This window comes from Grus americana, chromosome 13 (assembly GCF_028858705.1).
Source record: "Grus americana isolate bGruAme1 chromosome 13, bGruAme1.mat, whole genome shotgun sequence".
Lineage (NCBI taxonomy): Eukaryota > Metazoa > Chordata > Aves > Gruiformes > Gruidae > Grus > Grus americana.
In genome coordinates this window covers 3,868,157-4,155,161 of record NC_072864.1, presented here as the reverse complement: position 1 = coordinate 4,155,161, position 287,005 = coordinate 3,868,157, and the positions used below count along the sequence as shown (strand labels likewise).

The following is a 287,005-nucleotide window of genomic DNA, read 5'->3' as shown; positions in this document are numbered from 1 at the left end:
ATGTATATATATTCAAGACTAATGATATCTGTATATAATGGGCAATCTCACAAAGGAGTAGAATGCACACTCTGAAATTGCATGGGCGTGCAGGTCTTCCAATCATTCTGCAGGGAGCAGGCATGTAATTTAATAAAGGCACTGCTGTCAATCTTCCTTCCTTCCCAACCGGGCTCTTTGTAACACTTAGATATAATACGACGATAATTACTTTGCCTGGCATCTATAACAGAAGACGCATTTCAGGCTTTTAAAGTCAAAGAGAAAACAAAAGTGTAAATCAAAATAATTATTTAAGAAAGTATGAATGCACTGAAAAAGAGGAGAAAAAATAAGAACGAAAGAAATTAATTTTAAAAACCTGTACTCTCTTCATTCGTTGGCTTAGAAATTAGCCCAGTGCTGAATCTTCAGTTGGTCCAATTTCATCACAAAATTATTGGATGTTGTTTCTTTTATCAATTGAGTATACAGCCTTTTGTCTGTGAGGGCTAATTCTTCTCTAAGCCTCAGCCAATGTATAGACCTGGCCTTTCCCACGTTCTTTATGTTTGTGCCATGTGAACTCTTATGATACATAAAATAATTTTTCATTTTTTTTCAAAATAATTGACATGGGATTGAAGAGACCATTTTAACACTCAAAAGTTAGTTTAAATGATTCCATTGTGTTCACAGGTGATTAACACTTCTGGAAGTAATTGGATTTAGATAGCCTTGTTACATGGAAATTCCACATCTTTTCAGATCCCTATATTACTCATGGGGCATAAAGAATAACTTAACTTTTTTTTCTTGATTTAATTATGACATTACACATTGCAAGGTAAACTTTCAGGATTTATGCCAGCATTTTATTCAGTCCAGCAATGTCAGCTTCATGTTCCTGTTTATTTCCTCATAATTTGTCTTTATGGAGCAATAGAAATACCCTTTCTTGCCAAATGCCTGGTTTGTATAGATAATTAAATTGACAGTAAAGGGCTACATTCACCTCTTCATTATTCAAGTCTTACCAAGTTGCAGCATTATCAATTCCAGTAGAATAATGCTGCGATCGCCCAGCAATATTTGGTAAATCAGGCAATGGGTACCCTTGATTTGTTGATCACTTTTATAATATATTGCTAGTTCATCCCAGCCCTTAGAAACCCCAGTCCGTGATCCATGCTCCTGTTCTGCCCCAAATTGTCTAGGAAGACTGAGTCACATACTGTTGGCGGTGCTTTACTCCTTATTTCCGTCCTTGTCTTTGTAAAAGTTGTTTCTTTTTTCTCTGTCAAGTTTGATGAAAGCCAAAAGGGGTCACTTCTCACTAAAGCAAATGAACTATTCATTCATTATAACTATTAAATACCAAATAACTATTCATTATGTAAAATAAGGTTCATGACATATAACACACAAATTTCTGTGTCCTTTCACTCTTCTCCATGCACGAAGACAGAACCTAGGAATTCAGATCATTTTCCCAGTTTTCTGTGCTCGTTTCGTCTGGACTCTCTAGAAAATTGTACCTGTTAATGGACAGTACCCAAGGAAAGTAATTTCAAATGGATAATCATTCCTATGTTGATGCAAATGAATTTTGCATAAGGGCTGAATCACTTAGGTTTAAAAGGTTTCGGGGGATTAAAATGTTGTGTGGCACGGGCAGAGGAAACAGAGCGCTGAATGCCACGGCTTAGAGCTGAGTGCTATCATCTCTCCACGTGGTACAAGATTGATTAAGTGAGATATGCCCACGTAATGTGAGAGTCATGCTTTAGAGCAGGACAATCTCAAATCTTTCATAACCTGATCTGGAGAATAATTCCCTCCTGATTGCAATTCTGGAGATCAGTCTCACCCCAAGCACCCACACGCAAGTTGAGCATTTGAGGAAGAAGTTCTTCTACCATCTCTGAGCGCTGGTCCATTCGGAGGTGCCAAAACTTTTTATGGGAAACATGTGCAACCTTCCCTTCCTTGATCAAATCAAAGGGCACATCTGTCTAACTGCATGCACATCAGGAAAACAATTTGGTCGGCATTTTTGACCTTGCTGAGAGCCTAGCAGTTGAGGGAATTAAAAGAGTCCCCGGTGATAATCAGCATGAGGCTATTGCTGATAAATGGGAGTTTTCTTCCAGAGTACAAACTTCCATTTTCTCTCTTACTCTGCAGGTGGATTTGGACTGTGCATTTTGATGTTTCTATCAAAGTTGAAAACATCTTGACAATGTAAAACCTTTGGTGAGATAAAAATTGGAAATTATATAAATATTTTTCTTACCAAGTGCTTTCCATTTCACAATTCCAGAGCATTTATGAATCACGCCATTTTCATGACTGGTATTAAAAGAGTCATTTCAGCGATCCACCTGAGGATCATTGAAATACCACAAATACCAAATATATAGTATTGGGTACAGCTAGACACATATAACTTCTACTGTTTCCAAAGAACCTCTAAAACCTGATATTTGATTGCCAATCGAGTGTCTAGGTTGGGGGTTTTTTACCATTTTCGTGCATTTCTACAATTGGTAACAAGAGACATGATAAAGAAGGTGAAAGCTTTCCTTCAAAGAGAAGCTGTCTGAAGGGTATCTGCACAGGGACAGGTAACAGAGAAATTGTATCTGTGCCACTATGCGTTAGGGAAAAATAACACCCATTTCAGAATCTGAAGAGGGAAATGGGCAGAAGAAGGTGTAAATTCGCTAGGAAGAAAAGCTGAAGAAACACTTAACCAGATGTTTCAAGTAGCATGAACGCTGTTGTTAGGTGCTGAGGAAGATGCTCACTTGGGGGATGTGTATGTCCATACATACCACTGATTTTGGAGGCCACAGGGTAGTGCGTATATGTCTGTATACAGAGACACACACCTGCCTTACTGTGCACACTCAAATGCCTGCCATAAGGCAATGCAGTATTGAAAGAGAAAAGGTAATATTGTGGTTACAATGCAGAAGTTCTTTGTTTATCGCTTACCATTGTAAAATTCTTTCTTTGTCATCCCAGGCATATCACTTAATACCTCTGTGCCTTGGTTTCCTAGTCATAAATAAATATAACTACCATGGTCGTGTAAGAACTCTGTTTATAATACTCAGATATGGCAGCAAGCTCCCATTCGGGGAGAAGGACAGGAGGTATTAAAAAGTTGATCTTCAACTAACTCTGCTGGAAAAGACTGGTTTTTAATAGGTGGGTAAGTTACTAGTAAGACTGATTATCTAAAGTTATGTAGCTCAAGAATAAAATACAGCAATGCTTTCAGTTTTCAAACAGAAAGCAGAAACAGTGTTAAAATTACATTAGCTACTGTGACGAACTGCCAGATTAAAATGTGAATTGCTAAGCAGGTGAGGTGGGTTTGAATACTGAATGTTGTTGATTTTTTTTTTCCTTCTCTTGTTGGGATTTATTTCTTGAATAATTTAAAACTAGTGAAGGAAAGTCTGAGAATTTTTTTACAGTTGTTGCTGGTGAGATTGATTACTTCATCTTGTTTTTTCTAATACCATACTGTTCAAATGAATTACCATACAAATCCAGTTCCCCATTTATGATGCATTAAATGTAAAAAAAAAAAGAATCATTCAAATTATATTTCTTCCCAAGTCTTGAGACCTTGTGTTAAAAAGCAATATAAATAAAAGACATTGTTGTGCATGTAGTACCACCCAGTTGTTAAAAAGTACCCTTAAACTCTTCTTAATAACTTAGCTAGTTCCTCATTGAGATCTGTATCTATTTTAATCAACGAAATGTTAGCCTCATTCAGGCTAAAATACAAAGATAATGTGATTTGATCATACTAGTATGAAACTAGTGGAAAGAGATTCTGTGCCTGCATTGCGGTCTCTGCAAGCCCGTGGGAAGATCCCCATCCACTGGGCTCTGAAAACTGTTTCCCTTTGAGAGGAAAGGAGAGACTTTTTCCTCCTTGTGCTGGTTCTGGGAATTCCATCACCTGCTTTGGGGACAACTTTATTAGGCCGATACTGAACATTTTTTAAAAGCCCACCATCAGGTGAGAAACCAAGCTCTTCCCTTGAACCCCCTCGTCAGACCCATTTTTCAGTCCATCTCACAACACAGGTCCATATTTCAAAACTGAATTAAGAGCTGCAGAAGCATTTTCAAAGTAAGCCCTTGGTTTGCACTTTCCTCCCTACAAACTCTTTCCCCGTTTGTTTGGAAATTCGCATTAGCAGCGCGGGGACGGACAGACAGACGTACAGGGCTGCAAGGCTTCAGCAGTGAAAAGCTTCAGTCCTGCAAAACCTATAGGATTGCTCAAGGTCCTGCTGGCAGTAGGTAAGTATTTTCCACTTTTCCCTGATCTCTGGCTGCTTCGTCAGTCCTTCACGTACAGGAACTTTTGGATTGCTTTAAGGTACGCTGGAGAGCTGGCGTGGCGTGCAGCGGCACGAGGATTAGGAAGGTACAAGTGCCCCTTGTGAGCTTCCCTGCCCCAAGCTGACATTCCGGGTCATTACCTTGGGCAAACTGATCGCTCTGTTCTCAATCTGTGTTCCCTACCTCCTCCTGGCCTACAAAGTCAGGAGGACTTATCAGCTGCAACTGCTGAAATACTGGAGGGGAAAAATAATTAAGAAAGTGTTTCATTCACTGTAATCAATATTATCAGCATACTGATTCGGAAAAGGTGTGAGACTGAGTGGTTGGGCAACGAATGGATATGTGATCCAGCTTTTGTTGTAAACACTACAACGATGCATTAATTAATGATAAAATCAAGGGAAATGCCTGGTAGGATAGATAGAGAGACGGAGATGGAGCTGCAGAGATTAGAGAAAATGGTAGGCATTAATAAAATTAGGCTCAACCTGAAGAAAAATAGACTGATATGTCCACTATGGGGGATGAATCTAAAGGAATCGGCCATAAAGTAGGAAGAGAGATGAGTGCAATGAAAAGCAAGTGTCTGGAAAGCAGAAATGCTGTTTGGTTTTATAATATGATGGGGTAGTATAAAGCAAAACATAAAATTACTCCATTCATGTAGTCCATCCACCAAACTAATCAAAAGATGCTTGTAGAGGTGATGCTATGGATTATGGATTAAATGGAAGTAGTGTTTTCAGTTCCTGTGGCTTTGGATTTCATTGTTTGAAAAAGATTTGCAGAATTTGAAAGGAGCGAGGTTGGCAAAGTCATTTAAAGACATGAAAGTTTTGTCTTATTAAAAAAAAAAAAAAACTTAAAAAGATTATCAGTGACATGGCAAGCATCCTCAGTTGTTGAATGGGTGTCAACATGAAGCGAAAGGAAATATTGCTTTGAATGATTCAGGTGAAGACACAAAATTTCAGCCTGAATGCTTGGGCTAGAAAATAGAAAATGTCTTAAATAAAAAGATCACTTAGGCTCCTGAACGGAGGGGAGCTTTTCCAGTGAAGCTGCTCTTCTACCCAGAGGTTTTCTCCTGCCAGGAGGTGTTAGCAGCCAGTGGCTGGTCTGGATGAGCACAAGCCCTTGGTGTAAGCAGGAGCATGCTGTTTGAGAGAATAATTTTTACCCTTGCGTCAAGTAAGGGCAAGATACGCTGCTGTGAACTGTAAAAGTAATGGTCCTGAAGGGCTGGTCAGACAGAGGTGGCATTGGAAAATGCCAATGTCCTCCAGTCCTCCACTGAGGTGCCTTCTGAAGCTGTGATGACAGGAGGTAGCCATGTGGAAGCTGACTGCACGTGTTGGGTTCCGTTGGGTATCCCCCAGTGTTGGACCTCCCCATGCTGTGGAGAGGTAAGTTGTGTGGGAACTCAAACACCCCCTGCTCTCCATGAAGCAGTGCAAACACCAGTCAGAGCATTTTCACATTCCCTGCTCTCATTTGTGCTTTAAAAGCTCTTACGTGGAGCTTAAATGACACATACTCCTGTTCTGCAGCGCTTTCTTCCTAGTCCCTTTCAATAATTCATATTCATCTACACCTCGTTCCCATGCTCCTTTTCATTGCTCCTTTGTTAATTAAACAACAGGACATGAAAGGTATGTGAGATGCTGAGATATTACCATGGCTCAAAATACACTGACGTTTGAGTGAGGTAACTTAATTACCACTCGGTCTCTTATTGCTTGCCTGGGAAATAACCAGGCAGTTGTGTTACATATAAATATATGGTAGCAAGCAAGAGGGGAAAAGAGAATTTGAAGGCTCGTTGTGGCTGTAATATTTCTCCATGTATTGAAGTCAGAATTCCCGTAGTTCATTTTAGCTATTTCATGTGGAAAACCACAATAAACATGTCTCCATGCACCCCTTTTCTCCAGGTAAGCAGAAATTCTCATCGTATTTAGTTGAAATGTTTTTACTCTCAGTAAAAATTCCTTGGTTTAGACATGGGCTGCAGAAACTTTAAGTCCTTGGTAATTTTACGTTAGTGCATACATTTTGCGCACAGGACAAATTCTGTCTCCAAGATGTCGCTGTTTAGAACTTTCCTTTTAACAGTGTTGTGGAAGGACTTAAGTAAATGGCAGCACTTGGCATAGATCCATCTCACTTAAGGAAGGAGACTAATTTGAAATGTATTCATTTCAGACTACTTATTTGGATAGCAGAAAACAAGAAACTACTTAGAGGGTGATAAAGATCTCAGAAAGGCTGACTCTCTCCTGTTGCTTGTCATTCTCTACTGGGTATATAGCTGGCGAAAAGGGACTGTCTTTCAACCTTAATGACCTCAATTAGATCGCTAAACTCAATGGATGAGTCCAGGCTTTGTGCGGGGGTGTTGATTTTCCTTCTAGCGATATTTAATCTGCTGAAGGGATTAGAAATATGAAAAGATTTTGATTAGAATGAAATAACCCAAGTTTGCATAAGCAGAAGTATCAGTAAGCTTTCTCTAGTATCACTCTTGATGGGCTCCTTCAACTCCTAGTTCCTAATCACATACCTAATGAGTTTTCATAACCCTCCACGCTCTGATTGCTGCTGTGCTTTGTTGGTGCTGCCATGTTGTACTACTGCTGCAGTAATTGTCCTTCTTGGAGGAACTTTCACCAGCCTGTTTTCCTCTCAGGAGTCATCATGGTGTATCAGTCCACGTTGATGGACCCAGGCAATACAGTGCATCTTTTTATTCGTTAGGTGACAGTATAGTGTATTATTGCTTGTCTTCTCCTCTGAGCCCTACTGAGCATATGCTACTGCAAAGGCTTGTAAAATCAATGCGGATACTTACTCCTTTCACCTGTAAATGCATCAGCAGATAAAAATAGGGAGTGCTTGAGGTGGTGTGATCTGAACACCAGACCAGTGGAGGGCATCAGTTGAGAGCATAGTCTCCTCTGAACAATGGCTGAGGAAAGAATTGTACTGCTTTACTCAGCACCTCCCATTCCCTACTTGAACTCAGGGGCAGAACTGCTGCTGGTACTGACGATGCTGCTCTCTGCCAGCTTTGGGGGTGCAACCCTGCTAGCAGAAAAGCAGCTAAATCATCTTCCTTTTTGTGCGTTGGCAACAGAATTGGTCACTAAGTTCAGGCAGAGTTGGGTGATGAATGAGAGCTAAAAAGGACCCAAGGGCACGGAGGGCATAGCTGCGACTGCAAGTTCTTCATTACCGGTGATATGAGAAGGAAAAAACTAAAGCCGATTGGAAAAAATGAAAGTAATATGATGTTCTTGTGGTTTTAGAATGAGATCTTAATCTTAAGAAATATCTTTGTGAAGCTTCATATTCCAACATACTTTGGCTGGCTGCAGGGCTTTGGAAGGACTAGTCGATTGCAGATTCACATTCTGGTAGTGCTAATAATTATTTTACCGTTATGGAAGTGTTATTATCTTCATGTAAACTGATATTATCTCATAATTTATATTCCAACTCAAAGGAAGAAGTGTTTCAGGGTATTGGAATACACTCACCTCTGTAGCACGTCTACCTTGCCATGTACTTTCTCCGATGTCTTTGCTATATTATGGCTCTATGATTTCCATCAAAACTTGATGCTTTGTTACATGAATATTGTCTAGAAATCAGTTCTGGCTCTCTGGTGTCTGAGACAAGATTGTTTTTGCTATTACTTGGTCATTAGTGGTGTTGCAGCAGAGCTTAAGAATCCAAGGCATAGACTTGAACACCCTCTTGTTTGGTAAAAACACAGGACAAACAGATGGTTGTTGTCTCAGAAAGCTCACCCTTGAAATGGATGCAACAGACTAAGCCAGACACTGTGGGTTTGTTTGGACTTCAGTATCGTATGAAAACATCTACCATTTTCAAGGCAAAATTGGGTCTTCAGTTTCACTGAGAGACTCGAGTGAATTCCCATAATTGTCATTAACTGGCCAATTGCCTGATACATATAATTTAAGGGCCAAATCCTGTTTGCCTCTATCCCATGATTATTCTGTTCATTTCAGCCATCCTGGATGCTGTCCTGCTAATTGTGAGTAGAAAATGTTCATATGGACACGACAAGCAAAATCTGTCAGCGCTTGCTTGCGAAAAAGGAGGACCATATGTTTCCAGGCCAAGGCCAAAGCTGAATGTTTTAGACTACAGGAAAGTAATGCTGAGCTGTAGATCCTATGCAGAAAGGTCTGTAGAGAAGAAGTGTTAGTATCAGTCATATCTTCAACTTTAAATTCACTTCAGGCAGTAAAAGAGTCTGTGGCTGATATTAGCACATCTTAAGCTAATGAGTCCTTTGAATTGTAGTCTCTTCCAGAATCTATTTGTGATGGACATAACTGGCTAATGATTATATGTTTGAACTTCATCCTTTAATAATAAATTCTACCGATAATTCTTTGCTTTTCTGAAGCTTTGTCCTGTTAGATTCACACCATGTATCTCTCCTAGGGTGTCTTTATAGAAAGAGCAGATTGCAGTTATGTAGTCAGAAGCTACACACCTTAATAAAAGATTCAGTAGTCTTCAAAATACCTTGTTTTAAAAAGATTTTAATTTCATCAGATTTATAAATCTAATAAAAAGTTACGTGCAGCACTTAGTGTTTGTTCGATAAGTGTTTTGATTTTATGTGCCCGGTACATGGAAGCTGGAGTGAATTTATTATACGGTGCAAGCTCTTCTGGTTAGATATGTAATATTGAGATACAAGCATTCCCATATCCTTGTATTCCCATTAAATTCAAATTTTAAAAAATCAATTTTTAATTACTGATCCCAAGCCTGCCCAGAATACAGAATGCTGCTTTACTAATGATCCCTTTAGTGATGTTAGCATAGCAAAGTGCTTGTGACCATCTCACCCGGCCCCACTGCCCTGCATGTTCCCGAATTCAAGATTGTCCTTTATCGCACCCTTCGTAGGATGAGGTTGTGGAGGACATGCCACAAGATCAGCAAATATTTTCCTTCTCTTCTCTAGATATACTCAGCTACAGTTAAGTTTGTTTAGGCTGACTTAAACATGAAAATAGAACCTATCCCTCCTTTTGATTTTACAAAGAATTACATCATCTTTTAGTAAGAATGTGGACTCTTCAAAAATACCATCTCATTACTAACTCATTTAAGATGCCATATTCATGAGAAAGCCCCCAAAAGTGCCGGTTGGCTTATTATTAACGTTTTCATGACATTACTCATAAAAAAATTTCCAAAGTAGCTTTTTTATTATTATGTTTGATCATTTTTTATGCAGATACCAAAACCTCCTCAGTCAGTTGCCTCACAGTTCAATACCTAATTGACAGGAAAGTGATTTTATTGCTGTGCCTTATAGCATTTGTTTCAAATAAAGACAAGAGGTAAAAAAAGCCAAATTAATTTGTGGATAGATTAGCTTTGAGGGTACATGAGACTATTCTGATAGTGTCATCTTCTTAAAGCAGTTACCTGCTATGCTGTTTATTTGTCCTATTGGGTGGGTTCAAGGAAACCTAATTTTAATCCTTCAGTGCTTAATCTATGCCATAGCTTTCCTCTGTTACCCGAGGATATCAAATAACATGTTTGGGCTTACCCTCATTTTTGCTTCCCGAGGCTCCTGCTCCCCCGGGCATGTGCTTAAATGAAGATCCGACCCTTTGTGCTTTGCTTTCCCATCTGTAGACCGATGATGTTTCTTCGCTCTGTAGATTTAAAGCCTTTGGGAAATGATGGGTCTCTCGCTATGTGTCTGCACCGGATCTAGTACGTAAGGGGCTACTTCTGCTAGGAAATTCTAGGAGCTCTTCAACAAAGAAATAAGAAAATAAGTTTCGGAGGAAACTCTAATATTTATGAAATGAAAGGGACTCGGTACTTTGGAACTTGTCCAAGACAGCGGTACAATAAACCAATTAAAGCAATATACGGTGACTTTGCTCCAACCAACCTAAAGCAATCAGGTGTTAGGGAAGTTTGCTTTTGTTATATATGGAAAAATGCACGCTAAAATTTGGTGCAGAAGCACTCACCCTGCAGTCCAACGTTGTTTTATTGTGTAAGTTGCACTTTACTTTTCCCACATCAAACTCTCTCCATAGTGGAGCAGGAAATACTGGGTTTACACTAGTGACACCAACATTTGTGTTTTACACTAGCGTTCACTGCTGAATCTTTCCCTTCTCTGTGCTGGTAGGTAGTACGCTCGTTTTAAGGAATTCATGCTGCATGAATAGGTGAAATGCAGTCTGATCAGAGACTGAACTCTCATGCAAACTAGCTGCAGACTGACATTTAACAGCCTTCATTTAAGAAAGCTAATTTCATGGATCTTTTGAAAGGGTCCTAGTATGTCTGGTTGGGGTTTTTTTTGTTTTCCTAGGGTCCTGGTATTTTTTTCCTTGAACTTATATTCCATATTGTTCTTCCAGATCAATGTTTGTGTTGTAATGATGCTGGATATGGAAATGATAGGGATTAAAAATATTTCCTTTTTTCTCAGCCTGCTTCAGTGAATAAACTTTCAGTCCTTTTGATATGCTGGCATTTAGAATTTAGTTTTTTAAGGGACATTAATGCTTTAATACTTATATGAGTAAGGAATAAGTCCACTCGTGTATTTGAAGTTGCAGAGTCTGGAATGTCTGGCTCACGCTGGAGGTAAAATGAAGGCACATATGGAAGGATAGTGAACCATGACTTTTTGGGGGTATTTCTGGATTTTATGTATTAATTTCTTGGTCACTTCTATCTGGGAGAATTTCAAGTGGTGTTGTCTAATACTGATTCACATGACCTATAATTTTTGCCTATTCATTTATCTTCTTACCTAGACAAAAATGTAGACACATGATTTTTGCCAGTTTCTGGCTTTATCTGACACCTTGCACAGGGGAGCAAGTTATGTTGTGACTTTTTGTAATCATTTCCAGTTGTAACTTCATTTCTGCACCTGATTTTATCCCCTCAAGAACAAAGCTATCATATTGCATGGGATTACACCAGCTAAGAGAGATTTAAGTGAGTAGAAAATCAGGTCAGGGATGTTGAAAGGCATTCACCGCATTGACACATTTTGATTAAACTGTATATTTAATGTTCTTTTTAAAACCGTTCACTTGTGCAAAATAATGTTATTGCAAAACAAACGGAATCATCACATTTGTGAATGAACCTTTATCATCTGTATTTCTGCCTTTAATGCTGTCATTGATAGCATCTAAAGAGGATGCTACTGTCAATATTTTTCATTGCTTCAGCCTTTTGCAGTTTGATTCCACTCTTGCTAATCTTACTGTTTTCAAGGAAAAGTTGTTTCTTACTTACCTGTTATTAAAGTTAATTCTGGGTCATTTTGACCCATGAGAGACACCCCACTCTTTCAGAGGGGGGAAGTTGGGCTCCTAAAATCACCTAATCCAGGGAGTTCTCCAGCAGGATCCAAGTGGGAATGTTTCCAAAGTGCTCGGGAGGCAATCGGCCACCGAGCCGCACCAGCTATCCACACTTGGGTTATGCCAGCGGTGGGTAGGTACCTACTCTGCCAAGAGATAGCCCTCGTCGCTTTGGCAAAGAACCGGAGGAGAACTTGGAAATTTCAGGTCACCCTAAAGACCCGCTAAAACATCCTGTTCTGTGAATTTGTCATTTTTGTTTGGAATCGGTAGAGCTACCATGACAGGAATCGTTTTCTTCATTGGCAAGTCTTGAGTTTGCTCAGTTTTTTGAACTGTTCTCCTCTGACATTTAATGAAGGACAATACCTCTCTTACCAAAGGCTGTTTATCTTCCTTTTAATATACAGTCCTGCTGCTGTCAAATATCTTATTAATGGTTTAATCAAACAGCAGCGGTTTGATTAAGGTCTTTTCTTGGGTCATGAGCAGCAAGAGATCATCATTAAAACTAGTGACTCAGTCATGGAAAGAATCATTCCAGGAGAGGAGGTTTAGAAGTCTGACGTCAAAGAGCCCGTCTCTGCAGTGGTATCGAGTTTATTTTGAAATCAGCCTGTTCGGTGTTGTTTGTCTAGCAGATGATCTTGCTCTTCTGCCTTGCCCTTCCATCCCTCCTGCCTGCCTTTGTGCCCCCTGACAATGCTGAAACCTGAGGCTGGGGCTTCCTTCGCGCCCTGGCAGTGCAACAGCATCACGAGGTGTCAGATCGCGGCCGCTGGGCTTGCGGGAGAGTCGCGCTGGGTTTTGGTAGCAGTCACAAAATACATCCAAAGAAAACATGCAAAGAAGCATTTTGTTAGGAATGAAAGTACTTTTCCTGCCTTGGCAAGGATCAGTTATTTACTGAGAGAGGAATATGACAAATATCCCTATTTATGTCATTTCAAAAGCATTTTATTTTCATGCAGTGTGTATGCAGAAGATGATGTATAAAGAACATTTCCTCACAGCCATTTTTGTATAGCTCACTTTCATGCATGTTTTATAAGAATTGCTGTTTACCTCTACTGTGTAATGCTGCATGACTTTGTTTTCTTAATTCCTATTACTTGTATTGAACATATTTGTATGTGTATGTAAATATACATACGCACACCCACTGTAGGATATAGACATGTCAGAAATGATAAATGATATATCATGCCTAATTTTGAGAAATTGCAGGAAGCAAAATCACTGCTCTGTCTCCTTTAAGAATTCTTAAGGGCTCTCACTAGAACAGGAATGGGGAGTTTTCTCTTTAACATTTCTGCAGGACTGATTCACAAAATGCAGAAATCATTTTCTGCATAACATTTCAGCGTTATAATTTCCTGTAAAGAGATTTAACATACTTCACAACATTTTCTATTTCAATACATTTATTTTGAAAGAGCTAATGCTCTTCTGTTAGCAAGAGAAATGGGCAAGTTATTTAAATGGCTGGTGGATTATTCACAGCCTCTTGTCTGTGCTAACAATCCAAAGGGTTGTACTGCCTGGGGACTCGGAGCTCACAAGCAGCAAATTTCAGGCTCAGTCCTAATTTTGTCCTTTTAACTTCCATGTTCAGGGAAGAGTTCCAAGTTCCTTGCAAAATTATGTGTGAACTTGTCTAGTTTAGACAGGCTAGCAGAACAGCAACCACTGCAATTGGTGAGGCTACGGCTTATGGCTAATATTAATGTTTGATTCAGTAATTATCGTATGAAACAGGCAGATTAAGCAGTCATATGGCTACACAGATGCAGAGCACTGCCATGCGGGTGACATTGGCAGATTGTGCTCATATTAAGTGTTTTGTCTGAGGAAAGGTGAGGAAAGAGAGTAGTGTGACATGGCTCCTCACCCCTTTTGCTTTCCTGTGTTAAGTATCTCTGGGGCAGAGTGCGGAAAGGTGTTGAAAATTGCGTAGAAGGTCCTACTGAACGAACTGACTGTGTAAAAGCTAAAGCTTATCTTTGATAGAAAAGGAAGTAAAGAGAGATTGCTGTCTAGAAATGACATTCTTCCAGTCTAAGTTGCTTGTATGGGTCCATTATCACAGGATCTGAGTATCTCACCAGCTTTAATGAAAGTACCTTTGCAATCTCAGAAGCGGTAAGGAGCTCTTACCCCCATTTTTTCTACAGAGGATGGAGGTGCAGCGATTGCACCTTTCCTTGCCTACTGGAGTGCTGCACTCCGGGATTCCCATCCCCTCGCTATCCTGACCACGAACCCTGTGTAGAACACGTTGTACCTCCTGCACACGCAGGTTTCCATCCTCTGGAGCCATGGCGTGAGGAGGAGTGCCCCACGCTGCCAGGTCTTGCTGCAGTGTGGGACCACAGCGCGGCCATAGGGAATACCTGGATGAAGGGATGTGGAAGCGCTCCTGCAGTCCGTTGCAATAGGCAGAGCCAGAGTGAGAAAGGATGATACCGATACTGAAAATGAGACTGAGGTGGGGGGGGATGGATGGTGGGTGATGGAATTACAATCTTAAAAACCCACAGCCAGTTTCCATCCCCGTTTGGAGGTAGCTGCCCCCTGTAGCTACTTAGGTTTCCTGAGGAGCCCACTGCTTTGCTTCTGCTTCTTCACCCCGTGCCCAAGTCCAACGGGGACCCAGGAGTGAGATGCACCTTCCACATGCCTCTCTGCAGAGCATGTCTGGGTTCAAAACACGCACATGACCCGTCCAGTTCAAACCCATCACAAAGTGTAAGAGTGGGAATCACTTTTTTTATGCAAAGGGTGAGAATCACTTTTTTCCCCCCTGGTTTTTTTTGGTGGTGGTGTTTATGCTAACTAGCTGTGTTGGAAACAAAGCCATGTCCAGTGGTTCAGGTTCCTGCCATCATTTTTCAGTAGGGTCAGAGCTGAACGTGTGGCTGCTTGCCACCATCAGAGTTGCTTTTCAGGATACTGATATCCCATCAGCTTTTTCAAAGATCAGTCTGTTGTTTGGCAAAAGCTGATTTCCTGCCTACGCCCTACTGGTCCGAGCAAAATCGGTTCCAGCAGACCAAATTAAGCAAAAGAACAAAAAGCTTCACGTAAGCATGAATAGCGTTCAGTCTGGTGCAAAAGTCAGTCCTCCTTCCACGCTGCAGCTCTTTGCTCGCACTGAGTGCATGGGCGCTCTGATGCAACAGGGGTGTGAACGTGACGCACGTGGCACCACAGGGCTGTGCCGAGAAAAAAAAATAAATCACCATATTCAAAGTAAATGTGTCTATATACATATTTTGTACATTTTATAATGTTGTATACATTTTGTAGTCCAAACATTTCATAAAATACATGGGTTTTAAAACTGCCGAATATTTAGATTTCAAAGCTTGTAATGAAAATTCCAAGAACCATATATCGGGTTCATATAAAATCCTAAAAATGAAATTATCTCTGAAATTTCATAACTTGGGGCAATTTGCTCCCAGCGAGTTCAGATTCTAAGAACTGTATTTCTAAACCATTCTGGAAAATGGTTTACTCTTGATTAATTCTTCCCTACGAGCTCTGAATTTTTGTTGCTGATCACAGCATAATGACCATAGTACAAATTTTTGGTATTGCAATAAAGTGACCTGGTGCTGTGGTTGCAGCTGTATCAAGGTGAATAAAACCTTGAAGATCTAAAAGACTGAAGTACTTCGTATACCTCAGGATTATAGAAAAGAGAATGGGAGAAAGAAATAAGGAACAAAAAATTGTATTCAAAGGCCTAATGTTGGAGCAAAGCCTTTCGAATGTGACCTCTGAATTAATTCAGCATCACTCACGTGGCTGGAAATGAAAGAAATGCTCCATTTGTTTTGAATGCTTTGGGTTTGCATTTGAAAGTAAAACTGCTAAGGATAAACTCAGCTTTTATTCGCTTGGCTTTTTTGTGTCTTTATGTTTTCAGAGTCGGATAAACTTTATTACTTTAGTTTTAATAACATATCTGGAAGATTTTTGCTCATGTGGTTTTTATATTCAGCATACCGACATCAACATTTTTTCATGGATTTGTAGATAATTCTGGCTCACGTGTTTCTGGAAAACACAAAGGCTGACCAGTAAAAATCAAGCGTGAGAGGGGATCTGGATGTCTGACTTAACCAGAGAAGAGGCGATTTTGGACTCAACCTAGTGTTCTTAAAGCGTATTTCATAAAGTAAGCGTGTTCTCTGTTAAAAGGTCACCCATCAAGACTTGAGAATATCCTTCGTGGTTGAGAGAGGGGCAGTTGCCTTCATAAGCAAGTGCTGCCTTGTCTGAAACCCTGCAAGCTCTCTGCAGTCTGCTTGGAAGCCTCCAACCCAAACGTGGCTGGCCCGTTGCCTATTTGTGAGTTTAACTGATGCCTTACATCCCCACGTTTGGATATTCCAAGAAAGAAAAGTATGTGTTGTTAATAAAATACAGCAGGCCTCTGGCATACGACTGTATGGCTCTGAAGTTTGAAGAGCTTGAGAATCAAATCTGGGTCTACGTTTTAAATCTAACCCTTAAGGTCTGTAAAACGAGCTGACCCTGACCTTTAGTTCTCTGTGTGCCACTGTACAGTGAGAAAGGTCATTTCTCATTGTCATGCCTTTGTAATATATTCATCTCTATTTCGTAGCGAATGCTTTATCACCCTTCGACTAAAGCTGTTATTTCCCAAATCCTCACCTCTGTTTGCTGAACACACATTTTTTTTCTGTTTAGCTTTTTATTTATGTTTTTTGCATATGTCAGAACTCTCTTTTTTTCTCTCTTTTTTGTTGAACGTAGAAGTAGCCAGGCCAGCAGGGTGGAAGAATTTAAATATTTAGTATCATGAATATTTTAATATCTTCAGGATTATATTTGAGTCTGAAAAGAATGAAAAGGAACATGTACTTCTGCCCATCTCTCAGACTGTCATGAGCCTGGGTCCAGCAGCTACAGGCTTGCTTAGCAAAATAATCACAACATTTTAGAGATTATACTATTAGATGATGCTTGTTGAACTCTAAGGAGTTTTAGTGATGCAAGCCTGACTGTCTGTGATTATGTGACAATGTATTATGTGTATGTGTATTTTTTAAAGCGTAAGCCCAGTAAAGCCAATGGAAAACTTGTATTGACTTCAGGACCGCTGAGAAACTGGAGGTGACTGTGGTTCTTCTTGGATGGGTTTTCTTGACCAGGGCACAGTCTCACTTTGTCCTTGTGTTCCTGACATTTCTCACCCTGTTGGCCAAAATCTGTGGAAGAAGATATTTGCCCTTCCAGACGTCCATGCCACCACAGTTAGCAGTAGCCTAGGGCTTCACTAGGTTGAAGATGTGCTTTTTGCTGTGCTCCTCTTGCCCCGTCCCCACCAGGGACCTCTCTGGAGATGCTCTGAGCATGTTGTGGTCACTGGAGGTGTGAGCCAGCACCTCCAGGACCCTGTGCTGCACCCACCCTATCCAGCACTGATCAAAACAAAAAACATTTTGAGGAATTTTAAAATGTTGCCAGTGTTTTTTATTATGTAGCTTTCGTAGCAGTCTGCCTTTAAGACTCAGGACAAATTGGTCACAGGTTTTAAATTTCAAAACAAATTCAGTAAGTTCTTTAATAAAAAAAGTGTCATCTGGTATATTATCATTTTGAGGGCTAGAAGCCAATTAATTGCTGTGTAGTCCACTAGAAAATTTGTCATCTCTGCTCACCTAAAACTGTTGTTCAGCCCAAGGAGGACTGCAACAATAAGAGACTTCAGAGACAGGTTGTTGTTCCAAGCGTGGATATTAGCCAAGCTGCCGTCCTCTTAAGTGGGGTTTTCTAAGTGTTCAGAGGAGAAACAAACTCTACTGGTGCATTTATAGTGATTTCTAGTGCTCAGAGATTTCTAACGATGCTAGCAGTCTCAGGAACAGCAGAGTAGTGAGCAAGGCAGAAGTTAATTAATCAAATTACTCTGTTCGACAAGTTCAGCGAACCGGTACAACTGTCATCTCTCTCTCACAGTAAGTGACCTAATGCAACCCAGTTTCTGGTCTGAATTCAGAGTTCTGAGCAGCATCGCAGTCCGTTTCTGTGGTACCTATAATACCTGGCCTTCGCAATAACTTAAGAATGTGTTTTATTTCTTAGTGCTAATTTTTCTTTGAAATCAGGGGAAGGGGTTATATTTTTAACCATTATTGTTTGCTTAAGAAAAGATCCATAAAGGAAAAAAGGAAAAGCAGGCTCTAGCTGTATAAGCAGGGCACAAGATGACCAGTGACTGCGCCATTAAGTACTAAAACTGCTCAGTTACAGCCTGTCTTTCTGCACAGGGCAGCGAGCTGTCTTCAGGTTACTACTAACTTACTTCTACTGGCCCGTATTGTACGTGGAGCTGATCTCTAGATTGCTTTTCCGTATACCTGACACTGGCAACAGAGTGCTCATTAAGCAAAAAGAAACTAATCCTTACCTTTCTCGGTGCCTGACACGTTCTTCTGACAGTTCTCTGCCATAATTAAATATAAAAGCATTTGTTTCAATGACAAGGAGTAATACGGGTGCCCAGGCATTCATTTGCAGTTCAGCGTATCACTGTAGGTTTGCAACGACGGAGTCGTGTGACTACAGCTTGCTCTAAGAAGTAGAATTACATCTGATACCTGCCGATGCCACTCTCTTACCTGTCAACAGGCTTCTGCGGAGCATGATCCAGCTAACATTTTTCCTCTCAAATACATGGTATTCTTGCAGCGTACTAGAATTTAAGTACTTACAATACAGAGTCTATGCCTCTTTCCCAGCATTAGTACTATTTCAAGCATCCTCACTGCTCTGTCCCTAATAACTCTGAGAAAGCTGAGAAACTTCAGCTTGCTCCATTAACAGAACTGTTAATACCTGTCTCTACCTCTGTGTGTACGTGAATACTGGGGAGAGTTTTATAACCAAAGGGATCCATAGCATCTGTCCTGATCTGTGTAACGGGGTCACAGAACGGATTCCGTTGGTCTCGTGTCAATCCCACTGGCTTGTGCCCACCCAAAGCATTCGCTGCTCTCACTGCAAGTTTGCTCGGTGGTTAGTTTTCTCACTGCTATAAATCTCCCACGGGATTTTGTTGTGTCTGTTCATGCATTATATCAAGAGTAAATTATAAAATTGTAAAATGGAAAGCAAGAAGCAGGTAGATGAAGAGTACATTGTGCTCCAAAAAAAAAAAAAAAAAAATTCTTTTTTTCCCCCCTCCTTCTTTGGATGTCTTCCTAAAATAAGTGACGTAATGGAGCGAAATGAAATACCTAGATTATAATTTCAGCCTAACGTGAGTACCTCAGAGGGACAGAACAAGGGGAATGTGAAAAATTTTGAAACACCAGCAGTCTGGCAAGTACCCAGATCATAAGTTACACGCTGGCAAAAAATACACACGCTGGGAGAAGATGTGCATGTACTGTATTTGTTTTCATTAGGATGGAAAACAGTGTGACTGTGGAGGTTTATAAACATCAGGTGGGACTGAAAATTATTTGTGGATTGGAATAAGTAGGAGATAAGTCTAATTGTAAAGCATTTTAGTTTTAGACTGTCCCACAGACCTCTGAGTACCTACCAGTTTGCTTTTACCACAACCATGTTTGTTAAGAAAATGAGGGAGGAGGTACTTAATGCTGCACTTCACATGAATTACTTCCTTGAGGAACACAGGAAGAGCTGACACAACCCATGTGTCCCCCGTTGCTGGGTGAGACTCTCCTTGGGAGAAATACTGTTGCCTTTGAGCAGTCACAGGATCGTCTTTGCCTAGAGGGACTGCAGAAATCTTCCAGCTATGCTTAACGCAGAGTAATAAAAAATGGGGAGGGAAAGAATTTCTAGAGGCCACATAATCCTGATCCCAAAGCAGGTCTGAACTATTTCTATCCCATTTCTAGCAGATCCTTGCCTCAGTTGATCCCCTTGCTGGCCATTCCCCCTCCCTCACCATACTGGCAAATTATGTCAAAAACCGTCCCGTATTGATCCATTCCTGCGCTGCCGGTGCTGAACTCTCTCAAAGAGCAGAAAGGCATTTGTTGGCTTTTTCCCTCGTTTTCAAACTCCCTTCTGCAATTCAAGCCTGCTCTTTCCTGCCCATCCCCAGTGCATAGGGAGAACTGCAAGAGAAGAGCAGCCAGCAGAATCATCTCGCGTAGCTTAAGGTTGTTGTAACTTCTTTTAGTGTCTGGACTAAATATTCCCAGTTCCACTCTTTCCTTGTAAGTGATGTTTTCCAGCTCTCCCGTCAGCTTTATTGCTCTCCTCTTATTTCAAGAGACACGCTATAATATTCTTTATACCTCTGGGCTACAGCTACCAAAATAGATTGTAAAGGTGGGAACTTGTGGTGGTGTTCAGCACCTCGTGTAGCAGTCTGATTGGGGTCCACAGCCACAAAACTAGAGCTTTATCCTGCGCTTTCAGAAATAATGGAAATTTTGATCCCAACTTAAGAAAGGATGTTCACAACAGTTTGGGCAACCCAGTAATACACTGAATCTGCGAAGCAGGGATTGCCTTGCATAAAGTATTACTGCAGTTAGGAATAGATGTAATAATTTTTGAACACAAAATAGCTGGCAGGAAAACGCCTGGATTGTAAAGGATCTTTATAAAATTAACTGACCCCCATCCTATCGAGAATGTATATTGTGACTGCATCTGGAAGCACTCTCAGGGGTACACTTACTTCTCACTTTCCCAGCCTCGAAGACATTAACCTGCATATTGGTTCCATCGTTTATGGAAGACGACACAAAGCATCATTTCATATGTCAACACGACTTTAACGTGAGCACTGGAGGAAGATTGAGAGTCGTCCTTTCTGGAAATATAGCACAGGAACTTAACTTTGAAAGCTTTTCATTTAAAGTGTACAATTTTTAGAGTGAGTATGAGATAAAACCAGCAGAAGACTTCAGAAATTAGAAAATTAGAAACCAGAGTTTTGTGCAAATAACTTGTGTAGATGTGACCCTGCCTCAAGGTGACTTAAGGCACATTTTAGTCCTGTTAGATTATTCAAGGAAATTGGCCTAACATGCCAGATAGGAATGTTAATATGAAGTTACTGTCACTATGTCGCCCTGCTGCAGTACTTTATATTATCACTGCAACATATTTTTGAGGAATAAGGTAAGTATCATAACAGCTTTGTTATTTGCAGGAAAAAAAAAAAAAATTCTACATATAAACGGTGCAGTGCCTCGAGCAGTGCGTGGTCTGACCAGTTCACGGGTAGGATATGACACGGTTTCCCAGAGAAAGCAAGTACTTCAGGGAGCTGAAGATGTGAGTTGAACGCAAGGTGAAAGGCAGCAATAAGGAGCATCAGCAACGCAGTCCTGCCTTGCGAAGCTGAGCCACCTCACAAGGTGGGTGCTTTTACTCATACAGCTCAGCGTCTTTGCGAAGATCCCAACTGACCCCTGCTATGTGGACAGAAAGATAAAAATAGCATGGCGGCAACTTTTTATCTGATTCTTGTTAAGTTTAGAATATGAAAATTATCCAAATGTGTGTGCTTCTAGTAATATATCAGAGAATAGGTTGTTCTTGTAATATAACTATGTTGAGAATAGAGATGTTTTTACTTAATCGTGGAATAAACCAGTGCAGCCACAATTTTAGATTTTCTTTCTGCAGAGAGGTTGAAAGGTTTTGTGAAAAAACTGTTACTGATCGGAGCCGCTAAATCACAAATCTAAGGCAGGGCGGAATTTATTTTTCTGTTGTTTTTATTTCAAGAATATGAAAGTTAGGAGAAAATTTGGCTCTAGGCCTGTATTTAATGAGAGGTACCAAGGCACTAAAATCTTGACAGCTGATTGCCCGTCTAGATATTATTTCTTTATATGTATACCGATCTACAGCTTTTCTTCTAGACATTTAGATGCAAGAAGCCCATAGCATCTCTTTAGATTTTTACTATCATTTGTTGCTGCTTGTATAATACTGCTTCTTTGTATGGAACCAATCGGTTATTTTGTCATGGAGCTGAATGCATCCACTCATTGCCAATGCTGATAGTCCTGATGTCCTTCAATATTAAATTAAAAAGATGTGATTCTGTCATCATCTGTCCAGCCCAGTGACTTTCATCCTTCTGTTGTCTGCTGCATCATGACAGTTTTCACATCCTTCCACAATTTCATCTCCATTTTAGGTATGAGCAGCAGCACACATGGCAACCAGAAATAGCCTGACTGTCTTCCAGCAAAATGTCAGTCACCCGATAAAGCTAATAAAAAGCCCGATACCTCACTTTTCCTGCGCTGCAGTTTCCATCTCACACGTCAGGAGAATGTACGTCCAAGGCTGTAGGACTGGCCATCTGTTCTGCTTACACGGTACTAGTACTTGGGAGTGCTGAATTACTCAGATGCTCTAATTTTTATAGACATCTGGAACTGGTGGCCACCTATTAAAAAAACAGGCAGCAGCACAGAAAAAATGAAATTGTGCTGAGTGCCCTCCCCATGGGATCACAAGAAATTTCAGGACCAGCATTTCCTGGTATCATCTATCTGCCTGGTGATATGATAAACATGCAGCGTAGTCACTGTGGGGTTTTTTTATAACAAAGAAAAATTTTGTCCCATAGTCTGCCTCAAGGCATCTTCTCAATCTTTCAAAGAAATTAAACATTATACTTAATTCTAGGGAAATGAAATATAAAGCCAGAGGGGATAACATCAAAGTTAGCAGGTCTTACTAGTTTATTTTCTTAATGACACCATAAAGCACATGATGAAGTAGCAGAAGACAATCAAGAGAGTGACGAGTGCAGAAAGTTAGTAAAATCAGTGACCTAAGTTATATACAGGCAAAGGGGTCAGGTTGTCAAAGCTTTTATAATGAAAGTACTATAAATATATTTTAGCATTATAGTATTAATTGGTACAAAGGAACCCCAAAGACGTTCTGACACAAAAGACAGTTCTGTAGTTCCTGTGGATTTATCAGTGAGCCAAGGGGAGTTTGGTCTGTCCCAGTAGTCAAAGGAAGATTTCATGCGTTGCATGACATGGTAATTCAGCTGCCAGCCTTCCTCTGCCCAAGTCCACTGGGATCAGCTGTCCCTGGGCTGGAACAGAAACGGATGTTTGCAGATGTGGAACTCTCTGCCCACAGTGAGTAGGAGTTCTTCCTCGGTGGGGAGTGAACGAGCAGGCAGCGGGTGTGGACTCACCACAAAACACATTCCTCAACATTCCTTTGGAAGGATGGCGGAAAGAGGGCCATCAGGTAAGGCGCTATTGAATCTGTGTGCAAAATCAGGGTGGCAGAAGAGCGTACAGCAGCAAGATGACTAATAACTTTTCATTAATTGCAGCTTCAGTAGACCCAGTGTGTTGCAGGAGCACACACAGAGACTCACGCACCAAGCACCCAGCGTGGTCCCTTGTGCAATCTCACTTGAGGTCACAGCTTCCCAGGGAATTAAGCATCTGCCATGGGCACTTACTGGACAAAATTGTTATCCCCTTGTATGTCTGTGCAATGTCACGTTTGCACTCACACAAGGCATTTGCACTAGAGAGCACTGGATTTTAAATATGGAATGAACACACTGCTGATATAAAGAACATGTTTTCAGTATTGAAACTATTGGAAGTTGTTTGCAATTTCCTCTTCAGTGCTTGAAACGATGATCAAAATCATCTACAATTGCTTATCTTTCTAATACAGACTTTGTTTCAGCTTGACTGTGTAGGCAAGTAGAGCAGGGAATTTTGTTGGAGAGGTTTGGAGATCAATTACCTTAAAATTCAGTCTTGCTGGGATATTTCCTGCCAGCAGCTCTGGTTTAGGAATGTACTTGTTCATGTACTTAAATTTAAGTCAGCAAGTCAAATGACCCAACGGGATCTCATATTGATAGAGCAGGTGCTTAACCTGCCAACACCTGCCATTAAATCACAAATTAAGCTTCCTAAATTACTACTGGTTTATAAAAAAATGAAGATATTCTCTTACTTGTACCTCCTGTTCTGAAAAGCATATTTAGGCTACATTTTAAATCTTTTCATTGTAACCATGAAGTCTTAGTGTTGAATTTTTTTTATTTATTTTTTAAATCTAATTTAATATAGGCTAAAATTCTCAGAACCACCAACTTACTGGACCTGAAACTTAAAGAAAGAGGGGAAGGCACCAAAGAGCGGAAAATAAAATTGAGAAGACTGGCTACATAGCTTAATCTTGTGTGTTGCTGCTGTGAAATCTTAAAACATATATTCTGTACAATGATGCTGCAATTAAAATGCTACTTGCAGGTCGGGCAGGTAGTTTACACTGGTGGAGCTGGTGATTTCTGGCTTTTCCCTTTATTTAGCAGCAATGGCTTTAGCTGAAATATTTTCCCACAAAGCTGCCTCCTCTAGAGGGAACTTGAACACCCGTGAGACCTCAAGAAGTGGGATTTTGTGTTTCAGAACTGACATTTCTTCAACTACATTGCTGTGCAGAGCAAATGTTTACACTGGAGCTTGCGAACCTCAGAAACACGGTATCACCCTTAATGAGAAACATTGCTTGTGGGGTCTGCTAAAATAATGATATTGGCAGTTCACGTCCAATCTTTTCTCTGAATTACGTAATTTTGTTGTTTCAAGTTTAAATATTAACTGTTGTAAAGTAATACTGGCTATCTGTATCTACTGCAGGATATTACTCCTAACAGTGCAAATCTGAAGTAACTCATCACTTGCTTTACTTAGGGAGGTGCTTGTTCACCTATATTTTAAATGTTCATATATATATATATCTATAAAAAAAAGTTTGTTTGAATTTTCTGGCTTTATCATAGCAAAGTAGTTAAGTACAGGCTTAATGTTCATTATGTGAATTGTTTCTTGGGCTTCGCTGCTACTACACATGTTTAAAACCAACCACTCGCTCGCAATGCTTTCCTGGAACCGCACTAAGGCGCTCAGTGCCTTTGAAGACTGAGCCCTCAGTGAGCGAGCCACAGATGGCAATTTGTGCCAGAATACATGAGTTTATTATTTAATATCTCAGATGGCTATTTAATTTGTTACCACTTTTGGCTAGAAAACTAGCTGTTAATGTAATCAAACGCCTGCTTTCTGTCAGGCCCGAGGCATTTATTTTCATTACTGTGGTTGCCTCAAACAAACCAGAGGACGGGTGTTGGAATTAACATCTTTGGAGGTCTGTATGTCCATCTGGTGTGTCAGTTTGGAATAAATCACTTCTTTGTTGTGGAAACGGGGCCTGACACATCCTTCGGGAGGTGTGCAAGCAGGATACTTGGTAACAGTCAGTGGGAAAGTTGCCTGAGGACCGCAAGATTTAACTCAATTTGGAAGGATCTTAAGAAAGTGAGGAGTCCAGGAGGCACTGAAATTAAATGGAAATTTTCACCCTCAGCCCCCTCAGTTTCTCTGTTGATAATTTTTAGCTACGTATTTGAATTACGGTCACAGGGTGTTTGTTTCTCAAGGCTGTTGTCCCTCATAGTCCTCAGTCGGATTGCCGACCTCCGGCTCCTGGCTTCCCTCTTGCTTCCCAGCACACGGCTGCAGGACTCTCATCCCTCCTGCTTTTTTTCCTGGCTGCAGCTGCAGGGATTTGAAAAAGAAAAGCAGCTGGAAGGACTGGGGGTATTGCAGGGCACCTGCAGCCCAAGACAAAGGAGAAAGAGAAAGAAGACAGAAAATCAAAGGAAACCGAGTCAAAAGAGAAGGAAAAAAAAATCACACAGGATAGAGAAAAATGAAGGCAAAAAAAATTTAACATTGAAAGTGTCTGAGGGATGCAGTAACCTCTCTGCAACATCTTTTCCATAAGGCACTGAGTAAGGTATTGCTGATCAGGGAATGAAAAACAAGACAAGGGAGACAAAACCTGTTAAAATATTTATTATTTCTTAGATGAAAATGTAATTCTGTGACATTATGCTAAATAGCCCAATTAAAAAGTATTAAAAAATTAGTTTGGATAGAAACAAAAGAGAGATCTGTTAACGTTTGCCTATGGCTGCAAAAGCCTACAGCCATCCAAGTTCAACAAGGCAACATTACAAAATAAATGCCAAAAAGCAGGCAGGACATGGGGAGGAAGGTAGATGTTAATACAAAGCCAGTGGTGGCCAGAAGAAAGCATTCCCAATTAGTTTCTTTAGGGAACAGCGTCTATCAGGTGCCAGTATCTGCCCCAGAGGCACCGACCTCCCTCCCATTTCTGGAGGACAGCTGGAGCCCGTGATTTGCCACGAGATATGAAGGATCACACCTGTATCAGCATGTCCTAAACCCTTGCACTGAAGAATAGTTGGCTTTTTTTTTTTTTTTTTTTTTTAAATTTTCCTTCCATCCAAACACGCTGGAGGCTTTGGACAGATGAACGTGCTTTTCGCACTTAGAGCAGTGACTGTAAGGCAGGGGCGGACAACATGACGAATGCCAGTTTGTTTGTAAATGTGAACAGCAGAAGTATCTGCTCATCTATTATTTCACATGCTTATCTAGAAGAGAAGGAGAGTTACCTAGGTAATCCGGTCTGTTGGCTCTAACAACTGAATGTTTTATCTGTGGGAAACTGTCTCTTGTTTACAAGTACCACGGACTAATGTAATAGCCCTAGACTTGGAAAACAGCGAACTGGGCTGAGACTCAGCTTCATTAAGCTCTTGCGAGCTTTGTTACCTATTTCAGCAAAGTCAAGACTTCAGAGTCTTGGGCTGAAACGCTCATCACGACTCGGTCGGCTAAGATCAGCTTCAATTCTCTTCTTGCACGCGTGATTGGGAAGAGAGGCGGCTTCTCTGGGTGTGGCCCCTGACTTCTGTGGAGAAGGAGGTTGAATTGCACAGCATTACCATTCCTGTCTTTCATCATCTACACAAGACACATTTCTTCCACAGGGTTTGGGGAGCCTGTGCTAACACAGGGAGAATTTCTGTAAGGTGACATTTGAAACATATAAAACGTTGTGGTTTGGGTTTCACTGTAATTAAGAGAAATACACAGCAGGGAGCAGAGTCGCATCTGCTTGACTTCCTCAACGGGAAGGGAGAATGAGTTTGGTACCAAGACACTGCAGCAGCCTTTCCCGGCATGGAGCCACTGGCCTTGCCTGTGCTATGGATGTGCTACCAGGCCAGAGAGCCGTAACATATCAAAACAGACCTTTATTTTAAAAAGAATCAGCCTCTGGAAAACTAGAAGGAAAAATATCCTCCTTCCACAACTGATCCCACTTAACTACCAAAGAAATATGCAATGACAGATGAAATAGAGATGAAACAAATCCCTGTTGCCCCCAAAATCTTTCTGCAAGACTTGTGCCAACTTTGCATTTCCTTTTTCTCTGACCACAAAGATGAAAGAAGATTAGACCCAAGCTGGACAAGCCAAGTACTGTGTTAGAACAGGGATCGAGCCCTTCCGTGCCACAGTTCACTACATTATTGCTGTTTGTTGATATGTTCTTTGTAATTTAAGAAACCGACTGGTTTCTCTGGCAGTAAAGTCATATGAGCGTCTGGGATTTTCTGTCCTGTACTTGATTATTTCTTCTGTCTACACAGTTAGAGTACAATCTGTCACTGGATTATGTAAATTTACTTAGCAGAGAGATTTTAAGACTGAAACAACTGTGTGAGAACTGTCTGCTGAAATCCTAAGGCCCTTAGGTCCGTGAAAGTGTAATGTTGTTGGGGGTGTCGAACAGTATATTCTGCACAACGCAGCCAATACACAAGAAGCCAAACAGCGAAGGCAAGTGACTCCTTCCTTTCTCTCTCTTTCTGTCATGCATGTGTTTTATTTTTAATTCAGTGTATAGATAACAGGGGGTTTTTTAGAAGACAATTTGCCGAGGAGTTTCTCTGGGTGGTTTGGTTTTGGTTTTGGGTTGGTTTTTTTTTTTTTTTACAATGTAATGCCCCTGATTACTTTTTGAGGTCTATCATTGGCAAAAGTCCCTGGAAAATGGAAATGCCAGGATCAAGAATGAATGTTTGAGGCTAAACTAAAATGCTGGGGAAAATCTTTGGCCAGTCAGGGGAAAGGGTCTTCCTTTCATAACCCCGAAAGTGGTCTATGTTGCTACTTGCTGCTCTTGCCCATGAGTTTCACTGGGGTTGGAGCCTGACTGGGAAGGTCAGGAAATATTATGCATTCTCCAAATCCATTATATTTCTAACAGCATAGCTGGAAGCAGCCAGAAAAAGCTGCTGATGGATCTCCTATAGTTTATTTTCTTTCACAGCAGAAAAATAAGCAAGATGACATGAACACACCGATATATACAGCAACTGGGATTGCTTTTATTCCTATTTCATAGTACTGATTCACAGTCAGTCTTCTTTCATCCCCCTCAGCTCAGGACAGTCAATTAGCTTCCTCCAAATATGACCCATATCACCATGATCCTTTGGAGAAGGAAGTGTAGCAAGTAGCACAGATGTTTGTGGGATGACTCCGCAGCCAGAGCTTCTCCAAGTACACTCATGTATTTATGTGGGAGTACGTGGGTAGCTGTGAGCGACTGCATGGATGTTTTGACCTACCATGCAAAGTGACATCTTCCACTGAGCTCTGGTCTCAGTCCTGCTCTACCTCTGAGTCATTCTGTGGATTTTCTTGTTCTTGGAGGTTGTTAGTAGAGAAGATGGAAAGGGCAAGACCTTGGCAACAGATGGTGTCTTCTTCATTGCAATACACCCAGGAGTTTAGTAAAGCCAAACTGGATGGTGATGCAGCAGATGTTTATGGCTATTTCTCATTTTAAATCAGATTACAGTGATGTAGTGATTCAGTCCATTAGGGATTGTCCTAAAGTAACAAAGGATATTGTATGTGATACCTCATTCAGACAGCACTGTAACAACAAGAGTCGTGGCGTCTGCTTCCAGCTCTTCCCAAGCCAGACTTGCTAAGCAGGCACTGATTGCACACCCGTAATCTCTTGCTGCATCTCATAATTGTTTGTTCCAGCCTTTGTTCAAATGACATTAAATGCAAAGCATGGGAAAACATTTTACTTGGCCTTTCAAAATTAACCAAATGTTTTAAAAAGTGCACGAGTTGAAAAAATCCCCAGCTCTGTAATGTAGAGACAATCAAGGACAAAGCACGCAGAGCAATCTCATTGCATTCATCTGTGTGACTGATTTGTGGTAGCTGCTACGTACGTGCCATAGGTTTGAAATCCCTCGCAATCATTGAAACACGATAATGATAAAGCCTGACCTTTCAACCAGAACCACAGGATTTATGAAAAAATATCTCAAATTCATCATCTATAGAAAGGTTGAAGCACTGGTCTAGGAGATGAAGAGATCAAATGTCCATCTCCAGTCCTGCCACCAACCTTTGTTGTATCTTTGCCCAAGTCCTATGAACTATTTGTGATGTAGCTTTAAAAATGTGGATAAAGTGAGGGGTTTTTTCTACTTAAAGAGTCAAAATAAAAAAAAAATTGTCATCGAGACCAAATTAAATCGAGAGGAAGCAGTTAAATCACTGAATGAACTGTTTTCATCGAGCGATAGTGCATTTTCAGGATTTTCTGGTTTCCTAGGTAACACATTTTTGCAATCACCCGGTCTGTCCGCGTCCCCAGCTGGGTGAGTGAACCCACCGGTCGAGTCGCAAAGCTTTCACAGCAGCTCTGGGTGGGCAGGGCACGCGTCAGACGTCTGCAGGGTCTTGTCTGTGGCTGGCATCAGCAACGTGAGGTCGCTGCAGAAAGGTCACTTGGTAGGACAGAATGGGAAGGAACGTGTGAAGGAAAGACGTAGTACAGGTGCAGTCAAGAAATCACAGAAATGCTTTCTGTTTTCAAGTACAAAAGTCAAACCCAGACATATATATTTCATTAATCCTTCTGTTTGTGAAATCCCATGGTTCTTACGCTTCTGACCATCTATCAAGTGGGTGTTTAAAAGAAATATTTTCTTTTAAGAAAGTTGTAAATAAAAGATCCCACTTTTTTTTTTGATTGAGAATTTAGAGAGTAACAGGAAAAGCCAAACCCATTACAGTCAAAATGGGGACAGCTTTTGTCTCTGTAAGCTTCCAATTTCCATAAAATAAAATCATGTAGCACTATTTTCCTTAATTAAACTGTGAGGAATATTTAATATTTGTAAGATTCCTGGGTAGAAACATATGTCCACTTCATTAAACAGATAACACAGCCAGCTGCCCTCCGCTCTTCCCTGCCTTCCCCTGGATATTGCACTGGTAATGCAATGCCAAGGTGTAACAGTTCTCCCTGGCTCTTATTCAAGTTGACTGTTCCAATTCAGACACTATAATGCAGGTAACTGAACGCACAGACCTATTAATTCCTAAAGAAATAGTCACCCTGAGAAATTTTTACCTGAAATTAATAGAATTTTTCCTTTGGTAAATGACTTTTTAAAGGAATTTCTTGCCTTATTTTTAATTATTTTCAAGATCATTTTCAAAATAAGAAAAGTGGTGTTTTTCTAGATGACATTAATTTTTCATTTCAATATTTTAGATAATATCTCCAGTTCAAAAAATTTAAACGGTTTCAAATAGGAACAAAATTTTTTCAAATTACAAGAATGAAACATTTCAGCTGCACAGAACCGATGACAAGAAATCCAATTTCTGTTCCTTGAAGATTTTCAAAGTGTTGATAGATTGTCCTGATGCACAACACGAAACATTTCCAAAATCTTACAGTTCTTCAGGGAACAGGAAAAATCTTCCCACTCAGTTCTTGTCGAAACGGAGGTATTTCATATTGAACTTTAAAAACATTGACAGATTTCTTCCTTCAGTCAAAGGAAGGCAGTGTGAGTTTATATGTTTCAAAGAAAATTGATATTCTGGCAGACAACATTAATGTCTATGTGTGTATCTTTCAAAATGCAGTTGTCATCCAATGCAATTGCGCTATGAATCATCTCCTGAAGAATTATATAAGATTTAGACTATGATTAAAATTTGGGGGTTTTTTCCCAAGGCAAATGTGAATCTGGTGAAAAGTTAAATGTGTTATTGTTCGAGATTTAATTGCTACAATTACTGAAAAGCAGAAAGCCCTAAAATTAGGAGTCTAGTTATCTGAGTTCAGTATATTGTATTTATAAATGGATAAATGTCAGTGTACAGTTGGTGAGTTGAGAGAACAGCTTTTCTGGCCTGAATTTAGAAAACACTCGATTCTGATGAGAAAGAAGAAAGGTCCCCTTGGTTATGTAAGAAGAAGAGGGAAGCGTCTCACTGAATAATCCCGACGGATTATACCGTCCCAGTGAAAGTCCAGTATTAGCCACCAGCCAATAGCTTCACATCTGGAATCGGGAGCCGAAAGTCAGATAGTGGGTGGCACTCATTAAAAATAGATCTGCTGAAGAGTTAAGACGATTATTGGTCCTGATTTGCAGGATTAGACACGGCGAGCAGTCTGTCAGGCTATTTCTTCACTTGACTATACAAAAAGCTTCTCCAGGGCTTGGTCAAAAATCGATTATATGACCAGAGTTCTCTAGGGAGGGGAGAGGGCAGTGTTTGGGAGGAGGTGAGGAAAAACACCTTCCTTCTGCTCGTCTGACTCTGTGCTCCCTTGCATGGCAATGTGTGAAGCCAGAGCCGAGCACATCATCAGTCCTGCAGAGATTTACAGGGCTTAAACACTGTAGATGTAAATTATTAACATGATCTCCCTGCCTGATGCTGTGAAATCTTTGCAGCTGGATTTATATGGAGTTTATTGAAATTGCAGGTGTAACAGGAAATTTGCAGGTTCGTTTCTTGGACAATGAGGATGAGAGAGGGGAAGAACGATGTGGATACAGGAGACAGACTGAGAGTAGTGGATGCAATTCGTAGCTCGAAATGGAACACGTCAGCAGGACTACCCGGTGTAGCGGCTAGCTGAACAGAAATAAAAGTATGCAATAATGTGACTGGGAAACCCTTGTTTTGCTTGTTAGTGTTTCTTCTTTATGCTTCTTTGCAAAAGTTCTGTTTGGCAAGAATACACTGAGCAAACATTGCAGGAGAAGAATAGATTTCCATTCAGGAACAGAAAATTATGCACTTTTTGTGACTAAACGTACAGATTGAATAATCACAGGTATTTATTTCCTAACAATCCGTTTCCCTTCATTTGCTGAGACAATGATAGAACAAACAGTTTAAAATAATAGGCACATTCGGAAAAATTACGACGTGTGCTCTTTCATTCATCAAAGAAATTACTAGAGGTAGTTTGCCCAGATCGTGCTAATTTCAATAGCTACAAGGAATTTCTCATCTAACTCCTCTTGTATGTGTTTACTGATGGCAAATGAATATTCTGTTGAATCATTCGAGCACTGAGCTTCCAACTGGCCATTAATTTAACTGCCGGACAATCAGACCTGTACCTCAGAAACGCAGATTCAGGCGATTCATTTGGTAATTGTTTCATCAACTGTTCCTGCTGAATTGCTACGTGGATTTTGTTTTACCTGGGGTTGTCTCGTCCATACTTACGGTTCAGACTAACCTTTCAGCTCAAGTGAGAATAAAAAATGTACTTTTCTAATTGGGTTTTTAATGCTCCCATCTGTGGCTTGGACAAAATATTTAAAGACCCTTTTCTACCTTCATTCAGATTCTCTCTCCTGGCAGGTGAGTGTTGCTCAGAAAACCCCTAGCCATCAACAACAGGCAACGTCCCTGTCGCAGGAGCAGGTGGGTGCGAAGGGGATCCGCATCTTGGCGGCACCGATGATCAAAACGAAGCCCGCAAACCCAGTTCTTGAAGCCAGTACAGGCAACGGCGCTTCCTAAGCCTAATGGCTGCTCACAGCGTGCGATTTGGAGACAATCTCACTCAGTGCTTTCCCTGTAAATAATAATAAGATACAATGGATCTGTGGGAATTAAGTTCTTAGGAGGCGGTGATGTCATCTCCACAGATTCAGGGCACTATTCACTTGCTTTTGGGAAACATTTTATAGTTATATAATATTCCTCAATCCACGTTCTGGATCAGCTTTGTTCCATCAGGCTTTTCCCATTACTCTAATAACTTCTGTCCCCAGCTTCACAAGTTTAGTTGAAATATGCAAATGGTTTAAAAAAAAAAAAAAAAAAGGAAAAAAGCCAGGGAAGCCAGCATCTTCTAAACCACGATCGTTGCTCACATGGATATAAATAATAGGGGCTGTTTAACTGAGGGCAGCTTATTTCTTATCTGCAGAAATATTAATGCCCTCCCTGTTATCTAATTCAGCATAATGTAAGGGGATTTAGTGGAGATTAAGAGAGAAAGTGGGAGAAGGATTTATATTCTTTTGGCCGTGCTTGTGGTCCTGGGAGTTTTGGCATCACTTCCATTAGAAGAGGTGATTGCTCTCCGAGGAGTTAAAAGGAATTGGAAAGAGAGGCACGCTCGCACACTGGAGTGAAAAAGTCCTGCGGGAAAAAAGAAGTGATTGTTCAAGTTTCAGACTCGCTGCCCTGCTGCTGGAGAGAAACATCTTTGTTCTCAGACCTGGATCCTGAGAAAAGGCCGGTACACCGACAGCGCTTAATTTTTAACAGCTCTGTTCCTCTGCTTGGAACAGAAATAGGCTCCGCAGAGATTCACTCCCTCCGGATCACACAGCCTGGCCAGACAGTGACAGAGTACAGTTCTATAATATAATATTATCGAATCAGTAAAATTATATATGCAGCTCCTTAGGGTGCTCCAGGTTTTGGGGAAGAGAAAGGCTGTAGTACATACAGGTTATATATTCAACGTTCCCCAAGTGAATGAATTCAGGTTTATGAATATGTATCAGTTTTATACAAGGAGGAATTTTATATGTCTATTTGTGGGGGAGCTTTCTCAGAAGTATGTTTCTATTTGTCCTGAACAGTTTGATGTGATTTGTGGTGTATGTAAGGCTCAAGTCCCCAAATTTTGCATTGCAGTCAAGAATTCAAGGGAAGTCTGCGTATCAGAGTGCCTCTTTCTAGTAACAACATGAAATATTAGAATAACATTTGCTTGGCTGCTCCTCAGTCCCAGAGCAGAAAGTGCCACCTTGTTTTCTGACGGTTGTGTATTTCCAGAAGCATTTTGGAGAAGTGAGATGAGTCTTTTCATTGCAAACTTATTCTTGACAAGTACTTCTTAAGCAGAAAAAGGTTTATACAAGGTCAGCCACTGTTCTGTGGTTTTAGTGAGATTTCAGCCGATGCCAATGACAGACTCATGTAAATTGTACGGGAGCTTGATTGTGTTCAATAGCCTACGCAGTTTTCTTTAGCATCACTGACCGCATCTCAGGTCGTGTGTAAAATGCAAAGTCGACTGTGTTCCCCCGTGGATGTCACATTGGTAGGTATGCACAGTTACACCTTGATGAGGATGAAAACATGATACCTTCAAGGCAAAATTAAGGCACTGGGCATTTTATGACATTTGATCTTGCGGTTATGCTGAATGTCATTGCTCATTTTGGTTTTAACTGAGTAAAAGCAGGTTAGAAACTCAATACTTCTTGTTCCAGGCTGTATAGTGAAATGAATGTCGTCTTTCCACACACCGCCTAGATATAGCAAAGGATGTTTGAAGGGCAGTAACACTCTTAAAATGTGAATTTTCTCTGACTATTCAGTCTTCTTTCTGTGTGTGGAAGTCTGTGAGTGTCTGCCCTTCCTGGGACTGCAGCAAACTTCCAGCCATGGTCCTTTATCTCTGTCGTTCGGGACCAGAGATCGTGAACATTTGCTGGTTTGAAGCAGGTTGGGAGTAACCCCATCCAGATCACTGGGTTTTACAGCCTACTCATTTTTATTGCTTATTATTCTAAGCAAAAGTAGTAATCCTCTGGGAAGTGAAAGAAAAAATAGTCCTGGATAAAATAATATAGCTGTAACTATGCTGTGCACTCATTTGCATTCACAAAAGGAAACTATTGTATTTTGTGAAAGTGAAGGTTGTAGCCGTTCTCTGGTCAGCTTAATCCAGACAGTGATCCCATAATCCATGTTACATTTCCTGGCTTCCCCTTCTAATTGGTTTGGAGTCGGCATGATTTCTTCCAAATGTTAATGAAAACCAGGGAGCACTTAGTCGGGAAAGCAAATGGAAATAAAATCCACATTTCCAGCCATTATTACAGCTCGTATCTGACTTTGGTTTTATGTTGCAGTAGTATGTTGAGCTCAGCTTCCAGGCTTTGTGCTTTTCTGACCTGGAATATTAGAGGAGTTTGACATGACCAAGAAAATTCTTTCTTAGCAAATCAAAGAAACAGCTTCCTATGGAATCTCAAATATAAGTAAACTTCTTTTGTTTGTATTTTCTTTCCAAGAAATATGAAAATTACATGCCAGACTGCTGAACTTCCTCTGTCCTCCCATTTTCCCTCTTCTTCGAATGTGTGCAACCTTCTTGTTGGACTTGAGCATCGTTCATACCAGCCATGCCACCCCACTCTACTGTTATTTATTCCTTCCCTAGTGCATGGACATCCCTGCATGGACTGCAAAGCCATTAGGTGGATTCTCACTGGAATCCCTTTTCTGGAACAACCACTGCTGTAACTCCAGTGCAACATCTACTTCTGGGTGTGTATTCGTACTTTTTTATTGCAGCTCAGTGCCAGAAAATAAGCGAGATGCTGTCTTCTACTCAGTTTCTATCACCTGCAGGTCCTCAGAAGTCAGGTCTGGCAGACTCACTAAATCAAGGGGGAATTCAGTGTTGTGATAAATGAAAATAAGGCTTGACTAGTCTCGCTATTAGGGCTAAGCCAGTCCCTGAGTTGGACTGAGCAGGCAGTGGCATGGCGTGGCATGGCATTGCAGAGTGTGTGTCACCACCTTGGCTTCTGTGGGTCCTCTCCAGAGGCACATTTCTGGTGTTCTCACAGCTGAGATTTTCCAAGGGGTGCTCATTTTCCAGGAGCACAACCTCATTTGATTCAGCCAAGGACACCGTTGGCAAGAAAAATGGTCTGTGTTCATTAACCTGATGAAAGAAAAGAGGTGTTTACTTTTCGACTAATTTCCTTGTGGTGGGTTAAGCCTGTCTGGAGCTGCTCTATCCTTCCCCTCCTCAGCTGGACAGGGGAGAGAAAATATAACAAAAAGCTCGTGGGTCGAGATAAGGACAGGGAGAGATCACTCACCAATTACCATCACGGGCAAAACAGACTCAACTTGGGAAAATTAATTTAATTTATCACCAATCAAATCAGAGTTGAGTAATGAGAAATAAAACCAAATCTTAAAACACCCCCCCCCACCCCCCTCCCTTCTTCCTGGGCTTAACTTCACCCCCGATTTCTCTCCCTCCTCCCGCCAGCGGCACAGGGGGACGAGGAATGGGGGTTGTGGTCAGTTCATCACACGTTGTCTCTGTTACTCCTTCCTCCTCAGGAGGAAGACTCGTCACACTCTTCCCTACTCCAGCCTGGGGTCCCTCCCATGGGAGACAGTCCTCCACAGATTTCTCCAATATGAGTCCTTCCCACGGGCTGCAATTGCTCTTGGTGTTTTTAACTTCTGAACTGTTATCCCAGACGCGCAACCACCATCACTGATGGGCCAGTGATGGGTCCATCTTGGAGCTGGCTGGCCTTGGCTCTATCGGACATGGGGGAAGCTTCTAACAGCTTCTCGCAGAAGCCACCCCTGTAGCCCCCCACTACCAAAACCTTGCCATGCAAACCCAATACATCCTCTTGATGTATTTTCCATCTGAAGGCATGTTCATGGATGCCTTGTGGTTAATTTGTGATCTTCTGTAAAGTACCATATGTGAAGTATTCTGACTTTCATGGAATCTGAAATGAGAACCCTAAATCAGGCCTCCAGTTCAGTAGTCTGCAGCAGGTTTCTTCAGCACCACCTTACGTTAGTCATTCCTGACTGAATTGTGTGTGGAGACGCTGAGTTTAATTGTGTTATTCCTGGCAAAGAAGGAGAAAAAAAGCAGAGGAAAACTAGTTCTAACAATCCAATTTGTGAATTATAACTGTACACTCTAACCTAATCATGTTTCTCTTTCCCCAGATGTGGAGAATTTTAAGAGTGCCTCATTACCAACCACTAATTAAATCTAATGTGAAAGAAATGTTGGATGAAATCTTGCCAGCGTTGAAGTTTCTGGCAACGCTCCCATTGACTTCAGCCAGAACTTAAATTTTGCTTTTTGGGTTTTGGACTCTTCTGAAGGTGATCATTATAATTATTTCTTATCCGGGATCTTCAGTTACAAGCTCAGGTCTCGTAGCAGTAGACAGGTAAAGTGGCTGTTTGGTTTTTAGATCATTACACTCAATGTGACGAGCAGAAGAAGCTGTTGAATGAAACAGCTAGGCGAGGTGGAAAGAGGTGGGGAGAGGGAGCTGACCTTGAGACTAACAAAGTTTGTCGTAACAGTGAGTAGTTTATTAGAAAACATAACATAGCGCTTTCCTTTCACCGTGGGTAAAATGTTCAGAAGTGCCTGCCTATAACCAAATGATTTATTCCTGGGGTGAGCCAGCCCTCTTTGAAGACAGAGTCTTTTAAGAATGTGTGTTTGGGTCTAATGAGAAGAATTACCAGTCCCAAATGAGAAGGGCTCAGCGGTTCATGTAAAAGCCAGACATCCTGGGCAGTCCTGGCTGGAGTTACAGGTGTAGGTGTTATCCACACATACGGATGTAACGACAGGAGTGGGGGCTCACGCAAGAGGGATCCGTAATAGCATCCAAAACGCATGTGAGAAACATGTAAAGAATGTGGGGTCTGGCTTGAAGGGGATGATCTGCACAGGCGTCTGTAAGAGCTGCTGCAATGTACGTGAAAATCCATTGTACTGTTGTACTCGGATCTGTGGTATTTACAGCTGTGTCCTGGCTTGTTTTTAACTTTCCTAATTCCTTCCTAAAACTCATTTAAATTCCTTACTGGTTTGTTTTTCTCTTCCCTGTAGCACTCCTTGATCTATGTAGTTCAATTAAAAGGCAGCATGAGGGCAGTATCTACAAGAAGTTGTTTATTTCTGTACTTTGTTGCAAATAGAAGTTCTCTAAATGCTCGGCTTCTGAAGCAACATATTTTCCACTTCTTTTTATTTCTCTCACCCCCAAGCTGCTAAAACTTTGCTTTAAAACTGCCATGTGGATTAACAAATGCCTGCCTGTTGGTATAAACTGAATTTTCCATTAGTGACAACTCACATGATGTGTCAGGCTAATAGGGCAGATACAGAGCGTAGCAAATTTGGTTTCTTGGTTTTCCACTTTGCTCACAGTAGCACTGCAACAAAGGAGGTTTTTCTAGCTGTGTTTTACCTTTCCTTTTCATCAGCAGTTTTGGATTAGATACCTTCTTGTTTCATGTGTAAGGCTCATTGCAGATGAAAGAAGGACACAATTAGGTCTCTCTCACAGCACCACAGTTGTTTGCCGCCTTGTTGGGTTTTTGTATGCAGGTTTCAATGTGTTCCTATCAGCTGCTCCCGTGTTGTACTTGGAGATGAGGGTCTCAGGCAGGGTCTCCTTCCAGGGTGATGAGGGAACCTAGGAGAAGCAGAGGAGCATTAGTTTGAAGAGCAGATGTGTTACACTAGGACTAACTTTAAGAATATTCTTGGAAAGTCCATACCGGCTCCAAGAATCTTGTAAGAGGGTATTTCCTTGGTGATGCTGGAAGTCAGACATCTCCCATCAGAAGGCTTCTCTGAGACTTAGTAAATATTTTGTTTTGTACGAGCTCTTTCTGAAGTGTTCTTCCTGTATTTTGTGTACATCATGATTTTTTCCCAATTATGCTTTAAATACAATTGAGTGCTTGTTTACGTCATCAGTTGGAGGAATATGGGTGCCCTTAACATGTAGTGCTTAGTCTGGCTAATTACAAACCTGTTCAGTAATTCCCTTTCCTTTGTACCGACTGTTTATATCTCCAAAGAAAGATTGCTTAACATGACAATGCCTGAAACACTCGACTGTGGAACATCACTGCGTGATCATTGGAAGAGCGGTCCTTTCGTTTCAACTGTAGTGTGACTGCTTCCTGAGGAAGGGTAACGGCTGTTGAAGAACCATGTCCTAAGTGGTTTTTTATGATACTGTGTTAACGCAGTAGCTGTGACTGCTATAGGTGTACTGCTTCTGGTTGTCACTGAAATACGGATAGATGTTTCTTTTAGTGTAGGGGAGGCCATGCAATTTTCTGGGAGAAAGTCCGTAGTCTTAAGCAGTTCATACATCCAGCTGATGTTAAGAGGTCTCCTGATGTCTGTGTAGTGTCTTCTATTCTCAAATGGATATTCGGTGGTAAAAATGGCAGTACATCAATATCAGGTTATACATTTAGAAGAAGCAGTATGTGATAAAAATAAAAAATCCCATTGCCTTTCATCTGTCCCATTTTCCTCTGTAGAACATGTGGTTTCTGTCTCTGGAGACAAATATGAATCAGAAGTTGTCAATGGGATGTAAAAGTCAGTGGAAAGCTTTTAGCTGACATTAATCAATGCTGTAAAAGGCAGAAAAATAGATGGTGTCGCAGGTACCTCATAGTGTCTGCACTGGCAAGTAGTGCAGCAAACCAGGAATCAATCTGTAGAGCTGAGTCGTGGCTAAGGACCCAGATGTTGCTGAGAACCCAGTCTCCACACTGTGGGACCGTATGGGTCAACTGCCATTTGGAAGCAGGGGTTCTCAGATAGCTCCTTAACCTCAGCTTGCGTATCCAGATGTTTTCACAAGTCATTACGTGGACACTGTATTCAAGCAGCAAAGGCTGTACATCTTCTTCCTCCCATTAAGAAACTATGATACGCATGAACATTGCAATATCTTCATTTTAAAAAATTCTTTATTTTGATTGGGACATCTGCATTCTTAAAAAAAAAAAAAACAACAAGACACTTAAATGTCTCTGCAAAGACATCTGCCAGCCTAATTCTAAAGTGGGTCTGAGACCCCAGGCCAGTTCCCATTTGCGGTGCTGTGCCACACTTTCAGAAAGTGGACGATCTTTGCATTCTGGAGCAAGGCTGTTTTTATTGTGACATTTTCTGCACAATAAAAACACTCATCCTTTCAAGTTAAATCAACAGTTGTAGCAAAATGGCTAACAGAATTGCAGTCAGATTCTCAATTGCCTTTAAAAGAAGAGAAAATGCTGTGACATTTGAGGCTGACATAAACAACATCACTAGAATGAATTAAATGAATGTTATCTATTTTTCTGAGTGGCTTTTAGAGTCTTTAGAATGCTTTTTGGATTGTTACTACTGAGTAGTATTAACAAAGTACCAAACATCTATTTCTGTGTAATTCATCTTTTGCAATATTTGATAGTCCTGAAGTAATGGAAGAGTCAATTGTAACTGGAAATGGAAGAAATGAAGCATCAGAAAAGATAGAATGTTATCAAATAAGAAAGTAAACAAGTTTTGAAATTAGAAGATGTGTTTGCAGATTCCGGTAGCTTACTCAAACAAGTGTGATAATGCTGTGTGGGGTTACAAGAGATTTAACCATAGCTGTTAAGCTGCAAAGAGCTTGTGTAAATAGATTTAATTTCCAAAAAAAAAGCAGACTTCACTCAAAACGAGCACTTCCCTCTGTAGTCATCCTCAAATGGCAAATTGCTCAAGGAAGTTTGAGCCCTGACTTCTAGGCCCCCACTACAGAAGCTTACGGTTTATACTTGCACAAAGGAAGCCTGGTTTTGAGTTCAAAGCTAGAATCTCAGAGCAGGTGGATTTCAGGGAATTTAAGGATTTATTCTGAACTTTGTCTAGCAATCCAGGATACTCTGAAAAAAAAAAAAAGAGCAAAATATGTGTTTTGACTTACGAAAAAGATTAAAAGCTAGAGATGACATAAATCGTGGATAATTGTTTTGAGGAAGAGTTTGATTTTCCAGACATCCTGTTCTCAGTCTGCAGTGGCAGAGAGTTAAAGAATCGCAGTGATCACCTTTGACTAAAACGGACACACACACAAGGCCGTGCCCTTGTCCATTTGTCACACCATGACGCCATGGAGGTACCACAGCATCCACCATCCCTGGGATGGTGTAGGCCACGCTTGTGTCTCTCTGGATGTGTCTTTCGTGTGTTCAACAGCAATACGATCAGGAGCTCGAGCAGAGTCCGATGCGAAGATCCCGTCTCAGCTCACTAATTCAAACTGCAACGGTCATTCTTGCCCCGTTTTATATACGATAGTACAATGCAACGCTTTTCAGCTTTTGATGAGGTCTCAGAAGTTGCCAAATGAAGCCCCAGTGAAGGACCAATTCCAGCCCTTACGATCAAGGCACAAGAGTCCCCAGAAAGAGCCTGTTTGTGGAATCGCTGCGTTACAATTAGCTCAGCACAAGCCTTCCATGAGGAATTACAGGACCTTATTTGCAGCATCTGTCGAAATAATTGCACCTCTCAGTGATTTTTATCCCTCTATTCCTTGTTTTAAGTATATTCATTAATTAAATGGCTCAGCTTATTTCAACGTGGCCCTGAACTGAAATCAGCAGTACATCATACTCATTATCCTCTGAGCGTATTGGTTTGAACTCGCACAAATTAAAAGGCTTTCTGTCTGCTCATCCGCTTTCCTTGTGCCTTTCCTCTTTCTTCGCTTGTTCTTGTTACAGAGATGAAAGCATGAAGTTGAAAGGCTGAACGTTACCTGTTGAGTTGTAGGTGACAGGAAAGCACCAGGACACCGGAGGGTCAGAATCGCAGGGCTGTGGGCACACAGGGTGCCCAGAGGTTCGGGGTTTTGGAAATAGGGGCTGTTTTCCTTCTGGAGACGGAGAAGCGGTACAGACCCGGGCAAGTTAGGGAACACAGGACTGGGAAACTGAGATACGAAATGGAGGCGTCAGGCTGAGAGGCAGGAAGGGATGGAGGGAGTGTGGAGGGACAGTCCTCGTCGGAGGGGTGGTGTGGGGAGGGCCAGGGTGGGAAGGGGGCAGGGCTGTTGGCCCAGGGCGATGTAGGCACAGCAGGACAGCGGGACCTGCAAACGGCACTTCTCTGGTGCAGAAGTTCAGCCTGTGCCGCTCCGCAGACATCTCTGCTGAAACCACTCAATGGGAAAAGGCAGAAGAACAAAATTGAAATCATCTGCAAAGAAGCAGTAACTGAGGGACGTTTCAATGCAGTAGTTTTAATGGCTTCCCATTTCCTGCTAGGGAAATGTGTAACTAATTAAGTCTATGAAATTCATTTAGCTCAAACAATAAAAAGTGCTTCATGTCATCAGAGGTATTTACTAAACATACGTTTTCCTGATGGGGGAGGGGAGAGTTTGTAAATGAAACATGAAAATTCCTGTTTATCACCTTTCTGGATTTCGGATAAAGCTGTTGTTGACACCGATTAGGACTAGTGGCATTGATTAGGATTAGTGTCTGCAACGCAGGACTTCTTGGAGACTACGAAATAATACTTATTTTAAGGTGAGGACTCATGTTTAAAACTGGTCAAGGGAATAAGTCTTGTACCTCCAATACCACATCTTGGATAAGTGTGTGTTTCCTTGCTCTGTTGCTCACTTGCATCTCAGCGGCCTGCAGGACCGAGCGGGAGGACAGCTGGGATTACCCAGTGCTGTAAAGCAAGTCATCTGTTACTTATTCCTGCGGTGACATTTCACTGAGTACAAAATTACAGCAAAAACCCCCTGTAGTATGAAGCCATGGAAGTCTCAGAATAAACAGTCTCAACTGGTAATCTGAAAATTAGAGCAGAGTCTAGGATTAAGCAGAGAATGTCCCGTTAAACACTCAGAACAAAAAGATCCTGCTCAGCTCTGTAAGCCAGGCTCAATTCTGGGTGCATCATCCCCCCCTGCACACAGTAAGCACTGCTTCGCAGCTTTGGAGCCCCTTTGCAGCCAGAATAACTCACAGCATCATTTCTGTGCAGAGGAACCGCTGCCTCTCAGATCTTGTTTTACTTTGAACCAGCAGATGCTTCTGTGCCACTTGTTGCTCTCCAGCACTGATAATGCCAGCATCACCCATGCAAGGAAATAGTTGTGACTTTGCAGGAGGAGGCAGCTGTTTTCTACGGAGCCGGCAGAAAGCTGGGCACTGCCGGAGTTTGCCCTTACAATCCCTGCCTTAGTACAAAGCCGAGGAACTTGCTCGGTGTCTCCTCGCATTGCAAAGGCAAGCGTGCCGAGAATTTGACACGTAGACTTCACTGCTGGCCCACATCACATACCTCCCGGCAAATCTCATCACGTACACTTCACTGCTGGCCCACATCACGTACCTCCCGGCAAATCTCATCATGTCTAGTCATGCAGAGTGGCAGGGGACCCTTGAGCATATGTTTTGCTTAGTCTGCCCGTTTAGCTTCGGTGCTCGGCACTACCTGATTTATGTCTGGTTTTCCAGCAGAATCTGTTGTCTCTAATTGGAGATTATTCCAAGTGTCACAACGGTGACCAAATCTGACAGTGCAGCTGAGCACTGAAGTAATGAGTTAAATAATGCACCTTGGAAAAGTTAATCCTTAAAAATCCGTTAGACATAGCTTGTTTTCCAGGTCAAAGCAGAACTATATTTAACCTTTTAGAGGAATTCAAGGATTTGGGGATGGGGGGCAAACAGAGGACAGAGCAGTTATTCTGTGGAGCATACAATCTCGTCTCAGGGTGCACAACAGACTTGCTCCTACCGTGGAAGATGCAACAAAAATTGAATTTTGTTTCACTTCTCCCAGATCTTGTCCCTGCAGATGACAGCCAGACACAGAAATAAAGTACCATATTGAAGAGATACTAAATCCTGCTGCCAACAATTGGCTTCATTTTTCTAGTTATTGATTGCTGTCGAGGTCTTGTCTGGGGAAGGATACAGAATCCTGGTTTATGACAGCTCGCAGAAATACCGAACCTTCATGGTCTTGCCCTGAGCACATTTCTATTTTGCCACTTAAATTCCCCCACAAACACTGTTGCTTTATTCCCTAGATCAAGCGGTCCAGGTAGGCACAAAGTTACAGCCTATCTCCCCTGGGACAAGAAGGGAGGCCGATGGTCCTGTCCTCTGAAGTGACGTTACTGAGAGCGTGTGTCTGGGAGGCACAATGCAGCATGTCACACGCCTACAGCAGAGACACTCCAAACACATCAGAAGCCTCAAAGCCAGCTTTTTTCTTTACTCTTTGATTTCAACAGCAACCTCAGAGAGCCACACAACTTGTCACCTAATTCCCTAAGCCCTTTGGATTGTCCTAAGCCATATATGCCATATAGATGTTGTGACTACAAAAGCCATCCCATCCTCTCCCATCTGGAATCACTTCTGCCTAACCGTTTCTCCCGGGAGGCTAAAATAACTCATTTTCTCCAAGGAGGTGACAGAAGTTGGCAGCAAACTACTCAGGCCAGTAGCTGTAGCAGTTTTGGGGGGGTGTCTGAAGCAGTCACAAGACAGCAACAAAATTCCTGCATTCCCCAGTCCTCGCTGCTAGCCAACAGGCAGGGTCTCTGTATCAAATGTAGGGAATCTTTCACAGATTGAAACCCTATTCATTATTTTCTTAACATTTGTTCCATTTTTCTTCATCTGTTTCACACATGGAGACACATGCTGGCCCAGTGTACAACTCTTTCTTTGATCTGTGCACCAGAAAATCTGTATCAAGTCAGCTGCGCATTTCTAAGGAGATTAAATTTGCCCTTGTGGTTCATCTGAAGCCTGGCAGATCTCCTTTGTGCGCTTTGTGGTCCAAGATCCCAAACCAGCAAAACCCTACAACCCATCTGTAAATTTAACCATATCAGCCCTGCTTCTATCGGACTTACTCATTTAAGGTTAAGTATATGCTTCAAGCCGTGTGCAAACCAAATGCACCGCTTTTATACATTTCTGAGTGACCTTCACCTGAAGATTACTGAAATGCTCTGGGCTTGTAATTTGGTTTGGGTTTTTGGCGGGAGACTGCTTTAGAAAAGTGACAAAAGCCTACAGTCTTCACATGAAGAGCCGGAAGCCCTTTGTGTGATGGAGACATAGGCACCTAAGGTGGGACAGTAGTTCAAAAGGCAAGACAAGGACATAGCTAAGAGTTTTTGAGAAAGTTGTAAGAAATTGCATGTGGCAGAGTATCTCCTCTTTGGCTCCATGAGGTTACAGGTTCATTTTCTCATTCCATGGCTCAGCCTAAGTTCGAAGGAAGATACGTAGCCAAGACAGGGACCTGAGGTGCAGAAAAGTGCGAGGACTTGAGCGAGGATGTTACCGAGGGTTGAAGTGACATGGAACTTGTGGTTGCAAGCAAAACAGACTGGTTTTCCCAACAGTAATTTGGGAAGGTCCATTTTGGGGATCTAACACCTACCTCCAGGTTCCAGGAAGCAGCTTTAGAACGAAAACAACTTTTGACAGAGGTGAAGGTTCTGACCCGACTCTAGGTCTACTAGGCTCATCTCCTTCCCGTAATTAACAACAGAAATGCAGTGTTCTCTTCCAGATCTGAGCTATTTGCCCACATGGCAAGGAGAAGAACTAGAGACACCATGTAACATTACCATCCAGCAGTCAACATCATAAGGCTGTGTTTGTCAACCAATTTGTCCAAACTTTTTCTTGATTGCAAAACAAAGCTGAAAGGCTGTCATGCCTGGTGAAATTGATGTCTTGGTACATTTTTATCAAAATGCCTTTTTTTGCTTTGGGTTGCTATATTTAGCCAAGCGTATCCTGCAAGCTATATTTGAGTGTCATTCGCAGTGGAAAATAGTCTTCTGAGGTCAGCAGCCAAGCACAGAAAGGACCACCCTCAAAAGTATTCTTCTGGACTGTGCACATCCTCTCTCATCAATGGAAATGTTCCAATTTTGGTGCAAATCATTTATCTGGTAAATGGCAAATGTCAAGGCAAAATATTATGAAAGGAGTAGGAGCAAGAGGAAACTGTGCCTAGTGTTCCTCTCCTTTTGCACTGTTTTGTAGCCTTTTCGAAAGCTGAAAGTTTTTCCAAAATGTGTTTCCTCTGAATAAACTGCATGTTTATTTATGGTTTCTGATGAGAATCTAAGCTACTGATAGCTTTGATTTGCATATTTATTTGTTTTTTTGCAAGAAAAATAGAGAGCAGTTGCTCGTGTGAATCTGAAATCTATTACAAGCGTCCCAATTCTTGACTAGGGGGAGTTCAGTGAAATACTTTATCTGAAAAATGAATTGCTCCTTTTAATCTTTTCAACCTGCCAGGAAAAAAAAAAAAAAACAAAAACAAACAAATAAACAAAAAAAAGAAGAAGAAAAAAAAGCAAAATGAAATGAAAAGCAACAAACCACTTTTTGATTCAACTGGGACTGAGGGAAATCTAAACTGATGGGGAAAAAGTCCTGGCTGGTGTTATTTGTGGGATCTGCAACCTGGGAAAGCTGAGGGAGATAATGTCAAGGGGACATCTTTGATTTAGGTCCTACTTCTGAGGGGATAAAGGGCTCTCTCTGCTAACATAAAGTTAGGAACGAGCAGGGATTTTATATCATTTTGATTATATTGATAAAGCCATTTTGACTTCTTGTGCCAGTGACTTTAATTGCTGGAGTAAGACAGCCAGAGGGCTATGCTAACGCAGTGCCTTCAACATCGATCCAACCCTGATGCTTCAAAACCCAGGTCTGACCTCCTCGTCATCTCCTGTGTCTGCACTGCCATATTTATTCACCGCACAGAAGTAAATGGCACCGTAGCTCTGAGGAATCAGGAGATTTGTGCTTGCTGCCATCGAGACTACATTTGGTATTTAATCTTCAGCCCATAAAAGTTGCAACCCATGCTTCTAAAATACGCTCCCAGAAGCTGAACTGATTGAGCCATCGCTGCTGCACATAGCTAGAAAGGAAGAGAGGCAAGTCGCCGTGTTTTTTCAGTCCTTCCTCATAAATAGCCTTTGCTTTGATGTTTCAGATGACCTTAACATCGATCAACAGTTACAGCCCTCAATAGCTTATTCAGTAAGCTGATGTTTGTAAATAAAGCGGAGATTTTAATCCCCCGTAGCAAAAGGTCAGTTCGAAAGGAGGAATGATTTACACACGGATCCCGTCTCCACTCTCACAGAAGAACTGGGCAGGCCCTCATGCTGTAAAAGTCACAAGTATTTTTTTTGCACAAAATCAGAAAAAATGGAATTTAATTAGATTGTGGAATATTACTATGATATCAAGGAAGCAATGGTGGGGAGGAATTTCTGGCAATTTGAGTTTTCTTTTTAGTATGACATCTTTTGTAAACCACTCCCACGGTCTTTATTCACAAACCTTTAAAACTCTGGGAGCCCTCCTCATCCCCAAACATCTCTGCCATTGCTCTCGATGACCTCCACGTGGGAGCTAGCTCCTGCACTGAAATACCATTCTTCCTCAATGATTCCCTGCCCGAGGTGGAGGTCACGGCAGGGGCCCCGCAGGGAGAGGTGCTTCCAGCAGCTGCCTTTTCTTTCCCTGAGCCACGAGCTCTTTGCTGACAGTTTTCTAGCTTTTGTGATCTCTGGAATTCATCACTTTCAGCAAAAAAACAGCATCTGTTCAGGAAATGTCCTTGGTAGCTCAGCCTGGAAGGGTTGCGTACACATAAACCACGGATAACCGCAGTAAGCAACCCAGAGCTTTCCTCCAGGTCTAGCACTGATGACGGGAAAGGGAAATCTCCCATAAATTACCGTTGTGCTTTGAAAAGTTTGTAAGCAAACAGCCATGAACCTCCTTTGTTCTTCAGAAGGGCCTGCTTGCGCAGTGTGCCCGATAGCGGCCGTGTGGGGAGGGCAGCCCTCGAGCACCGGAGGATGCCCACGTTCAAGGTCTTCCATGAGTGCCACCGCTACGGGGCAAACAGATGTCTCCCCAAGAACAAATACTGTGAGGAAAAAGGAAACGGCAAGCTTTCTTAAACCGGGCTGATTAAGCAAGAGGTCTACAGTTTGCAAGAAGCTGGTCTGTGAGGATGAGCAGTGAGCCCGGTGTTTTGCTGGCAAATTCAGAAAGGTTTGCGTTGGTTTGTAGAGCAGCACGGGCCAGCTGAAGGGGCACCGGGCGTGCCAGTGGCATCTGTCAGTACGGCTGGCCTCGCCGTAAGGTTTATGCTGGTTATGTCTCTTCCAACTCTGAGTGGCCATAACGTCCTCGAAGCCCATGCGACTGCTGATGCAATGCGTACCCAGCACTGCCCCATTGTTTCCTCCCTCTTGTATGCCTGTCAGCAACCATTTCAGGGCTGGCTGTGAACGGCGAGGAGTGGCACGGAGTTGTCTTACTCCCACAGCCTCCTGCAAACGTGATTTAGCCAGCTCTGAAGCACGGGAACTGGAAGGATGGCTCCACACCACACTGCCTGCGTGGAAGTTACAACACATCCCTGCGGCTCTCTTCGCTGTCAAAGAGGAAAATGCTCTAGCGCTGGCTGTTAGGCCCATTTAAAAAAAAATATCATTATTTTAAGCAGTGGTTATTTCATTACTGTGGTAAAAGAGATTGTGGCCATTTAAAGGACCATGATAGAGTCTGTAATATAATTAGATGATCCTGAAAAAGCAATACTGGAATTCAATCACTCTGAGCAATCCACATGCGCTTCCTGAAGGTAATCAATCCCTGTGTCAAAGGAAGCCTATTGTTCTCGTCCCCCAGGGTCTCCTTCCCCTACAATGTACAAAGGGGTTTTTTGTCAGGACCAACAAAATCTACTTCCCCAGGGTAGCTCAAGATAAGAAAACAATGCCTGGACTATCCAAACAATTTGTCTTTCTTTAGGCACTTTGCTTTTCTCTTTCTAGGTTTCACTGTTTCCCTGTTTTGGAGATTGCCAACGTACAACTGATGATACTTTCCCTGGGGTAATGCTCTGTTATCTTTACACCAGTGTAAAACTGAAAATCAGCAAAAATCATTCTGCGTTGGGAACAGGGTACTGATGGGCAGCATGTGCATCCCGAACTCCGTGGCTCACACAGAACTGATAAAAAGCTATTAAAAATATAAGCCAGCAGCCAAGCTCCTCCTTTGGTGGCCCTAATGTAGAATTAGGCTTTTTATTGTCCCTTCCCACCTGTGTACTCTGAAATTTCATTTGTAAACACTGGCCCAGGACTCGGCATTCATTCGTTAATGCTACCAAGAACGTTCTGTTTCGTAACCAGAAAATTGAGTTACCTTCTCTACTTAATTTTAGTAATTTCCACCTTTTGGCTAAGAAATTGAATTATCCAGGTTGGTTTTCTTTTTCCACTGTGTAATAAAGAACAGCTCTTCTGTGTTAAAATATAGATGATGTCCTTCCACCAGGTAAATTCCACCTAATTCATACCTGTCCAAGCTTGTTGAGGTTAATAGGAGTTACGCTAGTGGAACTGAAGCCAAAATTGAGTCAGTATCTATCTTCTGTGGAAGGCCTCCAGGGCTCAGACAACCTGGGAGAAGTAAAACGAAGTGTCTGACTCAATGAAGCTACCATTAGCTAATGGTTCTCGATTGCAATTGGTGCAGTTTTTCTAAAGGGAAAACTTTCCTTAAGAATCACATCTCCCCAGCAGCGGTGAGAACCCCAGTAGGCGCCCTCCATAAACATGCGCTGCCGCAGCAGTCAGGAGAGATTAACGGCATTTCCCCAAGGCTTCCCAGTGGAATCAATGCTTGCTAATCTTTAGAAAATTACACTAACAAGATCCAGGCCTGAAATGCAGGAGTTCGGGCACACCAGTCTCCGAAATCACTCACAGGCCATTAATGAACCAAGGCTTTAACGAACCAGAAAATCTCTACTAAGCAGAAGCCAGAGGGATGCTTTAAGGTTCCCACCTCTCCTAAGCTGGTCTTATGACAGACAGTCAACTCTGAAAGCAAAAATGCTGCTTTTGGGACTGATCCAATCTGGGAAGTACCCCAGCTCCTCACAGGTATTTAGGCTTTGAAGTCCATGCAAGTGATGATCAGCAGCTCTTAAGAAATCCTGAACTCCAAAATCCTCGACTGGCAAGTTCAGAGAAGACTGCTGGTTGTTGTGCTATAGTTGCTGTGTGTAGTTTCAGGAAAAAAACCTTTTTCCTCCTCTTTCAAACCACCAGGCAGAACTAAAAGGTGTAGCTGGCCAAAATGCAATTGCTAGAGAGACTGGCAATTGGAATGAAATCTTGCTGTAGTCTGCATTAAAAAAAAAAAAAAAAAAGGCTTTTTTTTCTATCAGTTATGAAATCTACTTATTTCCTGAGCAATGTTCTAATTTGCTTGATGATTATGAGATATATTGCCTGTTTTCTACTCTGTTTCCTATTGGACAGTCTGCAAGGTTGTCTAATCTCTAAAAGAAATAAGCATCTGTTTCCTTCATGGTCTATGTCTGATTTAAGGTAATTATGGTCCTATTATACTCCTACGCAACATATCCTAGAGAAAATAAGAACAACCGATGTTGGGGTTTTTTTTCTCGAAAGATATTTTAACTTGTAGTCTGAGAGAAACACATATTGGATCTTTAAAAGGAACAGCCTGCAAACTTTTGTCCCCAATTTGGGGAACTGTTCAGTGAGCCAGGTCCATGTCATTGCCACGGAGCAGGTGCTGATGTTTTTGCAGAATTGGCACCCAAGGGGCTCCTGCCTTTAAAGTTCTCACGACTGGCACATCCCTGTCCATCCTGATGAACCGGCAATTTGAGCCACCCAGGGCTATGAAGGTAGAAATAAGAAAGCTGTTTTTTTTCAAGGGAGGGGAGAAACAGTGACAAAAAAGCAGAAGGGAAGAGCAAAATGTTGGGAAAAGGACAGAGTGCAGGAGGCACAGTCTTGGAGCTAATCACATCACCCTGTGGAGGCAGGCGAGGTATTTTCTCTCACTCTTGTGTATTTTGAAACACTGATTGCAGTTCCCCGCGTGTGTTGTCACTGACAGTGAATGGCCCATCAGGGGTTTTTGCAGAGCAGCAACAGGCAGCCTACCCTGTCTCCTTATCAAGAAAGCCACGAGAATCTGCATCTTTATGTGTGGTCCTTATATTTGCAGTAATTAAAAAAAAATAATGTAACATCTTTATGTTTGTTCTTTGGGGTCAAGTATTTGACTTTCGAATCCCTAGGGGTCAGTTCCTCCAAACCAAAAGGCACTCTCTATCTCTGCTTCCCTGAGGTGGACTCTCAGTTCCATTTTTGTTCTCAGATGTGGGGCTTTCATCATTATCAGCAGCCATTGTTTCCATTCTGCAAACCCTGGCATTTAAAAAGCTCAAATAAAGCAACTTTCCCATTCAGACAAAAACAACCAGGCATGCGTCTTAAGGATTTCTGTTTTCCAGAGCTCCTTAACCTCTGTGACCTCACTTCTCAGATTTTAATAAGAAATTTCTTGTCTTTTTTTTTTTTTTATATTGCTGATTCTGACATGGGGAAAGGGTAAGAATTAACTTCAATTTGGCTCCGAATTAAAAATGTTGCAGAACCAGCATTTTTTTAATGCAGCCTTTGAACAACTGGAATGTTTCCTTGCATAAAATCCTCAATGAAAACTATGTCTGCAGCCAGTATTTTCCCCCCTGCAGAGTGTGAAACCCACAGATTTCAGCAGAGATGCTGCAAACCCTGTGCTATGAGAATTTTTGCAATTTTGCTTGCAATGGGAACAGGATTTTGTCTTAAAATACAATGTTCCCAGAGCAGTTTACCCCAGCTGAGGATCTGCTACTAAGTGGGAAATTGAAAGCAGGAGGGATATAACTTGAAACCTTGCCACTTGAAAAAACAAATTAGAAATAGTTTCAGGTTCTTCTTCCCGCATTCCTGCTTTATAGGGTCGGGGTTCTTCTCTGTTGTTTTCTGCAACGTGCACCCAAACAGCAGGGATAGTCAGTCATAAATGAGAAGTAATCCCAAAATATTCCCCATGTATGAAGCAGGAGGCCAAGCACAGATGATTGAATGTGGAGCCCTCTCATGACATTTGGTTTCTATAAACTAGAATTTCACTCATACTCTGCTGTAAACCCTTACTCCCTGTCCCGGGTGGGATGGGGTGGGATTGTGTTACATTTCAGAGTGCCCTGACCCAGAGAAGCCCCCGGAGCCTGTAAACACAACCCCTGCTCATCCCTGCCTCTTGGAAACACTCATCTGCTGTCAACACTGCTCTGCTGTCAACCATCACTGCTCTTCTAGCCTTTCACTGTTCCCTTTCTGCCAGTCCGTGACCCCACCAAGGGTCAAAGCTTGCAGATCAGGGAACACAGGATAACTGCAATTCCAAGTGTTAATTGTGCTTTGGGGTGGGGACCATCATTGTGTTCATTTTGTACAGTGGCTGGAACAGCAAAGTCTTGCTGGGCAATGAGACCTCCCCAGTATTACACTCGTACTTGCAATGTCAGCAGATAAAACATTTTTTACAAGGACACATTTTGGGGTGTACCTTGGCAGTGCCATCCATTAATTCTCAGGACCCAGGCTGACTGAAACATAAAAACCATCTGCTTTGGTTTGAATTGTTCACATTAATGTTTTTCCTTGCCTCATTCCAGACCGAGTCGTAAAACCCTCTCTTAGTTTTTCTTCTTTCCTGAAGTAGGAGTTTCATCTCCTCTGAGGAATAGCTGCGGATTCCAGGATTTGCCCTCGTCTCCCGACCTTGGGCTCCCACTGCCTCCCGGCACGATGGGAGGGAGGCAGCACGCACCGTACAAGGACAAACAGCGGCAGCAATGGGGCCGATCCACCCCCACTTCGTTCGATGGAAAGGCTCCAGCTGGCTCCAGTGGGAGCTGGATCGGTCCCATCCTGGGAAGGGTAATGATCTGGCCATTTAGCCTGGCATTTGTTAGACCAGAGCAGCAGCAGACGTGCAGACATTACTCATGTCCCGAGATATGCAGGGCCAGGGCCAAGATTTCTTGTGGATCTGCAGGCTCAGTGGGGCTCCGTGGGGCCCTTTCCACATCTTGGTGGTTTTGCCAGTAACCCCTCATCTTCGGGGCAGTGCAGCAGGGCGCTGGCTCGTCTCTGATCGGCGAGCCCCTCTCCATGGTGACCCCAAACCGCCGATCTGGAAGGAGCTAGTTTACAAAGCTCTCGATCAAAAATATGCTGCTCATGTTTCAGAGAAACCTGAAATTATTCTCTACATCTGTTCTCCACTGACTATGGAAATGTAAACCACTTTGAGCTAGGATATAATGAGGAGAAGGTGAGACCAGCTGAAATGTCTCTCGATGAAACTGGTTGGCACGCTCTCAGCCTTTCTATTTGAAATTCCCATTCCAGGCAAACCGAGTTGAAGTCCATAGGATTTTTTTTTTTTTTCTGAAAATTTGAAAACTGATGAAATATATTGGCATTTGGATTTGTGATATACCTGGCAAAAAGATTGTTATTAAGAGTGAGTATTACTACCTAAAGTAGACATGATTAGGTGATCACTTTATAAGTAGTGACAGCTTACAATAATTACTCCCCTTTTGGGGGGAAAAGCCATTAGTTATTCCTGTGTCAAACATATTTTTTCCATGTTTCCAGAAGCTGCTTTGTTTAATGAATCACTGCCCCAGTAGATGTATTGTGTCTAACACGTTTGCTTATGCATTCCTGAGACTTCGCGATTGTCCCAGCAGCCGCTTGGAAATTGCTGAGTGCGACTCTCGCTAACGGGCCGATCTTGCAAATATTCGCCTGAAGGAAGTTGCTTATATTCTCAGTTACTATCTGTTCTAATCTCTTAGCAAATGACTACTTGCAAAGCAATCAGGATGATGCCGTGTTACATGTAATTATAAATCTAAGTTGGTGTAGAGGAGGGAGAGCGGCGCGCTTTCTTCCTAAGGGAGAGAGGAAGACTGTAGGAGCTTGGCTGCTGTGCCAGGTCGTGTGTGACCTGTGTGTAAGTTACGGAATTTCTGACCTAAATTCCAATGTTTTCTCATGGTTATGATGGTGCCTTCCTATAGCATAGACTGCAGGAGCAGTTTATTAGTCTTCATTCTCCCTTAATTTGAGTAGCTTCCTTCTATTGATTCAAACAACATTTAAATTTGTTTTCCTTGATAGTTCTCTGAGAATGAGGAGTTGCTTTGTAATAATTTACAATTATTGTATATAAGCTGATTATTGAGATGTTTACATATGCCAGTTTAGGTTAATAACAGCAGTGTGAAAAACTGCCTGTACGGGAATTCAAGAGCACAGCTCCAAACAAGACCTCTCCTTGAGGCAGCTCAGCAAGGAATCCTAACCTATGAGTTGGGAAGATCCTACTTCAGCCAAGTTTTGCAGCTTGTTTTGTCAACATTGACACAGAGTTGATGACAGAGAATGAAGGGTCCTCTGCTCAAGCAATTGTTGGGAAGATGTTTGAAGGAAGTAGAGAGCTGCCTTGACATTTCTAGAAGCAGCACTATCCAGCGATCCAGCTGTCCAATAAATAGCTATGCAGAGGGTGCTAATTGTTACTCACCCTTTAGAACCTTATGTTCAAATTTAATGATACTTTGATTTGCAAAGGTTGCCTTGAACTTACGGCAGGCAACAAGCTCCCAAAGGAGAGAGCTAAAGGAATGGGAACCTAGGTGGAGCTAGATAGGTTTTCTACAAAGCTAGTTTGAGAGAAGTGTGATTTCACCCCTTGAGACAAAGACAGGAGGCCTCACATCTGAGGGGCATGCATCCAGAGACAGAGACACATTTAACACTTCCGCTATTACATTTCAGTTAAGAGTCTGGAAAAGCTCAACTGTAAATGCCATAACTTTTCAGTCACAGTCTGAAACAGCTGTTTAAGTCTGCACAGAAAAGTAAATCTGCCCTGCTGCAAACAGCATGTCCTGGGTTTCTTTGGCAGTGGTGTTGAGTTAATTGAGACAGAAAGTTTGTAATAACTGCAGGTTCTGCTGAAATGAAGCCCTAGATGAAAGAGGTTGTACAGCATTTGTCTCTGTTACCTTGTCACGAGGATTTTCCCTCTACATACATGCTCAGCAAAATACGAATGCGGGGCTTGCAAACCCCAGTGCCTGAGAAACCTCAAGCAGGTGCATTGCTTCAGCACTGACTTTCAACATTGCAATGTATCCTTCTTACAAGGACCTTTCCCCTACCTACAGCTGTTTCAAGGAGCCAAGGGAAGTGACCTTCAGCCATCAGCTGAATTAGCCTCGCTGTTTTGTCTCTGAAGGACTTGATGGAATAAGAAATGCCTGGAATCCTCTACTCCAGCTACTGAGTCTCCACTTACTCCCAACACATGGACTTTAGGCACTCCTTTGACACAATGTCTGAAGGGAAAAAATGTACAGAGGAAGAGGCTTTCCCTCTGGGTGGTGGAGATGAAGTTCAGAGCACCGAAATGTATGTGGACAATAAAGGCATTGGTATTTAACCACACAAGAAGCTATGATTAAATTAATCCACCATTCTCCTTTTTGCAGCTCTTTGGGGGAATTAGATCAAGAAAGTAACAAAAGAATGCCACAGTCTGCCAATAATGTAATTAAAGAGTCAAGCCTCATCTGAGCTTTCTCTTGCCAAAGAGCTTGCTGGATGTAAGTTGGAAAAAAAATCAAATTCAAGACTTTAAAGAGAAGATGGAGAGATATTTTGAAAAAAGTATTTGAATATTCAGCTATTCACTTCCTCCAGATCCCTTAACACTCTCAGAATGCAGAAAACATGAATGATGAAATAATGCAGCTACTTGGGGAAGACTAGGCAGAAAAAAAGTGATTTGTTAGGGCTGGTTACACTCAAGAACACGTTAATGGCTTTGAAAGACAGATAGATTTGGAAGGGATCTGGAACTCATGCCAAATCAACTGCAAATGTTTATCCCATGCTATGAAAGTGTGCTAAAAGAATAGTCCAAACAAACCAGATGTTCTAGTCTGGCTTGGACACTTCTGGATTGTCCTGATAATAACTTGGAGGCTCTTGGATTTTCCCTCTCTTTTGCCTAGGATACAGCATTTTCCCTTGCTCGCCATTTGGAGGCGCAACAGTGGGAACTTCAACAGAGAAGGAGGAAGCAGATACCTTGGCCTGTTGGATGCCTGAATGAACGGTGGGATTTGAGGGTTGTTACACTTCATATGACTCCATGCGTAGACATGTCTCATAGCTTAATGCAGCGGCAGGCCCCTCACTTCGCTGCCCATGTCAGATCATTCAATGTAGACTGGCAAAACAGCAAAACCAGCACAAAGTCCACCAAAACCTAATTGGTCCATGGGACTAGAGTGTTCAGTGGTCTCTACAATACTTTGAGAATGTTGTCCTGCTCTTACTAATTAGATACCTATTCACAGAGGACTTAAGTTGCCATGTTTCAGGCTGGACAAAATATACAACTACTTGCTCTGTAGAAATGATTTGCATTGGGACATGTCCGGAATTGCTGGGCACTGGAAATCTCAGATAAATGAACTCTGAAGAAGCAAAAAAGTTGCCAAGCGGGGCAAAACTTGAGTGTAAATCTGAATTCAAACTGTGGCAAGCCTTGTACCCACTCTGCAGGTAGTAAGTAGCCTGTTTTAAGAAGAACTATAACGTACCAAGCAGAGACATTTCCTGATGTTGCTCCGCTACTTTTCGAGGGGGCAGGCTGGGGGGGCATGAACAAACAAGGAACGTGCTGGAGATTGAAGTTTATGTATATGTAAACTTATATAATTATATAGAAATATATTAAAAAGTTATCTTTATATAACATATATAGTTATATCATATTTAACTAGAACATTGAACCAAAACTGAAATAAACATTTTCCAGCATACAAAACCTCACATGGTGAATGGCAAAAGCAGCTGTGTCATGCAGCGCTGGGAGCATACTCTCATCAGAGTTAGAGATACGACCGTCTGCTGTAGCCGCATTCAGCGCTAAGTACCGACAGAACCCAGGTCTGTAAGACAGTCTGGGTTTTAGCACTGCTTTTAATCTCTGCCTGGTGCTAACAGGGTGTTTAGAGAGTTTTTGCTTTGTGCTTAGCTAACAACATCCAGATTGTTTTGCTGCAGAAGTAGGGATGCCCATTGCTGAAGTCTCCGTGCAATATTCAAAACATTGACTTTGTAATAAAGATGTCACCATTTCTCATGCCCTAGTTCTCCCATAATGTCAACATCCTTCTGTGTTCCCCTTTCTCTGCCGTGCCCAAATGGTTTAACGCAGCTGCACGAGAGCGGGGCGTGGAAGCGAACTGAACGTGGCAGCGAATGCAAAGCATCGGCTGACTGCGGCCGAGGCACAGCGCGTCCAAAGTACCTTCATGTTTCCCCTTTATGTCAGGAATGGGAAACGTTGTAATAGGCAACATCTGTGGCAAAATGCAAGTTACTGTCATCCTAAAAATGAGTGGCTCACTGGAGAACAATAACTTTCCCATTAAAGAGACTCTATTCAGATGGAAAGTTTTGTGCTGAGATAAAAGGTGGAAGCTCTCCATGTGGCTCTCCCAGCCTGCTGAACGATTCAGAAAGGATTCAGCTGGAATACTAAGCCTTGCTGTTCAGGACCTCACACGGAGACACAAGGGGAGGAAATGCCCTTCTATTATACTTCTTGCAGCACCTTCAAAAAATTAAGCTATGCCTGCCTGCTAAAAGCAGTCCCTTGCTGAGCTGAGGAATGAAATTCGCCAAGATATAAACTATGAGATGCATCCTTTTAATTACGTACATCAAAAAAGACACCACCTGAGGTTTCTTCTGGTTTCCTGCCACAACAAAGCTTGCAAAAGCTGTGTGTCTGCCCAGAAACCGTTTGGAGAGGGCTTATCCTCGGGTGTTCAAGGGCACATGTGGATGCCAGCAAGCAGTTTTTGGAACTTTCCTGCAGGAATTTTTTGCTTTGCAATGCCAGTTTTGCATCACTTGATTTCTGATTTTGAAATGACATCTAATTATATTTAACAGCCAAGCCAAGAGAGGATTCAAAACAATGCCTAGGGAGAGTGCAAGGATAGAAGCCAGAGTCTGAGCTCCATCTGGGCACCAGGAGTCAGTGGTGAAGGAGATCCAGCCCACTTAGTAGAGCTGTTGGGTAGGAAAGAGCCTGCATGTCCCCTTCAGACCAGGTAGATGATGGAAACATGCGCTGACTGCCAGACACTCTGCTGAAGGACATAAAAGGGAACACTCCCAGATAAGCCCAGTCTGCAACAGCTCAAAATACTGCTGTCTATCTTCAACCAGCTTTTGATAAGACTTTTATCAAGAAGTCAAAGGCAAGTGGGATTTTCTATCACTTGTTTAGCCCTGCTGCTTGGATAAGAGAAGACAAGAAAAAATATGTGCCTTCTCATAGCAAACTCCTTAAGAGCAGTGGGATGATACAGCAAATGTGACTCTCAGGCTCCAAAATCCTTGGATCTCCTCTAAGAAATTCTGAAGCAATGTTATCGACTGCAAGTCTTAACATCCCCGTATGGCTGATGAGCTGCAGTGATGGTCCCTGCCCTGCCAGGTCCCTGTATGGCTGCTGGTTCCCACAGAGCGCTGAGACTGTGCTGTGGTAGAAGCACAGCTCGAGGTGCATTTCACCAGCTATTCTGGAGAGTTTTGGCACATCCTCAGAGCTGACATAAGGAGCCGTAGATTTTTTCAGAGCTTTTCAAGACATTTGCGTTGTGGTTGGACCTGGGAAATCACTTGGTGTCCTTGCCAAAGTACTCATTGCCTCCGAGCAGCCACAGCAAAGAGTTCGCTTGTAATAGTACGTGGGAAGCGGAGCTAAAAGGTTTCATAAAGGAAATCATATGCAAGCACAATGCTGATACACATCTGGCCCTTCCCCTGCCTTCTTCGGTGTTTGCGGGTGCTACTGACAGGCAGGTTATCTATTAAATTGCTATTTCTGGGTGTAGGCAGGACACTTTTGTTATGGGAAGCCATCCGTCTCGGGGGCTACAGGCAGGCAGATTTCAAACTCAGAGAGATGCAGCCCCCAAAACAAACTGCTTGGCCCTGACCAAGTCTTTGCGGGTCAGTGCAGGGAATCAGCCACCAAATAACCCCTGTTTCAATGTCAGGTGTAACATTGTGAATTTCCTAGTGCCACGTGCCTTAGATGGTTTTATTAGTGTCCATGCTGACATGACTGTGTGGTCCCTGGCTCTGCTTTACCGTGGTCCAAGCAAGATATCATGTGCCCCATCCTTCTTTGGAGCTCCCGGAGCACAGCTCTGGTTTTTTAGGGCCGGGGGTCCCTGGGTGCAGTCCTGCTGCCCCCAGAGAATTCAGTCTGGCCGCTGTGCCAGGGCTGCGGATTTGCAGTAAAATCCATGTGAATGCAGAGAGAGAGACTGACTCCCTATGTCCTTCATTTAGGGTGAAATCTGTCCTCCAGGGAGAGTTCTGTGAGGTTTCCAGTCCGTGACTCAGCTTTTCACAGCCATCACAGTGTGAGAGCTTCAGGACACGTCCCACCCCATCCCAAACATCCAGCAATCCCCACTGGCCTGAGAGGGAAAGGGTCCTCGCTCCCCGCCAACCCCTCCGACCTCCTCTCCCCACTCCCTGCGGGATGCTAACTGCTCACAGAGGCCTCTTTGGAGACAAAAGACTTTGGGACAACAAAGCCCCAGAGGGAACTGGCACAAGGGAGCGTGTGGGCAAGAACCGCAGCTCTGATGGTCCCACCCCGAGGAATTGTTCAGGATTCGCAGTGATGTCCCCGGGGCACACAGCATCGCAGCGAAGGCACAGCCTGCACCCCAAAGACAAGCCTCTTCCCCAGACTAAGTACCTTTCTGCCTCGGAATTAATATGATGTTTTGATCATATATTTGGAGACTTCCTGGTAATTTTGTTAGTGGGATGCAGCACTCATGAGAGTACTTCTGTAATAACATTTATCTGCCTAATTTATATCTCATATGCAATAAAGCTAGTTAAAAGTAGAGACACTTTATATTCTTCTTTATAGACCTTTCCAAATGGTCAGGGGCCACTTAACATTGACCTCTGCCAGGCTTTGCGAGGGCTTGAGGCCAGCTGCTTAAAGAAAATCACCTGTCTTTGGAATTGCTTTTGATCTTTTATTTCATCCTATAAATTCCCAGCGGAGTTGACTGGTAGCAAACATCTGGCACAGACACAACAGCCAGCTTTTCCTGCTCGGGGAAGGAATGAATCCATACTGAAAGCCCAGATTTGGTGTCTTCCTGTACAGCTGGCCCTAAAATAACCCCCTGGGTGAGGGGTTGTATCATCTGCGTCCAGTGTCACCCCTCAAGAGATGCTGCAGATTCTTTTATTTGTCGTTTATCACGTTCGGGTGGGCACACGTAAGGGGCAGTGAGCAATCCCGGTCACTGGCTGGGCTCTTGGACAAGGAAAAAAAAGTAACAATTACAATCTTGCTGCTTTAGGATATCTTGCACAAAGCCCAGCATGGAGGGGTGACCATACAGATAAAAGTGATGCTGTCTGTCATTGCTGGGGAGTCCAGGACTTCCCATGGGTTCCCCAAATTTCATGTGGTAGGCAGGAGCATTAGCCTGGGTTTTTGTCCCTGTGAACAGTGAAGTTGTTCTCCTGATGTATCCGACCCATTAGAAGCCCTGGGAAGTGCTCTACCACCCTGTGCTGGTCCCAGCGCACATCTCCAGGTCTCCCCCAAGCCACATGAGCCCCGTTCCCGAGTGGTACGTCAGGAAGGACCCCCCAGGCTGGCCACCAGCAGCTGGCCTTTCCAGAGCAGCTGTAACCTTGCCTTCCCGCTGGAACAGGTAATGTCAACGATCTCCAACCTGCTTGAACCCCAGAAAACCGTTGCCTTTTGCTATTGGCAACAGAACCTATACAGAGCTGGCAAGGAAACAGCGAGCCTGTAAGCGCCACGGATAAGGAATTGCAGCAACCCCTGGCATGAAGGTGCTGTGATTATATCAAGCTAAAATGAGTCACCTCACGCTGTTGGAGTTGTGCTCTGAGGAAACTCTCTTTGACATAATCTTTCCTTAAAAGTCAGATCTTTCCTCTGGGAAAGGGGAAGTCTTGGCTTAGGCTGACCTACCTCACTTGTTTTTGGCTGGAGAAAGACATTTTTCCTTGGCTACACAAACACCCCGTGACTTTCACTCAGAACGTCCCTGAGAACATTTTTAAAAACCATTATTTAATTCACTTTAATCAGGCAGCACGAATCCTGGTTCCAATAGTGATTTTATTCTCCTAGGCTGATAAAATGCCCATCCTTTTATTCAGATACATCTTCTTCATTGTAACAAATGATGCTGAAGGTTTCACAGGTCCTGGGGAGATGCTCAAGTCTTGGCCGTGCTCTCCCACTATCATCTGACTGCAATTTATGTTACTGCGGAATTTGCCTTATTGCAACCATTTGTGGAATGGAAATTTGCACAGATTCATGCACAGAAGGTGATTCTTTGCTTAGCGATGATGTATGAAGCGGTCTCATTTAACATCCTTGAACACAGCGGGAATTTTGTGAGAGGAACCGCAACCACAAATCTTGAAGCAGAAAAATCTTGACTTAGTGATGTACTGCATATTCCCTGGACAAGCATATAGAAAACATTAATTTTATTATGAATAACACAACCGAGCACACTGTAAACTTTCACTAGTAGAAAATGTGCTTACCGCTTGGTTCACACTCGTTTTGCATCTGGCCAGACGTGCTGATTGGGAGTGTGGCTTTTCACTTTAACACTTTCCCTGGGCGAATTGCTCAGCGTGGATACGTTACCATACTTGTCGCTTTTCTCCAGCTGTCAGTCTAACCATCTGCCTGATGAATGCCCAAGATTTCGGACGAGCAGGAGCCAAATCTAGCCAAGACATTATAATAGTGCAAGGATGTCTTGTACCAGCATCACTTATTCCGCTGCGCACAGGATAGCCATCCAGCAACTTTATATGGATGTGACCATCACCAGAGCGTGGTGCTCCACTTAAACGACTGTGGCCCAGCTGTTGTGTGCAGATAAGATGTAGTTTAAGAGAAAATGGCAGGTAATTTTCTCTCTTTCTTGTAATAATAGTTTTGAGAACATCATACGTCGTCAAATACCTGGCGTTTAAAGTAACACAACTCAGAAATCTGCTTAGCAGTAAATTTTAAATTTCTAATTATTGCCAGTGGCTGTGTTTGCTAAGGATTTGTGCCTGATTCCTATGATTACTTCACAAGCTGCTAAGAATGCTTTATATTAATAGTTGGAGCCATAAACCTGCCGAGAACTGCTGTTAAACAAGAAATTCTTCAGAAAATCAAAGCTGCTTCTCTTTTTTTCTTTTTTTCTTTTTTTTCTTTTTTCTCTTTTTTCTTTTCTTTTTTTCTTTTTTTTTTTCTGAATGAGCCATTCAAAAGTGAGCTTGATAAGACGTGAACTGCTCTGTAGTGGGAGTGAGGAGCCTCCGTAACTGAGTGGACTCAAGTGTCTCTTGGTTTAGGTGTGCGCTGGGCTCCAAATGGGAGGGCAATGGGCTAAAGCTGTCCTGCAGTTGTCCTGTGATGACAAAGCCCTGCCAGGGACTTCCAAGAAGAACAATATCCAGAAAAGATGAGAAATATATTCTTTCCAATGTTGCCAGCTAAAGAAGTTTTCCTTAATCCTATGAAAAATGTAAAATCCCTTGCCTAGTTTCTGAGACAGACTGGAGGTAGAAGCGTGTGAGGAATGGAAATGGGTGGCATGAGGAGTTCCCTGTTGAATGGGAGTGTAGAGCACTGAAGCACAGAGCCCTGGCTAGGCTGAGCTCTTACAACTAGCAGTTTGGTCATGCAGATGAAAGGTCTAATTTAAGAAAATCACCCACCCCGTGCCTCAGTTTCCCCAGCTGATAGCAGGGATAATCCAGTCCAGGCATTGTATGCAGTGCTTTGGGAAGTTAAGGTGACGTGGTTGTGTGCAGGAGGCCTAAGTGTTGTAACATCAGTGTTCATTTCTATGTGAAGACCATGACCAGCTGTTGAAATTTGGTCCTGCAGGAGAATTCTCACTTCTTTGGTATACAATCCATGAACTTTCTTCACTCTGAGGGTGCTGAGGCCCTGGCACAGGGTGCCCAGAGAAGCTGTGGCTGCCCCTGGCTCCCTGGCAGTGTTCAAGGCCAGGTTGGATGGGGCTTTGGGCAACCTGGTCTGGTGGAGGGTGTCCCTGCCCATGGCAGGGGGTTGGAACTAGGTGGGCTTTGAGGTCCCTTCCAACCCAAACCATTCTGTGATTCTATGAACTGTAATGCATAGACCATAGTTTCTCCCGGATAAATGTCAAAGTTGTATATCTGCCAAAAGAAAGGCCAGTAAATGGTGTCTGAAGTAGCTATTAATCTTTAGAATTAGTTGCTCCAAGTCCAGATTGAAACAAAAAAAAAAAAAGAAATTAAATTAGGGAGATTTTTCGTGAACAGTTGTTGTTTCATGCCGAGTTGGGTTTCAGCAAGAGCAAAACCAAGTGAAATATCAGCACAAAGACATAAATTAAGTAGGAATACTCTAAGAAAAAGTCTTGTTTATTCTGTGCAACCAGCCATGTCATTTGTCATCTTACAACCCAGGAGTCAGGACATTGGTGGGAGCTCCTGGTTGTGCCTGAAAGGTGCTTTATCAAGGTGCAGATATTAATATCGCAACAAACAAGGGAGATTTGTTTTTTTAAGGAATTGGAGGCATCCTGTGGTGTCAGACAAAGTTCTCTGAGCGATACAAAATAAAGCCACAAGTCGAAGTCTTACGGTGGTGATATATTCCTCTCTGGGTGTACTGAAGATGTCTGAGTGTGCCTTTCACACTCCAGTGCAACTGCTGATTTCAGATGACATTTGGATGAGATTTGGGTGGAGATGACAGTGACCTGTCAGTGCTGAGCTCTGCCTTCATCTGAAGATAACGCTTCAGTCATTAGGGAGTCACTTTGCGTAGCTGTGGACTGACCTGTGGACACGAGTTGTCCCCAGTTGTCCTTATTAAATGCAGAAGCCAAGACAGCCTGAGGGAAATTACCTGCTTAAAGGAAAACTGGGATAAGTACTGTTTTAAATGGGTGACTCCAGCTCTGGGAGACAGGAGAACTGGCAGGATGGTGCAAAGCATTTGACAGAGACCTGGAGCTATGCTTTCTGCTGAGACGGTGTTCTCAGCAGCCTAATGGAGGGTGATGAAGCCTCTGTGCCATGAAAGGGTCTCCAGCCCAAATGCATGCTCCCTGTCCCCATCTGCGCCTGAAACAACTATGTCATGGAGTCCCCCCAAAACCCTGCTCATGCCTGAGGGAACGACTGTCATGTTATCACAGGAGCAACCTATGGATCAAGCAGTGATGAAGATTATATAAACACAGAGAGGTAAACGGTCATTGCATATCCATAGACATCTCCTCTAAGACACTTGCCATCAGAGCTCCTTCGGGAGTCCATAGACTCCATGCAGTGGCAAGGCAGCTTGCTCTGCGGGTCCCAGGAGGACCTCCTTACATTTCTGCAGCTGTGAGGGAGGTGGCCGTCCCCAGTTTAACTCTTCATTCTCTTTCCCCACCCTTCTTTCTCTACTACCTCCCCTAACAGTAATCCCTGCTTGGCTTTTCTTACCAAATAAATTCCCTGGCATGGACTGGTTTTGAAGCTTTCTACAGCAGTAGAGATATGGCCAGGACTGTCCCAAAGCCCAGTTACTGCTAGAAACCCTGTAAACCCCTTATCTTGAAATAAATCAAATACATTTCATTAAATACAGAGCTTTTAAAACCCAGACCTCACTCCTTCTTCAGATTCCCATCACCATATTCTGGCAAGCTTGAAGATGAAATCCTTTGGCTACCACCTACATGCAGCTATTGACACTTAGCCATGGATCGAAGTGACTTGCCACAACTTTCAGGTATAAGGAAGAATTGGAAGATTTTTTTTCTGTATTTGTCCACAAGGTCTGACACTCCTGCGCAGACCCTTCCTACAGCAGACATACCATAAATCCAACGTATCCAGCAAGCCTCCATGCTGCTCTGCAAGGCTGCAGTCAGGGTAAATGGAAGGCAAGCAGGTCTTAGTGCTTGTATCTCAGCTAACTTTGTGGTTGCATTTCTTCCTTCATTCCAGGTGGAGGCTGGACAAGCTGCTGGAGGAGAAATTCATGGAGGATTATAAAATAAACCGCCCCCACATTTGGCTCAGGAAGCCCTGAACAACATTACTGAAGACTGAAAGTATATGCATATATACATATACAAATACAAAACCATGTACATATGTATAGATGTAGCTATACTCATGTATATGTAACAGTTACCCCGTTTTCATACTTTTTCTTTGGTTCCTGCCTCTGTCCCTGTCCCAGGCAGGATGCTGGGATGCTTTCAGCCTGATTTCATAAGTCCATTCTTGTCCTTCATGCAGCTGGGTGCCTGAATGTCCACGTAGGTGTGTAATACCCCATGTCCAGTCTCTCCGTCTCTCCCATTGTCAGGCACAGCCTGACTCACGTCCCCTTCCTCACTTTCCATTTGGTCATGTCATTTCTAAACCGCCTTCCTTCCCTATTCCCCACCCATGCATATGGATTTATTTTTCCCCAATGGCCACCTCTTCCCCTTCTTCGAAATCATTTGCAGAAAGCTAACGTCAAGTTGGTTTAATTAAAGCTCCTGCATGTTTATCATGTCTTTAAATCATTTCCTTCAAACAATCTTTATGTGAAGTTAGCACTTTGTCAAAACAGAATCCAAACCCACAGCTGAGGGCACAGTGGGAAGCACACAAGGGGAGAGCCGAGTAGCTTGGACAGTTTGGGTGTGCTGTTTGCTAGAAGCTGCCGAGCCCACCCCTCCAAGACCTTTATTTCCCCCTGCGGCAGCTGTCATCTGATCCCACGCTTTGGCTTTGAATGGGGCTCTCTGAGGATGCCAGATGTTGGGAACAAAGGTCTAAAAATAATCTTTCCAAATAATCTTCCCATCTATCATTCAAGGAAAGCATGTGCTTTGTGTGAACATGTGAGCGAGAACCTGATCTAACTTTGCGTAAAGAAGTTCAACAGCAGCTCCTGGCTTCTGCTTGTGGGCTCCTTTTTTTTTTTTTTCTTTTTTTTTTTTTCCCCTTTCCCTTCCCAGAAGCTGCGCAGCGAAAAGCGGCTCTCACCAGCGATCAGCCCTCGCTCTCCCTCCCTCCCCGTCTCCCTTCCTCCTTGCCAAGACTCTGAATCGTCTGGATCCCGAAAGCTGGGCTCCTTATTTGATCTCTCCTTGGGAAAATGGATTCCAGGGTGCTGTCCGAGATGCATTTCTGTAAAAAGATCTTCACTGCAGCCTTGTGTGTCTTAGTTTTATTGCCAGATTTGGGCTGTGCAAGGAATCTCTGGAAGCGTGCTCTACATCTGAAAATGACGGAGAAATATGATGTGAGTAAACTGCGGTGGGGTGATTTTGGGGGAGCTGGGTGTGCTTGCCATGAAAGGGGAGTTTGCTTTATGTGCGTGTATCATTTTAGAATAAGAAGTATTTGAATCCGCAGGCTGTCTCTTTATAAAAGGGTTACGTTAAGTTTCCCAGGCTGTACTAAACTTTTGCCACCTAGCTGCTGCAATGGGAAACTTGCAAAGCACACTTGGAACAGTGAGAAGACGTTGGTACGGCAGCCGGCACTGCTTTTCCTAGAAACTTCAGAGGGCAGCAAGGGAAGCGTGAATGAGGAGAAGGGCAATGCAAAACCTACGTGTCTGGGGACAGATTTAGCGAAAAGAAGATAATGTGATTTATTGCTTGGAGCAGGGAGGAGGGTTCCCTGCCCGGTTCCTCCACTGCCTTTTGGGGTAACTCTGGGTAAATGTCTCAACTCCCAGTGATACTGTGTACTACAGGGATGGTGACATCGCCTAGGGTTTGGTAAATCACTGGAGCATCCCCGGATCCACAGTGTCAGAGTAACGTGCTGATCACACGTTAAGCCACCTTCTTATCCTCAGGCCATCACAAGAACAAACCAGGGAAGGGCAGGAGACTCTGTGCAAGAAAACACAGCATGGAGCTGCAGAGGCTCCAGTGTCCCCCGTGTGCCCAGGCAGCACTGGAGCAGTTGCGGTGCCTGCCCAGTGTGTTAGAGGGAATACAGAGCCATGCGGTTATTCGCCAGGGGGGCACTGAGCGCAACCGCCGTTTCCAAATCTGCGGTGGTACTTAGAGCGGTGCTGGAATTGAAACTGAAAGAGCAACAAGTTACTGTGAGTGGAGAAAAGGATGGGGCTGGGTCTTGTTCTGGCGTGTCTGAGCCAAAAGGCTTTTAGAGATGACCATGGAGGAAATTTAAGAAAAAAAAAAAAGGGGGGGAAAGTAATTGGATAGCTTGACTTTCAGGACCTGCTGTTTAGAAAGAAAAAAACATTGAATTTGAAATTTTGACTTACTCCATTAAAGTCTCCTTAGAAGCCAGCACTGACCCAAGGCTTCTGCCCCTTGAATCGCTTAGGTGGAAGCCCCAGCCAGTCTGTTTGCTCATGCTCGGGTTTGATTGCATCTTCCAGCCATTGCATGTACGTAAACAGATCCCTGGTGTCACAGAGAGATTCCTCCACCTGTCTTCTACAGCCACATATAAAAGCTTTTCATTTAAATGGATGCTTTTTCACCCATGAGATGTAGAGCGATGTTTGGGGACAGCTACATTTGGTTTGTGCGACTGCTGACTCAGAAGTGTGATGCATGTCTTTTGCCCGTGCTGAATGAACTGAAATACGGTTCTCTTGTCTCCTTGAAATTTTGCAGAAAACATTGTGCTAATATTTGAAAGGCACCCCAATATTTTACAACAAGAAATTTTCTCCATTGTAGCCTCCCTTGGGACAGAGTATCATCTGGTTACACTTTAATTGGAAAATTAAAGTGTAGAGCTGTGTTTCCTGCAAAATCACGCACTGGAAAGTATTTATTAGTATGTTCTTCTGTCATATTTCAATGCAAAGCTCAAATTCAATAGGAACTATGAAGTAAATGACCCAGAGAGATAGGACGGGAGTAGAACAGGAATTTACATGTTGATCTTGAGATAATGTGCTCTGTAGAGGCACAGAGCCCGCTCCCCTGAGGATATATCCTCTTCTTTCAATCTGCAGTTCTTCAAAGGGCTGTTTTTCCTGGCAGCCGTGAATCCAGGTGCTACTGATCTGGCAAGCTCAGCTAGAATTGCTCATATTGACAGAAACAGCTTATCTAGGAAAAACAGGAAATGCTTTTCTTTTTCCTTCTCCCCAAAGCCTTGTAAGGAGGAAGCCGTCTGCTCTCCATCCTCTTATCCACCAAGACTCTGTCTGGCAGCCCTTCTTGTTTCTCAGAGAGATGCTTTCTTTTCTACCAAATGCTATATGTTCCCTACAGTTCAAAAATCAGAGGCTGCGGGTGGAACAGCTGATTTGTGAGTCACTTGGATAGAGGGGTAACAGATGGAGGTGCTTACGGCAACACGCAGCCATATGGGAGATGGGCCATAGACATCCCTGTGTGGGAGCCCCAGAAGGACACGGACAAGGTCTGGAGGGGTAAGAGGTGGTGAGGGGTAGGGAGTTGACTGAGAGTTATGTTGCCTGAGTCCAAAATATCCTCTGAGTCTACAGTAGGAGGAATGCATCCACCAAACTGCTGGCCGCAGAATGACGAGCGGGTGTTACGATGAGGAGCTGGTTTGAGGTCTGGCCAGGAGTTTCTCATTAAGGTGTGTGAGGAAGGGTGTTTGTTGGCAAGGAGGGGTCAAGCGGGAGTGAAGAAGGGAGAAAGAGGAGAATGCAGTGAGAAGAAAAAACTGGCAGTCAACAGTGGGACTGAGGAGCTGGGCTTCCAGCTTTTAGCAAATCCATGTGTTTTACAGCCGGAGGGACGCTTGACAAGTCCAGTGATTTGCAGCTGGTGTTCTGCAGCCCCTGCACAGGTGGTGGACTGTTCCCAAAGGGCACAGGGAGGCAGCTTCTGAAAAGACCTCATAGCCCATACCTGGAGATATCCTTAACCAGGCTATTTTGGGAATGAGGGAATCCTGTTTCCCACTGGGATGGTTTATGCATACACAAACCAGTGGCAATGGTTTTATTAGATCAGATGTGCAAAAATATTTTTTTGACCATGAGGTTTTGAAAGAAAGAGGTTCAGAGCAATAGGTGAACAGAGCAAATGGGCAGGGAGGTCATGAGGTACAAAGTTATTTGGCTAAAAATGTTATATTGTTCCCAAACGGAAATCTCATTCATGGAGCCAACTGTTCATTGCAATTTTGGCTTCTTGGTTTCTGAATCATCTGTGAAGCAACTGCAGTAATTGTTTGGTGTGGGTTTTTTCATGTATCCATTATTTCCCAGTATTATTTTGGTGACTACAATTCAGTCTGCAGCTGACATTTCAAATAGAATAGTAAACTGTGACCTTCCAGGATGAATGCTCCTCCAAATCAGGAGACCGGTTAAATGTTTGGAACTGCATAGATTAAATGCTAAATGATATCATATATCCCAAAATGATACTTGGCCCAAGCATTTACTCTATTTAAAATCCAAAAGCAGCAAAAAAACTTGAACTTTAACTATATTCAGTCCAGAAGCACGTTATTTCAAAGCCGGAGTGTTTTCAGCTTTTTTGAGGAGTGGGATGATGTGTTAGCTTACACCTGGTTTTACACTTTAACATGGAAAACATCATCAAAATTATGATTTCTCTTTTTTTCTTCCAAACCTATCTTGTGGTTCAAACATCCCACCAATTCATGGGAAAACAACCATGTGGAAGTGTTTTTGAGTAGTTTCTTGTTCACTGAATGGAAACAACTAAGGAAAAAGCAGAGGAAAATTGTTTCTTGATATTGAGAACAGGGTGGGCTGATACTGGGAACAGGGCAGGAGGCTGTTGTTTGTGGAAGTACTAGGAATTCTCTGTCTCTCACACACAGACACACACACACATTCTTTAACCAATTATAGATATAACCAGGGTATGGATTTTCCTTAACGTGCACCTTGTACCAGAAATTAAAACTCATTAAAAATCATCCTGACTTTTCTCTGTACTTCTACTTTGGTGACACTCCATCTCTGTGCAACCAGGCAGAGGAGAAGCCTCGTTGCTCTCTGTTTCCCCCAAGCTATGGCTCAAAAACCAGAGATCAGCTTTGGTGTAAAACCCACCACCTTATCAATACAATTCCACACTATGTGTAATACAAGGCGGAACGTGGAATTAAAATGTCTCACATCAGTAGCATGAGCAATGTGCGTTATTTCTTTTGGCGTCCCTTGGGATTGCCTTCATTCTCTACATTGCAAATTATCCCAAGGGAGTCCAGATGATGTTGTTTTCACCGTTACTGATAATTCGTTGCTGCTTGGTCACACGTAGCAGCAGAGGCTGTGTGGGCCAGCGGTCGGTCCTCAGGGCAATGGACCTCCTGGGGCCTGTGCTGGGACATTTTCTTGGACAGTACATGTGGGGACATGCTGTTTCGCAAAGGCACACATGTTCCACAGAAGCCATGGGGAGGTTTCAACAATGAGGCTGTAGCAGCATGTAGATAAAGAGGGATATTAGTCTCACTCCAAATTTCTCCATAGCCTGATGGTGAAATTTCCTAGAGACCCCCTCGGGGACAGTTGCACCATGTTGTTTCTGGGAATACCAACCCCATTGTTCATCGCTGATTTCAAAACACAACAGTGATGGGGCCAAGTATATATAGGGCTCTTAAACTCAACAGCTTGCTAGCGAGTGCATGGCAGCGCTCACTTCATACCTTTGGCTAGATGCTGACCTCTTTTAAAAGTACAAATCCAGAATTGATTTTTTTTTTTAATTTTACTAGACCTTATTAATGTGTGTTAATTAATCTGAGAATTGATTGCCCTTTCAGAGTACGTTATGCTGCTCTGGGGAGCTGAGCTCAAGCCCAAAGATGAGTAGTGTAGCCATAGGTGAGAAAGGAGTGGGCTTGGTGATTCACCTCTCTGTCGGAGGGAGCTGGCTTCTTGCTCTCAAATGCTGCCAGCATGAGTAATATCTGAATGCTGCCTCTTATAAATGTTTCTGGTAAAATCCTGTGCCTGTTAATCCACTCTAAATCTCCCTTGTCCTTTCGGTGTGCAAAGAGCAGCTGGGCTCCTTTCCGCTATAGTCAAACACAGCCTCATTTTCTTTGGAATTAAATTGACATCACCCACACAGATCTCACCCAGAACATCTCATGGTTTAGAGGTAGTCTCTAATTTAACAACCCAGGACCCTACAGTGGATAAATTTGAAAGACTTTGTACCACTCCTCTATGAGTTCTGGTCCAGAAGAAGGTGATGAAGGTAGAAGGAGGCTATTGAGGAGACAGGTGCTACCTGGGACGTTAGTTCCGGGTCCCATGTGGGGACGTAACCTCAGAACAATACGGTGTTGTCGTTTCCACTACTTTACTGTCAAGGTGTTTTGGCATTCTTGTCGTGAGGATGCCCAGAGTCTTTCTCTCTGTTTCTCAGACAAGTATAACAGACTTTAAGGATTTTTTTTTTACCTCCTCATTGTCATTACAACAGCCTTAATTATAAAATGAGTTCCTTCCAAAGCAGTGAGCTAAGGTGATCATATAGCGCTCTCTTCAGTGCGCTGAAGACAGGGCTGGGGAAGCTGAACGGTTAATTCTCCTCTCTAATGAAAGTGTGAAAACCACTTTGAAAACCCCTCCTCTGTTTCAACTGATGGGATGTTTGGTATTCACCTTATGCCAAACCTTTGTTTCCTTTTCTTTTCTTTGCAAGGATTATGAGTACCCTGTTCATTCTCACAGTTCCCACTACCAGAAGAACGACCGCTGCCCCCCACCACCCCAGACTTTGCCTGACCGAGCCTGCGAGGTGCCCAGCTGCCGGTCGGATTCAGAATGCGAAAGGCACAAGCGCTGCTGCTACAACGGATGCATCTACGCCTGCCTGGAGTCCGTACAGCCACCACCAGGTAGAGTAGACCCGGCAATCAGACTGGTAGAGAGAAGTACGCAGATATGATGGTAGTCATCCCCATGTGCATTGGGTCTTGGGTAGGAGGCACAGTTTGAGTGTGAGTTGAGGATAAAGCTTCAGTTCCACACTTCTGATTGCTGAACTGAAAAATTATCTAAGGCCAGCTGGCATGGCAAAATTTCCACCAGCACAAATGGTAGAAATCACTTGAGGCCAGTTCTTTTCCTGGGATTATATATTCAGGAAAAGAAGTAATCCCAATCTGAGTTAGTGCTCACAGCGCAGCTATCTCATCTGATCCGTGCCATGGGAATGGAGGACGGGAAACAACAGCTGCTTTGGCCTTTACGACACCAGGTTCTCGTGGCCCTGGATAACATCCATGGCTCTCCTGCTACTGGGACAACAAGAGCATGAATATAAATATCTTGCTGAAAACTCAAATCCATCCTTCAGGAGCCTGGCAGCCTTGTCACTGGCTCTTAGAGGAAATCTGTGACTTTTCCTTAACTGTGTGCCCTATGGCTACTCCACCTTGACTCTGTGGTCTCTTGTTTATGTCTTTTATAGTTTTAGACTGGTTGGTTCAGCCCAAACCCCGCTGGCTGGGAGGAAATGGGTGGCTTTTGGATGGCCCAGAAGAAGTCTTGCAAGGTACAGTACATTTCACTGTCTTTTCTGCAATATCAGTAATTATACACAGGCACTAAATAATATATTCATCATATACAGGGCTTGCCAGGTATGTTGGGATGCCAGGGCTTCTGGTATTTGTCTGGAGTTTCCGTAGGAATAACACTGTGTGGTGCTGGGGACTAGTTTCTGGTGCAGTAAATCAGTTGTTTTTTATCGATATGACTTATCCAGCAGAGCACTATGAATACTCCAGGGAACTGGATTTGTTTCCATTCTTGAAATAAGTAGGAATATATCTTTTCTTTAGAAAAAGGCTTTGTCAGCATACACATATTTTCTGCCAGCTTCCTGATAGACTGTGGGCGGACTTGGATTAGGAGATCTTTTAATCCAGTGTGGCCTCATCACGCAGATGCCTTGGGCTGGGGCTGTGGCTCTCGGGTCTGAAGGCTGCTTTGAACAAGAGCCCTGGCAAGCTGCTGCGGAGTTGTGTCAACCTGACATGGGACTGGGAGCATCTAAGCTTGGGGTCTGCTAATGAGATTGGGCTTCTCATGTTAATTACATAGGGAAAGGTCTTTTAATTAATTTTTTCCAATACCTCAAATTGAAACTAGGAGGGAGTGGGGGGGTGGGAAGACAAGTTTTTTTCTACGAGGCATTCCCAGAACTATGTATGCCTGAAGTTCTTAATTTCTTCATGGAAAGGCTATTCCAGCTTTTGATCAGCTTTAGTCAGACATAGGTAGTGCCGATGAATTACCCTCTTTGGTCTTACACAGATGGTATCAGACTTGACGAACCTTGACTCTCATCTATTGTGGAAACTCCTAGTTCTTCAAGAGAAATTTCTGCCTCCAGCTCATTTGAGTTGCACTGCTAGAAATAAGATAAAACAAGTTCCTCCTCGTCCATCCTTGTTATCCTTATATTATTTGTTCTTATCTTAGCACCTTCATCTCAGCTTGAGGGAGTAATTAATGAAGTAAGAACCATCAGTCACGGCATGAGAATTACAGCAGATGTCCTTGAAATTAAAATCCTGGTAGATGAAAGGGTGGAGTGTCCTTGCATAGTCTGCACATTTAATGGACACAAACACTACCTGTGAGTCCTGCTTTACTTTCTCATTCCACTCTGCACTTGCTGGATGTCCAGGGTCAAGATGGTTAAAGCCTCCATTTGTACCAGGGCTGGTACTGCCTTACTCCATAGTGAGTCACATCTGAGGTTCAACTTCATCAGTAAGTTAATGGGTGTGGAGCAAAGAACAAAGCAGCAAACTGTCAGCTTCCTGGTCACGTTTCCCTGATTCCCCACCTAGCCCGAAACATGGGCTGGAACAGACTTATGGCTGCTTGGAGGGAACAGCCACGTGGAGGGACCACCCACCAGTGTGAGCATGGTGGGCAGTGGTGGTCTGTCTTCACCGCTCTCCAGCCCTTGCACAGACCCTGCACAACAGGCTGTGGAGAGGGTGTCGTCACGGGGCTGACCTGCACTCCCCATATTGGGCCAGACACAGTTTTTGTGTAAGGTGCAAACATCATCACCTGCTCTGCCAGGCTTCTTTGGAGGTGTTAGCTCCTTGGTACCCTTGCATGGGAAGTAGTCTGAGATCCTGTCTGGGAGGAGATACAGAAGGTGGCTGTGTTGTCATATTTTGGTTCCCCGTGGGTGTTAAAGCCATGATTTATGACCTGCAGGCTTCTTTTGCAGCTGAGGCCTGCAGTACCACTGAGGATGGAGATGAGCCTCTGCATTGCCCCACAGGCTATGAATGCCATATCATCAACCCAGGTAACACAGCTGAAGGAATCCCTAACAGGGGCCAGTGCATCAAGCTCCGTGGAAATCCAGGTCAGTTGACTGGAAATCTCCCTTCCTTTCTTCTTCTGTCATGCAAACACCACTGAGGGACGGTGTATTCTCACTGGCGTTGAAGGAGAGCTGGTGGTACATCTGCTCTCCTGGGCTTCCTGGGTTTTCTGGGTGCCCCAAGGCAGTATGTGACAGCTGGGGTGGGAGACAGTCCCCACTCTGCAGCCATCTCAAGTCTCTAATGCCCTTGATGCTGGCTGAGCTATGTGAAATACCCAAAGCAGGGTGAAATACCCAAAGCTATGTGAGATACCCAAAGCAGGGGTACACACTTCTTGTTTGCTCTGTATGCCAGCATCCTCTGGGATTGTGTAAGCAGAGCGGGTAGTAACCTGCATGTGCCATTATTACGCAGCACAAAAATAGACATACTTATATATTACTGAACACCTAACTAAGAAATATGAGTTTGAAATTCCAGTTTTGACTTCTGACTTTGCTTTCTGCATCCAAAACGTTGTTCCTCTTATTCTGCTGACACATTTGCCCAATAACAGAACTTATCTAGGCCAAGCTATTTTTCAGGAAAGCTCATAACATGTCTAGGTATGTGTAACTTCATTGAATAGTAGGATATCTATGTCTGAGACATAAGACATCAGTGTTGCCAGCTGGTCACTGTAAAAGCCACAGAAGGCATCAAACCAGACCTCTGAACTGCTTCCGTAAAAGACTAAGATTTTTCCCAGGGCTTTTCGATCATCCCTTTTATTCTTTTATAACTTTTTCTTTAATAACATCCGTAGTAACTAATGTAATGTATAGCTGTGTGGCTCTTAGACATGAGGTATTTCTAAGAGCTTAAATAATTATATAAATGGTAAACAGAAAAACCTGGCTGGAACTTGAATTATGTAAACTATTAATAGATGGTCTGAAATTTTACCCAAATTTTCTTTCATTTGAGAAAGTCTGCGATTCCTTGACTCATAGCTACTGAAAAGAACGTAACATGCTAGTGGCCAGCAGTTAACCACTCTCAGGGAAAGTGAGTTGTGTCCACATAGTTCAATAACCTGAACAGTTTTATAAGAGTTTTATAGCAGCCTACACTGTTTCAGCCACAGAGATCTTTTATTTTGCGGTTTGTGAGGTTATTATTTCCATATCTATAATTTCTCTGTGCTGTACACAGAAGGCCGGAGTTGAACACCAAGAACGAAGGCAGACTGGATATGTTCTCATTGCATACCTTCTTTTTCAGATGGACGCAACCTGAGGCATAAGTATTACAAGGAATATTTGGGTAAGCTGCTGGCATGAAGTGTTTGCTATTATTAACCTTTGTCGTTATTGCATTGCTTACAAGGAATTTTACTGCTTATGAAATGAAGGTTTGTACATAGCAACAAGAGATTCTTTGGCCTCAAGTTTCTATGCCTTGGTTAAAAGATCTTATTTTAAGATCTGCAGTGCCCTGACTGTGGACTCTTGAGAATCAGTATCTCCAGCTGTGACACAATGGGTTAAATGGTGCAGCCTTCTGCCAGGGTTTCCCACCCAAGGGCTGAGAAACACCCAATCCAATAACCTTTTGTTATATTTAAGTATATTTTTGGAGCTTTGCTCATGGCCCAGGACTCCTTGCAGATGAACACAGAACTCTCTCAAAAGCAGGGGCTTTTGCCAAGAGCTTGTATTGTGGTATGTGGTAAGAGGTGACTGGAGCCCAATGAATCAGTCCCTTGTTGTCATCTGAAACCACAGGAGGTGTCAGGTCCCTTGCACAAACTGATGGATATGTATCTCAAAGAAAGCAGGAAGATCTCCCAGATCTCTCTTCTCATGGCTTCAAAGCTCCTCTTTGAAGGAGCTAACTCTTGGATCTAGAGGGGGACAGTCAGATGAGATTGGAAGTGATATTCAGATATAACCAGACACCATCTTTGATATGATAAGATTTACAAACAGCCAAATTTGGCCGATTTAGCTGATAAAACTATGAAAGGATTTCCTCTCCTCTGCCCAGCGGGCTATCGCAGCTCTCCTGGAGAGCTGCTAAATAACGAGACCAGTAACACTGTACTGCTTAGAGAATCTTGAGAAAACATTTGCCACAGACTAACTTAAAAATCTAACTTTGCTGATATTTGTTTTACAGGGAGCAATTCCAACAATGTGGTCGGCTATGTGAAAAACCAGCAGAAGCATTTAGGCTAATCAAAGGTGTGCCTGGGTAAGTGTCCTGTGAGTAAAGGGAAAGCTGGGTGAAAATAGCTGGTGCTTGGTATGCAATTATTTAAAGAAATGGTTGTCTGAGGGTGAAACTACCTCTCATGAAAAGCCAATATAAGGACGGCACCTTAAAACTACGTACAGGTGCATACCTCAGGCTCCATGAAACACCTCGGCTGACAAACAGATGGTGATGTAAAAGCATCCCAAGAAACCTGTGGCATTGGAGATCGAGCTCCACAAACTGTCCATGGAGGAGTTAATGTCTTTCCCAACTCTTACTCTTCCCCCTCTCACTTCTTCTACTTTCACAAGCTGCACATGATTTCCTTGAAGAACCTTTGCCTTGTGGGTGTTTAGAGGCTGGCGTGATTTCCAGGATGAAAAATAAATGCTGCAAACTTTGTGTGCCTTAAGACTTTAAACTTTCTGTTTAGGGGCTTCTTCTAATGCAGGTGGAACTGCTCCTGCAAGACAAATTAAAAAGCTCTTTATTCTGAACTGATTGTAATAAGGGTCAGTCTTGCAAATACTTAGGCACACGGGTGATTTTGTGGGATAACTTTATGCATGTGAACAGTTACACTGGACAGTGTGACCCTCTCATGTGAGCAAACGTACGTGTATCTGGCCAGAGTGAAGCCGACTGACAAAGCTCCAATCAATTTGTCAGGCTTTGAATTAGGCAAGAATGAAAATATTGATTATACCAAAGGTTCTGTCCCAGGATGGTTTTCTGAACACTTTCAGCTTCTCTTTAAAACTAACTTGAGCTTAACTGGCAGTTATGAAAACAAAGCAGTTCAGTGTGTCTTTTAGGTACCTACGTCACGCGACTGTTAAGATTACACAGCTACATAAGGACAAGTTCTGTGCAAACATCCCAGGAAGGATAAATATTTTAATTCCTCTCTTTTGTTTGATTTTCACCCAGCTGGACCACTCTGTTAAGCAGCTGTCAAGTAATGCTTTAACCAACAGTTTTCTGTTTTGGAAGAACTCTGGTCCCGAATCTCCACGAGCACGTCTCCAGCATTTCCCTGATCCCTGCCCATCAGTGATAAACAGACTTGGCTATTCAAGGAACAGGATGAGCCGAGATTTTAAGCCTATGAGGAAGGGGAGAAATGTGATCCCCTGAAAGAAACCACACCGTTTATGAGCTGCCCTTCTACCACTGAAATGCAAATACCTCCAAGCGGATCCCTATAAGCCACAGCGCTGGAACAGAGCCTGCCCTTTATGTGCGTATTATCTGACTGATTCAGATTTCATGAACATAACTCAGTACTATAAAAATGAAGTGACGTCAGAATTGTACCTAAATACCATATCTAAGTTGCATTAAACTAGGCAGGACTGTAAGGCTAAAGGAGCTCTCTGGATCAAATCCAGTGCCTGCCTATCTCAGACAACTACTTTAAATAAGCCTTTTCATAAGCTTAAAGTTCGAAGAAACCTGCAGGTTTCTTCTTTTCCTATTTATACCTAGGTTCGACACCCAGTCTACAAGCCTAAACCTGAAATCTTAAGAATTCGAGAAACTCTGAGCTAGGAGCAAAACACTGTTTATAAATTTTTTTTTAGGTTCCTTTCCTTTAGCTTCTCAGTCTGGTGAGCTACAGATCGAGAGCTAATGAAGGAAGAGATTTCTTCCTACACTATCTAAGCAGACGCACACGTGTGCCAGTCTATTTTAGCCAGCACAGTTAATACTCACAAAATGTACATCTGCATTTTTGTACCTGCAAAACCTCAGCAAGAGGGCTGAAGTCTGGATTATTGGTTGCACGCATTAGAAAAGCAAAAGCAGGATAAATTTGTGTGATTAACAGGATTGTCTGGCAGATGGGCAACTGCTCCTTAGAAGTCCTGTACCTTTAGGTTGACTTCCATAAATCCTTAAGGTCAAGTTATCTGTATTTGGGTCTTACAGCTTCTTTTAGCTGTTTAGCATTATAAAATGGAAAACACATTTGCTATGAATGTTTTCTTTTTCTATGGCAGTCCGAAAGGGACAATTGCATTTCATTTTGACAAATCTGCCAGAATTGCTAGGCAAAAGGAGCCATGTTTGCTCCCTTGTTTAGTACGTGCCCCCGTCTGCATGCATAAAATCAGCATTTTAATATGCAGAGTAGCAGCGGTGTATATAAATACCAGTTCACAAATACAAGTGCCTGCTTCCACCCACAAACAATGGGATTTTTTTTCACTCACCGAATGGTTTAAGCCAAAGCTAAGATGCTTATAAAACACTTGATACTTTGCAGATGACATTTGCAGCTGGAGAGATGCAGGATGCCAAACTGCTCTTCTGTTTCCTATCATAAACAGGCACGCTCCTCGATGCCTCACAGAGCAAAGGAACAGACGAAGGGCTCCACATTTCCCTAAATATCTTCATTTGTTGAACTCCATTCACTTCTTTGTGCCTTTGTTCCAAGTTCTAGGTATTAAATGCAACACCATATCTGCCCAGATCTATTTCTAGCATTTTACCATATACCACTTCATACAATGATATCTTAACTCCTGCTGAGAGACACGAGTCCACCTGTATTTTATAGTTCCAGTCTCAGTTTAGGTCAGAAACTTGCCGCTTTGCCACTGACACTACTTGACAACTTAAAGCAACACAGCCCATAATGAAAGTCTTAATGCAGCCTTACTCCTAGGTGCTGCTCAGTGAAGTGGATTGATTTTTTTCAGCATTACTTTTTGCAGAAAAATCAGATTCTGATTAAATGAGCAAAACCCTTCACTGGTTACTGCTAAGTCCTGAAGAGTAGATGCCAGATTGCTCTATTTTAAAATAAAAAAATTCAGTGCCTAAAAACATCAGAGGATCCAGTTGAAAAACATGTCTTGAGCATTAACAAATTTGCAAGGTTAAAATTTCGGATCTCAACCTAATCTTGCAAAGCATCCAAAAATATGTTTAATTTCAGTGGATACATTCACTCCAGTGGCTGCTTTTTTGTAGCTGCAAAAGAACATACCTGACCACCTTGCTGGATGGGATGATAAAGATATTTTTCTACTTGCAAAAGGAATTTAAAAAAAAAAATTGACAAATTAATAATTTGTTGATGAATCTCTGTTTACTGGGTGTTATCAAAGACATCACCCTTCCTTGTGGTGCTATAATGCTTCGGGTTTTTTCAAGTTATTAATTGTCAAACTCAGAAACAAAAGTCACAGAAGAGACTTGTCTAAATGCTGTGTTTTCAGCACTGACCTCCATCACAGGCTGAAACGAAAACATGGAAAAAAATGAGTTGTCCTCAGCTTGTCTTCCCTCCAAAGACAAACGGCTTAACAACAGTCTTGTAAGCACAGTAGGAAATCACTAATGTAGGTTGTTTTCAATGTTTCCATGTACACTTTAAAGCATGTTTGGTGCTATAATAAACTTTACGCGTATCACTGTGTGCTAGCAATGCTCATGGCCTTCCTGATCCTTGAGCTGCTCTGCCTTGCAGCAGCCGAGGATCTGCGGCAGCCCCAGGCAGACCCTTCCCGGTGCGTAGACGTGTACAGGTTCTGCCACTTTGGTGCTCAATAAAAAGTGACCAGTATATTTTTCAACTCTGCCTAGTTTCGGTTGTGTGTTCTTGACATACGCTTGGCTTCGAATTATGAAAAAAGAAAAGGACAAATCTTTTAAATTTTAGTTGTTGGGAGAGCTCGGAAAACATAGGCACAGGGAGACAAAAGTCATTTTGTCCACTGGAAGGAAGGTGACAGACCCCCAAACACATCTACCACCAGTGTCCCCTCTCAGAGGGGCCACCCTTGTGGGTCAGACGCTCACTCGGTCCTTGGCGCCATCATTTCTATTGCCCAAAGAGGAGCCGATGGACAGAACCGTAAAGAGGATAGTGATGGTGACCCTTTTATTTTCCTTGTCGCTTCAGAGCTGTTCACTGCCGGCTGGGTTTCAGCTGCAGCTCAGGTGCTTTGTGCTGCAGAAGCAGCTGCTCAGACAGCTTTGCAAGAGGCCAAGGCTTGCTCTAAGGGTGGAAAAACAAACCAAGTCGGAGGCCAGCGTTGGGCTCGTGCCCACTGCAGGATACCAGGGCTGAAAGAGGAACCTGGCACTGAGAGGTTGGGCTGCTGAGCGCTGCGTTTTCAGGAATAGGCAAGACTTCATCGTCCCACCAGCTCCACCCACACCAACCTTGCTCTACCTGTTCATCAGGAGTGGGCAGGAGTCCTTCTGCAATGCGTCCCTTCTGCCCTGAAACCACAACAGAGGAGTCACAGGGAGAGAAACTGCCTGTTATTTAGCCAAGGTGGGAATAGCAGTGAGTTTCATCGCTTCGGAAAGGTTTTCTGGGCGTTTTGAGAAGATGCCAGCTAGCACTAGGTGTCAGAGTAGCTCTTCGGTCTGGCAGTGACGTTATCCTTGGGATCACTTCAGCTCCTCATGGCAATGGTCATATGGCCTGTTTGCATGGGGAGACCACGGGATGTGTGTGCAGGAGTCGTGCCGCCTGCTGTGAAGCGTGAGGTGGACTGACTACCTTGGCTTTCAAGAGAAGGATCTGCTTGGTGAACACCACAAAATGATGTTTTGATTTCAATTTGTTCCCATGTTAATGCAATCACGTAGAGTTTCAGTTGATGTAGCTGGCTAACAGTCTTTGTGGAAAAAACAGGTGACGCTGAAGTGCTATCGGTGCATCCATGAACCCAGAAGCTGGAATCAGCAGAAGGATAAACATTATAATAGATCTTCACAACGTCAGGGGTCCGCGTTAAAACCACAGTGTGCATCTCTAGGTCAGCAATCTGCAGAAGTTGTAAATATAAGAAGAGTAGTAATAAAAAATTGCTGTAATTTTGACATGCCTTGTTCATAGCTCCATTAAACTTTATGGTGCTGACATGTAAGCGGTAAGTCCTATTTCTTCCCTTTTTTCCTCCTTCTTGTTACCTTTCTATGTACATAAAGTAGCAAGAACCACAGGAGAAGCTGTGCAAACCAAAAAAGACCTTTTGACAGTTTCCGAGATGGAGATGTGGCCGATGGGGTTCCTTTCACCCAGCTGAGCCTCCCTATTGCAGCCGTGGAGTCTGTGCAAACAGAAACCAAGAGATTTAATTAAATTCCCCCTTCCTTCCTGGTGACACACCGAGGGACAGACCTAAGGATTTTCCGTAGCATTGATAAGATGGAAAGGAACCGTGCCCCAAAACTTTGTCCTTTGCTTTTATAGCCAGGAGCAGCAGATGTTCTGCCCAGGGGCTGGGAAAAACCTGACCTGAAAGCAGAGCATTTGGATTTTTGGGTAGCAGCAAACTCAGTAAATTCTACCCATGCACCAGAGTTTTTTTCCCTCAAGGTGGCACAAGAGGAACAGAAGTGTGCCAAGCCTTGGTTATGGCGAGAGAAGCAGGTGAAGGAGCTGTGAGATTTTTGTAGTGAAAGCAGCACCCTGCCCTCCCAGCCACAACCTTTTGGGCTCACATCATCTCAGATTACAGCTGCTTTCTTCTTTCTGTATGCATCTTCATAACAGATTTTTTTTTTTTTTTTGAAAAAAAGTTTCCCAAATAACCTACTCAGAACTGGAGTCTGACCCTGAGCTTTATTATCCAATTAAATAAGAAATACTATAAAGGTATTTGAATTGGGCTGCGTCTTATGTTTTTACACTGTGAAAATTGTGCCTTATACCAGAATGAAGAAATACAACTTGTATTATTGGTGTTTTCTTTACATTATAGTCTTGATTCAGTTTATTCCCAGCATTTTCTGAGCCATGAGATAGCAAAGTACCTGATTTTTCCATCAGATTTTCTAACAGGCAGAAATCAAAAGCAACAAGAAAATGAAACTTCAGTCCGTTGCAGAATGCGTGGCAAATGGCAGCAACAACTACATTTTCTTTCTGCATTTATTCAATTTCATTCGTGCTAAAATGTAATTTCACGTTACAGGAGTGAATGAACACAAAGATGACGGGGCGACAATCCGGAACCCAAACAATACTGTTGCTCCTGAGCTGCAGGTCTGCTGGATAATAAACCACAACGCACCAATTACTGTGGCACATTATTATGCTCATCAACTCATATTCCTCCTTTTCTACATCCTGTTTGTCTCGGTATTTGTGTCGTACCCCTCACTGTACCTAACCGGGGCGGGGAGGGAGTGCCTGCACCCCAACCCGGGATGTGGCATCTTGGCCCGTGTCCACGTTGCATAGGGTCAGGATTTTGTTCTTCTCCGGATTGTGTACACAGCACTGAGCTACATCTGTTTCCACAAGCAGCAGCTTTTTGCCAAGAGGAGGAAGTTAAATAAGGAAACCGTCAGCGAGAGCCTGTTGCTCAATTAGCCGTCTTGGCAGCAGCGCTTGGCTAACGAGAGCCACGCTCGGGACGGCACAGTCCACGGACACACTGCACACAGCGGAGCCCCAGAAGGACGCCCGGGCTCCTCGCTCTCCTTGCCGTATGCTGGCATCATGGATGATGGCTGAGGTTTTGCGGATGAGAAAAGCAAGAACAAAAGCGAGGGAAATTTTTTTCCTACCTGCCTAGAGAGGGGGAAGATGTTTTTCACCACTTTTCTATCAGAGACACGAGGAACGATTCAGTATGATCCCAAGGCTACGACTACTACAAACCCACGGGGATGCACAGCAGGATGCATTTCCTCGCCAGGCAGTGCCCGCTTTGCCTTATCAGGACCACGGCAGAGCCAACTGGCTGTGCTCCAGCTCCTTACAAAACCCGCAGAAGGAAGGGACCAGTTCAAAAGCATATGTGAGCTTGGAGATATTTTGCCAACTAATTCCCAGGCATTTCTATAAGGTGTAAATCTCTATATACCTCTGGGAGCCTGGGCTGCCTCTGAGTCCCGGCTAAGCACCTTACCTAAACCCTGGGCAGGGCCTGGATGTGAACTGCCTGAAAATCAGTGCCCAGCATTATCCCCGGATATTTTCCCATGGGAAGGAGGGCTGTTGCAGCAGCGATGCAGGAACTTCCTTCATCTGCCTGACGCATCCAGCTCTGGTCATTAAGAAAGCATTTCCCAATCAGAAGCCAGAGTTAGGAAGCCCCAGCTGTGTTTTACGAGATCCCGGCTATTTGCAGGGTGTTTCCCAATCGCTTCATTTGCTCCTGTCTGGAAAGAAGCCCTCCCTCCAGGCCGCTTCAGTGGGACACGGTGTGTTAGCTGTAGCTGCTAGCTACATCGTGCTGGTGGGGTGTCCCATGGAGCTCGTCAGCTTTTGCTGCTGGGACCTGGGAGATGCAAATAGGCAACACTGAAACGCTCCGTGGGAAAACACCGGTTTGATGGAAGTTGGCCAGCTTTTGGGTACTGTGGGCTGTCACACAGGTGAGAGTCTGGGGTCTTGGTCCCATCATGGTCCGGGTGTCACCACCTGCCCTGCCCCAGAGCTAGGAATGTGGCACCTGGATGCCATGGGAGAAAACTGTTCTCCTGCAGAAAATTGCACATATGTTTTTTCCCTGACTGGGAAGGACATTTATTCCCTCAATCCAGTTTTTACTGTCAAAGGAGGATCTTAATCTCGTAGTTTATGCCCTAGAGACAATTCAAGCCTAAGCGAATCCTGTAGTCATGACGCCTGGGGGAGGATGTAGGTGTCCTGGTGCAAACCAGAGCACGATGCTCCCTGACAGGCAGCCATAAATCTTCAGAAAGGACGTAACTGGTTAACTTGAGCCGTAGGCTGAGATCCTCCATGAAAGCACTCTGCTCTAGTGAATAAAAGACTCTGGTTTTTAATAAACAAGCATCACAAATTCACACAGCCCCTATTTATACCTTCTCCCTGATGTAAATACTTATAAATACTGGCGTTACGCTGACCGGAGCATTTTTCAGGGAGGATTTCCCCAGCCTGGAAGTTTACAAACAGGCTCTGCAGTGTGTGTAACCTGTCTTGCCTCTGCACGCAGCAGCCTCGGCAAAACAACCTCCCTATCTGCCTGCCCGAGATGCGGCACCCGCCGACGCTCCTCCCGCGACAATTTTTCAGAGGGCGGAGGAAAACATAGACCTGCAAGACCTCAACCTGCTCTTCGGGTGCCGGCCGTGCACGCACATAGAGCCACCTCGCTCCCGTATCAGCCACGGTCTTAAACACGGACAGGCTTTCCCTGGCAAGGTTTTATGGGCGAAGCAGCCCACGTCGCTGCTGGAAGGGTGCGCAGCCTCCCTCCGGCACCTGCGGCCGAAGGCGTGACTTGGCGGCAGGTAAACGCTGCCTCTCCCCGCCGGTAACCATAGTCCCGCGCTTGCAGGGGAATTCGAGCCAGCGCCGCCGGCAGCGAGTGGCACCGTCCCGGTGGCCCCCGGGGCCCTTCCCACCGCTGCGCAGCGAAGATGGTAGAAGGAGGTTTCGCCAAACTCTTCCAGAAAAGGTCGTTTTTCCGCTTCGTGCAGAAATATCAGCCCCTTGGAAGCGGCGAGCCGGAAGAGGAGGTGAGGATTGCCTGTGCCTCTTGCCTGGACCTGCTGAAATAGTTTGTGTAATTGGGGTTAAATTTGTCTACTTTGTCTGCTTTGTCCCACCCGTAACTTGATATCGCTGCTGCTGCTGTGCTCTCCTCTCTCTGCGTTGAGTCGTTCCCTGTACAACAGGGGACGAGATTAATGATGTTTACCAGGCAGCGAGGTTAGATGGGGATACTTGTCTCTATGCGATACTCCCAGAACGTATAGCTCAGGCCAAAGTCCTGGCCAGGAACGTCGTTGTCTGCACTCAGGAGCTTCAAAATTAACAAAACTCAAAGCAGAGCGGCTGCTGTGAGGTCCAGGGGCGCTGTGTGAGGCTTTCTGGAGTGCTTGCACAAGATGCAAACGCTGTCTCAGCAGAAGGGTAAATGCAGAGCGATGCTAACCCCGTCCCCAGGGTACCCCCTGCCACCCGTGCCGGTCGCGGGTGGATGGGCTGTGACCCCTCGCCTGTCCGTTCTGTTGTTACTGGTAACCGATGGCCAAGAAGAGCTTTAGCTCAGACCTGCGTAGTCCACTTCGAAATAATGCTTGAAAAATGCTGCTGTATGAACATTGATTTTTTTTTCCCCTCCTCCCTTCACTACCTCTCCTTGGCACAGATGGACCAAAGAGTGGCCAGTGGGGGTTTAGGTGTCCCATTTGCTGTTCTCCTTGGGTTTTCACCACAAAACCTTCAGGTCCAGGGTTATTTTATTATCATGTTTGCTCAGCATAGAGATTGCCATTGCTCAAGCCCCACTTCTTTCTCCCACACAACAGATTGGTTGGGTGCCCTCCCACATAAACCTGATTTATGGAATTCCTTCTGCATGCAGGCTTAGCCCTTAGTTCCGTCCCAACAAGCACCATCCACTCACTTCCAAGATATTAATGTTCTTTTCTGTGACTGACTGAGGGCTTTTCTCAGATGGTATTTCAGCTAATCCTCTGCTCTCTTCTGAGTCTCATCTTTCCAGTCTGGGGGTTGGTCAGTGCCACAGGGAGAAGAAAAGAAGACATTGAGCAGCGTGTTGTGTGATGCTGCTCTACACTACTTAAACATAGCTCAAAAATCCCAGGAAAGGAAGATCTTGTCGGGTCACAGAAAGTGACTGTAATCTTGCTTTGATGGGAAGCTGAGATTTCTGATCGTACGTAGGCAGGAGGCCACCAGCAATTAGTCTGGCTTGTTCTTTGCCGGTACCATTTCTGTTGCGCCAAAATAAATAAAGATACATACGTACTTCCAAATATAAACCCTTCTTGAATTTTAGCTCCAGTCCGGGCAGTGTGACATGTTTATAACAGGAGCGGTGTTGGTGCAGGCGTAGGAAATAGGCGGCGATGCAAAATGACAACAGGAACTTGATAAATCAAGAACGTATTCTCAGGTTATGGTTTAGGCTGGTAAATAACTCACATTTCCTCTAAGGATGGTATTTTACTTCTTTATTTGAAAATAGTTGCAGAGCATTTTCAATCTTACAGTATTTTGGTCAAATGGTTGTCCTGGGCCTTAAAGGTGTGCGTCCGGGTGAGCCGATGGGACTCAGGCCAGGAGAAACGCACAAATTGTGGGTTGTGAAGGGGAAGCCCCAGCGCTGGTAGCTGCAAGGTGATGGCCAGCTCTGGCCATGGTCTTATCTGGAGAGGGCAGAACAGTTCGCTTTCACATCAGAGCACGAGCACAGCCTGCGTCTAGTCTCTGCCGTATACAGCTTCAGCTCTGTCTGCAGGGGCGCATTCAGAATCACAGGGAATTTTTGTGGTGCCGATTCACGGTTTATGAGAACCCTGTGTTTCCTGCACAAATCTCAAGAACAGCCAGAGATTTTTTTTTTCTTCTGAGCACCCACGTGTGTGTATGTGTGTTTGAAAGTGAAAACCCCCTGTGCGCTGCGTGGGTCACATCTCTTTTTCCCTTTGACCACGTACCAGGGTGACCCCCGTGGCACCCAATGACACAGTCAAGGGCAGATTTCCCGGGGGCTGCAGATCCTCCTGGCTATGCAGAGCATCCTTATCGGAAAAGCCTTATTACCATGCAGGTATCTATTTTCTTATATGCCCTCAAAATAAACTAAATAGTGCAGCTTTCCTTCCGGGTGAAAAAAGGAAGAGCATGGGATAACCTCGGCACAGCAGTGACACAGATTTCACTTACACACACGTGTGTTTTCAGCCCCCTAAAGGTGCCGAGGTTCCTCGCTTCTGAAAAGCTTCCAGCAGGCAAAGAGTTAACTCCCTCCCTCCAGCTCCCACAGGTTTTTGGGCTGAGGGCTGCAGCACCTCCCTCCCAGGACACCTTATATAGGAAGTTGCCTTAAACATGTGGGTTTGGAGGGGTTTTTGGGCCTGGGTGGGACTGGTTTGAGTGGGTGGGGAGGCTTCTTAACTGGGATGGCTGTGGTGCTGCAATGACAGGGTTTTCCTGCAGGGATGGCAATGCCGTTTTCCAGCTCAAATGGCTTTGCTTTAGGTTAAGGGGAGCTGGAAGATTTTATTTATTTATTTTTAATTAAGAAAAAGAGAAAAACAAAAGCCAGGTTTGAGCAGGATGAAGAGAGCAGTGGGGGTGAGGGGAGGGGGATGTGCAGCTGGGGGCAATGAGCCCACGGTTTAGGCACTGCCCACCCAGCCTGAGTCAGCCCTCCGGTACTCCTGGGGCGACTTAAAATCCAGGGAATAGTGTTAAAGCAGCTTGGCTGGAGAATGTTTGACTTTCTGAACAATCAAAGTGTCTGTTTTGAGGTTTATATCTGCAAGCAAGGAGACCAGAGGCTTCATTTCATGTACACAGGCTATAATTCTGCGTTGGACGTGTGATGGGGGAGCGAGAAACTTGCAGGGCTGCGTTTGCATGAGCGAACGGCCAAAGAGATTTTTCTGCATTTGTCTCAGGCTTTAGACTCCAAAACACTGGCTGTTCCTAGAAACCTGAATATTCATGGAAAGGCTAAGTCTCCAAATACCACTTCAGGCTTCTCTGAAGTCCTCCAAACCCTTGCTCAGGTGAGCCGGACCTGAATGTTTCCCCCAGCAAGCACCCAGGGGTGCTGGTAGCCAGGAGCCCGTGCCGAATTCCTCCTGCGCTGCGGGGCTGAGCTCTGCCGGGGGCTGAGCACCGCCACCTCTCGGGTTCCCTCTCTTAATGAACACGGGCTCTTGTGCTTTATGAATGAAAGCAAATGGGAATGGATGTTCCCGTCCTTTGGGAAGGGTGAGGTTTCTCCCTCGCTGTACTGACCCTGCGGTAGCGGTCACACCACCTCTGTCGTGTGCCTGGCTGAGATTTCAGGGGATGCTGCCGCTCTGGAAAGAGCATTTTGGAAAAGGAGATGAGGGATCTCAAAAGGGAAGGGAGGTCGGTCGGGGTGCTGAGCCCCTATTTCTCTACCTTACGTTTGCTGTTCATTTGTTATGTCTTTAACGAGGGAAGATAGGGTTTCCTTGCTCTGAGCTGTGAGACGTTGGCATGGAAAAATGCTCATCTCGGGCAGGATACCTGCGAACAGCAGAGCCCTGAATTCTTCCTGACCGCGGCGGTAGCGTGCGTTTGACTTTTTGGTAATCCAGCTCCTAATAGCCTTTCTTTCCACTGCAAGAACGTGCACCTGGCTTTGAGGCTGTAATAAGGATTTAATTACTGGACGTTATAAAGCGCTGTGATTTAGGAAGTGTTTTAGCTAACTGAAGTCGCACGGCTGGCAAGGTGAGGGAAGGGAATGGGATTAAGGAACGAAGCAAAGATGCTAAAACGCTTTTATGAACTGTGCTCTCACCTAACAATTGCTTTATCTCGTTTACTCAGGCCCACGAGGAGTGTGAGCTGAAAATAATTGAGCAGGAGAAGGAGGTGACAGTTCTGCCGCCGAAAGACGCATGTAAATGCCATAAAGACGACTTGGCAAAAGCTTTAAAAGTAAGGGGGTTTACAGGGCTTTGTGAACCTAGCAACGCAGCCCGTGTAATCTGACTCTGGGAAGAGACTGAGCAGCAAAACTGGTCTTTGGTTTCACATGGAAACTCCCGGAGCGCCCAGTCCCTCTGCCTTTACGTGGGACGAATCCTCGTGTTGGCTGTGCTCGGGGCTCAGCGCTGGGCATTTGGGCTTTGCTTTGTCCCGGGGAAGGATTTCACTGAGGCGAGCGGCTCCGTGAGCTGCAGGTGAAAGAGTTCAGTTGTCCAGCCTGGCAAAGGCAGCGCTCGCAGTGCTCTGCCGGGGCTGGCAGCGGAGCCCCGGGCACAGGCTGCACAGCGCAGCCGCTCCAGTTATCGGCAGCTCCTTGGAAAATGCTGTGCAAATACATGCAGCCCTTTCCCCCCCTGCTTTTCCGAACGTATTTCCTTCCAGAGCCAAAACTCATCGTACGGTTTTATTATCCCAGATGACTTCTCAAAGCCTTACTCGCAGCCCGAATCGTTAGATATAAATTCACCTCGCCGTCCTTACCCCAAGCAAAGAGCGAAGCTGTAGCCATCGCCCGATTCAGCGCGGGTGCTGAGACCCGGTTGCCCGCGCGGTGCGGGGAGCTCAGCGCCGGCAGGACCAGCTGCTCGGCCCCGCAGCCGCGGCACGGCTGGAGCCGGAGGGACGGGGGGCTGCTGGGGCTCAGGAAGGGAGCGCCCGTTACTCGCTCTGCGCTGGAGTTTGCCCTTGGGGAAAGAACCTCACCCTTAGCCCCGTGTATGAAAAACAGACGGAAATTCAGAAAGGCTGAGTCCCCGCGACCAGGGAAGGGTATAATGCTCAGTGATATTTTGGTGTCTGACTTGCTTGTTTTTCTTAATCCAGGCAAAATGTATCTTCTCTCTTCTCCATTTGTTCTCTTTGCATTTTGTCAGGGTGTTTTTATTTTTTTTTCTTTAAATCTACAGTGAAACCAAAAATCAATTCTTTCTATGTCTATCTATTTCAAATTTCTAATTTGTCATCTCTTATCTGGTTTCTCATGTGTGGAAATAGTTGGGGGTTTGTTTTTTTTTAAATTAACTTGTGCTTACTTTATGGGTTTCTGTGATAGTTGCTAGTTAAGTTTTATAGTTTAACAAATATAAATACTTAAACAGAAAAACAGTGGATAGCTTTATTTTTTTGTGAGGCACTGTGCTGGATATGGAGCAAAGCAATGGACTTTGCCCAGTAACTTTTTTTTTTTTTTTTTAAAAAAAAGACTTTTTAAAAACTGAACCATGAACCTCTGGTCCAGTCGACTCACAGTTTTTTAACATAGCTAACTTTGCCTTAAGCAGTTTTCTATTATTGTTCTACAGCATGTAATGTTTTGATTATTTGTTTTGTTGGGTTTTTTTCTCAAATTTCCCTCTAGGTTGATTTACAAACTGGACTCTCTGAGGTTTCTGTGCTACAGCGCAGGTTGAAACATGGCTGGAACGAATTTTCAGTAGAGAATACAGAGCCGATATGGAAGAAATATCTAGACCAGGTAAGGATTTCCTGCACAGATTCTCATTTCCTGGTGAAAACCCCTGGCTGGGTTGGCCTGAGTGTGTCTCTGTGTTGAAATATTCAGGATTTCTGCTTCCAGGGATTCAGCCTTGGAGGAGGCTGTGCCTCGGATACAAAAACTGCCTGTTGCCCCGGGAAAGCCGTTGTGAGATGCAGATGCGGGGTCATTTAATGTGAAGATAACATCTTAAAACAAAAATAAACCTTTTTATCTCCACGCAGCCCACAAATCAAAAGCTGTAGGTCAGTGACCTGCTTTCTGGAGCATATTTATTCCTTTTAAGGCAAGTGATAGAATCATGACAGGTTTGAAGAAAACTGGTGGTAGCCAAAAGCCGCTCTGATTTCGGTTACCCCAGGGAAGGAAAGCCCTAAACCTCCAGCAGCAGCAGGGGCAGTTGTAGAGTTCCGGTGAATGGTAGCATCTCTCTCAGCCGCACGTCGGTGCCGGCCACGTTCATACACGGTGCCACAGGATGGGAAGATCCGTGATTCCAAACCAGCTGCCCCACAAAGCCAGGCAGAAGGTGGTATTTGCAATCTTGTTTGTCCAAAGCCAGGCAGAAGGTGGTATTTGCAATCTTGTTTGTCCAAAGCCAGGCAGAAGGTGGTATTTGCAATCTTGTTTGTCCCCAGCTGAGTTATCCTGGAGTTTTGCTTTTATTAACTGGTTCTCATCAGTATTTGATGCACCTTTCACCTCTCTTTTAGAGCTTTTAACCAAACAAGAAGGGTCTTGTTTTGTTTTGTTTCCTTTCAACCAGCAATTTGACTGATTTTCTTCTTGCTTAGCTGAATCATGAAGATTTTTAGTTGCTTTGAAAGACTTTATTTTTATTTCAGGGATTATCCCTTTTTCCCTATGTGATCAATATTCTTCAAGCGTCTTAATAAAAAGTGAGATGGTGGGGGTTTTTTTTCTGTTCATGCTTAACAAGCTTTTTCTCCTACGGGGACACCAGACGAACTCTTTAGTGCATCTCTGAGCCTTCTGCAACCTCACGTTCTCTCTGGAAGAGCTGCTCCTGGTCCCACACCGTTCACGGCTCTGCGCTTGAGCACAGTCCCACAGCAGACGCTTGACATGGCTTCTTCCAGCTGCTATTTTTGTAAAACATCCCCTTCGGCCCAGTCTTTCTAAAGAGAAATGAAGGGACTTTCGCTTTTGGCTTCAGCAAGGAATAAATTTAAACCTTGGCTTTGCTACCGCGTATCGCCACACATCTGCTACCCAAAACAGGCAGTCTTGGTTTTGCCTGACTTAATTCCCTTACATCAATTCCCACATTAGCTAAATAGAGCTGTAACTTTCTCAAGTAGGAGAAAGGTCCCTAAAATCTGTGATTAAAAGTACAAAAACTGAGGATCTGATTCCCACAGCGCTGGGTACAGAGCAGAGTTTAGCAGATTTCTCCCCCCCCCTTTAATTAAAAAAAAAAAAAGTATTTCTGGTTTCAAATTCTAAAAAGACAATAAAGTTTTTGTTTGTACCTATTGCGCCTCCAAAGAGCTTTTAGTCAGCCCTGTGCTGTATGTTGCAAAGGCGAGCGTTGCCTGTGCAAGCAGGGGAGAAGAGAGGAGACTTGTGTCCTTCGGTGTGAGCCTTGTCCTGCTGGTCCCTGATGCCTTCTGTGTCCTGTACAGGGGGAAGGATCCGGCATCAGCCCCACCGCAGCTGCTGCGGCAGAGCGACGCTGCTGTCATGAGCAAGGAGGGTCCCTGCAGCAAAACCGCGTGTCTGACCCTTACCGATGAGATCTGAGGCCAGCGCAGCTTCACCAACTCCATATTTAATTTTATAGTGCATTTTGGTTTTATTCTTGCAGTTCAAAAATCCCCTCATTCTCCTGTTGCTGGCTTCCGCTTTAGTAAGCATCGTCACGAAAGAATACGAGGACGCCGCGAGCATCGCCATGGTAGGTGGTACCTCTCCTGCAACCCAACCCTTCGTGCTCTGAAGCTGGTGTGCCCATGCCTGTAACGCCTCTTTGTTCGCAGGCAGTGCTCATCGTGGTCACCGTGGCCTTCATCCAGGTACGTCAGCCGGAGCTCGGCTCCACGGCCGGGGCTGTCACGAGCAAGCCCACTCGTGTAACTTGGCTTTCTTCTCCTTTCTCGTTTAAAAGGAATATCGCTCGGAAAAATCTCTGGAAGAACTTAACAAGCTGGTGCCCCCTGAGTGCAACTGGTGAGGCACGCCTGGTTCGGTGGGTTTTAGCAGGGTTTGGGTTATGAGGGCAGAGCCCATAAGAGGGTGAAGAAAATGACTTCAGGTTGTCGTGCGCATAAGGAGAACCTGGTGTCTGGAGGGGTGGCACCGTGTGTGGGTGCAGCTCTAAGGCACAGGGAAAGGGGATAAAATAACTCTAACTTGTAAAGTGGGCACCCAGAGGAATTGAATAAATGCTGAGGGACAGGAGGGTCCCAGAAATGTCCTGCTCCACACCCTGTATAAGGGTCCCTGCAGCCTTTTGTGGGTTGCTGACTCCCTGTGCAGGAAAAACCTCACTTGCAATTTTTTATTTTTTTTTTTTTTTTTTTTTTAGCTTTAGGGTAGTTTTGCCCCTGGTCAGTTGGCACAAAATGGCTTATGAGCAGAGGTGCACATGGGCTGGGTTTCCTCGCCCATGCCTGCCCGTCGCTGTACGTCCGAGCCGGGCACGGGCACACCAACCAGGCGTTTTGGTGCAGATCGGCCCCATTGCCTGTGGAGCAATCGTAGGGTGTATCAGATACCACTTCCCTGACTGCTTTGATGTTTGGTATCAGTGCTTTAGATTACAGAAAACATTTTTTCCTATTTATGTCTTTGCAAATCAGTTTTGTCATGGCCAACATAAATAAGCTGTGAGGCTCAGAGAACCTTTGCACTGCAAAAGCAATGTGGGGTTTTCTTCTGGTCCAAAGTTCACCCAGGTTTGGATCTTACAAGCACCACTGTTTGTTCTTTCTTTCTTTATGATACGACACCATAAGCATCTAACCACTTCAAAGGCTGTACTTTAATATAACAGTGAAATGCCAGCGGTAATTCTAGCTTTAAAAAGCTTCTTTTTTAGGTTAAAGAATCTTCATGTCATTACTGAAAGCATGAGCCAAGGGAAAGCACACCTTCTTGTCACTCCGATCTACTGTATAAGTACTAAGTCACTTACTGCTGAAATGTAAATCTTCCATAACCTGCCCATCTGATCATGAATTAAAACTGAGCCCAGACTGAACATAATCATCTCTCCTCATCCTTATGAAGATTTTATGTTCTTATTTACATTGGAAGCTCTTTGGGGCAGGGCTCTTGATTTCTTGCCAGTCACATTCCCAAGGCTGCAGAAGGAATAAAAACCTCAGAGCCTGGTTTCCTTTCTTCTTTTTCCATGTTTCATGTAGCCTAAGGGAAGGAAAACTGCAGCATCTTCTAGCGCGAGAGCTTGTGCCTGGAGATATCATATATCTGTCTGTTGGCGACAGGGTTCCTGCAGACCTCAGGCTGATAGAGGTAAATACAGCCATACGTACAAGAGCCTGTTCTGGACATTTCTTGTCTTAACAGAGCCAGAAATGTGTATTTTTAATTAGGTTACAGACCTGCTGGTGGATGAATCCAGTTTTACTGGAGAAGCCGAGCCTTGCAACAAGACTGACAGCGTATTACTAGAAGCCGGAGACATAACCACGCTGAGCAATGTTGTTTTCATGGGGACCCTGGTGCGATACGGGAAGGGAAAAGTGAGTCCTGTCAGCCCCGATCTGTTCCTTGGCAATAGTTAAAGAATCTCTAGGGGTTTTTTCAGCTCCCTCTCTCTTTTTTCCTTCTTTTCAGGGCGTAGTTATTGGGACGGGTGAAAATTCACAGTTCGGAGAGGTGTTCAAAATGATGCAAGCTGAAGAGGTAAAGAAGTCTCTGTTTCTCTCTGGACATGGTGGATGTTCTGAATGAAAGATTGTATAGAGGAACAATTCCAAGAGTTAGTGCACTGGCTTCATTTCTGATTCTGCTATGAGATGCCTGTGTGACTGAGGGACACCAAAGTGCTGTATCTGAAAAAGAAGGTTATAAGGAGGATTTAGGCTTCTAAATCCAGAGTTGTGCTGCTCAGCTTGTGTCTAGCTTGGTAGTCACCTAAACATCATGGTTTCTTCTCCTCCCTCCCCACCTTTCCACTGTGTATATAAAATTTTACTTCTATACGTGCCAAAATTTTATGGGCCGGAGGTTCGAGCTAACACAGATGAGGGTCTGGAAACTAGTTAATTCTTGATCCATTCATGCAAGAAAGCACAGCAAAGCAGAAGCAGAGACTTGTGAATAATGTGTGTGCAAAGCCTCTGGGGCAGGGCTCCAGACTTTTTATCTCTGTCCCGGAGGTTTTGCACACACATTATCCAGTCCTGGACTCGATCGCTAAGGTCCTTTCCAGATTTAGCCCATAGTCTGTCTCTACCTCGGCTCCCCAGCTGTAAATGAATCTAATTCTCTGCTCCCGTTTTTTGCCTGTCGTGAGTGCACTGAGGCAGAGACTCTCTCCCCGCGGGACGGTCTGTGCCCAGGGGACCCCGTTGGGGTGGGTAAGCACTGGGGTACATCGGGTGGCTGTAGGGACCACAGCAATGATAACCAGGACTGTGTGGGTCAGTCCTGGGCTGGTCGTTACCTTATCATCTCACATAACAAGTAAAGAAAACCAGCTATTCTCTAATGTTTCCAGACTCCCAAAACACCTCTCCAGAAAAGCATGGACAGACTGGGGAAGCAACTGACTCTCTTCTCCTTTGGCATAATCGGTGAGTTGAACGCTGGAGCCCTCTGTGCTCCAGGGCTGCTTTCTTCAAAAGTGCTCATCGATGTGGGTTACTGGGACTTTGGGGGTTCAAGCAGAGACACCTTGGAAGGAGAGATTTGAGGAGCCTTGTTGCATACTCCATTCTCCAACAACAGCTAAAGCAGGTTGCAGATTTATGAATTTCTTGGGTTTTAATTGGATGTTTTTCCCCCACCAGGTTTAATAATGCTCATTGGCTGGTTACAAGGGAAGCATCTCCTCAGCATGTTCACGATTGGAGTTAGGTGAGGACTGGCGAGCACCTTTCTCTTTGATTTCTAATGAAACATGTCCCAGGGAATTCCCTATTTGAAACAATGGACATTTCACAAAAGAGAGAACTTGAATAAGACCCTTCAAAAATACATATTGACTTTGCACTGGCGAAATTAAGTAAGCTTCACAACGGAGTTTAGTAGAAAAAAACAAGTTTGAGAGCTTATTTGATTTTGGAAATCAGTATTTTGGAAATCTTCACTAGCTTTTCCACCTCATCCTGCTGTGAATGTCCTTTCCTAGCTGTACTATGAATTTAGTGGGAGTGTAGCAACAGCAAATATTAGTCTTTGCTGTTCCTACTGGATTTACATCTAAAGATAGGAATGCACATTTTATACAGCATAAAAGCATGCACAACCTCTTAATCAAACATAATAAACCATGTGTTTTTTAGTAGTACCCATACAACCTGTTGTTTGGTGTTGTCATGGCTCTAAAATCAATTCTTAAAAAAAAGAAAAAGGTTTTTTTATGGAAATAAAAAAAAAATACCCAGAGATGAGGAGATAACAGAGAAGCCAGACTGACTCGGTGCCCACCTTCCTGTCTCCTGGGGGGACGCGGTGGCAAAGAAAAGTGGTTAAGCCTGAGTTTTGGAGAGTAGCCTATGGTTTCAAAAGCCCTCCTTGATTTCTTTTTGCACATACCTAGAAATCTTCAGAGTTACCCAAGGAATAACTAAGGGACAGATACGGATTGTGTCTGGATTTTTCTGGCGTGTCAGGTGTTGCAGGTTTTGACGTTGCTCCAATTCAGCGTGTGAAGCATGGGGGCGTCTGGGGAGCTGATTTTGTCCCACCATAGCTTGTACCCACATGTAAGAGAGGAGATGAGGGGCTATGTATGGCCAGGAGCCAGCAGATAATGTGTGAGCCATGATGCCAAGGAATATTCAACTTCCATCCTTAACAAGTTAAATAAATGAAATTAAATCCAACCCCTAAATCCCTAATTAGCCAGAAATTAATGCTCTTTGGCAATGTAAAGAAGAAAAGTAATTGCTCTGTCAAAATCACCCAGAAAAAGATTGAAGGGTTGGATAAATATACTGCTTTTGTATTTACGGTGTGCCAGGAGTCCCAGTGCTTAGCACCGCATGCTCCCACTCAGATACGCACGTATATGCCCGAAAACTCACCCCATGGAATTGTCCCTTTGGCATGTTTTGGTCGGTACTTATAGTTTGACCCCTGTGCTGAAGCTGTTTTCTCTTGGCTGTCCCCAGCCTGGCCGTGGCTGCCATCCCGGAGGGACTTCCCATCGTGGTCACCGTAACGCTGGTGCTGGGCGTTCTCCGGATGGCCAAGAAAAGGGTCATTGTGAAGAAGCTGCCCATAGTGGAAACCTTAGGTAAGGCCACATGGTTTGGTCATCTGCCAGGCTTCAGAATCTGAACTGAATAGCAACAGGCTGGCCAAGTGAGCCTTGGTCTGATTAAAAAAAATAAATTTGGAATATGCTTTCTGGGCCAGAGTAACCCACTCAGACTTAAATACCTTTTGTACCCTGTGTTTCTCACCCTTTCCCCTGATTTTCGTGATATTAACACAGACAGGTGTTAGGAACGGTGCAACCCAACCCATGGCGTTGGCCCATGGGGAGCAGAAAGGCTTGGTTTCTCGTTCCTCCCCATTCCGTGGGATCATCCTCCAGGTCCATCCTGTCCACTTCTTCAGTGCCTGGCTAAAAAGCCTTGCAGCCTCTCAAGTCAAGCCTGGCGGCATAAACAAAACCATTTGCCCTTCCGCGGCTTGTGTGGCCATCTCCTGTATATCCAGAGTTACGGAAACAGGGGCAGAGAGGACCTTGAGAAGGCGTGCAGCCCATCCGCAGAGCTGCAGGGCAAAATGAACTGTAATGAAATTATTCTTCCACCTCCCCTTATCCCCAGGTCACTGTATTCCAGGCTTTGCTACCCTGACCTTACTCAGTATGGCCATTATACGGAGGAGAAGACACGTTGTGCTTTTAGTACTGCTCGTTAAAAAGCACACTAAATGCCAAGCCCGGCCCGTGCAGTTGCAAATATCTGCTGCACAGGCAGATCCTTCAGCTATTGGAAATGCTGCTATTGTTTGAACTGCCCTTGTTTGTTCTGCAGTTAAGGAATCTTATCACCCTTATTTTATTGTATCTGCCCTGTCCCAGGACATCTGAAACGGCCTTATCTCATAAAGAATTTTGTTCTGGTAGGGCTGTGCCCAAACAGGCGTAACTGCCAGAAGCCCGGGTATTCTGCAAGACAGCCTAAGCACGGCAAAAACTGTACTTTCCTACACATTCAGTGTGCCATGTCTGTTAAACTTCTGAAAGGGAGAAAAATAATCCTCCTCTTCTATCTGATTCTTTCATTGTAAATAACTACGAATGAAATACTGGAGGTGATAGCTTTGCTCTGGGCTAATCTTTCAAAACTGTAATTAATTTAATTGCAGTCCAATCTGCTTTATTCCCTTCAGGCTCTTACCTGGTGGTCATCACGCTCGTGGGGTCTGTGCCCAAGCTCTGTGGTCATCTCCAGAGCCAGGGAAGACATTCAGACTTAGAAGGGAGGTGGACTGTGATTCTTTTTTGCATTAAAGTCATTTTTCCTCTTCTTGGGAGTAGAAACTAGGTTGAATGTGGTGACTCTGTTAATTCACTCCTTTGCTGCATTGTGGTGTAAATGGGCCCTGGAAGAAAGGTGCTTTGCTGAAGCAGTGTTGTGTCAGAGCAGAGCACGAGTGGGGCAGCTCCTGCTTTTAGCTGTGGATTTTTAAGTATTTTTTGTAGCAGTCTTTAATACACCTACCCTCACAATCCCTTGGGGAGGTAGGGAAGGGCTGTTCTTCCTGATTTAGAGAAGCAAGGGTTAAATGACCCATCTGAGGAAGCATGTGGCAGAGCGGGAATTTGATACGTCTTTTCAGAATACAACAGCTGTTCTGTTGATGTGTGATATTGCAGCTCGGAAACATCGATCAGCCCCCTGGAGATCAGTGCCTTCTCTGACTGCCCACCATATGACGCTCAAGACAATGTGGCCCTCTTCAGATGTCTGCTACCACATCTCACATCCAAATTATGTGCACGATACCCTGACGTGCACTCAAATCCTTTCCTTACAACACCCTGTTAGGAAACTCATCCGTTTCTTGGTATTTTCTCCTTTTTCTCACTGGTGCAGTTTGAGTAACATTAAGGAAACACGTTCTCCCTCTTTTGGGGCCCCGAATCGCATTGTTCAGTTGCATTATTTATTAGTTCTGATTAAAAACTTTCCTGCATCAGGTTGCTGCAATGTCATCTGCTCAGATAAGACAGGCACCCTGACAGCCAACGAGATGACGGTGACTCGGCTCGTGACCTCGGATGGGTTCCAGGCAGAGGTATGGCCAAGGTGGTAATACAGACTCTCCTGTTCCAGCTCAGCAGGGCAAACTCGCTTTTAGTTCAATTAGGCCAAAATCAGGGTTGCTGAGTCAGTCCCAAAACAAGCGGTTTCTTGCACATCAACGGTTCCGTTAAAAAGAAGGGACTTTTGTGGAGCTGGATGCAAGCAGAGGTGGGGCTGAGTGTACAAAAGCTGCTCAGATGCAATAACAAAGATGTTCATTGACATCATCTGCTGTTCTCTGTCGTAAATACTGAAACCTGCCACTGAGCCTTGTGGGCCCGTCTTCTGTAGGAATATTTATCTTACGAGGGACCTGAACCTTCCGCTTGGTTCACTTACCTGCGTGCAAAATGGATGAAAAATGCAGGCGTGCAAAATGTAAGGCAGTGGAGACACGGACCAGTCATCAGTAGGGTAAAACCAGTGAACCCACTGCTACCAAAGGGCTGGATGTCCCTCTGAGCTGCAAGAGACTTCCGCACTCATGGCAAACAAGTTCTGTATAAGACAAGCTGATTCTTTTTGTTGCTATACAGTTATTGTAATATTATACTTTCATTATCTGCAGCCTTTCCCGTAAGTATTGCTTTGAGCTAGAAAGAATAATCCCAGCATGCCTTCAAAATCAGAAATTTGCTCAAGTGCACCCTAACGTACACAGATGTAGTATAGTCCTGCCTGGCACTGGGAAATTTGCTTTTTCTGTCTCTCCCTTCCTCAGGTCAGTGGCGTGGGCTACAATGGAGAAGGAAATGTTTGTCTTCTGCCATCAAAGGAAATTCTTAAAGAATTTTCCAACATCTCAGTTGGGAAACTAGTGGAGGTAAGTATAAATTATGAACCAGCTTGTCCTATTTACGTTAAATTTTCATTTGCATGGATCATTTTGGGTAATGAGTGGGGAAAAAAGCCACTTTTGTAACTCTAAAAGGAACTGTCTTGCTAGAGCATTCTCAGGGAAAGGCTCTGAGTAATTGTGATATAATTCCTGAAGCTTACAGGTGAAAGGTAGCAACCACAAAGTATGCAGGGAGAGACCAGAGTCATCGGCTTAAATTGCCAATGACATTTTGGATAAAAAATACAATTCTGGCAGAGGAGAGACTGAGTAATGTTACCGCATTCAGGTTTTTAATGTGGACAGATTCTAGACTTTAGCTAGCTACACAGTCAATTTATAAATGTACTGTGATGGTCTCTGGGTTTTGTGTTAGCATTAAATAAAATCTTGCACATTCAACTGCAGGCTAAAGTGGAGTGACATTATCCGAGTTGGAATCTCAAATGGAAGTTAGCTCTTATTTTATCCATACTACATGTTAAAAGCAGTAGTAGGGGAGACTAAGTTTTCATTTTCATAATTTATCAAGCCTGTTAGATATATATCATGTTTTGCTTGGTGTTAATTTATCCAAAACATAACCTTTTACCAAAATGTCAATGTATCCTATGGATTAAGTCGGTTTAGAAAGCACAAGAACTGATTTCAAGAGATGCTCTTACAGGGAATAGCACATCTTTTGGGATGTGGCTGCTTTCATTCTCCAATCTCTCATTATTTCATTTAAAGACATAAAAAAGCTATGAAGAAATAAACCATGTAAATATGTCCCTTTTCTTCAGGCTGGCTGTGTAGTCAATAATGCCATTATCAGGAAAAATAGTGTGATGGGACAGCCCACAGAAGGAGCTCTCATTGCCCTTGCCATGAAGGTAAGATTGTCAAGATCTAAATTTTTCCAGAAGTTTAAAAAAAAAAAAAAAAAAAAAGAGCTGGAATTGTTAGGTCTGACAGCAGTGATCAGAGTTCTTTAAAGTCCCCAAAATGGCTTTAGTCTTTCCTTGTCTCCTCTCCCTAAGGTCACAGAGGTACACCTCTGCCCTGCAAACCTCTTGTCATGGACAAACACCTTCCCTGAGCTTCTGTGCTAACACCAATCATTGTTTTGCTCGGTTAATTCTGCAATTACACTGCTTAATGCATTTCTTTTGGGCCCAGACTGGACTGCCTTTTTATATTTTCTACACATGCCAATTAAGAGTTCAGGAGGAAGAGAAGAGAGTGAAAAAATTAGCAAGAACAGGCCACATGAGAAAGCTTGGCAGAGGGTCATCATCAATTTGGGTCATCTGCTAGCTTGTTACTTTTTTTCTAGTCACAACTATGTAGAACAAGAATTTCTGATGAATATTGCATTCACGCTCATAGGCAGAGGGCTGTAAAACACCTCGAGGTATCATCTAATCAGCATTACGCAGCCTGTGGTCCACAGACCTCAGGTGGGTTGTAAAGCACAGAAGGTGCTGATGAAATGAGGCACCTGCAAACATCTGTTCTTACCTCCTGTTTTTAAAGCTTGTAACTCTAACAGTGAAACCATGATTTTATTTATTTTTTTAAACAATGACATACTAAATTAAAATCTCCCTTCTCCTTTGCCATTCAGCAGCCAAGCAATAGCAGAATACGAGGAGGGGTTGTCTCTTCTTTCTTTTTTTGGGGGGGGGGGGGGGTTTTTTTTTCTTTTCCCATTTTTTGCTTCGGTGGGAGCTGGGGGGAGAGAGACTGGAAGCTACTTCTGATCACTGCCGCTGTGCCTAGAGCACCATGCATGCTGCTAAAGCAGGCGTGTATTGATTTGGACTGTCGTACTTCATAGCTGAAGGGCCTCGTGGTGAATTGCTTTTTGAGTTTAACCCATCAGGAAATAATTTAAAATCATATCCATGACTGACCATTCAGTTATTTGCAATTTCCCTTTTTCTTCCAAGTAGGGTGGTTGGAAAATAACCAAAGTGGGGGAGGCTGAGCTTGAGCTGCAAGAAACCTGCTCTGCCCATCCCTTAAGCCGCAGGTTTAGGGAAAGGACTTGAGCCCCACCGAGACAGCAGTGCAGCTCCCTAGTTCTTGCAAAAGTCATCAGGGATCAAGCGTCAAACTCTAGTTTAATTTATCCCATGTCAGGCAGCAAAAGGAAAAGATGGGTTTGAAAAATTAATTTTACTCTCCCCATGCTTTCTCTTGAGCTCTGTGGTATATGATTGCCTGGAAGTACATGGTCAACAGTCGATGCCTGCAATATGGAAAATATAGACAAGCCTTGGCATTATTCAGCATTACAGTGCTCTTTTTGTTTTACCTTACTTTAGATGGAATTAGCTGACATAAAAGATATTTATGTAAGAAAGAAGGAAATTCCGTTTAGCTCTGAACAAAAGTGGATGGCTGTGAAATGCGCACTGAAAAATCAGGTAAAGCAAACAGTGGTGTTGGCTGGTTTCGTGTTTCTAATTGTGCACCTCAACAATGGGCACGAAATGGTATCTCTTTAGCAAATAATGTTTTCAGAAGTTAACTATGGCAGGAGAAAAACGGAACAAACCTCAAAATTCCCTATTTGGGTGTAATTTTAGCTTGTAAAGCTGTGTTTGAATGGGAGAAGATAATACTTTTCACATAGTGTTTTGAGCAGGAAAACAAAAGCTTTTCAGAGATAACTGACATGGGAAGAAAGGTATGATGTTTGTAAGAAAATGTTGGCCATTTTTCCCTGGCTGGGGAAAGCAGCTTGTTTTGGCTGATACTGTACTCTGGTTTAAAAACTCACCGCCCTTTTCATTACCATTCTGAACATGAAAAACAGCTAGAGCAAAAATATCACATCCTGTAAATAATATATGCACCTGGGCTTTTTACAAAACAGGTAAAAGAGCAAACAAAAGATCTATTTTTATCTAAGATGTAAAGCCTTACGCATTATCAGTATTTTTAAATGTCCTCTTTTTTTTTTTTGATAAAGTATATTATCTCCTTACTTTAAAGGATCAGGAAGATATTTACTTCATGAAAGGAGCATTTGAAGAAGTTATTCGATATTGCACTCTGTATAACAGCGGTGGCATCTCCTTATCGCTTACACCCCAGCAGAAAGCCTTCTACCAGCAGGAAGAAAAAAGAATGGGTTCCTCGGGTCTACGGGGTCAGTCATTACTGTCTGCGTCCCTTGAACTCACAGGTTATCGTGTCCTAATAGTTTCCTGCTCTGTTTCGGTCAGGATGGACAGAGGCTCAATCCTCAGCATCACTTGCGTGATTTCTTAACAATACTTGTCGGAGTTTGCCAAGGGCCATGTCTTAGGTCTGCTGGCTGCTTGCTTTCCACTAATTTTTTTTTTTTTTTTTTTTTTTTTTGCTGGGTTTAAATTAGTGAGATTGAAAGGAGCTGAAAATAACCACTGGAAATGGTGAATGTTTTTCTTCCACAGAGCGTTGTGATTGCCTGGGATACGGTCTGAATGTTGCATTGAAAACCTTTGCATTGAACCTGATCTAAACGCTGCTCTGCCAAGTTTTGCTTGTAGAGAAGCTGTTTCAAGAGCAACAAAAAGCAACTTTGAAAGGGGTTCAAAACATGAATTTGGGCACCGAGATTTTTGTTTGAAGTTTGATTCAATTCTTTATTAGGACCAAATCTAACAATCTCCTTTTGATCCTGACTGCATGTCAGCGCACAGCCCCCAGAAGTTTTTATACACATGTCATTTCCTTCATCACTAGAACCATCCTTTCAGAAACATCTTCAACTTTCACACAATAACAAAGACACTGCCTCCTGTGCGTGTTCCCAGGATGTAAGTAGATGAGAACAAGTCTTGGCAGCCAGGTCTGGAAGATGGTATAGTTAATGTACATATTCGCCAGCCCTGTGTCTTGTGGTTAGTAACTCATGTATGGAGCTTGCTTTACAATATCTGGATTATCTGCCATCGTGAATGGCAAATTACTGCTCTGAAGAAAAGCGATTAGCTCAGGCAGCTGCTGCGAGCTTGTGATTCAATCATCAAAGCAACACTGACATGAACCCCTGGCAAAACATCCTGGAGTGATCTAAGAATGATTGAATGATATGGGTAGGCACCAAGAACAGAAACAAAATGTTCAGAGCCTTTATGTGATGGAAGTTTCACTGGTTTAACTGAATTTACATTTCATATTTTTAGATTAAAAAAAAAGAAGAGTTTAAGTTTTTACAGGAGCGCTATTGTTTAACACAGTAGATTAATAGTGCCTGGTCTAACATTGCACTGTCCCAATTTAATCGATCTCTGTTTAGGCAAGACTTGGTAGACAGATTTAAATTAGACAGAAATAAGTCCTATGGGAAACAGAAATGCTCTGGTTCAGTTAAACTGGTATTATTTGAGTGGACCAAATATTTGTGTCTATACAAGATCTGAATATAATGACTGAAGATCTGGTTTTAATGACTTTTTCTGCTGGAAAACTACCAAGTTAAGATCTCCTCTAAATGTTCATTTTAATGCCTGGAAACACACTATTAATAATATAGTCTTGTCTTCTTTTTTTTCTCCGTTTCTAGTACTTGCTTTGGCGTCAGGTCCAGAGCTTGGCAAACTAACATTTTTAGGTCTGGTTGGAATAATTGATCCGCCAAGGGCTGGAGTGAGAGAAGCTGTTCAAGTCCTTTTTGAGTCCGGCGTATCAGTAAAGATGATAACTGGTGATGCCTTGGAAACTGCTGTGGCTATAGGTAGCAAACTTAGCTTCTTTCCTGTGGGTCTATATTATGTCTGTCAGATCAGTCAAATGTTACGTCGCTTAATTATCAACTTTATCAATTTTTTTTTTGTGTGCAATAGAGGTTTTAAATGCCACTGAGTTCTTGCTTTTCCATTGAAACAAATCATATTAAATGCAGTAATAGAGCAGCTATGGACTGCGGGCCAAATTCCAGTAACTTTAGCCCACTATTTTAGTGCCAGAAATGGTAAATCTCAGTGCAAGACCCTTAAATGAGACACGTGGCATTGCTTGGATTATAGACTCCGCTAATGTTTCGGGTGAGAGTATCTCTACGCTTCCTATTTTTGCATTTTTCCTTTAGAAATACACAGAGCAAGCAGCAGAGAGGGGAGCAACAGATTTAGTATCAGCTCCAGTTCTGGGTATTGTATCACTTCCATAACTCCAGCTGAGGAAGGACAGGGTGACCAGCCCAGCTCAGAGCCAGAGAGCTGTGTGCCCTGGCAGTTGCCCCAGGTTTAGGTATATTTCCCAGTAAATTGTTTAATTGCTGCCTCTATTTTTGAGTCAGGAAATAGTTGGTTTTTTCCAGAGCTGACGGGCAGATCTCATTTTGGGCTTTTCTTTGCAGGACAGAATATTGGTCTCTGCAATGGGAAGCTGAAAGCCATGTCTGGGGAAGAGCTGGACCAATTGGCAGAGGCAGAGCTATCATCCGCTGTCAAAAATGTAATGGTTTTCATTACAAAATACCAGGCCTTGTTCCATTTCCAGTAGCATCTATCTAATACGAGATTGTATTTTTTGTTTTTCAGGTTTCCATTTTCTTCCGAACAAGTCCAAAGCACAAACTAAAAATCATAAAGGTATTAAGAGCCTCTCAAATCCATTGTATACCTCACAAAAACAAGATGTAAGGGGTGTCCCTCAGTTCTCTAGATCACCTGGTTTTCCAAGACAGGAGCAGCTCAGACTAAAGGACCATAAAAGCTAGAGCATTTGCACTATTAACACCAAAGACATCAGTATTTCTTTTGCAGACCTGGTCTGGGTCATTTGATAGACACCAGTGAGATATTAGCAAGCATAATATCAAGAGAATGATTTCTGAGGACTTTACTCCCTTCTTCTAACTCCTGCTGGAGTTATGAGATTTTCTGTATTCCTGCAAATCCAGTCTCTTAATTCTTGGTCCGAGTTTTGTCCTCAGTGGGCTGCTGGGTCTACTTTACCCTCAAAGTCACATAGCACTTCTGCTCTTTCAATATTATATGCAAATCCTGGGACTGCCAACAGGTCTTACTTATCTTCTCCTGGCTTCAGAGTCTCTCATCTCTCCACCCTCACAGGCTTTGCAGAGGGCTGGTGCCGTTGTGTCAATGACAGGAGATGGTGTTAACGATGCTGTGGCCCTTAAATCTGCTGATATCGGGATTGCAATGGGACAAGCTGGTACAGACGTCAGCAAAGAGGCTGCCAACATGATTCTCGTGGACGATGACTTCTCAACAGTAATGTAGGTTTAACGACTTTCTTACTATCAGGCACTTTCTTACTTCAGATACTTTCTGGCTATCCATTGCAACAAGTCTGTTATGCGACTAGCCCTGGAATAACACAAGGCACAGGACACGTAAGTCAACAGGCAGTAAGTGGAGATACCTAGTGTGGGTCTGGCTCATTTTCAGTTGCATACACAGCAATGACTTTTTTGTTTCAAGCGGTGGTGACAAAGGTACCTTTCATCCAAAAGCCCTGGTTTCTCATTGCTGAAGCTAACCGGAGATTTGAAAGCACCTAGAAGTCTGGGTAGATCATAACTTGTGCTCTCTGCCTCATCCAGGAAGCTCAGAGGAAAGACAAAATTTGCAATGCTCCTTTGGTTTATAACAACGGACAGAGTAGGCAGAGTAGAGAAAGGATATAAATAGGTTACATGCCTGCTTTAGGAACCAAGACCTGGCCATATGAATCATAGAATAATTTGGGTTGGAAGGGATCTTTAAAGGTCATCTAGCCCAACCCTCCTGAAATGAGCAGGGTTTTCAGATCTACTAGTCCTGATGAAATCATTTTAACTGAGAAGCTGCATTGACTTCCTCCTGAGCTGAGGTCTGAATTTCAACTGAAATAAGTGCTAGAGAAGATAACTTGTATTTTGAGTGTCACAGGGAGCTCACTGTAAAATAGTGTGAGTGCTAGTTATTTAATAAACTCTCCTCTCCCTTCCAGGAATGCAATAGAAGAGGGAAAAGGAATATTTTACAACATAAAAAATTTTGTCCGGTTCCAGTTGAGCACGTAAGTTCCTGTTTGCTTTATTCCAGTGAAAGCACCTTTTGGGTGAGGCCATGCAGAATAATGTTCTTCTGTGTCTTGCAGGAGCATTTCAGCTTTGAGCCTAATTACTCTGTCAACAGTGCTTAACCTACCAAATCCACTCAATGCTATGCAGATCTTATGGATCAACATCATCATGGATGGGCCACCAGCCCAGAGGTATAGAAGAGTCAAATGAGCAAAATATTCTTGGTTTTAATATGTCTGAATTTGGCTTAGGAACACAAGCTGTTAGGATTTCTTATCAATGTGCCAATCATCTGGCAGTTAGATAAGACAAGTTGTACTTTTGTTCCGTCTTGGTCCCTCCAAAAGCATTTACTTCAGGTTTACTTGTGGCTTTACATATTCCTGTTTTGTGGTGGAGTCCCTTAACTATTCCACTTTTTGACTAGGAGTGGTCTGTTGTCCTGAGTGCATCACCTCTAGTAGCCCTGCAGATCTGACTGGAAGGGAATAATGGGTACATATGGGGGTATATGCCCCAAAATCACAAGACCTGGGAACCTCATCCATCTGCTAATTACGATTACTACTTCCACAAGGTGGAAGAGATGTTGGCCACAGTCTCACAGCTAGCTCTCCCTCTGGGATGGGATACAGCTATGATGCACCATGGTAGTCTAATATATCATTTTAGCAGCTCATTATGCAAAAAAGACCTTTGGCATAGGTGTCTCAGACAACTACAGGGCCTTGTGTAACCCTGCCAGAATGCTCATGCCTTTCAAAGAATTTCATCCTCCAGATCCATCCTGTTTTGTCAGAAGTACTATTTTGGGACAATCCGCACTAACTACTCTGCTTCTCTTTGAGGCAGCTTGGGAGTTGAACCTGTTGATAGGGATACTATCAAACAGCCACCCCGATGTATCACAGATACTATACTCAGCAAATCATTGATCCTGAAAATCTTCATGTCAGCTATAATTATCATCAGTGGAACCCTCTTTGTCTTCTGGAAGGAGGTGAGGAAAATCTGCAGTCGTATCTTGTTTTCATCAGGGTGGAGAACAAAGCGAAGGACGTTCTGAAGTACATATGAAGGACGTTCTGAAGTACATCCAGTAGGGAAGGATCAGTGCGGGCAGAGGGTTGAGGAACCAGGGTCAGCTCCTAGCTCTGCTTCTGCCTTTCTGTGTTGCCTCTAGTTTGGAGCTTCCTATCCAAAATGGGAAAACTATTACTTGATATGATATCAATGCTTGTACAGCATTGTCCCTTATGGAACTTTTCACCTCTAGATTTCCATGTAAGTAGACAATGCCAAGTACATAAGTACTATGGATTGCTGTTAGTAAATAGTGACTGTTACTATAACAGTTTAAGTAATTTAATTTAGAATATTCTTTACTCAAATTCCAAATCAGTTTAAGAATTTAAAACACAGATCATAAACTCAACAATTAGCAGAGAGAAATTAATGCTACCTATAATGGTTAGAGCTAAATTTATTCCTTTGGTTTAGTATCGTTCAAATTGACTGGGGTCATTAAAGGGAATATTTAATTCATCTGTTGAATTGACACATTTTTTTAAGGCTTAATTAACCCCTGAATTTTGACATGTGCTTTCAGAATCCAAAAAGCGGCATAACTCCTCGAACCACAACAATGACTTTTACCTGCTTCGTGTTTTTTGACCTCTTCAATGCCCTGACATGCCGCTCTCAGGTGAGATCGCTCTGTCAGCAAAACACTAACATAAACATAGGAATACTAGTATTTTGCATAGGAAGGGATTTTTTTAATGTAATTTAAAGCAGCACAATCGTTATCATCTTTATAAATAATGTTAGCCATCATAGTTCAACTGTAACGACACTTTCAACTATGTAGCTCTGCCTAAGTTAGCATTCATGTACCTTCAAACAGTAATGGAGTTTACATGCAAAGAAACAGTGTGACATTCAAGTACCAACAGGAGATTGGGAAATGTTACATTTCTCTTTTTTTTTTTCCCCTTGTCTAGACAAAGCTGATCTTTGAAATAGGCTTTTTTCGAAACCGCATGTTCTTGTATTCTGTGCTTGGGTCATTTTTGGGACAGCTGGCTGTTATATATGTCCCTCCACTACAAAAAGTCTTCCAGACAGAGAACTTAAGAGTGGTAGGTAAGTTGCAAAATAAATATTTTTTTTTTCTTCAAAGCTACTTTAAAAAGCAGATGAGATTGCCACATTGTTACATGATAGCTCCCAACAGATTGCTGCTAGGGGAAATCAAACAGCTCCTCTATCTATATACATACACATAGCTATACACAAATAGTAGTAGCATTTAATGATATTATCCCAGCCTAGGTTTTGAATTTTGATTTACTGCACATAAATACATGTAAATGCAGATGTGCCAAGATTTTTCCATGAGCTCTGCATGATGCTATTTCTCTACATCTAGGATCATTATGAAGTCACTCAGTTTTGAAAAAGCTGGGTAAATGTTTCCTAGCTGAAATGCGATGCATATTTTGCCATTTGAATCAGCCTAAGCAAACTCTACCATACACTGCAGTGTACTGCATGCATTAGGCATCTTGTTAGAAGCAGGGTTCGGAGATCCCAAACAATTAATGTAGCGGTTACCACCCATCAAGTGGACTACACCAAATGACCATATGGGTATTCCTTATCTACCGCAGTCATTTCTCTAATTCTACAGCTAGCAAAAGCATAACTAGGCCATACATCTATGGAGTTACACCAGCACAAACGCCTGCTGCAGGAAGGCCCTTACCTGGGGATTCCTGCCCAGCACAAAATCCAGCTGCCTGCTGTGCTCACCTCTGCTCCATTTCCTCTCAACAGACCTGCTGTTTCTCACTGGACTGGCTTCCTCAGTTTTCATTGTGTCTGAGTTTGTCAAACTCTGGGAAAAACGCTGCTGCCGACCGAAGCGCACAAAGGGGGTGTCATAACTGATGCAAACTTCCTCTAAAGATACACTTGGAACGGAGCTGTGATGCTGGATAATTCAAATGCACCGGTTTCTGATGCCACGCATCCTTCCTGAAGATAAAGTGAATCTGTACCGACAGTCCTTACGCCAGTCTCTACCTAAGCTGTTTGAGCTGTCTACAGAAAAATCCAGAGCGGCTCCTGTTTTAAACCAAGATCAGGTATATTTTTTTAACGTTGATCTATTTGTCAAGAATGCCGTGATAGTCCCAGACAAAAACAACACAGTTTCACACCTGTACAGAAAAATCTATTATGCATAAACTGAAATTTTATTTATTTAAATCAAAATTACTTTTATTAATAAAAATCTACATTTTAAAATGTTACTGACAAGTATCTGAATGAGACTCTTGATTTAGACCCGTCCTTTTCTATTAAATTAGAAGAATGGCAAAGATCTGCCTTTACTAGCACTTCTTTTCCTACAGTCAATCTATAGTATTTCTAGATTCCCAGGTATCTAGCCTTGATTCAGCAAGACTCTCAAGGAAACTGTGGGGAGATGTCAAACAAGGAGTAGAGAGTTAAAGTGCCAACTCGGGGCTGTCAGCTTTTGCCAAACACTGCAGTGATTTTTTTGGTACCTATGTGACTAATAGGAGCAAAGGAGAAGCCTAATCTGCTCAGATCCACAGTAGTGGCTGGATTTAACGGGGAAGGGACCCACTTTCAGAAACACATGAGAATAAAGATGACTCACATAGATAGCAGGGATGTTAAGCTGTTGGATCAACAGCTGCATAAAAGTGATTGAGAGATGTTTAGATCATTACTAAGCTCACTGCTGACAAACACTTTCTGAACATTTTTAGATGCATGAACATGAAGTATGGATTGCTTAATCATTAGGTTCAGGAAAAAAAAATAAAATTTGTTACTCTTCTAAGCCAATTTTTTACATTTAAAGAACACTTTTGAATAACCCCCTCTGCTGGTTGGACCAGTAGTTTCCTAGTAAGTAATGCTTCACTGATACATTTGGTAAACGTGCCACAGTGTCAGTTCTCTTCTCGCCTCAGCTTAACACCTTCACTTCAAAGTGAAGATAAAGAGTGCCAGATACAAGCTTATCATAAAGCACAATTTCAGAGGTCAAAAATGCTATGCTGATGTTCACAAGATGATATTTAAACAAGATTACATTTTGGATTCAAGCCTAGAAAGAACTAGCTATACTGATACTTATTTTAAATCAAAGAAAACCTGGCCACTGAAATATTTCTGATGAAGAGTAGCATTGTGTAATTCACCCTCCTCAGATATAGTCCAGAAAGGTGTCTGCTCATTATGTTTTTTAAAAACCCTTGCAAATGGTTTCAGTTCTCAAAGAAAAGTCTCTGTCTTGTAACAGAAGGAAAAGAAAGTCTAGTTGCTTATTTTATGTGTAACTGCAGAAATTCAACTATGTCTCATGTCTGCCATCTACTTCACATACTTAGTATGCTTAGTCAGTGCCTAAGTGAAGAATGCCTTTGAGACTTATGGTGGCAGTTTGAGAATGTTAAAACAAAAGCCAGCATGACCACGCTTACAGAGAGCATCATGTACTTAACTCACTGTCTATATAGCACTCCATACTTTGTACCACTTAAAATTCTTATTAAAAATATAGAGAAGAAAATTATACAAAAATATCAGTGTAATTGTTTTAATGCTTACACTTTTTCTGTGTGTTGCATACTTGGGAGACTATCTAGTTTACTTAAGCAGACACAAAACAAAAGGGCATTAGCTCAGGCCTTTCACAGCATCCGCTGTACTGGAACAGAGCATATATGCCCCAATCATTAGTTCAGGTAGCATACAAAATGCACAGTTGAGTTCTAGGATGTCTGGCTGGAGTGATTTCTTCGTGTTCTCCTTTCAAGGCTAAATTCATATTGATTACTAAAAATGTGAAAAAAAGGATCTACTTTAAGGCACAAGTGCAGATTACTTGGAATATTCAAATATGGCTCCCTAGGAAAAACATTGGGTGGAAAAACAACACACCAACAAAAAAAAAAACAAACCCAACAACAAAAAGACCACATACAAGAAAACCTGAAGGGAAAGAATTTGAAGGAAGGCCACATGATCAGGAATCACAGTAATTTTGTAAACTGTTACAGCACTTTTTTACTCTAAGCTGCATGGAAGATGAACTTATGCTGGGAGAAAGGGGATTTGATACAGTCCTTCTCCTTAGGAGAAGGAAGACTGACAATACTAATAACAAAACACAATTTGCTGAGTTAGAAATAACAATCCCTGGTAGAAATTAGGGTTATTTTTGACAAGTTAATTAGACATAGAACTAGCAAGGTCAAACTAATAATTACTGATAGATGTGAACAGATTCAGGTAGAAAAAGCCCTGAGTACAAGAGACCTGACAAAACTGGTGTTGACTGGCAAACAGCCAACGAAAGAGAGCAAAAAACCCCAACTGACTAGTTACATGTCACATTACAGGCAATTTTTTCTCTAATACAGTAATGATTGTGTGGAACTAAAGTGTACAGCAGTCTTCTCTAAACATGTTACAGATGTAACCCTGATTTTTTTTATGCTTTTTGCAAGGTGTCTGCAGATACTATTCCCAGTTAACTATGGATGCTTCTTACTTAATCCTTTTTACAGCCTGATCTTTTATTCCATTCTCAAGTTAGGCTACTAAAGAAGGTATCTTCCCTAGAGAATTTCTGCTGAAGGTATGGCCCATTCTTGGGATAAATACGGCTGAATAAATCCCAATGGCTCTGCTCTACTAAGTTTAAAAAGCAATAGGCAAATTTCTGCAGAAACATCTTAAATGAAATGCACTAAGGTGTAGTGTAGTATTATAAAACTGGATGCTGTATACGTAGCATTCTGGACATCTTACAGCCCATATAAAGTCATTTGTTGAAAATCTGGCTTAAAAAACATGAAATTTAATGCTTTAACTGGAGCAATGCAAATTAATAGCATCCTTCATATGCATCATGTGGTCTATTCTATGTTTACTAATGCAAGACATCATTACAATTTGCAAGCTTTGCTGACTAATTTCATTCCATGCAAATAAACATGTGCAGTCGAGGTATAAGAGCCTTAATCAATGTCTTGAACAGTCTTGATATAAATATGTATGAATTCTCCAAGTCAGTTAGCAATACTGTCAATAACAACTTCTTTTGTTTGTAATTCTGTTTGCAGACAGGATCTATCAGGAATGCTAGCAAATTCATTTTGAGCTAGAACTTAGAGATGTGTAATGATTAATTACCTAGTTAAATTTTATGTCCTCCCCAAACAAAATTCTTCAGGTTGTATATTATATTGGACCTAAATATTGCATAAGTACGAGGCTTAAGCTTCGTCACAGATAATTAGGTAAATGTAAGGGAAAAAAATGAGGAAAAAATATCCTGACTAAGGAACGTTAATATTCAGGAGCATAAAAGAAGTTTTCCATGTTACTGTGATTCTTTTAGTTATCATCATCATCATCCTCTTCAACAGGTTCTCGTAGACCTTCGCTCTGACGACTTTTTCCAGTCATTTCTAATAAGGCCTGAGCCTCAGGATCTACATCCAGGATACTCTTCTTACCTTTGGTCTTCAAAACAAAATAAAACATAGTCAATTTAAAATGTCATTATGAATGAATCACTATCAGGCTACAAGAGAGACATACTCAGAAGTCCACAAGTAATTTGGTGTGCAAGCTTGTCACAATGAAGCACATATGCTTTCCAAGTAAGGCGTTTATGATTCACTGGGATACATCAAATGATTTTTATTGCTGCAGTTACACAAAATAGTCATAAACTTTTCCCAAGATGACAGTGAACTATTCCAAGTTTATTCAGGTTATGAGCCAGCCAGAACATCCTGGTTAACCTGACCTCAGTTTGAAGTTCAGATGTGAACTTTTTTTTTTTTTAAAATAAGAGATTGAAGAACAATTCAACATTTTTTGTAAGCAATTTGTTCTGTTTCTATTTAGAGCTATGCATTGAGTGAACAGACAGGGCACATGAATTTACTATGAAAAGAAATAAAATTTAAAACAAAAACAAACAAAAAACCCCCCACAACACTAAGTTGTTCAGACAGTTTAAAAAGAGAATAAATTACAGGGACAGAGGAGACAGGAAAGAGGTCTCCTACTCATTCCCAGAAGTGAACCAGGTGCAGAAAGACTAGCATAAATCTATTCACACAAGTTTAAATTTACTATTGTTTTACAGTAAAGTTACTGATAAAGAAATAGTTCATGAAGAATATGAACTTTAGACTAGGCTTTACTTGTAAGCTTCCAGTGTTTTCTTTGTGTTTTACAAACGCTGGGTTTTACTGAACTTTTCTAAGGATGTTCCTCCTGGAGACCATTCCTCAGTATCAGAAAGGCCTTCTGAAATTCAGTATAAAGTACGGCTCTCCTGACTCCATCATTTCATGACTCCTGATGTTATTTCTTGCTGGCACCCTCAATAATTCCACTACTGTTTTGTCATTTACTCACTACAAAATGTATGGCATCACAGGGCCAGTTAAAGAAAACATTATTGATTACAACGGAGAGAAAGTGTTTAATCAGAAAACTGCAAGTTTTGTATTTGTAGCTCCTTTTCCAGTCAGGACACAATTCCACAGGTTCACCTACCCCTGCACTTTCAGGGAGATCTCCCACTGCCCAAACTTCCATGGCATCCAGTGTAAAATCCTCTTTAGCTGACAGCTGGGGACTGTGGTAGGTTGTACATCGAGGTTTTGCTTTACTGTGTCCCTTCCCATAGTCACTGTCTATCCAGAGTCCAAAGTAGTCGTGCTGTCCACCCATACCCTGTGAACCAAAGCAGCACACTGAACACTTGCTGTGCATGTAAAACAGACTGGGTAAGCTATGAAACCTAGAGTATAAATTGCTGTTTTCAGTATTTATGCCACAATTCTATGGGTAGATGAAAAAGGATATTCTGGGCTTCTGTACTCAAATCCAGTATTCCTGAAGACTAATACCTGAGTGATACTGCCCTCCCTCTACACTTTACAGAATACCCGTATCTGCAAGCACTGCAGCTGCATATTGTTCCAGAAATTTAGCTCACTGGCTTTTGTTTATTGACTAACAGTTCCATCTTAAATAGGGTGAACGTGCTTGGGTTTTCTGCATCTTTTCCATTTAGAAAAGTATCTACAGAAACAAATAATGCAATCTCATGTTGTTTGCTTTCCTTAGAGCAAATTTACCCCAGACTGCTGCAATTCCCAGAGTTATGGGCACACGACGCCACAAAACTGTAAAGCACTTTTCAAAACAGGCAATGTGTTGTAGCTCAGTAGAAGCTCCTCTGCATCTGGAGAGCTCATTCATGAGCTTGAGTAAAAGGAGCTTCTGCCACTGTAATTACACAGAAGCAGCCTACCTGTGCAACTCTTGTACTCTAATTCTGCTGGGCTTTCTCAGCCTTCCATAATTCAAAAAACAGTTAGTGTGGCATTGAGAACAGCTAGTTCTCGGTTACATAGATCCGCTAGCTCATGCTGCTTCAATGATGTGGATAGACACAGTCAGTGTTTCCAGACAACAAGGAGAACTGCTAGAAGGGCTTGCGTGATAACCAAACTTGGCAAAAAGATTTCTTCCCAGAACCTCCATAAATCTAACCTACATAAAGGCTATCTCCTGGGGTCAGACACAAATAAATTCCATCTTAGCTGATTCAGTACTTCAATATACCAATCAACTATGAAGAAAAGTATAGACTCTATCATCAGCACTGTAAGCACTTCTTCATTGTTATCCATAGTTCAGACTTTACACTGATGCTTAAACGCAAAAAAAAAAAAAAAAAAATCCTCCTACCAAAAGTGTGGCACAAATAGCACAAAGAAGGGATGAAAACTTCCTCAGAGAATAACAAGTGAAATAAATTTGCTCACAGTAACAGAAGCAAAAAACATGAAATGCTTCTGAGCACCAGCCACGAATCCAATTTACAAATTGTAATTTCTTAATACTCACAAGTCCATTTGGCATTGTTTGTTGGCCATGGTTCAAATACATATAGTGGTCATTATACCCTGTGTATGTGTATACAGCAAGAGAGGGGAAAACAGAAAACAGAAAGCATCTGTTGTCACCTGTAAACAGAAAAGCATCTGAGGTCAGACAACTAGCCAAGCAATAACTTCCTACAAATAGGATAGGAAAAAAATATTGAAGAAGTGCAGCTGAATAGATCAAAGACAGCAGCTGCAAATCTCAGACAGCCAATACCTATCTCTAATCAAGATCTAGACCTATTGTTTATTCTCAGTTAACTCTGTACAGGGTCACAGAAATCAATGTGATTCTATGGCTATGACCAATGGCAGAGTCAGAGGCATGACTAGTACATCACATCATTACCATGTCAGGGTACACCTATCACAGACTTGCATTGCAGCATCTAAAACTGGCCAACCGCTAGACCTGTACAAACTGATATGAGTGCAGACACCCTTAGTTCTGACTATATAGCTATACAGATCAGTTTAGGGTCAATGATTTAGAGTACAATTTTAATTATGGCCAGTTAGGTATTCAGAGGGACCTGTGGTGTGATGGTTTAGTACCGTACATGTGTTACTCTACCAGGAAAAAATACAAGGAAAGTGTTGGGTAATCAATGTAACATAATATTACATTAACTGACCAAAGCGGTAATTATCAAATACTAATTAAGTATAGGAATTGAGTTTTTAATGTAGCAAAAGTGAGGATTCCTAGCAGGACAGATTATCCAGAGTCTCTAATTTTTTTTTCCAGAAAGCCATCATATAATTTCTTTCCAACGAGTTACCAAAAACCCCTCTCTTCTCCCCAAAGTTTTCAGGGGAACAAAAACTTTAGCTTGTCCAAAAGACCCTTTTGCTGCTGGATTTTAAAAGGGAAACAAAGGGCACAAATGGCAACAGGAGGCTTAACCTGGTGTTTGGCTCAGCTGTTCTGAGATGGAAGATTGCCATCTGCTGGACATCTTATTTAAACTCTAATTCATCAGTTCTGCCGTATTTCCTTCATTTTCATTTCATTTTCAACCTGTGCAGCTACAGGGCGTGATAGATTTCACTGAAAAGAAAACTTGTTCCATGATCAAGAAGTCCTGCAATTTTAGAAGTCTTATCAAATAAGAGGCAAACTACAAACATTAATCAGTAATATGCCTGACTGGGTACAAAGCAGGAATAACTTAGCATGTACTTTATATTTTTTTAAAAAACAGTGTTATTTTTGCCACAGGAGAATACACTTGGAAGTACAAGAAATACTGCATTTCATGAAAGTAAAATGGCAGTAGCCATGAAGTGGACAGGATTCTTGCACCTGTACAGAATAGGCAATGTTTACCAGAGCCATGAAATAGTAGAAAAAGAAAAGTGAGTTTTACCTTGAAACTGTGGCTTCACCTCCCAGGAGTGAGATGCAAACCCACCAAAGATATAACCATCTAAGTCCTTTAAGATCACTATGCAAGGACCTTTGTTCACTATATGCCCACATAACTGTGAAAAGCTTTCTCCATGAAGCCGAGAAGAAAATAAAAGGTGCCACTTGTGCTGTAGCTCTGCAGGCAGATGGGAGTTGATGTATATGATGGATGGGATGTCAAAGAGACTGACAAGTCCTCTTCCTTTGATGCCTTTGCAGCCTGGAACCAGGTTGAGTATGTCTTTGGTTTGGTCTGGGAGAGAATGCAGAACATGGAGGCCTTGCCTGATAACAACACTGAGGAAAATTGAGATCTGTGGAACTCGGTACACCCAATCCTCAATGACACTTTGATCAAAATTTGTCTCCGTCAGCTGAGGACCCACAGGTTTTGTCCCATCTAAATAAGACAACACACAGGAACAGTAGTAAGTCTCCCAGTCTGGAAAAATATTCCATTGACTTTTAAGAGTAAACACAATAGTCAATTATTTTAATGGAGATGAAGCCATACAGTACAGTGTCAACTACATTAAGCAGATGCACCCACAGAACTCAGAAACATTTGCCTGTGACATCCATTGGCTGGGCTGTCATATTAAGAAACACGGACTCCTAGTTACAACTTCTGAGAAGTTCTTTGCAAGACAGCAAAATCTGTTATAACAACAGCGCAAAGATAAACCTGTGCTTTGTAAAAGGACACAGTCATAAATATATGCACATGCATCTAAACGCTCGTCACCTGCAAGTCAGGTATTTGTAAAATAGACATATTCCATGACAAATAGATTTGCATGTCCACTGAAACTGGGACTTCAAACAAAAGCACTCCTGAATTTAGGGGGGAAAGATGGTAAAATAAATAAAATTCCGAAGTCATTTGCAAAGCGCTAGGTTTGAAATGCTGGTCTCACCATTTAAATTCAAAGATGTGACCTGAAGAGAAAAATTCTTGTGAGATCAGCGATTACATGAGTTCTGTGCCACACTACATCAGTTCTGCTTACCTGCAAGCTTCAATTCTGATAGCAGCTGAGAAGCCAGAGCCTTTACTCCACTTGCAGGATCCCTAGTATTCTCCCAATTCCAGCCTTTCAGTTCGTTCCTGTAGCTCAGTACATGGACTACAGACATGATCAGATCCTCTGTGAACTTAAAAGGTTAAAACATCACCATTCTGGCATTTCTTAAATAAAATTGCCAAAAGCTTCAAAGGACTTTCTGAAAATAAAGTCAAGTAGTACTGAAGCTGTAATCCCAATAGCAGAAATATCTTTTCTCATGAAGAGTCAGAAATAACAGAGGTGTTATTTCAATGTTGTAAGTCTTGAAAAGTGTCCTTTTTCAAGACATTTTGTAAATGTTACTTCACAAAACACCTCCATAAAATACGGCATGAAAGAGAGAGGGAAGGTCCAAATCTTGCAATGGTAGGAGCTGCTAGTGAATTACTGTTTTGTGAGATCCCACTCTTCCACCTTGCAAGCTATGTATTTGTTTCACACATCTGTCCTGCTACTAAAGCTCTAGAAAGTATTTTGCTCAGTTCCCAGAAGCACCAGCCACACCACAACCCTCACTGGCTCTTACATATAGCCAGTCTCTGCACCCTTCAGAGCAAGCCTGTGAACCATCAGGCAAAACAGTCAATGCGCTCCGCAAAATCCAAATCCTGGTTCTCAAAGTAGGCGAGTCAGCATGGAAAAGCCCACAGCTGAAACGGTCATCCCATATAACCTGTTCTCTTCCTGTTCCCCCACCACACATTTAACTGCCTGTTTACCTCTTGGATTTGTTTGCCCTTCACAGGCCCTTCTGTCTTGGAGATCATTCTCATTATTATGGTAATCTTCTCATCTGCATTCCCTTTTAAGAGGTTTGACATAAAAATCACAAACTGCTCCTTAGCAATCTGTTCACTCAGCCCAGATGATTTCCCAGTCAGGTCAATACTTTTCATTCCGTTGTATAACCGAAAAGTCATTTGCTCTGGTAATGGCTCCCGTGTATATGCCTGCAATGAGGAAAAAAGCAAAGAACATACTTTAAAAATGAAGAATAACTAATATTTTCCAGCTAATCTGTGCTGAGATATATCGTTATGAATGAAGGATTTCAATACCAAGTATCTACTATCAGCAACAAACCTTTGTCAAAGGACTGATTTTCCAAGAGGGAAAAAAAAAAAATCTGTTTTTATAGTATGTCCTTTCCAACACAATTTAGTGATTTAAGGTGATACTGTTTTCCTACAAATGCCATGGACTTAGAAAAACCAACACTGTAAAGTGTTAACAGGATATTAGCAAAGGATTTCTTTATGATAACTCTGTTGTAAAGTTTTAAACTCCGACAATCCAACATTTAAAACTGTGTTTTAAACCTGCTTTTGATAGGAGAAGCTCACAGATACTTAAAACCAAAGAGAAAGTAAAGTTTTTTCCATATCTCAGTTTTGGCCTCAAGACAATGCAAGCAATGTGTTTAACCCTACATGCACACGTAGAAACAATTTTGAGAAGTTTCCCTCTGCATAGCAACATCTAATTCAAGCATGGAACAAAACTGAGATTATCTGATTTTTATAAGGCATCCCTGACGTTAAGACAGTTGAAAATAAAACTTATTCATCTAAATGGCATGACTGGCCCTTTGAATTGAAATCTAACCGGTATATATCATCATACATCACAATGCTGTGGCAAGATCTGACTCTGGATTCAAGAAACTTTCACAACGTTCAAGATAATTACACGGTTTAAAAATAAATCATCTAAAATACATCCATACACTAGGGCATGATTACAGTGTCTCCACTGTGCAAAGCACATGTTGAACACCTGACTTGACTTTCATACACAAGGGGGCTATTGTGAAATCAATAGAGCTCCACCTGTGTAAAAGCACTCCAGCTCTACTCAATGGAGCTGCTATTACCAATCCATTGCTGGCTTAATACCATTCCTATTGAAGGCACCAGGGCCATTCCTATTTGATGTTAATGGCTGTTGCTGTGCATATAGGGTGAGATCCAATATGCCAAGCTCTACCCTGCTTTTGTTGATGTCAGTGGTAAAACTCCCATTGATTTCAGCAGAAGCAGAATTAGCAGCCACAGTCTTGCACTTTAGAGCACTTCATATGGAGGGAGGGATGATTACAGGGGGTACAGCCTCTTTAACAGGCTTTCTAAAAGTGCTACATGAGCCTGAAGTGAGACACGCAGCAGGGAACATGATTAAAACCACCATACTCAAGGGCTTTTTACTTCACACTGCAGTATTACCTACCTACTCCCTACCCTTTCCCACCCACCACTGACTTTGTTGCACTGTTTTGTTATGCTTATAGCTATTCCAATGAGTAGACCTGGGGTGGGGGCGGGGGGAGGACTGTAAAAAGGGAAGCTTTAATAAACATCTAACAAACTCACACCTCTGACAGTTTAGAATCCTCGTCTTAAACGTCTTCAAGAAAATATCTAGAGATACCTGCTCTACCTGCTTTCCAAGCTATGCAGTACAGCCTGCTAGGGTCCAGAAGCCACATAGTTTCCTTCTAGGAAAGCACTGAGCCTAAGCATAGTACCTAAGGTTATGCTTGGGGCTCCGTCAACGTTATCAGGCTGTTGCTAGATCAAATCTGCCATGCATCAGTCTAGCTCAGGGAAGAGCATAGACACCTACAAGGCAGGTATGCCACTGCAAAAGTCCCTGCGCTAAGGGATTAGGCACCTACAGGCAGTCTGTCAAAACATTTTCATTTAAGTTGGCAAATGAAAAGGCACGAAGGAAAAAGACAAACGTTCATCAAATGTCACATTGACCCGGGGCAAAGCTAGAAAGAGAACTTCTTTGAGGTCCCAATCAAATATAACAGACACCAAGGACCAGGTTCTTGGTCATATTAGGGTTGAAAGGCTGGGCAGCAGCACCACTTCTTCCAAACTGGTAATAGCTCATAAGCAGCCAGGCTGGAGAAAGGCTAAAGCTGGTCTGTATGCAGATACATTGCTAAATGCCTTAAAATACCTTGCTGCTTTCATGGAGTTTTACTTTGATTCCATTAACTGCGTAGCATATATAAAAATGCACTTTTAATACTGCATTCATTTGGCCACTTGGTTCCTGCCTAACTGAAGTTATCAAGTATTGCAGCAAATCATTTTCCTCTTCCTTCTTGATTAGAAAATGAATGCAAAGTTAATCAGAAAATGTAATGTATGTTAATTAGTTAAACCAGGGAGCCACAGCTTAATCAAGCAAAATTGGATTCTCTGCTTTTAATGCAAGTGAAAAGATTAGAGACGGTGATGCAATTGAGGGAGAAAGATATAACCAAATACAAACTGACTTTGTGACAGCTTCTCAAGAAAACCTGTAAATAATCAGACACTATAGACTCCAGGTGGAAGAATATTATTCCCATTTTTCAGGTTTCTGTAAAGATATTTTCATATGTCTCTTCAGAATCAGGAAAGCTGCAGATTGACCCAACAGTGCAATTTAAGAGATAAATACAAACCTGAAAGTCACTATTCACATTAAACTGTAAGAAAAATGTAATTATCCACCCTGCCCTAAAACGTTAACTGTTAAATTGAGACAGGCGATCCTTAAAAAGTAACTATTGCCATGTCTTTTGTTTCCTTCTGGAATTACGTTCAATGCACTACTTCCCAGATATATCAAGAATAATAGATTGTCTTGCCTGTAGTGCTGCTAGAGTCACAGTTTTCTTTGTAGCTTTGCCATTTTTTGCTCCAGCTGAGCCACTCGATCCTGATAAGGCATCAAATACTCCATCAATGTCAGACTGCTCCTCAGGAAGAAATCTGGAAAGGTGATTCCGATAGGCATTGCTTTCTGCATTTCCCATTTTTTCAACCTGAAGTAAAGGAAAAGGAATTAAAAAAACCCCCAGTAATCAGAGAAAGGTATCACCATGAAAGACATATCAAACACACTAACATACCAGCACAAGTTTTAGAAGAGAAGCAAATTACTATCCTTCCAGGAAACTATTATTAAAAGTACTGTTTGGTCTCTGTAGTCACTGAGACTTAATGAACTTGAAGAACATCCGTCAACAGTAACTGTGCTTTAAAAGAATGACAATCCGTCAGCTCTTTGCTAAGACCACCCTGTCTACCAATTCAAACCTCATTCAAGTCTTACCAAATGGAAAAACCAATACGATTTAATGATTAAATCAGCTTGTACAAAGTGACCACGAGTCCGTCAGCTGGAATACATCAGTAACATGAAGAGAATAGCCTGATTATGGATTATTTATGACAGATTATGCTACATCTTTCTGATGCATTAACAGACTGAAGCTGTCTGCCAATAATATGTGGCACTAAAACTCCATCACCATGAAGATGACATGACCATTTTTTCTAAGGACGCAATACAAAAATCATTCAAAAAGCTGCCGAGAAACACAGTAACAAAAACATTTAGTAAGATGACTCAAAACCCATCAAAAGCATACAGCTTCACATGAAGCAAATAAATTGAGAGCTGGTACCCACAGAATTAAGGTTGGCAGGAGGGGCAGGGAAGGTGTTGGTTTGGGGTTTTTTGTTTGTTTTACATATTTAATGGTACAACTATGATTTCTCTCACCATTTCAGGATTCACCTGCACTATGGAGACTAATTTGGGGGGGATTTAGTGCTGTTGGGCTACATGCTCTGGCTTTCTCCCTGGAGCAGCACAGCACAGACCTAACAGTGCCACTGTAGGGCCTGAAATCCACCATGGCCGCAATGACAGCCACCCCTGTAAACGGCCTTCCCATCTACCCAGGGCAGACATGCTCCTGGGGTGACAATATAAAAAAAAGATGAGAAGCAGAATAAAACACCCTTTTGTGGTTTTCTTCCCAGAAATTCCACATCCTTTCTGGCACTTCACTTTTGGTTTGGGATTCCCAGTTCCACAGAAATCTCTTTTTGCAGACAAGCTCATCATACAGCCCTTCAGCAGCCTCAGAAGGACTCCTTGTTTAGCCTAATCTGATCTTTCTGTCATTAACTGTCGCTGACTTTGATAAACGACTGTACGTAAGAGGCTGGGTTGGGCTGCTTTACCTTCACTGAGCAGCACAGGCCCACAAGCCTTGTTTCCCTGTGAGGAAGATGTTGATCATGGGGTAAACACCAAAGGGTTAATGGAAGCGGCTGTAACCTGGAAGACAAACCGTGAAGACGTTACTAATTTAAGCAGCGAACCGCTGATGAAAGGGGGTCCGTGACCCCTCTCCCTCAGTCCGGGGAAGCACAAGCGAGGGAGGTTCCCACCGTGACGGGGCCGGCCGCACCGGGCTGTCCTCAGCAGCGGCCCGGCAGCGGGGCCGAGGCCCGGCGCGGACGCACCCCTCTCCCCGCACCGGCGCGAAGGGATCGGTACAGGGCCGGGCAAAAGGCCTCACGGTTTGCCATTTTGCTGCTTTATTTCCCGGTATGCTTAGTCCATCCCTCCCCACCCGGTTGACAACAGCCCTGGCATCCGTCCACCCCCCCATCCCGGCGATAGGCGTGAGACCGCTGCTCCGGGACAGGGCAGCACAACGAGCCCACCTCTCTGCTTACCGACGGAACACCCTCGACCCCTCTCCGCCCCCCGGGATCGGCCCGTCGACTTTTACACACGCCCCGGCAAACGGGGCCAGCGCCCTCCGGCGCCTGCAGGCTGCCCGGCTGGGGCGGAGCGCGGCGGGGGCGGGCGCTGGACCGTAGCGGCGGGGAGGGACCGGCGCCGCCTCTCAGGGGGCGTTGGGGAGGTATCGGCGCCATCGGCCCCGCGACGCGAAGGGGAGAGGCGGGCGGCGTTGGAGTCCGCTGTGGGAAACGGTGAGGCGGCGGTCTGCGAGCTGAGGAGCAGAGGGAGGCCGCGGTGGCCCTTCTCCTTGAGGCGGTCCTTCTCCCTGTGGAGACTCTCCTCCCTGAAGCCCCCGGCCCTTCTCCCTGTGGAGACTCTCCTTCCTGAAGCCCTCGGCCCTAAAACGTGGTTCAAAAATAAGGTGAAACTTCACGGTTTTAGCAGGGGCAGACCGACAACCCCAAGTGGCTAAAGTGTGTTGGTGCCTGGTGCTGGAGTGGTGTTAAAAAGTGCCAGGGCAGGTCCCAGAAGGGTCTGTGGGAGAAGGTGTTGCTGGCCCTGATGTGTGCTGGAAAGAGCTCTTGGCTTTTGGGAAGAAAAAAGGGGTGTGTGCCTGTGTGTAATATAGATACACACACGTATGTGTCATTTTCAAGGTATATAGTCAGGCTGTGGTGAATTTCAATGGCAATAGGGAGTGGGGAGAAAACATAAAAAAATTCTCAATGAATAGTTCAGCTTCCATTTGTGGCTGGCAAAATCATGCCAGTCTGCAGGCTGAGAGGTAAAGGCTGCACAAGGGCTGAGGGACAAACACAAGGTTACAGGGACAGCACTTAGGGATTGGCCATGCCTTCAGTCAGATGGGAATACTTATGAGAAAAATTATAGCCTCAGTGCTTGCAAAACTGGTCCCAGAACTCCCTTCTTTAAGATCAACAACTTTCCATCGCAGTTGCGTTACTTCAGCAGCACTCCTCTTGTACTTTCAGCCACAGGGTTTGGTTCCTGTAATATATCAAGGCCTTTGCCTTCATAGCAGCAAGGCCTCGTTTGTCCGTGGTTTGTCTGACTCTGGTTGGTTTGTTTGCAGCCAGCGCTCAGTGTGAAGCCTCCTTCCAGCCAGGGGGAAGACGTGTAGCTTCCCACAAAGCTGGCATTGTTTGCATTCCTGCAACCAGGTACCATGGAACAGGTTGACAGCTTTGCCATTTGACTTTCAATAATAGTCTGATCAGTGTGCTTTTAACAGAAAACATCTGTATTCCTTTATATGTACAAAAGAAAGAAAATGATCCATACTAGCCATGGCAGAGCTCCCATTTTTTTGTTCTTTTGCACCAAGTAAAAATCCTGAAAAAGTTAAGTTCCAAAAATACCATTTTGGGGTTTTTGGGGGGTTTTGTTTTGGGGTTTTTTTTCAATCTTGATAGCATGCAAAATTTCATAAAAAAAATGCAGAAAATTCTTCTTCAGAATTGGAGACACATTGACAAGAATTCCAAGACTGTCACGTTTCAATAAGTAGTTACTGATTCAGGTTTGTTATGGTCATCACTAGAACCACGGAAGTTAACCAGCTGGTATCATCAGGATCAGGATATAGCGAGTAAAACTTGAGGAAATGAATGGGAAGTTCGTGTAATGTGAGCACAAATTCAGCAAAGCTCAGCTGGAAACTGCTTGAGACGCATTAGTCCACACGGTGGCATCGTATGTTTAGAAAGTTAGCTGTGTAGCCTTCACTGAGTGACTTCAACACTGTTGAAAGCTGTTTAGATTCCCACGTTTATGGAATGCATGTGTGCAGAAGTAAAAGCTCGTATAAGAAATTATTTTAATCTCTTTCCCATTAACTCTGCAAACATAATATGGACCATGAGGAAAAAAATCTATTCCTGGTGAAGGTCCTTCCCTGGGCTACAGAAGCAGGTCCTGGAAAAAGTCTGCTGTGATGGTTTGGTTTATATCAGTATTAATGAATTTTCAGTTGATGCCTAAGGAGAAAAATGAAACACAGAATAAGAAAAACAAAGCCTTTGAATTGAAGTTAGGTTTGCTTCTTTAATTTATTTTTAAAGGCTAATATTTCTGTGGACATATTGTTTCACATGCAATTGGATGATTTTTTTTTTATTTGTTATTTTATTTTTAAGAGTTGTGTTTCATATTGTAGCTCTGTCTGTAGGATATCTTTCAGTCTGGAAATACAGGACTAGAGATTCAGTCTAAATGAGCTTGCGCTAAGACTGACTGGCAGACTGATTGACCAGTATCATCTTCAGAAACATATGGTGACTTCATGACCTCTCTTCTCTAACTATTGAGCTCAGAACCAGTCAAAAGCTACTCAAGGGTACCTGGCCTTCCTTAGCTCCAAGCAGAGGCTTTTGCAAACATGATGTGTGCTGCTTTGCCCTCTTTCATTCAAGTCTTGCCCATTTGTAACAACAGTGTTGACTCTATGAACTGTGGGTTTATTTGCCCTGCCGGTCAATCTAAACTGAGCTTTCTGCTGCTACTGGTTGGCGTTTTGTCACTTGCCTGTAAGACTAGGCTGTAATCTGCAGGGTAGACATACTCTTAAAGCCACAAGATACTAACACTAAATCGCATAGATTGTGCTCCTGCTGTGGGGGGATTTCCAGGTCACAGGCTAACATAACACCCTTTTGTAGCCTTGTTGCACTGGAAGTGTATAAAGTCAAGCTACGAACCTGGTACATGGGTAAGTTTGCAGCACTCTTTAAATGACTAGGCACTTCCTCACGTGTATTTTCAGATGCTCTGGCTGAGCTAGTTAGGTGTCTCAAGTCACTGTGTTTCTGCCAGTAAGAAAGAGAGAATACACTAAGCAGCCTTTTAAGGACATTCAAGAATATAGTGGTATATAAAAAAGAGGAAGAAGACACAGGAGGGTTCTGGAAACAATTGTGGCTAATTTTGTGAACTAATGATAGATGTGTATTTCTTTGCAGAGTGAAAAAAACAAACCCACAAAACCCCAAACTATTTTATTTAAAACACTAGATACTTTTGACTTGCATAAAATGGAGTAGGTTTGGGTTTCTTAGTTTGCCAAGACTATAGAAAATCTAAATGGCTTTAGTTCTAGGTAATTGTAATAATAGTCAGCTAAAGGCAATTATTGCAAGGTAACAACCTGGAATGTAAATGATGAGCTGAGCAGCTGTGTGTTGATAACCGTTTTACCTAGATTATCTGTTAGTGTCTTTAAAATTATTTTTTTCCTATCTTGAGTTAGAACAGAGAGAAATTTTGCTGCTCATCAGTCCTGTATACCTATGTTGAGATTGTTACCCTCTGGTGGTAGTGGTGCAGAGAATCATTCTGAATCACCTTTGGTATGATACATACCTTTCACTGTGTTCTTATTAAAGGCCAGCTGAGAATAGGACCCCGCTGTGCCAAAGACTATGTGGACAGAGAGATACAGATGATTTCTGTTCCAAAGAGCTTATAATTAGCTGCATTAACACATGCACTGAGCACAAAACCAACCCTCTCAGGCCACAGGCATCAGAGAATTTTGTGAACTCCAAAAAGTGGTGATTATCACATCAGTGGCACTTTTCAGCAGGGTATTTTTGGGGTGTATTCCCCTCTTGGAAAGGGGAGATTGGGACTATACTTCCAAACAAGCCATTGGACTTCAAAACTCTCTTCCGGCCTGTAGCCTAAGTAATCAGTATTTTAAGTCACATGGAGGAAACACATTTGATACTTCTAACTTCCCAGTTATTACTCAGCATTTTAGTTAAATTATATTGCAGAACTCTGGCCTTCACAAAAGAGGTCAAACTTGACCTCTTGAAGACAACGGAGTTAAATTATAAAAGGCCCTTGTTCATGTTTTAGGGTCTAGTGAACACAAAAGTCACTGTACCTCTTTTTAATGCCATTAGGCTTTGTGTTTCCTGTTTTGATGTAGACTTGAATTTTTACAAGTCATCTACAGTCACAGTAAGTGAAACCCTGCAAAAATGTTGATATGTGATGAAACCAGTTGTAGGCTCAGCCCACTGATCACCTTGTAGTGTGATCTCAGCACAAAATTCCTTCGACTTTAAAAGGTAGTCCAAACCTACATGCTGATGCCCTTTTATATACGTATTATTCAGCTCTGCATTTAATTGGCTGCTGTGACAGCTATAACCTTGCACTTACCTGATTTCTCTTCTGGTTTTTATGGGATTGCCATATATAGGTAAAAGCAAGAGTCTGACTGTCATCACAACTGCGTCCTTAGGTAGTCACAAAGGAAGTTCTGGGTTTTGCAAGTCTTTGCACTTCCCTTTACAAAAACCTCTGCCTGCGAGTAACCAACTCCCTTCTATAAAAGGACAAAGAAAAGGTGCAGTGAAGAGGGGAATCTGATTATGAGTAAAGGTGGTAATATGCAGTATCTTAGAAAATTTACTTATATGTGGGCTAAGAGCCTCCTGTCATACCCTATGAACTGAGAGGAAACGTCACCAAGATGCAGCCTCTACATCTACAGCTAAACTGCAATGCCTAACTTTACTAAATTAAATTGTAGTATGTCTTGCATGTATATAGATCATAAACATTACTCTGGGTTGTGGACTAGATCCTGGTGACTGGAAGAAATGCATGACCCGTAACGAGGGGAGAATATGAATACAAAGTTCTCCCAGGGTGCCCCAGCCTTGTCTTCCTTGAAATACTGCAGCACGTGTTTTGAGTGGGGATTGGATCCGGAGATCCTTTCCATCCCATATTATTCTATGATTCAGAGCTGTTTCATGGGAAGAGCTAGGTGGAATTATTACATGGCTAGATCAAGTCGTCGAAAAGTGGGATAATTTATGTGTGAAAACATTCTAGGGACTTATGTATGGAGCACTAATGAAGGTATGAGATGTTGACCATGCTGACTTCTGGACTCCACAGAACTAAAAGAAACAAAAAACGAGATCTCTGGAGTGAGGAGGAGAGATACTTTTGTTGCTTCCTCTTTGGGAGAATTTGGAGGAAGACATTACTCTTTTGTTATCCAGATTTTCTTTATTAAAAAACACTGCAAATTATCAGTTAGCTGAAATACATACATAGTTTAACAACCAAAAACATTGAACTAGCACTTACTTTGTTGTTCTTAGAAGATTTACATAAAGAAAAAGCTGATTGCAATGTCTTTTACAATCAGCTTGCTTTCAGTTTATTGAATGTAGGAAGTGCAGAGCAGCTGAAATATGAGAGAATATAGTTTGGGTCAGATGTTCACAAGGTATATGCATAAGTGGTATAGCTCTTTATATAGCTGCTCCTGCTGTGCAAACAATTGTGATTGTTCATGCAACTGAGAAATATGATTGTGCATCAAACTGGAAGAATAGCCATCTACTTCAGACTGAAGGGGGATTCACTTGGCAGAGAGAATTTAGCCAGGATACACGGCTGAAGCCCTTTCCACTTCTGCAGGCTGTACGGCAGAAACTGTAAGGTCTGCACATGCCCCTGGTGCTGCTCTGATCTGGACCTGGTGGAACCAGGAGAGTTCCTGGTTCATCCAGTGATAAAATGGGCTGACAAGCTGTCCAGAACTCTGGCATTTCCCAGTTTTGGGATGCTTAAGTTGGCCATTTTAACATGCTTTTAATGTAGTTTGATATGCAGCACTTATAACTTATGTCATAACAAGGCCTGCAGCCCAGGTTGGAGTATGAGATCTTTTACTTTAAGAAACCGTCTGCTGTAATCTTCATATAAACTAAATTTAACAAGGCAAATAATCCTTAATAAGGGAACCTTCTCCATGAAATATGCGATCTGTGATGCCTAGAAACTGTACACAACCACTTCTGTTTATTTTCTGTTTAGCCCAGGCGTAGTTTGAATTAAATACACCAGATTACTTACTGCATTACCTAACTCTTTTGTATTGTTTACGAAGGATTGTAATCTGTGTTTAGTAAAAACTGCAGAGGAGTAGAGCAAGTCTGTAACTGAATAAAGGAGTCAAATGGGAGAATTCTGTTTCTCACTGAATATCAACAGTCCTTGGTTTTGTTTCTTTTTTGTTTATTTTTAAAAAGACTGCTTTCCATGAAGGAATCTGAGAATTTGTCCAGGGTATTTGTTCTAATAAGGAAGTTTTCCATAGATTCTGACAATTCATAACTTTAGTTGTTTCTATATATAGTACTTCAGGATGAAAAGCAGAGGATCCTTTTGCTCTTGATGGAAACAGAAGGTATTACTTCCTCAGAGCGCAGCCTGCATTTCATCTATTTCAATTGTAATGTGGGCAACGCATAGTAGCACCATGGCCCAGATTTTTTGAACTGGATATGAAGATAGATAGTCTCACAGTGTGCTATCACAATTGTGTTTTTCTGGTCAGACTGGTCTACGAATCCAAAACCCTGGAAGTCTTAACACCAGCAAATACAATGAAAAAATCGAACAATTCTAGAGCATTGTATCTGGCAAACAAAGAAGTGTTTGAGGAGATGGAAAAATCTCAGTAACATTCTTGAACTCATTTTCACCTTTGTTCACCTCTTTAATGCATACAGACTTTCTCTCTTTCTCCAAACAGTGGGAGAAAACCCCTTACAAACATCTTAGATTTGTAGTTACTAGTGAAGGAAGTCTTTTTCAGCAGGACAGCTGTGTTTCTTGGCAGTGTACAGTATTTACACCCACCATGTAACAAGAAACCAGTGTTTTGTCATCTGTTGTATGGAGAACTCTTAGGTTTTGAAAAGAAGTGATGGAAACATGATCAGGGCTTGTGTGATTTTAAGAGCCATTAAGTAAACTAATAAATTTATTGCAATTTTAGAGTGTTTGTGCAACTAGCATTGCACTGCTTTAATTGTTACTTGCAACTTCTTTTCCCTTATCATTAGCTTCTTACCTACCACCTGGGCTGGATTTTATCTATTAATTTTCTTTTTGTGCAGTGCAGTTTATTTTTCACATAGCTCATCTTTTTGACTGCTTCCAATATTTCTGTCCAGGTTAAGTGGAACGTGTCTATCGGAGTCTGAAGTCCTTGGCTTACCCTTTACTGAGTAAACAAGTGCCCATGATGGGATGGTTATTGCCTGAAGCAATACTTGCGAAACCAGTGCCGATTATGGGAGCACCTAGTTATTGCTGACTGCTCAGTGCTGGGATCTCTGCTCCAAGAGCATCTGGTAAAAGATGAGACACCAAATTAAAGTGCGAGAGATGAAGCTGTTCCTGCCTCAGGCCTTTCCCAGAGGTTGCTGCCTTCATGGCTGCAGCAATAGTGTGCAGCCATGTCTCTGTACATTTCAGCATGGCCAAATTCCTTCAGTCAATTACAGGTTTTTTTCAAAACTTTGGGCTATAAAAGCTGGGTTCTGGAGCAGCTTCCTGTGTGGTCCAGCTGTCCTGCCTATGGGAGCCATAAGTTCTCGGAGGAAGGTAGGGCAGTAATTGCTTCCATCTCTGTGTTTATCCCATGTGTGGGTTGTCCAGTACCTTCACAAAACAAGTGTGGCAGATCTGTCTCTCACAGATGCTCTCCAGAGCAGAACATACCAACTTTCTCTTTATTTTCTTGGTTCAAGTTGTACTTTATTACATTAGAATGAAACTATCGTTAACAACAAATGTTCTTAAACTGTAAATCCAACTATTCTCCACAATATAATGAGCTGTCTTGAAGGTCAGACTGGCTTTCTACAGCTTGGTCCCTATTATGTATTAGAGAAACATGAGGATAACATGCTTTTATACTGAGTAACGTACCAGCGGGTCAAGATCATAAGAGAGCTGTGATAGCTTTGAAAGGCTGCCGTCTAAGTCATCTGCTGCTAGAGGTGACTTTGACCGTGCGTCTCCCCAGACAGGGCTCAAGCTGTAGTTTAAAGTGGTGATTTCCAGCACTGAAGAGGAGGTATGTCACAGAGTCCAAACCAACAAGCTCTGCCAGGCCTTTAGGTTGGGCTCTCTGCTGGCAGCTGACATGGGGAAAAGGAGATTCAAGGGAAAGAAGGTGAAGTGGTGAAACACTCTGTGCGAATGGGTGGGAGCCACTGAAGAATTAAAATAAGCTCCTGAACTAAGAGATGGGAAAACTCTGAGTGAAAAATGAAAAAACATTCTTGCTGTATGGCCTCAGGCAGGTTAGTTGTTCTCTTGTACATCTCTAACTCATGGAGTCATGCTGCAAGCGTGCTGTGGCAAAGATTGTCTGTACAAGTATTGAAAGAGCGCAGGGCATAATGGCCCTGATTTTACTCAAGTGCTGTAGCAATACGCTTTCTAACAACACGGAAAAAACAGCATTGCTGTTACAAGTACCCCTGGAACCACCTTTTATTCTCGTCCTGCAGAAGGAACCCCCTTCCCTTAGGTACCTCCTTTCAGAGCCAGCTCGCCTGCCAAGTGGTGGAGTTGCGCAGAATAAAACGTGCTGGTTCCAGTGGCTTGAGGTTCACCATAAACCCCCTCGCACACAAAAGCAGCCACACAGCTGGCAGGAGCGTGAGGCCACCACCAAAAGTGTGTGTTACACCATACCTTACGCTACTCGGGAAGAACAGGCTGTTTCTATGGCTACTACTGCCTTTCTCTCAAACACATGTACCATCATTGGTTCTGACGAGATCGTGTTGTATTATAGAAAATAATTACTCACATACTGCTTTACACTGCAGCATTTGTTGAGCTAGTAGATATCTGACTTCCTATAATAAAAACATTTTCCACTTAATGTGTTGTTATAAACGGGTAGGGTTTTCCTCATCTCTGATTTATAAATGCATCCAGTTTGGCCTCAAAAATCTTTGTTCTGGTTTCCATGACAACAGATTTGATTTTTGAGGCTATTTTTCCCCCTTACTTCATCTTGGAGAATGAGTTGCTGTCCCCTTCCAGTAACAGTGCGATGGGCAAGCAAAATGATTGCCTTGAAGGAAAACCTGCAGACCCAAAACCAGAAACTTCAGCCTTTTTTTTTTTTTTTTTTTTTTTGAAACACGAGTGAGAAAAGCATGAGAAGAACGGCACTGCTAACCTAGCACAGGCCTGAGTCAGATTTTTTGTACATAGAAAGTTAAGTGCGTATGTAACCCCAGGAAATGTAGTCATACACCAACCACACTGTTATGTACTTAACAAACTGATCTGGTAGCTCTGAATAACACTGTGTTGGCATGCAGGACAATAACCAGACAAAGAGGATCTAGCCAGTCTGTTCATATGGTAACTTTACAGATTAATTAGTACTGAATACACTTTATTGTTTGAGACAGACTCTCACTATCTGTATTTTTTCCCCCTCAATAGATCCCAGTTTCAGTAATGGACTGCTAGGACTGTCTCTTTCATAGATCATTCACGGGTCAGCCATATTCCTTCAATGCGAAACAGTGCATTTGAGACTGCGGGTACTAAAGGCATCATAAATAATCCACAGCTGCTCTGCAAGGATCTTTCTAGTGGTTTTTTTCACTTTTAACATTTCGAGGAAAAATGAAGATAGACATCTGCTGGTAGTCCTTGGTCAAAGTGGTTTAGAAACTGCTGTTCTAAAATGATAAAGAGGTGTTTTTTGCAAACTCCTCAGAAAATCCCTGGAGAGGGTCTTGGTTCCCTTTTCCTGCAGAGAAGAATCATGATGTACCTACATCTTTGTGGTTAATAAGAACCTTCAAATGTGCAGTCCACTAAGGTTGCAGATGAAATGTTTGTCTTTTGCTTACCATAGAGAAGTTCTTAATTTACGTGAATAAAAGACATTATGGAACCATAATGTCTAAGGTATCATTGTATTATGGCATTATAATCTCATTTGCATTTGAGCAGGGAGCAGCATGATAAATGACCTAGCTGTTCCTTAAACTAGTACAAGCATTTAATCCGAATGCTGGAGTTTCCAGCCCATCTTGTGGAGCAGAAGATCCAAGCGTAGGTTAGGTATTCTCCATTAAGAGAGAACGCAGGAATATCTTGTTTAGACATGTTTTATCCATACTATTGTAACCTGTGCAAAGAGAGATCATACCTGTGAGTTACGTTAGAGGCTAATCTTTGAATCCTAAACAAAGAACATGTAGTCCCTCACTATGCAATACCTAATGCATCTCATGGTAGGATGAGATTGCCAACCGTGCACAAGCATCACTGAAAGCCAAGCACAGTTAAGAGTAAATCAATATCAGACACAACACAAAAGTGATTTAGTGATTGCCTAAAATAACCATGCACAGGTTTTCCCTTTTGTCATGACTAAAACATGATGATCAGCCTGCCGTGACAACAAGTCCCTTGGTGAGAATGAAGTCATAGCAGTACAATTTCTAGCTGCACAGCCAACTAGAAACAATATAAATGTGCTTGTTTTCTGTGCCCTACTGTTACACGTAGGGGATTAAAAAAGTGAGTCATTTGCTGGAAAGTGTACTGATCCTGTGGCAGCAGGATGACTCTTAAGAACACTCTTGCATTCTGTAAAGGCTAATTATAAGAGTGGCGAGTGAGAAATTTTTGCTTTGACTCAAGCAAGGGCATAGAAAGTAGACACAATTGCATATTTAACTTCTCAAATACCACCTTTTCCTTCTCTAAGTTGCTATCACACTTAGAACGCTTCTGTGGTTTTATAACCCAGGGCATTGAAAAAGACACGATTTTTACATGTTTGGGTTTGTCTTCAGTTCTCATGGTACTTCACGCAATACTGTACCCCACGGAAGTATTGTGTTGAATTTCTAAATTTTGTTTGTGACACGGTCTGAAAGTTCCTCCAAATAGTTAACTGATTCCTGCTTTTCATGTAGCCCAGGGCAAGTTTAGAGGAAATAAATGTAACATGAGTTAGTCATCCTTAAATAATCTTAAAGCAGGGAGCCCTACATTAACAGCAGGCTGATAATAAGCTCTGCAGTGCTAGCTCCAGTATAGCTTTTCTCATGACTTGGGATAAATTTATGAGCTGTCATTTATTTGTTTGTTTGCTTTTTCTCAGCTGGAAAATTTACTGTCTGGTTGCCGAAGTATCAATTATTCTTGTAAAATTGAATAGTACTATCTTAGGATCATGCACATAGAAGCTAACATAATTAGAGACATGATAAAAATTAATAAGATACCAATTCTGTTAAGACATCTGTGATAGGTACTTTTTTTGTGCTATAGGATAACTCCTATGTTAGAAGAACAGCAAAGAATGGGATTAAAAAGAACCAGTAGACTTGATCTAACCTTGTAATTTTTTATTTTTGCAGGGTTCTGCTGACAGGCCATCTGCAGCTGTTGTTGGTCAACCATTGATCTGACCTCTGAGAGGTATAAACCCATTCTGTTCCCTAGTTGGTCGTTTAAGTCTTTTTATTCTAGCATTTAAATTGGATTTTATTCAATTTTATTTAAATCCATTATATCAACACTTAATGAACAGAAGTCCTCCCACTCTGCTCCGTGGCATCCCATTGTATACCAGCATTTTATTCTTTTCTGTGTCCTATACATATTCATTTCCCTTAATCTTTCATGCTAATGTATGTTTCCCTTTCCCATTCTTTTTCTCTTCTTGATTATTATTAAATGCCTGGATGATATTTAAATGTCAGAAAAGCCCTGAGAAATGTCACATGCTGGAAGAGAACACAATAGTTTGTGTTTAAAAAGCCCTGACCATGGTAATACCTGCTTTTCAGGCTGTGGGGCTGTTCTGGCTACCTCTCAGAAAAAATAGATCTCTTGAGAGAAATAGATTTATGTTGCTGATGGTGTTTTGATTTTGAACTTTGATACTGAAATTGGAGGTTCAGAAATGAATCCTATCTTCTCTCTGGTTCATCTCTGCCCTGACATGATAATGGGTCACTTGGAACAATCAGCTAGTTTCATTAATTATTAATGCTAACACATGGCAAAAGCAATTTGGAGATTCACTGGATGTGTGCGGGTCTGTTGATGGAAATGTAAAGGGGGCAATTATCAATCTGAAAATAAATGAGAGTGGCAAGTACCAAAGAGGAGGGGGAATCAGCAGAAGGCTTAGGTTTAGCTGGAAGAATAAAAAGATATTTTATTTTACAGTCGGATGCATATCTTAAGTTACATTAAAGTGAAAATTCCAAAAGCAGGGCATGTAGTTCACATGAGTATTAGGTTACTTGGCTGAACTGTGGTCTATGCAAATATGCATTTATAAACCTTTACAAGAATTTTGATACTTGCTGAGTGTATAGAAAAAGCAGTCAGCTGTTCACTATTAGGGAACTGTATACCTAGACAAACAAGAATATAACTCTGGTCCATGCATTTTAATAGCTTTCTTGTGTATTTATGCTGAGGGGAGAAAACAGATGTCTTGAGACCATGGAATAAGAGCTGCTATATACCATAGTGCTATTTGAAGGTGACTTTTTATCTACACCAGCCTAGGTAGTCCAATGAACAATGATACTAACTGCCCCCGTGGAAAAGGAACTGTATGAATTCTCCCCAAAGGGTGACAGAATGGAGGGGTTATTCCTATGGCCTCTCCCTCTGTTTGCTGCGTAGACACTGTGCATCATACCAGGAGCTCATGTTCTGGTAGTTTCAAAATGGCTGAAAAAATCAAGAGCAGAAGGAGCTCTCCGTACATTTTCTTTCTATCTTCCTAAAAAAAAAAAAAACCAAAACTACATTGACAAGCTTTGTGCATGACAATAATGTCTTATTTGAATGTCTTCAAGAACAGTCCCTGAGAGAGCGGTGTGGTCAAAACCCCTACCCAGCCTGTGATGTGTTGCCAAGGTCTGCTGGCCTCCTCTAGATGTCTGGATTCAGCTTCCAGGAGAGCTTTCCCTCCTGACGGCCACAAGCCCAAGTGGCAGCAGGGCCATCTGTGACACAGCTCCCGATATGTCAGCCCAGTTTTATTCTGCGTTACCTAACCACAGTGGCACTGGAAGGCAAGGCTAGAAAGGTTAACAACTCCCCCCTGCCCCCAAATTGCTAAGGAAGGTTGGCAGAGGGGAGAATAAAACACAAAGTGGCTTTCTTTTGCTTAGGGTGCCGCAGCTCACGCAACACCACAGATTAATGAAACTCCAGACTGTCTGATGGAGTTTTTCCCACAGAGCAAAATATTAACTAAGTCAATTGATTGCATTTTCATTTCTTGAGGGAGCGTTCAGCCCACACATCCTATTGTGTGTCTGATCACAAAGAAGCGTCTGCTGTAGCAATATTGTGTTATCTCACAGATGCTTTGTGCTACATCTTAAGGTATTGCCTCTGATGTAAAAGGAAATGGAAAGTCTTGCTCAGAAGACCTACCCGACAAAGAAGTAAATTCTTGTAAATTCACTGTCCCAAACTCAGGAAATTACAGTAGCTGCTGCAGAAAAATGGTGTGATAAATCCCCATCCATCTGGAACGTTTCCATAATCCACTACAGATTGCCAATTAATTGCACGCTTAGTTCTATGTAATAAGGACAGATAATAGACTGTATTAGTGTAAGTCCCCCAGAGGCAGTGGAAATACATCACAATATTCTTAAATAGCATATTTTTATTCAAGCAATGCCTGCAAGCTTCTGTCTGGTACTAGAAACCTATTGTGCTAGGAACCGTACGTGTAATGAAAGGCCAGATTTACAGCACATAGTCCTATTAAGTGAAGCACTTAATTGCTTGCTTCAAGTAGTAGTTTAAATAAACCGATCTCATCTATTTTCTAATTAAATGTGGGAAATTATAGTGTGGCTGGTTGGGACACAAGGTTTTTAAATCCCCTTCTAGAGCAGGAGGAACTGTAAATAGACTGTCTTATGCTGTTAAGATTAAAATGAGACTTGTATCACAGAAAGATACCTTTGAACAGTGGTGTGTGAAATATTTAGGATTTTGCACACATAAATCACAGATTTTTTGCTAATTTACAGAGAACCTTTTGTGGCCAGTTTGGATTTAGACTAAAATTCCTGTTCATTAAACCAGTTACATAATGGGAAGATGTCATTTTTAAAACCACGTATATTTCATTTTATTTGGACTAATCAAGTTTTTCCATCCTCTACTGAACATAATGTAATTGATGACCTTTTCCTGCTTCCAGTAGTTCTAATATTTTAGTGCAGTGTTTCTGAGAAGCAACTCGGTAAACAGTAATCGTTGTCCAGAGGATAAAAAGGGGGAAAATCTGTATGTTTTGAAATCAAGTCAGATTGTCACAGGATTCTTAGGGTCTAAGGAAATTATGCATCTTCACGTTTTATTTCATTGACTGCTACAGTTAGTTGTTCCTGCATACCTGTGACAACCATAACAGTCGTGTAATTTTTTCAGTTTAAAGTTTTTCTCAACATTTTGTGTTTGTTTTGTATAACTGGCAACATTTTAGTACATGCAGTCATAATACTAGGTATAACTATGTACATCCGTGTGAAAATCAGTAGTGTGGTACCACAGATGGCTGCAGTGGTGCAGAGTTCATTTTAACTTGAATTGCTCTCAGGAAAGTTTTGGATTAATCCAGAATGCCTTGGAAGGCTCCCACTGAAATATCTCCACCTATAACTATAACCTGTGCTGAAAACTAGCTGATTTTTTACTTTCTGAACGTGTTGCTCCTGTGTGAGTTTTTCACAAAAGAGAAAGCTGACCACTTAGAAAATTTTGCTGCTATCGAGAAGAACCCATTTTCTTTGCTGTTTCCTTCCTTCTTTTGAGGTTGCCACATGACTGGTGAAGCAAAAATTCTGTCATGAACCACTAGGTGTAGGAAAAGCCAGATTAGCCTGGACCTCCCTGCCTCCTCATGTATTATACATCTGAAACTCATAATAATTTCATAGAATTTCACTCTCTAAAAATAGTGTCTTCATGACCTAGGGCCTCTGGGTCTTCCTAGTAGCAGGCACCACATAAATTAAGCATTCAGCTCCGCCTTCACTTTTGTGCTATAGGCTCAGCTTAGCCTAATTCCCAGGAGTGCCAAGCATGCATTTGCCAGTTCCAACAAGGGATACTTTATTTATTACCCCTGGAAGCATCAAGCACTTGTGTCCATTGGGAGACTCATCTTGCATTTAGCCTCCCACAAGCCCATGTGCAAGAGACATTATTATTTTACATCAGTGTAACTCTTTTATGTTTATAGGGGGAAGTCACATAGATTGCGACTGGATGGGTGGTTTTTCCTCTCTCTTAAATGCAAGGGGCTTTTTTTTTTTTTCTGTTCTCAAATGTTTTTTATACTATCACACTAGAGAATTTGATTCCTGTAATCCAATCAAAGATGTTAGTAATGAGAGCAGTGGTTACTAACCAAATAGAAAACTACCACTGTCTGGGAATCCTCTGCATCACTTGTAGGCACACGCCTGCCTTGCTGGTAGGTTGTGGAAATGCTGATTAAAGCCATTTGGTCTGGACTGGTATTCAAGTGCCTAGAGGAACTCACTCCCACGGTGCAAGATAAAACTATTGGTTCCTTATGTGTGATAGGTTTTAGGTTTCTTACACCTTCAAATACAAGGGGAAGGTTTCCTGCATTTAAAATCTTCTGAATCATTGTCGTGTTACATGTTATCAGTGCGTTATCTACACACTCATGCATGTTTATACATTGGATTGACATAATCTTCTCTTTTCTTTGCTGTGCTGATGGATTAATTTCGGAACAGATACACCAAGTCCTCGGCCATATGGATGATTTGAATCACATTGAATTCCCCGGTCATTTATACCACCCTTATAGTTACGAGCCTGTGTTCTCCCAACTATATAACCAGCTGTTTCTGTTTCTCATGTACGTTTGCTGAAATGCATTGTTCTGAAGTAACTTTTCTGTTTTGATGCCACAACTGAGTGATAAGAACTGACAAATCTTTTTGCATGTGTGTGTGTATCTGCTACATATTTAACAAATAGCATTCTTTCTCTTCCCACTTCCACAAACACACTCTTGTAAATCTAAATCAAAGCCCATTCAGGACATTTAATTTTAAGTGGTTTCATCTTACTGTAATTACCAAGTCATGTGAGGAGTAGCTAAACAATTGTCTGCACAACAATGGAGATGAAATAAAGATAGCCTCTAATTAATTCCATCTAGGTTATAATTAATTTTGACTGAGTTGCTCAGGACAATATCCTCAAGTCTCACAGACTTCTATAAAGAGGACTGATCGCCAGCTGCTGCTCTTTGATTTTGAAAGCAGATGGGGCTATTTCCAGCTATTGCTTAAAAGGAAACGATGAGGATGAGGGTAGAGAGTGATTGATTGGCTTTGAATAGACCCTGGGGTAAGACTGTTAGAAGGAATGCTCTGCTGGCAAACTACTCTGTGACGATATCTTCTAAAGATTTTTAGAGATGTTCTGTTGTAATTTGTCTTTTGATTTGTAAGGGCCCTTTTTTGCTTTATTAGAAGAAAAGTAAATATCTGTGATATAATGTCACATCAGTAAATATTTCATCATATGCTGTATGTTAAATCTGCTTTGGGTCATAGTGGTGCTAAAGGCAGTGATGAAGGATATAATGTAAATGTTTCTAGTCTTTGTCATTTTGTAGGAGAGAAAAAAAAAGATGAAAAATATCTGTTAGTTATCCTAGTTCTGTCTGTCAATGTAGAAGTGTTCTTGACTTCATTATACAGGAAGCTTTGGTGAATAATTCATTAAAACTAATTTGTCTGAGAAATTCTGCCACTTCCTTTGTTTGCTGACAAATTGCAAAATTCTCAGATGGATCTGTTGTTAGCAATTATTCATAAATTTCTGGAATAAATAAATCCTAGTTTGCTGGTAGGTTGTGCTCATTGGGAGTAATGTATTAACTGACCGTGTGGCACTTCTGCAAATACCACAGTATTTAGATTTCTTTATTGGATAGCTTCTAGAACTGGCATGCTCTTAGTTAAGCATTTAAATGCAAAAGGTGAAAATCAAGGTTGGAAATTAGCTTTCTCTGACTATCTCTAGGAAAACATTTGTCGAAAAAGAGAGCAGATATGTGACAACTTGGGGATAAAATTTTTGGAGCTGAGAACCACTACCTGGAATTGTTAGTGGGGAGGGAAAAGTCAAAATGTTTTCCCCATTATGATATGTATTAGGAATAAATAGAAGAGCTGGTGATTTAAAAGTTAAATAATGGTGTATCAAATACTTTTTCTAAGAACTTCTTGTTTAGGCTACTTTTTCCTGTGCTAAATTTTCTGCTTCCTATCATTTTGTTTGGATGCCTATCATTGCTGTATGGTATACACTATCCTACTAATTCTTAAAGACCCAGTGTCTTTTACCTTTTGAAGGTAAAGTTCCCACTAAAAGCAATGTTTAGAAGCTTATATGAAATATTTGTTAATATGTAAGAAAAGAAATTGCCAAAGAAATTAGATGAGCAATCTATGTCTTATACTGGGGTTTTGAAATTGGTACAAAATGTATTCACCAGTATAATCTTTCTACTGTGCATGGTATGTAGCTCAAGTCCAAATCAGTTTTTGTGTCCTGTTTAGTCTGAGGGAAGAGAACTTCCAGTTCTGCTTTTAGGAAAGCATCAGCGTATGTATGGAATCATTGCCTGCGTTACATTGAATGTGATAGTTGTTGAATCTGTTTAGTGCTCTTTTTGTGTTTTTTCATTCAGAAGTCTATTTCCTTGCTTGCCCTACAGGGCACTAATTTTTTGAAGCCAATGAGGCCATTATAATGCTTTAACCTACCTTTTACATAATGGAGACCCCAAAGTTTCACCTAGTAATTCTTGCATTGAGCCCAAGAATCATGCCCTGATTGTAAATTCCCTCTTTTTCCCCTTAACACAATTGTCCTTAAACTCTGGTTTTCCCAAGCAGATAGTGTGCTTTAGTAATTGTAGGCATGTCTGTGTTGTACAGAGCCGCTGCATTACCCAATCAGTTCTAGGCAGGCTGGCATCCCTGAAGCAACACGCAGCACCCTGAGAAGCTACTATCTCAAGTAAAGGTACGGCTTCTCACTGGCTGATGATGTGCTGAATAACATAATCTTTACCTGGCTTCACTTGCTCAGTATCATTGCTGATTTTTGTAGGGAAGAGGCACATCTCATCTATTTTCTAAAGCTGCGTTATCCTGTGTTATAATCCTGCTGAATATATGTCTATGTTCTGAAATAAAGGAAGACTGGAAGTGGGGTTTTTCCCACTTTAGTTCTCCCTCTTTAGCAATGGTTTACTTCCCTTGCTTCTGGTTTTAGGTCTTGTAAAGCATTGCATGGGCAGCTTTCCTGCTCTCTAGCAATTCCCAGCCTGCCTGGACAACAGGAATACATTGTCTTCTAAGACACTAACATGCTGAAGCAGTAGAGTTATGGTTTTCAGCCTAATACCTGTCCCCACTAGAAAGGGTGAGTAATTCAGTTCTTTGTTTAAAAGGAGAGATTTCTAAGTGACTCACACACTTGTTCCTTTTCTTCAAAGGAATCTTCCATGCTGGCAAAATCTCCCATGGAGAGTTCTAGAGAAAAATCAAGGAAGATCTACAGTTTTGCATTGCTTACTTCTGGCTTATTCAGGTATGTTGTTAAATTAGTCATAGTTCCGCGTTATCTCTGCTTGGACTGTGTGACAGGAGCAGAAATCCCTCTCCACATACTAATGAACTGGCAGACTTGGCCTGTGACTCATTACTGAATAGACACAGGAAGCGTGTCCTTTTCCAGGATTTCCAAGATATTTCCTCATTAAACTCTTCAGGAGAAAGAGGAAGAATTAATAAATATAATATAACACACTGAAATCCCTATCTGAGAGTTTTCAGAGCTAATGCACGTCTTGTGCATCAGGCTGGTATGTAAAAAATCTTAGTTCTGTGGCTTTACGTATATGTGTTAAGATGTTCTAACCATTGTCATGCTGAGAAAGAATGGCTGTATGTGCTCGTTCTGGTTCAAGGCATTCAGTAGCTCTCTCAAGTGGGGGTTTCTCAAGCTGAAGTCTTCTGAGTCTGGGGGCACAGTAAGCTTTCCACAACTAACTATTATCAGTATTAATACCTAATTGTGCCTAAGGCACAGTAATGTGATTTCTGTAGTGATTTTATGACTTGAATGACTTTATTCATTGGTAATACCAGATTATTGTGTTACTGACCTTCTAGTTTCTTCCACCATTTTCACTTGTTCCTGCTTTTGTCCTGCCCTTGGTTTTGTCAAAGGAATTTGTTATACAGCAAAGTGGATCAGGAAACTGATCCAGCTTAAAAATCACCTGATTTTAAAGCCAGATCAGTCTCCAGACAGGTTCACACTGTGGCCTCTTGGGCACCTATGAGGAAGAAAAGAGTGGTATTACCACGAGCTGGTGACATAACGTGAAGTTTTTAGCCACATAAATCCAGTCTGAGGGACAGGTTTGTGATGTTGTCTGGGATCTCTGTACTGAACAGGGGAAAAAAAACTTCAACTCTTCTGAAAGCTGTGGTAACGTCTGACTGAGAGGCCAGTCACTCACAAAAAACGAAGCACAACCATGAGATCAAGCGAAGAAGGGTTGTTTGGTAGGAAGGCGCAGCTCTAGCTAGAGGAGCAATTTCTGGTTTGTGACGACAGTACATGTAAACTCAGTCCACCTACATTATTTTCATTTAGCTTCCTGCTTTTTGAGGCTGTGACCCTATTTGTAGCAATACCAAGTGTATGTGATGCTGGGAATGAGGTCTAGGAGCATCTCTTCTCAGAAATAGATTGTGTGAATTTATTGTGAGTTGACTTTTGCTTTAAGCTTGGTAAGAGACTGCCAGTTTGGACTGTTGCATTGGGGTACTCGTTGAGTCCTTCATTCAGTGGGTTATAGACCTGACTTGGGATTGCTTTGGTACTGCTAACGCAGACTTTCTCCCTTGGAGGAAGCAGTATCTTGAAAGGTCATAAACCCTTGTCTCAAAAAAATGCTGGTTTTGAGGCAATGATTCCCTTCTGCAGTCCTTTGACACCAGTTTCTGCACTACGTTCTTTCTTTGTCCAGTAAGAATTTGTTTGTCTCACTCTCATGTCTCTATCCAGTATCTGCTCTTTGTTTTCTGCACATCTATGTTTTTAAGATCTTATCTGCTAATGTGAAATACTTTTGTTTGTTCCATATATTAGAAACTGGAAAAATGTAGATGTAATTCTGGCTACTGTTTCCAACTTTTCTTCTCCTTTCTAGACTTCATCTATTCATGACCAGTGGTGGAGCATGGCCTCCACAAGCTGTAATACCTAGAATTAAGTAAGCATGCTGAGGGATTCAGCAGACTTCTCCATTTTTAAGCTGGACCCCATCACAAAAGGCACTGATTCAGATGTAGGAATGGCTTGCTCTAAGATGGTTCCAAGTCCCCTCCATCAGCTAGTTACCTGTCCTGCTTCTACCTTGGAAATTCCCACAGAAACTCTGGTTTTGGTCAAAAGAGCTCCTAAAGGAATGGTAATAATTAAGAATGCTTTAGTTTCTAGTCCTGCAAAGATAATTTTTCAGGACTCAGGCCATAATCCTCCAAGGTGATCTTAGCATGGATAATTGCAAGAGATGATTAGCTTTCTGACTTTTTCTTCTGGTGGGTCATTTGGGGAAGGGGTGTTTGAGGGGAAACTGAGGCATACTGAAGCGAACAAGCTTGCCTGAAATGGTGTAGCCAGCTAGCAGCAGACTAGTAGAACTGGGCAACAGAATCAGGTCTCCAACTATCCTGCTTAGCTTCCCCCCCCCCCTCCTTTTTTTGTTTGTGGACCCTTGATTAATAAATTTAGCAAGACAGTGGGCTTGCTTTTCTTAGTTCTCTTCTCAGTCCCTTCAGTGTTAACTGCAGACCTCTAGTGCTTCATGCACTATAGTTTAAAAATGCACCTAGCAATCTCATCTCCTGTTCTCTGAATTCCCTCAACTTTCCTTTGAACTGTAACTCAGAAATAATTACAACAGAAATAAGCAAAGTGCGTGTCTCTAGAAATACTTTATAATTTTGAAACTCTCCCAGAAATACTAAGGTATGGAAATGGCCTGATCACAGATGATTCTTCTGTAGCTAAAATCTTGACCAACTTGTAAGTTTACTATTTTTACTGATGTATTGCTGAGATATGCAGAATAGATTTTTGTCTTTTCCCTGTGAATAATTTTTCACACGGCTTCCAGTTAGTCTTGAAAAGGAACTTAGTCTGATATTGAGAGAGAAATGTCAAAAGGAGAACTAGACAGCCACACCCTTGTTTCCACACGTCTCTGTATTCATGCTTACTCTGCTCTTTGCAATCACTGTCTCAATGCTAGTTCCCTCTTGGACACATAAAATGATGCTAGGATGGCATTTCAAGCTGCTGAAACCAAAGGCCTTTTTATGGTGTCTCAGTTGCGCCGCCTTTGTCCACTTGAAACAGGTTTTTCAAATATAAGAAGCTTACTTAACCCAGGGTTTAAAGCTATTTTTATCCAGCACAAAATGTGCACGGAGAGAAGGCATTCAGAGATAGAGGCCAGCACTGTTTATGTTTCCTCAAGGTCTCCGTTATGCTTGGGAGAGGTGAAACTATTTTCCAGAAAACCAAGATAATATTCAGATATCCTGCACACCCATACTGTTTGGGTCAATGCTTTGAGGGACAAAGAGGCAGATTCGTTTGAAAAAAAAAAAATTGAAATTTTGCAAAAAAATTGAAACAAATTGGTGTAGTCAATTAAAATCAACTGTATTTCCATTGCTTTGGATGGCACTAATTTCTACTGAGATTCTGGATCTTTATCTCCAATCTTTATTGAGTCCTGTCAATACATGTGGAAACTTTTCCTTCCCAGACGACTGCTCCTGCACTCTTTGTAATAAGAGCCCTCCCGTGTTCACCTCACTCATTAGGTCCCAAAATTGCCACTATTGTAATAATAATCAAAGTGTAGGATCTCTTTAAAACACAGATCTGTAGTACAGCTTGGAGGTTAGCAGACCTCTTTATGCTTCAGTTCCCTGAGATTTACTGGAAATGTTTACGTAGGTGCAAACTTGTGGGGGTGAGCTTTGCAGAATTAAAAGTAGTGGCACAAAGATGACTGATACCATTTTGCAGGCTTTACAAGAGCAGCCATGTCACTACTGTAAGATGGTTTCACTCCACCTTAAATGGAGAAGCCTGTCTGTTGCCATTGTGAGCTTTTAATCACTCCAATTACAGTGCTTTTCCCATCCTGACAGCTGGCACGCACTGCAGTCCCTTGTTAAGGCTTGCATGAGAGGTGGATTTTTTTTTTTAGTCAAGTAAATGACCACAGCACCAAGCACAGTCCAACAACACCCAGCAATTTGCTCAGCTGGAGAGTTTACTGATTTCACACAGCAGATGTTTAATGCAGTACCCACTATAATGTGCACAATAACTGCCCTTCCAGGGTATGCAGAAACACAAAGCATACTGAATCCAGGGGGTTATTAAAAAGCCACTATACCATAGTTAACATTAAACAAGAGCTCGGTTAAAAAAGCTGTGCTGCTTGTAGCTGGAGGTTTAGCAACACAGGCTATTTGGCTTTTGACTCAAAAGTGGGTAAACCCTATGGTAGCAGTAAAAATGCATGTGAGTCTATAGAAAAAAACATTCTGCAATCTACGTAAAGGATTGACATTGTCTCAAGTGTTAGAATTTCTAGTACTCGGCCTCGCCCTCTTGCAGCTTTTGAATGGCCGTGCTGTGCTGACTTCTCAGGCAAGATTACTGCAGGGGTTTTGGCTAATGGAAGTGAACTCTTTCCCCTTCCTAGCATCATGAAAAGTTCTAGCATTCTATCAGGAAAATGTTACTTCCCAAGTACTTGATGAACAAAGAGACAAAATCCAGTCCCAGTTGCACTGAGAGTTTTCTCAGCGATCATAATTTGTCTTTTGAGTACTCATATGCCAGAAGTAGATCCTCTTGCTCTTAAATTGAGTAGCAAAGCCTGAAGAAGGGCTGTGGATTTCACCCTCCACGAGGCCTGTCATGACTTGTGATGGGTCAAAGCTTTAGTAACTAGCGAAAGGCCAGAGAGGAAGTTCTGCGTGTGTTTTTGTCTTAGCAGCAATGCCAGCTTATACAACTCTCTGGTTGACCATCCAGTGTCCTGAACTGTGGAACTGGTTAGACTGAAAAATTAATTTAAAAATATTTGGTTGTGGGTGGGGTTTTTTTCTCCAATATAGCCTGCTCTTTTCCTTTGCTTGGCTTATCCAGTCAGACAGATGCTGCTTCTGGCACAATGGAAGAGATGATTCTAGATCATGGTTAGTTAGTTCTTGCAATTGTTACCCAATATTTTACTATGACTGCAATGTGACTAAACTCCCGGGAGTTCCTCAGAACGTCTTCAGAAACGTGTTGTCTGGAAAACCTCTCCAAATAGCACTGAGCTGAGAACCCCTACTTCAAACAGACTAAATCAGATGCAAAGCCCCTCTTTGAGAATAAACAAGTCAATGCATTTGCCACCCTGGCCCATTAACACAAACTAATTTATGCACCAAAACCAGCTGTATTGCAAAGTTCTCCAAAGGCACTAGGATAAGCTGGCTACTTCCTGCATCCACATCTCAGCTTTTCTTAGAGAGTGGGTAACCCCTAGGACATACAAGGCTGTGTTAACAAATGCCAGGTCTCAGACTAGTAAAGAACCTGCCTGAGAAGAATGGGTCTATACCAGTCCCCTTGCAAATCTTCCCTCTTAACCCCAGTGGGCCTCACAGCTCTGTGGAGCTGGCTGCTTTGACCTTTTTTATTTTTGCTTTAATATACAGCCACTTCTCTTTGGTGCTGAGCTGGAACTGTAGCTGCTAGCGCCTTCTCTAGTGATCAGAAAGGCTTGCGGAAGCATTGGCTTCAGCTCCCATACAAATAACAATGAAACCAGGAGCCAAGAAATGTGAGCAAAACACAAATACCCTGGAGAGAGATGTGTCATGGCTGTGGTTTTACACTCGCCTCCCATGCTCTCCTTCTCCCTGCTGTAAAAGTTTGTTTGAAAGTTGCAGAATAAAAGTTGCTGTGGGCTCTCTTTCTCATTTATAACAGTGCAGAGCTGCGGGCTTTCTTTTGTATATGACCCCAGAGAAACTGCCCGCAGGATTACGCGCTCACCCTCTGTATATCCTGGGAGCTAACGGTCCTTTTTGGGGTTCCGAGTGTGCTGTAGCAAGCAAATGGGCGCTGGTCGTTCTCAGGGCCTTGCAGAAATAACCTTGGTGTGTTGTGGGGCTGGAGGGGGCAGTTGAGTTTGGGTTTTGGTTGGGTTTCCCCCCCCCCCCCCCATCCATGATTCAGTCCTGCTGTCCAGAGGTAACTTTAAACTTTTATTGATTTCACTGGGCAAGGGTCTGGATCCCAGGCTTGCTGTGCCCTGAATGTCCCTAGCCAGACCACTCCATGAGACCCTGAAACCCTGCTCTAAAGATCCAGCTTTGCTGACTGACTGTGCTCAGCAACCTCTAGTCCCTGTCCTTCTCCAAAGAAAGAAGGTGGTTTAATATTCCTTGGGAACAGGCTTTAAAATTTGTGTTTAAAAGGTGCTTTTTAGTTGTGCTAATTAATTATACTAATCCTTACCCAAAGTTTGTGATGCAGGCATCTGCTTGGTGATCTTGCAGGCAGTTGCAGGTGCCCAGGCAGCTCCAGGAGGGCTGCTCTGAATGTGCGCAGACACCAGAGAAGGCACAAACACTGCCCGCTTGCATGTTGCTTCAGATCTACCTTTATTCAGAAAGGCTCAGGATTGCTATGGCAACCCCAATCACAAGCTGTAAAGGATTCATGCTAAAACCCAAAAAGGCTCATGCTTTAAGGGCTTTTCTGTCTTCCTCTTTCTTATATTCTCCATCACAGAAATCACATCTGAGCAGATGGGCCTACAGCAGCTTTATCATGGACCCTTTGTGTACTGGGAGCCCTTTGTTCCCGGCTTCGCAAGGCTGAGCAAACACAGCTGCTCTTGGAGTCCGTGGAAATATCAGGTGTTTGTTTTCCAGTCACTCAGATCAGCAGGATCCTTGCAATGAAATCACCCAGTCCAGTGGCTCTTTTCAGTTCCAGACTGTCTTGGTAGGGTGAGGTCTATAACTGCTGGTCTTGCATTGCTCTGTTTGGAAAGGCTCTCCCTTACTACAGCCAGAAAAGCTTTGGTGCATTTTCTGTGTGCCAAAATTTTAGGGCCCTGGGAGATGAGCTCTGTTAAGTCTTGTAGGAGTGGTGTAAGAGATTATTGCCTCATCTATTCCTTATACCCTGCTCCAAAAGGTTACTAACTTGATCACAGAAGCAACTACTCATTAGCTACATGCACACCTCTACCCTCTTAGAAGAATACTGTGAGTTCCATGGATGGGAATTTAGTTGGTGGCTACTTGGACTGTGATGGTTTTGTTTCTTTAGCTGCTTGCTTGGTCCCGGCTTGGATATCTGTTTACAGTGGCATAATCACACCTTTATTTTTTCTATCCTTATCCTACTTATGCAAATAACATGTTTACACAGAGCTCTGTCCATCGGATGAGCTTTGTGATGAACAGGAGATTTGGGGAATTCCTTTGCTTTCCCACAATGTAGCAGAATAGCTCAGGCGGATCTCATCATATTTTATTCTCTGTGCTGAATGCACTTCAGAACCATCTTCCTCTCCCAAACCGAAATGTGAAAAGCAATTCTGACCTCCATGTCCTTGCCCTGGCTGGACAGAAGGAATTCCTACTTAGCTAATATTTTCTCTGCTTCTGAGAAACTTCTCCTTTATTTGCTCTGAGTCACATTGGATGTTATCAGTGGCTCCATGGTTACACAATTCAACCTTCTGCTACCTGCCTAGAATTTACCACAAGATTATCAATTGACAGAAACTGGAGGACCTTTATAGGTATGACCATGAATTTCCCTGATTTACCTCACCTGTTTCTGTCCTTGATTCCCTCTAAGTCCATGCAGGACTTTACACAAATGGATGTGGTGTGCACAACTTATAGAACAACACATTTGCACTTGCATCCTTTGGCTGAAAGGGGAACCAGCTGTGTGGGTGGGGGGATTTCCTGGATCATAGCAGTTGAAACAGGAAATAGGGCAAATGCAGCCAAAAAGACTTTTTCAGTTCTCTGAAGAACATGCCTTGGTGAGCTTCCAGAATATCTGGCTTTGATTGTCTCTTACTTATTTGATATAATGAAGAGAGATACCTCAATTATTTTGTTTTATTTTTAAACAGAAGTAGCAAATCAGCCAAAAGTGAATAGGAACAATCTGAGGAATTGCTAAATACTAAAAGAAAGTAAAGATGATGTGAGGGCTTACATTGTTGTTGTCTGAGCTTCAAAGAACAGAATGTACAGTATTTAATCATACAATCTTATATGATTGTGTTTTATGAATATATTTGTTAAATAGTGAGGTTGGTTCAGTAGCGCCCTTGGTGCCTACTGTGGGAAGATCTCCTTTTTGTTTTGATACCAGCTCTGAGCAGCTGTAGTGTCTCAAATTATATTTCTGACAATGAATAAATTATGAAATGAGTGGTGCAGCGTGAAGACTCTCCCACAGAAATAGTTCACGAGTGATTACCCCCTCTCTATCTCAAGCATACAACACATCAAATGTTTGCAGGGCATAGCAATCTAGCAATAATTATAGTATCAATCCTATTACTTCTGAATGAAAATGCACAAGAGAACTGTATGTACAAAACCCCGAAATATTTCCTGGGCATAAAGCCAAAGCAGAATAATTTAACCACATCAAAGTATTTCATGTTTTGCGGACTTTTTTACATGCTAACACATGAAAATCAACATGTTCTCAAAGCAGAGGGTTTGCAGAAACAGTCCTTTTTAGCGGCAAAATATTTTGGCATTGAATTTTGACCCATTTCCCCACGGGGCTCTCTAGAGGCGTAATTTTCAAAACTCAGATGCATGTGCAAATTAGGGGCAAAAGCCCAATTTGCACATGAGTTTGCCGTGACTATAAGAATGGAATGAAACTGAATTGATGTTAGGGCATTAATAATACTCTGGGTCTGAACAGAAGAGAAGTGTGAGGAGGTGGGAGGTGGTTCTAATTTCATGATTCCTGCCAATGTCAACCCTGGCATATATGTAATTAGCCTACTTGATTAGCATCACAGAATAAAAATATGAATGGGAGAGCTATTCTACTCTGCCAGCCCCTCAGCTGAGGAGCTGGAAGGAGCAGAGAAAGGCTGGGGTGAAGGGTGGGCAGCGAAGTCTTGTGGATATAACAGTCGCTAATGAATTTTGCTAGCTAGAGACTTAGCATGACTTCTTTTTCCCCAGTTTATGGCAGAGCTCCAGTCACAGCCTCCTTCCTGAACTAAAGTCACAGTCTCTCTCCAGGACACAAAGCAGCTTGTACAGTCCTGTTCTCATTGCTCCTGTAAAAAGGCATGGAGAAATGACTGCTCTGCTTCTTGATATGTGTTCCCTGGGTCCTTGTGTTAAGTACAGCAGCCCTCCAGAATAAGTAACTGCAACAGTTCTTGCTGAATAACACAATTCACACAGACAAACGAGAGAGCATTAGCTGCTTTTTTTCTGTTCACAAGCAAAATAACCACGGCAATCCATCCCTTCCTCAGAAAGTGGAAGTAGAAATAAGTAGCTGTAGAATCCTACAGGGCAGATGTCTGATAACAAATCCATTCAGTTTAGCTCTCCCTCATGGAAAATAAAGGAATATAAGAACCCATTATTACCAGTGCCCCAAGCAGGAGCTTAGCAGCCAGCAGTAGCGACAGCTCAGATTATTAGTGTATTTAGAATAAAGTCTTTTAAGTCTGCCACATGGAAGGATTTGTGAGTCAGCAAATAGGTCTGCAAGAGACAGGCCAGCACAGAAAGTAAAATTATCAGGAATTATTCAACCCTGAACATGCTCAAGTCTGCCTCTGTTTCCTTTAGCAATAACTATTGTTCTGGGAATGAGAGGTTTGTTATTTTTAATTTCTTTGAAAGCTAAGTGCACAGGAGGCAAAGAGAAGTGTTGGTTTGTGACAGACTGTAATAAATCAGGTCAGTCTGCCCGAGTTGGCATGAGCACGGAGATGAACTATGCACAAGGATGTTCTACCAAATCACACGTTGTGCGAAAACTGCTACCCAGTTTACCCTCTTAACCTACATTTCAAAATATATTGTGCTTTACAGATGCATATTGCAGCAGGTTTGGGGGAACTGATTGACTTTCTAATAGGTTTAGAGCTGGAGATACCAATTTAGGGCTCATAGGAAGGAGAGCCCTTAATCCTGTTCAATCTGGAGGTTCCTTGCAGGACTGAGACAACAGACAACCCAAAAACAAAAGGCAAAAAGAGATGTCTGGCTGTCAGTTGTTTAGCATTTAGAACCTTTTTTTTTTTTTTTTTTAAATAATGTGGAATACCCCAATGATATGTAATATTTTGCATTTAAACTTTAGGTAAAAATAAATTACATTTACTGCTGTGATTAGCCAGAAGGCAGCAGCTGAGTGCTGCAGCATAAAGGGGACACTTTAATGAAACCGATGCACAACTCACACCAAAGGTTGGAGGGAATGAGATGCTTAATTCACATTAGTATCTTTAAAAGCTTTTGCTAAACACAGATCCTAATCACTCATACTCTCATGGTCCCATTCTGCTTTTTTTAGCAGTAGTAATCCAGGTAACCTGGACAAACTCCAACTTGGGTAATTATGTTCTCCTGACCTAAATTCTTCTTGGTGTTTCAAATGGATACTATTCTTGGTCTGATATCGTAAATGAGCAATTGCTGCTATGAGCACTCTTAAAGGCTGGCTGTGTTTCATCTGAGTTAGCTGTGTATTGCTGGATATATAGCATCTTTGGTATATTATGGTATGCTTATAAACTTAAAAACCCCCTTCTAGGGATAAAGTGGGAGAGGAATTAGTACATTTCATTTACATTTTGCAGCATCTGCTTACAAATATTTTTGTTGATATATATCAGATTAAATCAGACTTCTTAGCATACGTTCATACTCTGTGATGTGGTCTTGTAGGCACTTTAGTAGGCAGTCCTAGAGCTTCAGTTTCTTGGCATTTATCACTGACTTAGGAGAATGAATGTTCATAATTCTGCCAGACACGCAGTAATGAGAATTTCAACTGAGCATTTCCAGCTTGTTCTTCCCAGTTCCAGCTGGTCAGGCAGTACCTGAAACATAGCAGTGGTTCCTGGAACTACATGTCCTGCAGGAAAGCTCAGCACAGACTAATGCACAGAGCACTAACTAAAACTCACATACAGATGAAACCTGTTTGGTTTGGGGTTTATTTTGGTGGTGGTGGATTTTTTTGGAGGGGGTTGTGTGTGTTTTGTTTTGTGGTGGGTTTTTTTTGAGGACCGCAAGATGAGGCAATGGCCTGAGGAAACTGCAAAAGGATAAAGCAGATCTAGTGGATCACCCTGGGGACATCAGCTGAATCAACATTAACTACATTTACTAGACTTTCTTCCACATCTTGATTTCAGTTTGCTCTGAGTGTGAAATATGCACTTACTTTCACTGTTGTTCTATCCATTTTGTTTTTATCAAAAACATTTTACTAAACCTCACCCTTCACCTGGTACTTGGACCTTACCTGCTCTTTTTCACATGCTGTGATTTGTTAGATCTTTCATATGACCAGAGTTCCTGGCGCATACCCAGTCAGACTCCCATCACCAGTCAGGCAAGCACAGGAAAACAGCAAGGTGGGACTAATGTTTCAGGGATAAGTACAGGAAACAAAGAAATGTGTGTAGGAAGGGATCAGAAGGGAAATCAGTGTCAAAACTCCAGATTTGAAGAAGGATGGGACAGGAAGTAGACAGCTGGAGAGGAAGAGAAAAGCTGTTGCTGCTGAAGGACATGGCAGTAGAGGATGAAAAAAAACTCTGTGGAGGAAAGTGGAAAGGTGGAGTGTCAGTGGGTAAGAGAAAAGACAGTAGAGGATGGAACCATGAGTTGAAAGGACGCAGCCTGGGACTGGAAAGAGGAAATAGCACAAAGCCGCTGCCAAGAGGAAGCCGGGAAAAATCCAGTCTCATCAGCACCCCAGCCACGCTGACATTCCCACTATCACTCCTTTCAGTGTAACACCTACAGTGAGCTGCAGCTATTCACAGTAAAAATTCTTCGGTTTATGTTGGGTCACAGCCACAAAGCCATTGCATTTTCATTAGTACAGTAAAATCCATTAATTATATATGTTTGACTGTGTAAGTCTTGTTCTTTGCAGGCATAGTTGCTGTTTTAAACAGTCAAACAAATTGAGATGCACAAAATGGGCCAGATCATTCCCTGATGCATTAAACATCGATGAACTTGACCCAGAATATTTTAAAATCACATTTACTTCTCTGTCACTAGCAAAAGTGTGAGTTATGAATGCTGGAGCCAGCTGAGGCCACTGATTCCTTGAAATAAGGACATTACATACTTAAAACCACTTGCAATAAGCACAAGAATGATTGGGGTCTATAGCTTAGTATCTTGAATAAAGCACTCCTGGGACTTTGGAGAGGACTTGATACTGTAACTGTGGTGGTTTTGCAGCCACCCTGTGAGTGTCTGAACCCAGAGCAGAGCCCACTGTGATGCTTCCCGGAGACATCAGGAGAACTAAGAAGAGATTACGCAATCACTTTCAATTGTCTTCCAAATGGTTTTGTTACTGGTTTCAGGATGTAAATTAAGCAGGTTAATTGTTTGGGGGTTTTTTATTTCCTCTGTACTTCAATGGAAGGAAAAGTAGGAAACCCCCTTGCAAATTAATCTGCCTTGAAGTCAGTCTGTTTCTTTGCATTGTCTTTTTTTGTTCTTTTTCACTTTTGTTTTTAGGCTATGTTCATGCTTCAGTCTTGGGAAGTTTTAGAGATAGAAGACCTTTGGTCTCCCAGGGTACGTGTTGCATAAAACCTCTTTCTCCATGTAAGTGCAGACTTGAAATGACACGAGCAGCCCAAGATAGGCAACAGTTTCGGAGAGGAACTGAGAAAGGAGAGAGACTTTCTTTAATGGGATGTGCATACTGAAGCATGTAACAAAAACAAAAGCCCACAGTATTACTGCCACTGTTCAGTGTGGTATAGAAGAAAACTTTCACAGTACCATTTTCAGAACTACATCATCATTAAATGGTTAATGAGAATAACCATTACCACAGTGACATTGTCTTTCTTCAGCCTTTTATCTTTGAGCTGAAAGCATGTCACAAACATGGTCGCTATTAAACTTCATAGCACTACCCTGGAGTAGATAACTGTGTAAGGGGAGTGGTTAATGGAATTGGACTCACTCAGTGCTTACCTCGATGTACCTCACAGTATCATTGAGGGGGGGAGGATAAAAATAATATTTTTATATAATGAGGCTTTGTTTATGCTGGAATGTGCTTTAGGCACAGCCAATTGTCTCATATTTACGGAACAAGAGTCTTTGTACAGTCCTTGTCCTTCAATACAGACTGAAGAGTCCTTCCTGGTCATTCTGGAGATAGGCCAGGTCATATACTTTGTCACCAAAAGTTAGACACAGCCAAAGAAGTTCTCATCATCCTGAGCCACTTCCTTCCGTTCATCCTTACAGGTGTGTCTAGCTGTATCACTCTGCTTTTCTCTCGTTTGATTTCATTCTCACCCTCTCCTTCCATCTCTGTCACTCTGAAATAATGTGAAATACCACACTCAGGAAAAAGAGCTGAAGAGCTGATATATCTGCAGATTAAAACTTCTCCCTTAGGGCCAGATCTAGAGACTATGAAAGTCCAGGTGAGTCCCATGAGTTTCAAAAAGAACCAGTACAAATTCAAATATAAATGCCTGCTTCATGTTTTGTGTCTCCAGAGGAGGAGATGGCTTTAAAGGAAGACCGTCCCATCCACTCCCTCAAAGCTGGTCACACGGTCCTATCCCACCATGCACTCAACGCTACTGATAAACTGCCAATAGATCTAGCAATAGGGCACTCCGCCTTTGTATATTGTCAGGAAGAAATCATTGTTCAGAGAAACAAAATCTACACCTTCTTCTTATATCCATGCTTGAGTCACAGTGGGCATAAGAAAGAGAATGTAGATGCAGGCAAAAAAAATTCTCGTCCTGCCCACAAAGGTCAGGACTTTTTCACTGGAGAGAATATTTCCCTCCCACTCATTGCTTTCCCACTGATAAAAAAGTGGTTAGTTAGAATAGATTTTTTGGGCTGTCTGTCTCCAAAACTGACATCTGAAATGAGATAGTTCCATTTCTTGCACATTGTCTGGTCTCTGGTGCAATTATGCAATAAAATCAACATATGCTGGAGTTCATATAGAAGATATATGTATGTCTCCTGTGAATGCAAAATGCAGTGAGCAAATACACGTAGTGAGTGCCCTGTGACACAGTTACCATAGAGACAGCACATTAAAAAAACTGTTTTCTTTATTTCTCATCACTGATGTAGAATTAAAACCAACATCTTTTCTATTCTTGTTGAATTCTTTTTGCTTCTGTTGCACATAGACAAGGTGCTGAATTGCTGGTCGTACCCTTGTGTTTAAGAGGTTGAGCAGAGTTATTTCAGAGCTCTCTACTTTGTTCCTTAAACTATGCTCACACAATTTCCTGTTTAGATGCAAAACGGGGGCTAAAGACATCTCGACGCTTCCTGTTCTGGGCTCAGTGCAGTCGTTTCTCCCACAGCAGCAACTGTCAAAGTGTTTCTCTGAGAGGCACTTGAGTTAATTTTTCACATCCTTATCAGTTCAGATGGCTCATTTGTAAGAGCAGTTTCAAAACTTAATTTCAAGTTGAGGCCAAAAAATAATCAGATAAAATAGGTTCTTTGGATTGTAAAAGCAGTAGCTGAGCAGACTTGGTTTTGTGGCAGAGAAGCACAAAGCACTCTGGAGACAGTTAATACCCCAGAAAAGCTCTGTAAGCTTTGTAAAGAAGGTACAAGATACCTGAGCCAAAGTTCTGTGGACATTGCTGTTCCTTTGCTACATTCTCTGCGCTTCTCTGAGGTCTAGAAAAGGGTCCTGATACTTGTTAGCTCCCACAACTTAAATGTATGTTGTTGCTCTTGTGGTGTGGATTGGGAGGTGAACCTTGCACTCCAGTAGCTTACGGAGACGCACAATCTAGCTGCAACCTCACTGCACAGCGCTGGAAAGCTTTGCAGCTGAGGCCCTTGGGTTCTTAATTTCTCTTTGCTCTTTGGGGAAATTAAAGTGTCACGGTGACCAAGGTTAATGGATTCACTGAAAGGTCAGCAAGACACATCACATGAGCGATGAAAAACAATTCTAATTGAGGCTTCTTTCTCTTTCTGGTTGGTTTGACTGAAATCTTTCCAGGATGACAAATCCGAAGAGAAGCTCTGGCAAAGCCAACAGGGACACCTTCAAGAAGAAACGTTTTTAAAATGTACAGGGAGGTCAGTATGGTTCAGGTGACTGATACAGTTAAATACAGTTGAACTTTGTATTGTACAGTACTGTTCAGGGGATTCATATTACAGGAGCCTTCAAAGGCCTGGCTGCAAAAACTGCTGAGTGAAGGCAAGCCCCCTGTTCCAGAGTATATTGCTTCCCCCAAGATGGATTATGTAAAATAAGAAAATAAAATAAAATAAAAGGACACAAACCAAGCGACATCATGGTGCACCTTTTCCCCACCTTCATATCCCTAATTTTAACATCTACCCTGAATCTCTTTTCTGCTCTGTATTATTTTGTCATTAATCGCACAATAATGCTTCAATTACCGTGGACTGGAGAACAGGGAAATCCATCTGTCGGATGCTCTGTGTCCTTATGACTCTTCCTGACCTAAATTTGGAAAGGCTCTGCCTTGTACCTCCTTGCCATTCCCTCAGGGTGTTGACTCCCAGGCACTAACAGATGAAGTGGAAGTGCCAAGTGCCAGCAGTCTGCCCTGTCTAGCTCGCAGCAATTAGTAGTCTCACAGAAGGGACAGGTGAACCACATATGAAGCAGCATCCTGAATCATGCTGTAATTTGTAAGCCATGATAATAAAGTTGTGAAATCAGAGCTGTTAACTTACGTATGCAAGACCAGTAACTGGTGATGTAAAATTCCCTTTCTGCTTCAAGGAAAAGCAAGCTTTGGATCCCAGAGAATATCTTTAGGAATAAACTGAGCTCCTGAGTTAGACGCTGCCTCTTTTTGGTCTCATCTGGACAATCAGTGCTATTAGTGAGTGTGGTGAGGAGGTGGTGTCTGGGGTTTTTTAAAGTATTCGTATGCTGTAACTTTATGATTCTGTTGACTTTCCAAATACAGTAATAAGCACTTTTACATCTTCAAGGTGCTTACAGATACTATCTCAATCTCCTAGGGAAGGAAAATAAGAAAATGATCAGTAACAGATAAGTAAATGATTTAATTTTGTAAAAGAACTCAAGGCTTAAGGAGAATTAAAGACCTAATAAGCTAAATCAAAGCAATGGAAATGAGTTGGAACTTGGATCTATCCAAGGTTTCTAGTAGGCAAAAGTGAATTTCACCATTCTGTGAACGAGGTCTAGGTGTGGAGGTCCTTGTCCGGTGAAAGGGCAGAAGAGAGAAAGGACAGAACTTGCAGTGGCCATTTGAGTCCCTCCACCAGGGCAGCGAGCTCGTGGTTCTCCTTGCCCTGGCCAGAGCCAGCCCTGCTGCAGCCCTTCTGTGACTTGCCAGTGTCACTCTACTGGGAATAAATGCCACATGAAGGAATAAATTAGAGCTTGGAATACCCAAATCCCAGAGAAATGCCTAGTTTGCAAATTAACACAGTACTTCTCACAGAGACCCTGGCTTATTTTGTTACAGGGGATGCCAGTTGGATGAAAATATTTCTTTTTGGATGGTAGTTACTGGGTCATAGAATGCTAAAATCTTTGCAAGAGCCAAGTGCTGGTTTGAATGCGCTCCTTTCTTTCAAGATCTTCAGCTATTCCCTGCATGCTTAGACACACTTTCTGAAGAACCATTTTTGAAGTGGTACAGCACAAGAAAGGCATTCCTCCTTCAGAGACCACTGAATACTAATTTACTGTTGGCAGGTTGTAGAAAAAGATGACTCATCATCGTCCCCCTTCACAAGGATGGTTTTTTCCTGTCTTTTTTGGACTTAATAATGTGTCAAATTAGGGTTAAAGTGCTCTGTTTTTTCAACTCTACTCTGGCTTTGATGCTATACAAGACCTACCCAACACTGCTTTTCTACGGCACTGCTCAGATAGAAGAATGTCCCAACGGCATTCTGTAAAGCTGCTAATTAGGCAATGTTAAAGTGGTGACAAGTGAAGTGAATATGTAAACATGGCAGGCATTATATCCACCCCAATATCCTACATACTGATGTGAACGCTGGCACCAGTTAAGACATGGTTGGTTTTATGTCTGGCTGGCCAGCACATCCCAGCTAGACACCGGACTGGCTTTGAAAACCCTATTCTGTCACCAGCTCTTGGATAATTTTTTAATGGGTCAAATCTCAGATGTTAAACATCTGAGCACTGTTTGGGTGAGGAACCTCACTGCTTTAGGTTAGAGTCCATATATGCTGGGTATTTTGCTGTTGTTCAAAATTCCTGTAGAGTAAGTTGGATCTCAAAAAAAATAAAAATAAAATCCTCCCCCAGGTCCTAAAGCTTCACCCATCTACAGACTCCCTCTATCCTTGTGAGACATGTCAGGGGCCATTTAGAAAGAGCCTGATGTCCCACAGTACCATTGCAACTGAGAGAAATAAATTGCCCCCTCGGACATGGGTTCATGCAGAACATAGGCTTGCCCTTCTCCACCAGGGAAATCTCACCAAATTGTCTCAAGCCTTTACCTACACATTGCCTTCCCAATATAGACACAAGGGAAGTCTAGACTCAGGTGCAAATTAGCAATAATTTCTGAGCCAAGCTAGGTTTTATGTTGTAATGATGGTTCATTAAACTAAATGATGTCTTTAATGACATCTTTGAATCATTTCATTGTTTTCAGAGAATTTATTATGAAGACATTCCTGGTTTGTGAAGCTTAAATAGGCAATTGCATCTACAGATGTTGTCCATCACTTGGATTATAGGATTGTATATTAATCTTTTACAGCCATGAAAACATGTGGAAATTAGTGTTCAATGGTTCTCTTAGAGCTCGTCATTACAAAACACAGGACAATCTAAATGCGTAAAATGCATGCACCTTGGGAAAGTTCTAAGTGTTGTGTCTGTGTGGTGACTAGATCATAATCTATATACGGATTCACTGTGGGGAAAAAAAATTTCCTAGACTTCTATAAATCTCCAGATATTTACAGGAATGGTTTCCTTTTTTACTTATGATCAAGTAGTGGTTTAGAGTAGGGCTGGCTGATAGGCAGGGAATTCAGGCATGTCCAGACCTGCCATACAGACAATAAAAGTGATGTACTGTGAGAAGCAGGGACTTAAATCCCTTTTTATGTGAGATGCTGAAATGACTCTAAAAAGCTGTCATTACCACAGTTTGACCTAGAGTTGAAGGTATATTAAAAAATGAATCAAACTATACTGAGCTTTGGAGGAATATCAGATGTGAATTGTTGTTTGGTTCACATGCTATTCATTTCTCAGCTATTGGATAAATGAAAGGTTGAATGAGGAGAACCATAAGAGAGCGAAGTGCAGGTATCCAACTAGCTCACAATATCCAATGCTTTTGATAACATAAGTATAATGTTATAATTTTCTACCCTGTGCAAGCAATGTCAGGAAACACAGATGACAACCTGGTATTCATTATATTGATCTGAATTCATGCACGGTTTTTTTCAGTTCCTGTAGCTTTTTTGATGGGGATTGTACACTGAAATTAAACAGAATGACCCTGAAAATGATTGGACTCTTTGTAAGCGTGCGCTGTACGCATGGCTGTGGAAAAGTTATCTTGTAATTTTCATCTTTTCTTCTCTGGGTGAATTCCTTTAGTGATACCATGTTTTCTGACCTGAGAGGTCAAGCCTTGGAATACTTTCTGAAGGGTCTCATACTGGAACAAGGAGCTCTAACCTGCAGAAAGACTTATCCAGAGATCTTATCAAAGAGGCTGTTGTCACACTAAAATGGAACCATAAGGTCTTGTTCTGAATTTCAGCTGCGTCTCTCCCTGGCCTTTGGCATGACACATGCATTTATATTCATGACCATGTGTAATTCATGTAATTAATTGCATCCATGATAAATTTATTTCCATAATTCACATCCACATATATAATCTGGAAGGAATCAACACAGCAGAATTATATCAGCCTGGTGCTTAAAGCTAGTTTTTGAAATTATATGTTCTGCATGAAGATATTCTGAGTTGAAAGTAAGGCTCAGCCTAGTCTGTTCAGGCTGTGGCCTTGGTTGTGCCTTGCTCCCAAGCACAATTACAGGGGAGTCTGTGGTAGCTGCACAGAAGTTGTTTTGGTTAAGAACTTCCTTTTCTTGGTATAAATCAGAGCCCAGCTCTGACTCAGTTGCTGCAACTGTAGCAGAAATTCCCTTAGAACAGCAGAGTACAGAGCACAAGTCAGTTCTGTTCTCTTCCTTCTTGCATCTCTCAGTGTTACCATAGTCCCCTCTGGACCTTTTTGAAGAATACAGCAAAAAATACCCATTCTCTCCTTTTTCCTTTTAATTTCACTTCATATGTTTTTTCTTCTTTTTCTCCCAGTGTCTTCTCAGTCTTGTTTTCTCTTTTTCTTCCTCATTTCATCTAAGCTCTGTTTCATCTTGAATAAAATACCATCCCCTGTAACAGGCAATTTAATTTAAAAAGAGATAACACATTCTTTTTTTTCTTTCTGTAGCAGTCTCCTTCAAGTAGGCAAAGGTTTTCTGCATTGTATTCTGTAATTAACTTGTCTTTGAGTCAACCAGTACACTCTACTAATGCAAATCATTTTCCAGCTAAGATCATTTATTGTTTGAAAGAAAATTAATGTTTTAATCAAAGTAACATTAAAAAGTCACTCAGCTGGTTTAGTGGTTCTGAAAATTTGGCAATAGAAAATTTGCTAAGGATGTCAATATTCATGAAAGCTTTGATTGGATCTGAATGGGGATGCTTTCTGCATCCTGCAGTTATATATAAGCCACATTATATTTCCTCTTCCAAAATATTTCCATTCTGCAGTAGAATGGATCTTGGGCCTTTCAAAATGCCTAGGAAAAGAATCTGAGGGAGAGATGGGAGAAATGGCTTTTATCCTGCTCAGCCTACTTAGTCACTGGCTGGAAGGACACCTGGAGAGATACAGGAGGCTTGAACACCTCCAAAACAAAGATCATTTTAGTGTTTCCTAGCTAATGGTTGAACCAGTGCAAATGTGGGAGCCATAAATTGCAGTGGCGGGGCAGAAATGCTGCAGAGTGGCTTTATCTGTGAAGAAGGTGGGTGGGAAAGTGTTTAGGATGCTCCAGATCCCAGTGTGAGTCTGCTCCAGCCCCCTTCCCAGATGAAGGGTGGGATGGGCTCTCCATCATTCTGAGAGAATGAATTTTCCTCTCCTTGGAGACTCAGGCCAGAAATTCAAGCCACACTGAAACTGGTCCATGTGTTCCTACAGAAAGTTCAAGTTTTGGCAAGCAAGTGTTTTTGTCCCAAAAAAGAATACAGGGGTTTGTTGTTGACTTCAGTATGGCTGAGATTCCACTTGTAAATTGCCTTAAAATCTTTGGCGCTTAGCTGCGGCTCATTTCTCTTACAAATCCCTGAGGTCATGATTCAACAATACAATAAATCCAGCTTAAGGGCTCCTTGTGTCGGATCAGAAAAGTCATGACACAGAATCACAGCACACTGATCCAGAGTAAGCAAACTTGCCTGTTCAAAAGTATTAAAAAATACTGACAAGTTTACATTGGACCAGAAGTCTCACTCCTAGATGAAGCATCTTCTGCAGCTACTGCTCCAACATTTTTACTCTATCAGAAATTGTCTGTCCTCTTCTAGGCAGGGGAAAATTAGTGTAAACCCTGTGTTCTGCACTCCAGCTACTTCACCAGAAATCCTGCGCCGATGTCTAACCCGCATCAAATGTGTACTCCTGCGCAGAGGTCTGGTATTAATGATCACAGAACCAGGGCCTCAGTCCAGATGCGTGGGAAGATGCTTGAAAAAAGAAACAGTGCTTTTTCAGAGGCACTCAGAGATGGTCAGGGTAGCCATTTCTCCTGGTCCTTTCAACAAGGAAGTGAGCAAAGTTGCACAGGCAAATCAGTGCAAAGAATTCTTTCTTAAGCACTGAAAGACTTAAGAGTCCAATGAGATATTGCCAAATGAGAAAGCAGCTGTGAAACGTTCCAGCTGTGGCTGGCGTGGAGAGCTATTCCTCCTCAGTCCATCACGTGAAGATTTCCTAAGCTGGCCCCTGCCAAACATTCGCTGGTAGCAAATGACTGAAGCGGTCAGGTCTGAAATAGTTTAAATACTTCGTCGCAGCAAGGAAAAGCTTAGCAAATCAAGGTGATTCATTTAATAAAGTCCTTTGGCTAATAGCATCTGATTTTAAGGAAATAAATTATACTTTCATGTAAAGCAAGTAGCAGTTCCAAACCGAGTTCCTATTGAGAAAAAGAATTGATCCCTGATTGCGAATTTGCTTGAGTTTTTCTGGATTTTTTTTTTTTTGGTGGCCTGAAGCCATCCATACATTTGCTTTCAGTATTTCACCAACACACCTTTTCTCTGTGAGATGTGTTATTGCGTAATGAAGTTTTATTACCCATTTTCATTTGGGCATTTTGACTCAAGGAGTAACTTCATTGTGCAACACAGGTGCCAGGTGAACATTTGACACTAACTGGGGACATTTCTTTGTGGTCCCTTGACCATGCTGCTAAATCCTGCCGGTGATAGAAATAATAACCAAGACATCTGAGGTCACATTCACAATAGCCAGAACAATCCTGCAGTCTCTTCCAGAAAACAAGGAATTGCAGTAAACAAGGGAGAGGCTTCCCAGAAAGAGTCATTTTACAGTGAGCTCAGTCCATCGTGAGCCATAGAGAATTGAAGCAGTTTATTGTAGTACTCCTGCAGGTCATCCCCGATGGAGAGTGAACGTGGATGTTTAAAGTGTTTACAAAGCTGAAGGCTTGGACTGATGTATTTAGGAGCAGGATTCTTTCTGAAATATGGTGTTATTCTCCTTCAGGACAGCTGTTTTGTCTTTATAGCTGTTAAATATCATCTGTGCTGAAAGGGAAAAAAGGTAATTAATTCATTAGTGATAAGGCTCATTGTTTTCTTGCACAGTGTGTACAGAGCACACAAGGTAGCACAGCCCCAAGGCTTTACCCACTGCAAGAACCCACGGAGGAGAGCTCCAGAGACAGGACTTTCCCACGTCGTAACACCGATGTTCTGAACCTCGCAGGGTATTTTGTTCTGCTGCGAGGCAGAGTCTCCAGTCAGATAGTTGTTATTGCTGACTCTTTTTTTAATAATAAAAAAACCTCTCGAAAAGCAAACAGAATGAAAGTGTGTAAGGAAAGATGGTAGTTCTATTTCTTGGAGTCCATAAAAATCTCAGAACTCCTGGAATGGTTGGGTTCCTGGCACTAAAGCAAAATCAAAGAGGCAGAAAAAAAAAGAGAATGATACCTGGGCATGTAAAATAATTACAATCAAGATGTTTCTTTTTTAAGGAAGACAAATGGGTAGAATTATTATGACAGGAAACATTACAGAAACATTCAGGTGGCTAAGATTCTAGACAGGAGTGAGGGTCTGTTGTGTTCAGTCTTATGTAAATACATAATAAGATGCAGCCTCTAGCCTGGAGAAATTATATTCTGAAAGGCAAGACTCAGAGAGGCTGGGGAGAGAAGAGGCACAGAGAAGGGAAGGAAGCAACATGCCCCAAGTCAGACAATAGCTTAGTGGCAGCAGCAAAAATAGAATCGGAGCCGGCTTCTTCCCACACTGGTGTGACGGGATCTTCCTCTCTCCTTGACTGATTGTTGTGAAATAAATCATCGTTTGCAGAAATGAGACACATACTGCTCACATACTTAGCTGCAAATCTATGCTATGCAGAGGTTTTCAGCAATTTCTTTAGCTGCAAGTTTTCTATTACATGTGTGGTCCCTGAACTGTGAATTTCAGCCTTAACAATAAGATTGCTTTTCTTAGTAGTGTTTCATGGATCCTTTAGAAGTAGCCCTTGGAATTCTGCAAACTGCAATTTGAAAACCTGTGCTTTATAAGACTCTTTATACATTCTTCATCTTCAGTATTTTTTGGATATTTACAGTAAATACTAACAGCTGCAGAAATTCTAAGCCACCCCATTGCTTGTCATCTTCTTTTCACTAAAGTAAATGGAATAATTGAAATTTTCATGCTGAATGAAAACTGTGAAAGTGAATTACAGTGAACTTTGAACAGTTCCTATAACAACTCAGGAACGTAGAATCAAAATTGCATCCAAGCTAATTCTACTTTCTTTGAAACCCAGGGCCCCTGAGATACACAAATATGGGGGTCTCCAGATGAGTCTCTGATCAATAGTGAAAACATTTACCATTGTACCCAGGAATCGATATTTTAGAAATCTCCACGGAGATAATCGCCATGGCAATTCAACAATGCCTAGTATGCGAAGCACATTCATATTAATACCTCTAATTTGTCCAAAATGCCCTTCTTCCATTCTTGCAATGCGCTAGAAAAAGATATTGCATGTTGGATTAGATTTCCAATTGCTAGCAGAATACTCAGTTCTTGACAGATATGTCTTCCTGTTGGAAATAAATGTAAACCAGAATAGGAAAGCTGAACTGATCAAACTGAGGTCTTTTCAAAGTGAAAAATAGAACAATTACCGGATGCAAGTAGATAAAAATTTTCCTATGGGACAAAAATTCCTTACAACATGCTGGTTTTGCAAAACTAAAACCTTCCCCAGGAATAAGTCAATTCAATTCTGCATCGAAGGGAAAAAAAAAAATTGTTTAAATTTTTTTATTTGTTATTTATTAATTTTTGAAGAAATAACAATAAATGAAATGTCATTGTTAAGACACAATTTCTACAGCTCTTTATACATATACAAATGTTGTATCAAAATCAAAATGGTTTGATTGTGTCAAAAATTCTGCTTTGCCAGAACCATCACAACTTTTTGTGTTGGTTTTTTCAGTTTGGAACAAAGCACATTTGGAATTCCAGCCTTATAGAAGAACTGAGGTTGGAAGGGACCTCTGGAGGTCACGTGGTCCAAGCTCCTGCTCAAAGCAGAGCTAATTTCTGAGTTAGATTCGGTTGTGGAGGACCTTGTCCTCACAAATCTTGCAAATCTGCAAGAACTGAGATTCCACAGCCTCTCTGGATCCCTGTTCCAGTGCTTCACCACTCTCTATGTGCACGTTTTTTCCCCTTATATTTAATCAGAATTTCCTTTTTTGTAACTTGTGACCATCTCCTCTCAAACCACAGCACAGCATCATGCCAGGAAGTTGAGTTGGAAAAGGATAAGCATGGAGGATCCTCCTGTCCAGGCATCCTGGAATTCAAAGTCATGTTTATGCCCATGAGGTCAGTTCGCCACAACAGCAGGGCTGGGGAATGCAGGATGTTGAAGTGATGAGGAAGCTAATTGTGCTGATTTGCTTTTTGACTGTTTCTACAAAGCGTCATCTAAAAAAGAAACTGGATAATACTTATCACACCAAAAAAGCAGGGTGATGGGCAGTGTTTCCTTGCCAAATCCACGGTTTTTAGTTGTGCTTTCATGTTCTCCCCACCCAGTGCTCCCTCACCGTCACTCATCATCGAAATCTTTCAGGGAGTCAATCTTTATCTCAGCAGCAGTTCATCGGTGCAGATCACTTCAGAGACGCAGAAAATGTCTCTTGGCCTCACTGTAATGCGCAGAAGACTGTAAGCCAAAATGGCTTTCCTACCCTTCGCCAAGGCTCTGCGTCAATTTTAAGTAAGTGGACAATGCAAAATGTTAAGTTTTTTATTTCCTGCAGACCTGCAGCGTTCTTTTCCCTGATTTTTTAGCACTGGATGGAACTGGAAGTCTCTGAACAGCCAAGGAAGTGCCCACTGTCTGAAGATAAAGACAAAACCAAGGTGGTTTCCTGAGCGCATGAGGAAAGGTGACTGCCTAACGCAGCAAAAGCTGGGGAAGGACCAAGCTCTCAGATTATTTTTCAACTGGTTGAAATGGGAGACCAGAGCACGTCATAAGTGGCAAAACAACAGTTTGCAGAATTCCTTGGGGGGTTGATGCAAAATGCAGTTGCTGCAATTGCACTCGCGAGGAGAATAAAAAACGAAAATAGGTTGTTTGGTGTGTCCTGTGACATAACGCAACTTTCATGAAACCTGGTAAACGTATCAGCTGCAGGGTCGGGAAATACAGCAGTCAGAAGCAGCTCACTTTACACTGTGCAAACGTGAGGCAGTACCTCTGAGGAAGTATGTTGTAAACGTTGGTGCGTTTACACTAAGCACCCTGCCTAATCAAAGGTTTCACCTTGCTGCGCACTTTGAGACAGTAGTGATAATTTCATTAAATGAAGCCATGGCTGTGTTTAAAGACATTCATCATTTGAAATACAGTCAAAATGAAACAGAATATATGTCCCATTATCCTGTAATCTTGTGGGTGTATGGGGGAGAGAGAGAGGGATTAATGAATAAGCTGAAAAGTCTCAGTTTTCTGGCAATTTGGGCTGTCGGACAGTACATGACACCTTGCACATTTTTCACTTTGTTGATTTTCCTGCTTGTGAAGTGACATGCAAAGCCTGAAGATTTCCTGTCTGAGACACAGACTGCTCATCTGACGGGGGAGTGATGTTTCTTCTCGATGTAAGTCACAGCTGAAGAAAGAAGGACCGCAGAACCACGTCTCAGGAGAGCCCAGCATGCCTGGCTTTCCACAGGCACATGCGCACACAAGCGGGATGTTAATATCACTCAAGGGTCAGAAACACCTCCTGACGGAAGGTGTCAAAATGGTTCTCCTTGACTTTTAAGAAAAGAAATTCTGAAGGCTGGAGAGAATGCGCTCAGCAATTATAAGATGAAGATAGCAAATAGACAAACAACTACCAAAGTGCCTTATATGAACAAAGACAATTCTGCATAGTACGGAGTAAAATGCAAACCCGTACCAGTATAGACACTGCAAACTGACATGTGCACATTTCCATTGCTGGTTCGGTTCAAAGCAAGATATGGAGCCAGAAAATGCTAACTTGGTCAGTTGGAGAAGTCGAGCACAACTACCATTGCCTGTGGTTGAGCAAAATTAAACCATCTGACTCTCCCAGACCAAGCCACAGCCCTCAACCTGTGGACTTGTCAGGAGCCAGCAATAAACTGAACTCTTGTGTCAGATTAGCAAATTATGTCACAGTCAGGCCCACTCAAGAGATAAGTATATTCACACACATGAGGGTACACCAGTAGAGAGGATTTTCTGTTAAACTGGAGCAGACAAAGCAGGTTGCTTTGTTATTTACCCTTGCTATTACCATCAAGAGGTGCAGGAGGGCAAACGTAGTAGCTGTAGCACAGGCCCTAGCTCTTATTGTGGCCCTTTAGCAACCAAAATAAGTTGAAACCACCCTCAGACAGATCTGAGTAGGTAGAAGGACATTGCGGGGCCAGTGGCAATGATGTGGAACAGAATAATGAAATTTGGGGGTCTCCAGATGAGTCTCAGTGATTGCAATAATCATATATCACACACCACAGCTGCACCTCTGTCACTTGTGTTTTGGGCAGATAGTCTGGAGTCCTGTATCCTGCTGGAATGAGAAAGGGACTAGGATGATCAAAAAGGGTTTTTCTACATCTAACTTCTCTGATGCTGTTTCTTTTGAAAAGGACCGTAGGGTATTGCATTATTTCCACCTTTGTAGAAAAATTTTATCTTAAAAAGATTCTTATTAAATAGTCTCCTGCTGGGATTGAGTTACAGAGTTGAGTTATCTGAGCACTCCAGAGTGCTCTGAAAATAGAAGAGGGAAAATGCTTCAATGAGGGAGAAAACGCATGCCTGTTCGTAAATGTTAATGTGAAATTTCCTAGAGTGTTGGGGACACAGCGAATTGTTGCTATTAAATTAATTTTCTCACTAAAAATATTCTAATCAACTCCAAATAGTCTCCTTTACTCATCTGTGTTTCCAAAAGCCTTCTGAAGATCTTCTCTTCGAAACCGACCTTCCTTTCATCTTCTACTTGATCATCTTTGGTGATGCTTTTATGGGCAGTTATTTTTTCCAAACACACTTCATTCCTTTGTCAGGCTGGCTCACGTGTAACCTTGCTGTATCTTCCACTGAAAACATGCATCGGTTGTGGAAGCATCTCCAAGTCTGCTCATGAGCAAGGCCTTAAAGCATTGTCCAGCCATAGAGAAACAGTCCCTCCACCACAGAATTTGTGATCTAACCCCTAATCAGCAGTCTAACCCTAGACCTGCTCCACCCAGTCTAATCCTAACAATGTGATTTACAATATAGGATGTCAGATACAAACACCTGGAGACAATGTTCTGATTATGTAGCCACAGTCTTCCTTCAGTGTGGCGTGGAAGTTTCCCTTTTAAATCCGGGCTGCTATAGATTTATGTCATACTAATGATTGAATCTTTGCCTTGGCGCTTAGAAGATACTGGTGAGGTGGTAGCAGTGTCTGCATATACTGGGCAGCTGGCTTCCCAGGGCAGCACTTGTCTGCCGTTGTGATGTTGAAGAGGGTATGCGTCTAGGAGTTCAGTTTGCTTTTTTTGGTCTGAGGGTGTACGTATGCCAGCACTCGGTTTGTGTTATGGAGAGAATGATTAAATGGCCACCAAGGACATCCCTGCTAATTGCCCAAAGCTATTCTGGAACTTGGGACAGGAGATAATTCAGGCCTCTGATAAAACTGCGTATTGTTCGTTGCTCCAGGAGGGAATGATTATTTCCTTTTGATGAACTGTGTTGAGACCTTTGTTTTTATATGTGTCTTCAACAGTTTGGGGAAATTACCTGATCCCTAACCATATCAGTGTCCAAACAGATTATCCCAAGCACTGAAGTCAGAGAAAAGGTAACCGCTAGTTTAGATGCTCTGATTGTGTCATTTGAATTCAGCTACCTCTCTCCACTGAACCATGGGTGAACCGAAGGAAGTAAAAACTAGACAGGAGGGTCATCCAGTCTGTGCCATCGTTTGACCTCTGATGCACTGTGATGTCCAGGTGGGAAGGAAATACAGGAACTCTGTATGTCCTCTCCTTTATCACCAGGTGGCAAGCAAATATAGAAAATATTGCTCTTTTTTAAAGCCTTTCTCGTAGGCCTTGCAAAGATCAGTGACTGAAGAACACAAACAACATCTCATCACTTGTACATTCTTAAGGTATCCTGAAAAACTACCTCATCGTGTAGGATACTTTTTGAGGAACTACATCAAAGAGGAGATTAAAGCTACTAGAGAAATCACACCAGTGGAGATAACCCATTGTCAATACTAAGCTGCTCCTTAAGTCAATATGAAGCCGTCACACTGAAAAGGCATAAAATGCAACCACGCTGCAGCGATGAAGCTGTCAAAGTCAGAGCACTATAACACATTCTTCTTAGTGATCGTTTCTTCCTGAGCTCATCAAGTCGAACATCTTGGCTCAGTGATCTTGCTGAGAAACACCATTTAAATTTAATAGATACCCAGCATGGTGCCCACCCTCCAGCCATCTTTTCTGTAGCACTCACTGCTTGAAAACTAGTTCAGGACACCTGGCCCTGTGCTATAGATTAATTTGATCTTGTTTTTAACCAGCATAGTGGGGAGGCTCTGCAGCATCACAGATGTACGCTTGATGCTGTGTGCGATGGATTTATTATGGTGAAACCAAATGTACCTTCTGGTGTGAGAGGAGGTAGAGGAAAGATAATGTTACTTCTGAATCAAATTATCCTTCTTTTTTATACTTAATTAAGAACACAGTCTTGCTCGAGGCTGAAAAGCTTTGGCTTCAGTTTATACAGACAATGTTGTATCTGTCTGCCTGTCCAAATTTTTTACCCTTATGCATTACAGCAAAATCTCTGTGCCTGGTCCTATAAAAATTGATGGCAAGAAGCCTATTGATTTCAGCTGAGCAGGAGCCAGTAGATGCTGATTTTACCTGGACAGTATTCTTTAACAGATGTAGCTCGGTAATAATTCATGTAGTTGAATCAAACATAAAACTATGAATGCACAATAAAAAAATCACAGTTCTGAGTCTGGTTTTTTCCTTTCCACTTAATCAACAGGAACAGAGAGAAGGACCAGACAACCTGTAATGAAAGGTCTTTACCATTTTTTCTGTACTTCTTTGCAGAAATGAACATCTTTCTCTCTGAAAGAGTGAGAGGGTAACACAGTACCTTATTACTAATTAGAAGGCATTTTCTTTGGTGATGCTTTTACCACACTGCATTTGTAACTGTTGAAACATGATCTGGATCAGAAATCTTGGTAAAGTCAAAAAGGAGGTTGTTCTGTAGAAGAGGATAGTGAGGTACCCTTTCAATTTTGGGGTAACAAACGGAGCATGTATCAGACAACACAAGGAAAAGAGACATTGTGGTAACTTACTTGCATGGAGGAACTGTGAAATTACGTTAGTTATTCGCTGCAGCAACCTGTGGGGTGTCCAGCCACAGGGAATCTGTAAGTGCATGATGAGACAGGTAAGAGTTCACCAGTTCTGTCCTGGAAAATGCTAGAGATCCCTGGGAGAGTCTGAATCCTCTCGGGTCTTTGCAGGGCTCCGTGGAGGTTTAGCCTGAATCCATCTCGTAGACCAGGCTGCTGAAGCAGGAGCTCTCTGGTCCTTTCTGAATGTTCAGTGATTGCTGAACTGGGACTGAACACACGCTGTGAATGTCTCTCTCCCTCTCCCCTTGAAAGAGAGTGGAAGGTCAAGTCTGGCTGTGGATTCAAATACTGAATTTCTGGCCTATCTGTGATTTATATTGGTCTGTCGTGCTTGTAACATGAAAAGTACTCTGTTTAATGAGAAAGTGGACTCTGTTCCTATTCCAGCTCCCATATCCCTGATTCAATCTAAACCACATTTCCTTCACAAAGAACCTTTCAAAAGCAAAGAATTTCAAAAATCACTGCTATGAACGGTCCAAGAACCTACATTGTAAAGAAGTCCCCAGATGATCTATCGTCATTGCAGATTTGTTTGTTAGCTTGGATTTCTTGGTCCAGCAATGGGTCAATTTTCACACACATACAAAAAGATCTTTTGTTTTCCCAAATATGTGTGAATCTTATGGAATCCTTTTAGAAAAAAAGCATATCTTTTGTTTCAAAGTGTAACGTGCCAGTACCAGTTGCTCTGAAAGCATCCTTGCCTCTAACGTGTTTTTCATTAGGAAAATGTATACCCAAACTGAAATTAGTACCAGTTTTCAGGAAGAACTCGAGTGTGTCCTTGCCTTGACATCTGTTGGTATAAATAATGTAGTAAAATGTGAATTCAGAAGAACTACTTGTGTATATTTGAGAAGGTAACTTGTAACTGGGTAGTAATTCTCGCAACCTGCTTGTAAATGTAGAGCTGTATTCAATTCAAATACTAAACCCTGCATAAAGGAAGAATATCATTATTGCTGGATCACACTTGTAGATCGGTTTTACAAGTTGCAACCAAATAAAAGAGAGAAATTGCAGACTGGCACGGAAGTGTCACCGGGGAGCAACCTTGGGAACAGTTAAGCTTGGAAAGGAAGTTTACAGTGAAAGCTGTTTTGTTGTTGTGATTTACATTTCCAATAAAGCTAAACCCCAGGAGAATTTTGGCCTGTGTGGGGTGTTTGCAAGCTGGTGAACACAGAATGTGGACTTTTTCCACTAACCAAATTTTAAAACTCACCAAAAAAAAAAATCCTCGCAGAATGAAAACCTGTACGCTGTGCATTAATATTAGGGATAGTTGCATTAATAGGACAATAATGAATTGGCAGTTGCCCTAGCAGGGCTCTTCTGACCTTACTTTAAGATCCAATCATTATCATTTTGCACAGGACTTGCTATGCACAATAACTAGTAAGCAACCTCCTCCCCTTTCCTTGTGTGCTACATAAGGGGTTAGTAAGTAATATTCTTTCTGCAAACAGTGTGGTTGACTTGCTGGGAGCAGTTTAAATACTTGAATGAAAAAGACAGAAACTCGAGGGTACATTTCACTGCTTTTACTTCAATTTTTGAGCATTGTGCCCTCCCGCCTTGAGTGAAGGCTCCTACTTTGTGGTGTCCATAGCAAGAGTAATAACCAGAACCTCTCTACCCAACTCCACAGGCACTATTTTGGGTTGCTGCTCCATTTTGTGCCTCTGGGTTAAGTGAAGGCTTTGTGTGTTCTTGCTGTTTATCCCGTTCAGAGACTTTCAGTTTCTATTAATCTGCTGGGAGGAAAACTCAGTGATCTGCAAGTGGATTCAGAGGTGGTTGTCTGGGTTGGCAGCATTTGCTAGGAGGGCAGAGCAGGCATCTGGGTCCAGAGACCAGTTTCATACCTTGTTTTAATCTGCCCTTACATTTCTATATCAGAGCTCTTTCCCAGCACATCACTCAGACTCTTTTTTTTTAAATTTTGGTCCAACATGCGCTAAACCCAAACTTTCTTGGTTTCTTGCCTGCTTTGGATTTAAGAGGATGAGCTTGTGCTGGTTTAATTTAATTCCACATCAACTCTTAAATTCTTTTCCCACTGGAAAGCTTCAGCTTTTCTGGCTGGGCTGAAAGTAGCATTTGGCAAAATTCATAAACCCTACTTCAGACAACTTAATCTATTCAAAATGGTGCTGAAAGGAAAAAAGAGCACTATTGCAAACAAAGGCTTGTGTATCCTTATCTAAAGCTGCGAGAACCTTATGGCTATGAGACAAGCTTTGTCTTTGGATCCAGCTGTAACACTTTAAGACATTACTATTTTGGCTATTTGCTTTGTCCCTTCTGTCTAGAGTAGAGGTGGCTCATCCATGCCTTGCCACTGCAACATCTGAGTTCAGGGAAGATGCACTTTGAGTCAGTTCTTGTATAATTGTACCTGAGGCAGTGAAGATACTTGATGTTCAGAAGAGAGATGAGGTAAATCATCTGTGCACAGCAGGCTATTGTATTCCCCCTGTTTGCTGAGCCCAATAATTGGCGTTTCATTCAAGCATCTATTCCAGAAAGAGAGCTCTTGCTTTGTGTAGTAGAAGAAATGGTGAACCAGTTGATGGCCTTGACTGTTTCTTGCAGAGTTTAATCACCTTCCCTAATAAAAATGTGTGCCTAGTTTGTTGTTCCAATTTATCTGTCTTCAGCCTTTAGCCACCGATTCTTGTTCGGTCGTGCTGTGCTCAGCTCCAACATACCAGTTCATCCCCCAGCAAAACATCATCTTCTCCCTTCACCCCCCAGCACCAGGCAGTGTTGTTCACATTTATATAGTTTGATGCCCCATCACAGTAGGTTTTGTTAATTGGATAAAATTATTAGTTGAATCTCTTCTGTGTCCCAGGTCCATGATTCTTCTTGGAATATGCCATCCCATTCACTGCAATTAAATCACCAGCTAGGGCAAAAATGTGCTCAATTTATGACTGACTCCTCCATGTACTCGTGTAATAATCCTCAGATAAACTGATCATGAGATTGTACTGCTTAAAGCCAGTGTTTATCTTTCCAAGCACTTAAGGCATTAACTATCAGTATGAGAGGAAAATGAAATGTTGGCAGAGAGTTTTCAGAAACAAACATGAACTGGAATATGAAGAGGCTTGATGAAGGAGGGCCATCTAGCAGATTTATGCTTTCATCTGACAGGTTCTAGCTTTTAAATAAGGAAGATGAAGATAATAAATTTTGTAGTGTTTCTGATTTACAGCTCTGACGTAAGATTTACTGCTCTGTACAGATCATGATTGAGATTCTCTATCAAATCACTCCATAATTGCATCCATATTAACCCAGTGGCAGTGCGATTCCGGAAGCTTAAGGATTCTCCAGAAAGTTTGCCTACGTGTGTTAGAAGGAAGATATAGCTAGATGCAGGATGCTTCCTGGAAAACAGCTTAAAAGAGGAAGGAAGTGCTTATTTCTGACTTTAAAAGTTTTTTGTGTTTCTGTCTGAAATGTTTTTCGTTAACCCTGTAATTCCACCTGAAGGTGTTTGGGGGAAAAAAGGTGAAAACATTTTTAAACAGAACATGGTCCCCGATGACAGCCAACACAAGGACACTGAAAACCGCTGCCTGTCTAGGTAGTACCGTGAATACTGATACATTCATACGGATACTGAAACCCTTTCATTGCAAAATAGACAAGAGTTGCTTTTAATCTAGAAAAGAGTATAGTGCTTCTCTTTAGTCTTACTAGTTATTTCAAATGCATTTAATAGCCTATGGATAACAGAATAATTTCTCTATAACATGAATAGCATTTTATGATAAAGAGTTATGATTCTTTTTCTGAAAAAAAATGCTAGTAATTTTTGTTTTATTTTTGTTTTGGTTTGGAACTCAGCAAAATTGAAACATTGAAATTTTACGTTAAATATGCTTTTCATACTCTGCGGTATGATAACACACCCTTCGTTGTTACATTCTGGATGGAAGAGAGCTGAAAATTCAGACTTTGTCACAGCACGCTTTCAGTCTTTTCTGAGCCCTGTATTCTGTAGTGAGATTTCATATATGTTTTCTCACATGAAACTTTTCCTGGTGTTTTGCAACCCAGAAATCAAGGTGAGAAGGCAGAATTCACGCCTTTGCACAGGGGCGATCTCACCGCAGCCCCTTTGCTCTCAGCATCTCTGACTCCGCCGAGGACACCCCTGAGACATCTTTAATTTCTGATTTTGGCAAAACGCTTCCTCCCATGAACACCGACGTCAGAATTAACTTCAGTGGGACAAGATTGAACTCTTATTATTTTTAAATCATGTCACTAATATACTTACTGGAGTCTTGCCCTGGGTGTAATAAAACCCAGCTTAAATTGCCGAAGGGTTCAGCTGCTGCCTTGAACAGCTGCATTGCTGTAATTTGCCAATAGGATGTATTACATCCTGATTACAGTTTCTGTTGAGTGATAGGCCAAAATTACAAGGCAGAAATGGGGCTAATCATGATAAAGGAGATAAGTCTATTCATCTACTGTCCACATTTAATATTTGCAGAACAGATGCTGTTTGTTCCCCTTCAGCTGCATTTACGTGGAAACGCGCTTTCACTCTGAAGATGTCTTAAGGTTAATGAAAAACCTTATTGGACATTTTGATGGGAGAGAGAGAAAGGTGAAATATCTTGGAAGGTTTCTCTTTGTTTCCCAGGCCTGATAAACTTAGACAAATCAGTCATCGTAAAATGAGCAAAGTGAGCTACTCCAGGCCAGAAACAGATGTCTGTGAAAGCTGCAGAGCCCATGTTTTTAGCAGATGGATTGCCAGCGTAGGTGCAAATCACACTAGGAAAGACTGTGCCACTCCAGGGGTTAAGGCCTGAGTGGGCTGTGGATAGCTTTTTATTGCCCTCATCCCCACCAAGCAACACGCAGTTCCTCATGCTGCAATTAAACCATCTCTTTCAGCGTTTTGCCTCATTGGGCCGTAAAGCCAAGCCTTACATGAGGACTGCGTTAACACGTTGCCCCCGTTATACACTAGAGAGGTCCCAAAAGTATGAGATTTGGGGATGGAGGAGGTCTTACTTCAGAGCTCAGTAAGAGATATATTCCACTTCCACAAGCCCATAGTTCCAGTCTGGGGAAATCTCGAGAGATCCTTGCTTCCAGCCCCCACCCAAGCACCACCACGACTGTAAGAGATCCAGTGCCAGGAGGAAGCGGAAGCGCGTCCGCTGGGGACGAGGCAATAAAAGGAGCTGCTGTCGTCACGCCTGGAACAGAGCTTATAGCTCATGCATTGATGGCGATTAAACAATGTCCCTTTTTGTGCTGCGTCGTGGAGTGCTGAGCTGAGCTAGACTCATACTGTACTGCACAAAATGTCTTGCAGCTCCCTTTCACCCCTCTCTGCACCTCCTCCCATGCCTTGTTGCTAAATAGCTGCAACAATTCAAGCTGGAGAGATTAGATCACCCCGGGGGTTCGTACAGCAGAGCCTACTTAACACCAGCCAGTAATCTGGCATTATGCACTCTTTGGGACAGCAGTCTATAAAAACACACGCACAGCACGCTGGCGGTTTCCATGGGCCGGTCCGTGTGACCGGGGTTGCCTGGTTCAGCTATTTTCTATTCTGCACGGGCTGGCTTACTCCTCGGAGTGAGAACTTGCCATTCACATGCTGCAGCCTGCCATGACTCAGAGCAGCCTTGCTGTCTCCTCTGCTCAAACCACAACTTCGCCCCTGCGTACAGAGCCTTCTTCTCCCTGATGGCTACCATGGCCTCCTAAACATGCCCATTCACTCCAGCCCTTACCACCAGCTGACTGCACTGCATAAACCCCCCCCAGTCTGGGCTTGCTAAAATCAAGTCATCTGCTGCGTCTGACTCTTTGTATTAATCAAGATGATTCGGGAGGATATTTCACTCAGCTCTGTTGCTCCCTCCCTGCTAAAAGTGGATGCTGCCTCGTATCTGCTGCACTTGTAACGTGGAGGAATAGAAAATCCTTTGGCGATGCCAAATATAAAGCAGCTATTGAACCGTTTCAATCTGTTCCTTGCTAGACACAGCCCCCAGCGTGCTGTCGCCGCCGCTCACGCTCTCCCTTGCTTTGTCGGAGGCACAGCGGAGCCTCTCCGGCCCCGAGCCCCGACATACGGCAAAGCCCCCACTGAGCTGCGGTGCGAGGGACGCTGCAGGCTCCTGTACCGCAGCCCGCAAGCCTTTGTGCAGCAGCAGGTCTTTAAAGCCTGATGAAAGGGCTGATAAGGAAAAAAAACAGGCTTTGAATACTAAGTGGACACAAAACAGGGCACCCAAGTTTATAAAAAAAATACAGTAAAAATGAAAAAGAAAACCCATGTCTCATACGGTTATTAGCATAAATCCCAGGATGGCGTGTTATCAGCATTGCTCTGATAAGGTGAGGAATGTGTGTATTAAGAGGCTGACTCCCCACGCTGGGTTGTGGGGCCCTGTAACACACAGGCTGCTATTTCTGCTTCAATTCCACGGTAAAAGGCTCTTTCCTGAACAAGGGTGTTGTGCTCCAGGAACGACAGTACAGCCTGGTTTATACTAATCTTTCTGAAACACTCTGAGACCTCCTGATGAGACGTATTACAGAAAAAATAGGTAGTCTTAATTCCTTCTTTGTCTCCATCACTCCAGGTGCAAAATACAGTCCGTAATAGTGTCCCAATCTATCTGATTAGAGGATCAGCCACTTGCAGACATTCAGCTACACTAATGTACAGCGGAGGATGATAGTGAGGAGGCCTAGAGCCTTAAAATAGAGACAATTTCCAATTTATGTTCTGTTATTGTGATATGCCAAGTGTGAGATCCCAAATGCACCACAAATAATTGGTCTTAGCTTTTACTCTTCATGCCCCAGTCTTTCTTCTGCTCAATTTTTGTCAGTTGTTTCTTGCATTCTTAATTATTAGAGAGGAAGGATAATGCATGCAAACGCTGTGGGGTAAATACTTTTCCAGGCAGGCAACAGCAGACTCCAGAGATACGTTTTAGCCTGCAGAGCAGATGATGAGTTACACCAGGCATGTATAGCTGAGCTGCTCCCATTACAAACGTGAGGAGGATTTGACTTAATACCAATAAAGTCACTCTCTTGAGGAAAATGAAGACCATTTGGTAATGCTGAAGTATAATCAACATTTTAAAAACAAAGCCATTTAACATCTAATTCAGATTACTTTTATGGGAGTGATGAGAGGGAGGGAAGCATTAAATTCTTGAAACACATTTTGCCCCAGATGCTCCTAGGCAGCCACCTGGGATGTACATTCATCACTTGGGCTGGGGCTGGGGTCGGGGCTGGCTGTGTTTCCAAGACATTCTTTGTGACAAAGATAATCTTACATTTGACTGAGGGTTCGACAACAACGAACTTGATTAACTTGCTGTTGCAGTGTTGTTAGAGGAACAGGACTGTACAAACAAGAACTCCCCAGTGGGATTTTTAGAACTGACCCAACTGCACTCCAGTGAGGCCAGAGACAAACCAGCAGCAAATGCTTTTGTACATCTCATCGTGTTTTTTCCCCAAGGAACTTCTTTGGAACATTAGCAAGACGGTATCACCAGGTAGCCTGCCTGAGAAGATGAAATTGAGGCTGGAAACAAAACAGACAACCGCTAATTCTCTGTTATTAGTATCATTCATTAGGCTTGTTTTTTCCGTAAGGATTTATCTTGATGTCTTATCACAAATGACTAATTCCTTCTCTTCCTCATTTTTCTCATGTGTATCTGCTGTTGCTTATGCAATTGTTGTACTAGCAACTGCAAGCTTGATATTCCTGTGGTCAAAATGGGACCATGTGCCAGTACACCACAGAGGTGATCTGAAGAGGGAATACGGAATCTTGTACAATCTGCAAACTGGACTGACCAAGGGCAAACAGGATGGCTATCTTGTTTGAGTACTTTGGAGTCCCACTTCAAACCCCTGCAGAAGTCAGGAGAAAATCCAAGGGAGGGACAAACCCCATGTCTCCCTTCCAGCCCTTCCAGCCGCCGCTGGTGAGTCAGCCCTGGATGCAGGGCACTGAGATGGCCCCAGCGGTGACAGTCAAAGAGGGCACAAGACAGGCATGCCTGGAGAAGCTGGCTGGAGGAGACAAATCTTTAGAAAATATTTGGAAAGTCTTTAGAAAAACACTCTGTGGGAGGCTTATGCTGACTGAGGATAGCAAAGCAACCAAAGTGGCCAGGGTGATGCCTTCGCTTCCTCATCCCTGCGGCCAGCTTGCCAAAGGCAGCACAAGTGCTCCGCTTTGTCTTGCTGAGATGGCTTCGAGCGACTGAGAAAGCTGGTTTGCCTCTGTGCTGAGCGCTTTCCTGAGCAGCGCATCAAACCCCACACCACAGCTGATGAATTTCTTGCGATACTGCTGCCAGACTTCGAGACCAGACCGAGATCATTGTCTCAACAAACTGTCAAATAAAAGTTTATCGTGGTCACTGAACTGGTAAGGCAAAGCCTCAGAGCATCGCAAGCTCTCTGCAAAGCTCTTTCCCATTAGTTATGCCTGTCCCTACTGTCAGTCCTGTAAAAAATAACCATTTCACTTCTTTCAGGGCAAGTTTTAGTAAGTTCAGTCCAGAATTGTAACACCCCATGTAACCCTGTGCAGGAAGCTGCAAAACTTCAATCCAAAAGGGTTGTTCTTGCTCCCAAATCTGTTCCTGACCTCTCTACATTTATTTTACGTGGGTGTGAAATTCTCTTTGACCTAATTACAATTCCCACTTGGCATTTTGGTGCTGGAAATTTAGATGTAGAGCTGCTGCACAAAAAGTGTGTCAGATGCACTGTGGTCACCTCTGCCTTTCAGAGCAGAGACGAGCAGACAAGGGCTGCAGGCACTGAGATCATTTTACATTTAAGCCAGTGTTTAATTCTCCTAATAGCACCAAGATTGCAAGAGCTCAAAGCATTACACCCAGGATTAAGAGACCTCCTAAATATAGGCTTGTTGTTGCAGGGAAGGTATAAGAAAAACAAAGCCGCTGAGAACTGTTCTTGAAAAACATTTATTTCTGTAATGGGTTTATAGCGCTGACTCCCAAGCCCCAGTACAACACGGTTTCCCCCTACACATAATTCTGGGGACGATTACCTTTGATGGAACAAAAAAAAGCCATACAAAAAAGCCCCCCAAACAAACAATCTGGTACCAAACAAACTGCGCCCAGGTTATCTCTGGGCTTCTGCTGTTGAATGTTTCATCCCGACTGGGACAGAGCTGCCCTGCTCCATCCCTCGGTCACAGCTGCAGGATGGTTCACTGCCTGAAGGCCCCAAATAACTGGAGATGTTGTGTTTAACTGCAAAATAACAGGGGGGACGTGGGCAGAGAAGGCTGCTAGGATTCAGCGGCTACTATTTTTGCAGACATCATTTAAAAAGGAAATCTATGCATTTCAGTTTCACCTCCTGAGCCCCAGCATTAGGAAAGTCAAATACAAACCCAGAGACCAACGTACACAAAATAGTGAACAAGTGTCCAGACATTTCTAAGCCCCTCAGTTTACTGTGCCATGATACCTCCAAAAAACAACAAAACCCCCACATTCAGATCATGTTGGATCTTATTTTTGAGAGGGAGGGGTAGAGATGCAGCACATAGCATAGCAACTGTCAAGCAATGTTTAAGGCAAATTTATTCCCATTTATTAAGAGTTGAACTTTTTTGTTTGTTCGCTTTGTTGTTTAAGCTGTTAGATAACATCTCAGCTGGACACTGAAGCTTAGACAATTTAATCAAAGTTTGAGTGAAGTCAACCCCAGTTGATCTGAGCCTAGAACAGCAAAAAAAATTATTCCCAAGAATATCAGTGAGAACAAATTAAAAAAAAAGACTAAAATAACGGATGTTCAGAACTCCTCCAAAACTTTCTCCCCTCAGAAACCAGGTTGAGCCCAACTAAAACACACAGACATGCACGCATACGAAGAAGGACACAATGGCAAGCCTCTATGAACACAATGCTGAATAGGACCAAAGCAGAGTCAAACCTAAATTCCTCAGATGCAAGAACACAGACAGAGTTATGAGTAAAAAAAGTGGGGAAGAAAAAAAATCAGAACCCCAGAGAGGGATGTTTCATGAGATGGAATGGAAAATAGAAGTCCGCTGTACGCAAAGAAAGGAAGTTCTTAGGTGCACACACAGAAAGCTGGGGATTTCAGTTGCCTCATCTCTCAGTTATGTTAATTTGTTGTGCCTTTCCCCTCCCTTTGAGATCCAGGTGATGGTGCCAAGAGGTTCGTGCATTTACTCAGTCTGTGCATCATAATTAGCCCCCCCTGCTTTCTTCAGCTCGTTCTTGATGTAATCCTCATCCAGCTCTTTGTGGTCACTGATCACAAATTCTTTGGCAAAGTTCTGCAAGAAATAAAGAAAAAGCCTGTTAAAAAAGGAGACACTTGTCCATGTACCTGAATAAAGAAGCGTTATCCAACTTCTATGGCTGTATGAGCTGTATACCTTTATCTACCGTGGTAGGGATGATAAACAGAAAGCTGTGGATGAGATAGAAGACTAGTGATGGCAAAACCCAAGACTTAACCTGGAGAAATTTTATATTTCTACTTCTACAGTCACTGGCTGTGAGACCTGATCCTGGCCTACGCAAAGGACACTACAGGACCGTACCCCACCAGCTGATGGGAGGATGCTTTGATTAAAGATCGAGTAACATGCAGATGGCACTAGGAGCAAATAAGTCTGCTTCAGTAGATTTACTGACTCCTCCTCTCAGCTATCTAATACTCATTGTGGCCAAAACCAAGATACCACACTAGACAGGCTGCTGGCGTTCTTAATAGGCTCCACTACGCTCTGTGATCTAATGATCCAAAATGACCTTTAAGGACACACTTTAATACACTTGCGCGCTGCAGGGCAGCTATCTGGCTGCTTGAATGCTCTTTGCAACTTAGGGGAGCTGGGCAAGCCCTCGGCAGCGTGCTGTGATGTGAGGTTGTGAACAGAGAAAACCTTTCTCAGAACATAACGCTGTGATTGGGATCCCACGGTGCCTTTAGGGCACTTGTCACGGCAGTGTCACTACAGTCAGGGAATTGTTCCTTCGGAGGGGTCGTCCCTCCTGCCTCATAGTGAGGGTAGCAGGCATGTGTGTGCACAGCCATTTAAGCAAATATGCACATTTGCTTCTTGCTTTAGCATTTTCCTTCACTTCCTAACCACAACTGAAAACATCATTGCATGTGTCTTTCCCTTCCCCCCAACCCGCAGAGGTTTTAGCAGCGTGAGAAACATGAGCGTCCATGGCACTCTGCATGGCCAGGGACAAACAGACAACAGAAAAATGAATTAAAATCCCAACAGCCCTGCTGCAACGTCTCAGGAAAGCCAGCGAGCACCCCAAAAGGTGACAGAGGCTGCCTGGGAAATTCAGGCAATAATTTGAGAGAGAAGCAGTCATCTTGTCCAGGTCTCCCCAGCGCTGGAACAGCCCCGGCACAACCGTGGAAGGGAGGGGGGTTTTCTAATTGGTTTCAGACTCTAAGCCATGGGAGTGCTCTTTATTTGGCAATGTCTCAAGGGTCTCAGTTTGGGATCAGAGTCGGGTAGAGGAGGGGGTGGAGAAGGATTCTGCTTGAAAGAGCCTCAGCACCTCTTTTCATGCGGTGGAAAAAATGGAAGGGAGAGCAAACCGGCTCCCTCCCCCACGCCAGTCTCCCAGGCTGCGGCTGATCCTGTTTCACACTGTAGGAAATCCTCACTGCCGAAGAGTTGTGTAGGGGGAGGAAGCTTATAGCAGCTATGAGACGCCTTGTCTGCTCTGCTTTAGTTTATCAGCAGCTAGACAAAGTCCTAAGGAATAACAACTGCTTCACAGCACCATTTTGCTCCACGCTTCAACAGTCAGCTTTTCTGGTGTTAGGACAGACAGACATTGCAGGCATTCATCCATCTCTCAGCAGGGTTCAGGGAGAAGGGAAAGAAATTGCTTATTTAGAGAAAAAAATCTTTTTTTTTTTTTTAGGTGGGAAATGAAGAGGCAAACTGCCCAAAACATCAAATTTGGTCATGCTCACAAGTGTCCTACTTCCAGATCTCCTGTGTGAGATCTTTGCAAATCTCAGCTCTTGCTAAGAACAAACAAATGAATTTCAACTGTTTGATGCTCACTGAGATTTTTGAGCTCAGCCTTTCCAATTTCTTTTCTATATGCTAACAGGTTTAACAAATTTTCCTCAACTCAGGAAACAGATTATCCAGGACCACGCAACTTCAGTGCTAGTCTTTGCCTTGACTTTAGTGAAGACTGGGGCAGGTCCATAAAATAATTTCTGACAGGGATTCCATGAAAATGTGTGTATTTTATAAATGTGGGGAGGGTTTCCTTCAATGCCCACTTTGCAGAATCCAGCTGATTCTGAAATTAAAACTGCAAGTGCACTCATGCATGAACAGAGGGGAACTAAATTATATGTACCACAAAGAAATTATAATTACTCAAATGTCTTCTCAACCAGACAGTTATCCAGATGATTCCTGGGTGATGATCTGTGGGCACCAGTCACTATTTCATGTCAATGCCACCGAAACATCTTGCAAGGTTGGAACAATCTCCCCCTAGCAGCTGGCCACGGGTTATGTTCCCAGTCACTCTTTCATATCCTTTGAGCTGACTGGGCCACCTCTTGTGCCAGATTTGTGCCCTCGCAGTGCAATCTGGGTCACTGCTATTAATAACTCTTTGCTTTACTCCATTCTGCTGGCAGGTGCTGTTGGGCACTTCTGTGGTTCTTCGCACCGACTCCTACCCACCACGATGTCTCATCAAGCTTGGCCCCAAAGGGGAGAAGATGCTTTCGGTGAGTTTTCTGCCTTGGACTCCTGATTTCAATATCCTGTTTGAGCCTTCTTCAGGCATAGCCTCCCTCATTGCTCTGAATTCACCGTTTGAGGTCTCTGGCGTTGAGGTTTGTAAAGATTTGTTTAGGGTGCAAACTGTAAGGTGAAGGGAGGCATGTAAGTATTTTAGAGACAGCTGAAACTGCCTCTTGTGTCATCAGGGCAGGAAGACAGGAGGGACTCTGGCTCTCAGATAAGGAGATTGGGCTCTCACGATCAACAGCAGCACTTTTCAGCCTAGGGCCACCTTATCCAGAGTTCACTCTTTTTTTGTCCCTGCTGAAACTGCCAGAATATAAAACTACTCCCAACTGATTTAATTGGGTCTGATGTTAGCTAGCCCAGGCAATGGTCCTTATTCGGCGTGACTGTCATCTGCAATTATAAATAACCGATCATAGCAAACCAGCTCCTGCAAAGCACCAGGAAGGAGCCTGGCTTCAGGTGGCTAACAGCAATGCCAATAGGCATCTGACTGCAGTCAGGTTTCTGTTCTGTCACCAGATTTTCTTTCTGCCCTTAAGAGCCTGGGATGGGGAAAGTCTCCACTTTCTCTTCTCTCACACATACCATTATCTAATGCCTTTCAAGAGAATTGCAGAACAGTTATAGGTGCCTAAGGCACAGAGCATAACTCTGATGGGTGGGCCCTCACTTTGCTAACATGTGTCTTCATTTTATGTCCTCCACTTCCTTTTCTCTTCTCCTCCCCCTGTCCCCAAGCGTTTTACAACAGCAGCAAGCCCTGCCAGTGAATTCCAGCCTTTGTATTCACCCCAGAGTCACCAGCAGCCTACAGATAACAAAAACAATGATGCCATTTATCTTTATCACTCTCACGACACAACAGTGACCATAGTCTCTTTGCTTTGCCTCTCAAATCATTGAACATCACGTAAAAAGTAAGGTTTACTCACGGTTCTTCAATCTATCTACCTCGCACGTGCTTCACGTTGTGTCTGAATAGCAGAGGGTTACAATTTTGCAATCCAATCCCCTTCGGCAACCCCCATGCAACACTGCACAGGTAAAAGGGCTCCAACCACGCAGGTCAGGTTGCAAAAACTGAGCCTGCGTCTCTCCCTGGGAAGCATAAAATTTGTGCAGCAAGCTCAGACCAGCCTTTCTCTTCCAGACAACTTTAAGGGGGGGGGGGGGAAGGGTGGAGTAGATTTTCTTCCTATTCCAGACCCTGAATATTTAGCATATGGGGCCATAAAATTTCCCTAAGCTGGCCAAGGAAAAATCTGTCTGGTGCAGATACTGTACCAAAAAGGTCTGCAGAGGCCCTTATAAATCCCAGCATGGGTAGGCCTGAAGCCAGCAGGAAAATCCTTGTGTCGTCTACAGACACTTGGGTTCTTAGCAGCTGGGGACGGTGCCAGGTAGTTCAGCAGCTTCTTGCTGGTTTTATTTATATTGGGGCTTGCAGCAGCCTCCACTGATGTTCAAAATCCTCAGTTCTAATGTCACCACTCCCATCAGCTGGTCATCGTATTTTCAGTGCAGATGAGTACAGAGGAGATGACATCTCCCATATTGCTTTTCTAGCATGGTGTGAGTCCTAGACCTGCAGTTATGGAGAAGAAAGGACATGTCCTGTGGCTGCAGCAGAGGTATGTTCTAGCAGGGCTCCTCTGAGTACAAGGAGAGCTATAAAGTGACAAGCGCCCATAGCAATACAGTACCACTGCCCTCCACTCTGGCTACACCAAACCTGGTCCTGCGATCAGCTGTCAGAGTCCAAGCTATCAGCAAAAACCCTCTCTTCAAACGTACTCTTTGCCAATTTTTACATGGACCAGTTCCAGCCACTGGGAGAAGCCAGCCCAAACCTCTGGCAAACACATCTCTCAGCAATGGGAACTACATTTCAGCTGATCTGCAAATTCTTCCTATCTGTGCTGCATCCCACTGGAAAAGTTACAGGCCTGTGTGTCAGATGTGGGGTGATGAGAAGCTGCTTATTCTGGCCTGAAGAAGTTACTTATAAAGTTACCACCTTCCCTAGACTAGGACTAGGAGTTCTTATAAATCCATATCCATTTGGTATGGTCATTACAGTAAACCATAATAGGAAAAACAGTCAAAAAGAACAATTTTGTTTGCCTTCCCAGCAGGACCTCTCTCACTTTCCTGAGAAAGACTGTCTCAAAGCCACCACAACGTAGCCGTTGTTACCCTATGAGTTTGATTTTCTGCTCTCTGCAGAAGAAGACTGCCTCTAACAAAGCTATTAAACCATCTTCTGCCTAGGCCACTCTACTAACATGAGAAACCTAATGCACATACATGGAGTTATATGTGTTGTATCTGTCCTGAGATCAGGGACAGTAACCCCAGAAGTGGGTCCTGCTCATAAGGTACCAGCATCACTGCAATGAGGAATCCAGAGGAAAAGAGAAAGGTGAACAAAAACAGATCTGGCCATGAGCTCCAAAGCAGGAACTCAATAAACTTGTTGACATCACTGAAGTCAGGCAAATTCCTCACTAGAAATAATAATGAATAAAATGCCAGAAATATTTGCTTACAGAAACAGAGCTGTTTTACCCTGCATATGATTTAGGCAAATAATAGAGCACATGACTTTGTGGGGGCAGGAGTGCTGAAGAAAACAGAGAAGAGTCAAAATTCATGGAAAATAAGACAAACTGGCAAAGGTTGGGCAGTCCCTTTGCTGAGACAGCCCTGCAGGGGAATTCAGTCCCGTCAGGAAAAAGACCTCCACGCAGCCTAATGGAGGGTTAAAATCTCCTGGAAGGAAATGCAGTCATGAAGGGCCACAAGTTCAGAGAGAGGAAGCAACACGCAGGGGGAAACCAAGTCCTGTTTTCAGTTCTTCAGCATTTACATCAAAACCGGACCACTTTAGCACCGGTTGCCGCTCCCAGCCCCACAACTGTTGTGCCTGGGTTTGTCCTCACTCGAAGAAAAGCACCATAACACCATCCCATTTCTGCCTCTCCTCAAAGTGAATGGGGCTGTTCACTGGAAAGCCTGACGCTCCTGTACTTAAAACCCACAGCTGCCAGGTTTCACCTTGCAGGAATTTTTATGGCTGAGCTGAACCTCATGCTGGCAGCTGTTCCTAGCCACGACAAGCAGCTTACAATAGCCTTGATTTCTGGGCTTAAACTGACCGACCTGTTTCTCCTGGGCCTCTGGAATAAAAGAGGTTGAAACAACAGCCCTCAGAGCAGAGAGTCTCCTGGATGGATTTGTACTAAGGCTGAATGAGCCACAGCTTCAGCATATAAAGGAGGTAAAAGGCAGAACCATCCTTACTGCCAGGGACATAAACCATGAGTTTAAGACCAGCTTTGGATGATCTCCTCTGTAGCCACGTAGAAAATATGCCCGAAGCCTTTCCGTTCAGCTGGTATCTACTGGCAGTTGAGTACAACCTTGGCATGACAACTGTGGCTCACAGTGACCAAACTGCAGCTGTGCAGAGGGTGCTGTGGGGTCTTCTGCGCGTGTGGCTCGCTGTAAGCATCTGCCAGTGCACCCACGTGCACGAGGTACAACACGCTACTGCTGATGACAAAATAGATGCAGCCTTGTAGTTTAAGTCATCCTGGCTTACTGTTTCATAAAGTTCCCCAGTTGTTAAGTTTAGATCAGTCTAGATCTAGGTTTAGACTGTACCCCAGAAATGAACTCCCAAACATCTTAAGCAACAGTCTGCAAAGCATGGGAAGTTGTGTGCTACCCCCAACCCTTGGTCTGTCCTTGGCCTAGACAGAAGCTCAGTGGAGAAAAGATGGGATACTGCATCACCTTGCTCCATGTCTCCATTTCCAGAGCAAAGTCTGCACACATTAGTACTTAGCAATACCCTTAAGAAGATATAGATAAATACTTGTTCCCCATCCAGACCTTACTTCTAACCTGCTCTCAGCTGAACTACTTGGACCAGGTCACAGGCTTGATCCAAGATTTCCAGCTGAGGTGAAGAGGAAAGGATAGAAAATAAACGGCTGTGGAAAAAAAGCCGCTGAATGTTCCTTAGATGCAAAATGCATTTTTCTACAATCCAAAATAAATGTAATCCCCATTTTCCAACAACATTAAAGAGGTAATAAGGATAGTCCCAAATAAGCAAGAAGATCTAATTCTCAGCTAGTACAGATGAGGAGAACTATGGCTATTTGCACCAGATGAGATCCATCCCTGTAATTTTACAGTTATTACAGCTAAAAATCAATTGTCCTTTCTTCCTGAGAGATTTTCTGGCAACCTCCTCTGCTGACTATCAGCATTTCTTCCCAAGCCACCTCCCTATAGATTTCACAGCACCTGCTCCCCCTTCCAAGGGAGGAATACAAAAGCGAGGGCAACCCAGTTCCTCTCCTTGCTTTATAATATTTCATCCTTTTGTTCACAAGCCCATAATCTACTCTTCAACAGTTGATATCCTTTACGTTTTCCTTATGGCAGGTGCTTCTAGGAGACCATTAATAATCACCGTGTGTGAACACGCTTTATTCTACAGATGCAACATGGTGGGTTTTGCTCGCTAGGCAGTATTCAAGCTGTCTTTCACTTTGAGTGTCTCGGCAGAAGAACAACGTTTATTGGCGTTTGTTCGGCTTTGAGCAGAGCTCAACCATAGCTCATCAATGTATCTACAACATAGCAGAGACTATAAAGCAGGCCTCCCCTCACACTGGAGCTTTGATCTTAAGAGCGAGCTGCAGTTGGCTTTTGCAAATATTACAAGATAGTGAGAGCCCTTCAAGATTTACTGAGGACTTCTCAGACTGAAGAGCTGTTGTTCTGGAATCCCAACCAATCACTTCTATAGATCACAAAATCAAAGCTGTTATCTGCTGTAGACAAAACCTCCTTGTGCCACACTTCCTTGGAAGGAGAGCCATGTCGCACAGGGTAAATGCATCTACGCACCATGCACACAAGTAAAACTTCAGAGCGCCAAACTGCATCGATAGCCTAGATTCTTGTCAGGGCTTGTAAAGAAAAAAATTCCCACTTTAGGGTACTGCTTATTCCAAATGATGAACCAACACCGAGTCAGTGCTGTATTTTATCATGACAGCAACCAACCAACTGTGTTTTTCTACATATAACTCACATCTCAAATAATCTCTGTAAAAATCAGAAACAGTGGGGTGACTGGGAATGTATTTGAAGGTCAAGAGTGAAATTGCTCTGGGATAAATTCCCTCCACTAAATTTCAGTTGGACTTACTTGTCCTCTTTTGTTTTGACAGATTATCTGCAGGGTTACATGCATGAAAAGAAGAAAATAGTTCTGCTTTTATCCCACTCCACTCAGAGGGATTCAGCTGCACATGTAGAACTATTCAAAATAGTTGTCAAGATAATTTCTAATGGAGAGGAGATCGCCATTGACATTACATTCAGAAATGCTGTGGAGTGGGTTATAGACATGGTTGTTCAAAAAAAGTGTATTAAGCACAAGTTGTATAGTTTTCATATTTTAGTACAGATTAATTGGAATATGAAAGCTTTTAAGTAACAGCCAAGAATGGTTGATGTTCCACCAGATTATTAACTCATACACACTACTAATCAAAGATGAAACAAGTGAAATTGCAAATTATATGTAACAGACCTGAGGGACAGATCTTAGAACAGCATTCAGGAATGCTATTCAACTCAACAGGAATAAATTGTCTAAACATATTTTTTAAAAAATCTTGGGCTTAGTGACTCTTATATGAGTCATTGATTAGTACTCTATAATTTCATCTTCAGCTACAATTACGCAGTTTCAGCTGCTTCACACGAACAGAGATTTGCTTCCCTGTCTCTCAGGTGTCATTATGGAAGTTTCTTTTCAGAATGGACCCCTCTGCGTAGTTATCATTTTGAAACATTAGGACCAGTGCTTATCTTCTGGAAGGATGTGAATTTATTCTATTCTTCATGCATCTTATCTAAATATAATCTTCTGTATCATACAAACTACCAGTGAATTGAGGGGGACTTCATTCTCATCCTTCATATTGTCCTACTGGGCGATTTCTTTCCATAGGCAAGAACACAATTATTGCGGGAGATTATTTCAATGGTCAGCCTGTACTCCAAGCACACAAGAAAGACCATTCCTCAGGCATTGGAGAGTTGGCCCTAGGTTTAGTTGGAAAAGCTAATCTTGCATTAAATACTTCTTCAGAGGAAACATGCTAAATGTTAGCATCTTCTCCATTACAGTCAGCTTTTTGGCAGCAGTTCTTTGCGGCTTCCACAATTCACTTCTCTTGGGGCTGTTGCTTGTTTTCACTCGCTTGTACTGAGCCTGGAGCCCGACACAGCAAGGCCAGCTCAGAGTGCCCTGGGAGGCCTTGACAGAGTTAAATGATAAGCTCAGTTGGGGCAGACAACTTCAAGTGAAGCCCTTCCAAGGTGTGTACTGAGCACGTTTCTCCTTTTTCCTGATACGCCCAAAGCCAAACAGAAGACTATTCAAATCTAGTTAGCTATTAAGAGCTGTTAGTTAATTGGTACTGATAGGGACTTCAGACTTTAGTTGATTAGGTCCACGAATTCGTTGTGCTGAGACAAAAGGCCTCAAGGGAAAAGTTTAAACAAGGGTGTGGGTTTTTCTGTTTAATTTTGCCTGCTTAACTTAATGCTGCCTTGTTCTCTACCATTCAATATTATGTTATTTCCATATCAAGGAAGGAGATGGGAAACATCTTAATGGTGACAAGGAGGGGAGCGCATATATTCCCTCTTCATGAAATAGTTAAGACGGCCTTAAGCTCAAAGGTGCTTCTTTATGCCTGAGTGCTCAAAGGGCAGGTGTTAAGTCTTCCTAGTAGGAAGACAGGCAATAGGAAACCATCTTCTTTTTAAAGGATTAACTACTAAGTTGAAGGATGATCCAGTCCTTCCCCCTCTCTTACCTCCTGCTGGTGTTTGTAGAGCTAAAAATGATGAGAACTGGCAGTTAGAAGCAGAAGGAAGAGGTTACCTGTACTACTTCTTTGACCAGAGTCTTGTCGGTCCCAGTTTTGGCTCTCTGCAGGCCACTGACATCCTCTCCAATCCAAGTGATGAGGGCAAACTTGACTCGCTTGCTCATGGCATCGCCGGTGGTGAATCGGACAAAGCCAAACAATCGAACATCATCTGGAGAGACAAAGCAACGAGGGTAAAGTGATTGAAAACAGAAACATCCCTGCCTTACCATTTTCTGGGGTAAGACTATCGCTCTCAAAGACCACGTCATGGCACTGACCCTGTGTTACAACAGCGTCGTTCTGGATGAACAGGGCAATACAGGGGCTCTGCTCACGCCCTCCATTGGCAGGGTGCACTTTGCCAGTGTTAGGTCCGCCTCTTCCTGGGGTGCTCAGAGCTACTGGGAGGAATGTGGCTGTGCCGGCCACCCCATGCCACATCAGTGTTGTGCTAGTAAGTTGGAAATGACTAAACCACAGTCAACAGGCAGCTCAAGAGCACAGAGCTAACCTCAGTTACATTCAGCTGCAGGTTACTGGTCAAGAAAGGAAGAAAGTGATTTCCCAGCAACTCTTTAGAGGACTGCAGGCTTGGGGTCACATTTTATTACATATACCCAGAAAATGGCCATTGTGCAAATCTGATCCTTTCCTCTCCTTCCCTGCAGCAACATTTCTGGCTCACTTGTGGTATGAGTTTACAAGAAGGAGGGGAGAAGGAGCAAAAGAAAAATCTGCAATTACTTCCCCAGATGTACTTTTCTACTCCTTCCAAAGGCCTTGGATGTTAAAACTGTTCTGATCTTTGTTTCACAGCTGGTTTCTGCTATACCACGCCAGACTGGAGTTATTTAGTCTGGCCATATGTGTAAAAACCTTGTAAACTCCTTGTCTTGAAGAGTTCATTCCTTCATTGCAGGGTGACTCATCAACCGAGGCAGTTGGACACCTTCATGATCACAGGCACTTAGAAAGCGTGTGATACCATCCGCTCATATCCCCAGCCTCGGTGGCATGCACGATCCTGGAGCCTTCAACCAGGATCGTGCAGAAAAGCAGAGCAGATGGACAGTTGTGCAATCGTGGAATATACCTAATCATAGCTACTTCATCTGTTACAGGTCACTCAAGACCTTTTAAATGAAATGAGATGACTCAAAATAGAAGAACAAACTCGCTGCTTGAAAAGAACCATGTTAATCCTGGTTGCACTTGTTGTGACCAGTTCAGCATGTTTTATAATTATTTGCTGTCTTGACTACTGCCAGGTGAAAACGCAGGCTCCAGGTGTAGCAATGTTTGCCAACATCCCCATCCTTGGATCCTTTACAGCACTCTCCGTGAACAGTCAGGACTGCCCCAGTTGCTCCGGGGATAGGGGAGAAGCAGCTCTAAATTGCTCATCCTCAGAAAATAAGCTGCTAGAAATCAATACAAAAAAAGTGGGATGCTCTCTGAAAGCTGACAGATCTCAGAGCTTCTTTAACACTTTTTTTTGCCAGAGTGTGAGTAAAGACAACTTCCCCTTGATAAAAGATGAAATGTTTTTAAATCTGGAAAAAACCCACCTATGCTCTCCCTATTTTGTTCTATATGTACTTTTTTTGCCACTGACAGAGAACTACTGGGGAAAACTGGAAAATGTACGTAAGGGTGTGTGCGAGACAGTACAGTGTTTAAAACAAATTCCTCTGAAGACTTCAAAATTGAAACAAAGAGAAAGAGAAATGTTATGCAAAAGAAAAATCCAGATGGATCTTTGGAAGGAGAGTAACAGTCATGTGTATCGACAGTGCCGGCACACAAAACTCTCTCAGATACTCTATTACTGGCAAGTACAAGAAATGCACAGAGAGACTCCTGTTTCTGACAGTAAATCCTCTTCCCAAGATTGATTAGAACCATAAATGAACCGACAGCCAGGAAATACCCAAGGTGAAGAGAGACAGTAAATCCCCTAACGTTACTATTAACGGTTCTATGAAAAAACCTTCCTTTCCCAGATCTGACAGTAAAGGAGGCCACGCTCTGCTAAGAATTGTACTGTGGTTCCTATGGGAACACAGTGCTGAAGGGACTTTAATGTCATCAAGTCCTGGCCCCTACTCTGCTGTAACCGTGTCACAGCCCTTCCCATGGACCCATCGCTTTCCACCTTGAGTATGTAGGGTTTTCATCCCTGCCCCTTCTACCAAAGGGTGTTACAGACCCTAAGACTGCTTTGGAATATGCCCCTTTATAATAAAAACAATGCAAAAATATAATGAAGGTGAAGAATTCCAAGTTTTTCTGCAGTGCTTTTTCATAGCAACATAGAGAGGAAGTTGGAGGAATTTATCTGTCAGCATGAACTTTAATTTTACATGAACCCACAGATCACTGGCAGCAGCTGGATTTGCTTCTCAGCAGAAGAGTTTGAGTGCTTTCCGGTCCTGTCTGAAAGCAGCTTCATCAGCAGCACCGAGGAGAGCCAAAGCCAGCAATTCCATGTGGGCTTTTATCTATTAGATCACCTACTACTCAGTGACTATGAGCAACTCTTACTTCATCATGTTAAGTCCCAATAAGTTTAATGAGCAACTTTAGTTAGATGTGGGGCTCTGAGTCACTGTCTTGGGCAGAATTTACCTGGGGCAGGTTTACTTGTGGGGGCTTGAATGGTTACACCCGAGCTGCGTGCTTTCTCCTCCTGCCTGCCCATGGAGGTTGTATCCCCACAGTAAGCAGAAGTAGCTCTTCAGCTGCCAGTTTTCAGTCCAGTGTATTTAATATAAACTACCAACATGCGACGCTTTAATTTGATGTGCCAGTCTGTGAATTGCCGTGGCCGAGGAGCATTTCAGCAGCTGCTGATAAAGTCAAGAGGGAATGGGAATTGGAGCCCTTAGCAATTCACATGTCTCTTTTCCTAAAAGGGCAACAGGGACAGGCATGGACATTTTTAGCACTAGTTCAGCCTGGCTTTGAGCCCCTCAAACTGCAGGTCAAAATCCCTGAGCAGAAGTAGTTGAGTTTCGCAATTAGTCTGAAGCATGTTCAGAGCGATAACAGGATCAAAACCCAAGTTCTTTTATACTCCCAGATTTCCTCTTTCAGAGTTAATCAGTTCTACCCTGCCAGATCACCTTGCTGTGCTGGAAGTCATCAATGCCATCAGTGCCAACTCCCCTAGAAATCTCAAGGCATTAATATCAAACACTCCCCCATCCATTTTCACACAAAACGACTTACAGTGGGTTTAGGAATTGCTGGGGGGTGTGGGAGTCTAACAAATCACAGAGACACAGTAGATTTCCTCTGAAAGAGGAAATCCTGCCTAGCTCTATGCAACCACCTTCCTAGTCACTAAGCCATGAATTTCAGGGCAGAGAGAAGCAAATAATTGATCTGGGTAGAACGGAAATGGCAGCTTTATTTGAGAAGATCTCACAAGTTACAAACAGCAGGAACTAACAACGTTAATTCCTACTAATATCACTAGTCCTTTAACTACGTTGGTACGGCAAGACAATAGGGCTATACAAACAATGAAAAATACAATGAATGCCTTAATGAGCATTGCTTAGTATTTTTCCCAAATCCTTTATTTATCAGTAGGCAGGATTTTCCAAATAACTGATGAAGTTGCCCTTGGCTGTCAACAAAGCTCGATGCCAAGCTGCAGAGATTTTCTTGATGGTATTGTCCTCTTTTTCATCCACTCAAACCCTTTGGTTCAGCTGTACTAAAAAATTCCCCATTAGATTAAAACACACTGACTCATCAGTAAGCGATAATAGCTGCAGGAAAGAAATACACCGTCAAGAGCTTCACGGTTCTTAGTCTTACGGCTCTGAATGGCCAAGCCAGAGACATGCCAAGATAAGGCCATCGCTCCCAGCTTCACCTGCCGGCTAAATCAAGGTCACATACAGCAAGGCAGCTGATGGAATGATCTCCTTTTGTGGTCTGTCCAACAATGAATTACTGATGGCACGTGACAGGTTTCATGAAGGATTTATTTTCTTTGTTGCAACTGGATTCATTTTAGATTAATTTGTCAATTTTCTGCCTCTTCAGTTCACCCTATAGTCACATGCCTGGAAGTGCAGACAGAAAACCTTCCCTACCTCTTTAACCCTGTACCGAAGCCTGTACTTCTCTGATGCAATGCTGCCTTGCACCATTCAAACATGTTCATTAAGTCATCTAAGACAAATACGAAATGTATGACCTCTAGACCATAACCACAGGGCGTGCTGTAACTGGGGCACCAAACCTTTTCCATGTAACCCGGGGTGGCTGACGTGAGTACAGGGTATTTGGGACACAAGTGCGTGGGGAGGATGACCCCACGCTGACTTGTCTGGCTTTCTCTGGTCCAGGTAAGCCACCAGCAGTGTTTCATCAGGATGAGTTGCTGCTACCCCAGTGAGAGAGGTCCTGTAGTGGTCCCTTTGCTGACCTGGGTATCTACTGGAGCGCACAGTGGGAGGGAACAGAGGATCCGGCTAATCTTTGTTCTCCTTCCCTGAAGGAAGGAACAGTTGCATTAGTTCGCCAGAAGTAAGGGCCAGGCAGGCGCCAAAACAAAGGGTGTGCAAAAGATACAACGCTCTTCTTTACCTGCTCTTGTGCCTAGCACTAGATGCCAAGATGCAGACCCACAGCCATGCTATTTTAATTAAGCATCACAAAACTAAACGGAAGGCAAAGAGTTAGTTACTATTTCAGTGCAGAACTCGACCTCATGCATTACTCCCACAAAAATGAATGAGAATATTCCGTAAAACAATCTCCTGTCCATTGCAAGGGACAGTGGCAGCCAGGAGATCGCTGTCAAACACGTGCCATTTCAGCTGGCCCTCCCAAGAGCAGGACTTTCACAGCGAGCGGGGAGGGCACAAGGGCAGGGGAACGCTGTGAAATTCCCATAAGCCACCAATGGCCCCAGATCTTCCTTTAAATAGATACTCAGGGAAAGCAAGCATGGTGAATGTTAAAGGGGAAAAACAAAACCAGTAGGAGACTGATTTACAAAGCTCATTTTAGCAACTTAAGATGTGGCCAAATACAGATAAGCACCTATCTCATTATATGTCCTCGTGCACTTTTACAAATCTTTCCTACAACCTAAGGTGCCAGTGTAATCTTGGTGATCTCTCAACTCTTAGCTCCTAAATTTTATACACAGGCCAGGCTTTATAGGACAATTATCATCAGCCCAAAAGAGCTTGCGTTTGTCTTAGGAGCCGATTCTATTTCTATTCTCTTCCTAATATTTTATGTCAACCAGAAATGATTTTATAGGGTATTTATTTCAGACCAAAAATTTTGCATTCTTCCTCGTGCTGAATGCACAGTGTGGTTTTGGTCTGATCTTTTCAGGCACATGAATAACTATCCCATTTCATGCTGTCATTGCAATTATTTATCTGGACTGGGGCTTTCCAAATAGCAGGCTCATTATTTCTTTTGTCAGAGATGCACTGAAAAACAACTGTTCACATGTCGCAGGCACGGTGGGGAAACAGAGTCTTCCAACCTCTCTGTTACTTAATGGCAGAATACACGCTTTAAAAAAAATTAAACCACAGACAGAGACAGCGCAATGCTGTGCTGCTTTGTAACGCAGAAACTGAGGCAAGCTGTCCGGTGCAGTCAGGTATCACTGACACACACAAGAGTTTAAGCGGCTGGTTTTGACTGGACTTTTAGTTCAGCACCTCAGTTACATGTCATTCCACTCTTCTCCGCAACAGCATTACCAGCCCAGTTCTGAGACTCTGAAATCAAAAACAACAACAAAAAAACCCCCAAGAGCCTTCACATCCTTCCGTACAATAACCTTCAACTCTTTATCTGTATTTCTGGCTTCAAATCCACCAGCTCAGCTGTTTTTTCAAGAAGTATACTGATGGCACGTACTACTAAACACCAAATTAATGCTACGTCTGGATCCATGCCATCTGCAGATGCAAGAGCTGTAACTGTGAAGTAAAATGGATCAAAAGCCTTGAATTAAGTCCTTGTTTAATGCAGAGGTAATCTGTGCTATTAAGCCCAACCAAAACAGTCCTTAGCCAGAAGACACAGGGGGTGTCTACACTGTGTCTTTAATGACCCTGACACAATTAATGTCCTCAACTTTGGTCTCCAGACTCTCTGGGTCACACAAAGGCCAATACAATCCCATACGTTCATCATCACGTAGGACTGCAAGAGGAAGTGCCGCCAGCGGCCCCCTCCTAATCGTATGAGGACTTTACTGTGCCAGCGGTTTAAACCAACTTCCTTGACTTGACTTTGGGATAGGCTGGTAGAGAGGTGGTCACACATCTGGGGCTGGTCTTTGGAGGACAGAGAAGACTACTGCCTGAGACTAAAGCAGAGTCTACTACCTCCCAGCCAAAGCGTTTGAGTTGTCTTGTGGCCTGATAGACCTTGACAGCAACCACATGACCACGACTGATATGCTGAAGTCCAGGGTTCAGGCCATGTTTGCAGCATAAGGCTGGGACCCTGGACAAAAGGGCACTGAAGAAGCTTGTCTTACCATGTTTTCTTCCTTTAAGAGTGGCAATTGTTGTCCCCAAACAGTGGGATGGGACAAGGATGATGGTTTGATTATGCAGCTCCCTCAACTTTTCTGCTAATACGCAAAGCTTAGTAAAGAGCGTTAGGAAGAAAAAGCCTCTGCCCTAGGATATGTGACATGTAGCTCTGACGTGCAATGCATATCTGAGAGTGGAGCAGCGGAGGTATGAAACCCGCACGAGACCAGATGCAGCAGCAGTTCCTGACTCAGGGCACGGACCTCCCTACCCCAGGAGCTCAGCAGCTCGGTCTGCTGTACGTTCCTTCCATGGCAGCCCACAGAACGTTGCTGGAGGTTTGCAGAGACCTGGTTTCTGACACAGTCTTTTTGAACTGCTACTTCCATTTAAAGAAGCAATTTCAGTTTCTTGCTTTTCCCTTTGTCCTCAACCGCTCTCATTCCCCGAGGAGGTTTGCAGAATCAGTGATGGGTTGGGCCATGGTCTGCATGAAAAGGGTTACGTATTGGGGGGAAGAAAAAGCAAAAATACAACCCTGCTACCAACAACCCCCTCCAGCCCTTCCTAACCCATCGTTGCACAAGGCGGGAAATCCACCACAGGCAAATGTCTTCCAAACTGCTACAAAAGACCTTCTTGGTCTCAGAGCCACATGAATTAGCACACACTGGCACCACCTGCTCTGTAATTTAATGCCCTGGAGGGAAGCAATATGTACCGCATGCCGAAGGTGCTTTTAATAAGAATGGTTATTAAAGAAAGCGGGGGACCCAGATGTTTGCCGCTCAGAACGGCACTGAGATACATGGTGCAGAAAGTAGAATAGAGCAAGCTCTGACGGAGGGGCTTGGTGACACTTTGCACGCTGAGGTTTTCAATTCCAGCTCCCACTCTCACCTTCAACCACCAAATTATGCTCAGCTTCTACCAGAGGCAGCTGCAGCGCTTTGTGGCTTTCAGGGCAGTGTTTTTCACAAAACAGGAATTCAAAATAAGGAAGTTTATTCTGATGCCAGTTTTTTTAATCTTTTAATCACATGTTCCGAAGCTGTTCGCATTGATAGTAGCTCTTCTCCCTCCAGCAAAATGTAGAAGGAGATGGGGCGTGGACCAGGAGGGAAGAGATGTAGCAATAGGAAGGAATAATATTTAGCAGCTCTTCCCATCCCTTCCTACTCTTTTTTACTGACTGTATTTCAGTAGAAATACTCCAAGTAGCTCTACTTCATAGTAACATTTGGCACCTTTCTTCCAGATGGGAAGGAAAGCTCTAACTTCACTGCTGGCACCAGCCTTGTTTTCGGACTACATCTAGTGGTCCAGGCGAAGGGCTGCTGCGCAGATGGAGCCACCGAAACTTGGGTCTCTTGCTTCTCCAACTGCCACACTGTAATTCGCGGGTGGAGGAAGATCCTTTCCAGCACTTAGCCGAGCACCCCGTACCTGAATTTGCCTCCAGCAGCTGTGCTCAGAGGTAGGTTTGAGGCTCACCTCCTGCCCGGGGTGTGCCAAGGAGCGGCCCTCACCAGGAGCACCCAAAGGAAGAGGGAAAGGGAGCAATGGAGGGATTTAGCTCCACAATAAAGGCTAACAATAGGCCACAGTCCGTCCCACAGAGGCCCTTTATTTAACTCTTCCCCTGCCTTACTTATGCCTAAAATACGTAAAAATGCCTTTTTGCTGTAAAAATGCTTCAGTATTTGGGCCAGCTTGGCACTTTGCTGGTATAAAACAAGGTTTCCTTAAACTTTGTCTGTTTTAATACCCTGTTTATAAATAAGGGTTTGGCACATGCAAACGATGGCAAGAAAACAAAACTGGCCGTATTCCAAAGCGCAATATGTGCCTCCATTAGTTGCTACACGCATCCTACCCAGCCCAACCGGTGACTGCTCTCTGCCAAAGCCCCTCTGCCTGCTTAGCCACTCGATAAAAGTATTCCCTTCGCTACAGAAGGGAAGATAGGAACTGTTCTTGAGAGGGCACCACTCCAGACAAAACATCAAAAAAGCAGTTCAAATAAAATAAGAGATGGACTCCTTCAAAACAAGGAGAGAAAATAAAGGGGGAAGGTTTCTCTCCAAGCCTCAGATGTCTGGAGACGCTCAGTTATCTTGGCCACAAGAGGAGGCAGAGAACATTGCACTCGGTTACTGAAGCTGTTGACCTCCCAAGAAAACTACTAACCCTTTAGAGACTGTTGGCATGAACTTCAGAACTGCTGAGCCCTGGGTTTCCCCGTATGCCAGGGAATTACTTTTTTCCTTATGTTGCCCATTAAGAAGAGTTGGGTGGGAAGGAGTTCCGTGATACAGGTCATCAGCTCTTCTGACATCAACTACAACAGGATTCTTTTCGGTTTTGAGAATTTTCCTTACAAAGGTCTCAAGAACAGCTGGAAACAAGTAGCTGTGTTAATCCTAGTAAGACCCCACTACAAATGTCATAGCAGAGCAGACTAAACCATCCTGATTTAGTGGCTGCTTTCCAAGGACTAAAACATATTTTTCTCCTATCATATTTATTGACTGATCAGACCAGTCCTGTCCTTATTTAAGTTACTGGAAATCCTCCCCTCCAACTCAGTAAAACCCAGCCAAGCCCCAGGACTTGACAGACCAATTTGGACAGGCACCGGCATTTTAATAGCCGTGGGACTCTGACTACAGTGCCTCCGGGACCAGCCCCACCTTGAGAAGGGAGAGACTGCTCAATACACAATTCCTTCGCAGTACAGATACATAATGCTAAAAATACAGGTTAACTGTAACGCTTGATTGTAGAGTAACTAGGCTTTGTTTTAGTCTGGTATTAGTTACAAATGCTTCATATCTCATGTCACTTGGTGACATTGTTAAACAGCAGCCAAGATGGGGGGGGAAAAGCTACACAATTCCCCCCTATAAATTAATCTGAGAGAAATCAAGGCTTGCTTTTGTAAAACACCTCAAAAGTTAAGATCAGGTGAAGTTAAATATTCGTCAATTTATTTTCATTTTCCCCAGCCTTTGTTTCTCCTGTTAATGTTCTACAACCAACAGTTGAACAATCAACTGCCACGTTTAAACCTAGAGCCGCAACTGTTGTGGTTGTGCAATGCCACATACACAATTGTTTTCAGTGCTGTATTGTTCGAGCCCATCTTCGGCATAACCACTCTCTTCTCGGGTTTCTCGTTCTTAAAAAATCCGAGCCAGCCTTCTAGCTGCAGTTACTTTAGCACGATGAATACAATTTACAGAAGAATTTTATTGCAAAATGATCTGTATGGCTGCATCTTTTCAGCCACAAAAATTGAGGCTTTTTTGCTTTGAAACTGCAATGCTAAACAAGAAGACCATTGCTAATCAAACATCTTTTTTATAACCGAGAAGCAATGAAAAATTGTGCAAAGGCCGGGGGGGCAGGGAAGCCCAAAGGACCTTAAGTCTAAGGGTGAGACAAAGGACCGGCCGGACTATGGACTTCAGTGAGTTGCACTCTGTGGCGGCTGGAAACCCAATCATGCAGGACAGGGCAGAGGCAGGGAAGCAGCAGCACTAATTCCAGTTTACCCAAGTTTTCTCCCATCCTTTCCCCCCTTGCACCGGGCAGCAAGAAACACGTAAGGTGTCAAAGGAATCAAGACTGAGCTTACCTGTGCACTTCCTTTTAAAGGTTTCATAGTCTACCCCTTGGTCTCCGGGGACGATTGTAGAGCCATTGTATTTAAAAGTCACCCTTTGGGAAGGGGAAAAAGAGAAGGGGAATGATACATTTAAAAGTCACCCTTTGGGACGGGGGAAAGGAAAGGCGAATAATATATTTAACAGCCTTTGGGAAAGGAAAAGAGGCGATGGGGAAGGATATACTGTAAAAAAAATCCATCCTTTAGGAAGAGGGGAAGAGGAGAAGGGGAATAAGGTCTATAAAAGTCACCCTTTCGGGAGGGGGGAGAGGAGAAGGGGAATCGCAGCGCACCGGTGCCAGTCCGGGAGATGCCGGGGGCCACCTACCAGTTCACCTCGGTGGCATCGTCCCTGACGAGGTTGTACGCCTCCCTGCACGCCTCCTTGTCGATTTTGGTGGCCATGGGGGCGGCCGGACGAGCGGCCGCGCCGGGGAAAGGGGAAAGGGGAAGGGGGGGGAAGCGCGGAGCGGCGCGGAGCTGGGGAGGGGAGGGGGGGCACCGCCGCCGCTGCTGCTGCTGCCGCTGCCGCACCGCACCGCGCAGCGCCGCGCAGTGCCGAGCCCGCTGCCGCCCGCCGCCCGCCTCCGCCCCGCCGCCGGCTGCCAATGGCTCCGCGGCGAGCGCTGAGCCTGCCCCCGCCCGCCCCTCCCGGCCCCGGCGCGGGGGGTTTCGGGGTGATGCAATAGCCCGGGAACGGGGGGGGGAGGGGGGGGGCCGGGGGGAGGGGGGGGCACCTGTCTGGAGGATGTACAGCCGGGGCGCTGCCCGGGCAGGGGGGCGAGGGGCTCGTCCCGGCGAGGAGAGCCCGCCGCAGTGATGTGTTGGTCGGTCGCTGATATTTTTCCAGCCCCCCGATGTTTTTCCAGCCCTTGACGGGCGGGAGGAGGAAGGAGGGAGAAGCGATGCGCAAGATGGAGCAGCCGCTGCAAGCGCGGCGGGGCCGGGAGCCGGGCCGGGCACGCGGGAGGTAGCCGAGCAGCAGAGCAGGTAGGCGAGGGGAAGGCGAGGGGCGGGCGAGGGGAAGGCGAGGGGAAGGCGAGGGGAAGGCGAGGGGAAGGCGAGGGGAAGGCGAGGGGCCGGCTCCGGCCGGGGGGCTGAAGGCCGGCATGCGGCCGGGGCAGGGGAAGGCGCCCCGCTGCTTGTGAGACTGCCGGCGGGGAGCATCGCCCCGCACCGCCGCGGGTGGGAGCTGGGGACCGTCCCCGTGTCCATCCGTGCAGGCTGGCCCGGACCTCGAATGGGGCCCGTGGGGGTGACTTTGAGTCGTGACAGCCTAGGTGTGTGTGCGTGTGAGTGTGCGTGAGTGTGCGTGTGAGTGTGTGCTGCGCCGTTTCAGATGGAGCGATCTCCCCCTACCGGGCTGCGCTTCCAGCACCGCCAGTTAAAACCACAATCTAACCCGGGTCTGTCCGGTAATGAGAGATGCTGGGCTTTAGGCAAAAGGATACGGGTTGTCTGTAAGGCCGCACGTCAGTGCTATGCCCACAGGAATAGAGACAGGCCCTTTGCTTTGCAGAACGCGGCTTGAAATAAATGTCACCAGATGTTGTGCCCAAGGACCGGAGTTTTTAAAAACCAGTCCTTGCACGTGTTAGTGGGTTTCTACTCTAAACCTGGGGGGCTGGATATTGCAAATTTAATAAAAACTACATTCCATGATAAAAAGTATCACATTTTGTTTCTTCTAAAGTTTGTGGTGGGATGTTCATTATTTATTTCATGTCAATATGTTGTAAAGGCGAAGTCTAAACAGTAAGAAACCTCATTACCACGTACAGTTATTCAGTGTTTCCAGACATCTCGAGGAACAAGATCGCCAGAGCTAACTGTAAGATCCATCACTTACTGCCCTACAACACGAAGCCCTGATCCTGCATGCAGCCTCTTCCAGAGATAGTCCCAAATGACGCGAGGTTCCCTGGAGCATCAGGGCCCAAATATGAGCGTATTGCTGCAGTGCATCTCTGTGATGTAGATGAGGTCATAGGGAAGAGAGATATTTCTGAAGTCAGTACAAGCGTAGGACACAGCATCTGGTGAATCACGCTCAATATCTCTGTAGACTGCAGGCTCTGGATGATAATATAATCACACATTAAGAGGTCTGAATATCTATCGATTTTCTTTTGGAACTGTCTTTAGGAACACTTTTTTAAAAGCCTTTATGCTGACCATTACCTGCTCATAAAAATATTTTTTTTTCATAGTCTGCATTTATCATCCTTTGGCACTACCTTGCTGCTGTTTATACCTGTAACAACTGCGGGGTGTCCTTCACGCTTGTTCCTTGGCTCCTGAGGTTTCCTAGGGGAGAGGTGGGTGACGGAAATGTCATTTCCCTTAGAAGGAGAAAACCTCAACCTTGTTTAGGTCTCTGTGACCCAGTGGCTGGAGTGTTTGAGTTACACTCATTAGGAACTTCCTGCCTCACACTCTTAAGTGCCGGATTCAAACTTCAGAAATTCATGCCTTCCTCGTGGGACCAAACCTCTTCTCTTTGCTTCTCCTCCTTCTCTTTGACACAGTTTAATGGATTTTTTTTCTTTTAGCACACGGAGGAATAAATATTGTGCTCAGTTTCATCAGGCTGTAACAGGAGAGGGGAAAATACCTTCTTTTCTGGCTTCGGTGAGCTCTGATTTACTTTTCATATGGGAGTTTTGAGACCTCCACCTTCTGCACATGGGTCTTTTCTTCCTGTGCAGGAAGATGTCACTAGCCTGGCCGCAGTGTCCATCTCACAGGAGTCAGAGAGGAAGCACAGACAACAGAGAAAGTGAAAGGACTTAAAAGAGGACTTACGGCCTTCCTCAAAAAAATGTCTCCAGCAAGCACAAAGTCTTGGATATCCGGACTGACCTTCAGCTGTCTAGACTGCACTAATGAAGTTGAGGAAGGGAGTATGTGGAGGGAGCTGAGCAAACAGGATGGTTCTGCAGAGCCGTGCTCCCCCAGCAGGCTTAGCTGTTCTCCTAAAAGATATTGCTAGTGCCTTGCTCCTGTGGCTCTTTGCCATCACACCTTTTTGCTTCTGTTCTGATCTTTCTATCTGGCTGTCCCCAATCCCGCTGTCCATCAGTGCCTTTTCCGTGCAGGAGCAGAGAAGGTAATGGAGAATAATGTCCTCTTTCAGGAAGAGGCTGTTGTGAAGTTAAAGATCACAGTTAGCATTAGGGTTGTCAGCAAAGTATGGGTTTTATTCAGACAGTCTGGGAATTGAGGGTCTTTATCCTGGGTGCCCATGGTCACAAGGGCTACAAGAGAGACCAAAGCTAGCAAAAACGCTTCTCATCTTCAGCCTCCATAATCCATTAGATGAGTAGAAACTCATCATCATCTCTGGTTTCCCTGGGGTGGCTGGAGAAGACACAGCCGGCTGGCTGCTGCTGCCCCAGCACCAGAGCTGTTACCTGCAGCGAGGGGCTGGAGGGAGCTGGGGTAGGCGAAGGTGCTGACATCCCAGGCAGCCCTGGCACACTCCCCTCGTGCAAAACGTGGCTGCTCCACGCTGTGCGCATCGTCTTCTGCCAGCGACAACTGCTCCGTCACCACCTGGGACACGTGTCCAAGCTGGGCTGTCCTCGGTGAAGGCAGATGGAGCTTGGATGCACACGGCATCTTGCTGCTTCTGCCGTCCTGACAATAGATAACCTCTGGAAGGTACCCAGGAGTGCTGGATTAACAAAGGGGTTTTTTTACCTGTAGTGTTTTAGTGAAGACCATTGCACTGAGATGGGACTTGGTGGGGTCTGCGTACGAAAGCTTTGCTTTCCCGAAGGAGGTGTACTGTCAGCCCTGCTGCTCCCCAAGGTGGTTTTTATTAACTGTTAAGCCTCCTGGGCCTGAATCAATGCGAAAGAGCCCTGCAGCAGCATGCGTTGCTGAAGAGGTGCCAGCTGCAGGCTAGGTGTTTTTGAGGTCAGATAGTTTCATGTCCAGGTAAGCGAGATGAGATGGCAACCGGGCTATTCCAGCTGCACCTGAGCACACACACACTCTGCACAGTTTATTACCGCTTTACAAAATAACACCGCCAGGTATCCCGTGCTGGCTGTAACCAACGCCCCTGACACCGCGGTGGTGATGGCCATGGCTGCACCAGCCGGGCTTTGGGCTCCTCGCCCTGCCAGCACCATCCCCGGCCCGGCCTGCCGGCAGGGAAAGGCCCCGACCCCTCCGGGAAGGGTCCCCGCCGCCCAGCCCCAACAGCGAAGGGCCCGGCCGCTACTTGCTCTCGGCGGGGTCACCGCAAGCGGCGCGGCCCGGCCCGGCCCCGCGGCACCTCCCCCGGCGCCGCCCGGCCCCGCGGCCTGCCCGGCGCTGGTTCCCGCCCCGCCCCGGTCCCTCCCCGCTCCAGCCAGCCGGCATTTCCTGGGCCGGCCGTGGCCGCGACGGGCCCTGAGGCGAAGCTGCTCGCTGCCCGCGCGGGCTCCGCGCTGTGGTAACCCCCGCTCCCGCTGCGGGGAACGTTGCGGCTGCAACGGCCGGAGGGTGCGGGCGGCTGGGAGCCGCTTGCCAGGCCGTTTCCCCGGGGCGCCGCTGCCGCCTCCCTGGCTCCTGGTATTTGCTGTTGCTTTGCTTCCCCCACCCCCCCGCCCTTTCTTTCTTTTTTTTTTTTTTTAATTTTTTATTTTCCGGCTAAATAAACGCTGTGGCAAAGCGCAGCCGATGTAGCTCCCGGAGGACGGGGAGAGCGGCGGGCGGAGGATGAGCTGCTGCGGCCGGAGCTGCGCGGTGCCGCCGCCCGCCCTGAGGCACCCGGGGCCGAGCCCCAGCCCCGGCCCCGCCGCTCGGGTCACACCTGCCCCGTGAGGGCCCTGGGTGCGAAGCGAGGTTTTGCCGGCAATGAAAAGGAAATGATTTTACCTCTGGCAGCTGTAGCAGTAAGTAAATAACTTGCATCAGTAATACACGCGCTAGTCTTTGATTATACCCTAGCTTACACCCGACTTGTTGACACAACCAAGTGTTAATAGCGCAGGAAAACATCAGGAAGCAGAAAAAGTAGTTGGTTTTTTTAACTCAAATATTTTCAAACTGCAGATCTTCTTAATTGTGTTATTTGTTCAGCACAATATTGGGTTTTAGCAGTCTGAAAGGACCGGTGCGCTGCTAACGTCTGTCTTTGCTTTTGTTGCAGAAGTACTGCGGGTCAGCCTGTCATGGAGGGAACCAGGCAAACCAGGATTTGTCGTCCACACAAGATAAGTGAATCCTCAAAGGTTTGTATGTTTTGTGTTGCCTACCAAAAAAGCAAGTTAAGGAAATAGCAAGAAGGAGTGTAAAGGCTGTCCTTTGGATGGACTGTTTTGGAGGAATGTGAATATTCTGAGCTTTTAAAAAGAGATATGAAACCAGTGGTCCACCAGCTCAAATACTTCTGATAGAAGAAGTTGCTACCTAGTGATTTAAAAAAAACAAGGCAGCAGCAGCAGCAAATGGGCATCTGCTCATCATGACTCATAACTTAAAAAAGAAACCCACATCATCGCAGTACAGTATTTTCTCTACACCAAAAATTCAGTCATTAAATGTGATGTGTTTATTTTGGGAATTTTTTGTATTGATCCATCTCATGAAATCCAAGCTAGTTACAGAAGGAAAGCTGGGATTACTTCTTAGATTTAGTCTTTGTTTTGTACAAGCCAGGAGTCTTGATCCTGCAAACAGTAGTGATTCCAGTGAACTCGAGATGCTTTCTTGGGTTTGTGAGGTTAATTTTCTTTGTATAGAATCTCTGTCTGCACAAATACATTGATTTTAGTTGGGAATCCACGGAAGTCATCTTAGGTAGCTCTTTAAATCTTAGGTCATCATCCTAATGACCTGCATATAAGATGTTAATATCAGCTGTAATTATTATGTTCACTTTGTTTCACACCAGTGAAAACTGCTTTTCTGTTCTCGTGTGAGCACGAGGTTACAGATGCTGCAGAGCAAATACCTTGTACTACCAAGATCAGCTAGAAAAGAAAAACTTTTCAGTTTCTGTATCTGTCTTATCCAAGTTGAATGAGACAGATCTCATTTGCTTTTGCATCACCGACAAGTGGTGGTACTGCATTAACAATCTGAAAGAAATTAGATCTTTGAATCTGAAAGAAGTTAAAATACTGCTCTAATACAGTTGATAAAAGATAACTAGGACTAATTTTTAAATGCATCCCTACCAATATAATCTTTCCCTGAGTGCTGATCCTGTCTGCCATTTAAAATGGTTTAGTCTGAATGTAATAATAATTCATCACATTAAAAATTAATTGACTTGACAGCATTGTTTTATTTTCTTGCTTAGACAGCAGCTGTCACTATCTGTTAAACTTAGAATTGCTAGATAATGCTAAAGCTGTTCTACAGAATATAAATAGCTTGAGAAAGATGTTGGAGTTTAGTATAAAATTAGTCTTGGTTTTGAAATGTGCAGCTACTGGCTTCTGTTATTTGCTCACTGAATGAATGAACTTGCTAAGTGGCTGAAATATGTTAATACATTCTGAGTCCACCCATGCCATACGTAATGATTTTATGCTTGATTTCTGAAGTAGCAGCAGTTCTACATGGCAACAAGGATTTTAGGAGTACAAGTCGTCGGGCGCATTTGCAGTCAGGATTATGCTGCTGACTCAGCAGCGAGCTAAGTAAATAGGGATCTCTGGCAAATCTTACATTCTGGTGTAATCTTGTTATGCACGATGGCAGTATTAGAGAATATTGGAGAGAAATGATCAGCCAATTTACAGAGATGAGAGGAGATATATTTTTGGTTTAATCCAATAACTGCCCCCCATGAGTCAGACTCAGAAGAGGGTGCTGTAAGATGTTAATTATTGTCTGTTCATCGGCTATAGTTTATCATAGTTGCCACGAATGTGTGGTTTGCCCTTTGCCACGTTTATTCTTCTTCCCACCTCCCCAATCCCCTGGTCTCTGCTTGGGTTCCTGTACGATACCAGCATTTCTTAACCTCAGAGAAATGACGGTAAAAAACTTTACAGTCCTTAAACCCCATATTTTTTTCTGCTACAGATCCCTGGCAGTTTTATTCCGCAGTGGAGGTTACTTTGTTGTCTATGCCATAGATCCCTCTTTAAGTTCGGAGATAGGATGAGGCAATGAGTATAAGGCAAGTTAAAGAGTTTTGGCCCAGAAAACTTATAATTATTGAAGCGTCTTCACTTAGATGGGTTTAACTCTGTACACTTGCGTGTACGAAGTTACTCCAACAGAAGGCTTTTTGGCAGCTTCGTCTCCATTGTTTAGAAACCACTGGGATATCACGCGAAGAGCAGCACATGCGGTTATTAATTTGGGTCTCATCTTTGGCGGTCTGCCTGTCGCTGTACCACCGACTGCTGAAAGGCAGATGTGGGAGGTCGGGCTCCCAGGGTTGGTGTTAGCTCAGGATGATCGGCTGCCATCCCGTCTGGACGGTGGAGAGCTGCGTGCGTTAATCCTGGTTATCTCATTGTATAAAAGTACAGTTACCAAATTACGTACCCAGAGTGCGTATCTAGAGCGAGGGTTGCGTGCAGGGGGAAAAATCTTGGCTGTAGGACTTGAACCTTTCCCATCCAGGTGGGTAGAGAGGTTATCTCACCGTGATTTAACCAACCCATTATGGCTTAGTCGGACGGCAATAATCATGTGCTCTCTGGGAAGCCAGGAAAGCCACGGATAGTTGGAACTTCTAGGAGAAGCCACACTTTGGGGAAGGAAAGGTTGAATGCCTGAGAGGCTTGAAGAGACCCCAGGTCGTCCGTGTGACTGTTCTCAATGTCGGTATGGGCTGAGACACCTCTTCAGGGTGTCGCTTCTGGGAATGCGGTCTGAGGGTGTAGGACTGGGCAAGACCCAGAGTCCTGCAGCCAGAACTGTTCAGAGCTAACTTAGGTACGATACAAAGATAGGTTTCCTTTCCACCTCCTTTCCTTTCTCTTACATGTTCCTACAGGCTCTGCAACTCTGCCTGCTTTGAATTTGGTAATTAAAGCTATGTATTTGCATTTAACTTAACCTGGCGTTTATTAAGGGAGATCACAAGGTAACTGACTGTACCATCAGGCTTTCCGTTCCTCTGGAAGGATGGTCCTAAAAGTTGCATCGCTTGACGTGCTGGGGTGACCAGCCCCTTGAGTACGTGTTCAGCAGGACATTCAAGGAGTAACAAAACGTTTCCCTTTTGGTTCTTGGTAAAACTAGTAACATGAGTTTGTGAGAAAGAGGCGAATACCGGTTGCCTCAAAAGCTCTGTGGCACGTACAGAGCTGGTGGGAAGAATGTCTGGACCAGAGGGATCCCAGAACGGCACTTAACGGACATGTTCTGAGGGAATTTTCCCCTTTCTTTAGAAGAAAAATATTTAGTCATATTCATTAAAACAAAAACTACCTCGGCTTCTGGAAGCAAGTAGTCTTATGGGAATAAGTTATCCACATGTGTGGCTTTGCACATAAATAAACAGCTATTATTTTTGAATGCAGTGTGTGTGTCTGGAATAATATGGAAAGAAAGAGAGGGATTTTACCCTAATGGGCTTAGAAATGCAGAGTTCTGAAAAGATTTAAGAGGGGGTAGCTGTCAAGTAAGCACTAAGCCAAACAATACATGGGCTGAATGAAAATTTGGCATCCTGCTGCATGTGTGTCTCCCACTCCAAATATTTAGCGAGTAGCTTAGCTGAGAACAACTCTGTAAGGGACCATTTGGGGGATAAGTAAGAAAGGAAGTGGCAGCAAGATATCTTGAAGACAATGAGTGGAAGAGCTTCAGAAAATTATGCCTGTATAAATCACCAGGGAGGAGGTTTGGATGCAGCGTCGTGGAGGAGACAGGAGTAAATTATAACAAAAAATGGGAGCAGGAAGCGGTGAATGTCTGCACAGGCCATTCAAAGTGGAGGTGAGGAGCTTGGGCTCATACTACGTTCCTTGCCAACTGTTTCAAGTCAGAATTTGTTAGAAATGTGCAACACAAGTAAGCGCTCTCTCTCTGCATCTAGTGGGAAAACACTTTGTGCGCACTGTAATTTTTCTTGGTGACAATAACATCTGCTGGTACTGTTTGTTTATCCCAGGTGTACAGGTGGGATGACCACTCCAGTCTAGTTCTTCAGAGCCTGAATGAGCAGAGGCAGCGAGGCCTCTTCTGTGACATTGTCCTTGTGGTGGATGAACAGAGAGTCCCTGCCCATCGGAACCTCCTCGCTGTTTGCAGTGACTACTTCAACTCTATGTTCACCATCGGTATGCGAGAAGCCCACCAAAAAGAGGTTGAACTTTTTGGAGCCTCTTATATCGGTCTCAAGGCTGTGGTGGATTTCCTTTACGGCAGTGAGCTGTCTTTAGATGGTGGCAATATTGACTACGTGCTCGAAACAGCTCACCTGCTGCAGATCTGGAAGGTGGTCGACTTCTGTTGCGAGTATCTGGAGAACGAAGTCAGCGAGGAGAACTATTTGTACTTGCAAGAGCTGGCCTCTATTTACAACCTGAAGCGCCTTGACTCCTACATTGATTCTTTCATCTTGCAGAACTTCGGCACGCTGTCTTTCACCCCAGACTTCCTGCAGAACGTTTCCCTGCAGAAGTTGTGCCAATACCTGGACAGCAGCAACGTGCAGCAGGAGTGCGAGCATGACTTACTGCAGGCTGCCTTGCAGTGGCTTACCCAGTACCCGGAAAGGGAGAACGAGGCTTACCAGGTTCTGGAGAACATTCATTTTCCCTTGATACCTAAAAGTGATCTCCTCCATCGAGTCAAGCCTGCTGTCTGCTCTCTTCTTCCCAAAGAAGCAAACTGTGAGGGGTTTATAGAGGAGGCGGTGAACTATCATAATAACGTCACGGCTCAGCCAGTGCTGCAAAACAAACGGACAGCCCTGCGGACCTGCGAGGAGAGGCTCCTCTTTGTGGGTGGGGAGGTTTCCGAACGGTGCCTGGAACTGAGTGATGATACCTGCTTCTTGGACGTGAGGAAGGGGCAGTGGGTAGCAGAAACCCCTCTCCCAGCCAGACGAAGTCACCACTGTGTTGCAGTCTTGGGAGGCTTCATCTTCATAGCCGGAGGCAGCTTTTCAAGAGACAACGGAGGGGATGCAGCTTCAAATCTCCTATATAGGTATGATCCCCGCTGTAACCAGTGGATAAAGGTGAGACTTAAGCTGTATTATTTCTCTGTTTAAAGTTCTTAATGTTTAGAGTGTTTTCTTTTTGGTGGAAGGACAGGGCTTGTTATAATAGCTGATGTAGCAACACTTGCAAATGGAAATTCAAGTTACTTAAGTTGAAAAAGCAGCTACTCGAACCCTTTGTGGGAATGCTGAAGTTACACACACAGTGAAAGACTTTGAGGCAGATTCTCAGCTTCACTTGGGAATCGGGCATCTCATCTGTGGAATTCCTGGTCGGCATCCACCTGCAACTCTTTACTTTTGGGAATAATGCTAGAATAGACTTGCAGACGCAATTGCTTACTTCATCTTTCTCAAGCAGTAGCACATATAAATAAGTAAGAAATGGATCTGATGTAAAAAGAAAATGTCTCTGACACTTGCCAAATGTCTCTGTGCTAAATGTCTCTTAGAACAAGCTATTCGCTTCCAGTCATGCTGTAAAACCCTGCAGCCAGTGCAGGACCTAGAAAATATTACACTGTTCCCATATTTTGAACCAGTCATTCTCTGTGGTTCAGTTGTGTTTCTGAGTGATTCCAACTGATGTTCCTTACAGGGTTTGGAAGGAGGCCCATGTAACACAAACCTTTATAGTGACCTGTCTCTTAGATGCTTTCTGCTGTCCCCTTTTTTTTTGAAAAGGAGTGCTGTGCAACATGCTACTACAGAAAAACAAAAGTATTTTATGAATACAATGGATCAGAACCAGTAGCTCCCCTTTTCAAAGAAATGGGAAGAAGCAATTCTATCCTCAGACATGAATATACTTTAAGTCGCCTTCCTTACCAGACGTTTGAAGATGTCACCATGTTGCTTTTTTTTGACAGGTTGCCTCCATGAGACAACGCCGGGTAGATTTCTACCTGGGAGCTATTACCGACATGCTGGTAGCTGTTGGTGGCAGGAATGAGAACGGGGCACTCTCTTCAGTTGAGACCTACAGTCCTCAGAAGGATTCATGGTCCTATATAGCAGGCTTGCCGAGGTAACAGGGGTGTTTGGAAAGTTATCCCATGTTTGACGAACGGTGGTAGAGGGAGCTTGTGTGACTGGGTATCCCTGGAAGGGAGGCAAGGGGATAATATAACCAACGTGGTATCAGCAAGTTACAAACCATATCAGCATTTGGTATTTGAGCAGCCACCTCTTCCAGGCAGCATGCCTCATGTCAGCTTCATGGGTCGTAATTTTTGTCCTGAGGTACGTCTGAAGGATGGAAGGAAGAGCCCTTGTGATTTTGCTCTACCATCAAAATATTTTTTCTGAGGTCACTTGGAATTGAGTCTTTTCAGAGGCGCTGTTTAGATCTTGATCAAAAGCTTTTGTAATTTATTTGGCCATACTTTGTCACCTTGTTGTGATTGTTTTCCTTGCGAGGTGTTTCTGTCTGGCTGCTCAGGTTGGCTTTTGCAGATAAACCACGTTTACCTGTATTGCAAATACAGATAACCCGGGCAAATGTGACCTTTCCTTCTCTCAGTCTTAGTTAAAACTCAGCTGCTCTGCTTCTGAGAGGCTTTAATACTGCAGCTGCTCTTGTAACAGCAGCACAGGACATTGCTCCTATCTTGAATCAATGTTTGAGTAGTGACTTCGTAAGAATGGTACAAGAGCATTTCATTTGCAAACAGGTTTAGTGATATTTCACGTTCATGGAAATTACAGGAGTATTGGCTATACGAGTGGTATTTTCATGATGTCTGAAACTTGCAGCTTCAGCAGCAGTGCTTGCTTTCTTAGTGGCATCACAAGCAAGATACTTGCAATTTGATTTGAGAGATCAGGGGTTTTTTCCCTTATTCCCTTAGCTGCCGAGCCATAGGCAGCCAGTGAAGGCAGAGAAGCCTGTTGCCCGATTCTATTTTGGGCAGGTGCTGCAATGCGAGTCTGATCCAGGCTAGCAGCTGGGCTCGAGTGCTCTTCAGGAGCAGGATGCTTATTTTCCGTTTTATTTCTGCTCACATAGGCAGATCTAGCAGTTGAGGCTAAACAGCACAGTCCTTCCTAGGAAGCTGTGTCCGAGTATCTCCAGTTCCTAAGCCCTTCTGGTCACTGGGTTGACCTGGGAGATCCCAATAACAGCTCACAGAAATGGGTTGGCTTTGGGAATTTTGCAGCTGCGGCATTTAAAAGTGAACTTTGACGCGGGCAGAGGGGTGTTATTTTTTTATTAGATTGCCTAGCTGATCTGCTTGGACTAGGCGAAAGCCCCCTTTATGGGATAGACCCCACTTGCATCGACTTAGCTGGTTGCTAAACTGCAGGGCTAGGCTGTAACACAGCGACTATTTTAAGTTACTGCTGCATCCTGAAGAAATAGTTCTGTGGCCTCTCTTGCTGCCGGCTCTGTCCTTGTCCTGTGCCAACTGTCCCTTGTGCCAGTTCAGGTGCTTGTGCAGCTGTGTAGTAAACTAGATAGTTTCCCAGTTTCCCACTTTTCCACGTAGCTGCTCTCTTGCACGTTAATATGTCTTTAGTTGGATCTTAATGGACACGTAGTGCATTCAGATTTTCTGTCTTTTCAGCCCTCTTTCTTGTGGTTGAGAACTCTCACGTTGGGCAGTATGTTGTTAGCAACAGCTGTTTTTCTGCACAGAAGAAATGAAGTTAAAAGAACTTTATGCAGGTTGCAAAAGGCTGAAAGGCTAAAATCAGCATAGAGGTCGACAACAGAAAGAAACCTTCTGAAAGCAGGGACAAGTCCCAACATAGCTGCCTTGTTTCCTGCATTTTTCTGTCATCTTCTCTGAAGAGAACACGTGCAGGTTTTTTTTGCCCTCTTGGGGGGCACAGCCACCAGAACAGGCTCCCTGCCCGCAGCTCTGGTGGTGTTTCGGACCGCTCTAAGCCAGCGACTGCCTGGAAGACTGTTCCCTGCAGTGATAGTCACATCTGAGGTCATTCTGGGGTGTAGGCTTGCGTAGTTTGATTTGAGCTGTGTGGGCTTGGACTCTGAGGTTATATTTGTTAAAGCTTCTACTCTGAACATCCAGAAAATGGTTTTGGTTTGTTGGTTTGTTTTTTTTTTTTTCTTCCCAAGGGTTATAGCTTGCCATGCGTGTGGAGATTTTCAGGGGAAAGGCAATGGTTGCGTCCTTGAATGCACATGCCTCCTGTCTGCTGCCAAATCCTGTGTCCGTGCTGCGGTACGCAGGCGCAGTCATGCTCCTCTGAGGAGAAGCTTTGCAAGTTCTTTTTCATCTCCCCCCAGCCCCTTCCCACCCCAACACGGTCAAAACAGCACGTTGTTTTGCCTCACTGCTTTCTTGGAAGGAGCTGAGCTGTTTTGACTGAAATAATGCTGTCTTACTGGAGAAGAAAACACAGCGTCTCGAGGCAGATGCTTAACGTGGAAAACTTCAGCCAAGCTATCTAAAGGGTGGACCCAGTCCAAGTTTGCTACAAGTGGATTTTGCCTGACTCTCATTAGGGTCCTTGGCTGTGGGATGCCTTTCCCATTCTTCAGAGAGGTCCTGTATTCTTTTCACCATTTCCCCAGACTCTCTGGGAGCAGTTGCCACTGTAGTTTCTAGCCCGGAAGGGAGCAGCGGTGGCTGACAAGCTTGGTGGAGCAGAGGTTTTGTGCAATGTGTCCTCACCTTGAATAGACCATGAAAAAGTCTGCTGCAGACATCATTGAAATTAATTGAGTGGCTCTAGGTTAAAGTTTGGCAGAACAATTGAAAGCAGTTGTATGAGGAAATGTGTTGGAACAGGTTAACGAATGATGGTGTCTCCTCTGCTAGTTGTGTCATGAATAATCTCGCAGGCTTGCAACAAGTGGACACCGAAATCCAGAACAACCACAGCTTGCCTGGACTTTGGTTGGAGTTGGGGATAACCAAAGCTTTGTTGTGTTAGGCCAAGTGTTCTTCTGTTTAAGAAAATAAATGGTAGATTTTATAGCATTTACTGAATGGTGTTACCGCGTCAGAAACTGTAATTTTTGCAGCATCGTATCTAGGTAAGTTATTAAAAATCGGCAGCTGGCTCTAGCAGATGTTCTGAATCAAAACTTCTTTCTCCTTAATGCTTCTTTTCCTGGCTACTTTTAGAGATAAGGCTGCCAAAATACTAGATGCTTTCTGTCGGAGGATGTCTGGACCCACTGTATTCAAGTGTCCTGTTCTGTTGCACGTTTAGAAATGCCCTGTTTAAACCACAGGGCTTGCAGAAAGGATTCTTATTGATTGTTTGCAAGTTGTGCATTACATTTCATGCAGGTTTCTATTAATGTGAAGCAGGGTCTGTGCCTGATTTCTGAAAAGCTCATCCAAAATTGCAAAGTGAAACACCTCTAGCATATTTCAGTGGGTAATTTCCCGATAGTGGACATCAACAAATTGATGGTCGATTTGATGCTTCAGAAATGATTGCCTCTTTCAAATTACTCTTGCAGCTATTGCTGTTCACTAGACGTACCCATTCATTGATGCAAAAAAAGAAAAGCATTGGTGCTTTTTCTGTAGCTGTCTACGCTAGACTGCATGCATGTGCTTGAGAGGAAATGTCTATTGTTCGCTTCCCTGTACAGAATTCCACTTTCCAGTTAGTGTAGGAAAGCATTCAACCTGCTTCTCCAAAGGTCACTCAAGTTTTTCTTCAGTTACGGTCTTCCCCCTCTCCCAAATGCTGACTGTACCGTGACTGCTATCAGCAGTACAATAATGCTGGGCTTTGTGTGGGATTCAGTGGCGTTGCACTCTTCTCCGACTCCTCAAAACCGTCTCTTTGCTACGGCCTCCACAGTGGAGTGTGCTGCACATCCTCCAGGTAGCTTGCTGGTTAGATGTGGCCTTAAAATCAAGTGCAGCTTGAGAAAGGAAATGAATTCACGTCCATCCTACTTCCCAGCTAGGTAATCTACTTTTTAAGACCTATTCCTGTGTATATTGAGAAGCAAAGACTCCACCAAGCAGAGTGGGTGGCACTGGAGACATATGCTCCAGTTCTTGTCCGTAGGAGACCACAAATGAGGTAGAGCAGCATCTGTGTACACTACCCCTGCCATAGCATTTCTGGCAGGTGCGAAAGCTGGAGTGCCTGCGCTCAGGGCACTTCGTGTCAAACAGAAGCACCAAGCATGAGTTATGTGCTTCCATGGTTAGGCAGGTTGTAAGCTGTGGAATTTTTGAGTTGCCTTTCTGGATAAAGTCTCATAATTGTGCCTTTAGTCCTCTTTTTTTTTTTTTTTTCTTCCCCTCCTTCCTTTCTTTCTTTTTCCTGAGTGGCTAAGAAGCAGTACAGTTTTGAAGTTATCTTCTCAAGGTCTCCAGGGATGGTGCTCCAGCCCCTGTAGTTGCAAGGTCTGTCCTGGCCACCAGCATCCTTAGGCCAAGCGTGTCAAGGATTTTTCTATTTGTTGTAGCAGGAGCCTGTTAAAATATCTGATTCAGACACTGGTCAGGGATCAGAAGCTTCAGTAGGCATCTGGAATAATAAACATCTTTTAGCTTTTCTCAGAAGTATTGTGCTTTCAGGGTAAATGTGGGTTTTCTTTTCTTTTCTATTCCACCTTTTCCCTTGGCACAAAAGCGCTTGGCACTTAGGTGTGTGGAAGAAGTTATGATACCGTTTGTAGCTGAGAGAAACTATTACTGTGTGAAACAAAAACAGCTCAAGGTTCTATCCACATTGAGTTTCAAGCATGTTCAGGCATGGTTCAAAAGCATTCCAGGCTAAAGTAATGTTAACGTAGGTTTGTCTGCTATAGACATTGAGTTGTCTTGAGTCCTTGACTACAAAGGATGGTAGCAGACGGTCGTGAGTGCAGCGTGATGATTATATTGCTCTGCAGCCCTATGGGTATTAAATTGTTTGGGCTCTTTGTAGCAGTGTGTGAGCCAGTTTGCTGTGGCTGGTGCTGCAGCTACATCTTTTGACACCCTTGCACCCAAAACCAGAACAGGCACGTGCAGGAAGGGTATGTTCCCAGAAGCTGAGGCTGTCCCTCACCTTAGCATTCCACTTCTGAGAGCTCAGAGGGATTTGGTCAGGAATATCCTAGTGTGAAGTTAAGAGCAGCTTCAAGAATCAGGTTTGTAGTGGCTTTATTATAGCTGATCAAAGGGGAGTTCTCTCTGCCCTGTGGAAGCAGCATGCATGACGTTGGTTTCTACCATCTCTTTTTGTCTTACTTCAAACGTGGACTCTGATCTATGATTGACTGAGATATCAATGTCTTGGGGTGACCAAGGAAGTTACCACCTGCACAGCAGAAGTGGTAGAACAGATGGATAGCTTGTGAAAATACCACCACGTGTATTGTGACTGCAGATAAACCGGGCTGTGAACACCGGTGGATTCATGATCCCAAAGCTGTGGAAGGGGAAGGCAGCAGTAGTTTTCTTGTTGGTGTTTCTTGGTTAATCGCTACTGGTAAGTCTGAGGGGTATCATGATTATTTCCTCTTTCTGTCATAGAAACCCTTGCTGAGATGTGGATTTTTTCCTCTCTGGCCCTCTCAGACTGATCCAACCCGAGCACTGGCGCAGGAAAATGGGAGTGGAGGCCATGCCAACTAGAGCAGGATGGGCTACCTCTGTTGTATGACACACTGTAGAGGATGCCTTAAAAAGTGATTGTCATACCTTAGCGCTCTGTAGCGACCAGGTACGAAAAGGATGCCTTAACGAGTGACTGTCGTACCTTAGCGCTCTGCAGCGCAGGGTGAAGCAGTATGAATAAGAATAGTTACTGGGTAACTAACAGGATTAGGGATTCTTCTGTCTTTAGTTACTGTTTATTTTCTTCTTTAGTACCGGTCTTTGTTGAATGCTTGTGTATCTTGATAAAATCCCCCAGTACTAAGTCAGATTGGTTCTGTTTGCCTGTTCTAGGTTTACCTACGGCCACGCTGGAACAGTCTACAAGGAATTTGTCTACATTTCAGGAGGCCACGATTACCAAATTGGCCCCTATAGAAAAAACCTGCTCTGTTACGATTACCGCACGGATGTTTGGGAGGAGAAGAGGCCGATGATCACTGCCCGAGGGTGGCACAGCATGTGCACCTTACAGGACAATATCTACTCCATCGGTGGCAGCGATGACAACATAGAAACCATGGCTCGTTTTGACATTCTCAGCGTGGAGTCATACAGCCCTCAATGTAACCAGTGGACCAGAGTTGCTCCTCTCTTGCAAGCGAACAGCGAGTCAGGGGTGGCAGTTTGGGAAGGCAAGATTTATATCCTCGGAGGCTACAGCTGGGAAGAAACAGTCTTCTCCAAAACAGTCCAGGTTTATGATAAGGAGAAAAATAAGTGGTACAAGGGAACTGACTTACCCAAGGCGATTGCTGGTGTGTCGGCGTGTGTCTGTGCATTGAAACCCAAAACAGAGGACAAAAAGAAAAAGACGAAAACAAAAAAACATCAAGATCGAGGAAGATGACTAGTTCTGGATAACCATCCTTTGATGGTGGACTCCAAAAGAACCTTGTATTTAATCATTTCTATCTAACCTTGATTCTTTCTTTTTAAAGGGGTGAGGGTGGGGGGGAGGCATCTTCTGAAGCCTCACAAAATGTACAGTTGAATGTGGTTTTTTGGATTAAGCTCATGTTTAAGGTAAAAACAACAAAAGAAACAACAACAAAAAAAGCCCTCCTACTATATAAGGGGTGATATGGCAGGAGAGGTTACATTGCTCTCCTGAATGTTAAGGCTTAGTCTTTTACTTCTGTGGTTCATGGCATTTCCACGTACATTGTATTGTATCAACTTTTTTAAAATAAGGTTGAATCTGTGGCTGAGACGATAATGTCAAGGGGGAGGAGGCAGAGTAGTAAGTGTTGGGTTTGAAGTTACAGAGCAGTTCAAAGGAGTTCAGAAGCAACTGCTAAGAAAAAATGAAATTAATCTTCCATGTTGTAAATCTTGAATTTTTGTAATGTTAAATTTCATTTACAATACGTTCTTGAGTTGTTAGTGTCAGATTTCTGGAACACATGAGTGTTCAAAGGGAACCTTGCTTTTGGTGAATGCAGGTCAGATCAGTTTGAAGAGCAAATAACTCCACTGTACCCTTAGGATGAAGACAACCTTCCTTTGTGGCTAAAGAATAGATGGGATTGACTTGGGCTTGGATTGATACCATGGTGAATTTTGAAATCTGGAAAAGGTGAGGTGACTTTTGCATCCCTCATTGTGGCTCTTTTCATATATAAACACAACATTAAGTTTTTCTTAGGCTTTAAAACATGCCCCAGAATGAGGGGGGGGAAATCTATCGAAGAACTTGAAAGAAGATTTGAGGATTTGGATGGAAGCTGTACACTTTGCCTTGGGCTTCAAAGGAGATGCAACTGATAGAGCTCACTGTGAGTCTGGGTTTTGCTGAACAGCATGACGGTGGGGAGAAATGGCAGGATCCTTCAGCTGAACTTGAAACAAGATGTCCCCCCAGCCCTACCAGGCTGTAAAAGCTGGGATTAGTTTAACTCGAACCTCACAGTGGTCACGGCTAGTAGCCAGTGTGAGCAGGGGCCCATACCAGACTTGTCTGCTGTCAAAAATCTTAATAACTGAGGATGATTAATTGGGATTCGGTAATCCTGAAGAACAGCAACTTGGGTTTTTTTTACCTGAGCTAACAGCTCATACTTTCGTCTTTTTTTTTTTTTCTCTTTCTCCTCCTTTTCTCTCTTTCTTTCTCTTTTTTTTTTTCCCCCCCCAAGTTCAAAATGTATTTTCATGAGCATAGCCTTTTCTGATGCAGTTGGTGGGGACTTGAAGCCACAGCTCATGGGGCATGGAACCGAACGCCTTCCCCAGCCAGCCAGACTCAAAAGGAAGAAACCCAAAATATAGTTGGGACTCTGTTTGGGACCCAGACAGTAGGACTGAACTGAAAATCATCTCTTAAATCCTCTGTGTCAAACTATCCTTTGCATACCAAGTAAAGAGATTTCTGACCTAAGTGTTAGTCCACCCTCTACAAACACAGCTGATTCTGCTGCAGATAATAAAATTCCCCGACTGTCTGGCCAGCTTTCAGGCATTCACCCTGGGGCGTTTTACAACTCCACCTCTGATTTGCAAGAAGTCGATCACCAGCAATCTGATACAACCACTTCAGTTATTGTAATAATGCCAGGCCACAGATTCATATTCCTCCTTCCCAAATGAAATTTTTAGAAAGTTTTTAAAAACAACTTTTATACTTTTATATAACGCATTTTGCTAACTCAGTCTCTTGTTTGCCATATATTATATTATTTACTATAGAAGCTACTGCTCTGTAATTGTGACCCCGTTGTTGCCGTCAGGAACTCATCATTTGATGGATCTTTCTGTCTTTGTGTAGTTGGTTGGGATGCGGTGCAGCTGTTGGAGCAGCATTTACATTCTCAGCATTGTCAGGCAGTCAGCTATAATTGCGACTGTTGTACCGCCTCTTCCCCGATAGTCCAGCTCGCCAGACGTGCTAATAAACACGCTTTATTTTCAGCTATTGGTGATCTGCTGAGTGGATTTCAAGGGCTTTGGTTTAAAGTTCTGCTGAGGAACTGTTGGTTGTTGCTGTTACTTCTTCCACAACTCCCTTGTGCACCATAATCGTGTATTTCAGATTTGCCCCCCTTTTTTTTCCCCCCATCTGATGGACAGACAGTTGATACCTGCTACCTGCCCTTTTTTTTTCCCCCTCCAACTATTTACTTCAATAATTGGAAAACACTAAGAAAACATTTTTGCACTTAATTTAATTTGAAGCTCTTGTAAATTAAAGAACTCTTAGATATATTACAAGAACATATTTGTGTTGAAAGAGGTACCTCTGAATAAATTTCTGGAGTGCAAGGAAGTTACAGGTTTCTCCTTCAGTGCTAAGAAAGGATTTAAGAAAACTAGTTGAAATTAATTTTGTGAAACTCCTTGAGGGTTTTTTTTATATATATTAAAAAAAAAAAAAGCCTCAGGAGCTAGTCTTTCATTTGCATTAATAGATTTGTTTTAAAGCCTTTGTACACTGCATGAGGTAATAGTTACTCTTTTTTATCCTAAAAATAAATAAAAAGAAACAAAACCAAACATTTTTGTTATGACAAACTCATTCATGAGTTGTTTGGGTTTTTTTATATCTGAGATCCTTGCTATGTTGACTGACAACTACTTAACTTTTTGGGACATTTTCATGTGTAAGTATAGAACAAAAGTTTCAAAGACTTGCTTTGTTTCTGTTAATGGGTTGCTTGTTACGATATCCCCCCTTTTAATGTGTTTAGGTATTACATTAATGTCTGGAAACAATAAATCCAGTTTAGAATATTGTATTCATCACTGTCTGACTTGTGAATTGATTTAATGGAGGTTTTCCTTTTTGATAAATTGGAAAGAAGTAATTTTGTAATTATTTTTAGGTGGCATTGATAATGGTGGAAACATTTGGCAGAAGCTAAAAGTAAGAATATGAAGTAGAAATATAACTTTCTTGGCTAATCTACCTTCTCTGCATCACATTCCAAACCAGACGGGCAGAAATTACTTTTCACGTTTTTTGCACAAAAGACCCAATCCAGCCTACAGTGGCTTCAAAGATAGTATTTAATGGGGAGTAGATAAACCCGGTTATGACTTCGTAACGTTAAACTTAATTGCATAGGCAAAATAGACCCTCAGTAGTCATCAAAGTAAGCTTCATTTTTCCTGGTCCATTTACATCCCTTCAATACCAGAGGCTATAGGTGCGACATCTCTCCTGTTATCAGAGGCCACTGGGGTATCGTACCTGTTGTTGCCGTAAGCGTTTTTCCATTATTAAAGGAACAAATGATTAAAGTTTGCACCTATGAGAGCCACAGTAGTAAGCATTGCTAAAAGCAGGGTCTGGCAGAGCGCCCCTGGATTTTGGATGCTGCGTACCCAGAAGTGGCTTATCATCGCTCGGGAAGTGTTAGTAGATAGCACGCGGTGCTTGAAAGTAACTCGAGCTCCCAAGTGCTGAACTGCTTTGTGAAATTCAAAAATGAAAGGGAGAATCCATATGACACGAGTGGATTTCTACGTGGATTTCCGAGGTCTGAACAGCCCTCTCGGTGAGTAACTGAGATTGGTAGAGAAAAGGCGTATCCTGGCCTGTGCTCTTAGGGAACGGGCCTGGCTCCTGCACCTGTACCTGCCGCTGCCTTCATCTGTAAGCTTTGTAAAACATCTTCTTGTCAGGAAGCACAGCTCTTTCTTCCTGCCCTGGGGAAAAATAACTACTGCTCTACCTCATTTTTAAAAAGGCTCCTATTGCCAAATTCCGAGGAAAGCTCGTTTTACCTGACACAAAACAGCTACCCAAAACCTCAGGTTTTCTCTTCCCACACTTGCATGCCTGTATCTTGGCATCAGCATGTCAAGGAGCTGCTGCTTGTAACGCTGACGTTAGATAACATAAATCCCTTGAGATACCCTGAGGGAAAATTACACTGTGGTGTGAGATGCAGTTGTTTTGAAGGCTTGAGAAAGAAGCTGGAAATATTTTTGTTCTCAAGTTGAAATCTTCAATTGAGAAAAATGTGCCTGACTGTCTGCATAAGAGATCAGACTGCTTTCTTCCAAACGCTGCTGTTTAGGATTCAGTATTCTTAAGTGTCTCGTGTCTAGATAATTTAAATAAATAATTTAACCTTTAGTACTCTTTTTGAGAAGCAATTTAGCTTGCAGGGGAAAAAAAAAGTCTCAATTCTAATTGTGATTCTTATCTTGCTGATATGTCTTGATGAACCTCTGACCAATAAGAACTTTCTATGGAGAGGGGAAAAAAAAAAAAAGCTTTATATATTATTTTCTTTCAGTTTCTTGTCATATTTCAGTTCTCATGAATGTAATGATGAGTGAGAAGCTAATTAGACCTTCATGAACTTAGTGAGTTGTGTTACGGACCTGGTGAGGGCCGATGCATCCCCAGTCGGGGTGGAGATACTCTGTCACTGTGCTGTGCCAGAGCACAGAGAAGCGCCCACTACTTCCAGTTTCCTTCTCCCTGGTGGTAACTCCATGAGTAAGTGCAAGCGGATTTGCTGATACCACATGCATTTTTTCAGCATCTTATAGGCTCTTTCTGGAAGTCAGAGTAGCTTTGGGAAAAAAATGTACCTTTGTTTTTATCGTGATAGGTTTGGTGACAGAACGTGAAAGGAAGGTGAGATAGAGACTTGCAGGTTCTTTTGAGACTGTGGCCCTAAAATACATGATTGCGTGAGAAGAGAGAAGGCTCGTATTTAAGATAAGGATGAATAAGTCACAATAATTCAGCTAAAAGGTCTGCATAGTTAATTGAACCACAGAACATATTGAGTCAAGCATCCACACAATCTACTAAAGGCTTGTCCAGACTTCAAATTTGTTTCAGGTTAACTTGAACTAGTCAATGCTTAAGTTCCTTATATTGACAAATTAAATGCACTTGTTACAAATTTTCAGCAAATTTAGGAATATGGAGTTTGAAGTCAAGTTTGCATTAATGCATCTTTGGAATGAAACACCAAAACACAGTGTAGTACTGACTGGTTTTTTTTTCCTTCCCAGTTGAATCTCATTACCAGAATGACTGGAAAAGCAGCAAAGCCGTTATTGTACCTAGAAACTATTGAGATGTTCTGTACAAAAGTGTCCAGAGCTCCCAAAGCTCTGGGCACTAGGAGGAAGTTTTACGTGGACAGCAATAAACCTTCCGCAGTGAAAAACCAGTTCTTGCAACACCACAGGAAGGTATTCCCCTCTGCCCCTGAGAGAACAGGGGTGTGGGTCCCACCAGTCGCTTCACCTCCTGGGCACTGTCATGAGCACAGGTCTTATGATCTAGTGAAATCATGAGGAGTATGGTATGGAAGGGTGAGCCATTCCCGAGGACTTTGCATTTATAGTAGGATAAGAACAATTAGAGTAGTTACTGGGAGGCAGCTAACTTGGGAGTTTATCCAGCTTACTAGCCAGTGCCAGATGATCCTTTCTTATTTCCATAGCCATGGACCTCATTTGTTGTTGATCACAAAATAATTAAGTCAGTACCGTGCTGTTAGGAACATTACGTTACTCTGTGAATCTTAAGAACGTGCAAATAAAGAAAGAAAAATATAGCACCACTGTTTTGAAGTCGGAAAAGCAACATGTTGTTTGGGAGCTGTAATTCATGGCCACTGGCACAAAGGATAGAAGAAAACTGAGTTGTGCAATGCAGTAAGCAGTAATGCAATAACAGACCACTAACAATAGAAAAAATGAATGGTAAGAACTGAGGTGGAAACTTTCCAGCAGGTAAGTTTCTTCAAAGCATGCTACTACAATAAAACTTAAAAACCATACATTATTACAAAATATTGTGGTAAAATGTTAACAGACTTTACAATGAAACTGTGTTAAGACAGGATAAAATTGAAGGTGTTTTAAACATTGCCAAACTATGAGATAGCAACATCCTCTCTGCCCACGTCAGTTTTCACCATCAGCTATGGCTTTTAACAGTATTACATTTGATATAACTGGTTTTCAGGCGGGAGGCACTGTGCTCATTTGTATTTTCAGCCATTTGAAGGGGCAGCCTTTCCAGCAAAAACAGTTTACTTAGGCAGTATTGTCGGCAGAAGGGAATTTTGCCTTCAACCAGATTAACTATGTAAAGGTTTTCACTCCATTATTTACCTTGTAAATTAGACTCCCAAGGGGAGAGGGGGTTTCAGATGTTTGAAATGCTGTATGCAAAAAGCCTATACATTTGTCTCCCCTTTTTTGTTTGTCTCTTTTAATATTAAACAGCCTGCTAGGTCTCTGCCTTGGGACAGAAGAGCAACACTTGCTAGAAACAAAAGAAAGGGAGCGGCAGCAGGGTGTGTCAGCTGCAAGGACAGGAGCTGATACAGAAAATCATTTACTGTCATGAGCACACATTAAGCGTTGCACTTCATAAAATGAAAGGGAAATGTCCTTATCGGAGGGAGATGCGCGCATCTTCTTTCCACTTTCTGTGAAGCTCCTCTCCGAACAGCCAAAGACACAAAGTTCTTTATTTCCTTTTCTTCTCTTCAACTTTCATAGTAATGTTAAGCTTTTTCTACCACTTACTGCCCAACTGAAGTAGATTCAGTAGTTTAAGGAAGAAAATATGGACTAAATTAGCGATTAATTTAATGGATTCTTGCCTGGGGGTTTCAGTATTCAGTTATGACTCAGTCCTCTCAAAATCATGAGATTGGCTTAGTCACTCAATTTTTTTCCAGATACAAACTCTGAACCCATTCCCACTCTTGTTATTTGGGACAGACGTGGGATGGCTTTGACCTACCAGCACATGGCCTACTTCTCACCTGCCGAAGCAACCGTTGGCACGCAGCCTTTTACAGACCTTCGAGGTGAACCCACCATTAATTCCTTGGGGGCAGCCTGCCCGTTTGCCTTTTTTCAGCTACATTTCTCCTGCACGGCACTACCTTACTCCGGTAGCACCGGGCCGGCCATGCTACCTTGCCCCAGTTACTCAGCCGGGCCAACGCCTGCAGCTCCCGCAGCGTGGGACCAAGCTCCCGCCACTGACTCTGGAGACGGCAGGCTCTCCTCAGCCTCGGCCCGCCTCACGGCGGCCTCATGGCCGCCCGCCTCACGGCAGCTCCCCCGCCCCAGACGATGCCTGGGGGCTGAAAGCGAAGTTTTTTGGCAACCTCGCCCTCCTCCCCCCTCTTTGGGCTGCTCAGCTCCCCCCTCAGGGAGGCGGCCCCGCGGGTGGCGGCGTCCGCCCCACCCCGCAACGCCCGTCGCCAGGCCCCTGCCTCAGTGCCGCCCCGCCACCTGCTCGGCCGCCACTGCGCCTGCGCCACCACCGCCCGCCGCCGCCCGGCCCGCACGCAGGCGCAGAGGCGCTCCTGCCCTGCCCCGCCCCTCCCCGGCGGCGCTGTGCGCAGGCGCAGTGCGTGCCGCCTGCCCGCCCGGCTGGTGCGTGCGAGAGAGAAGATGGCGGCGGCGGGGGCAGCAGCGTGAGGCGCCTGGGAGACGCCGAGCTCCCTACGGACGCGGGGCGCGATGGCCGTGAACAGCGCCCAGGTACTGGCCGCCCCCGTGCTGCTGGCCCGGGGTGTTGCGGGGGCCCCAGACGGGCTCCGAGGGGCGGCCGGGCCCCGCGGCGCGGCTCGCCGAGGGGGGGAGCGTGGTGGCCGGGACTAGGCCCAGGGTGATTCTGCAGCTTCATTGAATCTCCTCAGGGCGGTGGAAGGGCTTCGCTGCCGGTCGGGACGGTGGCCTCCAGCACTCCCGGCGGCGGCACTGTCCCGCAGAGGGGCCCAGCGTGCAGGGGTTCGCCCCCTCGCCGGGCCGGTGTCACCGCGCCTTGGCCGGGGGGAAGGAGCGAGGGGAGGAGGAGGAGGCGGCCTGCGGGAGTCCTTTGCGGGGCGAAGTCGGTGCTGTACCCCCGTCTGAGGCATTGCAAAGAGAGGATGGTTAGAAGAGACTCGATAGCTTGGGTTTTTTGTTTTTTTGTTTTTTTTTTTTTGGAGGGGGAGAGAGACAGAAGCGATACTATAATGAGAAGGGAATAAGGAGATTTGTAAACTAATCCTTCCTCCCCCCGCCCAAACACTCCATAAACCTCAGTGCATTGGGGTGCAAAGGGCTGAGTGTTGCAAGATTACCATGCGTGGGGATGCGTGTGCAGTTTTCCTGTATCCCACTAACTAAACCAGCCAGAAGATTTGTGCACGGAGTAAAAAAAAATAAATAAAAAATCCAAACTGCAATCGTGGTAGCTTTTCACTAGAACTTAAAGGCTCGATTACTGGTCTGATCTAGTGTGTGGTTAGAGCAAATGATTGAATGAGTTAACATCACTATTTCTTGCCTGTAATGTTTTTCTCCCAAAAAAGCTTCAAAGCAAAAATGTCAGGCCATGTGTGTGGTAGCACTGAGGTGTTTATTTGCAAGACTTCATGCAACTTTTTTTTTTTTTTAGCAAATAATAAAGTTTAGAAAACTTTGGTCGTGTTAAAGATAATTTTGATAAGAAACTGTGGTTTTTGTGATGGAAAGTATCTTTCATAAAACTTGTTTTAAACAAGGCGATGCTTTATTCTGAATTCTGTGGGGTTTTTTTTCTGAGGGCGGTTAAGGTACGCATGTAAGAAAGTTGTGTACTAGTGGCACTGGCAATGATTTTTCCATAAAGAAAAGTTTGTAATCGGTGAAAATTATCCTAACATGTCTTGTCCAGCTTGATTTTTTTATGTTTGAGAGAAAGAGGGACACGATTTTGTTAACGTGGGTGTTCCGAGGGTGGTTGCAGCTTCTGGAGTTTGTTTCAAATTTAAAATTGTTTTAAAATTTTGTATCCTTCAACTTTTCTTTCAGAGTGGAGGAAACTGAGGTTTGGACATTTTTTTACAACCCTAATGAATGATAGTTAGAATGCACGTATATCAAAGCATTCAGTGTCCAACTTGGAGGCTGTTTTACTCACTGCTTTCCCCTCCCCTCAGTACTCGACAGCAGCGTGTGGTTGGTTTTAAAAGAGTGGGGTTTTCATTGCAGCTTTTTTCTTGATTTAGAAGAATTAAGGACATTTTTGTGTGTGTACTGAAGTTGGTGTACCTTAAACAAAAAAAAGAGTTCAGCTGATGACTTAGTTTATGATGAAGCACTGCATAGCTGTAATTAAAACTAGACTGTAAATTCATCTTTAGTAATAGCTTGTACATAGACTATTTTAAATCAACCCCCTGTATAGGGAAAGGTAGATATTTAGATCTTGTGAGGATTGCTGCTTAAATTTATATATAATTCAGAAGCAAATCTCTAAGATGCCTTTCAGTTAATGCTTTGTTCATGTCATTAAACACAGCCTATTTTTGTGTTTTGATTTTTTTTCCCCCCTAATGTAAACAGTTTATTTAAATGCTCTCTGAGATTTATGTGAATACACATTCTAAAGCAATACAGTGCTATAGTGAGGTAACAATGTTTTGGACTTTTTTTGATGGAGAACCTGAAAATAAGTTCAGGGTTGCAGTTTTACATGCAGGTGTTTGCTTAATTAAAAATTACAGAGTTTTGATAAAAGTTGTCTAGTCTGAGTACAAGACTAAATAACATTATTTAGTCATTACGTTCATGTCATAATGCAGTCCTAGGCAAAAAGTGCTTAGTTTTTTCATGCAACCGTAATTTGAGTGTACCGTAACTGAAACATTTTTTTGTCACATGGGAAAAAAAGAGTCTTTAAGAAAATCATGCTCTTCTAATAGCCAAAATGCATGGTCAGATTTCTGCCAGTTAATGGATTCATGTAATAGTGGGCAGAAATACTTCATCAGTCAGTTTGCACATTCTAACAAATGAATCACGAAACATGACCATATCGTCTGTTTTCAAAGGGGGATTAATTTTGGGTGGCCAGCTAGCTAGTCAGCAAGCGCATGAGTATATGGGAGCACAGTTTAGATATTGCTGGTCGTTTGTACCTCTGTATTCCATGTCATTATTTCATAATCATTTAATGAGATATTTAAGTGTTGCTGTCAGTTTTCTGGGCGTGTTCTGAGTATATTCAAAATCTGTAATAATTTTTTATTAAGGTGAGCTAGAAGTAAACCTGTTGTATCACTACGGATTTTGTATGATACTACAGATATTGAGCTGGTTTAGCACTGGATATAGTTGAAACCATTTGTCATCAGGGTCATCTAAAAATCTTAAAAAAAAAAAAAAAGACATTTTAAAAACTATTTCCCTGTTTGGAAAGAGTAATACTCTGTAGGAACTGTATAAACAGTTGTTTTAGCCACTTTTCCTATTGTTTTTCATAGAAAGAATTAATATGAATGCATCACTTATAAATCTTGTGAAAACAAGTTAAGCAGAAGAAAGGATACCATAGCAGAATGAATCATTTATGCTTGTTTTGTTCTTTCACTAGTACTGTGGTGTCAAATTAACTCAGTGCCATTTAAAATGTACAGTATTACTCTAAAACCCAGCTGAAGTAAAAACCAGTAGAGTTTGTGTTCAGAAAAAGCTGAACCAGCTCATAAGCTGCTCATCCTCACCCAAGCCTGTGTCTGGCCTGGCAACCAGAATAACTGGAACTCAGAACATGGCATGCAATCCGACTCCCTGAAATAATACTGCACTGCAAACTACCTCTTTTATGGCTGGCTTGGAGTGTTGCTCCCTGGCAGGGTATAGTTTGATGTTCCCTTAAGCCAGTGCTGTTTCTAGAAGAAGGAAAAAAAACAAAAAAAACATCAGTCTGTAGGCATTTGTTCTGTGCTGTCTGTGCAGTGTATTGCCTGATGTTTGTGGGTGACCTTGATTGGGAAATCGATCTGTCTCAAAAATAATCTTAAAAAAAAATGGTTGTTATGCAGCTGGATAAATTTCTTGTGCTAGCTTGCTTGCATCCGTGCAGATGTGTCTAATGTTACAGCATCCTTACAGGCAGAAAGAAGCATTTGGAGAGAAGGCAATGCAGATTCTAGCTGTCAGGTTCCTGAGAAACACTCAAAACTATGAGGGGCGCCCTGAACATGAAATGAAAGGGGGCTCTGGGCAAGGGCTGCCAATGGGTGGATTTGGAGAGAGGTATTTGAGTGCATCATTTTGCTGTAGCTGCTGCTTCTCCCCTGTCCTGCTCAGTTGCTGGTCTGTGTTTTAAAGGGGTGAAGAAGGTGGATTTGTGTGTTATTGTGTTGTGTCCCCCCCTCTTTTTTTTTTCTTTTTTTTTCTAAGTCCCACTTTCATTGCTCAGAGGGGGCTGGGTTGGTCCTTTTGCTAGAGCTTTTGCGTATGGAGTGAGTAGTAGTTCTAGGCTTCCGTAGTCTCGGGAATTCAGGCTGCAGTGAAGCTGTGAGTTTTAAGTAGCCAGAAGGTATCATTTGCCTTTCTAAAATGTGAATGGTGAATCCACGCAGAGTACAGTGGGTGAATGTGGGTTGGTTAACTAAAAAAAAGGAAGTCTGGGAAAACTGACATAGAACTTAGATTTGGAACTGTATGGCAGCATGCAAATAATAGAATGAAACCCACAGTTTTTGTGAAACGTTGCTATTTATTCTGTGCATTCTAGACTATAGCACTAATTCGGAGACTTTTTAGAACGGATCCAGCCATTTACCTATTAATAAATCCAATTTTTGTAGGCAGTTGCTTAGACACACTGCTTTTTCCCTTCATGTAGCTGTTAAAATACTTGTAAAGTTAAGTGGGGTTTTGTTTATAGGTAAACTAAGCAGTGTCATTTCTGTTTAGTGATATACGTGCAACATGCTGTGTCGTACAAAACAGCCAAATCTGTTGTAATAGAAGTTGCTGGCCGTGGGCCATTGGATTATAGTCATTTGTCGCTGTAATGCCATTTCAGCAATGTAGATGTTCATTTCCAAAGAATTAAACATGCTGGAACTGCGGTTTTTCTTTTTGATGGAAGTGTTTTACGTGTGATCATTAAACATACAACTGGGGATTATGGAACAAAGGGTTATGCTTCATGGTGAAAAAAAGTGTGAAAGTGTGTGTACACACATGAAAACTCCATAATGGAATAGTCTGATATGATATTTTAAAATTGGGACTCTCTATCCTATTTTTATTTTATGAGATTGTATCATGTGCGTTTAAGACTGTGTTTTAAGTATTCCCAATAATGGTGCTGTGTGAATTATTTTTAAAACACTTTAAAGAATTTTGCTACATTAGCACTCATGTTAATATATTCATTAACACTCTAATAGACTAAAACTTTGAAGTACATTAGTCTTGTTCATTTTGTATTTGACTCTCTAATACCTAATTTAATTGCAGATGGTTTTGATACTTTAAATAAATGTGAGAACTTTTCCTCCTTGTTTAACAGCATAAGATTTATTGATCTTTAGTGCATGCTACGACGTCTGTTTTTCTTCACCTGCAGTTAGGCAGGAGGTAGCTTAAATCACAGCAGCCCTAATAAAGTGTTTGTGTAAGGCTTATTTAAATCATATACCTTATGGAAAAACATGTGCTTATCATCAAATTAAGAAAGACTTTCTTGAGATCCTATGATAGTCACAAATGTCAGTGCCGTACAAACTGAAAGAAGCATGCAAGAGTGATTTTGGGAATTCTGCTGCTTATAGTCTTGTATGTGAATTCCTACCATGTATGGAAGTTTTAAGAGAAGCATTGTATGTTATTTGCATTGGAATTATAGTATGAAAGAAAAGGGATATGGATCAGCTTCCATCGAATGTAATGTTAACACGAACTGGAAAATCACTTAAGGGTTCTGTAACATTTTTACTTTGTTAAAAAAGTAAACCCCTCGATTCGGGTTCAGCTTTGAGGTGGAAGAGAAAAATGCCTTATCTGTAAAAAACTGTAAAGAAGAACATATCTCTAAAGGTTGTGTGAAAAGACGCATTTAAAAAAAACATACAAGAAACCAGGCTTTTTTCAAAGAATTCTGTGTATGAAAGACTTCACTCTCTTTGTTTTGTTTGAACTAAACTGAACATCCTAGCAGAAATAGCAGTGCTGTATTCCCTCAGTGCAGTGGGCTTGTTTTTTCATACAACATTTAGAGCCTGCTGTAGTGATTCACAGGTTTCCTGCCTCATTTTTCCTCATGAATGCTGCAGGCTGACAATGGACTTACCAGTGTAACTTAAAATACAGAAGTTGTATATCATTCATGCAAAGAACTGAAGGCTTTTGTCCTGAAAATGTTTTGTCTTGTTGGAGCGGGATTCCTTTATAGGTAGTGTAGCAATATGTTACCAATGGTGATTCTTAACAGCATAACCGTAGTGTTCTCATTTTCATGAGTACTTGACAGCTTTGCCATATACACATACCTATCTCAGCAGGAGCATGTGTATAATTTGCTCTTCAGCCTGTACTGCAAAAGTATACATAGATGTTTTAACTTGGTTGAAGATCACTTGTTATTAGCATAGAAAACTCCTAAAACGCAGGCAGGGTTACCAGGTATTGGATGACAGGAGTGACTTCAGATGTGCTAACTTTCGTTGTGTGAACATACCAAGACTTCAGATGCTGTATGTGGTATCAAACTGCAGATATTCTCACTCCCGGTTGTCTGGTGAAGCAGAGTTCCTGTTACACATGGCTCTTGTTTGAACAGGCTGAGTGTAAGTTTTAAAAAGGGAAGTGAATTCAAAGCTAACCTATTTTACAAGGTAAGAGTTAAAGAAATGACTGACAGGGAAAAAGAAAGGAGATAGAGGCAAGATATTGATAATCCTTTTGATTCTTGCTGCAAGCATTAGGATGGACGAAGAGGGAAACAGAAAAAGTTCAGTTGCTTGGTTTAGTGGTAGCAACAGACAATTAGATTAATTGTATTCAAATAATGTTTTTGGACCATGTTACTTAGGAGAGGAATTGATTAAATAAATAATATGGGATGGTCTTGTCATTTTAAATATGAGTAGGTATGATAAAAGGAGAGGGAAATACAGCAGAGAGAGAAAGAGCCATTGTCAGCACAAGTTACAGCTGGATTGTGAGAAAAATCAAGTTCTCTAGAGTTCCGCTCTACTTCAGTCTATCCATTAAATCATATAGTCTCTAATAATAGCTAGCTGTTACCAAAGTAAGAAAGAAATAGTACTGTAATACCCCTGTAATAAGTGTGGAAAACCTCACCTTCTGTTCCTCTGCCGCCTTTGGGGTACAAAACCAAGGCTGCCACTGTTTGAAAATGTCTGTGGAGCACTGTAGTTAATTGCTATAAAGTTGGAAAAAAGTCAAAGACAACTTATTTAGGCAATTCCCAGTACTCATTTTCTTCTCAGCTAAAGGCTGTGATGATATGCTGTTGCCCCTTAACAAGTTTAAGCTTCAATGAATCACAGACAGTGAAAGCCCCCTAACAAAACTTAAGACAACAAGAAAAGGGTTTATGCTGTTAATGTGCTTTCGTAACAAGCAAGAATGAGATACATAAAATTATCATCCTGGCATTGCAAGTGACAGAAAATGTAAGTGCAGCAGAATCATAAAAGTGTCAAAGAACAGTAGTCAACTTCTAGAGCAGAAGAAATAAAGCTGTTGAGTTTGCTCGTGTCAACAAGTTTGCTTTCTCAATCTTTTGAACTTTACCTTTGTTCAAACACGTTACTGAATTGTGGTGGTCACCCTTGTTGCTGCAGAGTAAAACCGAACTACTGTAAATACCAGTTTCTGGCATGCTGTGTTTTGGATGTTGCCAAATACTCAGTGTTTCCTTAACTGGGGAGATTAAAGGCAATGGACATGTATTACATTTAGTACTAATGATTGTCATGTAAAGGCGGTGATGGTTTTGTGCTTTGGTATAATTGTATCCTTAAAATAGAGATTTTCCCAAGTTCTCATGAGTGTTCAGCCCTGGAACGATGCATTAGGGCAGTTATGTACATTTTTTTTTCCTTTGCTTTGTGCTGCTGCTAGTAACAGTGGGTACCACCATCAGAAGTTGCAGTGAGCTAGAGGGATCCCTCATTCTTAGCAGTGCTCGATTGTGTGCTGAGCTACATAGCATGTGTATGTACAATATTTTCATGATAGCATGACTTTATAGTTAGTCTGAATTCTTCACACCTTTTTCTAGCCAAAAATCTTAGGGCTTAGCTAAGAGCAAAGGTACTTTATAGCTGTTTGGTTTCCATGCCAAATTTTGTATAAGTGTTTGTGCTTCAAATTCATTTATTTTGACAGCTTTTAGAAAAAAAAAAAGTGCTTGTAATTAGTGAACAACTACATATTGCATTATATTGTCTTTGAAGGTCAGCTCCAAGTGTGAGTGTCCAACATGTACAGAGTGTTTACTGAGTAGCCAGAGGTTGCAATATTTGATAACGGCAGACATCACTAATTTGAAACTTAGTTCAGTTTGTATTTTCTGTCTTATTTGCAAAACAGCCATTTTGAACGATAGCATGAGTGTTTACCAAATGTTTTTATGATTTGCAAGATATTTTTTTTATTGGATTTAGGACCAAAGGAGGCAATGTACAGCCACATGAGAAGCACGTTCTTCCAAAAGCTAAGTCGATGTTGTTTCAAAGTGGAAAGTATTATAAATTCACAATACAGAGGCTGAAATATGAGGGTGTGGTTTCATTGTTGTTGCTCAACTTTGTTAGCATTGCAGGTTAGATGGCAATTTGCTAGTATTTACGTGGGGTCCCCTAAAATGCTTCCTCTCCTTTGCAGTGTAGGTGGATGAGGGCGAGGATGGAAGGTGCTGTAGTTGCAGCTGTGCTGGTGGAGGTGAGGGTGTGAGCAGGGACACTGCAGGCAGCGGCTGCTTCTGTCTCTGTCCTTGCGGTGAGTGAGCTGAAAAGCCAGTGCTGTGTTGTGTTTGTCTCCCCTGCCATGTATCGATCTTTCCGTTTGTAGAGGATGGGTGTGCAGGCCAAGGAAGTGGTGACTCCAGCTCCTCCCTGGATGGAGGCGTACGTGAACTGTTGGTTGTGTACTCAGATCTCAGAGCGTTGCGGGCTTCATCGGTAGTAGTACGTCAGGGTATACTCTGGCTTAGTCCCTTTTTCTTATTCAGGAAGCAAGAGAATTTCAGTATCTGCAATACTGTAAATGTGTTGGGAAATATCTTGAGTGCTATTTTGCATTCTGTTCATTCATATGTGCAAAAGAAATCTGAATGCTAACAGAAGATTTTATATGAAGACGTATAGTAGCACCGCTATCAGTGTTATTCTTTTGAAATGAGCTACCTAAAAAAAAAAGTTTTAAATAATCAGCGTTATTGTCATATAGTAAACCTACTGCCACATTCATACCCAGTGTTTAAAGCTGCCATTTAAAGATGTGGATGTTTAATATGCTTACTATCCATGTTTTAGTTGCAACAGTCTATTAATCTGCATTCTTTTTAACAGCTATCTAGCATCTACATAAAACTGTTGCAGATGCTTAAGCTCTAAAACTATCTCAGGAGGAGGTGGCATATGTGTGGTGTCCCAATTTTCATGAACTTGCATACCACTTCAAAATACGAAATTGCTGTCATGCGCAGTGCCAGATCCTCTCAGGTTTCCACCTGCTGCTTACCACACCTCACGTTGGTAGAGGAGATGGATGGCTGCTTCTGTGCCGAGAATCTCAACAGTAGATGGTGTCCTCACTTTCTGTCTGCCAGGGGACATACAGCATACACGTCTCACGTGGTGAAGTAGTGGAAGGGGCTTGAGTTCCTGCAGAGAGAAAATAGAGTAGGAACCTCTGTAGAATTACTCTCAAACTTCAGCAGTTATAGAGCTTAAAATATGGAAGACTTTATTATGTGGTGATAGTTGTGTTTCATTTCTGTGATCCCCTTGAGTCATTGTGTTTTTTCAAGTTCTCTGGTTGGTTTTTAGCTGTTTCTCTATGAGATTATAACCCATTTTTGGCAGCTCACAAGTTGCAAAGGGGAAGGTCTCATTCATTCTTGTTCCTGGGCACTTAAATCTTTTGCTTTTCAGGGATTCCTCACCTTCTCTTAACTCTCCTTCCCCCAGTGCGGGTAAAAACCATAAATAATCATCTGGATCGTTTTCTCTCAGTTTGAATATAATCGTCTTGCTGATCAGATCAGTCTGTGCCAGAAGTGGCACAGAAGAAGAGGTGGGATTGTGAATCCAGCAAGACAAAAAGGAGAGTAAAAACTGTAGCCTTGGTGGATGGAGCAGGTGGTGCTTGTTTTTTGTGGTCAGCCAGTGTTTTCTGGTTACCCCTGTACGTGCTCTGGGTATCACTAGCTTTTGCACTGTCTTTTTTTATTCTTGGTGGCTGGTTTTGATGGGACTTTGCACCACATGTAGATTAATGCTAAACTTTCTAGGTTAAATCTCACTTGGCTGTAGTTCTGACCATTCAGCAGTTCTGAAACTTAGGGTTGAGATGCAAAGAAGAGGCATATCAGTCCTGGGTAGGTGGGCTCAACTGCCTTCTGAAGGTGCTAATCTGTATTCCTTGTCAGGATGGAGTCCAGATAGCTAATTTTTACTTCACCTAATCTTAGCCATCTTAAATCCTGCCCTGAGTAGTTGCTTGTGAAATGCATTGTGTGGGTGACTTGTCTAGCCATGGTGCTGTTACGGATAGATTTTAGTTTTCCACAATATTGAGCTACAGTTACTCAGGGACTATGCATTCATTCTTTTCCCACTTTTCTTTATTTTTCAGTGTATTTTTCAGCTTGCTTGAGAAACTGGAACAGCTGTCTCCTTACTAACCAGGGTGGCATAGTCCCCTGACATGAGTCTGTATTGATCCTGTGAGGTATTAGTCCTCCGCAAAGATGCGAATAGTGGAAATAAGTGAAGATTATATTGTAGATACACAAACTAGTGGGAATCAAATGAAGATAGAAGCAGTCTTAATTTTTGTGCCGCTTTGTTTTTGATTACATGATTTTAGAATCATAATTTTTAGTGTAATTTCCTTATCTTAAATGATAGGGTGCTATTCTGAGTCTCATATGCTGTATCTGCAAGCGGAGCACCTTTACATACATGGAAAGGGCATCTGCTATTCAAGCGCATGGAGCAATTCACAACAGAGGGAGTATCATTAAAGGAGCTGAGATACATACTGCTGTAACTGAATTAGAGACATCTGACAACAGTAGAAGGATTATGTGATTCCAGAATTTTGGGTGATAATTCAGCTTTTGGAGAAGAGAGTGATCTGGCAGGCACAGACCAGTTCTTTCCATTTCTTTTTTTCCTGTGCTGTCTCTATGAATAACTTCAGATGCTGTGTCATCTCTTCATCTAACTCGTTCCCCGTGTTTGGCCTCATCAAGCCAATTGTAATCTCCTTGAACCACTTAAAAATGTGCTTATATTCAAACTTGTTTAATTTCTTAAAACTCTGGGTCTTGTTGCACTTGTTCTTTCCAGAGCTCTACCTCTCTTTTTTCCTTCGTAATAACCTCATCCAATTCTAGATATACTAGTTTTACTTTTTTAAGTTATGGATTTGGTGGATAGAAGCTGCCTATGAGGTAAACGCAGGTGTAGTAAGCACAAAAGAAAGCCTTTCCTCTGCCAGGGCACTGCCAGGCACCTCTAAAGCTTGCTAGCTGGAAGCCATTACAGGGAAAGCCTGTCTTTGTTCTGGTAGCCCTGAGCATCCTGCCTTGCCGGGGTAGGAATGTCCTGGCTCCTTGATGCTAGGAACTATGCAGATGGTAGAAAAGATAGTGCATGTGCTGTTCTTCCACCTGGAGAAATTGAGCGAAGCTTGTTGAAAACAATGTTTCAAAATCGTGGTTGTTAAAATACCTGCTAAATAAAGATTTTGTAAACCTCAGAAGAATGCTGATTTATACAGCATGTCTGGAATTTGGGTGGACTGCTGTGAGTTTATCAAAGACAATTTGCTATTTAATGTGGCCAAAGCAGTGTTCTCCAGATGCAAATCTGGTTTTACTACTGTGTTCTTAGAAGTTTGTTCTGCTGTAGGAATCTGGCACAAAAGGTCACAGCCCTAATGGTTTTAGTCTGACACAGAGAAAAGTGGCTAACACCAAGGTTTTTCTTCTGGGAAGTATTAGATAAAATTAGTAAGAGATTGTTTTGCCTGCCCCACCTATAATAAAATAGTAGTTAAACTGGCTGTGTTCTTGAGTAACTTCATGTTTCAACTTCTCTCTCTCCTCATTGTTTATCATGCTATAGTAAATCAGAATAATTCAGGTCTTAATTATTTTTTTTCTTCATTATAGGAAGAGTTTACAATTTGTACATTAGACTCAGTAACTAGTTCAGTGCAAGCAGAGCTTGAAGTAAATGTGTTTGCTCAATTATGAGCAACCAGCTTGAAGCTGGTGTTTTCAAACTCTTTGAGGATGTGAAGATAGAGGCTTAGCTATAGGGGTTTCACTAACCACTGTTCTTGAATTCAAAACTGAGGAAGGACCTATCTACTCATTTTGGAAGTATTTATTTTTCTATTGATATTTGCAAGGACTGCCTGCTTGGAGAATTTAATAGGAAAGTATTTTTGTTTGGCTTTTGATTTAACATCACAAGAAAATAGGTTGGAAAATGTTACTTCTCTGGATCACTGGCAGATGTTCTGTAGGCTTGTAGTGGTGGAGCTGCTGGTGTAAAGGTTGCAGAAATTCCATCTTTTGGTCTCCAAAGAGGAGAAAGGGGGGAAGATTTGATGGAGTCAGCTCTTACAATTCCATTATCTTCCCTCTTGCTTGCTCTCTGGAATGCACTTTCCAGGTTTTCCTGCTTGTCATGGTTTAACCCCAGCCAGCAACTGAGCACCACACAGCTGCTCGCTCATTTCCCTGTGGTGGGATGGGGGAGAGAATTGGAAAGATAGAAGTGAGAAGACTCGTGGGTTGAGATAAAGACAGTTTAATAGGTAAGGCAAAAGCTGCACATGCAAGCAAAGCAAGGAATTCATTCCCCACTTCCCATGGGCAGGCAGGTGTTCAGCCATCTCCAGGAAAGCAGGGGTTGATCTCACATGTAACAGTGACTTGGGAAGACAAATGCCATCACACTGAATGTCCCCCTCTTCCTCCTCCTTCCCTCAGCTTTATATGCTGAGCATGACATCATATGGTATGGAATATCCCTTTGGTCACAGTTGAGGTCAGCTGTCCCAGCTGGGTTCCTTCCCAACTCTTTGTGCACCCCCAGCCTACTCGCTGGTGGGGTGATAGGAGGAGCAGAAAAGGCCTTGACTCTGTGTAAGCACTGCTCAGCAGGACCTAAAACATCCCTGTGTTATCAACACTGTTTTCAGCACAAATCCAAAACATAGCCCCAGAGTAGCTACTATGAAGAAAATTAATTCTATCCCAGCACACCACTGTAGTCCCAAAATGACAGCTCTTCACTGCAGCTCTGGTTTGTATAACATGTGAGCGTATGTTCTTAACTTGGGTCCAAGGAAGATACCATCTTCTGTTTGAAAAAGAGTAAAACAAGAATATCTGATGCTCTGTCACAGGATGCAAATTAAAAGGTATACAAAAGGTAGATATAATCCTCCTGTCACTGGGCCAATGCTTTATGATCACATATAAGTGATACACCTGCATTGCCCTCTTTATAATATTACTATTTACAAAATAAAATTGTGTCTGGTTTTGGGAGTGCTGCTTTTTTTTTTTTTTTCTGTTGTGTGGAACAGAAGAAAAATACCAATTCGGGAAAGCTTTAAATGTGAAACAGCAGAGGTTTTTTGCTGGGGCAGTCCTGATTTGGAGACCAGAAGATAAGAGGCTTTCCATGGTTGGGGAACATACACTCATAAATGCAGTGGTGTCTGTGTAAGACGATGGTTTGTTTTTTATTCTTCCACTCCCTCCCTGCCCCCAACTGCAATCAGCACTTTTATAGAGGCTTCCTTGGGCTAGTTGCACTTTGTTGCAGCTGCTGTTTGTTTGAAATGGAGGAATGCCAACAAGCACCTCATTTTTGGTAATTGAATGAAGAGAATACATAAACAGAATTTGTTTGGGTGTAAGAAATTGGCTCATGTTTTGGCAGTTTTTTGTATGGTTATTGTTCGGTGTGTTGCTCTTACTTCAAATACATTATGTAATTGATGAAAACTAACAATAATGAAAGAGCACAACCTTCTCTGCTTTTGTGAATGTTTGAATTACAATGTTCAGGATAAACTGTCGTGATCCATGTTGTGCCCCCATGATAGTGTCAGGTTCATTAAACCTGTCCTTCCAGTAATGCTATGGCCGCAACCGAAATTTCACCAACTTGTGCTTTCATACCAGCCAGTGATCTGGTTTTCCCTCTGATCAGAAAATGAGCTTTTGAAAATCATTCTTTTTTTTCCATAATGGAATAAATTCCCCTCAGATTAATTCATGTAAAATGTGTGGAAAATGCCTCACTTCAGCTGTAAGAATTCTGTAATAACATCCAAGAAGCCCTGAATTGAAGGGGAAAAAAAAAAAAAGGTACAGTCATGCACTATATTTTTGAGCCTTTGATTGCTTAAATGGTAGGCAGGCAGAGTTGGACTGACTCATGGGCTTAGTTGACCTACATTTACCTAGCTCTGATCTTTCTTCAGGCACTATGTAGATTTGTTAATGTTCTAGTTTTAAGCTGCAGGCTAGTGATAAAGAACAGTAAGCTGTACTAAGAGTTAGCTCGTGATTCCTTATGTCTTCAGCTGTTAAAAGCTTTAATATGCAACTGTTCTGCCTTAAAATACAACTTCATTTCCATACATTTTTATTTATGAAAATAGACTTTATTTTTCTATAAAGAGGATATATCAACATAAGGTTTTTTCAGTAAAGAGGATATATCAACATAGGGTTTTTTCAGAAACCGGTTTGCCTAAAATACTACTATTTAGGCTGTGATACAGCTGTAAATACATGGCCAGTGGTCTTTTTAGCTCTTGGTTATGGGTGGTTGTTTGCAAATTCAAAATCTAAAAGAACCCAAACAACCAAAATCTGGTTTTCAGTCTGTGTTTTTATAAGCATTTTAGCAGTAAGTTTCTTGAGATTTGAAAGTTCAGAAAATCTTGTTGCATCAAATTAGATAATCATCCATGTACTAAGACGTGATGGATTTCAGTCTCAAAAGGAAGGAGAACCTGAGGAAAGATTATCTTTGTCTACACTTTTCCAGAAAAAAGAATTGACAAACTTTGACAACGTGAGAGAGGAGTAAAGGGTAAGGGAGAAATACCTTCATTTGCTGCTGGGATGACTAATGGCAGAGCATTTTCTCTGCTAATAAAACCCAAATGCAGTCATATGCATGTGCCCTTTTTTCCTTGCCAGAAAACAGACTTCTGTCTGAATGGTTCATTTTCTTCCCCTGCTCCAGGCTATCCTGATAGCTTTAAGAATAGGTACGCTTTGTAGAAGTAGATTGGTGAGCAAGATTGTATAGCTTATAGTGTATATATAAACTATTTCATCATTTCAATTTATATGTGAACTAGTTTTGACTTGTTAGGCCTTCTGCTTAGATACAGTTGAATTATTTTTTGCTACCATTAAGTAAAAGCTGCATTTTTAAGTCATTTATGGAAAAGCAGTTGAAGTGGGAGTATTTGCAGCTTAAACTAATTTGACTGGAAGATCTGAACCTGTTGGTTATTAGATGAAAGCCACATTAATGCTTCTTGAAAGCAGAGGTTGACACTTCATTTTCCTAGCTTTCTTGCAGCACAGGTGATGCCAAGATGATGATGCATCAGCAGTGCTATTTCTACCCATTTTTCTAGGACAAGCAGCTGTGTAACACGTACTCCTCCTCCTTGTATTCCTCCAGGAGAGTGTTCTTGTTGCTAGACTGGAATACCAGTGAAGATTTCATTCCAGGCAGCGGGGTAACATTAGCATTCATTTTTTAAGTGGTTAAGGAGAGCACAGCAAAAACGAGTTGACATGAGGAGAGCTTGCAGGTCAGGTATTTTAATCCTTCGGAGAATCTTTTTTCCCCCCATTCTTGGAATTAGTTCTGTTGCTGCCGCTTTTGTCTGCGTAGCTAAGATGCCACTTGGTCAGTTATGGTAATCAGAGTTATTGTACAAATATAAAAGTACTCTTATTTTCATTCCTGTGTGGTAGAAAACAAATTTTCTTGTGTAGATTTATTCAGTTAATTGGTTTTATGTAATTTGTGTTATATGTTATAATCTAGATGCAGTTAGTATGTTGAAGATGTAAAGGTGATATCATTGATGAAATGTTTTGTTCAAAGTGATGTAAAATCTGCTGGAGTGCAGATATATGTTATACTGGTGTAGTCGGGTTACAGAGGTTAACTTAGAAGCTGATTCCAGTTTTGCTGTGACTGGAAACACCAGTAACTGACAGTCAGGAGGGTTTGGGATGTTGCTCTGAGAGAGGTATTTAACATGAGTGTTTTTTTTTTTTTTTAAAAGAGAACTAATGTTGGGATGCAGACACTTGACACAGGGAAATCTGATCCCTTACAGCTTGTCAGACTGAACACTAAAATTGGTGACACCAGCATGCTAGTGACTTTTGGAGATGCAGGCTGAAAGTCCTTTCCACTTTACCAGCTTCAATAGTCTCATTCATTCAGTATTCTTAACTCGTATTACAGAAAAAATACATTGCAAACGTGATATATATACTTTTAAAAAAATTCCCTCTGCAGAGTATTTGTATAATATTCTAGTCTCACAATTTTAAGTTCTTCAAGAAGGCAACAAAGATGCAGATCTTCTCATATCCTCTCTTCAGTCACACAGGAAGGAATTCGGAACTACAGCTGTATCTAGTTCTTTCAAACATTTTCAGGAATCTAGTTGTACTTTTTTTTTTTTTCCAGAGCTGTATGAGAATGTTTTGAATTCAGTCCCCAGACTTTGACTAATCTTGATATGTGGAAATAAGGCAAATAAATCTGAAGTACTTGTAACATAAGAAAGTTTAATTAAAAACTGCAGCACCCATGCCACCAGGAGCTTCATGTGAAAAGAAATACCATTTTAGAATTTGCAGAAAGTATATTTAATTTTGCATTGATTTTTTTTTTAAATTATGTGCTCGTTGTTGTTAGCGTCAGTATCTTTGAAAAGAGAGATGTTGTGTATGTTGTGTAGCATCCCGTCTAACACTATCTCATTTTTAAGGTTTATTCAAGCATTGTTCAGTTTTATTTTCATACTTGGTCTCATAGATACGAGCATCTGCAAGAAGGCATTCACATTTGAAAACTCCCAGAAGTTCAAAATTTGTGTATCTTGAAACTAGCACATAAAAAAGGGGTGGAAACACCAACCCTTGTGAATAATATTATTTTTAAAGCAATTGGTTTAGTACTAGATGCTAGATGGAAAAAACATCAATTTCTGTTTATGCAGTGTAAGAAAGGCATTTTATTATGTTGGTATATGTTTACTCACATTAAAATCATATTAATTTTAATGTGTTTAACATATTGTGCATCTCTAGTAAATGGTCAAATTGGGTTGCAGTCGTGAACTGCAAAATGGAATTGATCCATCAGTATGTTTTGGGTTTACTGTTTTGTTTTTCCATTCCAAAGGAGAGGTGTGGAAACACTGATGAGAATGTGAAAAGGTAGTAGAGATAGGTTTTGTGTCATTCATATCCATCTCCATTCCCCCCAAGAATTCCACAAAGCCTCATTTTCTCCACAGCCCCATGCCCTGCTTCCCCCCAGAGAAGACCGTTATTTTCCATTTGTTTTTCTTATATAGCTGCAAGTTGAAGATTGTTGAAATTTATATGATACTGTTTTGACATCGCTCTTAATCTGTGGCAGAAATCAAGTTCACCAGACTGAGGTATCTGAAGGGATCTTTGAATATGCTTAGTGCAAGATTAATGATTACTCTGCAGAGTTAAATAATCTGGAGAGTAGCAGGAGAAATGCTGTGTGAAATACATGCTCCCAAAAAAGTATGAGAGGATTCCTCCCCAGGAGCCAGAACAGAAAGCTTCTATGGAGGTTGCAGACATGCTTCGAGAAGGAGAGGGAGCTCAGATTTGACTCTGAATTAAGCCTCTTAAGGATTAGGTATCTTTAAAATTAAATCTAGGGGTAACATTACAATTGGAAATTTTCAAAACTTCCCCCTAGTGTTCTCTTAGTTTTTCTTCCAAATCCAGTGTTGGTGTAAGACTGGGCTCTCTCTTCTAAGCATCATTCCTGTTCTTCCTTGTGACTTGCCACTTACACCATTGACTATTATTTAGCAAGCTTTTCAAGCAGATGCTTTTTTGTCTGAGGATATCAATCAAAATTAATTTTTGAAATATGTAATTTAATTCTAAACAGTATTTTTGCTTGGAGAAAGCTTGATTTTATTTTTTTTTTGCCTTAAAATTAGTGTAGAGCTCTAATTAAGTTTCAACTTTTCCCTGGCAATATTTCTAATATTTTGAGTTTGTATGTTACCATACGTACTTAAGTTTATGTATTATTGATTGTCATAGGCATGGATTTTGCAAACTGGGCTGGAGTAAAACCACGACACTGGGCCAATTCAGCCGTCTGCTCATATGCATTGTCATAGCAATTGTGCTCGTCCTTTGCTCAGGTAACTGTACGCTTGTAGTTACTGTAAAGTAAGAGGCTGTTGATGCACTGACGCGTCGGTAATGGTCGGCATAACAAGCAGCTTACCTCCGCGCAAATCAGTCTCTTGTCTGCTTTAGGGCTGACCGTAAGCAGTCTGTATCTGAAATCCACTTTTTCCTTGGACCTTGTATGGTGAAGTTTAGAGATTGATACAGTGTAGGGCAGATTAGAGTCTGACATTTAAAGGAACCAGCTTGATGTAGCCCTAATGGGTACATCTGTTTCTTGCATAAATGCACACCTGAAAATATTGGAATTGAAATAGTCTGATACGGCTTCAGCAAAGTTTTAAGATGTGCTAGTGCATCTCTGCTGTGTGTTTTAAATGTTATTTACAGAGTGTGGGGTAAATTAATGCTGATTGTGAGTAGCTTGGGTAGGAATTGTGTAAGTAATTTAATTAAACTTCAGTTTGATTGTTCCAAGTATTACATTTTATTTGTCAGTTTGAAAAAAAAACTAACTTTGAGGCTTTTGGAATTATGTGAAATAACTTAGAGTGTACAACCTAGGACCCCAAAAGCTCATACTGATAATGAGATTATTTCTTGCAAGTGTGTATTACTTTTATAAAATCCTAATGCTGTTTTGCTTAAAAATGCTTGCTACTTAGGCATTTCGGTTGCAGAAAAAAACTTTTCAGTTTGAATTAATGGTTCAGAGTAAGTACTACAGCGATGTCTTTCTGAAGCTGTTTCACAGCTAAAAACAAGTATTTTCTTACACAGAGCTGTGTAGTGCCAGGCAGACTGATTCATTGGGATGTAGGATGGACGGACAGCAGGCAGGGAGCTAGCGCTGTTTTTCATGTTGCTTAAAATTCAGTGGCTTTCCCCCACCCCGCATCCTTTTTGTAGAGATTGTTATTCTCGCCAAGTGATGTGAGATCTTGGTTCTTTTTCACTTCAGCACGTAGTTGTGCCTTAAAAAGAGTAGAAAATTTGTTCATGCTAGCAGAGGGTGCCGTGTGCGCAGCTTACAGAAATCTGTTTCTTGAGAGATGAGGCTGACGTGAGAGGCAGAGGACAGGAAGGTTGGTTACATTGGTAGTATTAATGCCATCATTCATATGGCCGTATAAGTTCATTTTGAAACAATATTTTTCTCGGTTTACTATGGCGGGATCTTTTAACTGGTTTACTTTGTGTTTGCAGGTATAAAGCATTGTTAGATAAAGTCTCATAAAATCTAATATTCTGGTTTCTTCAGGCCCAAAGGGGATTGATTTTTTGTGCTATAGTCTAGCTAGGATTAGTTTTTGGGTTAGATGTTGGTAAATTTTTTATGTCCTGTTGTAAATTCTGAAGAAACAGTTACATAGACACAACTTTTCCCTATGTGCATTCATCATTATATAGTAAAATGTTGGTAAATCAAAAGACTGTATTATTATATGGAGGAATTAGGGTTGGATTTATATAGTTTTTAATAGTCTGTAGTTGAGATTATTGTGTTGTTGCATGACTGCATCAAAAATATCTCCTAAAAACATAATTTAGTTAGATTCAGCAGGTGTTTTTCTTAGCCACATTTTTGGAATATGATAAATTCTAGCTAGTATGTTACTGAATAAAAATGTCTCGGTTATATTGAGAGCATAAGCCAAGTTTAAGTCCTGTGCCAAGAATTGTGAAGCCATTGACTCAAGTACAATTTAGTGATCCAGTTCTGTTTCAGTGTTGTACTGTCTCAGTTGGTAGTTAGCGGTTGGTTATGTGAAGGTTATTTAAAGCATTAACTGTTCCACTGTGCTTCAGATTTTGGTATCATAGATGTTCCAGTTAGTTTTGACTGTTAGAATTGTTTGTCAACTAAACCAGATTGTGTTAATATTTAAAAACGCTGAAGGGCATTAAAATGATTAAAGTCTTTCCACACACAAAAGTCATATAGTATAAATCACATTTTTGTGTAAGAAAACCACATTTTGTAATTGCTGTGGAATTTAGCTTACACTTAAACTTTGAAATTTATGAATGTAGATGGCTGTGAGTCATGCAAACAGCAAGTACATGAGTTTTATTGGAATAAACCATGTAAAGTCTAAAAAAAAGTACTGTGAATTACTGTATCTAGAGTTTATGGCAACAGTTTGCACTTCACTAGAGATGACTTTTCAACATTTAAGAACTTTTTTTCGTGATTCAACTCCCAGTCTAGTTAGTTGCACCTAGATACAGCCAAGCTAAGGATTTACCATGAGCAAGACTTGACACTGATGAAAAAGCTGGTGCCTGCCGCGGTTTTCTGATGGAAAGGGTGGAGGATAGCAAAGAATTGTCTTAAATGACCATCAGAGTACACTGAAGATGAATGAGTGGTGAGCTGTAACATACGGGACCAAACTGACCTGCTTTTACCCATAGCCGTAATATTTGTGACTAGTACCTGATGTGAATATACTTCTACATGTGAAGAATGGGGTGTTGGTGGTATTTTCCAGTCCTTTTATCTTGTCAGTTTATTCAACTCCTTGTTCAGCTTCTTTCTGTCCCAGTATCTCTCTGCTGTCCTGAATGTTCAGATGCTATTCAGCTAATTACAGCTGGTGATGGAAGTTTATAGAAACTTCCAGGTGTTACGAAGTGCCAACATGTCAGGCCTTTTTATTGAGAATGTTTCATTTTCTGTAAACTAAATATAAACTTTCTTTTAGTGTGAGGGTTTTTTGTGGTCTAGTGAGGTACTTGCATTTTTTTTTCTTTCTGAAATATATAAAATACCTAAAAGTGTGCAGGAAGATAACGTTGGGAAAAACACATTTCATTTTAGGTTCATTATGCAGAGTTTCAGCCACAAGAGTAACAAAATTCCGAAGAGCAGTTGTACCAAAATGATGACTATTTAGATCTTGTGTAATTTTCTACACCCAGGCAGTTTCAGTTCAGTGGGACTGCTTGTGCACTCCGGCAGTGGTACCATTATTACTCTTACACAACTCATTAGTTTAGCAGAACTCTGGAAGAGTAATTCTTGTTTTTTCTGTTGTGAAGGGTATGTGCCTCTGTTGTTTTAGAAGGTAAACCAGCTTGTGTTTGGGGCTTACGTGAACTGATGCAACTTTTACTCTAAATGCTGGTTTAACACTGGTCATGGGATGAGCTGCGATTTGTGCTGTGGATACCTGTAGTGGGAATTTGAGGGAAAATGCATTGTATTCAGTTTCAGAGCCTAAAGTACTTTGCTAAAGACTTGGGAAGGAATTAAAATGAGAGTTGGGATATAAACAGGTGAGTTTCTGGCTCCCACCACGCAGATCTTTTTGAATGTTAGTGTCTTAATATTACTATGAATTTATTAATTGTATTGGATATAAATCCTTCTTTAACAAAGATTCTTCTCTTCTATTTTTAGTATATTTTTGGGGAGTTCAGCCCTGATGAATTTAATCAGTTCTTTGTGACTCCACGATGCTCTGTTGAGGTAAGATCTAGTTTAAACTTCTTTTAGAAATAACATGTTAAAGCTGCATCTCTTTGTTGTATATTTGAAATATCACAATACAATTTTTTTTATCATTCTCTTAGCTTGCTAATTTACAAACTGAAGATATTGAACAGGAGTCTTCTTTCCATGTATGTGAAGTCAGTTTTTAGAAATCAGAAATGAATGATTCCACATTCTGCTTGTCATACTATAGAGCTGGAATAGCTGACATGGTAGTGATAGGAAGTTGAAAGTGAGTTATCCAGCCCCATTACTTCAGCTTTGATTGCCTTTTTTTTTTAGCGGTGGATATAGAGAAAACTTTTCAGCAGTGTTCTTGGTTGTAAGAAAGGTGGGCTACTAAATCTTGTGAGACTTTTAAAGCACAAGGATTCTTAATGTTTTTTGACAAGTAGAGCACTGCTAGCCATTAAAGCTTACAAGGAGGGCAGTGTGTGAGGTCTGAGAAATGGATCAATAATGAACTAATTACAGTGGCAGTGAGAACCACAGAGAGGAAACAGTTGTCTTTGCATGTTTGAGCTCATAACATACTACAGATAGTATTGTAGACTCTTATTCTCTGTAGTTCTTGGCAGAGAGTGAAGAAACCTTTGTCCTTTGTAGGTACGAGTATTATGTCACTGTCCTAACGTCCAGATTCGAAAAATAATTTTGCTCTAGGTCAGTTTCCATGTTTTTCTTCCCTGTGTTTCTATTAAAACTTTTCAATCGTGCTTCTCTCCTCCCCTCTCAACATAAAGGAAATGAACACTTCAATTGTAGATGGGGAAATCCTTTTGTCACATTCTACAAATCTGACAACCATTGTTAATGTGACTTAGTTTCCTGTAACTTAATCTTCCAAGTATAATTAGTATAACATACTGCTAAATAATAAAAGTGCATGAAGGGAAGAGGGTGGGGGATAGGGGAAGTTTAGAAAGAACAAGATGGCTTCTGCATGCCTTTAGGGATAGCTTTGTATCTTCTCTGGTAGGTGGGAAGTAATGCAGAATAGATCTTCAGGTAATACATGTTTCTTCTGATTATATTGCTGTTTTCCCACCATTAAATGCAGTAGCAGAAATGTGACGTTTGCATCCTGTGTAGTGTCACCTTAAGTGCCCTACATCAGCTATGCTAATGCTTACATTGTGGAAGATGAAAATGTCATCTCTTGACTTCTGTTCTCATAAAGTATGTTGGGGAAACATGAACCTATAGCATTTGAACCACTCTTCATTTTATAACTGTCTCAAGTGTACCACTTACTGGTTACCTGTCAAAATAAAAAACTGTGTTGAATGATGTTCCTTAAGTTTGTCCTTGATCTGGTTCAGTTCAATGTTTTAATTATCTGGATGATGAAATAAAAATTATGCTTATTAGTTTTACACTGTGCAGATAATTCAGAGAAAAGTGGTCTGAAAAAATAGGGTGAAATTCAAGAAGGACAAGACTGAGATTATAATACTGCAGTGGTGTTTGACATACATTCTGTGGGGAGCAGTTCTGGGGGTCCCAGCCTCCATTGATGCTGGTGTCTTGAAGTCCCTTACCTAGAGACTGAAGGGTGGGCTGAGGCAAGGGACTAGTTAAAGCTAGAAGTTGTCTAGAATGTCTCTTTTTACATGGCATTTTTAATACATGTTCTATCAGATAACCTCTTGACTGAGATGATTCAGATGACCCAGTTGTATGAAACAGGTCGACTCAGAAATCTTTACTTCACAAAGGTGCTGTTGATTAACCAGATATGTAGGGGATCAATAGGTGGACTTTTTTTTAAAATGTTCTTTTTTACTTCGTATTTTCTTAAACCCTTTGAATAGGAGAAAAGCAAGAATGACAAGTTTTATCATAAACTGTTGACTGTAGACTTTTAGAGTTCTTTTTTAGCTCTAACCATAAAATTATATTGAACCTGTGTTCAACATTAATATTTGTAATAGGCTCTTAACAGCTTGGAGCCTCCTTCTGACCCGTTGATTCTCATTTTTGACCTGGAAGGTTGATGTATTAAGATGTATTATGGTTTATAAATGGATTTATAGAAATGGATTTATATATGGTTTATAAATGGATTTTACAGTATGCATTCTTTTTATGGACTTTTTAATAATGGAATTTTAGGAATATTGTGACATCTGATGCACTGTTGTCTACAGTGCTTTGAGGGCAATCTGTAGCTTTAGAGAACTGAAGACTTCAGTGGAAAAGTCTTTGTTACCATATTATAATGGTATCCTAAATATTAATTATAAAACTGTGCTATACTGTCAAAGTTTTATCTCCCACTGCAGAAACAGTTCAGCCGTTCTCCAAGGAGCTGCTGGACTGCAACATGGCAACAGTTCATACAGGCATGAGAGAAGGCTTTCAGCTGCTGGGGGAGTTTGGGGGCAGGCAAGGGGGGATTAGAAATTGCCCACTGGTGATTACACAATAGCAAAAGTTCTATCAACCACTGAGTCCATAAAATGACGCCAGTGTTTTGTACTAGAAATACTTACAATCCAGGTAGGAACTACGTGCTGTGGTTACGTTATGCTTAGGCTGACAATGAAAAATTTTTGGTTTTCTTAAATGTGATTAAGAATACACCTTAGCTGAAACATTTCGAGGGTAATGCTACAGCTGAACCAGGTTGAGAGTGAGAAGGTTTAGGCGTGACTATCGTCTGTGCAAAATTTTGTTTCATCCTTTCACAGGTAATTTCATTTACCTTCAGTTTTTGTCTAAAAAGAGGATATGTTCCTCACTTTAAAATCATGGTGAGTTACTGTTGATGAATGAAGATCCTGATGCTGTGATGTGAATTGCTTGAGAAGTTGATGAGCCTATGGGGTGTAACCAAGATAATCTTTATCTTTCCGTAATTGTGGTAATCTGCAAGGACACTTGAAGCTACAGTGTGGGATTTGATAAATATAGAAGCATGAGTTCAAGACATACTCTCAGAAAATCAAACCTCAATAACGATGTTATTTTTAAAGGATTCATATGTTTCAAATGAAACTGATATCAAATGTTAATAGAGTTGCTTTGTCTTTAAATAAGTTTCATTTATTTTTTGTACAGCTCCCCCCGTACAATGAAACAGTTTCGTGTGGTATTAAGTCCACAGGTAAGTTTAACAATGGTAAGAAATCAACATCCATTTTTTTAAAATTAAACGTTGTGACACTTTCCGTAGACTTACTACAACCTCTCTTTAATCTTTAGAACTCATTCAGCACGTGTATATGCATATATTTTGCAGGTTGTTTTTTTTAAACACCTTTATTGAATGAGGTCCATGACAGTATTTGAAAATACTGCATTGAACTTCAGCTAATTAGGGTGGACATGCTTACTCCTCCTTGATTGTGCTACCATGCAATCTTAATGGCTTGCTGAAATATTGCAGGAGGTAGCTGTAAAAATGTGGGGGGGGTTGAACCTTGCTAGAGAACTTGTACTGAAGAAATAAGTGACTAGTGTAGAGCTGTAGCATGAGTGTTTTCTGGCAGTTGCAACCTGAAGACAGCTCTGCAGGCAGTGCTCTGTTCAGTGTTCCCTTTGACTCTTTCTCTGGCTCAGCTACTTTTTTAATTTGGGGTTGGTTTTTTTTAGGTGACAGTATGACTCTTGATGTAAACATGCATCACAGAGTTCACGTTTGAAAGCTTTAACAGTCATGTGTCTACTCTGTCTCAACCCATACACCTTACAACTTGAAAAAGAAACCTGGCCTTCATAGTTATATAAAGTTGACAGTTAAATAGGAGTTACCATGTGATCATAATTCTATATATTTAAACCAAACTTTCTCAATATTTTAAGCAGCAGGTAAATTAGTGTTTGTTTTTTCCCTGAAGCAGGGTAGAGCAAGGAAGCTGAGACTTACCCAGATGTATATGAGAATGATACAAATGACATCCAGATCTCCTTCAAAATAATGCAAGTGTCTGACTGGACATTTCTCAAAAGTACCTAAGAGGACCAAAATGCACATACTAACATTTAAGAACACCTGATCATTATGCTTAGCAACTTTGGCCTTGCATTTAAAGGTAAATAAGATAGCTAGTCATAAGAAAGGACAACAGGTCCCATTTGAAAGCAGGTATGCAATATTTCTGAAAATTCAGGAGCTTTATTTAGTACAAGACCAATTTTAGGACCCTGAGTAGCAGTTTTAAGTAGGAGTTTGAAATGTTCATTAAAAGGAACATATGGTACAAATTGTCTGTTGATGACAGGGGCGCCCAGTCATACATGGCTTTGTCTAACTATGGATTTAAGTTCTGTTCTTTAAGACTGAGAGTTTAATGTTCGCAAGCCATACAGAAAGCTGGTTTGTACAAATGTTTTTCAGATCATTCCTAGACCCTGAGAGAACCCCTCCCAGCCCTGAGATTAGGTAATGACAGCAAATTAGGTTTTGCCTGAAAAATGTCTTTAACAAGCTTGCACTGTACTGTGCATGCATATTATCACTGTGATGGCTGCCTAAGGAGCTGTGGAAACTAAAATGGAATGTGATGCTTATGCAGAGTATTTATAATTACAGTGAGATGACACACATTGACCGTGTTGTCACCCCCACCCGTAGTATAATTTTTTTCCTATATTTATCTTCAGTATTTAACTTTATTATGGAATTAGAAGATCTGTTAATACTTACTAGGAATAATGAAGTCACGGCTGAAGCTCTAATGTGCAGAACTCTGTTCAGACTAATTAGTGCTATGGATTCGCAGCTTTTGTTATTGAACATAGACTTTGTCCTTGGAGCATCTGTTGATACTTGTTTCAATATGCGTGTCATGTTGTTCATGACAGATATATCTGTTTCAGTCCATTCCGAAATAGCACTGTGAACTAGATTGAAACAAAGATGCCCAGAAGCAAAGTGGAAAGTCAAAACAAATAGAAAAAATAACCTCTCATTTTTTCCGAGGAACTTGACACAATCTTATGATAAATGAGCTTCTGCCGGTCATCCTATAGACTAACTGTACAGTAACTACTGATATTTATTATTCTAATCCTGCTGTAAGGTGTAAAGTTTAATTGCTCAGATGTAACTTCCTAATTTGTGTGTTAAATGCTAGAATATCAGTTATGCTCTTGGCAAGATTTGACCCTATGATGTTCATGTTGCACCTTCAACTAAATTACCATTGTGCCATAATTGTAAGGGGTGTGCTTTGTTTTCTGCTGCCCACTTGCTCTGAGTTGGCCCTTGTCATTGTCTAGTCTACAGTTAAGCTGGTGAGTTCACCAGAGCAGGAGAAAAAATACTCACTTGGATTATTTTTTTGCTAGGTTAGCTTGCAGGAGAGCTGCAAGTGCTGGAAGCTTGCAGGAGAGCAGAGGAGCAGGACAGGAGTGCAGAAGTGAGAACTCTCACTTTTGGCTGTGGTAAACTTAACTCACCCACGAAGGGAAACCACGTTCTTTGTTTTGAGGCAATTATTATTTTTTTAGCTGGGATTTTGGAAAAGAAACAGAAGTCTCAGACTATTTTGAATTTGTAGGGATTTGAAATGTGGCCAGTAATTCGTTCTTATCATGGTTGGGGGAGTATTAGGTGTTACCAGTTGTTGCTTGTGCTTTTTACTGTTGTAACAAAGGGTAAAGAACTAGCTCTTGGTTCATGCGTGAACTAACAAGTTGCTCCATAAGCAGATGAACTAATGAGGAATAGTTTTGTTGTGGATTTGTGTCCTGTGTCCCCTAAAACCCCATGCCCTGCATTTGCAAGGAAATGAAGCTGTGGCTGGTTGTGAGCTGTTGTGTGCCCTGATAGGTCAGCTGGTGTATACCACTGGTGGCCAGTTAGTGTTGCTGCTAAGCAGTTAGGTGATGCTCGAGATCTCCCAGCCCTTCCCTTTTAAGTGGAGATCGTGCAGCAGCTTTCCACCTCCTTGTCTATAGGCTCCTGATTTTTTTAGAAGGAACTTAAGCCCTCTTTTGTGGTTGGTGATAACTAATCAGTGATTGCAGAAGTAGTTGGTGAATGGTGGATCAACAGGCATGGTGTTATAAAATGCTTTCTCAATGGGTGTAGGAGAGAGGTGAAGAAAATTTGAAATTCAGGCTCTTGTTAACATGATTTAGAGAAATAGGATGTGTATGGAGAGCTTTTCTTTTTTTATTTTTATTTTTTTAAGTTTCCTTCAGTCTGACTGTCAGCAAGATTGAAATTGATAGGTGAGATGTGTTTACTTCTCATTTAGTTAGGTTAACAAATCCAAGTGTTAAGAGCAATTAACATCTGTATTTACTTTTTTTACTGTGATTTGGCATGAAGTTATATTCCAAAATTTTGTGTGAGCTACAGACCATGTAAAATATATAATATACTATATAAGACTGATCTTTGTTCATTAATTCATAATATTTTGGTATTGCATGTATAAGTCAGACCTCAACACACATTGAATGTTTTGTTACCCTTCATGTGATATTAAAAAAAAATACATACCCTGTAGATCTTGTTTCTGTCACTGGGGTTTTTTTTTTGTTTGGGGATTGTTTTTTTTTAAGTTAAAATTTTTGTCAGACTTTTCTAGAAAGTATTTAGAGAGTTTCAAAACAATTATATTAGCAGTTATGTATCAAGATACTCTCTACTAGACTCTGTCCTCCCATAGGATTATTTCCTATAGGTGTTTGAATAACTTTTTTTTCCTTAGGAGCTGTTGCTTGCTTTTTGTTGTGTTTAAAAAAAAAAAAACCCACCAAAAACCAAAAACCCAAAACAACCAAAACACTCGTTTTTAATGAGTGCCTGTACTATACTTGAAAACATGTATCTCTTGACATGTAACATAATGTAAGTTGCACAAAATCTTTAAAGTTTAGTGGTGTATCCATTTATATTCCTTTGGAAATAGTATCTAGTGTTGTTTGGTTCTCTAGTAACAGTCTTTAAAAATTTGAAATGCGGAGGGGAGGTTTAACCCCTCCATCTTTGAGGAAACAGAAAATATTAAAACTAAGGTGTTTGAAACAGTAACTTACATATCATAAAGACCTGCAAAAAAGTACTAAAATGTGAGCTTACCTTTAACATTCCTGAGACTCAGTTTCATTAATTTTACCTCTTTATTTGATAGTTACAGAAGTAGTTGTAACTGAAGTATTCAGTGTTACTAGTTAGCATATGTACGTTATAAAACAATTAAGTTCCATCAAATTTTAGTACTTTGTCAGTGAAAATATTTTGTGATACTGCAGCTTGCCATGAGAATATTTTTTTAGCATTTCTTTAAAGAGCATGTCAAAGTTCCAGGTTAAATGAATAAATAAAAACCACTAAAAACCCAAAACAAAACCAAGGAAAACCCAATCCTGTTTACAAATTTTTCAATACTGCTTGTATGTACGAGTTGAACACTGATTTAGGTTGAGATCTATCTGTTGTATTTCTTGTTATAAAATCATATAGTCATATATCATATTCTCATATAGTAATAAATTCAACTGTGATTAAGTTATTGATGAACCTAGAGTTTAAAAAGTGTAATTGCAGTGTTTCCGTACAATTAAAGTATTTCAGGAGAAACAAACCAAATAAGCCCCCCCCAAAACGCCGAACTCCACATACGGAAATTTTTTAAAAGTTAAACAGCTAAAGGCTTGGATTTTGTAACCGTCAGTGGAAAAGACTGGCTTTAGAACTGTGGAGTGAAATATTGCACCATATTTTGTATGCCATTATCCAGTAATTAACTTAATACAGAATATTACTAAAGTCATTGGGCTTTAATAGTTTTTCTTAATAGGTGAATTTAATAGGTGTTGTTTTCAGGAACTGTGCAGTGATTTGGAAAATTACATACTCTACTTAAGAAAACCTGAATCATACACTGTTGTCTTTAAGAAAATGATGTTTTGAAATGGTTTTCAAGATTGAGATAGAGAATAAGAATTATTTTACTTAGAGGGAATGTAGCTTGTTTTCTTGAGTTGCAGGAAAATACGGGGTTTTTCCCTTGATTTTGTAGCTTTTTGATTAGATGTCATTCACTAACTCTGGTTTGCTTTCTCTTGTCTAGGGGAAGAGTATCAGAGAATTGAATTTGGTGTTAATGAAGTTATCGAGACACAGTCATCTGTACTAAATAACACTGACTACAGTATTTCAAGTACTCTGAATCCTCAGGCTCCAGAATTCATTCTCAGTTGTGCACCTGCTCAGAAAACCCCTGATGATACTCTCAGTGAAACAAACTACAACTCCATTGACTGCCAGTTCACTGATCCAACCCTCGCTTTGGACAGCAGTTCTAATGCTGAAAACGATGGCTTGTCTGGAGGCCTTGGACAAAGGGAGCGTAAAAAGAAGAAAAAAAGACCGCCTGGATACTACAGTTACTTGGAAGATGTCAGTGACGGCATCGCTCCCACAGAAGCTCTTGTAAATGGCCATGCAAATTCATCGGGACTAAACAGTATAGGCACGGAGGATACGGAACTGACGGGAGACATACCCTCCCTGGCTACACCAAGGACTTGCAACAGCCCGGACAATTCTGTGGACTTCATTAATGAAGCTGTCTCTGATGATTCTGTTTCTAGCGCACTAGACAATACCAGGACTGCAGGGCAGCCTGAGGTATGCCGTGTTACTAATTCTGAACAGTTTTGCATCCCCTCAGAGACTGGCAGAGATAGCCCTTTAAGGACAGCTGTTGTACAGTCTTATGCTGGTACTGATACTACTGAAAATCTTGGCGTTACTAATGGACAAACACTTGAATCCTCTGGTGAGGACACAGCTGCCAATGGGGTAGAATTGCACACTGTGGAAAGCACTGACTCAGACCAAGCTAAGCCTGAGGAAGCTTCACCTACTACTGAGGCAACAGTCCCGGTTGCAGGATCAGTCCCTGTTAATCAGCCTGCAAAATCGTGGGCTAGTCTTTTTCACAATTCCAAGCCCTCTACTTCCACATCTGTGGTCTATGTTGAGACTAAGTATACCCCTCCTGCCACATCTACTCTGGTCCCTGAAAAACAGGTTGAAGTCAAAGAGGGACCTGTTCCAGTTTCAGAGGATCCTGTAGCCATAAAGATTGCAGGTATAGTTAATACACACGAGTGGATGTTACACTGGAAGGGTATTAACTCTGCTTGTAAACAGGAGCGTGCTGCAATATTGATAGAGAAGATTCCTCTGTTAATGTTCTTGATAGGATGACTGTCAAACACTGCTATGAAAGATGTAATTTGAATAAGTTAGTTTTGCATCCCCCTGAGTAAAGATCCCAATGAGACGTTACCATGTCATTATCCCAGATGTGGTAAAACTGTTGCTACTTGTCAAACAATATGTTTAAGCGATCTGTGATTTTAAATAGGCTGGTTGCATTCAGCTGTGTGGTGCTGTAGTAGGGAGAAGGTGTTAGAAATCTTAGTTATGAAAATGGTGTGTTATATTGTCCAGTGTTTCTAATCTTGTAATGCATTCCATTGCAAGAAGAGAAGAGTATTAATATATTTATGCCAAGGTAGCTGAAATTCCTGGACACTTACAGTAGCTTAAGAGTAACGTTTAAATAGGTCCTGCTTCAGAAATTCTAATTCAGGAAGTAGTTTTTATATTTATTGATTTGCTGTTTGAGAGGTCTTTGTCTTTCAAATTTTGAAGAATTATCCTTAACCATTATAAACAATACTGTTTTATTCAGAAGCACTGCTAGCTATTGCCTGTTCAAGAATAACCATAAGAAACTGTCCAGAGGGTACATCAGGAAAGGCGATGTGTGATAGGCTTTCACCATTGGTCCTGTGGCTCAATGAGAAATGCTAGAATGTGCATGAGATCCTTTTTGCAGATTGAGTCAGAAAACATGAAGAAGAATACCCAGTTGGTTGCGTTTTGTGTCACTGATTCATGAGTGTTGAAACAAAAATAATTATTTTAAATTTGTGAAATAGTCCATATGTCAAAAGGCTTTTGCAAACTCCTATTTATGCTACAAGCTAATTTACAAGTACAACGACATTTTGTGTGTGACAGCTTCAAGTCAAAGTTTTTTCCTCTAACCAGAAGCTGACCTGGGCATTTCTGTTCGGAATACACAGAAGTATATGCCTGCCTCTCATCACCTCCTTACTCAGTAATGATTTCATTAGTTAAAATTATCAGTTGAGAGGAAAGCTGTCAGAATAATTTATCTTTCTGTGTATTTTTCACTTAGGTGTCACAGAGGTAGTTGACTGTAGTAAAAAAAAAAAAAGTATAAGCAAGTGATAATGGTTTGTATGAACTTGTATGTGTCGAGTATTTTGTACTCTTAAAATCTTAAGCTATCATTTGGTAAGGAATTTTAATTTAAAACTATTTTAATGGCACCCATAAAGCTAGAACTGCTTGCCATAGATGAAAAAGGTTTTTTGGTTTTTATCTTTTCCAAGTCGCTTCAGCTTTAAGTTAACTTTTTAGACTTTTACTGTTTCTGTACTATTTTTTGCCACCAGGTGGGAGCAGAGCTTTTTATTTGGTCTTTAATGTATTAAAATAGCAATGTAATTTTTATAGTTTTCTTCTGCATCTTCACTATCAGCTAGCTGATTTTGCAGAGGAATAATCTGAGTATAGATTCTTTTCCAGTGAGAAGGAATTAATCTTCTCATTGCAGCTGGTTTAGGTAGGAGTTACATTGCTGTAATTCAAATGCTACTGATTCTGGTATGAAATGTTCACTTGAAGATCTGAATGCTGTGTAATCAGTGCTTCACTGTGTGGAAAGAGGTGACTTTATTGTCTGTTCTTTTTCTTAATGTTCTCTGTCCTTTTTGGAGAATAGGTACATTAGTGCTTTGTTCATACGCCCACACTCAAAAATGTGTTAGGTGAGTTTCACATTTATGATTTCCAGACAGATCATTTGCTCTGTTCTGTACATATTTCATTTCAAATCTTCTGTCTAGGCTAGCATCGTTGTATAAGGGTGTATAGCAATCCTGTGTATTTTTCATAGGTAGCTGCTGATTGTGTTCCTTGTTTTCTGTGTGGTTGGGTTGAGATCCTGTTGCTGGATTTGCTGGGAATTCACCAGTCTCAACTCATGCCAACTGGAATGAATTTTTGACCGTAAGTGCCATAGGGTGCTAAACACAGGTAAAATCTAGACCTAAAGTATCTCAAGTTTAGCAAGCAAAATTAGCAAATCTTCTGACTTAACATTGGAGCTCTGAGGCCCTTCTGTACAGTTTTTATTTAGAACATGTGCTCAGGACACAAGATCATTTACTTTTCCAGGGACAAATTGCTGGTTTGTGCCTTAATTTCACCAGTTATTACAAGGGAGGTTAATGGTTCACGGGTGCCTTTAAGATTGTTTAATGCTACTTGATTCAACCTGTGAAGGTCTGTGGTTTCTTAGTCCTCACACTTAAACGAAAGCTACACAAGATAAGGAGGTGAAGATCAGGACTAGAAAATAAATAGACAAATTTCATGTTAATCTTGATGAGGAAAAATTACTGAAGAGATAATTTTAGCAAGTGGCTAAGGTGTGTGGTGAGAGGCTTTACTGGCAACACTAGTGAACAAGTTAAATTTCTGAAGCAAACTGAACCATTGATGTTTATTTGGCAAAACTCAAGGCAGATAACAGAATAGTAGAGAAGTACAGGTACAACGCTTGCATATTTGGAAAGGGACAACCCTATTAACTATACACCTTAGCCTGATTTAGATGCTAGGACAAGTATTTTAATAACTTGTTTCTAAGGGATAGTAAGGTTATAAATAGTCCATATTTGTAAAAAGTATAATTTGGAGGCTTCACTTCCCATGTTTCACAGTTACTACCCTCTAATGCGTAACCTGATGATAGTTAATAACACCTTGTGTAATGTTCTAAGTAAGCTAGGGAAATAAGTGATTGGAAAACTAGCTGTTCTCTGAGTAGTCTTTTAACTGTTCTTGGTAGAAATTTCAATGGGAGAATCCAAAAAGATTCTCAGAATCATCTTTTATTGTAGTGTTTTCATTGTGGATGGTGGAATTAACAGTGCTGTTTACAGCAGGCAGAATTTCAGATGAATTGAAGAACAAGAACATGTAAGATCTGACTAAGTCTAAAATGATTTTAAATTGGAAGGAGGGGAATCCAATAAATGCTGCAAGTGTGGAAGGATACACCAGAACAGAAATCAAATGCAGGCATACAGTATGAAGAACAGATGGTTGGAAATAAAAAATAAAAAATAAACCAAAAAAAACCAACCTGGAAGTTCTAGGGAGTTGATAAGTGTCCCTTAGTAAAGCGGAAGACGACTAAGTTTTATTTCCAGTGTGCGTTCATACCAATTTATATGGAAAAGATGGAAGAGAACTATAATTCTGTTGTTGCTGTTGAGGACTCGATGAAAATGCCAGTCTTTGGGCATTACTTCTCAAGGAAGATGTAGTAGCGCAGCAGAGAAAACAAAAGTAAGACTTAAAACCCATACTCTTTTGGCAAACATGGAAAATTTGGATTTACTTTGTCCCGGATGAGGTTGTTGGAGTGATCATGGGTGTAACTTCAAATATGTAAAACAAATTCATAAAGCAGATGGCAATTCACTTCTCTCTTGCAGTGAACAAGACAAGAATGATTTAGTTTAATTTGTAACAAAGATGTTTCAATGTTACATATTAAATTTTTTTTTTCGTATAAAGCTAGGTAAGCACTAGAGCAAGTAGATGTGGGATGGAGGCATGCAAGATCTGAGTGACACGTGTAATGTTTGCCAAATAACAGTCTCAAGCTAAGCATTAAAATGGTAACTTGTAACATGCATCTCTTCACTATGGAGACCATATCCAGAGGGTTTTTCTTTTGTTAAACTTTGGATTTGCATTGATGAGGGAATTACCTTTTTTTTTTTTAAAAAAAATTGACAGGTATTTGTAATAACATCACCTAGTGAATGAGCTTCAGCAAAATGTTTTCTGTTTACCAACAGAAATTTCTAAACATGATAATACTGTTCTAGATGTGTTTTCAAATCAGAGCCATGTTTCACAGTTCAATATCCATCCAAGGGAATGTGAATCTTTCTGGTTAGTGACATGTACTTTATAACAGGTTTTGAAATTTTAAGAAAATTTTCTCATGGTTGTAAGTGTAATTTTCTTCTGATACTCTTGCAAAAGTTCTTTTAGTTACTGTGTAAATGTTAGATGCGAGATTAAAATGTGCTATTAAATGTAATTGCTGTACACAAAAATAATTCTTTATGTTAAAAGAAACACTGTTTACAAAGCAGTTTTATGACCACAAGAGGATGCTAAAGGTCCTAATAATATTTTTATTTAGTATGATACAAAAATGGGAAAAAATACAGTTTACATAAAAAGTTATTGATAGACATTAAAAACAAATAATTTTTTCATTATTTTTATCCTAATTTTCAACAGTTCTTAGGTATAGTAACAGAAAGATTGTGTGCACAACGCATTGCTGCTTTAACAATATAGTCTGAAATACTTCAGCATCAATAACATATATTTCAACACAGAAGAATTTTCATCTGTATCTGTGCTAGGTGCTAACATCTTCCCTTTTACATCTTTTTGCTGTCTGCCTTTTCAGGTGTCAGGTTCTTTATGTAACAGAAGACTGATTTAAATATTTTCTAATTTCTTTGGCATGTTTTTATTTGGTTAGAACTGGTGATGTCAGCAGGAAATATGATCTTATAGGTAAAGAGATAGTTTGGAAGTAGAAAGACATGGATTTTATTTGCAATTCTGCCACCACCTCTGCTTAGTTATGGCTTTGTGTCTCTGCTTTTCCAACTATGTTATCTTGTCTGTTTAGATAGTCCTTCTAGAGAATAGCTTAAACTCTTCAGTTTATGCAGTGTAGCATATAAGGGCTTTAGAGGGCCTCACATTTATTATAAAAATAAATAACCCCCTTGGTAGACAATCACTATGTTTATTCGCATTTTTTATTCTGTCTTGTATACCTCTTGTTCTTATTTTGCAAATTTAAAATATACCAGATCCAATATTTTCCTTAAGCAGTTTCTATTTAGGTACCTAAATAACAGGTCAGACTTCCTGGAAAAACTCCCCCTGTTGCTCTCAGTTTCATAACTGCAACAGACTTAATTTATGTGCAGTGGTTTCTAATTTTTAAACTTGGGCCATTGCTGAAGTTTTCGAAAGCAGAAAAACAGTAGGCATTGTACTATGTAAGCCTGTTATCTTGTAGATTTTGGAAGTCTTAAAGCAGTAAATAAAACATTGTTCCGGAGACCATGTTGATATCTGTCTGTCCTGTTTGCACTAAGATATTTTTGTTGTAAGATAGTGTATGTTGAAACATGTAAACCGAGACCACTATTTCAGCGTCATCTTTTGTCCAAGCAGAAGAATTTGGGAAATACTTCATAAAAGCGGTGGCAAGGGATAACAGCTAATGGGATATATGTATCTATATATGAAAAAACATATCTGATTTTATGAAAACAAAAATAAAAACAAATATATCTTCTCAATGTTGAGATGATTTACAATGATTAGTTTTTGTACCAGCACGGTCCTGACCCAAATTCCAGGATTTCGGTTGAAGAAATATGTCTCATTTGAAATATGAGCAGTGTTTTAATGGAGCGAAAATTATTTGCTAAAGTTTCTGGGAATCTTGTTAATTGATTTGAATTATTTTGTAATGCATCAACAGATATTTGTTTTGATGACTACCATGTGCATTTTGTTGATGTTCAATTTACTGTTTCTCATTCTGCAGAAATACTGGAAAATGTAAGACTAATACATAAACCAGTGTCTTTGCAACCACGAGGGCTGATCAACAAAGGAAACTGGTGCTACATCAATGCTGTATCCTTCCCTTCGAAAAATTATTACACTTAAGTTAAAATTTGTATATTATATCTGTCAAAGTTTTTCTGGATTATTCTGGTAAGTATTCTATAAAAGTGTTTGTCTTCCCATATCCTACTACTGTGGTTAAAATGTTTTAGCATCTAGAAATGCAGGGGTATTTTGGATCGCTGAACCTTGTGTGCAGGGTTCCCCTGCAGTTGGTTGCACAATCCTGTTTGAAGCTTGTCTCTGTTACCTCTGTCAAAATATTTCAGGACTGTAATTTTCTCTTTGTAATTTCTAGTTATGTTTACTTGTAACTCTTTGTGCATAACTTAAGTGGTTATTTCTCTTTTGTACTTGAAGTAACTATTCTTTCTTTTAGGCTTTGTCTTGACAATTTGGTAGGCAGATCATTTGTTTTTCTGTTGAGCAGGCTGTTGCTATCATAGCATCTGTGTAAATGCAGTGTTTAAAATAATCCTTTTCCAACAGGATGGTAGATTAGCTTACTCTTCATGTATTAGAATTACATTCCCCTGCAAAAATAACTTTCATCTTGGGTAACAGAAATCTTCCTTCTTCGGTGCTGTATTACGTCAGTTATTAATAATGCCTTTTTTAATGAAAATATCTAGATCTCCTGTGTTAACCAGTGGCTCACTGCAAGTGACAATTAGGATGCCTTTATTTAACTGCTTGACTAATTTCAAGACTGATCATTGCAGAACCTAATAACCTATTTTCAGACCAGTGATTCTGCTTTAACCATCAGCTTTTACCTTACTTAACCAGTTCTGCTGGTTAACTCATCTGATTGTATGTATTAGCTCCCGTTTTTTTCAGTCTTAAAATGTTACACAGAAATTTGTTACTCAATTTTTGAAGCACTGTAGGGATCAAGTTAATACTTCTCTCTAGGTGTTGAGATCGCAGCCTTTGTTGTTCTTTCCCTGCCCCTCCAGTCTTCTAATACATTTCCTCTGTTCACTGTTCTTGCTGGGTAGCATGGATTTTGATGTTTTTAAAGTATTTTCTCCCACTATACGCTGTAGTCTTACTGGGTACTCCAGACTCTTCTTTATGCTGCAAAATGTTTTCCATCACAGCGGGTTTTTTTGGTTTGGTTGTGGGGGTGAATCATCACTTCTAACTTGAAGTCTGTCAGCTGGCTTCTTCCATTCTTTTCAGAAAACATGTTGCAGGTTATCAGTTGCCAATTTTCAAGTTGTTAATTGTAAGAAGTCTTTCCTGTGAAAGTTCTTTTCCTCTCCTGCTCCTAGACTAAATGTTTCCTTCACCTTTTAACTAAAAGGTTTTGACATTATTAAAATGTCAGTGAAATCACTGTGTGTTACAAGATGCCAGGGGTTTTAGTATAACTTCTGTACATTATTAATGTTGTGATAAAAGTCCATCCATCTGTTCCAATTTAGCTATTGGTCTACATAATAAAAAGTTAGCTTTGTTTTGCATAGAATTTTAAATATAATTGAATATTTGGTTAATATGCAGATTACATTTTCTGAATATTTCCTTAATGCCACTGTATAGACCCTGCAAGCCTTGGTTGCTTGCCCTCCAATGTATCATTTAATGAAGTCCATTCCAATGTATTCAAAATCACAGCGGCCGTGTACCTCAACACCAATGATAGACAGTTTGTAAGTAGCTTGTTAAAAAAAAATAAAAAAATCTGTGACCTGACAAAGCTCATTCAGAAGTATCTAACAGATGATTGTTTACTGCAATTATTGAAGGCTGATATGTATCCAGAAGGGCTTTTTTTGTGTGGTTTTTTTGGTGATACGTGGTTTTTATAATGAACTAGGTATTTTACAATTGCTTGACTAGTCAAGGAAGATACTTCCTGTTGCCTGAGGAATATCAGAGCTGCAAGAACTAACCTAACACCTTTGTGTCATTAGTAATGATCAAGTTAATATTTTTATTTCTGAACTTTACTCAGACTTCTTTATGATATTCTTTGATTTTGTTTTGGGTTTTTTGGCGGTCAGTAATGACAATGATCTAATTTTATTATTTGTCCTTCTAAATCTTAACTTGCTGCTCATGTCTAGTTGTTCCTTCCATTCTGTTTCAGTGTTCGTTTAATGAATGAGTTCACTAATATGCCTGTACCTCCTAAAGCAAAACAAGGTGAGTGGGAATAGCAGGAGAAAAGTCTTAAAAACATGATAAAAAGGTTTGGGGTAAGGATCTGTGTTGTGTGATGTACTTAATACCTTCAAATATTGGTGCTTCATCCCCGTCATGGCTCTTTGGACTTTTGGGATTTCTTGATACCTTAAAAAGCTTGCTGTTTTTCTGTCAGTGTTATATTTTTCCTTATTGGTGATTCATTTCAAGAAGTCATAGGTGGTGGACCTTATATTTTTTCTTCTATTTAGTAGACCAAACATACAAAAGCAATGAAAATATTTTTTATTGAAGGTTAGCTTGTTAAGATGTCTGCTAAGAACGTGCACTTTCTAACAAAATCATTTGATGTTCACTGTATTTTACTCCCTTCATTACATATTTCCAGGTGTTTGATGTATGAACTTGCTCAGTTCTATCATTCTTCCTGAAATACTAAACACATTCATTCAGAACAAGATGGACCATAATAGGTCTCTGTAGCAGTTAGAGATGGCCTGCAGACCTGTTACCGTGGCTTTTAATTCCTCCCTATCCTATGCACTGTTTCAATGTGAAAACTTTCAGAAGTGTATGATTTTTACTAATAGATCTTAGGATCAGTGGTGATTATCTAGTGAAGAATAGAACATTTTTTTGATGCAAGTAAGTTACCTTGTAGGTTTCATTTTTTTTAATCTCTAAACCAAATCAGTTGTATTACAAACTTATAGTAATAAAAAACCAGTTTCAGGAATGTGTTTATGTAACATTATAAGAAAATATCACAAGGAGCTGGTTCTTCCAGTGATTTCCAAACGGTTCAGACATTTCTGTGGTTTGCTGCTTAAGTTTTATTTCTGTAAAACAGATCTTACTGTCTTATGCAACTTCTTATACTTCTAGGTCATTTTATTGCATTGTGTGGTTTTCAAATATAGTTTCTGAGGCCTTGTATTGCCATTAGATTGAACATTCTGTCAAACTATTTGGGGGGGTGGCTGGTTGGTTTTTAATTTTTTAATTTTTTTCCTACAGTGAGAAAAAGTGATCTATTAGAATTACAAATACATAAAGGATTTAAGGAAGTACAAAAACTTAAATAGAACCAGAATTACTCTTTCACGATGGCTATGAATATTCTTGTCAGTCTTCAGAGTGTTGACTATATAGAGTACTAACTTTTCCAGACCATCTGTAAATCTGTGTAGGGTAATGTAAGATGTTCTTAAAAAAGATAAGAGTGGTATCTTATGAACTCTGAGCTTGAGTCACTAAAACTGTAATAAAATTATTAATAAAAAGGAGTTTTGGATTCCAAAATCTAGTGATTTGTGAAGAGGATGTTAAGGTATAATGTAGAAAAACTATATATATTGTTATTTATATGTACTTCTCTTTGCCTTGCAGCTTTAGGTGATAAAATGGTGAGAGACATCCGACCAGGAGCTGCCTTTGAACCTACATACATTTATAGACTTTTGACGGTTATAAAGTCAAGTCTCTCTGAAAAGGTGTGACTTACAAATCTTTGACTTTTGTAATTGCATTGCGAGGCAGTCACTGTCCTTAGAACAAAGTAAAGCCATACATCAGGTTCTGTGACTAAGTATCACTGAAATCAACTAGTTGATAGTTCATTATAATGAAGCTAAACTGTCTTGGGACTTAAATTGTAGGAAGATGTTATTTATAAGTCAGTTTGATATGTCAGAATAATAAATTACGATTGGAATGGAACATCTCTTTATAAAGAAGGTACTTACTACTGATTTATAGTTAAGAAATGAGGAGTTGTTCATTTCTGCTTGGGATTCAGCTTGGAATGGTTGAAGGTCCACAGAGACTTCAAAATACTATTTCAGGTTTAGTTTCAATGTAAAGAAAAGATAATAGTTTGAACCATCTTTTGGTTTGGCCTTGGTTTGACAGCAACGTTTATTACTTTTAAAAGAAATAGCAAAAAAAAAAAAAAAAGACTCTCGCATGTGAAATGGAATTTTTATTGAGAAGAATGCAGAAATACTTGTATCCAGGTTAAGCTTATGTTGTACTTGCTGTTTATGGCAGGTTATCAATTAATGTGTAGGTTCTTTTTGAACTGCTTAAAAATGAGGGGTGGTTATAATAAAATTTAAACTTTTATTTGACTTCACTTAGACTGAGTAGTTGGTATGTTAGTGAAATTAATAGGAGAAAGCTAGATGTTCAATGTCATGAACCTTCTGTTAAAAAGAAAACATGAAAATGCCATATAATAATTGAAAAAAACATTTTATTCAGGGCAGGCAAGAGGATGCTGAAGAATACTTGGGATTTATCCTCAATGGACTACATGAAGAAATGCTGACCCTAAAGAAACTTCTCTCTCCACATAATGAAAGTGAGTGTTTTAGTGGTTTTTTTGTTTGGTTTGGTTTGGTTTTTTTGTAGCAAACGTAATTTCTTTCACATATTCTCCTTTTTTGGTGGTGATTCTGTAATACAGAGAAATGTTTGGAATAGATGTTGAGATAGGGATAGAATGCCATGTTTTAGGCGACTCAGACATCAACAAATAATCTTTTGTTAAAATCTGTCTAAAGGATAAAATTAGTCTGTTCTGAAGTATTGCTGGTATTTGAAAAAGCATTATCATTCAGTAAATACTCCGAATGACCATAATAATAACTCATATACCCAGTCCTTTTAAACATCAAATTTCTGTGTTACGAATTTTTACTGAGCTCAACTGAGCATTATTTGAGACTGACTCAAATTGAGTTAAGCATAGGTATGTTGATACCTGCAGTCGCAGTTTTGAGGGTTTTGGCTCTCTCCGTAGTAGTTCAGAAATACAGCCATGTGTTTTGTCACTGATCTTTAAACCACTGTTAAGACCATTTTTTTGAAGTAGAAACTTCTAGGCTAATGGCTAATTTATAAACCCAGAACATATTAATTAAATATTACATTATTTTAAAGTTCATATTGACAAAGTTGGAGAAAATTTTCTTGGAAAGAAATACTAGAATTTGTATGCAGAGTAAAATGCTGGTTTATTTTACAATGCCTTTGTGTTAGGGTCCCCTATTAAAAACAAAACGCTGTTGGTCTTAGCCAAGTATTAGCCACATGTAGAATTAAGATCACTAGTTATCCAATTTCTCTTTACTGGGATAATTTTTTTATGATATAAAATGATCATTCCATATTTTGTTCTTTAGCTGTGTGCAGTTTATAGCCTCCTGACTTTGGCACTTGCAAAGAAAATATTTGCTAAGCCTTGGCTTCCCTGTAAAATATCTGTGCAGAAAAGGAGTTGTATTTAATAATGGCATAATTATGTTTCCAGAATAACACTTCACTTTCTAATTTTCTACCCCATAAATTTACTACTAAAAATATATCATACTTTGCTAGAAAACTACATCTGTTTACGTACAGTCATCAGTGAGCTGCATTCTGTTAATACATGAATGTGTCCAGCTATGAGTGACCCTGGAATATACTTGGGCTCATTTACTTTCTCAAATCTGTGATCTATGAAAATATTTTATCTTCTGAAAAGTATTTGTTTTGGATTTTTTGCCTTTCAAATTCTTTATCTGTGTACATGTTTTATTTGTAAAAAAAAAAAAAAAAAATCAATGCGGGTGGTTTGTTTTCTTTTTCACTTCAAGAACTCTCGGTTTCCAATGGCCCTGAGGCTCAGACTCTTCATGAAGAAGAGGAGCAAGATGAACAAGGGGAAGGTAGTGAGGACGAGTGGGAGCAAGTGGGACCTCGCAACAAATCATCAGTCACTCGACAGGCAGACTTTGTTCAGACTCCAATTACTGATATTTTTGGTGGTCATATAAGGTATAGTATTTTTTCATCAAAGTTGTTGAGACTGTAGGCTGCTTTGTCTTTATAGATCATTTTTTCCTCTGCTTTGTTTTTTGTACTTCTCACCATTATTGGATAGTTGGATGGAAAAGACTGTTACACAGTTTGTTCAGGAGAGGTGAACATTCTACCATGAAGCATTTTTTTATGCAGGAGAGAGTTCAGAAGATGGACCAGAATGATCAAAAGATTGATCAATGATCAAATGATTGTATGACTTATTGTAGAGTCTGAACCTTTTAAACTGTCTTAAAAGAACAGAGTGTTTAGAGAACAAAAGCCCTCAACAGCATATAGAGGAGTTTGAAATACGTATTGCTTTGTGTATTGATATTAATACCTTAAGAATTCCAAAGAACTTTAGAGCTACCTAATTTTTCTGACCTCTGAGGAGACTTGACTCATTTAGTAAATAAGGATACTAAGGGATAGTGAGATTTTGCCAAGAGTTAAATCTGGTCAGTAAAAGAATGAAATAAAATAAAAATAACTGTAAACCTTTGGTTATTTAGACACTTATGCTTCCCAAAGGCAGGAAAGTTTTGTGTAATAGTTAATAAATGTTTAAGGCAAAAGAAGTTTGGAAAATGTAAATTACTTGAAGATGTTACAGGAGTGAAAAGAATGTGGGACATGACTTATATTCAGGTCTGATACCAGATGAAGGCAGAAAGAAGTTACTGAAAGAATATTTTTTGGAAAGGAAGCCTCATGACTTGTTTGGAGAAATGTATAATTTAAAATGAAAGCAAGGTAAACACTTGCTAAAAACATATTCCAAAACAAAAATGCTAGACTTGAAGAATTATTTTTACATTGGAGACAGACACTTAATTGCTAGTGTTTGACTCCCTGCATTGCCAGGTATTCAGCCTAGAGGTGTGAATAATGTGGGCCAGTGCCTTCTGCCTGTGAAATGCACTGAAATTATTCTTCTGGGATTTGAGTCAGACAGCTGGCAAATAAAATGATATTTTCCATAGAAATTGGCAGACAGATGTTTGTACGTATTGATGAAATTCCACGTTGATGGTATGTTCATGTACCCAAGGCATTGTTAATACCCTTCGTGTATTAAGGTCAAAACTGTTTAGATTTCTATGTGAGAGATTTTTAAATTAAGAATACCAAGAGAAAGCTGCCTTTTGTAGAAGTCCACAGAAAATGATATGAAGCAAGGTAATACTGGAAAAAGGCAAAAACTTGCACTGAGCAACAGAACCACAGGGTCCAATCCGACATCTGTTGTCTGCTGTCACCACACCCATGTTATTTAGCTTCCAAACCAGGTCACACAATTTACTGCAGAAACAGTATCCCATGCCGTGATGCTGGAAAGCCTCATCCTCTGAGGCTGAGGGTGGAGGTAGGAAGGATTGAATACAGAATTGCCAGTAGAAGTCCACTGAATGAAAGCATCAGAAATTGGAAAAATGGAACGGAAAAAGCAGCTGGGAAAACATGGTTTCAATTGGCATCTTTTGGCTTGGGAAACTTTAGGCTGTCCTCAAGGCTTTAATTGTCTATTAAATGCCATTTAGGCAAAAATTGCTTAAAAAAAACCCCAAAACAAAACCCAAAAAGTCTTCCTTAAGCAATGTGAGACTTAAATGTGTTAGCACAAAGAGATGCAGTTCTGTCAGGATCTGGTTTCTTCATGTGCAGGAGTCCCTTTTGACTTTCAGCTTGTATGAATTTCAAGTGTTTGTTATGCCAGCTAGCTCACAAGCCAGTTAGAAGTCTGCTAAATAGTTCCATAAGTAATACCAACTTTTCCCTTCAAATGCACTGTTATTTTAAATGAAAATACATCAATGACATTGTTGTAGTTTAAGCAGGGTAGCAATGGGCAGTGCCTGTTTTCCTGAAAAATTCTTACTCTAGAGTTCTTACAGTACCCGAAAGTAATTATTCATTGAAAAGGATGCATTTTCCCTTGACCAGTTGAAATTTGTAATTATTCTAATAAGTGAAATTGTTACAGAAAATCATAGTCCAGCAAAGGTTTTGCTATCAAATCGGTTTCTGCATAGCTTACTGAAGAAATGTCACAATGTAATTTCTAATAATTTTTTAAAAAGGTTTTTCCTTAACATTATGTTTTCAGAATGTTATTGGTATTATTAATTAAATCTTTAATACATGGACTTGAAAACAGTTGGAGTTGTTAGCATTTTTCTGTTGATTATTGCGCTAAATAATGGTTAGCTTAAAAAGGGTTTCGGAAGTGTATCCAAAAGCAGCAAGACTTACACAGTGAAGGGTTTGTTTGTTGAAACACTGCGCTTGCCATGTGTTGAAGGTTTTGTCCTTAAATATAGCCAAGGAGGAAGTGTTAAACCGAAATAAAGATGCTACTGTTTTTCATACGCTCTCTTTCCTCTAAAGGCTATATATTTGCCAATATAAAGACGCATTGGCTTTCTGGTGGTGCTTCAGGGCTTTGCGTGAGTCAAAGGGGCTCTTTTGGTAGCAGTTTGCAGTACAGGCAGTAAACCTGCATGTTAACATTTCGTACATGACCTGGAGAAATTTCAGCAGGGCTACATGGATTAAAGCTATGTTAATTGTCTTACTACTGTCAAGCTTTGTAAGGCACTGCAACAAGCGTAATGATATAATAAAGAAATTATTTCTTTGGCTGTATAAAACCACATTTTTGCAGCAGCTGGGGCTTTTTAATGTAAGTACTGCTTTCAAAATTAAAAAAATATTCTTGAGCCATGTTTGATGGTTTCAAGTTTTCAAGAAAGTTTCAAAAAAAATGAAAATGAGGAAGAATCCACTTAGTGCAGTGACATTGTGGCTGAAGAGTGTATGGTCTCATTGCGCAAAACAATGAGCACCAAGCCAGGCTACTTAATGGCTGCAACTGAATGTACTTCAAATCAAAATAAAAACCAAAGAACCAGGAAACATGTTCCCATGCCCTAGGTTATTACTGCTGCCGGTTTTCCGAAAGAACAAAAAGAACTGCCAGTCTTCCTATGGCAAAATTTAAACAAACAACATAAAAATCACTGTGAAATTGGTCTTAGTGAAGTGAATAAAAAATTTGTCTATTGTTATTGGAGAACCTGGAATCAGTTGTAATTTGTACAGTAGAACATGCAGTTAGATAAGCACTAGTATTTTGCACTGTTGGAAAATGTAATTTCAAAACTCTTAATGCGAAAAGAATCTGGAGGTGAATCTTTCTAAATGTATTATCAAAAATTTCAGTATTTTTCTTTTAAACTTTTGATGCTTATCCACTAACAGTTTTAATCCTGGCATAAATAAAACAATTCCAATATAATCCCATTCAGTATGTTCTAAGTGGATGTGAAAATCATTTAAATTGCAGTAAAGTGGATTCAGGTTGTTGAAACTTCTGCTTAATCTTTGTGTGTGTTGTTTTGGATTAGCTATACATTGAGTTACTAAGGTAGACTTCAGTCAGTTCTTGAAGATTCTGTATTGTTGAAAATTACTCTGCTTTATTACATTTTAACTTTTTTGTTTCCATAGATCTGTTGTTTACCAGCAGAGTTCTAAGGAGTCTGCTACACTGCAACCTTTCTTCACCCTGCAACTGGATATCCAGTCAGACAAGATACGCACAGTTCAGGATGCGTTGGAAAGTCTGGTGGCAAGAGAGTCCGTCCAGGGCTATACCACAAAAACCAAGCAAGAGGTGAGTTCTGTTGACCCCTTTTTACAGTCCAATACTAAACTTCTTTTAAAAGGATTTTTATACAACTCTCGCTTTACAAATAGTTACTCGAACACTATTACTTATGCTAACAAAAGAGGTACTAACCTTTTCAAAGTGTCCTGCAGCTGTAAAGCATAGTACACTTGAACACGTACACTGAAAGGAAGAGAACTAACTCTTGAACAAAACCATGCCTGTAAATAGATACGTTTTCTGAGTACGTGTAGTAGTTGGAGATTTTACTGGAGTGTGTATTAAATTGACGTGGTGAACTGTGGTAATAATACATGCTATGATGAGTAAAATAGCTCTTAGCTGACCTTACTATACTGATTCCTGGGGATTGCCAAATGTTCTTAGTAAAGGAGCAGCTCTTCAGAGTATTGTTTGAAAGCACTCTCTAGCTTTAAGGAAAACACTCTCGTAGCAGAACACTTGCATGGTTGTCTGTGTGGCTGTCCTTGATGGATTTTGATTTACTCATTTCACTTACAAATCACAAATGAAAATATTCATTGGTGGTAGGCCTGGTAGAAGTCCATCTAGAACCTCACTAAAACATCTGATGGTCACTCTCTTTGTTTCTGGATTAATAATCTGAAATTTTTCAATAGTCTTTAACATCTCCATTCAGTGTCCTTGGCACTGTGTAGTTGACTGGTTTGCTGTGCACAGCCCTAAAAAACCCAACTTGTCAGTAATACGATATTCAGCTTTAGGTCATCAGTTCAAGAAACATGTTCTTGGTGGTTGGAGAATATCTGGAAAAGAGCAATGAAAATGAATGGCAGTATAAAAGTTGTGATGTAAAAGGAACAAATAAGGGGGAGGAGGTATTAAGCATCAAGAAGTAAAAACATGGAAGTAGAGAGGTGGAACCAGATGTAAAACTTAATATATCAAAGGCTGCTCTGAAAGGGAAAAGACTGATTTTTCTCAGTGATACCCAAACAGTGAATAAGAATAGGACCTAGACTAGGTGTTACCTGTGTTGCTTGTGGAGTTGTCCTCATTGCTTTAAGAGAAGGTTGGAGAAACACCAGTCAGGAATTACACAAATCATTATAATTGATTCAGAGGGGATGGAGTGGAGGATCTCTGGAGACCTCCAAGCCCTGTGACTATAAGTACCAGGACATTTTATTCTGTATTCTCATGTAGCTCTGCAAACTTTTTGATCTTATCCAGGTTCAGATAGAAATTTTGCATTCATAACTTCTTTCAGTAGGCCAGGATGGGAAGAGGCTCTTGAGTTGTAGTTGCTGACAGTCATTTCTGTCTCTGTAAGTTTTCTAAATACTCCAAATGAGAATATGGTTAGATAAAGAAAGGATGGACCATTTTCTTTGAAAAGGTGAAGATGGATAGCTGAAATGTCTGCCTTGTATACTCTGCAGGAGTGTGAGAGAACATTTATTTCTCCAGTTGTCTTCCATGTGAAAGAAACATTTGCAATGCAAGCTCATCGTGATTTACCACATAGATTTTGTTTTGCTAGTCGTTCATTTTTTGAGTTTTACTGCAGATGGGTTTAACTTCTTTACTGACAACCCAGTGTTCAATTACGGGGTTTGGAAGAAATGGGTGATCAAATTAGGTGCTGGAGGTTTGGTCTGGCTTGTATTTTACAGTCTGAATGGAAATACAAGCATTCACAATGTCTTTTAGATCTTTTTTCAAAAAGTTGAAATAGCTGTTCTTGTATTAAAATTGTAGTGAGAACACTGAACACGTGGACTGTAGAAGCAACGTAGGACTTTGCAGATAGTAATTTTCAAAATGTATTGCAAAGACGTATTTCATCTCCATTTTACAGAAGGGGAACTTAAAACATAAAGCTAAAAATCATATTATATTATTCAAAAGTATTACTGTCTTCTGATTTTTTCAATCTGGGTTATATTCTTTACAAGTTGTGGGCATAAACAATAGATATGAAAAGAATAATCTTCCAAATATATGTGAATGATTTCTCTTAAAGTTTGTTTTTTAATCACTTTGAGCTGATTTTGAGGTTTGTGTGTATTATAATATAAACAGATCAGTCAGATTTTCATGCAGTGTTTAAAGCAATGAAGCATTTTGCATGAAAATAGGTGTTTGAAATGTAGTGGCATTCTCTTGCTCTTTCTGACTCAATTTCACTTGCTTGCTAACATTTGAAGAAAGTTGTTTTGGTTCATTCTTGACTTGCAGATCAGTTTGTTAAATCTTGAATATTTCATCAGTTGATAAGGTTTTTTTAAGGGCTTAATTTTTATCATCACTGAAGTGATTTTCTTTTCAGTCCCTTTTTCCTATTTGCAGACCTGCTCAGGTTTTCTAGCAGCAGTGAAGACTCTTGAGTAACAAGCTAGCCTTACCTCATTTACTTTTTCAGGTTCCCTTCCACATACCCCTTAGAAGAAGTCTTCACATCCCCTGGAGGTCTCAAACTGCTCCTTGAGGATCTTGCAAATATTTTCTTGGGGCTCTGACTCATGTTCACTAAGCAAACAATTGTGGCACTTTTGGTAATGTTGCTGCTAGAAATCAGGGCCCCTTCACATAGTCAGGACAGCAGAACACATGCCTGTTCCTCAGCTGCTGCTCCTCAGTCTGGGACCTTAACACAAAACTGCTTTGATCTGAGGTTTAAGCTAATACGGAGCTGCACAGCTGAGGTGCAGTCATCTGCTCCCGTACGCCAGCTTGGTTACTGGGGGTGGAAAGTCACAACTGCTTAAACCACTGCAGTGATGTTTTTCAGCATCTTCTATTCCTGGGCTGGGAGCTGTTAAGTTCTTTTTTGCACAAAACTCTGAATTCAAAGACTTCAGATTTGAGATTTAGAAGACTCGATACAGGAAAATCTTTAGTAATAACCAGGTGTATCAAGTGCATATTTTTTTTCCCCTCTGTATAAAGCCTCTCTGGATTTGCTCCCTAGAAGCGGAAGCTGTTCCACGCTAAGATGCGTGGAAGATGCACGCTCTCATGAGTTCATGGGAGAATTGCATGATCCTCATGCTCACTTTCAGAGTTTGCCTTCTAACTTCTTATTCTGCATGTCATTTCCTGGAAATTGAGGATGTGGGCACCAGCAGGTACTTGTTGAATGGAAAAGAACAGGCTTACTGTTTGGCTTGCTGGTGTTTAAAAAAAAAAGAAACAAAACACAGAATCTCCTCTCCGTGCCCAGTGAAGCTGCTGCTGTTGCCAGGGTCTTGATGGGGTTTGGACGCAGAAGAGCATATTTTGAACCCTTAAGATGCAGGTGAAATTTTACACAGTTTATAGAGACTATTTCTCCTTCAAATGTAGAATTACTTCTTGTAAATTGGATCAGCTCAGATCCATGAGGAAATAAAGTACCCTACAAAATATGCTTGCTTCAGCATCCTAAGAGGTTTTACTTTTCAAGCTTGGAAAGAGATAATAGTTTTTCCCCATGAGCTGCTATTCCACACTTCATAGGTTCTAGCATAATCAGGCCCTGTATTGAAAAATAATATGCTGATGATTTACAATAAAGAGATTTTTCTCAATTAAAAAAAAGAAGAAAAACCTAAAGCCATTAATTTGAGAAATTTTTTTATGTCATGGTTTCTAAGAAAGCAAAACATTTTTGTTCTGCAATTCTGGGTTCAGTTTCAGGTTTTCAAACAGTAACTGCAGATTGGTTATAATTATATAAAAATCAATATCTGGTAGAAAAAGGTGAGGTTATAACTCGGATTTTTCTCTTTCAATTTTTTTCAGAACCTTTTAAAGAACCCAGCATACTTCTTTAGAAAGAAAAATCTTTAATTACTGATCTCTTCCATAACAGCTGATCATGATGGCTTACTCATTTTTAGGTAGCCTACCTAACAGCTCACTTTGTTTTTCGAGGACTTCTTGAATGACAAATATCTTCTGGTTAATGCAAAATAATTTTTGAACTGTTGCATACTAATCTCCTCTTAATACATTGATCATTGTTATCCTCCATGTGAATAGGTCTTTAATGATACTGTTGTGAGGTGTTTTTCAACAGTGTTTTAGGATTCTCGTGGTGGAAGGGGAGAATAAAGATAGTACCAATTAAAACTGGACAAGTCCAGTGTAAAAACTTGTATTTCAGTGGGGAATTGCAAGGTATGCTCAGGACACTCTTTAAAGCGACACAGCATTCAAACTTTTTAGCAAAGTATTGCAATACTGCTTTTGCGTTTCAGTCAGTATTCCTGGAGCATTCAATGAAATTTCTTAAGATAAATGTAGATTTAGGTGTTTACACCAAAATACTTTAGTAGTTTTTCTCTGTTTTATAGAGATTCTTTTTTTATTATGGTTAATTTACCTATTGCAAATTAAGAAGTGATTTGGATTAGTTTTTATTTTTCCCTCTATTCAGCTTTCTGTAAAAAGGTGTCAGCATTTAGAAATGAAAATAGCTTTTTCCAAACCTTTTGCATCAGGTATTGAGATGTGGTGCTGCTGTTTTCTACAGTTCAGAGTTCTCTGAATTCAGCAGCATGTGTTACAAGTTATTGACCTTTGATTAGAGTATGATAGCTTGCTACGCTAACTGTCATGAGGAGTTTCTTCAGGGGGATCTCCAGCAAGCTCTTTTCAGCACTGCAGTACACTCATTCTAACACATTGCATTCTACTGAAAGGTATTGGGGTTCTACCTTTAAGGCAACACATTGGTTGAAGATCCAATGTGCTTTAAGTCATAAATTGCAGTGTTTATCTTAATTTTTTTAAAATCTGTGGGTTTTTTTCTGCTAGCGTATTTTAAATTAAATACTTACTCCTCTTCTAAAGGAGTAATTTTGAGCAGTTAACAAAAAATTACAGGTTTTCTTCATTTTTGTTCTATGTATGTTTTAGGTGGAGATCAGTCGAAGAGTGACACTAGAAGAACTCCCCCCTGTTCTTGTTTTACACCTCAAGCGATTTGTATATGAGAAGACTGGTGGATGTCAGAAGCTTATCAAGAATATTGAGTATCCTGTTGATCTGGAAATTAGTAAAGGTAAAGATTTTTGAACACAATCCCCTCTCTTTAGGGAAAAGATAATGATGTGTTTCCTGGGGATATCTGCGTTTTTCTTCCTTGCTCCCAGCTTTGTGCACAAGATTCTCCATTGTTGTTATTGGAAGTGATCCCCTTGAATGAGGGGTATGTCCCTATACAAGGCTGTTGCCAAGTAATACTAGATATTTTTATCTCAGATTTCATTCAGAACAGTGGCAAATTATTGTAATAAACAGTGGCTGATGAAAGAAAACTGGCATTTTATAGAAAATGCAGCCTGAAGGCAGACAAGTAAGCTGTAGTTCAGAGGATAAAACAACAAAGTTTTTTAGCAAATATCTTGAGGTAATGACTTGACAAAGTGTAAAAGCTTCCATATAATCCAGCATCTGAATCTTGCCAAATTAAGTGCATTTTGTTTTGATCTGACAAATTGACTGTTAACCAGCCTGTAGTTGAAATAGCAAAAAGTAGATAAAAGATAATGATTACTCATGTCTCAGGTGAAATACTTTGTCAGACAGTACACTTTTACTTAGTATTTTATTTTAAAAATTCTTTAAAGAATGGATATTTGTAGAACTTGTTCAATTTGCCTTGACTGACAAAACTGGTTGTAGAATATCTTAAAATCTGAAATTTATTTTTGTCATTGTCTGACAGCAGGAATGTCAGGGAAAGACATGAATAGTCTGATTTTTCCCCCCCCTCTTCCCTCCTCCCCCCCCCCCCCCTTTTTTTTTTTTGCTGGTGGTTTTGAACCTTCTGTAAATGTTAGTGTCAGCAAACTGAGTATCAGAACCTTGACCATGCTTTAAAGGCTGCAGAAGACATTTTAATTAAATTATGGTAGTGTGAGTTTCTCTTAGAAATAATTGATCCCTTTGAAATTGAATTTCTAAATTTGCTAATTATTGCCTTTGTGACTTTTTTCCCTCCTCCAGAGCTACTATCTCCTGGTGTGAAAAGTAAAATTTTTAAAGGCCAAAGAACCTACCGGCTCTTTGCAGGTATTTTATCTATATGCCTCTAGTCCCTGTATTGCAAATACAAATTCTGCATATAGAATTCTAGAAACACTGGAGTTACCTGGATTATATAAAATATTTTCCTTTAAAATTACACTGAAGTATCTTGTGGGTGTCAGATTCTTATATTTAGTGATTTCTTCCATGTGTGCATATACACCTGTATTGATATATCTTTATTTGTATATCTGACTGATCCAGCTTGAAGCTCGTGCAAAACCAGAGTTCTATAACAGATCCACCCTGAAAAATATCAGCAGAAGCTGAAGTACAGCTGTAACATAACTATGCCTACAATACACCACATATTCTCAGAATAATGTTTCAAATGTCTTTAGAAATGGCTGTTCGAATGCTGGTTTTGCATCCCTTTGAACCCTCAAGATGAGTATCGCTGGCAGGGTATGAATAGCGTATTGTAGGTGGAAAAGTTTTAACTTGGAGGAGGTGATGATTTTTGTGTAAGGAAATGATGTTTTGAAGAGCATCTGCGATGTATACAAAATACCTAAAGTGGTGGTTAAGATTAGAAGCTCATGTAAGAGTTCAGAAGCAGCATTTTAATATTGAACAAAACAGTCTCTGGGCAGTAATGAATTTCCTGAAGTTTAATACTCCTACGCAGTTTACGATTTGCACCTGCTTATTTATGTTGGCGTCAGAAGAACGTAATAAGCTGGAGAACCGGAGGTCTTAACTTCTACATCACCAAATCTGTGCTGGTAGTGGTGGCCTTATGTGACTTGGTGGCTTGGACCCAGTTTTGTGACTGCTGAAGTTGCAGAAGGAAATAATGTACCTGTCTCTTGTGGAAATTCAGGACTGTTTCTGGCAGTGTAATTATAAATTTTTTCTTTTAATCAATAGTGGTTTTCACAGGACCAGTTTAGACAGCATATTTAAGGTGGCTTGAAGACAATGTGCTACTGCTGTAACTTTTTTTGAACTCCTTCTATGCAAAAGTACTTCAGTCTTCTGTCAGTCTGGGACTTCTCATCCACAGAAACTGAGCTCGTGAGATGAATTTTAAATTAACAAATAAGCTTTTCAAGAATTATGTTTCAGATATGATCCAGGATTTGCCTAATTAACAATAAATTGTACAGCATCAGTAATTCAAGTTGAAGCTACTGTAAAAAAATCATTTCCTAAATTCCTCAAAATGTGTAGATGTAGTACATTCTGCCTTTTTGCTTTGCTTAAGTTATTATAAAATGTTTATTTTCCTAGAAGTGTGAAGAAAATCTGAGTAAGCTTGATGTGTGGCTCTAGTGTGAAAGAGTGTAAACAATTTCATAATTGTATACTTCTGCTCTCGTGTCAAATACAGCAGTTCTTTCAGTTTTTTTATTCATGCTTGTTAAGTATATGGTTAGGGCTCACATGTTCCGAGGAGTTAAAATATAATTTCTTGTACACATCCTTAGAATTACATACATAAAAGATCTCTTCCATTTGGAGGCAGTTGTCACACCTAGCACCGAGAGCTCAGCATTAAGTTTTGGGTTTGGGCAAGGAGAGCCGAAACATCTTTTCTGCAGAATGTTTCTGACAGCGGAGATAACTCAGGAAAGAAGCCAGTTTGAGTCTCTCTCAGAAGTAGCAGTATTAGCAGTTCATCAGAGTACTCCGTTCACAATTTTGTTAAGGAGGTTACCAAGAACTAATAATTGTGAAACTCATAGATGAGTACTTCAGTAGAACCTGTTGTCAGAATAAAATTATAGTTAAGAAAAAATTGAAGAATGCTCAGAGGGGAATAACTGACTTACATTTGTAATCAATGTAATTTGGTTGTTTAATGGCATGGCGTGTTTTATCTTCAAACTTTTTTTTTTTTTGCATTAAGGAAAGTTTTACGGTTTTTTGCTATATAGAATACTCCATAGTCTTGCGTGATTTTTTTTTAACAACCTTCTACATAGTCTTACCTTGATATTTTTTTTTTTCAATATAAATAGTTTCAGTAAAATACTGTTGTCATCAGGAGGCAGAGCGAGTGTGTAGCTTTGAATACCTCACTAAGCATTGGAAGGTCTGAAGAGCATGCTGCACTGTTGCAAGTAGCCTTTGTGAAGCAAATCCTTCCCAGGAAATCCTCTAGGATGTTCTAAAACACAATTCGATGCTTTTAATTCTCATTTTACTTAAACATCCTTTTAGAATAATGAGATTTTGTATGCTGGAGAAACATTACTAATATTACAAATTATTTTGCATTTTTTTAAGGTAATGTAGACCTAATGGTAATGAGCTAAATTTAGATTTTGCAAAGACAGTTCTAAAGGTTTGAGTAAGATCTTCCTCTGAATGAATAGCATTGTCAGTTGTGCAGGTTTATAATTGGAGGTTTTGGTTAAACTTTAGTGTCAAATGTAAGCACACGAGCAATAAATGCTTAACGAGTCTTGGAAGAAAGCAGCATGTGACTTTTTTTTTTCTTGATTTACTTTTTCAGTGGATATTTATCTAGGTATAGTGTATATGTGCATCATGAATTTCTCTTTGCAGTTGTCTATCATCATGGAAACAGCGCAACTGGTGGCCATTACACTACGGACGTCTTCCAAATTGGTCTAAACGGCTGGTTACGCATCGATGACCAGGCAGTCAAAGTGATAAATCAGTACCAGGTGGTGAAGCCGTCTGCAGAGCGCACAGCCTACCTCCTGTACTACCGCCGAGTTGACCTGCTGTGAAACTTTTCCCTTTACGCTGTGTGTGCAAGATACCTGCTTTGTAGAACGCCAACTATCACTAACTTTTTTTCTCCTGTAAATGCTCTTTTGAGTGAATCTTTTTTCTTTTTTCTTTTTTTTTTTTTTCCCTTGCAACTATGGGATAGAGTGATAAAGGAAACTACCTTGGGTTTGTGCACAACATAGTTTGTGTTGACTTTTGACCTTGCAGAATGAAGTCACTTGGTTGAAAGACTCAGTCTCATGAATCACAAAAGTACAAAAAAAAAAAAAAAAAAAATCTGAGTTAATGCTGAATCCTAAGATAATAAAAGGGGATTTGCATTTGATTCCCACTTTCTAATTGCGTAGTAGAAGAAAACCCTGCACCAGCAACAGAACTTGTAGATTTCTGTGAAAATGTTTTATCTTTACTTAAGTAAAAAAATAAAAAAAAAATAAAAAAAATAAAAAGCGCTCTCTGCTTCCCCAATAGTTTTTGATAAGTGGTAAAATATGAGCCGATGTGTATGAGATGGAGACGGTCCTATGTGCTTCAAAAAGATGTACAAACGTACAAAATGCAGAGTTGCTGGTTCCTAATAGGAAGACACATTTTAATAATTGTGCGATGAGAAACTGCTTAAGTACACATTGCAGATCAAATATTTGGAGTTAAGATGTTAGTCTATATAGATGGGTGATTGTAACTTTATTGCTATTAAGAAATTTCAAACTGCATTTATGCTTCTGTGTACATGAAATTAAAAGAAAAATGGGCAAAATAATTAAGATTGATATTTCTTTAAGTCTGCTTTGTTTAATTTTGCTGTCTGCTCTCCTATAATGTTGAGTTCCTAATTGTACACAGTTTAGTGATATCTAGAAGTATAAAGTTGTCGCCCATCAATAAAAGTCACAAAGTTGGTTTAAGGTGTGTGTGTGGGTTTTGTTTTTCCTCCCGTGTAAATTCTACCCTCAGAAACTTGAAAAATTGTTATGTAGCGCTTTTACAAGGCGTAGATAGTGTTCCCGAGACGAAGGGCAGATGATTTTGTGTTTTATACCTTCTTGAAACTTCAGAAATGTTCCCGTTCGGCTTTGAGAGGAGAGGGAGAGGAGGTCGGTTAGCCCAGAACAGCTACACAACCAGTGCGGGGCTTGTACCTGGGACGTGGTGCTTCGGGGCTGAGTGCCCGTCGGCCCCAGGAGGGAATGGAATCCATTCGATATCCCGCCAGAAAGCCCTGCATGGTTGGTTTTGAGGGAGATGTTGTTTTGTTTGCCTTGGACTAAAATATTCCCTTCTTTAGCCAGTTGACACTTTCATTGAAAGGTTTGTTAAAAATATTTCTTTGATCAACTTCCTCTTGCCTTCCCTGCTGCTGAAGATGATCAAAAAAATCTATACATTGTTTAATCCTTAATTTGATGACAGTGGTTTGTGTTTATTGCATCGTTGGAGAAGCGCTATAATTGTTGTCAGTGAAACGGCTAATTTTAACACGGACTGTCAGTAAAAGGTTGAACTGCGCATACTCTGACCAAATACTGTTCACTTTTTTTTTTTTAGGTGACGTTTAGGGGGAAAAAAAAAGTTATTTTCCGCAAAGCTGTGGAAGTAAAATTAGCTGCATTAATTTTACAGGTACTGTGTTCCAATAAATTCCTTCAACGCTTCTTTAAACTGCTCATTTCATCGTACTTTGGCCTGTCTGTCCAGGAGATGGGTGCAGGTCTTCGGTGAAAAGACATTAATTTTTTGAGGAGAAGGAAGCAGCCTTGTGAACGCCTTTGGGGTTCAGCTCGTCCCCGTTGACATGGGCTTCCTTCTTGCGTTTCCTGCCCAAGTGAAACAGCAGTCAGTGACTGCACAGGCGTCGGGAAGGCCACTCATGGCTGTTCCCCGGAAGGAGCTAGAGGTGAGATGTTGTCGTGGTTGCAGTTCACACCATTTCATTGTGTGGGGCAGTTGTGGATGGGTGGCTCCTGTGGCCAAAACAAAATTCCTGTGACTTGCCCGGGTGTTGGGTGAGCAGGAAGACCTGCTGAAGAAAGCCTTCCTGATCTGCCCTCTGACTCTGCTGCCCTCTCATCAGACGGTGGAGAACTTGGGGCTTCCCTGCCTGTGAACTGCTCCTGCCGATGCTCTTCCTGTGGGGAATGAGCGTGCTGCCTGGGGCTCCAGTGGTGCGTCACAGCTGGGGTGAGTGTTTGGGGTGGTCCTGGGCTCCCTGCTCAATGTTGAGTGATCTTCTGATGGGTGATCTTCTTTCCTGAATTACTAGGTAATGTTACATCACAACCACAATCCTGATACTGAGAAAATTTTACGGTATTTTGTCAGTTGTTTTGGATATCCAAACGTATAGTTATTTTTTTTGTTGATCAGTAAATTTTAGTAGTATTTTCTACTTTGAAAATGGTGACTGAGACACTTCTTGATTTTGGTGACGTGCCACCAACTCCGAAACAATTTTCTGTCCAAAGCTTGTTTTGATTTTGGCCAGTTGCAGGGAAAACCTCAGCTCCTGGCTGCTGAGTGGGCAGGGTGCCCCGAAGGGCTGGGGCTGCCGAAGGGCTTCCCAGTGCAGCGCTGCCCGTGACGGGAATTCCCCCAGCACTGGTCAGTGCTGGTGAGACATTGGTTCTGCTATGAAGTTGAAATTGGGGGGGGGGGGGAGTGGGGGCTGTTCCAAATAGGAAAGAACCCAGATTTTGAAATTGCTGTTCTGTGGTGGTTATTATTCATGTCCTGTGTCTGCACCCTGGTTGAATTAGTTTCTGTACTGCAGAAATCTTTTTTTTTTTTTCCATTGTGGCTGTGTTGAGTATTTACCTGTATCTCCAGCGGACTGTGAAAAGGGTACGTTTCTGATAATGTAGGCTTACTAGAATATTGCAGATAAAACTGCAGGTGATGAGTAATGAATACATTATTTGATACCAGGTTCCTTGCAGTTAACTTGGGTTTTGAATGGAGAAGACGGTTGGCTGGTGAGTTTTGACCCATGTTACTCAAAAATTACAGGTTTGTGTTTGCAGTTGGATGTCAGGTGTGTTCAGTAGAAACAAGTTGGCCCCATGCTGTTGGTCTGCTCCTGCACTAACAGTACACTCAACAGTGAAGGATTTTCTTCCAGAAAGCTTTTACTACCTAAAGACATCTTAATACAGGTACATTAAAAATACAAGTGTAATAAAATACCTCTACCTCTTGGGGGATGCCCTGCAAGCCTTTCCCAGGACCTGGCAACGTGCAATGAAATAAAGTTCAACTTTTTGCTGTCTGAAGTCTTGTTTTCTGCTCTCTTTTGGAAGGGAAACGGTGTGTGAGTGAGTCTTGCTGTGAATAACGAAATGAGTCTTCTCAGTTATAGGTAACTCATCAACTTCAGAAACGACGAGGTTCGACCAGGAGCGGACGCCTCTTTGTGATGAGTGGTTTCCAGTGGAGTCCAGCACAGCAGAAACAGCTTTACAAGGGTAAAGTGAAGAGAGGAGGAGGAAGAAATTAAGAGTAGAATGAGAAAGAACGAACTGGTGTGCAATTAATGAGATATCGTTATTTCATTTAGCTGTGCTTGCGCTTCTGAGGTTTGCTTAGAGTTGCTGCATATGCGATGGATTAATATTACAGTATTTAAATTACAGTTTAATCACCTAATATAGTGTTAGCTAATACAGGCTTGGTCGTAAGAACATCCTATTCGATATTTTTTGCTATCAGGAGGTTTTTGGTGTTGAGACCTACGGTTTTGCATCCCTTTGCAGCTGTGGGAGCTCCGAGGGCTTTTCCCATGTCCTGGGCGTTACCCCTTGGGGTGAAAGAATAGAAAAGGAATTTATATCACAGCTCAAGTTCTGGTATACAACCTAGACCTTTCCCATTCATAAAAGACCTGTATAGCCGTAATAAAAGTTGTCAGGATCAGAGAAGATAAGAGGGGTAAAAATGTAATTCACTCTGTATGCTCAGTTCGACATTTCACTTGATGTGAACAGGTTACAAATGTTATTAATTATTTTAAAGAAATGGCAATGAGTAATCACCAGATCAAAAAAAAAAAAACCACCAAGTGTTGAAATCGTCTCATAGTATGAAATGAAGTTGTTCAGATGGTATTAATTGTTTTTATTTTTCACTAAGGATATTACAAATGCACTTGTTGCTAAAATCTGTCTTCTGCAGTGTATTACTCAAAGGAAAAGAAAGAGTAAGAAGTATGTGGCAACAGTATGATACGAACACATAACCACAATTTTTTTATTTTCTGTATTAAACTCCTCCCATTATTGCAAAACAAGGATTTTGCAGCCTTTTGATTATTTTCTTTGTCTGCGAGTGATTATGTAAAAGAAAAAAACACCCAAGACTTGCACCCCCCCCACAATACACCACAAATCTGGTTGTTGTTTACTGATGTTTAAACCAGGTTGTAAGAAACGTTTGGGTTGGGGGGGGGGGGGTTGTTTGTTTTTTTTAAAAAAAACGCACATTAAGACCTAAAGTTTTCAAAACTAGAAACTTTGGATGTGCGAGTCCAAAAGGCTGGTAGAAAAATCTTAAGCTGTAAGCCAGGTCTGTTTGGGGGATGATTTAATGGGGTGTGGGGGGGGAAAGATTATCAAAAGCACAAGGTATTTGGGGGGGGGGGGGGATGTTGTGTGGTTTTTAATTAAGAAACTGTATGTTTTCCACCACATCCCCCCCAGGTGCGGCGAGGCGAGGCGGGAGGGCCCCGGGGCCGCGCTGCAGCAGAGGGCAGTGGTGGCACATCTGGCTTTCCCGGAGCTGCAGCTCCAACGCTGCTGCCAAAAAATCACTGCCCGGACTTCGGGGAGCTCCCGGGCTTGTCGGCAAGGGGTTTATCTTCATAAATCTGCTATAAATCTCTCTTGTTTTGAATATTACTGAAGAGTGTGCCTTTGATGTGCCGTAGATGTTCCCAAGATGTTGGGGATTTGTAACTGTGGGGTTTATTCCAGGCTATTTCTAATGACCCAGAGGATTTTTGAAAGAATTTGTATTAGCAAATAACCAGACGTAATGGCTCCAGATCTTGTGATTGCAAGTCACCTTCTCCATTTCGGGCTGAAATCTCCAAAGATGAATGTGTTGGGTTAATGTTTCTGAACTCTTTCAGTCTGCAGATCTGTACCAGTTACTTTATTATTTTAAAAGCGCGTTTCAACATCTCACTGCAGATGTAAGCAGGAGATGTGGTGAGCTGCAGTAACAAGGTGAGGGGGTTTGTAGTTTTTAGTTCATGTTTCACTTGTGCTTAGAGTGGTCAGCAGCGCCCCCAAAATTCAACAATTAATTTCTGACATTGCTGCTTGTGTGCTTATTTCCTTGTCTTACTGACCTCATTTTTTTTTTTTTTTTTTTACCTGAGCACTGACAGAACAGCAGAGGCTTTGGGAAGTTATGTGGGGAGTTTTTTTTCCTTGTATATCATCAGCAGATTAAATGCTTGGGGGAATGTTCTTTACTATGAGAAGGAGGAAAAGAAGCCGGAGATGAACCTGGGTGGCCGCAGTCCAGGCTGCCCCAAAATGGGAGAGCAGCGAGAAAGAATAAATAGGGGTTCACAATGCCAAATATTAGTTATATTTGGGAGTATATCTTACAAATGCCTGGCTTTCTCTCCAGTGATTCAGGATCCTCATGCTGTTAATTCATCTGCTGGAGCAGCCTCCGGATAATG

The 287,005-nt window shown here is 41.9% G+C and overlaps 6 protein-coding genes and 1 long non-coding RNA gene across 19 annotated transcripts; 5 read left to right on the top strand and 2 right to left on the bottom strand.

Moving 5' to 3' along the window:
• Positions 1–6,180: 6,180 nt before the first annotated feature.
• Positions 6,181–41,199, top strand: LOC129212313 (uncharacterized). Its single transcript, XR_008579140.1, has 3 exons — positions 6,181–6,290; positions 35,232–35,338; positions 36,788–41,199. It is a non-coding gene; the product is annotated as an uncharacterized LOC129212313 (long non-coding RNA).
• A 23,674-nt stretch (positions 41,200–64,873) lies between these two features.
• Positions 64,874–79,935, top strand: WFDC1 (WAP four-disulfide core domain 1). 2 transcript variants are annotated; one of them, XM_054840979.1, is made up of 7 exons: positions 64,874–66,079; positions 71,448–71,643; positions 72,219–72,302; positions 74,004–74,144; positions 75,370–75,411; positions 76,267–76,341; positions 77,275–79,935. In XM_054840979.1, the coding sequence occupies exons 1-6, from the start codon at positions 65,933–65,935 to the stop codon at positions 76,323–76,325; spliced, it is 669 nt and encodes a 222-aa protein (XP_054696954.1). In that variant the 5' UTR covers positions 64,874–65,932; the 3' UTR covers positions 76,326–76,341; positions 77,275–79,935. The 2 variants fall into 2 exon arrangements, with proteins under 2 accessions (XP_054696954.1, XP_054696953.1); XM_054840978.1 differs by lacking the exon at positions 64,874–66,079 and adding an exon at positions 68,136–68,209 and having other exon boundaries at positions 71,477–71,643.
• Positions 79,936–84,461: 4,526 nt separating this feature from the next.
• Positions 84,462–109,596, top strand: ATP2C2 (ATPase secretory pathway Ca2+ transporting 2). Of its 3 annotated transcripts, XM_054840793.1 has the most exons (28): positions 84,462–84,813; positions 87,730–87,840; positions 88,640–88,750; positions 90,159–90,275; positions 92,125–92,214; positions 92,297–92,332; positions 92,425–92,486; positions 93,686–93,794; positions 93,875–94,024; positions 94,119–94,187; positions 95,005–95,080; positions 95,297–95,363; positions 96,623–96,747; positions 98,668–98,765; positions 99,495–99,596; positions 100,397–100,486; positions 101,924–102,025; positions 102,597–102,753; positions 104,155–104,325; positions 104,950–105,047; positions 105,134–105,184; positions 105,668–105,834; positions 106,551–106,619; positions 106,701–106,817; positions 107,479–107,626; positions 108,236–108,331; positions 108,630–108,771; positions 109,465–109,596. In XM_054840793.1, exons 1-28 carry the CDS (start codon positions 84,715–84,717, stop codon positions 109,572–109,574), a joined length of 2,940 nt encoding a protein of 979 aa, XP_054696768.1. In that variant the 5' UTR covers positions 84,462–84,714; the 3' UTR covers positions 109,575–109,596. The 3 variants fall into 3 exon arrangements, with proteins under 3 accessions (XP_054696768.1, XP_054696769.1, XP_054696770.1); XM_054840794.1 differs by lacking the exon at positions 87,730–87,840; XM_054840795.1 differs by lacking the exon at positions 87,730–87,840 and having other exon boundaries at positions 108,630–108,767; positions 109,382–109,513.
• Positions 109,597–109,863: 267 nt separating this feature from the next.
• Positions 109,864–123,776, bottom strand: MEAK7 (MTOR associated protein, eak-7 homolog). 2 transcript variants are annotated; one of them, XM_054840797.1, is made up of 9 exons: positions 123,662–123,776; positions 123,161–123,257; positions 121,774–121,950; positions 118,847–119,077; positions 118,071–118,215; positions 117,020–117,460; positions 115,612–115,730; positions 114,250–114,429; positions 109,864–113,199 (listed from the first exon to the last, which is right to left on the bottom strand). In XM_054840797.1, the coding sequence occupies exons 3-9, from the start codon at positions 121,939–121,941 to the stop codon at positions 113,071–113,073; spliced, it is 1,413 nt and encodes a 470-aa protein (XP_054696772.1). In that variant the 5' UTR covers positions 121,942–121,950; positions 123,161–123,257; positions 123,662–123,776; the 3' UTR covers positions 109,864–113,070. The 2 variants fall into 2 exon arrangements, with proteins under 2 accessions (XP_054696772.1, XP_054696773.1); XM_054840798.1 differs by having other exon boundaries at positions 123,650–123,669.
• A 55-nt stretch (positions 123,777–123,831) lies between these two features.
• On the top strand, positions 123,832–221,837 carry KLHL36 (kelch like family member 36). 8 transcript variants are annotated; one of them, XM_054840357.1, is made up of 11 exons: positions 123,832–123,922; positions 134,924–134,984; positions 142,111–142,205; positions 184,101–184,193; positions 198,981–199,199; positions 202,243–202,382; positions 203,945–204,023; positions 206,536–206,617; positions 210,469–211,542; positions 212,394–212,551; positions 218,406–221,837. In XM_054840357.1, the coding sequence occupies exons 8-11, from the start codon at positions 206,558–206,560 to the stop codon at positions 218,959–218,961; spliced, it is 1,848 nt and encodes a 615-aa protein (XP_054696332.1). In that variant the 5' UTR covers positions 123,832–123,922; positions 134,924–134,984; positions 142,111–142,205; positions 184,101–184,193; positions 198,981–199,199; positions 202,243–202,382; positions 203,945–204,023; positions 206,536–206,557; the 3' UTR covers positions 218,962–221,837. The 8 variants fall into 8 exon arrangements, with proteins under 8 accessions (XP_054696332.1, XP_054696328.1, XP_054696329.1 ...); XM_054840353.1 differs by lacking the exon at positions 203,945–204,023; XM_054840354.1 differs by lacking the exons at positions 184,101–184,193; positions 203,945–204,023.
• Positions 180,361–201,997, bottom strand: COTL1 (coactosin like F-actin binding protein 1). The gene is made up of 4 exons (XM_054840361.1): positions 201,721–201,997; positions 201,363–201,445; positions 191,201–191,358; positions 180,361–181,731 (listed from the first exon to the last, which is right to left on the bottom strand). Exons 1-4 carry the CDS (start codon positions 201,795–201,797, stop codon positions 181,621–181,623), a joined length of 429 nt encoding a protein of 142 aa, XP_054696336.1. The 5' UTR covers positions 201,798–201,997; the 3' UTR covers positions 180,361–181,620.
• A 4,614-nt stretch (positions 221,838–226,451) lies between the features above and the next one.
• Positions 226,452–282,223, top strand: USP10 (ubiquitin specific peptidase 10). 2 transcript variants are annotated; one of them, XM_054840423.1, is made up of 14 exons: positions 226,452–226,589; positions 247,970–248,038; positions 251,126–251,171; positions 256,096–257,121; positions 262,798–262,889; positions 264,429–264,538; positions 264,979–265,034; positions 266,424–266,527; positions 267,297–267,396; positions 268,676–268,856; positions 272,394–272,559; positions 277,441–277,585; positions 278,533–278,598; positions 281,128–282,223. In XM_054840423.1, the coding sequence occupies exons 1-14, from the start codon at positions 226,569–226,571 to the stop codon at positions 281,313–281,315; spliced, it is 2,370 nt and encodes a 789-aa protein (XP_054696398.1). In that variant the 5' UTR covers positions 226,452–226,568; the 3' UTR covers positions 281,316–282,223. The 2 variants fall into 2 exon arrangements, with proteins under 2 accessions (XP_054696398.1, XP_054696399.1); XM_054840424.1 differs by lacking the exon at positions 278,533–278,598.
• Positions 282,224–287,005: the final 4,782 nt, after the last annotated feature.

What these genes read in the sequence shown, in the direction of transcription:
- WFDC1 (XM_054840979.1), top strand. Translation starts at nt 65,933, where the DNA reads ATGGATTCCAGGGTGCTGTCCGAGATGCATTTCTGTAAAAAGATCTTC. An exon ending in AAATGACGGAGAAATATGAT is followed by an intron (nt 66,080 to 71,447) that starts GTGAGTAAACTG and finishes TTTCTTTGCAAG; the next exon opens with GATTATGAGTACCCTGTTCA. An exon ending in GTCCGTACAGCCACCACCAG is followed by an intron (nt 71,644 to 72,218) that starts GTAGAGTAGACC and finishes TGTCTTTTATAG; the next exon opens with TTTTAGACTGGTTGGTTCAG.
- ATP2C2 (XM_054840793.1), top strand. Translation starts at nt 84,715, where the DNA reads ATGGTAGAAGGAGGTTTCGCCAAACTCTTCCAGAAAAGGTCGTTTTTC. An exon ending in CAGACCTCAGGCTGATAGAG is followed by an intron (nt 93,795 to 93,874) that starts GTAAATACAGCC and finishes ATTTTTAATTAG; the next exon opens with GTTACAGACCTGCTGGTGGA. An exon ending in CGGATGGGTTCCAGGCAGAG is followed by an intron (nt 98,766 to 99,494) that starts GTATGGCCAAGG and finishes TCCCTTCCTCAG; the next exon opens with GTCAGTGGCGTGGGCTACAA.
- MEAK7 (XM_054840797.1), bottom strand. Translation starts at nt 121,941, where the DNA reads ATGGGAAATGCAGAAAGCAATGCCTATCGGAATCACCTTTCCAGATTT. An exon ending in ATCAGAATTGAAGCTTGCAG is followed by an intron (nt 117,461 to 118,070) that starts GTAAGCAGAACT and finishes TGTCTTATTTAG; the next exon opens with ATGGGACAAAACCTGTGGGT. An exon ending in AAACAATGCCAAATGGACTT is followed by an intron (nt 114,430 to 115,611) that starts GTGAGTATTAAG and finishes TTTGGTTCACAG; the next exon opens with GGTATGGGTGGACAGCACGA.
- COTL1 (XM_054840361.1), bottom strand. Translation starts at nt 201,797, where the DNA reads ATGGCCACCAAAATCGACAAGGAGGCGTGCAGGGAGGCGTACAACCTC. An exon ending in CTTTAAAAGGAAGTGCACAG is followed by an intron (nt 191,359 to 201,362) that starts GTAAGCTCAGTC and finishes TTGTCTCTCCAG; the next exon opens with ATGATGTTCGATTGTTTGGC. An exon ending in TGGTCAAAGAAGTAGTACAG is followed by an intron (nt 181,732 to 191,200) that starts GTAACCTCTTCC and finishes TATTTCTTGCAG; the next exon opens with AACTTTGCCAAAGAATTTGT.
- KLHL36 (XM_054840354.1), top strand. Translation starts at nt 206,558, where the DNA reads ATGGAGGGAACCAGGCAAACCAGGATTTGTCGTCCACACAAGATAAGT. An exon ending in AGATAAGTGAATCCTCAAAG is followed by an intron (nt 206,618 to 210,468) that starts GTTTGTATGTTT and finishes TGTTTATCCCAG; the next exon opens with GTGTACAGGTGGGATGACCA. An exon ending in TATATAGCAGGCTTGCCGAG is followed by an intron (nt 212,552 to 218,405) that starts GTAACAGGGGTG and finishes TGCCTGTTCTAG; the next exon opens with GTTTACCTACGGCCACGCTG.
- USP10 (XM_054840423.1), top strand. Translation starts at nt 226,569, where the DNA reads ATGGCCGTGAACAGCGCCCAG. An exon ending in TGGCCGTGAACAGCGCCCAG is followed by an intron (nt 226,590 to 247,969) that starts GTACTGGCCGCC and finishes TTCTATTTTTAG; the next exon opens with TATATTTTTGGGGAGTTCAG. An exon ending in GTGTGGTATTAAGTCCACAG is followed by an intron (nt 251,172 to 256,095) that starts GTAAGTTTAACA and finishes TCTCTTGTCTAG; the next exon opens with GGGAAGAGTATCAGAGAATT.